Source organism: Pyrus communis, chromosome 3 (genome assembly GCF_041283825.1).
Source record: "Pyrus communis isolate YQ-2024b chromosome 3, ASM4128382v1, whole genome shotgun sequence".
Lineage (NCBI taxonomy): Eukaryota > Viridiplantae > Streptophyta > Magnoliopsida > Rosales > Rosaceae > Pyrus > Pyrus communis.
The window spans coordinates 25767669-26049887 of NC_142567.1; the positions used below are offsets into that span (position 1 = coordinate 25767669).

The following is a 282219-nucleotide window of genomic DNA, read 5'->3' on the forward strand; positions in this document are numbered from 1 at the left end:
ATTAAAAGAGCTTAAAAATTTTGAGTTTTAATGAAAATGACAAAATAAAGGATAAAGTGAATAGTACCAGGATTGACTTTTTAATATAAAAATGTGATTTTTTGTTAAAATAAACAGCACTATAAATTTTTCGTTAAAGTTGCCTGGACAGTAATGGCAAGAGAAGACTTTGGATTCTCTTTGAGAAATGGCAATGCATATTAAACCCCATTTAATTATTGAATTGTTGGTTTTATATATCAAAAAATTGTTTAATTAAATGGGTTGGCCGCTTTTGTGGGAGAACCATGCACGTGTGTAACCACATCCATTCCATAGTTTCACATCTAGGAGTTTGTTCTTGATCAATTTATTAATCTCTTCTTTAATTTCCAAGTTATATTATATTGATACATGATCGTGATTGATGACGAGCTTAAGCAATTCCACATGCCAATCTCAGTCCTCAATCAATTGTTAACAATGATGAAGAATTTTGGATTGTCGATCCTTGACGCGATTAATTCATTTTAATTTAGGCATCTAATTCATGATCAAGAAGTGCATGCGTTTGGGTTTACGTGTTTGATACAATGATGTATTTAATTAAAACTTGTGTATATTTAAGTTAAGTTATACAATGCAATAATAATAATTTGATTCAAATTAGTTATTTATAAAAGTTAAATTTAAAATTCAATACAGTTACATCTTCGAAATAAGTGATTGCATTTTATTTCATAGTTTTTATTAAAAGGAAATTACAATGGCAAAGCTCAAGAAGACAAGTTGTATTTTTGTATATCTCAAAAAATGTAAGAGAACGCTAATTACGGTTAAAGTTGCGACAGAAAAGTAAGATCCATGTGATGCATGCGGGGTGTTTCAAGTGCATGTATCATCTTCAAGCCAAACAAAAGCATGCTTCATGTGCAACCATAAAAAGTACAAGTCATAAAAATGATGAATCGCTATTTATTATTACGATCTAGTGATATTTTTCTTCACTTATAAGTGAGAGTCTTAGGTTTGATTCTCACCAAAGGTGAATTTGAACCACTTTATTGCTAGTCTATTGTGAGGCTAAGTCCACCCCTTCGCCCTTAATATAGATAATATCGTTCGTTAAAAAAATGATAAATCAAGGGGCGTGTTGAGAATAAATCTCACATTAATGAGACCAGGGACCTTGCATGTGCTTATAATTAGTTAGGCTACTCCTCATATTGTCAATTGGTTTTATGGTGAAACCCAAAGTTCTTCATGAGTAAAACCCACACTGATGAGATGAGGGACTTTGCATGAGCTTATGAGTAAGTTGAGATACTTCCCATATTTTCAATTGATTTTATGGTGAAACCTCAACTTTCTTCATGGTATCAGAGCTGGTTGTCCCACTATAAAGCCAAACGGCCACGTCACCTCGTTGTCCACATATTAGGCTTGAAACTTTGTCACATGTGAGGGGTCGTGTTGAAAATGAATCTCACATTGATGAAATGAGGGGCTTTGCATGGGTTTATAAGTAAGTTGGGCTCCTCCACTTGTTTCTAATTGGTTTTATATATGATGGAACCTCAACGAGTCTATAAAACTCCATTAAAATCGATGAATTTATAACTCTTTTAAAATCTTTCAAAATCTCAATTGAATATATAGTTTCTTCAAATGTTAATCACTAACTAATATGTCTTGGTAAATTAGATGACAATATTTCTTAAATTGTTAATAATTAAGATTCAAATAATGTTAGAATGAAAGATTCATCTTTTTTTTTTTTTTTTTTTTTTAATGCAAATACAGTTTCTAGCTGTTAGATTGCCAAATTTATCCTTAATCATAACCGCATATAAAATCCGAATTTTGTACCTAAGATTCATCCCCTATACAAATATATGATGCATGTAGTTTGAATTGCCCTTGAAATGGAAGACTGTTAATCACAGTCAAAAGCATGTTATGGTAATAATTATGTGAAATAAGTCCTTCTATTCTCCAATTTTCAACGTAGGATTCACACTGTCTCTCGCAATATTGTTAACCCTAGTCACAATTAATCTCATGAACATGCAAAGCTCTCACTATATATCTCCCCATCATCTAAAAGAAACGAGACAGAGATATAGAGGCAGACAAAGAGATACCATGAAGTTGCCTTCCACCTACTCTTTCTCTCTTTTAGCTTTATTCTTCTTCCACTGCTCGGTCTGCTCCCATGTCCCACCCCCTCCCCCTCTCTATCTCCTTCACCCTTCATGATCATCTATTCCTTCTCTCTCCTCCTCCTCCTTCTTCCCGAACCATCTCTCTCTCTCTCTCTCCATGCATATCCTATAGCTTTCTAGACTACATCTACTGTGCTCTCATTTTCCAAAACCCTAATATGGCTAACATATCAACCCTCTTCAACAAGTTCCTCTCTCTCATCATCCTCCTCCTCCACCTCGGCTGCTTCTCTTCCACCGCCACCGCCAATATCCCAAAAAAGCCTCATCACCGTCGTAAACTCTCCACTCACCTCTCCAAACCCAGCACCCTAAAACCCCAAAAAGCCCTCTCCACCTCCTGGTCCTATCTCAAACGCATTTTCACCTCCAAATCCTACAAAATCACCTGCACCAACATTATCCAATCCCACCTCTCCACGCCACCTCGCTCCTCCCACCACTCCATCGTCTCCCTCGTCCTACCCGACTCCGACCCCAAATACCTACCTGGGTCGCTCCCCGAATCAGATATCTCGGCCGATTCCCACCAATGTTTCCCTCTCCGAAACGATATCTTCCCTTGCACCGCCTGCGGGGAAATCTTCCCGAAACCCGAAACTCTCGATCATCACCAGGCGATCCACCACGCCGTTTCGGAGCTTCATGACGGAGACTCGGGCAAAAACATCGTCCGAATCATATTCAAAACAGGTTGGACAGATACAGGAAAAGCCCCCGAAATTCACCGGATCCTGAAGATCCACAACAGCGGCAAAATCCTGGCGAGATTCGAGGAGTACAGAGAGCTGGTCAAGTCCAAGGCGGCGCGAAATGGCACCGTTCGGAGGAGGGATGAGCGGTGTATCGCCGACGGCAACGAGCTTCTCAGATTTCACTGCTCAACTTTCGTTTGCGATTTGGGACTCAACGGGAATTCTGGGATTTGTAATCACGAGCACTGCAGTGTTTGTGGAATTATTAAATCTGGATTCTCACCCAAGTTGGACGGAATTTCCACGCTGTCGAGTAGCTCCAGAGCACACGTGGCAATTCCAGAGGATATCGAGGAGGAGTTTCAGTTCATGAACGTGAAGCGGGCTATGCTGGTCTGCCGGGTCGTGGCGGGTCGGGTCGGGTGTGACACTGTGGAGGATATTGACGACGTGGACAAAGAGGGTGGCGGATTCGACTCGGTTGTCGGCAGAGGAGGCAGCGGGGTCCACACGAGGGTGGACGAGGAGGAGCTTTTGGTGTTTAATCCAAGAGCTGTTCTTCCTTGCTTTGTGATCATATATACCATGTAACGGTGTGATAGTTGAAGCGTTTAATGCATGAAATCTGAACTTGTACCAGTCCTTATTTTTGAGCAAGGATTGTGAATATATTTTGGTGATGTGTGGTGGTGATATTGTTTGATTCACCCCAGGTTTTTGCTTAGCCTGTGACCAAAAACATGTCACAGCTGCCTCAATCTTCAATTTCTATTGGCCATCATCATGATTTTGATTTCTTTTTAATAATTTTGGTATGTGGATATATTTTTATTCTTGGTATAATATACATACATACATATATATATATATATATATACATGCATACATATATATATATATATATATATATGGATGATGAACTGTCGATGTTAATTGTTAAGTGTGCGTGGACTGTGGAGTGTGTAGGTTGAGCTCCAGCCCCTTGTGGTCTTGTCGGCTTGTCGTCCTATCCCATTTAACATGTTACATGTGATATTTGGCTTGGATTTATTTGGTAATTGGTGCATCCTGTCATGTTAATTATCGATGTGAATTAAATTTGTAGGCAAAATTTTGTAAACTAAATGATATAGAAGTTGCTGATTAGATTATTATTTAAATGTTGATTAACGTGCTTACTTTTTAAAGAACTTTAACAAAAAGATCTCGGTACTGTTCATTTTAACGAAAAACCATATTTTTACATTAAAAAGTCAATCCTGGTACTATTCACTTTACCCTTTATTTTGATTTTATCGTTAAAACTTAAAGTTTTCAAGTTCTTTTCATTAGTTTTCCTTATTTTTTTATTGGTCACACATTATTTAGTTTACGAATTTAGTCTACCTAACATTATTCTAATTTGTATACTAATTAGTAAAACCTTTTTTGAGAGTGGGATTTTTGTCCTATTTTTGTGTGTTTTAATCAGTTTGACCCTGTAAAATTCTACTTCTATTGAATAAAAGAGATTCTGCCAATTGTAACTAGCACTACGATTTGGTAAATATGTTTCTCTATTATTGAGACTTTGGAGTCTTATGTTCGACCTACCTGGATAAGGTTCGATACTTAATTTTATATTATTACCTATTTATTGCATCGCTTAATATTAACCAATCACTTCTAAGATTAGAATATCGTTGAATAAAAAAAGAGTTGTGATATCCACATACCCTATTTCACTTCTCACTCATCTTTTTGATTTTCGACCGTCGGATCGGATGAACTGAAGAAGATCAACGGACAAAAATTATTAAGGGCTGTGTGAGAAGTAAAATGGGGTATGTGGATAGCACACCCCTAAAAAAAAGTGTTTTAACGAAACAATTCCGATACTGTTCATTTTTAACGAAAATGATATTTTTACTCTAAAAAGTCACTCCTAGTACTATTCACGTACAACACTTTTTTTTATCATTTTAATTAAAACTCAAAATTTTCAAGTTACTTTCATTAATTTTTCAATAAAAAAAATGATGATTTTGGATAAACTTGTCTCTTGGAGGTGATCAACACGTGGCATGGTTCATGGTTTAGTAACTTGATCCTTGAACCTTGTGGGCCTTTAAGCCCATCTCAAAAAATTATGATTATGTATCATTTAAAAAGGTCAATAAGGGACTTTGCGTTAATACTTATCCAATAGCGTTCGATTAAGATGAGAAAATTTGAACTGACGACTAGTGTATAAGATAAAATCATGTGGGTACGTTTGTTGGACCAGATTATCTTGAATTGGACTAACCTCAAAGATTAAGTTAGATTGGTTTATAATAGACTAAGATGGACTAACTTAGTAAAATGTTTAGTGTGCTGTTGGACAAAAAAACAAGAGAATGAAAATTTCAGAAATTTACATAATCAACAGAATAAACCAAAGTTGATTATGTTAGATTAATTTTGATAATTGTGAAGATTTGAGGCACCTTGGCAACTGTTTCATCACCCAACAAAACCTCAAGAGTCACTTCAGTAACTTCAAAGCCACAGTCATGGTGACTGCGAATGAGAAGAAGACGACGGAGATGATGCAGTCAATGAGGTCATCGTCGAAGATGAAGCAGTCGATGAGGTTCTCTATGAAGATGAAGCAGTTGACGAGGTCGTCATCGAAGATGAAGCTACGCTCGAAGCCCTTGTCATTGAAAATCGAAGTAGAGGAGGATGGAGCTCAATCAGAGGTGAATCGGATGACGCATCTCGTGGGTTGTTCAATTGAGGTTTGAATCTGAGATCTTGTTCATGATTTTGGGTTCGGGGCGAGGAGAGAGAAAGAGAACGCGAGCATAGAGCAAAGAGGGGACGTGAGCAGTGAGTAGAGAGATGACGCGAACACAACGAAGTGAAGGTTTTAGCTAGTCCCATGGTTTTCGGGGGGTCTTGCTAAGAGTGGCTAGCGAGGTCTTTACTCGAGGCGAGTCCTCCCTAATTCCATTAAAGCTAGTCCCGCAAAGTGACAAACATGTACTGCACCAATATTTAATCCAGTCCAGTTCAGTGAGGGCAAACAAAAGCCCCCCATATTTTCTAATAACCCAACTGTTGTTTTGACAAGAAATCTTACCTTGTTCTCCAAGCCACACGTTCATACCCGAAATATCAAATGTTCAAAAATGCTATGTTAATTTGAAGGTTTCAGGCAAATTCGATGAGCTTCCAAGTTCGACTCGGATTATTCATGCATGTTTTCTTCCTCCGTGAGCTAGATTTTTGCTCCCTATATAAACTTCACTCCTTGTCATAACTTCATCCACTATTGCATTTTTTTCTCTCTCTCTCTCTCTATTTCTCGCAAGCATAATAGATATACCTAAGAGCAGTTCTACCGGGGAACCTTTAGGCCGGCACCCAACCAAATTATTGGTCAGGCACCCAGCCAATCCACTCCAGCCGAGCATATAGGCTGGCACCCAGCCCAAGCTGGTCTCTAGGCAGGCTCAGAATGTGCTGAGCCCTTACTCAACCTACATGACGCCAGCCGATATCGCCACGCCTCCCTGAGCTGAATTCAAAGCTCTCTGCTTTCCTTCCACCACCACCCCAACTCGAGCTTCCATATCCAAAACCCTCCCTCTCTATCTTTATCCTCTTTCCACCTCTAGAAAGCTTCAATCTTTCCTCTGTCTTTGAATTCGGGTCGGGCCGAACTTGGTTGATCTCACATGGGTTTTGGTGGTTTGAAGAGAAGAAAAAAAAGAAGGGAAGAAAAAGTGGTGAAACTATGTTTGACCGCACAGTTGGAAAATCAGGGAAGAAAAAGAAGAAGGGAGTCCAGAGAGACCCTTTTGAGAAAAGTGGGAAGAAGAAGAAGAAGGGATCATGTCAGAAATTAAAAATCAAATTATTATTTTATAATAAAAATTAATAATATTTTAATAAAATTGACTAGGCTATTTAGTTTTAGGGATGAATATGCATTTGGCCTATTACTGTTCATTGGGGTTTATTACTGTTCAATGGGGTCTATCACTGTTCACTGAGTATATTAAATGGGCTGGATGCTGACACATTTTTTTAGGGGTGGAATTGCTCTAATGGCGCCTAACTGTTGTGTTTGGCTCATGTACTTATGAGTTGGCAACTATTTTTCATGTGTAACTTTGTGAATGCTACAAAAAAAGGGCAGCAGTCATTTGTGACTTTGTGTTTTGCCTTTAGTTGTGGCATGGAAGTCTTCGTTCAAGAGAAGACATGGTGATTGCCACAAGCAAAGTTGGAAGCAAGCAGGTCTTGACTTTGTGGGATTGCATGCAATTGTGCATGCTTTCTTTTTAGAGGCTAGGTACAACTAGGTGTTGAATATGCCATGTGAACTTAAAAAAAAAAATTTGGTCTTGGTTGTTGGCATAATTGCTGGTGCATGCTTGTAAGTGAAGGTAGTAGTCTTGCATTCGGGTATGCTTGCCGAGTGAAAGGGTAGGCTTCAGGGAAGCATCCAAAGAGATGGTGGGAACATTTGGCTCTTCAATGGGCATGGTTGAGAGAAATCAAGAGAGTTAGAGTGAAAGGTCTCTGGTGAAAGAACTCTTAGGGAAGAGTGAGGCTCTTGGGAAATTTCTGTGAGTGGGTGTACAAGGGATTCAGCATTGAATTATCTCGATTTAACTCATGTGTAACTTGTACTGTTATTCTCATAGTAAAAAGCAATATCTCTCCAGGCACGTAGGCAGGAATATGCCAAACCTCTTTGTTTCTTGTATTTTTATTATGTTCAATTGTAAATTATGATTTGGTGAGGTTGTAGTAATCTAAATCTTGGTTCCGCACCGAAGGGGCCAAAAGCACAACCACATATATGCATGGAATGCGGATTTCAAATTTTAAAGCAAGGATGATGTGGTTCAATACAAGGGCTGCATGCTTCCTCAATTCACTTGTCATTATTTACTTATTATTTTATGCAAAGAAAGTTATTAAACTCTAATTTTGGTTTGCTTATAGTGTCAATGGGAGTACTCTGTAATGGATTCTAAGCCTTTGTTGGGGAATATTTTTGCTTAGGATTGTTAGGAAGAAATTTTTTTAAATCAAATGATGTATTACCAATAGAAAATAAGCACGTTAATAAACACTTAAGTAACAATCCAATCATCATTTGGTTTACAAAATTAAATTTAGAAATTTGGTCTCTTTAGCATTACCATTTTGCTTATTATTCTGCATTATGACAATTATTTGTTTCTTAATTGTTTTTTTAGTAATACTACAACTACCACCTATTTGTATCATCTCTCTTATAGAGGTAGGGCCCGCCAACGCATGTGGGTCTCTTCTTTATTAGCGATAGTACAAATGTTGATACAAATAAGTAGTAAGAGTAGCATTTTTTACTTTTTTTTCAATTGAATTATATTTTCTCTTTCTTTTCGTGCCATGCACAAACAATTAGGTTCTAATTTTGTTAACAAGCTATAAAATAAAAAGAAAACTAATTAAAAAGGTTTCAAAATTTTGAATTTTGACTAAAAATCACCTAATAACTTTATTTAATGATAAGGACAAGAAAAACAAAAAAAAAAAAAAAAAAAAAAAAAATCTAACTATAAGCACGTGCACCACCTCAATCCTCTGCAGCTTCAAATTTTTTTGGCAAAACAGTAACCAGAAATAAAATTGCATTAATGTTCTTAGAAACCAGAAACAAAATCGCATCGCTGCTAATTCAAATTAGATAAAAAAATCCCAACATAATCCAACACTTCCAAATATCTTTCTATGAACTAACAAACCAGCGTTACGGTCTTAAGAACAAAGAGTGACAATTAAAAAAAACACAGCCTTTAACTTTCTTAATCTCGGAAGAACTACTCATCCTTTCTAAAGAGTCAAGTAAAATTAGTTAAATGTTTGTTATGATTCTTATGTAAATAAATAGATTAGACAGGGATATAATTGTAATTGTAAGAGCAGTGTACTGTCTATATATACACTGCTGCATCATTGTAAGATTATCTGATTAATCAATATATGAGAGATATTTAGAAACTGTGGATCTTGGTTTTCTACATGGTACCATCGCCACACCGCCTCACGGCTTCTTCGATCCTGCCCTCTTCCGCTCTTCTCTGATCGTCTTCTCCGATCGTCTTCTCCGCCGTGATTGTTTGAAGTGTTGTTCTCCTCCGATTCAGATTCTTGCTTCCTTTTCTTGAATCTTGATGGCGTCTCCCTCCGATTCTTCTTCTCCAATTGAGTCGGTGCCTCCCTCAAACCCTAATTCCTCTTCCCCAAATCTCAATACCTCTCAGATGTATCATTCTCTCACGATTCAGAACATTGGCAGTATGGTTCCGATCAAGCTCCGGCGATCCAATTATCTGCCGTGGCGAGCTTTGTTTGCTCCGATTCTCCGTCGCTACAAGCTTCTAGGGATTGTTGATGGCACTGAGCCCTGTCCATCTCCCTTTCTTCCAGATCGCTCCATCAATCCAGGTTTTGAGCAATGGTATGAGAAAGATCAGAATTTACTTATCTGGTTCAATTCGACGCTCTCTGAGGAAATTATTCCGTTCACCGTCGGTGTCTCCTCTGCTCGTGCTCTCTGGCTCAAGCTTGAGCAGCGTTTTGGTGGTATCTCAGATGTACATATTCATCAATTGCGTTCGAAGCTTCAAAATGTTCAGAAAGGCTCTCAATCCATGGCTGACTATCTTCAACAAATCAAGGAGATCTCTGATTCTCTCACTGCCGCTGGTGCATCTGTTACTGATCGTGATCTCATTGCTGCGACTCTTGCAGGTCTTACTGATGATTTTGAATCTTTCACTGATTCCATCTTACTTCGCCTTTCTTCTACTTCGTTGGATGAATTACATGGCATGTTGCTCGCTAAGGAGTTGTCCATGGAGCGTCGCAAGAAACTTTCATCTTCTGAGCCCTTTCATGCCTTTTCTGTGCAAAGTCAACCGCCTCTCCTTCCTACACCACCACAAGCTCTTGCTGCTCACAATCCTGGAGCATCACCACTTCAGAATTCTTTTCGGTATAATTCTAACAGAGGCTACAATCGTGGTTCTACCCGAGGCTTTAACCGTGGTTCTAATCGCAGCTACAATCGTGGTTCCAATCGTGGGAATTTCAACTCTGGTTTCACTCGAGGATCTTATAATTTTGGATTCAATCGTCATGTTTCCTCTTCAGGACCCAAAACTTCTTGTCAAATTTGTGGCTCTACTAGTCATGAAGCTCTTGATTGCTTCAACAGAATGAATCCCGAAATCTCAGGCAAGTTTCCTCCAGCTAAACTTGCTGCCATGTGTGCTCACTATACTGCAAAGTCCTCCAATCCTTGGCTCATTGATTCGAGTGCTACCTCTCACATTACGAATGATATATCAAATATTCAATCTCCTACTCCATACCATGGTGAAGACAAGGGTACATCGGAGATGGTAAAGGTCTGTCTATAGATCATATTGGCACCTCTATTTTGCATACTCCTGCTCACTCGTTTAAATTGCAAAATGTTCTTCATGTGCCTCAAATGAAACATAGTCTTCTCTCTGCTTATCAGTTTATTAAAGATAATGATTGTTCATTAACACTTGACATTCATGGATCCTCTGTCAAGGATCGTTTTACGGGGAGGACGCTTTTGCGGGGCCAAGTTAAAGATGGCTTCTTTCCGCTTCATGGTTCATCTGATCTCACTCCTGTCACTCATACTCCTACTGCACTTGTAAGTACTTCTGCTAATGTTCGCATATGGCACAGCCGCCTTGGTCATCCATCTTCTGCTATTTTTCGCAAAGTCTTGTCTACCAATAAAGTTGTTGTTCAAGGCAACTCTTCTCTGGCCTTCTTCTGCAAAGACTGTGCTTTAGCAAAGAATCACAAGCTTCCTTTTGGTACTCATCAATCTGTATCTACTAAAAGTCTAGATTTGTTGCACTGTGATGTCTGGGGACCATCTCCTGTTGTATCAGTGAGTGGCTATAGATATTACTTGCTTATTGTTGATGATCACAGCAAGTATAGTTGGTTTTTTCCCTTAAAGTCCAAGTCTTCTGTATTTTCAACTTTTGTGGAGTACAAGTCCTATGTAGAGAACACTCTTGGTAATAAAATAAAAGTTGTTCGCTCTGATTCAGGGGGTGAGTTTACCAGTCATCAATTTCAGAATTTTCTTAAACTTCATGGCATTTTGCAACAATTTAGCTGTCCTCATACTCCTGAGCAGAATGGATGTGTTGAACGGAAACATCGTCATTTAGTTGAAACTGCTCGTACACTCTTCGTGCAATCTCAAGTGCCTCATATGTTTTGGGTTGAAGCTTTTTCCACTGCTACATATCTCATCAATCGCCTTCCCCTTGGTGGTGTACTGCAGTCCCCTTGGGAACTCCTCTTTGGCACTCCTCCAGATTATTCTCGACTCAAGATTTTTGGTTGCTGTTGTTATCCCTGGCTCAAACCCTATACTACATCTAAGTTGGCCAGCAAGAGTAAATCCTGTGTTTTTCTTGGGTACAGTCTTCAACACAAGGGGTATCGTTTTCTTGATCCAGTTACACAACGGGTATATATCTCTCGGCATGTCATCTTTGACGAGACTACCTTTCCCTTTCAGAGTTTATCATCTGACTTTCCTGGTGCACCTCATGTTCTTGCTGATACTTCTCCAATGAATTCATCTGTCAATCTGCAATTCACAATACCTGCTGCTCATTCTGTACCTCCCGTGCATCCTCTAGTATCTGTTAATGTTCCTGTATCTCCAGAGGATCTTCCAGTACCTGTTGATGTTCCAGTACCTCCTGAGGATCTTCCAGTACCTGTTGATGTTTCAGTGAATCCTTCTTCTGCCCCTTCTTCTGTTCCTAATACTCATCCTATGATCACTAGATCCAAAGCTGGTATCTCTAAACCGAAAGCCTACTCCGCCACCAAACACCCTTTACCTGATACGGTTGATATTCTTCCCACAACTTATCTTCAGGCCTCAAAACATGCTCACTGGAGGGCTGCTATGCAGGAAGAAATAAATGCTCTGCAGTCAACCGGCACTTGGTCTCTCGTTCCTTTTACCTCCCAACAAAATATTGTTGGATGTAAGTGGGTGTTTCGAGTTAAGAAACATCCAAATGGTACTATAGACCGTTACAAAGCTCGGCTTGTGGCCAAAGGATTTCATCAGCAAGCTGGTTTGGATTACAAGGAAACATTTAGTCCTGTTGCAAAACCTGTCACCATTCGGATTCTTCTATCTCTTGCAGTTCAATATGACTGGTTTCTCAATCAATTGGATATCAGTAATGCTTTTCTGCACGGTGACCTTCAAGAAGATGTCTACATGCAGCAATCTCCTGGTTTCAGTGATCCAAATTATCCGACTCATGTCTGCAAGCTTCGTAAATCCTTGTATGGATTGAAACAAGCCCCTCGGGCCTGGTTTGACAAATTATTTGCAATACTTCAGTCCTTGGGTTTTCATCAATCTCAATCTGATGCTTCTTTATTTGTGCTCCAAGAATCTGTTCCTGTTTTTGTCTTGGTGTATGTCGATGACATACTTGTCACAGGTCCAAATCCTGCAGTTTGTCAACGTTTCATTCAGACACTAAGTACTGTTTTTCCCGTGAAGGATTTAGGCCCTTTGCACTATTTTTTGGGTCTTGAGGTTCAGAGATCTACTGCTGGTCTTTTCTTACATCAAAGCAAGTATATTTTTGACTTACTTCACAAGACCCGCATGGATGGTGCTAAACCATGCCTCACTCCTCTTGGATCTCTCAAACTCGATCACACTGGTCCCTTGTTACCTGATCCAGCAGAATACTGATCTATTGTGGGTGCTTTGCAATACTTAACTTGGACACGACCTGATTTATCCTTTGCTGTCAATCAAGTCTGTCAGTTTATGCATGCTCCCCGCGAACCACATCTTCAAGCAGCCAAACGTATTCTCAGATTCCTCAAAGCCACAGTCAGTCATGGTTTGTGGTTCACGAAAGGTACTGTTCATCTTACTGCCTATTCTGATGCTGATTGGGCTGGCTGTCCATTCGATCGTCGATCTACTAGTGGCTATTGCATATTCCTGGGATCCAATCTTATTAGCTGGAGTGCTAAGAAGCAACCCACGGTTGCTCGTTCCTCAACTGAAGCCGAATACAGATCATTAGCGCACACAGCCGCTGAAATCACCTGGATTTGCAAAGTGTTCAAAGATCTTGGTATCCAGCTTCCTCAAGTCCCTTCTCTCTGGTGTGATAATCTGTCTGCCATATCCCTTGCATCCAATCCAGTCTTTCATGCTCGCACCAAGCATATTGAACTTGATTACCATTATATTCGAGAGTTGGTCCTTGCTAATCTACTCAAAGTTCAGTATGTGTGTTCTCAAGATCAGTTAGCTGATATTCATACCAAATCTCTGTCTAAATCTAGGTTTCTGTATCTGCAATCCAAGCTTGCCCTTGGACCTTTCGATGCCTCCAAGTTCAGCTTGAGGGGGTGTAAAGAGTCAAGTAAAAGTAGTTAAATGTTTGTTATGATTCTTATGTAAATAAATAGATTAGACAGGGATATAATTGTAATTGTAAGAGCAGTGTACTGTCTATATATACACTGCTGCATCATTGTAAGATTATCTGATTAATCAATATATGAGAGATATTTAGAAACTGTGGATCTTGGTTTTCTACACTTTCAAAGCTTGAATCTTTGCCCTACTTCTCAGGCGAGTTGGGTCCCCTCTTCTTTCCGATGCCAACCACGGGGGTGACGGATCGACGGTTGTGTTGCAAGCGCTTGTGCGTGGCCCCGGGTCTTCTTCTTCTTATCCTGCTCAACCAGTTTGGCTGTCTGGCCTCTCACCTTACCGGCGCGAGCCAAAAACCGAGGACCTTTCCCGTGGCTGCGGAGGTGTAGTTGCAGAGAAGATCAGGAGTAGGTAAACGGCGCGGCCGTAACAAGACGAGTGTTGTCTCCGCAGCTTCATAATGGCATATGGTCTTTTAGCTCATTAGTATAGCTTGATCCTCGGTGGATTTCCAAGAGATTCCACTACCGTGGGCTATGCATGGTCTTATTTATTGATCATCCTACAATCTCTTCAATTTCAATTCCAAATTAAAGTTATAAGGGTTTCTAACTTAGACATGAAACTAGGCCCAAATAAATAAATAATTGAGATTGCATAATTGTCAGCACATCAAGAGTCAATAATTGTCAGCACATCAATAGTTATAAGGATTTCTGACAGTATCGTACCGTTAAGTTTCATAAACAGTCAAAGAGGAGAGAAGAATGCAGTACCTTTAAGTTTCATAAACAATGTAATACCGTTAAGTTTCATAAATAGTGTAGCACCGTTAAGTTTTATAAACAGTGTAGTACCGTTAAGTTTCATAAACAGTACCGTTAAGTTTCATAAACAGTATAGTAAGTTTCATAAACAGTGTCGTAAGTTTCATAAATAGTGTAATACCGTTAAGTTTTATAAATAGTTTGTGTGAGGAGTCCGCATGTCAGAATTTTTTTAAAATATTTTTTTAATATTAAAATTATGTATTTTTCATCAAAATTTAAGTTCTTTTGTCATTTTTATTAAAATTTAAGAGTTTTTCATTAAAATTTAAATCTTTTTCATTAAATAAAGTCATACCATGGTTTTTTATTAAAATAAACTTAACCCAAACCCATTTCATGAAAGTTCCACAAAATAAATGACAATATTTGTCCATGAGTGCACCTTACTTGTCCACTTATATATTTTCATCACACAAACGATCGAAACAGTTTATTCTTTTTATCATCATCCAAAAATCATCTATATAAAAAACCAAACTAAAACAAAACAAATCATTCAATGGATACCTTATAGCCATCTAAATGTGCCGAACAAATATAACTAGTTGATTTTGTTAACCAGTAACATTATTATGATACACGTCGATTTGATGCATATAGATAACTTAAAGTTCTCCAATATAAATGATTTTTTAGAGATATCTTTAAAGAACAATGAAAAGAATGAATAATTTTAATTATAACATTCACAATAAGTACTTCACTAGATAAAAAAGATGTTTCAACAAAAACTTTATTTTTTTTATTTGTAAAAAATTGTAAATTTTAGAAAATGACATCCCCAATTCGACCTTCTTAGACCATCTCCAAAAGAGATGTTAAATATGTCAAATAAAATTAAAAGACATTAAGGTGTTCTCAAATCGATATGCCATATATGATGTGGCAATTGAGTCATTTGACTCATTGCTTTCTGGTTGTTTTTTTTCGACAGCAAACAAAGAAGCAGTCAAATACATTTAATTTATTTTTTTTAACGCATGGGTCCCATTAACAACCAATAGAATAAAAACTAAAATTAATTTTGATTATTTTTTAAAAGTTAATGTAACTATGGGCCCAATAAAATAAATAAAATAAATATTTGACATATCCATGGAGATAGGGTTGGGTTGGGTTCGGTTTCAATTTTTTTTTTTCAAGAAATGAAAGAAAATTGAAAATTTAAATTTTAACATCTCCAACACAATCATAACATAAGCATTCCATCTAGATCAACACATTTTTATTGATGAGTATAATGAATTAAGGGGCATCACATGCTGTCTTTAGCTTAGTTTACTTGCAAAATAGATGTTTGTTTTATGGTCTTCTGTAAGAAAAAATGTGAAAGAGATTACAACCAAATATACATTTTTTGAGACCAATCCAAACAGCGCTTGATGAATTAAGCATTCCAGTACTGAAGCTGTGTGCCTTTTCTGTCTCTCACTTCTTTATGCACTGTTCATGCAGGTACTGCTTCCGCAACCCAAGTTTCTTCCTTCTCTTGTCTATTTGTATCTCAAATAAAAACTCTCTCATTCTCTTTAAACCGAGGAACCCCAGGTATTATGCACATCCTTTATCCCTACCAAAGAATTTTAGAGCCATTCCCTAAAACCTGGAATCTTCATCTGCTGCCAGAAAATGCCAGCATCAATATCTCGAAAACCAATCTCTGTAGCTGCTGAAACATCCTCTTCTAGACCTCCTAGCCCAAAAATAACAATTTTTTTAGCCTCATAGCCCTTCATATAGCATATATGATCAAGAATTCAAATTCTATCCTACACCTCCTAAACTTTGAACAGAAAACAAGAATCAACACCGATAATTATCAGAGTTAAAGAACAAAACCAATCTAGAGGAACATTACTGGATCCCGAGTTCATAAATCCCATAGCCAAAAATAATCAACCCAAAAATCACCACTTAAATCCAAAATCAGAACTATCCACAATTGTATCATCTAACCGAATCCCAGCAGCAAATAATAAATAATTGTAATTTAATTAATTCGGTTCGGTTCGGTTCGGTTTCTAGACCACTGAAACCGAAACCGAACCAAAAGAATTCGGTTTAGTTCGGTTTTTTCATTCTGTTCGGTTTTTTGTTTTTTTCCGTTTTTGGTTTTTGATTTTTTGAACCCACCCCTACATGGAGATGATCTTACATAATTCTTATATTTGAGAAGGTAATGATAGGGAAACCAAATTCCTTAAACCAAATCTCTAAACCAAATGAGGTAGTTGATGAATTGGTATGCCATGTCACTAATCCGGATTTTAAAAACTCTTAATTACTTATTAAAATAATAAAAAAAATTAATTATAATTCTGATTATCCATTTGCACGCTTAACTATGTGGGACTCTTCTTCTTCCTCCCTCTTCTCTCCCGATCGCTCAAGATCACCAGCTCAAGACAACCAGAAACAGCAGCTCAAGATAGTAATTCTTAGAGGTCTTGAATATCTTAAATACTTGATAATACTATTATTTAACCTAATAGGATAATACTATAGTGCAACTTAGAGGTCTTGAGTATCTTAAATACTTGATAATACTACCTTTCCATCAGAAACACCAACTCAATACCACCAACGACAAGAACTGACTGCCGGCGAAGGTAAGATCGTATTTGAGGAAGGATGTAGAGCAGTCGGGAGAGAAGACTGATTGCCGGCAACGGTAAAATCATATTAGAGGAAGGAGGAAGGGGAGAGAAAGGAGGTAGAGCAGTCTGAGAGAAGAGAGAGGATGAAGAAGAAGAGTCCCACATAGTTAAACGTGCAAATGAATAATCTGAATTATCATTAATTTTTTTTATTTTAAAAAGTAATTAAGATGTTTTAAAATCTGAGTTAGTGACATGGCATGGCCAACTCATCTACCACCTCATTTGGTTTAGGGATTTAATTTGAGGAATTTGATTTCCCTAGCATATATAACATAACATTCCAAATTAGACCACCTTACACAATCCTTATTGATACATTATCCCGATCTCGACATTGATGCTAGTCGCGTCGCGTGGACACATACTAACTCTAAAGTTGAGGCACATAATTGAAATATTGATGACATATTGATAAGTTAGTTGATATGTGGTTGAACAATGACATAACAATGATCTATAGATAGCGATGATTTATCAATGCGATAATCAACAGTAAAAGTAGGGAGATGGTTTGAATCTAAGATGCAGCCCAACCAATTAAAGCGAAAGATCTTTAACTACCATACCAATGTACCACTTGCATATTGTTACTGTTTAAAATTTTTTCGATACGGTTAATTTTTCCATGGTAATATTGAAAAAAAAATAGAGAAAGCTGTGGAAATGAGTGGCGAAGTCTAAACTTCATCTCATATCAGAGAAACTCTTAAGTTTAGGCTAAAAATAATAGATATCATCGACATTTTTGACATGTCTGGTAAATATCGGATAAACTCTTATATTTCTTGAAAACCAATATTTGACAATCCCAAAATTTTTCATTTTTTTCACCATTTCCATCGAAAGTAACCGATATCGATATTTTCACCAGCACCAACAAAAAAATGAAAATAAAAATTCTCATGGTGGGCTTGGCAATGATAAGGTTTAATGCCTGATGGGCTTCGTTGGAAAATCAAAAGTCTCTTTCAATATTGTGCACTTTGGTCCAAACCCAGATCACAAAATAGTCCATAAGCCCCAAAATCAATCCCATAATTTCCGCGCAAAGAAGCAAACCGTTTGAAATTCCACACGAAAACCACACTTCATTGCTTTGCTAATTCCAGATTCCAGCGTCCCTGATTCGATTCACAGCAGAGAAGAAGAAACCCAGTTCACTTTTCCTTGAGCTTCTTCCTCTTGTTCTAGAGAGAGAGAGAGAGAGAGAGAGAGAGAGAGAGAGGAGAGAGAGAGATGGAGGATGATGACTCGCGCCAGGGTTTGACTTTGGGAGCATGGGGAAGTGTTCCTCATTCCCAAATATTATTCAATTCAATTTCTATGGCAGTCTCCTGGAATCTCGCCTTGCCACTCTGTTTCTTCCTTTCTTAACACTCACTCTCTCTCTCTCTCTCTCTCTCTCACACAGAGGCAGTATTGCCACGCTTAGCTCAGATCCACACCTAATGGCCTTTGCGTGTTCTTAAAAAAGATGGGTATTCATGAATTCACGTTTTCTTCATGATTTTCATTACCCAATTGCTTGATATATCTCCCTTTTCTGCTTTCGCCAAGCTATTCCTATTCCCATTCATTGTCTTCTGTTATAAATTTCCAGAGTTTGAAAGACTGAATCAAAAAAGAGCAATAAATTTCCAGAGTTTAAAAGATAATCAAAAAAGCGCAAAAGCGTTTTATTGGTAAGAGAATTTAGAGCTCTGATGCAAAAGATATGATTTTTAGCTTCAGAGAATGAATTTGAGCTTAGTTTGCAATAGGGTTGTTGATATTTTTGCTTTTCCAGGTGGGTGATATGTCATCTGATTTCAAGTTGGATCAAGTAAAAGTCCATGATAGTGAGGACCCAGAAATTGGCTCTATCAATGGAGGACTACATTCGATCCTTCCGGAACGAAGAGCTGTGACATTGACTGACAGGTAGACTCCTCAGCTACTCTTACTTTTTGTTGATCGAAGGCTTTGAAGCTCCACAAGAAATTTGATTTTTTTTTTGTTTTGTTTTTGTACTTATTTAGTTAAAGAGGTAACTTTAATGGACACTATGAATTTTTGTTAATGGTGGTCACTTTTAGAACATAAGTAATCTTAGAATAATGACAATTTCTGACTGTGTTCATTCGTTGATGTTGGATGAGCGAAGCATATAGAATATGGAAGCTGTGTGGTTATATCGGCACATTGTTAATTTGGCACATTGTCCCTTTTTTCGGGCACTTTCTTGAAAGCAGGTTGTTTAGAGGGAGTCGAGGAGGGCATGGTGAGATCGTCTCTGTTCCAAACGGTGGGGATGAAAAGCGTGAACATGGGTCAGCAAGGAAATCTGGACCTCTGTTGTCTGGGACAGCTTATTGCATTTCTTCTTGCAGTATGATATTGCTGAACAAAGTTGTTCTCTCCGGTTACAACTTCAATGCAGGCGTGTCATTGATGTTTTATCAAGTATGTATTGTAATGCCCTTCCAACCGACTTTCTTTGATAAGGACGAAACACGTACAAGGGTTTTGATTTTTCTACGCTGATAATTGAGCCCTTGTCACTAATTTGATGATCATTTCTTTGCACTTCCACAAATTTAGGCAGTCATAGCAAAAACTTATTTCTTCCTTATGCTTCTCTGCAGAATTTGATAAGTACCGTAATTGTTGTCCTCTTGGGCTTCTCTGGAGTCGCTACAGTGGAAAAGTTGAATTGGAAACTGGTTAGGGTCTGGATCCCTGTCAATGTAATCTTCATCGGCATGCTTGTATCGGGCATGTATAGGTAACTTGTTGACCGCATACTCTGCATCTTTTGGTGTTTTTTTTTTTTTTTTTCATTTTCAAATTAGAATTATAGTTCAGGCCTAGAGTAAAAGAGAGGTTGTGAAGAGTATTGGATCCACAATATATATTTCTCTTCATTCGAATCTCTGTATTGTTTATTGCCAAAGATATTCTAACATACATGGAGAACTTAGTCTACTGTGATTAATATGTTTTCCCTTGCAGTTTGAAGTACGTAAACATAGCAATGGTAACCATTCTGAAGAATGTGACAAATATTTTAACAGCACTTGGAGAATTGTATTTGTTCCGGAAACATCAGAATCAGAAAGTGTGGACTGCCATGTTTTTCATGGTAATCAACTCTACACTTACCGTTGATGAAGTACATTTAGTTTTTCGTTCCCCAGAAAATATTTTTACAGAGAAGTTTTGAATAAGCAGTGGTTCCATATGTATTGCAGATTATCTCTGCTATCAGCAGTGGCATTACTGATATCTCCTTCGATACAGTAGGTTACGCATGGCAGCTTTCAAACTGCGTACTAACAGCAAGCTACTCAGTAAGTAGTAGTGTTAAGTTTTGGAGATTTGTTAATTCTAGTTTGTGTCGGGGACCTGTAAATTTATATTTGGATTATTTAAATTATACCTCAGTTCATTTTATAATTTGTGCAAATACTCTCTATTTTGACAGCTCACTCTACGGCGAGTCATGGATGAAGCAAAGAAGTGCACAAGATCTGGATCCCTCAACGAAGTTTCAATGGTCTTGCTGAACAATTTGTTATCTCTACCTTTCGCTGCTCTTTTGATTATTCTGTTTGATGAATGGGAATACGTACTGAACGTGTAAGCTTTATCTCTATAATTCGAAGTTTGACATAAACTTCATGCCATTTTCTCCTAGGAAGCACATTAACTTTACTTCTACTTACTGTATGCAGAGATGTGATTAAATTGCCAATGTTTTGGGTCGTTGCAACGGCTAGTGGATTTCTTGGACTTGCCATCAGCTTCACCTCAATGTGGTTTTTGCATCAAACAGGCCCGACCACCTACAGGTAACATCAATGTATACTCAAGATCAAAACAAAAACTTCGTATGAGTATCTATATAGGAACCTCTGATGTTCTTCTGCTTTACAGTCTCGTCGGTTCCTTAAACAAAATTCCAATCTCTCTCGCTGGTTTAGTCCTTTTCAAAGTGCCTCTTAGTCTACCAAACCTCTTCAGCATACTATTTGGTAAGCAGCTGTGAAGACCTTGAATACCAGTGTGATTCTTTTGGTGTTCTACTCTCAACTTATTAACTTTTGTTTACCCCAGGTTTATTCGCCGGAGTATTCTTCGCCAGGGCCAAAATGTCCTGATCCGGACCTACACTTACTGTTGAACTCAAGGAACTGATTCGTGCTCGGATTTAAGAAACTGGCTGCACATAACGGTTTCCAGGCCTAAGAAGTGGATACTTGTTTTTAGTGTTGGTTTTGTTGTTCTAGTGCGAAATTTCCTTTCTTGGTGAACAAGGCAAAGATTTTATTTCCTCCAAACATAGCATGAATGAGTTACTGGAGTTGAAAATTGCACATCCATTTACATTTACTAATTGGTTGTGTTTGGCCAAGCTAGATATAGCCATCAGATTTGTTTTTGGGTTGATAATGATTGTCTATGAGATTTGAACTTGAAATCTCCTCAACAAAATGAAGACTGGACATCGCTAAACCAAATAGTCATATGAACACAATAAAGAAAAAAAAACAGTTACTTTCTGATCACGTAGCTAGTATTACCTCCATTTGACTTTTCAATATTTGTTTTGTGGCCGTTATTACATTGGGTAGAATGAATATGTTTCTTCTTATAAAATGAATTCAAATTTCCTCTCCTGCAATTTACATTAGTTAAACGTTCCGATATCTCTTTAGGTAATTGTTCATAAATATTAATTACCTTTTTAAAAAAAAAAATTAATACCTCTTCATCTACTTTAGTAACGGAAATTGTAGTGTCAAGGGCTTGAAGATAATGTTGGAAAGTTATTAAATCGATAAATTGAGCTCATTCTTTTCTTTGAGTCAAAATGGTCATACACTCAGGACGTACCTTATTTCTTGAATCCAAATTAAAAAGAAGCAATGAGAGACCAAAAATTCAAAAATTAAAACAAAATGTATAAAAATAAAATAAAAATATATTACGATGAGGGAGATTAATCCGAAAGAAATTGGAATATGTACAATTGGCTAAGCATTTAGCAGGCATACAAATTAAAAAGCAATAAAACTGGGGCTTGAAGTTTTGCCAGAATTCCTCTTCCTAATAAATTATAATTAATTCATAATTAACCTAGACACTTAAAACAATTTTCCAAGATTTAATTTCTATCCCTTATTTTCGTTAGGGTCACAATGATCCAAAATACCCTCTCACTTCATAGGTGATATGAGCTAGAGTGTTCATTTCGGGGGCAAATTTATCTTTCCATCATGATGGCGCCATAGTGATTAACATTTGGTAGCTGCCCAGATAATTGCCTGAGGTTTAGTCCAAAATTTTAAAAATCTTGTAACAAAAAATAATTTTAATAACGAATGCACTAATCTCTCTCTAACTCTTTCTACTTTTGTACAAGAGAGGAAGCTCAGGAGTTACAGCCAAAGAAAATTCTTAACCGTTAGATGCATCTTCAGATCAATGACTATTATGCCATATGGCTCGTTACTTGGCATAATACATGCTATTTGTCAAGCTATCGTATGGGATTGTTTGTTCTCTCTCTCTCTCTCTCTCTCTCTTAGTCTAAGCTCAAACCAAAAACAAGAAAAACTCCTCAAAAAGGCTTACCAAAATTGAACCCTAAATTAATTACTTTCCTCTTGCATTTTCTCAATCTTAATTTTCAAGTGTCTCTTTTCATGGAGGGAGATAGAGGAGGAGGAGGGGGTGGTGGTGATCTTGGAGTTTATGGGTTTAGAAACAACACACAACATCATAGCATATATAAAACAGGTCCTCCATTGACAGCCATAGATAGATTCTTGTGGGGAAGTCATCAAAGTCAAAACAATGCAAGCAACAAAGATCATCAGAAGGTGGTTTCCTCAAATGGGTTGAGTGGTTTTGCTTCTTTTGGCGGTGGTGGTGCAATAGTTGGTCATGAAGCAGCAGCTTCTTGGCCTAGCAATTATAGTGCTACTACTAATCATCTCCAAGAGCCAAGCTTTGTGGATGAATTTTTTGTTGGACAAGGAGAAGCCTTGATGATGAGTTGGTTTCAAGAGCAAAACCCTAATACCACAGGTGGTTTCAGAGAAGAAGGAAGGGTTTCCGAAAGGAATTGCAAAGCGGTCGGAAAGAGAGCTAAAAAGGGTTTAACTGCTGCTACTATAATAAAGGGACAGTGGACTGATGGAGAAGACAGGTAAAAATAGAGATATGTCTGTGTAACAAGAAACCTTATCATGTTTCTCTTAACTTGTCCTTGTTTTTTTCTTAAAGTTAATGGACTTTTCATGTTTCGATGTTCATGATTTCTTGATGCCATCAAACAATGCTGCATGTAAAATTAATTGGGATTTTCTTGAAGTTTTTATCCATTGTTCATGTTTCGTTGTTTATAGATCAATTTTTTTGAAGCCATCAAATAATATTTCATGTAAACTTAAATGGCTTTTTTTTTTGTTTGTTTGGTTTTGTTTTGGTGTGGTGAAATTTTCAGGAAGCTGATGAGGCTGGTGAAGCAATATGGAGTGAGAAAATGGGCACAGATGGCAGAGACGCTGGAGGGTAGGGTTGGCAAGCAGTGCAGAGAAAGATGGCACAATCATTTGCGCCCCAATATCAAGGTAATTTGTTCTTAGATCTCTTTGGGGTGTTATAAATTTTGATGCATGAATAATCTAAGAAAATTGGCCACTGGAATACATTTTCAGATTTGTACAATTAATTAGCTACAAGTTAGAATTTCACCATGAAAAAGTATCCAAATTTTGCTACATTTTTGCCTGGATTGTGATCTATGGCAAAGATACAGCAAAAAGTCAAAGGCGCAAATTTGGATTGTGATTTGTGAAGGATCTATTTGTGGATCTCATAGATTTCCTCTCTTTCCGTTTGGGGATTCAAATTTCATTGTCAAAACCCTAGTTCCAAGCTCAAGATCATTTAAACATCTATTCTTCTAGCTTTTGGATGTAAACATGTTTGTAAATGTTTATTTTGCTTAGGGTTTTGGTAATCAAATTACATCTTAGAAATGTCTAAAATTAGAGTAAAAATATTGATTGCAATCGAAATAGAAACTTTCTTGGGTTTCTGAGTTAAAAAACAGTAATTCATTGGGGTTTTTCTTGCAGTACATAATTTGGTTCCCTATTGCTTATTATTTTTAAGAGTGCAATGTTCCATATTTTGTTTCTTGGTGATTTTGTTTTTTTTTTTCAGAAAGATAGCTGGACTGAAGAGGAGGAGGCAATACTTGTTGATGCTCATACTGGAGTTGGAAACCGTTGGGCAGAGATTGCAAACCGCATTCCAGGAAGAACCGAAAACGCCATAAAAAACCATTGGAATGCAACAAAAAGGAGGCAGAATTCAAGGAGAAAAAACAAGCAAACTGAAGGCAAAAATGGAAACAACAAGAAGCCTCAGTCATCCATACTCCAAAACTACATCAGGAGCAAGAACCTCATAATCAATAACAACTCCAATATTTCCTCTAGTACCCCTACAAGCTCTTCCACCCTCTCTCATGAAGATCCATCAAAAACCTACCTCAACATTTTGGTCACAGAGCCATCTGATCAGTCCACTACTAGCAACTGTTGTGATTCTCCATTGAATTTGGCTGACTCTTTATACCATGATGACGAACTTGTTTTCATGCAAAATTTCTTCACCAACAATCCTCACAATCATCCGCAACAGCCTTCCAATTCCACTGAGAACAATGTTGGACTAATTGTTAGTCCAATGGAAGCCTCACAAAATCCAAACATTTACAATTTTAGTAGTTCCATAATTAATCCCACTACTACTACTACTACAACCAGTACCCCCAGTCCTACTACTCCTACCCCTCTGTATTCTGACCTGTACCTCTCATACCTCTTAAATGGAGCAGCCAATTCATCATCTTATAATCCCAATGATCATCATCCTCACTTAGGGTTTTACAACACAACCATGGAATATTTGGTGTCACATGATCATCATCATCATCTTCAAGCTGCTGCTTCTGCTTCGAACGAAAGGCGAGAGATGGATTTGATAGAGATGGGGTCTGCTTCTCAAGGTACCTGATCCTTAACCTAGTACATGGTTCTAGGTTTGAAGAACTACTAGGAACTAATAAGTGATGGCCGGTCACCTTAGAAATTTGTGAAACCTGAATACTCTTCTTTCTTTTTCTTCTTTGTTGTCTGGATTTGAAATTACCAATATGGTGTTGGTTGGCTTAGTTACTACTACATTGCTTATGGGGTGTAACTGAACAAATGGTATGTGTGGTTTTTCATTTTGTAGCAGCTGAACTATTAAAGTTTCTTTTCTGCAGTTTCTTTTCAGTTTTCTTTGTGTCTTTTTCTTTACTTTTCCTAATGGCCTGTGATTCATGACATTTTTGTTGATCTGAGAGTTTTGGTAGGTAAGCATGAAAGATAGCTAGAGTGGAATGCTTTTGCCCACCATTAATTATCTCCATGCATTGCGTTTATTCAATTGAATATTTCGGGATTACCTTTTTCTGTTTTCAGTTGATTTTAAAAGGGAATTAAGATGAAAGAAAAGTGGGAAGAATATTTTTGTTTTGTTATTGGTTCGCGTTTTTAGTTTTGTTAGAATCGTCGTGTGGATTTAAACTTTATATACGTAGATATCAATTTTAGTCAAATCTTCAATTTTCAACATTTTATGAATCATCCTCAGCCTTTTAGTGTAGATAATATCGTTTGTTAAAAAGAAAAAAAAAATTAACATGATAGTGAAAAATGAAACAAGGAAGAAAGGGGGCACTTTAGAATTTTAGAGGAATTATGTATTATTTGTACTGAAATTTGTAATACTCAAGGTTTCTCTTTATAAATTTATTTTCTTGACAAAAAAATTAAAATAAATAAATAAAATGAGAAAGGGGATGTGCATGGGCATACCCGAGCATGCACTAGCTCTGTCTCTACACTATACAAAAATATGAGTACTGCACACAATAAATTATATGCGCCCCTTGAGGCCAAAAAGCACCAACAGTGCAGCAACTATGTTTGTATCTATGCCCTCTATGGGCGTTACCATTGGTAAAAGAGCACAATAGTGTATTTGTGCCAGAGAGGCAAGCACAAACAGTGGTCCATTTGTGCCCGTTCTGACAACTTTTTCAGATAAGCCTTTCCAGCCATGTTGGCACTTATATTATAATTATGCCAACATGAATTAATTAATAAAAAAATAAAAAATTTGAAAAATTGAAACTAAATTGAGAGAATGAAAAGAAATTTAAATTTTCATGAAATGAAGAAAGCCTACAACCATGAAACAAACTTTCACCTTCTGAATCTCACAAACATATATTGTAATGTTACATATCTTCTCTCTAATACAAACAAAAAAAAAAAAAAAAAAAAGCTTGAAGGCAAACATTTTTGGACAGATGCATCTTCCCTAGCAGGCCTTGCACCTCATCAAATCTTTGCTGCTCCAGAAACGAATTAACCAAATGACATACAGTATATGGACCCTCACAGAAGTCATGAATATCAAATGCAAAGATAAGAAAAACCACACAATTTACAACAGAGAACAGAGAGGGAATAAAGAGAGAATCTGGTTTTACAAAACAAAAGGGTGGGTTCTGAACAAAAAATAAGGAAAATGAGTGTGATAAATATGTGGGTGGGGTTAAAGGGGAGAGAGAATCAGTGGAGTGTGGGTTTACTGGAGACTGGAGAGAAGAGAAATGGGTGTCAGTGAAAGGCCAGAGAGCCCCGGGAGGGGGGGGGGGGGGGGGGGGGGGGGTGGGGGGGGGGGTGGTGGGGTTGGTGGTGGGGAGAGAGCGCAAGTGGGATGTGGGTGGGTTATGGGAAGAGGAGCTGAATGTTTTTGAAAATGTAATAAAAAACAAACATTTGTGTCTTTAGAAGCAAACTATTGGCACGCATAATATATTGACAAAGCTGTCAGCTAATGTAATTGTGTCCATTTTTGACAAAGCTGTCAGCTAATGTAATTGTGTCTATTTTTAGTTACATTGGGCACAATAGTTAGTGTCTTTTATTCAATGGGCACTTTCACTTTATTGGTGTTCCAATAGACACAAAGTCCTCATTCGTGTCTTTACTTTTGTATCCATAGACCCTTTTTTTTTGTAGTGCTAGGCGTAAAACTATTAAATACATGAGTAAGGAAAGATGCATGGGCATGTGGGAAAAGGATCCCCGTCGGATCCTTTTCCTAAGGATCTTAGGGATTCCATGATCATAATCGTTCATTGTACATCGTGCGGTCATAAATCATTTCAAAATTTAAATTTTAAAATTAAATATAAATAGTATCTAATAAAAACTAATCGCACAATATACGATGAATGATCACGATCTAGGGATCCCTAGGATCCGACTAGGATCCTTTTTCAGGCATATGGGCATTTACTGGCTTCACCCCTTCGAGCAAAAGTATTAAAAACATGAGAAAGGACATGTGCATAGGCTTGCACAGGCATACATTGGCTCCGCCTTTGCGCATAAGAGTATTACCCTATTGGTGTCATTTCACAACAATTTGATTGATTAGGCCTCCAAGTGAAATGGTAGCAAAATGGCTGTAACTAATATTCCTACGCAAATAGTTATGGAAATTTTTGTTGACGTTCTAAAAAGTCATCATATACTCTAAATTTATAAAAACACAAAAAAGAAACAATTATCTATGCAAAATAATAGTTTTAAAATGTCGATAACATCACTCATAATTAACAGCTTTTGGATATCAAACTAGGGGCTGGTTTGGTATTGCTGTGCTTTGAAAAAAAGTTGCTTCTGTTGTGCTGTGAAAATAAGCAGCTGTGAAATAAAACAGCAAAGTGTTTGGTAAACTTTTTTGTAAAAGTGCTTTTGAAAAAAAATAAATAAATAAATAAAATAAAAACAGTATTATAGTGTTTGGTAAACTTTTATGTAAAACAGATGTGAAAAAAAGTCGGTTTTTCAAAGCTGGGTTTTGCAGCTTCTTGTTTTTGGCTTTTTTTCACCCAAAACTGTGAAAAAAAGCTGAAGCTGAATGTTTACCAAACACAAAAACAGCTCTCAGCTTTTTGTGATACCAACTTTTTTCAAAATCACCTCGGTACCAAACCAGGCCTAGGATTCATATATAACAGATGATCAAATCCACAAGACGAGATTTATAGGAAAAACCACATTTTTTTGTTTTTTGGTTTTACCATGTTTTCTTCCTCATTTTTCACCTTCCTCCACCTAATTTACTCCACTTTTTTTTTTATCCAAGCTAAGATGTTATCAAATCCGCCTATAGTTCATCAATTGCGTCTAGATTATCATTTGGACATAAAATATTAGGTCCGTGTTGATCCATAATAATCAGTATCATCTAGATTACGGCTATGGGACCAGCAATGGAGTAACTCAATAGTCAATACAAAATTGTCAAAATAATAATAATAATCATCTTTTATACTACTTTTTAATAGAACGTTCTTTGTTAACTAAAATCAAGAAAAATACCATTATACTCTTCCACGCATAATTAAAAGAAAATTCATGGACATTGAAATAATTTCGCACAAATTTTTTTTTTTTTTTGTTCTTTTACTTCCTTCACCCTCATATAATCAAAGAATTGTCTCTAATTTAAAAAATAAAAACCTTTCTCCTTACTCTCACGTTCTCTCTCTTCCCCTCCCTCTTTCATTTTTCTCTCAAACAAAATTCTCTCCTTCCATATATTTTTTTCTTTTTAAATCTTTTATATTTACACACACACAGTGTGTGTGAACTTCATCTAATAACTACTAACAAACGAGCTTCACATAGTTGAGCTAGAAACAAACATTATTGAGCCTAAGATCGAGCTCAGATATTTGGAGAAAATTTTTAGATGAGGATCATACCGCCACATGGTGTTATTAATCTACGTATTACAATATAGGTGAAGGCACTACTGATTATAGCAAATCAATTTACTTTTTATAAATGGACAAATTGGCATTACCATGTAGTTTGACATCTAAGGGGAAAACTTCTCACAGAGTCATGCTTGAGGTCTCGTAGGCCTTGCCAAATGTGGCTTGCAGCCTAAAAGGGAAAAAAATGCAAATTAGGATCCACAAGTACTGGAACATATTTTTATTTTTACTAAACATCTGTGGTTTAAATTTTGATAAAGTCGCTTTGATTTGTGTCTAGATTAAAATTTTTAAGTTTAATTTACATGAGTTTTTTGGATGAATTTAGGGTATCCCCTGCATATAGGTGAGGACTAATCCCTCGAGCCGGGTCGGATCCCATTCGAAGGGCAAGCTATCCCAATGATGACTGCTCCATTCACAAGGCTCGAACTTGAGACCTTGCTTAAGGGGAACAAGCTCCTTACCACTTGAACAGTTGAACCACCAAGCATTGGTAATTTACATGAGTTTAGATATGTTTGTAACAGGGCCGTCTCTAAGATTTTGGGAGCCTTATGCGAAATTTATAAAAGGGCCCTTCCTTAAGATAGTTTTAAAAAATGTAGGACAATGTATTGACGCTAGAAAACAATCACTTGAATCAAAACAAGGTTTAGCACTCACTGATTGCAAGTTTAAAATATCATTAATAATAAGTATAAAGAGCTACAAACATAACGTTCACTAAATAATCAAAAGTAGTTCAATCTTAAACAAAAAAAAAAAAAAAAAAGGTAAAACTTCAAAAGCTCTAACTTTGAAGTTTCACTTGAATATATAATATAATTGAAAACAATACCATTTCTAAGGTGTTATTACTTGCACTCAAAATATCTCATTATACTCCAAATTTTTATACTTAGAGAAAAAAAATACGCTTATAAGGAGTGCACAATGAAATTTGAAGTGCTAAAATAAAAAAAAAATTAATATAGAACATTATTACATAACAAAAGCAATTTTTAAATATAGAATATTATTACATATAAATATTAGATAACAAAAAATTTTGGGAGCACCTTCAAATTTAAGGTCCTATGCGACTGCACCTTCCGCCTTAAATGTACCCATGAGGTTGGGGACGTTTGTTGTCTACATCTATTTGAGGAAACTAATTTTCTCTAGTCCTTTTACACACTAAGATGCTACAAAATCAAACATGGCAATGGAAGTAATTAAACTTTAGTTAGCATGAGTTTAAGTTTTTAATTAATTCTCATGTATCTTTAGGTAAAATATTCTCATGTATCTTTGTTGAAAATGCCTTCTCTACAAAGTCTTCTTGGCTTTCCAAAAGTCTCACAAATACAAGACCTCCAAAGTCTTCATACCAATCTCCGAAAGAGATAAGGACGAGGATTCAGTGTTGGCAAGATATGCTCTAGGTGGCTAGCCTCTAGGGTTGTTAAGGATGAGTTCTAGGTTTGGGAAATAATAAACATGCACATATCCTTCTGGCCTACCACACATCTATATTTAACTTGTTTGTTGATTGCGTTTAATTTATTTAATTCAATGATTACAAATAAAAAATATATATAAAAGACAAAAAAATTGCGAAAATCATTTCCCGAATTTATATCCTATAAAGTTGTATTAACTAAAGTAAACCACCCAAAATTTGAGCTTTTGACTTTCCCTACTTACCATGGCCTCATGCCTATTCATGGCCCTTTTTTTCTTCTTTAATAATTTGTCATGCATAGGTCAAAAGCTCAATGGGTCTAGAAACTCTTAAACTATCTTTAAAACCCGTGTGACATCTTTGTACTGTATTGTTAATTAATATAATTAATCTCAATTAACATTTTTAATTGATTTTAAGTTTTATTTAATCCAAACTAATTAACTTATTGGTTTTCCCAAACTTAAATATAAGAAAGTGCTAATCACACACCTATTTTTATTTCTCACAAACCTTTGTTAATTTTGACCAGGAATATTCTTTCATTCATTCGATCCGACGATCAAAACTTGAGAGAAAAAGAAAAATAAGCGTGTGGATAGCTCTACCTTAAATTTATTAATATACAAGTATGAGTAACACCTATTATGTTATTACTATCCAAGCTAGAAAACTGATAGAAAACTTATTAAGTTGGAATTGCAACACAATACGGCCACTATCTAATAACTCAACGTTTTTTATCACATTACTAGAGCACAAAATTAATGTCAAGTCTCTATTGTGAAGTCTTGAGTCTATATGTTTGCATGAATATGCTCAGACAATTTTTCCTAATCATATTCAAAACCTCCCCTCCCCTTAATAATAACATATATATATATATATATATATATATATATATATATATATCTTAGAGCACGTCTCTCTACTGAATCACATTACTAAAATGTCTAGATGAATCAAAATGTCTTGAGCTGCGTCCTTTATCGTACATGACTATATAGTATTACCAAAGATCAACAATATATCATAAGGCAACCCTCGTGCGTCGAGTTTAAAGACTAATTTGCATTATCGATGTAACTAAGAGTTCTTGGTTGACACGTAAGTAAAACTTCCACGCAAGATATATTTTATTAATTGTGTTTAGTGAATCATCCTTAAGCACATAACACCAATCGCAGTGCCTTTATACAAAAAAAAAAAAAAACTTAGGTGAATATATAGATCATATAATACGTATTTGTGAAACGTTAATACCCAATTACTAACGATTCTATGATTAATAACCGTTTGCATGGGCAGTTAAGATTCATTCGCAATTTCTGCTCAACGTGTAAACATGGTTTTTGAATGAGTTTCTTTCAAGAAATTTGTGTATGGTAACCTCGTTTCTTTGGAGAATAAGAGAAAAAGCAAATGATTATGTTAACAACAAAATACTAGTAACCATAAGAGGGAACAGGTGGAAATCCAAAATAAGATATCTTAGCATCAACTGTCATTATCACGCCTAAGGACTGACACTTGCTGATTGGTATAGAATTAAAGTGAGTTTTGCATCAGTTAACAGTTTATAGTCAAATGAATTTGATAGAGTTTCGTATTAGTAAACTGTTCATAGTCAGACCGACTCCTGCATGTATTATCGATGCTAGCAAAATTACATTTATATATGGTTATTTTGAAGCTTAACCTCCGGTAAGAAGGGTTGGTATTTTTAAAAGTTTTTTGGTCAATGACAGAGTATATGGAGTGTAAGTTTAGTGAAAATAGGGGTCTAAATGAGATAAGAGTAAGGATTGGAGATCAAGAAGTACCAAAGAGTGAACGCTTTCATTATCTTGAATCTATATTACAAAAGAGCAGAGAATTGAATGGAGATCTCAAGCATAGAATACAAGCTGGATGAATGAAGTGGAAGAGTGTATGGGATGTGTTGTGCAACCATAAGGCTCAAGGGAAAATTTTATAGGGCGGCAATAAGGCCAACAATGCTTTACGGCACAGAATGTTAGGCAGTCAAGCATCAACATGTGCAGAAAATGAGTGTAGCGAAGATGATAATGCTTCGTTGGAAGTGTGAGCACACAAGAAATGACAGGAAAAAGAACGAGGATATCCGAGATAATGTAGGAGTCTACACAATCGAAGATAAGATGAGAGAAATCGGTTAAGGTGGTTTGGACATGGGGAAAGACGACTTACAAATGCTCCGGTTAGAAAATGTGATTATGAGACAGAGATTCAGGGCAAAAGGAGTAGATGAAGATTTGAAAATGAAAATACATGAACTATTTAGAGTTAACGAAAGACTTGAAGCAAAATTGAGAACAATGATGCTCTAGAATTCATACAACCAACCACACTTAATGGAATAAGATTTTGTTGTTATGGTATATTATTATTGCCATGTTATCTACAAAAATTTACCCAAAACTAATAACTACCCAACCCATATGATTGGTAACCGACGAATGCGAGAGTCTGAGAGAGAGGCATGGGGAGGCATATGGGAGGATGAATGGAGACATGGAGGTTGTGTTAGGATAATTAAACAACATCTTTGATTTCACGTGATAGATCGTCATTTTCTGGTTGGACTAACTGAATCCCAATTCCCAAACCAACCTATTTTCTTCTTATATGCATCCATTCGTCTCCCACCGCTATAATATTATTCTTCATCTTTATCAATACTATATAACATAGGTATGTGTCTAGTCATATTTGACTTTCTAAAGCAAACACTTCCAATTCCCATGCCACTACGCGTTGAGCTGAGCTTTATGCACCCTCTAAGGTCTAAACTGCTAAAGTTTACATGATTGAAATTCTATTAAAAGGGAAGAAAAAGAAGAAGGATGCTACTATTTATGTGGCCAATATTTACATTTATATATGAGTATACGACTATACGTGCACATTATGCATCAAAAAAATGACTCTTCGTTGCTTTGTTTTGTGTTCACACTTCTTTCGTCAAATCTGTATGTTGTCCTGTGGAACCCTCATCCTTTGAGAATTTACTATATTCTGACATGGAACTAGAAGCGTATACGGAATTCAACAACATAGTCACTCGTGCATAATGACGGATTTAGGATTCAAACATTGAGAGTCTCGGTATTAAAGTATAAGTTTTTTAGATAGAAACAGAGCGCCAAATGCACAAAAAAAATTCAGTTTATTATTCACTTAGGGATTTCGTCTAAAACATAGTTGGCTTGTTGTCATCTACCAAACAATATTGCACACATGTCAACAGATATCGACGTATGCTGAAGCAATCTGATGAGTGATATCAAGACAATTTGTCGAGTTCCGTTGACTAAATATGTCGAGATATATCTAGCAAATATTACATTAAACACTTGGTTGACACAAAAAGAGAACCGTTTCAAACATTTGGAAGGTCCTCAAAAGACCTTTACATATATACCTCTCGAACTTCAGGTGATATGAGACCACTATAATTTCAATGTGCATCCGCTACTACTCGTATGAATTGTATAACGTAAGAAGCAGTTGTACATCGTATATTTTTGGCATTAGGAGTGTTTTTACACTTTCACTTAAGATTGGGACTCCCCTTTTTTCAGTCCCCCATGCATCATCAACCATTTTATTGTGGTATTGTGTCATCATTGTTTCTTTAGACAAAGGGTACTCATGTTTCTTATCAACCAACCACCGACCGGAACAAATCAGCGAAGTTCACAATGTAATCATACCCCACCAATCACTAAGTGAAGAGCACAAATTTCCAGAGGGGTTTTCAGAACCAATCATTCCTAAGACGAAGGAGGAGTTAAATGACCGATACCGGTAAATAAAATGCACGTGAAACACGTGCTCTCGTTGACAAGTTGTCTTAAAAATTTAGAAGAAATTGTAGTAAACTTCAAAATGGCATATATTAACAAGGACGCTAATTACACTTTTGCCATGTGATTGTGCCAACCAAAAAATATATAATTAACAAAATAGACATGATAATCTGTGCACAAGCAAACCACTTCCGCGCATCAGCCAAACACACTGCAATTGTTGCTGACGTTTTGCCGCGCATGTGACTGCGTCCGCCGTCACGTGCTTCCCCTCCGCCCCAAACGCCACCACCCCATTTTCCCACACCGCACCAAAACTTGAGGAATCAACAAATAAATATAAAAATACAGTACCTCTCGCTTCTCTGTTTTCCTTTTTCTGTTTTGGTTTTCTAATACCATATTCCGAGTAAAATTGGGAAAATTAAGGAAGGTGCCGGCTCCGCTTGTTGGCGTTGTAGATAGAAACTTACTTACATTGGAAATGCTAATGTAACAAATCCCAAGCTAATACGCACTACCATGCATTTGACTTAGAATAATGTCCCAATGAATTTCCCGTTACAAGTCTACGCTTCGCTGTTCTAGGTATCTCTTTTGTGCCCCTTTTTTCTTTTATTGTTTGGATTTTTTTTTTTCTTCTTTTTATTTACTATGCATCTTCGATGTCATTAGTCTCTGCGGAGTTGAGAGGGAAGCAAGTTTCCTCACCACCGGTATTCCACAAAAAATGAGCATAGTTAGCGGCGTAGAAGGAGTTGCTTGGGTCAGCCGAGATGGCTTCCAAGAACGTCTCCTCTGCCGCCCACAAGTCGTTCCGAGCCCTCCACAGAAACGTCGCGTATTTGTTGTACACCTCCGCGTCCGGCGGTTGCACCCCTACTGCTTTTTTAAAGTACTCTTCAGCTCTGTTCATTAAACAAACAAATTAGAAACTTCCCAAAGAAATCAAAGCAAAGATTCTTCATGTAAAGGGCGTGAGCTGACCAAACTCACGATGATTTTTGCCACGAACGGAAAGAGCACCACATACTTCACTATCATGCCATCACCACATTTAAACACTACGACAAATGAAAAAAAACAAGACCAAGACTTTTCTCGTTGAATAAACTACCGTCTACTAGATTTGAACTCAGAACCATCGTAATAAACTAAAAATGTCACCATAATAAACCTAACAAATTTTTTTTGGTTAGCAATTTTAACACTCCTCTTTTAGCCATCAGCACCAAAATTTAATTCGTACCATGATATAATATTACTGACCCAACAAATTTAAGGACATGAACATTAAAATTAATTAAAACATTTTTTTTTTTTTAGTAAACGATATTATATGCTGTAATTAACCTCATAATGGGTTAGCAATAATGTGGTTCAAATTCGTTTTTAACAAGAATCAAACATAAGATCTCTCATCTACAAGTGAAAAAAAATACCACCACATCGTAGTAGTTTTCAGTAACTATTAAAACATGAAAATTAGAATTAAGCACTAAAATTAATAAATTATGAGAAATTTGATGAAATGGAACAGTACCTGTCATAATCATGAGCAACTAGGTAGAGGAACTGCGCGTAATTAGCAAGAAGCAGAGCGTTGCTAGGCTCCATGGACAGTTCCGTTCGGTAAAGAAGCTCAGTTCTGAAGTACTCGGCGTAATCATCCGCCTCGATATTCGCCGTCACCGGCGAAACAAATCTCTGCATCGTTTCGTGATCCAGAGATTCTTGTACGCCCCGCATTTGATGAGCTTCTTCCACTACTGAATTCCACAGAGCCAGCTCCTCCTCCCTGCTCTCTTGCCCCGAAACCGACTCTGCTTCTCTGGTTGTCCCGAATGAGGACAATTGGGAAGCCCCGTCGGGGACTATTGTCCGGTACTGGTCTGACCGGTCAAACCGGCCGTCACCGTCTGTGCCGCTACCTACCGGTCGGACCTTCCCTCCACCGCCATTGTTTCCGCCTACGGATGTCGTCTTGCTGTTGCCGCTCACTGAAAACGACTTACTTGTGGAAGAATCAAATTGGGGGTTATCCAATTTATCGTTCTCAGTGTGAACTTCTTCCACTGAAATATTCTCCGCTGCACTGGCGTACAACCCGAGCGGCGGAGCAGCCGCAATGGCGGCGTTGTGGCCTAATGAGTGGACAGTAAAATTCGCCAAGAGGATCATTACATACACCATTAGAGTCGGCGTCTGAGAGAAGACCTGTTGAAATAGCCAGACGAACGAAGCTTGCATCTCCTTCTGCACCCTGCTTAAAATCCCCTGCAAATCTTCGAAGAAGAGAATCTCTCTCATCTGCAACGTGTAGCTATGGAGCTCACGGATTATGAACACCATGGAAGAGAAGGCCTTTTTTACAGAGCAGCACGCAGATTCCCCTGCTTCTCGGAAACCCTCCTGCCACTGCATCTTCCGCTTGATGATTCGGAGCGAGAGCGGAAGGTCGACGCTATTTGCCTTCCGCTCGATGCTAACCTCCGCGACAATATCGTCCCTCCGCTGCCAATCGGTCAGCCACGGTGGCTCTAGATCGAGCGGCAACTGGAACCGGCTGTGGTTCTGTTCAAATCTCATTCTCGTTGCAGACTCACTGATGCCGTGATTGTCAACAGAATTCGCCGCTTCCGGTTCCGAATCCGAGGCGTTTCCGCCAACGTTAAAGTCATCTTCGCCGTCAAAATTGTCGGAGAGCTGGAATCTGAGAGCGAGCTCTTGAATCTTCTTCGAGAACTCTTCGTCTGAGAAGGCGTCCAGACTGGCACTGCAAGCTCGTCTAATGGACCGGAATCTCGGCTTCTGGTAGCCGCGGGACCGGGACCGGCTCAGCTTCGTCGACGGCGCACCGAACAACGCCGACCGGTTCAAGCTGTGGACGTAGAGACATAACTGACCTCCACCGTCGCCGCCTCCGCCGCCTCTATTACGTCGTTTTAAGGAAGGAGAAGCGATTGAGGAGGCTAGCGCTTGAGATGACGGCGTCGAACGAGGAACGATCGACTGCGACCATTGCAAGCAGGTCGAAGCAACTTTCACTACCATTTCTCTCTGCTTTCTCAAATCAGAGACAAATGTGAATAAAAATTGATAAAAATTTGATAAATTTGCAAAAAGCTTTGTATTTATAAAGCTTGGAAATTTTTAATCGGATCTGCAAAAAGTCTCCGCCTTTCTTGCTTCCGACTCACTCTTTAACCTGAAAAAACCAAACAAAAATCAAATCAGCCAAGCACGTGAGAAAGTTTCCCAATTTTCCCGGAAAATCGAAAGTTCTCATGCCACTCATTGTACTTTCCAGGAAAATCGGATCGGTAAAACGCATACCAAAGCCACTCAATGGGGCTCACACGAAAACCTAAATATTCAGATCCCTGGGTAGTAAAAAAAAGCATTTCCGTGAACTCACTTGTTCAATTTTCCGGCAGACTCCGGTGAGTTTTCGGATCAAGGTCGGGAGAAACTGATGAATTTTCCGGCGACGCACCCGCAGCGAAGCTCACAAGGCGTAGCTTGAGAGAGAGCGCGTCACTCTTTGTCTCCTATATATACAAGGCACGAGCTTCTTGGAAAAATCTCGGAGCGTGTTTAGGTAGTCAGACCGTATGTCTATACGGTACGGAAGACGGGGAGGTCCCGTGACCGGTTACTTACGGAAAAATTAATTAAAAATTTTGAAAATTTTAAATTTTAATAATAAAGGTAAAATAAATAGTAATAAAATTAAATTTTTAAGGTAAAAATATGATTTTTTTTTTGTTAAAATAAACCGTATCTGAATTTTGGTTAAAGTTTTCCATTTTGGTTACTTTTCGGTGGGGTCCGACGTGTCCGAGCCAGCTGCCAATTTGTGGGGGGTTTTGTGTGAAGCTGCTCAACAACTTCAGTCCTCGCGGGTACTTACGCGGACTGTTCCCGACCTGATCTGTCTGCTCTCCGTCCGCCACGTGTTACAACCGACCACGACCTTTGCTTTTTTATGAACCCGTGATCTCCGACCGTCTCCTCATGTTAGTTCGGTGACACGTGCTATATTGTCATTTGATTAAGGAACCGAGAAAACTAATGATAGGGGAAATTTTTATTGTGACAGAAACACGGAGAGTACATCACGTATTTTTACGTAAGAGATAAAAAATTTTATTTTTTAAGTTGTTAACTTTTTAACACACATATCTCATCATTTTTATAATAACACGTTATGTAACACTCCGTGTTCCGATAAAAATCTCTCCAATGATAGGATATATCAATTAATTGTTGATTATAATTCTCGGTTGGTCCCACTTTTTCCTAGTATTTAGCTGATTGGTATTCTTCTTCCATAAAAATGGTTAGATTCGGATGGAATTAGTATTCATATTATTTAGGTAATATTATAAAAGTAAGATTCTAACTCCTAAATACAATCAGTTTATCAGTAAAATAATTAAGAGTATTTACTCGTACATTTTCTATAATTCATTCTTCTATTCTCTGTATCATTTGGATTCCAAATACGGGAAGTGAATGCACCGGGCAAGTATACATGCAAATACTTTACAATCTTTGTTCCAAACAAAAAATATCACTCGCAATAGCAACATGTTGTCACATCCCTGTTCGGGGGGGGGGGGGGGGGGGGGACCATTTCTCGGGCCCACTCCACCACCGTAGCACGATATTGTCCGTTTTGGGCCCCGACCACGCCCTCACGGTTTGTTTCTGGGAACTCACACGAGAACTTCCCAATGGGTCACCCATCCTGGGAGTGCTTTCGTGCGCTACTCGCTTAACTTCGGAATTCCCATGGAACTCGAAGCTAGTAAGCTTCCAAAAGGCCTCGTGCTAGGTAGGGATGAGAATATACATATAAGGATCACTCTCTTGGGCGATGTGGGATGTCAGAATCCACCCCCCTCAGGGCCCGACGTCCTCGTCTGGACACACGCGACCAGGGGTAGGCTCTGATACCAAATTGTCACATCCCGCCCCCGGGGGGACCACTTCCCGGGCCCGCTCCACTACCGTAGCACGATATTGTCCGCTTTGGGCCCCGACCACGCCCTCACGGTTTTGTTCTGGGAACTCACACGAGAACTTCCCAATGGGTCACCCATCCTGGGAGTGCTCTCGTGCGCTACTCGCTTAACTTCGGAGTTTTCATGGAACCCGAAGCCAGTAAGCTTCCAAAAGGCCTCGTGCTAGGTAGGGATGGGAATATACATATAAGGATCACTCTCTTAGGCGATGTGGGATGTCACAATCCACCCCCCTCAGGGCCTGACGTCCTCGTCTGGACACACGCGACCAGGGGTAGGCTCTGATACCAAATTGTCACATCCCGGCCCCGGGGGGACCACTTCCCGGACCCGCTCCACCACCGTAGCACGATATTGTCCGCTTTGGGCCCCGACCACGTCCTCACGGTTTTGTTTCTGGGAACTCACACGAGAACTTCCCAATGGGTCAGCTATCCTGGGAGTGCTCTCGTGCGCTACTCGCTTAACTTCGGAGTTTCCATGGAACACGAAAGCCAATGAGCTTCCAAAAGGCCCCGTGCTAGGTAGGGATGGAAATATACATATAAGGATCACTCCCCTGGGCGATGTGGGATGTCACACATGTGGTGTCAGAGTACTTTATTCGTGTGATAACTATATGTGTTTGGCATCACTTAGTATTACGGTCTAGTGGTATTCCTCTTCACTTGTAAGTGAAATGTCTTAGGTTCGATTCTCGCCTAGTTGAACCACATTATTGCTAGTATATTGGAGGTTAAGCCTACCACCTTCCTCTTGATACAGAATACGAACCTGAAATTCATATTGAGACTAGTGTTATATCTCACAATGAAAAGAAAGCCGTGTATTAGTAAGTACAAGAAAACAAAAATACAATACTCTTTCACTAATCTTACGAAATCAACCTTGGCTTTTTCTGTGATTACATTGCATGATGGAGCTTAACTGGCTAACAAATCATTTGACAATGAAACACCACTTTAATGATCAGTTTAAATGTCACAAATACCCTCTATTATTTCGACAATTAAATTATAACATTACTCTCTCTCTAATATTTTCTAAAAATCATATGTTTGCCTAATCAAGCTCAAACCTCAAATAAATAGTACATCATCTTTTCCACACAAAATTGTAATAAAATGATTGCTCACACTCCACTTACCGTAGACGACCACTTCATGCAACTATTTGTTCAAGCAACTTCTTCAAAAGACAAATTCTGCCTTGCATGAAAACATATTGTAAACAAGAAAGCAAGTGTTCTAGCAGATTTGGGTACTAAAGCTGGTCACCTAATTAATCTAAAAAAGCAAAGTAACTTATGTTAAGTAATGATAACGTGACAGTAAAGTTACGCTGCGTGATTGAGGACCTAGCTTATATTGAGATCGAATGTGGATCAAGTCCCTCCATGTGTTTATCGCATATATAAGGAGATGTGCTATCCATACATCTATTTTTACTTCTCACACACTTTTACTGATTTCTGTCATTTGATATTCTTCAATTCATCTGATCCAATTGTTGAAAATTAGAAGGGTGTGTAAGAAGTTAAAAAAAGTGTGTATATATCACACCCCTATATAAAAACGTCAAATTATGTGTGCTTATTGAACGATTGTCCTTCTATAAAATCTTGAATTTATTTCACGATTTCGCTTGCCAAAACTAGAACTACATAATTCTAAGTCAAAGATCCCAAGGCGGACATATATGAGGTATAGATGTATTTGAGTTAACATCCATTGAACCTGATACATACTTGGGGTGTTTTTGGTAAACAACAAGAGAAATAAAAAAAAAATATCCTAGTCGCCAACCCCTACCTTTGGCATTGGGGTGTCGGAAATCCTTCTTGTTTTCTTCATTTTTTCTCCTCTTTGTTTCTAGTAGTAGTCACTCTCTCGATCTTGTTGAGAAGAGGTTTCAGTTCGTAGTTATGGTTGCTCTTTGCTTTGTCGATGAGAGTTTTTATGGTTGTGGTCATAGTTTGTTCATTCTCAAATTATTGTTCAAATATGAGGTGGTGGTTTTTGGAATTTGTACTCCAGCAAAAGATTGTGAGAAGAAAACTCAACACTCATAGTAGAGCTTCTTTGCTAAGGTTTGCAAAATTATCAGAGATTGGTGTAATATTTTCCTCATGGAGTCTCTACATTAATTCTCGGGCTTGCAATGTTTTAGTTCTCATGAGTAGGGTTTAGAGTTTAGGACTAAGGGTCATTCATGATTGAATAATCGTATTGTATTTTTGATGTGTTTGTAATTGTAGGGTTGTGTTGTTCTTTTGACATGTATAGCTTCTTGAGTTGTTTTAAAAGACACATTTAACATGTTTGTTGTATGTATGTCTTTGATCATTTTTAATGAAATTTCTTTCACTCAAAAAAAAGAGAGGGTGTTTTGGGTCATTTAAGGCACAAAAAGGACGTGCAACATTTTGATCAAGAGAGGTAGCCAATTATCGATTGAATTTCCAAATGAGGCACTATAGTCTATAGTGGGTCCTTGCGCGTCCATTTCCGTAGGTTAATAACTCAATAAATATATAATATCTTCTTTTCTTTAAAACAATAAATATGACTACAAAACATAGTTGTCCTCTAATTTATTCATATTATTCCCTTTTCCTATTTCCAAGACTTGTTGTCTTCTTATTTTTATTTATTTATTTGATTTAGGTTCTTACAAGGACAAAAAATTTAAGAAAAATAATATCTAGTTGATTGCTTTGGTGGTGAGGAACCAACGGTGCAGAATGAAAGCTCAGAAGAGGGTCAGCAGTAAGCTGTAGACCAATATCAGCCAACTTGCTTGATGTTGCCATCAGGGAAAGAAAGGCCAATTGGTGACGGCGACACCACCATTTCAACGGCACCAAGTTGTTGTTTTCAAATCTTTTTTGCGACTACAATTACTTCTAAACATTTAATTATGTCTTCATTTTGTGATTCCCATCAGATCTTTTCATCTTGTGTAGCACGATGTTGTTTATCGTTTTCGAAAATTTTATAATGTTTCAGAGTTTAGAAAACTATAAAATGTTTCAGAGTGTAGAAAACTCGTGAATTATTAGGGTTTGACATTCAATGAGCAATGTATGTGTGGTAAATAAATTTGGTAACTGCTTTATTGTTATAGTATCTTCATGATGAATGATTAGGTTTAAATTATTTGTTTTGACAACTGATTGTAACTTCTTTCATGGGAAAGTATAATGGGAGAACTTAAGTAGACTTGTTTGAAGGTGTGCAAATGAAATTATTCTTAAATTCTCATGCAATTATATCGAACACCTACTAACTTGATTGTCGGAGTGTTTTATTGCATGTACTCCTTTGCTCTCTCATTGATGGCAAACGAAGATGGTATCATGTTGCTTCTCAACATAATTACAAATTTATTTGTTGGAGAATTGAACTTTATTGTATGAACACTTATATATATCAGGTGGGAAAATAGAAAGGCATATTTTTAGCTATGCTTCCTGAAACTAAATTTTGATTTCACTTTGCCCTCTGAAACACAAAAGTCGCCACTTTGCTTCCTGAAACTTGATTAACTCGATTTTGGTCTCACTTTACCCCCTGAAACACAAAAGTTGCCACTTTGCTCTCTGAAACTCAAAAGCAACCGCTTTGCTCTCTAAAACTCGCTTTTAATCTCAATTTGTCTCCTGAAACACAAAAGTCGTAACATTTAAATTTCAGAAAGTAAAATGAAATTAAAATCAAGTTCTATGAATTGCACATAAAAATCAGTCATAAAGAAAATGTGAAAGTACATGAGTACAAGAGGAGATAATAATGTTAAAACTTAAAAGGCAAAAGATGTATACAATGAGGGAAAATGACCTCTCCGGATCCCTTTCTCCTAATTCATTAGATTAGGAAATCCGTGCCATTGAAATTTGATCAAACGGCTACAAACAGAAGTCCACTTTAAAAGTTGTAATACCGTCAGCCATTTAATCAAATTTCAACGGCACGAATCTCCTGATTTGGTGGATTATAAGAAAATGATCTAAGGAGGATCCCTTCCTACTACAACGAGCCAGACTTCGTACGGATCTTATCGTCAGGCTATCATGTCAAATGCCATGGTGACAAGTTAAAATTTTGGCTTATTTGTAAGTGAATTCAGCATTATAAGGCAATAGTTTGAAAGTGACAACCACTGAGCTTCAATTTGTGATCCAAATTTTTATCTAGTTGCTCATAATCTTTCTTTCGAGGTATTTAAGGATCTGTTTGGTATTGTGTTAAAAAAAATTATAATTTCTCAAAACATTCTTTAAGAATGTATTTTAAAAACAATTTTTCTTAGGATTCAAAAACTTGTTTGGTATGAGATTTAAAATTGTTTTCAAATTTTAATAATTAAAAGAAAAGAAAAAAAATATCTTTCAACAACTCTCAGTTGATTCGGAAATTACTACATAGTTCAACTAGACAAACAAAGATATTTAAAGAGAATGTCGGAGGAGAGGTAGATTAGAGAAAGAGGGGAGGGAGAGAGCGAGGAGAGGAGAAAGAGAGATGAGAGTTAAGTAGCAGACAAAGGAGAGAAACAGGAGAGATTCCAAGGAGGGGATGAGCGAAAAAAAGTAGTGAGAGAAGAGATAATAGAGATACTTGTATGAGGAGGGAGGAGAGAGAAATTTGGAGGAGATTAAATACTAAGAGTAAGATAGGATAGAGAAAAAATTCCGGAGTGAGGAGATGAGAGAGATTTGGAGTTTAAAAACTTTAAAAACTCATTTTTTGTGTTTTTTAGAAGTATGTTAATTTTCAAGTTAGTTTTGAGTTCAATTTTTTAAAACAGTCATACCAAACAAGTATTCAAGTTGTAAAACTTAAAAAGTGTTTTTGAGTCTAAAAAATTAGATTCAAGTAGAATACCAAACATGTCTTAAATTTTCGTTTTTATTAAAAGCTGTCGTAATTAAATTTTGTTTCTAATAACTCACTGTATTGTTATTTTTTTTCTTCAATATATTTATAATAATGTCTTTTTTATTATAAGATACTGTAATAGAGCGATGGCGTTGTTTTAAATAAAAATAAAATTATATGAGTGTACCTATCTATAAATTAATAAACTAATGTTTAAAAAGAAGATTCTGATCAATTATCAATGGGTTAATCAAAATTTCACATTAATCATGGCTTTTTAGTGTGCGATTTCAAAGTCATTACCAACTTGTTGCCTCAACTAGTTTCTTGTATATATGATTAGATTAGATTAATCCCTCTGTTTTGATATTAGCCGTCCAGACCAGTCAAATTTTGCATTAAACAAATGAGAATTTGTACGAAATGTAGGGTCGGGCTGGCCCAGGTAACCCTAAACAGACTGTCACCAGATAATTGGCGCATGCGCAGTGCTGTTAATTTCAGGCACCACCAAGCTTTTACATGACAGAGGAATGATAAGAAAATTAAATTTTATAAATTAAATAATATAAAAGTTGATTAGATTATTACTTAAACGTTAATAAACATGCTCATTTATTATTAGTAACACAAAATTTAGTTTAGAAATTTAATCTTCTAACATTACTATACACGAAAAGTTTCCCACCATCAACCGCATGAAGGGATAAACCTCAATTGACTATCTTTTGGATTTATCTCTTTGGTTGATAAAGAAGAAACGTGTGTTTTGTTGAGAACAAATCAACGTTGATAGAAAAAGAGATTTTGTATGAACTTAGTAAGTTGGTTTATTTTTTATATTATCAACTAATTCTATGATAGAACTTTAACTTTCTTTATTGTATCAAAGTATATTGTCCAGCATGTAAAGTTCAACGGTCACACGTGCTTCATGTTACGATGTATGTGTTGTCCACGTATTAAGTTTCAAAATTTATCACACGGGCGTTAAGACTGAATCTCGCATCAACTAGGAGGATCTTGCTGGATTCATGTTTATATTGTGAACGTCCTATGATACTTATAAGATAAAGTACCATGCGTGGACTGGTGGACGCGATGACAACAAAATCATTGTTCAAAGTAAGAGTATCGTGATTTTATTTCAAAAAAGTACCGGTAGACAACCCTTTCATATAGTACCGTAATGTTGGTTCAATTAAGTAGCTTACAGCTTATACATGCATTAGACATTGAACCAATGCCTATATGAAGATGGACAGTCAAACAAGCAATATATGTAAAATAAATGTATCTTGCCCCTCTGTTTATTTCAAAGATACACCGAGTTACCTTCAAACCTTTCCTTTTCAGAAAATCTGGCACCTTGTGGCACGTTTCATTAATTAGGGCCGTCTTTGAGATTTTTGAAATTTTGTGTGAAATTTATACAAGGGCTATTTTATTAACACCTCACAATTTGTTGAATACACCCTATAATAAAAAATTATCTCTATAATTCCAATTTTACCATTACTTTTGTTGAATCCACCCCCAACTCCAAGAAAACAAAAATCTCATATTCCCATAGCCACTGAGCTCAACACCCCACTATCGCCAGTGGCTGAGTGTTCATATACTCGGTTTTATTTACACTAATCGCATGTTCTCAAAATCAAAACATTCATCCTTGTACTTATTATTATTATTATTATTATTATTATTCATTTCTTTGCTTGGGCATTCCGAATTGAACTTGGTATAGTTCTCAGATTGAGAATTAGACCCAATTTACAAAAGATTTGTGTAGTATTAGGGAGATATTTATCAAAAGCAAGTAGTAATAAACTCCTTACCCAATTTCGAGAAACATGTCCTACTAAGCCCATTATAGCAAAGAAGATAGAAAATGAGAAACCAGAAATCAATTGCCTGGATAATCGTCATTCTAAGCGATCTGTCATATGCAATCCTTGTGATGAGTAACATATTTCCAAACAAATTCACATTCAATTTGTCAAGGGAAAATGAAAGAGAAGCAACACACAATTTCAATTCATATGTTGACAGGAACCAATACATGCAAGAGAATAAGGGTCATTGGAAAACAATGTTCAGGCTGTAACTTGGCCTCTCCAAACGTTTGGTTGATTGGAGAGGACACAATAGAGTCAACCGCGAGGGGTGGTGGTGGGGTGAATGGATGTGCCATTTTTTGTTTTGTAGGGTGGGTGGATTTAACAAAAGCAAGTGTAAAGCTAGAATTATTGGGGAAAAAAAACAAATTTAATTGTGGGTTTTTCAATAAATTGTAGGGTGTTAATAAAATAACCCTTTTATAAAGGGGAACTTTAATGAAAAGATCTCGGTACTGTTCACTTTAACAAAAAACCACATTTTTACACTAAAAAGTCAATTCTGGTACTATTCACTTTACTCTTTATTTTATCTTTATCGTTAAAACTCAAAGTTTTCAACCTTTTTTCATTAGTTTTCCTTAAAATGATCCATCTTTAAAATTGTTTTTCAAAAAACTTAGGATAATTTATTGATGTTAGAAAGCAATAACTTAAATCAAAATAAACCTTGGGACTTACTAATTGTAAGTTTGCAAATGTCATTAAACAATAGTAGAGAGAATTACAAACATAACCTTCACTGAATAATCAAAAGCAGTTTAATCTTAAACAACCAAACAATAATTTATTTTTCCAAATATCTCATTGTGCACTCAAAATTTTTATTTTTAGAGGAAAAAATTTACACTTATATAAGGAGTGCACAATGAGATTTTAAAGTGCTAATAAAAGTATTTTTTTTTAATATCTACATTTAAATAGGAAAAATTACACTTAGAGTATACTTTTAATACTTAATTTTATATTGAGACAACACTTTTTAAACATTTCAAAAATGGACAAAAGTTAATACATGTAAAAGATTACCTCCTTTCATGCTAGACAAGTTCCAGGTCATTACCTAAATGCCATCTGACTGATAGAGGAGGGTTTCCAATTCCACAACGCATTGTCAAGGAAAAGTGAAGCGCACTCACAAGAGCTAGAAGACTAGAACCAAGACAATGAGCATGAAGCCAAACAAAAAGACTGCTTGCAAATAAAAAACGCCAAGTAATTAGATGCTTATTTGAAACATAGTATTGAGAAAAAACCAAGATCCGGCCAGGATGAATGAACAAAATGTATTAGTTAATAAGATTTTATCATATACGTCAAAGCTCTCTCTCTCTCTCTCCCTCTGGTGAACTTAGACATGTTCATGTGGGTGACGGTGGAATGTCCAAGTTGGGTCACCGTGACAAGTTCGTCACAAACTTCCGTCTGCATAAGTTCAGAGACGCCGTACTGTTTACTGCTGATATGAACAATATGTAGCTTATTGTTTTCGTCTTAATATAGTTGGAATTATAAGCATTGTTGCTAAATAAATACACGAGCAACTAAAAGCACAACGATTCTTAATACCTTTTTTTTTTAATCTAAATAAATAAATAAAAGGTCTGGAATACATATCGTGATCTTGAGGGGGTATATATACTAATCCCAGAGAAAAAATCAACATAATCAATATTCATATTCACCGTACTAACAAATAAGAATCTTAAAATTGACGCGCTTAAATCAGGTTCTGACGACTTGTTTTGAAATGCATTTAAAATGTTTAAAATGCTTTCGAATCACAAAAAAACGCTTCCATGTTTGGCAAAAAAGTTAGAAGTGTTTCCGAATTCAAATAAGCACTTGTAATGCTTTCTGGACAAAACAACTGGATCGGTTTGTTTAACAGGCACCCAAAAATTAAGGTGAAGGGCAAGCAAAATGCCATCTTTCACACTTTTCCTCAGAAACTTGCATATGATTTGGGCATTTGGTATTTCCAAAATAGAAAACCAAATTCATAAAATGTAAGAGGGTTCAACGCAGCCTTTTCCTCCCATACTTGCTGCAAAGCAAACTCTATCTCTCACTGACTTGCACGGATTGGGCTATCTCTGAGACAAAACTGTGAAAGGGATGATTTCCCTCCAAGTGTTATTATTGACTTACTTCTAGAAGAATGTATAAGGCACTAAGAACTCTATGTAACACTTGTATTGCACCTTTTGATGAAATGAAACCAACTATCGTATCTTTTCCCAAAAAAAAAATTAAAAAAAAATAAAACGCTGCCTTTGCTAGACAAGACCATTTCTAATAATAACATGGGAAATTGGTGTGTATACCAAAAGATTAATTAGGTCATATATCTACAAAGGACATGCTTGATACATACGTCCCATTGGATCGCAAATTATCTTATGGGAGAGATTTTTTAGTGTGCACCAAGTGTCATAATACAAGTAGTTGGATATTTGAAAATTGAAATTTAGCAATTGTATTATGACACTTGGTTCCTAGTACACTGAAACATTTATCATCTTATGGTTGTTAAAAATCGTCTCATTGCATTCAATTTACTCTATTCCCTTGTGAACTTTTGGGCTTTTGGCCTAAACATTTCCTTAGGATCCCAAACATGTTCAATTGCACCTCCAATCATATATGCCTTGTGTACCACGCAAAGCTTATGTGACCTATCAATAATTATATGCATCTATGATGGTAACGGGTTTCATTGCCACCAGCACTTTATATTAAAAGGAGCGATCATGTCACACGAAAGAGTGCTTGTAATTTGCAGTATTAGGCATCGATCCATGTGTTTTGAAGGTTATTGGAGAAGTTTGGTGGTGGCACAGGAGGTGTGGACCAAGCAGGCACTTCCTAGCAGCAAGGAAGAGGGAAATTTGACAATCATATGTACATATTGTGCTTTACCTTTATACCTAAAGGCTCAAACTGTAGTGCCTTTGGATATGGTACGTGCCCCAGATTGTTTTCTATATTAAGGACATGGCTACCCTACACACTCCACATGGTGCACGTGAATCTTTGATCGATGCTTTGATGTTTGATATGAGATCCTGCCAAGTTCGCTGCTAGCTAGAGTAAGCGCCTACCAAATGGCACTCTTAAAAATTTGATCGTTTTCATACTACTTATCAAACATCATATGGTTCTATTGGTATAGTCTTAGGTACCAAATGAAATACGTTATATATAATGACTGGTTATCCTACTCATTGTATTGAGGCTTTTATGATTAAACTTCACATCATCTATGTCAATAGGTAGTAATATGCAAGTTGGAGATCATATAAACATGATTAGTAGCTAGTGAGTCACTAGCCCTTCTCCTTGAAATCTTGACTATAATATTAGCGGTGATAAAAACAAACACTTCATAATCCTAATAGGTAACTGTAAACAATACTTTTAACGTGTTTGTAAGTAAATTCTTCTGCTTTTGGAGAAATTTTTCATTATGACAGGAACATGGGTGATACACCACTTGTTTTTATGTAAGTGGTGGGAAATTTCATTTTTTAAGTTATTAACTTTTTAACAAATCTCACCATTTGTATAGTGACACGTGGTGTACCACCCTGTATGTCGGTTACATTGAAAAATCTCTCCTGCTTTTGGAACTTATAATTTTTCTTAAAGAAAATAAAGGGAAATCTAATGCTTACAAGTGCATTCAAACTTTAGAAACAGGAAGTTAGGGTGGACCAAACGAAGGATATTGGTTGAAAATTGATATGTCGTAATTAACACGCATGTAGTTCCATGAAAAACGTTGCGAGAAGGAACGGTGGTGCATGAAAGGAATATCTCCTAGGGTTTCTTATCTGGCCTTCCAAGTTGTAAAGGAAGAATTAATGAAGAGGTAGAAGGGTTCGTCGAGACTCGACAGAGGGGCCTTCAAATTCCAATCCACATGGGTTTCTAATTTCTATATAGTTTGGACAAAGACATGTAGCCAATGCCACGGTAATCTTCTTATCTCTTCATCTACTCTCTCGACACCTCTCCCACCCCAAAAAGGCAATTGATAGTTCCATCGCTCCCTTTCCAAGCTAGTTTTTGTTTCCATTTCCATTTCCATTGCTGAATAATTACTATCAATCTGTTCAAACTTCACAAAATAAGCAAAATAGTATTGATACTCAAGCTTCACAAATAAGCAAAATTATACTGACAGTAGCAGATTTGGGCTTAGTCCCCTTTACACCCAAATCCACTCTCCCTCTCCGTGATTTAGATATATTTAGTGTATATCGCTTGTATAAAAAAAAAATACTGGTATTCAAGCATTGAGAAGAGGACTAGCTCTGTGCCTATGCCTTTTTTTTTCCTTAGAATTAAAGAACTATACACACACACACACACACACACACACACACATATGTCCATACTTTTGTAAGCTAAGGTTTTTGAGAAATTAGTTCATGATTTTATCTCATTTATCTATGTTTTCGGTGCATACATTGTTATGGGATGTGTCATATGTTTACATATCAGTATATATGTGGGTTGGTGTATTTACTTCAATACTTTTATAATTAATCCTCATCAACCTTTGGATGTGCCTTTTATATAAATACATGGACACCTTTCATTTTTTTTGTACGTTGTTTTTCCTCAAAGATGAGTTCTACGTACCATTTCAGGGTAAGAGTATGTTTTTGTCTCCATTTTTGATAGGGGAGTGTATGAGTACTAAAGTCTCACGTACCTTTTTATCAAGTTTAGTTAGTTAATTAGAGTAGTGTTCTTCATTTTCTACACACAGAATTTGAAACTCCCTTTCTTCGCAGTTTAAGTTGAGTATAAGCCCTCTTGTTTGTCAAAACTAAAATAAAACTATACCATAAGTTAAACATGCGTGTCTTATGTACGGAGCCAACAAGGGACATTAGGTAAGCCTAGAACGATGTAAAGCAGATTAGTAGGCCATGCACAAGCAAAGGATAACAAACATAATCCGACAAATAGCCCGAACTTTTACTTAAAAAGTAAAAAAGAGTCAAAGACGTGTGGATCCCCGTCGTTCCTAAAAGGTTCATCGTTGACATGAAGTTATGCTTAAATTGATAAGGTGTGAGAGGACGATGGTTAATCTTGAGATCTGTACATGGAATGATTAGTTATTGGTTAATTAATTATATCATGTGCACTAATGAAGCTTTGCCTGTCGAACTATTTTCGTCAAGCACGAACTTCTGTAAAAACCAAAACGTTGATCGTTTTTACCCGACAAACATTAGTTTTCCACCAGGTAATGGTTGTTTCCCCAACGAAATACTGTTAATTTCTGGTAGTGACTACTTGTGCATGTATGGTTGTTGTGTCAAGGGAGAGGATATTTTGGTAATATGATGCATGCGAAGTGCATGCAGAAATATCTCTATCAACGCGAAGAACTGATCCCTTTCGACATGCAAGTGGTCGCTTTCGCGGGGAAGGGCCCATTTTTAAGTTGGATAGTTGATATGATTTCCGACCTCATCGAGCCCTTTACTTGAAACCAGCCATTCAAGTCCATACAAAATGTATATCGCCAAATAAAATATTAAAATAATAAATAAATATTTTCATGCAAAGGGGCCGAGGACTCGAGGAGATACGATGTTAAAGTGGCCCTGTGGATCATTTAAATATTTGATGCCCAAGTTTTCTTTGGTTGTGATTGGATATGCAGATGCTAGGGTTTATCGTCTACCTCGAATGAAATCCAAATTTAGTCATCTGACTCGCTACTTTGGTGAATAAGTTAATAAGGACGACGGTGAATCGATCAGTAGGGTTTCTGAAAATAGAATCATTCTAGCTCGTTTGTGATTTTCATGGCTTTCAACTTGCAGATGCATATTTGGTTGTCCAAAATATGTTTGGGTGATATTGCGTGAATGGAGCCTACAAAACCCTAGGCACGAAAAATACCAAGTAAGGTGAGAGAGGTGTTTACATAAGAAAGCTAAACATCTCTCCTAAAAAAGCCCTCCCCAGTTTGTAGAATCGACACTACTAAGCACAACGAAATAAAAAAGGAAAGACTTTGGATGCGGTCTCTAACTATCAATATTTTTTTACTGAAGCCTTGTTGGTTTCCAATTTTTGATCGAAATCTTCGAAATTAATGTGATAATTTATTTATATGTATGTTACTATATTTTTTTAATTAAAAATTGAAATTTATAATTGTTTATATTAATGAGATTTTAAATAAAAACTCATAATTTGTGGGATTAAAAATATTATTGTGTGTGTGTGTGTGTGTGTGTGTGTGTGTGTGTGTGTGTGTGTAAACATGGGTACATTCATCAAAATTAACAAAAAAAATTATTGTACCAAAACATGGGTACATTCTTCAAAACCACACAAAAAAAGTAATAGATGTTAGGCTTAATAACATTAGTAATTTTTTTTGGCATGGATACATTCTCAAATCAAAAGAAAAGAACATACCCATATAAATTTAAAAATGGATTAGAGAAAAATTGGATAGATTTTATATTAAAAAAAAAAGTACATTTTACATATAACAAATTGGTATAATTAAGGATGGGTACATTTTAAGATTAAAAATTTTGAAAAAAAATTACATGAATGGGTGCATATAAGATTAAAAATTTGAAAACATTTTATAAAAAGCTAATGGGTGCAAACTTATTCTAATTTTTTATTTATTTTGGAAATGTTTTGAATTGAAAATTAGTTAGGAGTTTAATAAGGGTGTGAGTATTAAAATCCTAAATCAATTATTAATTTTTATGTTAAAAAATTATGTAACTGATATGAAAATTCATCATTACATTAATGTTAGGGACTTGAATCAAAATTTGAAAACTAATAAGGTTTCAGTTAATGAACATTAGTAACTAGGGACCGGATACTAATTTTTCCTAAAAAAATAAGCCATGCTCAAGACTAGTCAAAACATTTAATCAGAATATATAACGATATTGCAATAACCTAGCTAATTCGTATGAATAAACACGTACCTGCAGAAGTAGATATGATGAATGCCTGCAGAGTTTGGCCTTCTATTCTCTAAGTTTCGACAGAGTTCTACTCTCAATAGGACGAGTACATAATGAACAGATTAAGCCGAGAAGAGAGGCCAAGACATGTTTTAATTAGATTATAACTGCTCCTCCTATCATGGCAGCAGTTATAACTTCCCTTTATTTCAAAATTGAGTTCATTAGATTTCCTTCCATAATGTTCAATAGTAGTTTAAACATTATTAAGTCTAATACCAAGTCCATTCAATTTTTTTTTCTTGGTCAAACTAAGTTACTTCCATTAAATAAAAAGACTAGTACAAGGAAAAAAGAGCCCAATACACAACCTACAACCTAAATACTGTCCAACAGGAAAAAGCAAATACAATATAAAATCCCAAAAGGACCTAATTGAACAACAACAAAAACCCGAAAATTAAAGAAGAAACCAGCAGCCACCACCAAATCTGACGCGCCTCCATCGCAAGGCCACCACCACTTATAAGTCGACATATATCCTTAAGTGATAGATTGACCTTACTTACTCACCTTATGAAAAACTCTTACACTAAAAAGTTGATTTACCTACCATTACTCTTAATTGAAGATCAAGATTTCTACACTTTTTTGAACTTCTATTGAGATTCTCTGGACAAATTGTTGCATTCTCGTCAAATATATGAATGCAGAAAGTGTTACATACTTTGGTCTTAATTCCAAAACACCGCAAGACGTAATTTGAGTGGGCGTGAGTTGTGATACACTAAGGACAGTTATTAGTGTTGAATTATAACCCCATAAATTAAACCATAAATGATAAATGCTACAATTTTTTGGTGGCCTGGCGTCACTGCAGTGTACCCATTATTCAAATAGACATGAAATTAACACCTTCTATGCTTTTCTTACTTGATAGAAGAACAATTAAGGACCACATTGCAGTGCCCTACCCTACTGTTATTGACCATGAGGCTACAATATACTCATTAAAACCATACATTATCTTCCATATACTAAAAATATTTTACATACGGCCACCAGCCACCGGTCACAATCATATCTTGTATGACCAAGTCCCGTGGAAGACGATAATCTTGCACACAGAGTCAAGTAATGGTAGGCCTTAACCAACAATACTTGATGCATCAATTTTTTGTCAAACCTAAGGGGACTTGTTGATAATGAATCTCATATTAATTAGAGAAGGAATCTTGCATGGGGTTATAAGTAAGTTCGGCTACTCTCTATGTTGACAATTAGTTTTTTGATGGAACCCCAACTTTTTTCAAACCCGTTACAATACACACAACAATGCAACTGGCGTGAAACGATGCTGGACTATTGATAATGTTGATCCATCAATGCGACAATGATTTATTTATCCATGTCTCAACAGTTCTGTTCGGGCTAGATTCGTCCCTCGCATAACTCCCCTTGTCTTGCCTTGTCTGGCAAGGTTTGTTGCTTGGTCTTCTGCAAGATATGTTTATTGTTAGTTGAATGGTGCCTTTGTGGGGCCTTTATTACGCCCTGAGGCTCACAATCAATACTAACATGGATTTGAGCATGCTACTGTTCTTTTTGTTTGACATATTGTTTATTGGATTGTTTGATTAGTCGATTTCTTGCTCTACAAGCCACTATGACTTCTTGTAATAACTGGATTGTTCGCAGATGGGTTAAGTCTATATTAAGTTCTTTTCTTTGCCTTTTGATCAGGACTTTCATTTATAATATCATGTGTTCATTCAAAAAGGAGCTCAAGGTCATTTTCATTAATTCCTTAATTATTAGTTCAGGTAGATGGCTAGGAAGCAAGAGCAGTTAGTTTAACAGGATTAAGTATAACTAAAACTTGAATAGACTTAGTTAAAATTGACATAAGGTTCAATGGAAGATGCAGAAATAACAAATCTATTCTACATAAAATACAAATAAAGGAGATTCGAGCAAGATTACAACCTTGCGGGTAAGGTTCGTCTTCTTGCAGACGCCTCTCCTTGTATTCAATAGTGATTGAAAACTTGGAAAAGTAAATACAAACGAGATTTACTAAAGGGATTCGATGCTACAACAAAGGGAATGGTAGCAGAGCTTCTAAAACTAGACAAATTCTATGGTGGACCTGCGATTTTGAAAGGGACAAGGGATCAACAAACTAAAGCTTTTATGTCTTTGAGTGAAATGAGAATTGCTTGATTGATTGATTGAAAGTTATTTCTTGTGTCCTCCATGGCTTTTATAGACTTTCAAGCCCGATTGTCCAAGCCTTCCCTTTTGGTGAGGGCTTCCAGAGCACGGTGAGTCACCCTTACCTTTTGTTAATTACCTACCAATGCCACGGAAAAATACTTTTTGCGGAGAGTGAGCTGCCCTCTGTCCCTTGTCACTTATCACATAGGCTTGCTGCCTATTCCTTGGTAAAAAATGATTTTAAATTCTTACTGGGCTACCAACTGTCTGTGCCCAACCTCTTTCTGTTTTTTGCATCTCTGGACTTTTAATCGCACCAAGTCCATCATTAAATATCCACCCAAACAAGTACAACGATGGGATGAAAGATGAAATGGAAATGGATGCGAAGACATCAACCGTTGAACAATAACGTAGTGATGATCTATCGATCCAGATCTCAATAATTTCACATTTGAAAAAAATATCAAAATCCCAAATTTCATTGTGTTTTGGGGGAAGAGAGAGGCATGACGCTGATGATGAACTCCGACCAATGCACTGGGGTTTTCCTTGGTTTGATAGTTTTTATTTATTTACTTCTTGGATCAGGCTTTGGGTTTTTGGTTTAAAAAATGGGTACTTTCAACCCGATCGGACAATAAACCTGTGTTTCGATAAAAACTTAAGAGTCTTGTGCATAATGCCAGGGCTGCTAAAAACTGGAGTCTACACAGATCAATCGGCTCAGTGCCCAAATTGTTTTCAGGGAACAGTCTCGGTGCTTGTTTTCCATTTGGGCTTGCTATGAAAGTTATCTTTTCACTAAAATAATTATGCCGATTGTTAAAAGAAAAACCACATATCGAATCGTTAGCAGCCCTAAACTATCTTCAATCACATTTGTTGGAACTGAACTCAACGAAATCATGGCCATCAACTAAAACATACAGTTGAAAAGGTTTATACATTGATTTGATGCCCATGATCTCATTGAGTTCACTTCGTAAGCTCAAGGATTTGTCCAAGAATACACTCTTTTGACTCTATTAACTCCATTTAATATGCTCTTTTTTTCAATCATATAGACAAATGAGATCGATCATATAAAATTTGAAACTGTAGTCTAAAGGCATGGATCCAACCACCAATATTAGAGCAGGCTGAGCCTTCTAGGTGAGAAGAATAGTGAGTTTAGGAATTTTTCCAATTTGGATTCGACTAGAGTCTAGAGCGTAACCCTTGTTCCATGTTCGTCGAAGACAACGGATTCTTGATTAGGCTGCCTGTATAGAACAATTCTCACTATGTAGAGGTCGAGCTATGAAGGGACTAGGATGGTTCCAGGCTTATCTTGACATTTTTTTTTTTCACGCATAAAAGTTTAGTGTTATGCTTATGACTTTCAAAACCTTTTTCGTAAGCTCATAGCTCAAATATGACGTTTTCACTTTAATTTCTTTCATTGGGTTTGATTTGAGGTCGGTGACTCTAATGGAGTTCAAGCAATCCGTTGCTTATGAGTTTTGAGGAGGAGGGAGAGAGAAAGAATGTCGGAAATGCTTGGGGTTTAGGTTTAAGTAAAAGGATGATGAGTACGACATCATACTAGACCTACACGACAGTGGTCGGTTGCTCACCACACAGTAGAGTAATTTTCGTGAGATCGAAAAAGCGTTTCAAATTGAGACTTTTCGCCCCTTCTAGGTTAAAATTTTGGTTCAGCCACTATCACTACTATAAATCATTGTTAAGTCAAGCAAGACCAAAATACAATACGTTTCATAATCATAAGATTAGTAAGACATGACACGTGATCAACTGCTTGATCCAAGATTTTCCTACTAAAAACACCATAAATATCGGAGGATATGTGTATCTAAACTATCTATTAATAGAATCCTTTTTGTCAACCAAAAGATGGTGAAAAGACTATTTAGTCTTCTATCACAGAAAAAATATAATGGGCAATAAAATAATTTCACAAAATCAAATTTGCTGTTTTTTTTATTAAAACCTCATCTACACGTGATTTTAGTATATATCCAATATAAAAAAAATCAAAAATAAAAAATAAAAAACAAAAAACTCTTCCCCATCTTCTACGTTCTCTATCTTCCTTTCTCTTTTCCATTAAAAAAACGAAAAAAAAAAAATATTCACACACACAAAATTGTAGGTGTATGCTAGTATTTTGTTAGATCACACATCCCTTAGGAGAGTGGATTCTCTATGCCTTAAGTGTATATGCCCACGTCTATATAGCATGAGACATTGACTTCGGACTTCATTAGAACTCTGAAACGCTTTTTCGATCTCACTGGTTTCTCATGTGAGTTCCCAAAAACAAAATCGTGAGGGTGTGATCGGGGCCCAAAACAGATAATATCGTGTTATGGTGGAGTCGAGCCCGGAATGTGATGGAGTCCGGATCGGGATGTGACATATTTAATATTCCAAGATTTGAAAACCAACACCTTAACCTTAGCTCACCTTAATGGGCCTTAATCTCACAACTGTCCCGCGCCCTGATTTAGCAACCGCGCGCGCGCCAGCGCGCCAAACTCAATTTTTGTTCCCGCTAAAAATGTCAGCTTTATCAACACCTCCCACCCGTTTCTTCCCGCGTGTTCGAAACCTCGCCCGCCTGCACGCCATTTCCATTGTCTCCCAACACAATGCCTGCCATCGCCAAACGCAGCCTCGAGCTCAACGACGACAGCATGCCCGTCCAATGGGAGAGTACGCCCGATGCTGTCAGATCCGCCGGAGATTCGACACCTCCGAGGCGGAGGCTCAGATCCAACTCGTCGCCAATGAAGCTGAGCCCGATCTCCAAGCCCATGAAATTGGAATCGCCCCGAAAGCGGCTAAGTGCTTGCGCCAACCCTCAGGCAAATGTGAGATTTGATTTGATGTTGAGATGTTGAAACCGCGAAGTAAATTTTCAAGGCTAATTAAGTAGTCGATTTTATTTCGTTGATTAATTTGGAATCAATTTCAGGGAATTGAGAAGTATTTCACCCAGAAGAAGGTTCAGACTTTGTGCAAACCAGTCGAAAAATCAGTTGAGAAACTGAAATGGAACCCGAAAGGTGAGTATGTTTCAAGCGAATCGGCAAATTGGCAAATTGTTTGTTTGGTATTTAAATTGGCAAATTGATTTGGTTGGATTTGTAGATGGCAAGCAAATCAGCGAGGTGAAGGAGGCATTGCATGTTTCAACCGTGCCGCCAACTGTTTCATGCCGGGAAGATGAGCAGAAGAGGGTTTTGGAGTTCTTGAAGCAATGCATAGAGCAAGAGAAGGCTGCGAGTTTGTACGTGTGTGGGTGTCCTGGGACCGGAAAATCGCTGTCCATTGAGAAAGTGAAGCAGGCTTTGGTTGATTGGGCAGGAGAGGTGAGCTAATTGCACCTCAATGATATTATGTGCTTAATTGTACAAATATTGTAGAACCTTTAAAATGTAAATGATTAATTGCCATGTCCGAAAAATGTGTTACTTCGATACAAAGTGTTAATTAACACTGGGAATTGTTCTTATTGCCAGGCCGGATTTGAGGAACCGGATGTGTTGGCTTTGAATTGTTCTTCTCTAACAAAGACTTCCGATATTTTCACTAAGGTAACGATACTCGAAAGCTTATTCTGTTGTTGGTTGTAAGTTATAACAGATGATGTGCTCACATTTGGTTTGTATTGCCAGATACTTGGTAAAGACCAACTGCCGAAGAAAGTTAAAAGCAAAACCTCATCCCTGCAGCTTCTACAAAATTTGTACTCCCAGAAGCCTTCGTCTTCTAGAAGGAAGATGACGTAAGTAATTTATCCTCGTTCAAACACAAGCTGTGTGCAACGTTTGACGGCCACATAAACACGCGTTGGTCTCATCTTAGTACTTTGGATGTAATAAAGAGTGGTTATACTGAAATGGTTTCTATTTTATCAGGCTGGTAATAGCTGATGAATTGGACTTCCTAATTACTAAAGACGGGGCGGTGCTTCATGATCTTTTTATGCTCACAACGTACCAATTTTCGAGATGTATACTCATAGGTACTGAATGTAGTTGATATAAAGTAAGGTCAATTGAAAATTTGTAGTTATATGTGAAGGCTTCATATTATATATGGTTTTGCAGGAGTGGCAAATGCCATAGACCTAGCCGATCGTTTTCTTCCAAGACTTCAGTCACTAAATTGTGAGTTGAATAGCTTTTGTTACCTCGTTTTTGTTCAATGAGAAGCTGGACTGTATTTCCGGTGTAGTATTTACCAACAACTAGTATGCTTACAAATTATATTCATGTTCTAGGCAAACCTATCGTTATTACTTTTCGGGCGTACTCTTATGGCCAGATTCTCAGGATTCTTCAGCAGAGGCTAATAGTAAGTTTGGGCCTTTCGTTCATGAAGTAATCGTGAGCATGAATTAGGAATATTTTTGTTCTCCCTTGCTGTGGACTAATCAAATAAAAGTTGTTCTCTCTTATTGTCTCAGTATATTTACCGAGTACTAACAGTTATTGTGTTCCAACAGACACTACCTTACACCGTCTTTCAACCACCAGCATTGGAACTTTGTGCCAGAGTGAGTTTGCTATTGTTATCATATTTTCCGGAAGATCGTTAATTATTTAGATGTTGTCAATCTTTATATTACATGCATATAGGCTGAGTACTTACTATGAAAAATGGCAGAAAGTTGCGGCTGCATCTGGAGATATGAGGAAAGCACTTTGTATTTGCAGGTTAGTTTTGCCGAGTCACATCATAAATTCTACAAAAGGTGTTTGAATTTGACCATTCTGGTTAATTGGAGTAGACATGGGCTGTGCAATTGTAATGGTGCAAGTTAAGAACAAGCACTTTAGATTCATCAATGTATCCGAAAATGTAAATGCCTTGTAAAGTTACGAGTCATATTAATGTCAGAAACTGCATCTATATATGTCTAGCGACTTTTGACTGTTTCGTAGGAGCTTTGCGTGGGATTATGAGCCTAACTGTTCCTAACTGTTTTCCAGGAGTGCAATTGAGATTCTGGAAGCTGAGGTGAAAGAATCTACTGATAACTTGAATTCATCACCAGTAGTGGACGCATTCGTTGAGCAGCAGACGGCTCCTGCCCCAGCTTCTGTTGGGAAAAAACCGGAGATTGATGTTGTAAGTGATCACCCTGGTCCCCACATGCTTCAGAACTTATCCGAATCAGCAAACTGACAGATGTGACGCATTCATTTCAGTTCATTCATACATTCCTGCAACAAGATTTCACAAATTTTGCAGTTCCATTATCTTTATTTGATTCATTTTTTTAACTCCAAAAGTTTCAAGTAAACACATTCAATTGTGAAAACCTAAAAGTTTCACAATGCGTACTTCATTTTTTTGAACTGTTTACGTTCTAAATTTTCACTTATGTGTGTTGCAGGTGACAATTGGTCATATGGCTTCTGCTTTGTCAAAGACATTCAAATCACCAGTAGTGGACACCATACAAAGTCTTCCGCAACATCAACAGGTAACCCTTTTTCTAGTGACTTGTACTTGTTGAATGTAGGCTACGGGCTTTTTAAGTATTCCAATAGTTCCGAGCCATGAAGCGAACTTAAAGATTGGCATCCTATCATTAATTTTAATGCAAGTGTCCTATTTCACCACAGATTATACTTTGCTCTGCCGTGAGGCTTTTCCGTGGAAAAAAGAAGGATTCAACTGTAGCACAGGTATGTTTCCTTTCCATTGTTTGATGATAAACGATAACAGTAGCATGTAAAATTTACGTTACTGATTTCTGTATTTTTCACATATTTGCAGCTAAATAAATCTTATATAGACATCTGCAAATCAACACTAATCCCACCAGTCGGAATTTTCGAATTTTCAAGTATGTGCAGAGTGCTAAATGACCAGGTAAGAAAATACGTCTATTAGTATAACATTCCTTGTATTGGCGTTCCCCGAGAATATGCTATTAGATTTGAATGCGAATTTACAACTTGGTAACGGAGAAACAAGTTAGTTACTGAGGCATAATCTACGTGCAGGGGCTCCTGAAATTGGGCGGTCAATCTCGAGATGAAAAACTTAAAAGAGTGACAATGAATGCAGCAGATGAAGCAGACATCACTTTTGCATTACAGGTGAGGACACAATATATCCAAGCCTCTTATAACTCTGCTTTTCCTTTATGTTATATTCTTGTAATTTCTTTCAGCTTGTTGATGATTACCTCTTTATGTTTGAACAGGGAATTCGTTTCTTTCGGAACTGTCTTCAGTAGTTACGTTCAAAGAATATGCACTCCAGATTTTTCTTATGCTTAATACTTGCGGCTCTGATTTCGCACCTGCTTCAAAATTCAAATACAAGGTCTGAAACCTTCCTTTTTACAAGTTTCTCGAAATACAATGCCTTGAATACGAATTGCGCATCTCATATTTGGAACTGAATTCTTCAACCATAAAAAACGAACACATTAGCATAGGGTTAGCAACATGCTGGTAAACAGATTATCCATTGCACAGTTGAAATCGGAGTCCTGTGAAAACTTTCCTGTAGATAATTTGTGTGCTAAAGTTACCATACCTTGGAATCCAAGTATTGACCATTTACTCATCAATATTTATCTTGCCAGTTTCCGTTACAGGTTGCTTTATATCTTATAGTTTCATATTACTGTCTGAATGCAGATTTCCGACGATGAGAAGCATCTAATTTCAGACCGGTTTCCGCCTTGTTCAATTTTGCTATTTCATTCTTTAAAATGATGACAGAACAAAACAACAGAGAAAAGTTGTTGAATTAGTTTATGTTATACATGTAATACAGAAGATGTAACTTATTTTGTATAAACATAAGAATGTAACTTTGTCATTGCTCTTTGTTTTAATACATTCTTCTTTCTTAAAACATAATAACGTTTATTTATTTACATGCTTTTACTACAAAGGTTTAGGTTGGGTACATAGACGTTCCTCTGACCCTCGGAAAGCAGGGAGCTTTGTTCGCTTTTAGGGTTGTCCCTTTGCTACAAAGATATATATGGATATTACTAGGATCAACATTTATCACAAAACCACAAAAAAAAGTTTCTATCCAACAAGAGTGTTCCTGATGGAACGAAGTTCAGATTCAGCATCACCGATATTCTTTAGCCGAACTGTAGGGGATTCAGCAGAACAAGCGATTCCAAGTCTAAATATCGAACTCAAGCACGCCTCAGTTTTTGGAGCTCCTATGCTGCACTGATCGGTGCCTCCTTGAAGAAGTGGTGCATCCACAATCTCGGTCACACGCTCAGGGATAGCCATCTTGACAAAATTATGGAGGTTCAAGTTGTTGCTAAACATGTCATCAGTGGGTCTCTTCCCCGTGAACATCTCCAGCAGTAGAATGCCAAAGCTATAGACATCTCCATTTGTCGACACCTCGCTTCCCATTCCATACTCTACATATATTGGGAAGTATAAGAAAATAATACTGTGACCACAACCGTAAATAAATAGCTTTGCTTGTATTGTGCATATGGGATGAGAATATGTACCTGGAGCAGCATAACCAACCGTTCCTCTTATACCGATGGAACTTGTCTGAATCTGATTTTCTGAAACATTACCTGGTAATTGTGAGAGAAACCGTGCTAATCCAAAGTCCGAAACATGTCCAGTCAACTCGGTGTTCAAAAGAACATTGCTTGGCTTGAGATCACAATGAACGATTGGTGTTTCGCAATGATTATGAAGATAATCCATTGCACAAGCAACATCAATTACAATGTCGAGCCTCTGAAGAAGGTTTAAACTCTTGGATGCATGATCTCTTGCCTCTTCAATTCCAGTAGGCGGATGCAGCCAATCTTCTAAGCTTCCGTTGTCCATGTACTCATAAACCAGAGCTTTGAAGTCATTACCATGAAAATCAACACTTGAACATGCAGTTATAATCTTAACAAGATTTCGATGCCTGATATTTCTCAAAGCCTCACATTCCGATATGAAACTCCTCGATGCTCCATGGCGTAACAAGTTAAACACCTTCACTGCAACAAGGTGGCCTTTATCAACATCATCGTCATTGTCACCAAGAAGTCCTTTGTACACAGACCCGAAACTACCCGCACCCACCAAATTAGCCGAAGAGAACCCATCGGTAGCTTTTAGGAGAGTAGCATATGAACCTTGTAAGAACGAGCTCTCTGAAGTAGTCAACGGAATTTGTTTCCTTTTCTTTCTTGACAAGCAAACAAAGATACAAGACAACACCATGACTAGAAGAGCAATCCCGGATGCTAAAAGGATTAATTTTTCCAAGCTACGAGATAATCCTCCTTTCTTAAACTCCTTGGACTTGCACTTGGGCAGCTGGAGAATAGCAATACCACCGCAAAGCCTGGTGTTGCCAGCTATTGAAATAGCACTTGCATTCTTGAAAATACCTTCAGTTGGTACTGCTCCCCGAAACTCGTTGAACGATAGGTTCAGATTCTTTAGCAAGATAAAACTGCCTAAAAACTTTGGAATTTCACCTGACAAGTTGTTGCGAGAAAGGTCTAAAGAATCAAGTGCTCTCAACGAAACCATAGATGAAGGAATGGGGCCCTGAAAGATGTTGCCTCGCAAGTTTAGGAAAACTAAACTCACACAGCTACCAAGGCTAGGAGGAAGTTGTCCGGATAACATGTTATCAGAAATGTCCAGCACACTCAGACTCTTCAAGTTTCCAAACTTTATAGGCAGTGGACCGGTGAGGTGGTTTGCTGACAAGTTCAAAGAAATTGACAAGGAGGGTAGGCCAATAACTTGTTGGGGTATTGCGCCACTGAGGTTATTATCTGAAAGATCCAATATTTGCAGCTGCTGGCATTTCCCTAGGGTTGAAGGGATGATGCCCTGAAGATTATTACTTCCCAAGAAGAGTTTGTTTAACATGGTTAAATTTCCTAGAGAGGATGGAATACTGCCCGATAATTTGTTTGAAGAAATGTCTAATTCTACTAGCCTTGAAAGCTTTCCGATGTCAGTCGGGATGCTACTCGAGAATCTATTACTCGACATAGCCAACGATTCCAAGTTGATCAGATTCCCTATGCCAGCCGGGATGCTTCCATGGAGCGGGTTCTCGTATAACCAAAACTTTTGAAGCTTGATTGAGAGATTAGAGATTGATACCGGCAATGCCCCTCCAAAGTTGTTACTATTTATCAACAACAACTCTAACTCTGTGGCATTGTTCAAATCTGACAGAAAACGCATGTCACCGTTGACGCCACTTCCGAAGTGATTATATTGAATGTTGAATCTTACAAGCTTATGAAGCTTCTCAAAATTCGGCAGCGGTCCGATTAGGTTGTTTAGTGCAACGTGAAATGCCGTTACACTAGTGGAATTGGACATTGAGAGAGGAATTGATCCGGAAAATTGATTGCCGGCAAGGTTAAAGATTTGGAGATTAGGGAGAGTTTTATCCAAATCTGAGGGAATACTCCCTTGAATTTGGTTATTTACGACGGAAAAAGTAGTAACAGCAGAGAGGTTATAGATGGAGGGAGGGATTGTACCAGACAACTTATTAAAGCCCAATGAAAAAAATGTTAATTGTTTCAATCTGCCAAGAGAACTTGGGATATCTCCGACCAAGTTATTCCTGTAGACACTAAGGGCCTCGAGAGATGAAATGTTCCCCAAAGACGGAGGGATCTCTCCGGTTAAATTATTTACTTCTACAACAAATGATCCAAGCTTCGGCAACGCGCCGAGTTCCAAAGGAATTTTGCCCACCAGCTTGTTGTAACCTAAATTTATATTGTTGAGGCTGAAGCAATGAGAAATATTGTCAGGAATGTCACCAGTAAATGAGTTATCAGGTAGACTCAGTACCTCCAGTCTACGTAAGTCCCTGATTTCGCGAGGAATTTCATGACCAAATCTGTTGCTGTCCAGCACCAACTCCCTTAGGAAACTTAGGTTTCCAACGTGTGGCGATAAGGATCCCGCTAGGTTTTGAGATGGTAGGCTCAGCTTTGTGACCCTTTGGCGATGTCGTCGACCGCATGTGATGCCCGGCCACATGCAGAAGTGAACGGAACCGTTCCAGGAGCTCATGATCTGATGAGGGTCGTCTGTTATTTGAGCTTTGATGGCTAGCAATGCCAGCCTATCCGTCTCGTTCCCTCCCCGCCTCGGTTGCATGGAGCTCCAACAGCAAACGAAGAACACTGCACTGAAAAGTGAGTACATTAGAATCAATTTCACAAGCAAAACCCTCATTTTTTTAATTGGGTTTGCGAGGTTGGTTGCTTGTGTTTGTGTTTGAGACAAACCATACTTATAACGTTGTCAGTTATGGCCTTATGGGTGTGTAGTAGTTACATGTTATCAATCTGCAATAAATTACAAAACTTAGTCATTTGAGGCGGCCATTGCTGCAGCCATAGAAATTGGAAGGTGGTGGGGGATTCATTCTCAAAATCAACTAGACTTGATGTACCGGACCGTGTTTCTAACACACATAAAAAACCTCTTTTATAACTTATAACGTTGTAAATTATGGCTCTTATGAGTGTGTAGTTGTTGCATGTTATAAATACGCAATAAATTAATGTTGTAAATTATGGCCCTTATGAGTGTGTAGTTGTTGCTTGTTGTAAATTATGGCCCTTATGAGTGTGTAGTTGTTGCATGTTATAAATACGCAATAAATTACTAAACCCTGGTCATTCAACGCTGCCATTGCTGCAGCCATGGAAATTTGAAGGTGGTGAGGGATTCATTCCCAATCAACTACATTTGGTGTACCGGGCTGTTTTTAACATATTAAAAAATTTCTCCTATAACTTTACGTTGACAATTATGGCCCTTATGGGTGTGTAGTAGTTGCATGTCATAAATACGCAATAAATTACAAAACGTGGCCATTCGACGAGGCCATTAATTGCTGCAGCCATGGAAATTTAAAGGTGGTGGGGATTTCATTCCCAATCTGCACAATGTGGACATATATATGGTTGTGTTGTAAGGGTCATGAGAGAGACAGTAGTAAGAAGTTAGGGTTCGTTTTATAATTATTTTGTTTTTAGTTTTTTTTTTAAAATTAAAAATAATGAGAAAATATAATTAAGAAATGAACGATGAACCCTAACTGCATGAACAACAACATATTTCCCTAAATACCAAGATAGGCACCTGTTGGCCGACACCCGAGGGTGACGAAAGCCATTTATTGAGTGCAAATGCTGAAAACAAGGAATATATAGGACTTATAAATATAAAAGAATAATGAATATGCATTTAAGGAACTTGTTCAGAGCATACAACTAATTAGAATACTAAAAGAAATAATATAAAATTGAATGAAACAAAGGATGGATCCTACACCGAGAGGACTCGAAGATGCCGATGTGGAAGTGTCTTGACACCGGAATTGTATGCCTCGATTCTAAGTCCTGAAGGGGGCGCAAAACAAACATGAGTGGACCAAGTTGATATATATATATATATATATATATATATAATAAAACAGTTATCAACATATTAACCCTCAGGTTTTATGAAAACACATATATCATGATTAAAATAGGTTTTCCGAAACCTAGCATGCCGTGCAATGTCTCAAATCATACCTCGTATATAGCGTAATCACTAGTGAATGTCCAATATCCCTCCAGGCCTCATGCCAGCTCCCTGTCTCTGTGCCAATTGCCAAAGGAAAATCACCTCTAGGCCCCATGCCAGCTCCCCATCCATGTGCTAATAGCCAGAGGAAAACCATCTTCAGGCCCTATGCCAACACCATAACCATCACCCGGGACGGAATCTATCTCTCGCCCCGTAGCGGAATTGGGACTACTAGGTAAGTACAAGACCATTGAACATACATATATTTGAAAAACAACTTCATAGTATAAAGTCATCCATCATCTATACTATAAAGAGGTGTTCGAAACATGTTCTAAATATTATATCGTCATCCATCAGATATTCTATAAAGAACACAGGTTATAGGAAAAATAGTAATAATTCAAACTAGCCTTAATAAGCATGTTATCACATAAAACGTTTCGTAAAACGTAATCATTAAATCATGTTTTTCATGTATACATTTCTACTACAAAACATGCATTTTTAGAAGGGGTCCACTCATAGTACTTCGCCGTCGAAAAGCCACGCAATCTAGCAAAGAAGGACACACCACAGATAATTGCCCCTAAGCACATAAAGGGTCCAATTAATAAAACTGTATTATAACAATTGAATTTGGGAAAACGAATGTTGGAAACGGATTCAGGACGTCGAATTACCCTAAGAAAGGTCCAGGGTAAATTTTGTAAAAGTCAATAGACGATTCCTAAATATTCCCTATAAAGGGTTTGGGCCGGTTAGGGTTACATTAATGGGTTAGGCCTTAGAATAACGGATTAATGGGTTTAGGCTAAAGGCTAAGGGGTTTTGGGTTACTCGGGCCGAAGGTGGGAGGCCCAAGGGCTGAGGCCTTAGGGTTTTTAAAGAGAAATGGGTTTAGGGCTTGGGCTCAGGGCCCCCAAAAACACACGGCCCAAAGGCCCCTAGGAAATTAAAATGGGAAATTGAGTTTAGGTTTAGGGCCTTCATAGGTAAAGCCCAAGGCCTTTAATTTAACAAACCAAAAATAAAAACAAAAGAAAATAAGGGTTGGGTTAGGCTACCCAGGAGTTTTGGGCCTTGGTGTAACGGCCCGAAAGGCCTGGGTTTGGTGGGTCGTCAAACCTCAAGAAGAAGAAGGCCGGAATTCGATCGGAAATTAAACAAACTTTAAACTTTCATAACTTCAAAATCGAGTGTTTCAAAAACGAAAATCATAGTTCTCGAAGAGACGAAAAGAATAGTACCTTGCACGACATCTAACTCACCGTGGTTTGGCCGGAAAACGCCTCAAAATCCACGGAGATCGCTGGAAACTAGGTAAGATTCAAATGAGTATAACTTCTTCAATACTTAACAAAATTGGGTGAAACAAAAAGGAAAGTTGTAGTACTCAACGAGATGAAGAGATTGATACCTCGCAAGTCGGCCAACTCACTGTTGTTTGGCCAGGAATTGGCTCGAAAGCCATCGAACTGGCTGGTAAAACTGGGAAAACACCTTCGAGTTGTTTCTCACTACAAACCTTCACCAAAGCACCTAAAATGAGTCATAACTAGAGTTTGATCGATCTAAGAGAAAGATTAGAGATAGTCCCGAAGCTTACCTACTTTGGAAAATCCTCGAAAGTCACTGAAGTTCGTTGGGGGAGTGTACACCATGGTTGTCACAATGGAGTGTTGTGCTTAGCCTGAGGTTCAAGGCCCAACGTCCAGTTGGTGGTGACTTGGGGGTGGTTTGCAGTGTGTGTGAGTTTCAAAGAAGAGGGGAGGAGCTTGCAGAGAGAAAAAGAGAGAGAGTGCACGGGTGGAGGGGAGAGAGATAAAGAATGTTATAAGAATCAGAAAAAGAAAGAAAATGGGAAGGGAACCGGGGGAAAAATTAGGGGGTGGGCCCCTTGGGCTCACCAATTAAGACCCAAAAACAAATTTTAAAAGAAAAAGATCTAGCCCAAAATGAAATTTCATGAAAATACCCCATTCGTTCCTATAAAATCGGGACAGGTTGTTATACACATTACATCATAATACTATAGAGCTAGTATTATGTGTGAAAACACACATGCAATGATGTGATAATTGGTAATCTTTTGGTGAGATGGCATCATTGTCACATGATTTTGTCAAAGTTTTATTAAATTTAACACTACCCCAAATCCATTTGCATGAATTATAGGGGTATTAAGTTAATGAGTCATACAATGAAGCTCTGGGAAAGAGTAATTGAGCATAGATTGAGGCAAGAGACACAGGTCTCGGACAACCAATTCGGGTACATGTCAGGGCTCTCAACCATGGAGGCAATCTATCTTTTACGAAGATTGATGGAAAGATATAGAAATATGAAAAAGGATTTGCACATGGTCTTTATAGATTTGGAAAAGGCGTATGATAGGGTCCCAAGAAACATTCTTTGTAGGATTTTAGAGAAGAAATGAGTATGAGTAGCATATATCAAAGCTATAAAGGATATTTGTGATGGAGCAAGGACTGCCGTAAGAACTCATTAAGGATAAACCGAAAGCTTCCCCATAACTGTAGGGTTACATCAGGGCTTATCTTTAAGTCCTTATCTTTTTGCTTTGGTAATGGATGAGTTAACAGGACATATTCAAGATGATATTCTTTGGTGTATACTTTTCGCAGACGATATAGTGTTGATAGATGAAACTTAGGAATGAGTAAATGCGAAGCTTAACCTTTGGAGAGAAGTGTTGGAATCTAAAGGTCTTCGTCTAAGTCGGTCAAAGACAGAGTATATGGATTACAAGTTCAGTGCAAACGGAGGCTCAACTGAGTTAGGGGCAAGGATTAGAGATCAGGAAGTGCCAAAGAGTGACCATTTTCGCTACCTAGGATCTATCTTGCAAAAGAATAGAGAGTTGGATGAAGACCTCAACCATATAATACAAGCTGGATGGATGAAGTGGAAGAGTGTATCTGGGGTGATGTGTGACAGTCGTATGCCACTGAAGCTCAAGGGAAAATTTTATAGGACATCAATAAGGCTGACAATGCTTTATGGCATGAAATGTTGGGCGGTGAAGCATCAACATGTACATAAAATGAGTGTAGTGAAGATAAGAATGCTTCGTTGGATGTGTAGGCACACGAGAAATGATAAGATTATGAATGAGGATATCCAAGGTAAAGTAGGAGTAGTCAAAATTGAAGGAAATATGACAGAAAATCGGTTATGGTGGTTTGTACATGTGAAACAAAGGCCTACTGACACTCTAGTTAGAAGATGCGATTACGGGACAGAGGTTTAGGGCCAAAAGGGTAGAGGGAAACCTAGGAAGACTTTGGAAGAGACTCTAAGAAAAAACTTAGAGTACTTGGATCTAACGGAAGAAGTGACAGATGACCAAGTACAGTGGCATTCTAGGATTCATATAGCCGACCCCACTAGGTGGGAAAAGGCTTTGTTGTTGTTTTTTTGTTAACACTACCCCAAATTATAAGGGAGTAATTAGATTTCCTTATATTTTTGCAATTTGTTTAGACTTAACATATGTATATTCTTTTTGTTTGTAAGGGAATATATATATATATATATATATATATATATATATATATATTTCTTTACAAAATTTGATTAAGATGCTTTCATAAATTACCAACTCAACGATTTTCTATTATTTAATATATATATATATATATATATATATATTTTGGTTACTTATTACTATGGTCTAGTAATATTCTTATTCACTTGTAAGTGAGAGGTCTTAGGTCCGATTCTCGCTAAAAGCGAATTCGAACCAATTATTATGGCGAACCCAATGTGAGGTTTAGCCCACTCCCTCACCCCTTAATCTAGATAGTATTGTATACTATATACATACATATATATATATATATATATATATATATCCATTTAAGCTAGCTAAAAACTAATTTCCTAAACCTAGGAATTTTAAATTCTTGGCTTTATTAAAAATATTAATTTAACTAATTCCTCACTATCACTAAAAAGGGTAATTTTTTATTTTTGTTATGAGTAATGCTAAATAGACTCTCCCAAAGTGAGACTTTTCATAAACTCTCCACAGACTCTCTACCACCTCATCTTTTTAGCACAATGGTTTATAGTGTTGGCAAGAGAATTGTGGCTAAAAGATAGGGTGATAGGGAATCCACAGAGAATGCCACTTTTGACAATATCCCTAGCATTTCTTTTATGTTATTATATTTAACTGGTCTCTTCCTTCATTAAAATATCATTGATACTTTCATAAGAAAACTTCATTAATTAGTTAAAATTTTACATTTAGTCATATCAAAAATTGTATTTAAAACTTATGATGCATTTGAAAATAAACGTACCAACTTTTGGTACTTTTAGATTCTAAATATACTGAAAACAAAATGTACTAGAAATCCAAATGTACTATAAAATCAAATACACCCATATTATAGGTATTTCTTTTTTGAACAAACGATACATCTTCACTAATTGGTGGGGAAGTGGGCTAAGCCTCACAATGAGCTAGTAATAATGTGGTTCGAATTCGTATTTGATGAGAATCGAACCTAAAACCTTTCACTTACTAGTGAAGGAGAAAAACTTGTGTGGGGCTTGACATGCCACTAGACAATGCTAAGTGGTAGTCCCATACCATTCATAACTTGCCATGTGTTAAATATTGTTGCATTAGTATAATTTCTTATTTTTATTTTATATCATAATTCAAAATTTAATTAATAAAATATATATATGGAAAAGTAAATTGTTAGAAGGCCTGAACTTCAAGGACGCCACAATCACACGGTAAGAGAGGAATGCAGATCCGGGTGAAGTGCAGCTACGGAGAGGATTGTCGAGAATGGGCGATGGTGGAATTGCAAGGGGCGGTGGAAATTCAGCCACAATTTCAAGACCACCTCTTTTCGCAGCACCTGCCCTGGAAAATTGAAGCAGTTTCAACTCTTCCAGGAGTGATGGAATCGAAACAAATGTATTCGAATTTTGAATAATCGAATGTGTTTATGTATGTGACTCATTGCAAACAAACATTAGCTTTCTCATGATTCACATAAAAAATAATCACAAGCTTATCTCTCTCTCACGGCCTTGCATGGCTGCTGGGAAATTGTGCAGATTTTAGGTAATTACTGGTTCAAAGGTTTATTAATCCATCAAAGCTGGATTAAGTTTCTGACTAACCTCATTATTTCAATTCAATAAAAAAAAAAACTCTCATTATTTCAATGTATTATCAAATTATTATTAAGGAAGGGCATATAAATTCTGGAGAAGAACCCAATTCTCAAAGCCAACTTCGTTCACCAGTAGTTTGTCGTTTCCAATTTTCAAATATTAATAGACTATAGATGTAAAATTGAACGAGTTATAAGTAATTATTAGAGAGAGTTGAGAGATGGGAGATGAGAGACTTAATAAAGGGAGAGCCTGAAGAGCAAGGAATAATTGACAGCGTTGTAGATCATCAGTGCCGACGAGAGAAAAGAGGCAGGTTCGCAGATGGAGGTAGATTTAACTGGGATTGTGAATTTTGTTTTTACCATTTTAGTTTTTTAAGAAATAATGATTTAAGTTTTTAATTTTATTTTCATATAAAACTAAAAATAAGAAATCATATTTTAGTTTAACACATGGCAATTTATGAGTGGCGTGTAGTGCCACTCAACATCATCCAGTGGCATGTCAAGCCCCACACAAGTTTTTCTCCTAGTGAAGAGGAATACCACTAGACCATAATACTAAATGACATATTATAAGTAATTAAATGTACCAATAGAATCAAATGTATCTCTAAGAGTGGTCGCTTGTAAGCTTGTATGAAATCAAATGTACCATAAAATCAAATATACTCATATTCTATGTGATCAATAATAGTAGAATTAAAACAACAACAACAAAGCTTTATTTTACTAAGTGTGGTTGTCTATAAGTCTGTATGAATTCAAAAACACCATTACTCTTGATTTTTGCGCCAAGTCTTCCGCTATTTCCTAATACTCCATGTATTTTGTTAATGAGCAAAATAAGCAAATATGCACATAAGGTAACGAACAAAAATAAGCAATCATGTACATAAAGTAAAAAATATTGTGCAAAAATGATTTATCTATTTAATTTTCTTCTTTAAATTATTATTTTTTATTTTCATAATCCGTATTTAGCATCTTCCCACGCGTTTTTAATTTGAGCCCAAAGTCAAAGCCCAATAGGCAGTGTCTGGCTCAGTCTTTCTCCAGTCAGAGCCACGCAGAACTCAAACTCCCCAAAATACTGAAACTTCGAGAGCAGCCCGCTTCCTTCTTCTCCTACAATGGAAACCCTAGCCGTTGGCTCCCGTCAACTGCTGTCAACTTTCGCGTCACCATCAGCGGTCTCCGTTAACTTTCATAACAGAGCCTCCAGCTCTCTATCTTTGCTTCGCGCCACTCCCCTTGTCCGTACATTGAGATGCTCGGCTCTCTTATCTCCCTCATTGGGTAAGTTTTCAGTTTTATCTTCTGGAGAAGTTGATTAAACTACATTTGCTTTCTGGGATGTGTTTGGTTTCGGAGAAAGTGTAGAACTTTAGGAGGAAATGAGCATTGGACATTCACATTTAAGTATTTGCGTCTGTTTGCTGGAGAAAGTAAAGAAATTGAATTTTTGGGTTTGTAGTTAATAGAATTTTGATTTACATTGTAAATTTTAATTTCGGTTCGATTAGCTGAATAATAATTTTGGTGGTTGTTATTATAATCTGTCCAAAATTTCAAAGACTTGTGATATGCAGTGAGTCAAGCAATGTCTGTTTGTAATGGACTCAATGTGTTATACTAATGTGAGTTTTAATTCGTATGATTGATTTTACTGCAGCCGACCAATCAGAGAAGTTTGTAGAAGCCTCGAAGAAGGGGAATTTAATTCCTCTATATCGGAGCATATTCTCGGATCATCTAACTCCAGTGCTTGCTTACCGGTGTCTGGTTAAGGAGGATGATAGAGATGCTCCAAGTTTTCTGTTTGAGTCAGTTGAGCCCGGTTCCAAAGACTCCAATGTTGTAAGCGCCCTCAGCCCCTTGTATAATGTGTATTTGTTTGCATCTAACTTAGGCAAAAGTGAATCACTTATTATGTTAATCTTTTGTTAGGGGCGGTACAGCGTTATTGGGGCCCAACCATCCATCGAAATCGTAGCAAAAGAGAACATGGTTACCATTATGGACCATAGAGAAGGTTGTAGGACAGAGGAGATTGTGGAGGATCCAATGACTGTTCCTCGGAGAATCATGGAGGGATGGACACCCCAACTTCTTGATGAACTTCCAGAAGCATTTTGTGGTACGATAAGTGCACAAATAACATATTTTAAATTTCCTTGCAGTACTCATATCTTAATCCTCTCAATTCAAAGTAAACCACTTCTCCTTAGACTTGTATAGTTGAAGTGAAGTTGTTTAGAAAAATGAAAACTGTGCTTTGCTTAATTTTTGCCTCTTAATCTCGAAGTTTTGGACTAGGCAAGTAGAATTGTGGGTTAGGAGTTCTGCTCATATTTTCCTGTACATTTTGTTAGGCTTAGATGTACTATGTTGACACTAGTGTTATGTATTGTGTGATATCCTGGACTCTCGCAAAAGACTTATTTGTCACAAACTTGCCATAAATTTATCCTCGTATTATTGTATAGTTCGGTCTTAAATAATGGAGGTTCTCGAAGTTACTAGTGGTGGTTAATAACATCCACTCTCTTTATCAGGCGGCTGGGTTGGTTTCTTCTCTTATGATACAGTACGTTATGTTGAGAAGAAAAAGCTGCCGTTTCCGAGTGCACCGCCGGATGACAGAAATCTTCCTGATGTTCATCTTGGTCTTTATGACGATGTGATTGTGTTTGATCATGTGGAGAAGGTACTATGATTTTTAAAGTAGTTTAAAATACTTAGATTCAAATGCATGTCAGAATAGAAAAGACATCTACTTCTTTTTGTTAAAAAAGTTTCTTTCTTCCAAGTTACTCGCTAAGCATATTCTTTTTCTTCAAAGTCTTGTTTGTTTTTACCGCCACGGTGAATCAAAATATCTGCATCCAGCTCCATTATTGAACCAGGAGAATTAGTCAACTTCATGCTTTGCTTGTAATTTTTTATTTTAAGAAATACGGTGCTACCTTTTGCAACTATAACCATTTCTATTTTTCAATTTGTCTGCTATAGAAAGCTCATGTAATTCACTGGGTGCAATTAGATCAATATTCTTCTGTTGAGGAGGCCTTCAATGATGGAATAAATAGATTGGAAACACTGGTATCTAGAGTGCATGACATTGTCACGTGAGTAATCAACTCCTTTCTTTCACATTTCTTTTCTATTTTTCTTTTGTTGAGTTTCTATTCCTCTCCTATTTTCTATTCATTCCACCCTCTTTAATACCATTTTTGATCACGAATGTATGCTTATGTCAACAGTCAATTTCAACTTGAGGCTGCCTCAGGGCTGGGGAAATTAGTCCTCTATACTTATTCATTACTATTACTTTTTAAAACTTAAGGTTGATTTAAGAATGTACCAACTGTCAATTTCAGCCCGAGGCTGCCTGCAGGTTCAATAGAGTTCAACACTCAACATTTTGGTACTAAATTGGAGGACTCAAGCTTGACAAGTGAGGAATATAAGGAGGCAGTTTTGAAAGCTAAAGAACACATTCTAGCTGGGGATATATTTCAGATTGTATTAAGCCAGCGTTTTGAGAGGCGAACATTTGCAGACCCTTTTGAAATTTACCGAGCATTGAGGATAGTTAATCCAAGTCCATATATGACTTATTTACAGGTTTCCTTTTTGCAGCAAATCATTGGTTCCAATCTACTTGTTCACCTTAATTCTGAGATTATATGAGTATATACTTCCATGATCAGGCTAGAGGCTGTATTTTGGTTGCGTCAAGTCCAGAAATTCTGACACGTGTCAAGAAGGTAAGTAAAGGAAGTCCAAAAACCTTATCTGAGTGTGCTATTCTGTTGCTAGCTCCCAAACCTCTATGATGGTGTAACTGTAACCTTTGTTGGTTCCTACAAGATGTCCTACATTTTATGTTTCTTTGGCCCCTTTTGTTTTCCTACTAGAGTGTTGTAATCTTCATTGGCTATAAATTGCTGGGCTATGTGTTACTAATTTTTGTTAATAGCAAACGATCACCAACCGGCCTCTTGCTGGGACTGTTAGAAGAGGAAAAACACCTAAAGAAGATTTAATGCTGGAAAAGCAGCTTTTGAATGATGAAAAGCAATGTGCAGAGCATATTATGCTCGTAGATTTGGGGAGGAATGATGTCGGGAAGGTTTATACTCTTTCCTTTCTCCTTTTTGTATGATTATTGACATTCTACTGTATGTTGAATTTTATTCTCCAGAGTGTAAAACCATACATATGTTAAATTTTATTCTCCCCTGTATCTATTCTCAATCCATGGCGTGTAAAATTATTTCATTAATCTTTATTTCAGCTTTAGCTTAATAAGTTTACACTTGCTGTCTTGTCTGTTCATGGCTTAAGTGACTACTATTTCTTATATTTTATAACATTTTTGTCGTATAATCTGTTTTCTTCATTATGTATCTTGTGGCCATAATAATGCGATTGATAATTTTTTCATGAAGGTCTCAAAACCGGGTTCTGTGAAGGTTGAGAAGCTCATGAACATTGAGCGGTATTCCCATGTCATGCACATAAGTTCAACAGTAAGTATCTCCTTTTGTAATACACATAATAAGTGACCTAATATCTATAACGATTGATGACGCATTCATGCATTTGTAGACATGATTTTCAGAATTTTTTTCTCATAGGGTCTATATATCCGTTTTTATCAGTGTAATGTACTCAACAACCAATTGAATTAAGGGATGAAAGTTTAATGTAATTGTAGGTCACGGGAGAGTTACGTGATGATTTAACTAGCTGGGATGTTCTGCGTACTGCATTGCCGGTTGGGACTGTCAGTGGAGCACCAAAGGTTTTCTTCATGAGCCGGTTTTCATTGTTTGTTGGCATTCTTGTTTTATTTCTTATTAGTCACGCTAAATTGATCCTAGACTTAATGAACCTGTTTAATCCTGCAATTACAAACCTTGAGCATTAACCTAATCAGTAAGGAATTGGGTCAATTGGCTTATACACCAGTATTGGTAGTGGTAGATATATGGAACCTGATGTCATGATTTCGTAATCTATCCTTTGTGGACTTGCTTAGGATTAATTCTCGAGTTTTCTCATTCTTAGCTCTACTGCAATGCAGGTGAAAGCCATGGAGCTGATCGATAAGCTGGAAGTGACTAGACGTGGTCCATACAGTGGTGGTTTTGGAGGAATTTCATTTTCTGGCAACATGGACATCGCTCTCGCTCTTAGAACTATTGTTTTCCCAACTAGTTTTCGGTATGATACAATGTATTCATACAAGGACGCAAACAAGCGCAGAGAGTGGGTTGCTCATCTCCAAGCCGGGGCTGGTATTGTCGCTGACAGCGATCCAGCTGACGAGCAGAGGGAGTGCGAGAACAAAGCTGCTGCTCTTGCGCGCGCAATTGATCTTGCAGAGTCCTCGTTCGTTGATAAATGAATACGTTTTCTGGTTTGTGACCCTTTCAAGTTTTTTTGGTAATTTCAATATTTTACTCGAGAGTTGAGGTGAGTCATTTTTTTGTACGAATAACGTGAGTTTGATACTTAAAACATTTAAACAAACTAAAATGTAAAAGTAATGGCATACACAAGCAAATGTTAAAGCCCTAATTAATCACTCCATGCTTCATCTATCATTCATTGCTGCTATTGCCCTTAAAACTTTTCGCGAACAGCATCATATGTTGAAACCCGGAACAGATTAGAACGATCACCAGACAGGCTCTCTCTTACCTTCACTGCTGCATCCTTAGTTGCCATGACAATTCCCGCCCAACCTCTGTTTTTGAAGAGGACTTCTTCGACCTCGCCGATCCTGGAGAAGAAATCTCTCAACCTCCTCTCCGTATACTCTTCACCATCCTCGTGCAAAGAAACTATAAGCACCTTCTCCTGATCCAATTTAGGAACAGAAAAAGCAGTAGCTGCCACCTTCGCCTATTTCTTTGCGTGCATTGCAGCTCGTTGTCTTGCTTCAAAATCATCGGCAGATGGTAGCTGGCATTGCCCTGTGGAAGGAGGCGTTGCTGGTCTCTCTTTACCCTTACCAAATCATCAAACTTTTTCCTGTCCTTTTCATCCTTGAGGATCTCAAAGGTTGACTGGAGAGCTTGGAATTCGGCAAGGGCATTTGGGGCATTTAGTCCCTTATCCGGGTGCAACTCCAAATCCAGATCTTTTTAGTTGGGGAAAACAATCCGTCTGTTTACAATCCGTTTGCCGTCTTTTTTGTGTTTGTATGATACATAATTTGGGTCTCAAACAATTTTTAGGGTTTTAACTCGGATTCAAACGATCAAAGCGATTACAAGAATTTTTTTGCAAGGATGATGTGAATTTGATCAAAGTAAAAGACCTCATGTTACGGTCAGTAATCCACGTGCAAGGTACAAGCCCTTGCCACAACTTGCAATATCAACTATCAAGGAAGTAGCAAGAAGATTGACCTCTTCATTCATCAACTTATGGTTATTGGTTTTTTACATTGCAAGGACATATACATATACAACATCTTGAAATTAAGCGCAACTGGCATGTGGTCCAATATTTTAGTGGATAGCGCGTTGGGTCTCTACCCATGAGTCCCTAGTTCGAAACTTATCCTCCCCCCCTCCTCTCTCTCTTAATTTTTGAGTTTCTTTGCAATTTGAGCCACATATTTACCCTGGTAAAATGCCTGCTGGAGTTCTAGCTCTGTTGGTTGACGTGATCCATCTGCGGCAAAAGTTCCAGAGCCATAGGCTGATCCACCCTTTACAGCATCCATCTCAAACATGCCGCTCCCGAAGGTGTACCCAAGAGGCACAAAAATCATGCCATGATGTGCCAACTGTGTTACGGCTGTTAATCTGCAAACAATCGGATGTAATCAAGGGAAGTGAAATGTTAATCTTCAATGGATGTAAGGTCAAAAACTCACGCGGTAAGCTCCTGCCCTCCGCCATGAAATCCAGTACTCCAGAAGATTCCAGCAGGTTTGCCAGCAAGTGCTTGCTTTTTCCATATCTCGTCGGTGGCATCAAAGAAGGCCTTGAACTGTGATGCCATCACACCAAAACGAGAAGGTGAGCCAAAGAGGAAGCCATCAGCTTCCACAAGCTGCTCTGGCCTTATTTCCGGCACATCATCTGCCTTAGGAGGGGCCTTCACCTTTTGCAGTATGACACTGGAAAGCGTCTCGGGCACCTGCTCCATTCCAATCAAGTCAATCAAACTCTCTTAAGAATATTAAATGATCTTACAAGCATCAAGATCTGTTGTTGATTTGATCAAATCCAAGATGTTACCTGCCAAAGTGTTGCTTCAACACCTTCAACCGAATTAACTCCACGATGTATTTCACGTGCCATAATCTCTACATGTCCATGCAAGGAGTAGTACCTGCAAGAAGTAGTTTCATGTTTCAACATCCCAAATCAGTTCAGGAGTAGAATTCTTGCGAAAACGAAGGTGAATGGTTCAAATATTCTCAAAAGAATGCACGGCCGCAAGAAATTAAGAGGGATGGAGATACTCACACGATGTATATCTTCGTAGTAGCCATAGCTGCAATGTTTGATTTTCCAACTACTTATGCATGTAAACCAGTACAACCTCTCCCCTGAAAAATGCGACTGACATGTTATCAAAGCTAACGGATTTTTAATTCAGGGACCATTGCTCCGATCAACTCTATTTCTGGATGCAGAATAAAGATTTCAATGAATTTCAGCGCTTACGAGCACAATTGTACAACCTGCACAACCACATAGACCCATACAGAATACACGCCTTAATTTCATAAATGAAAAACAACCATTCATAGATTGATGCAGTGACTAATACTAATAGCGAAGGTTCTCGATCGGAGGGCACACGCGATCACTTCAAGAGAGATTCACTGGTTGCAAACAAATCAAGCGAAGATGAACAACTTACCAAAGTGTTTGATAAATAACTCAGATTCACCAAGTTTGTGAAATATCAAAAACCGGTAAGTAAACATTCGAAAAAAGGCCTGATGTTGGATGCAAGAGTTGAGATTAATCCAGTCTCCAATAACAAAAGAGTGGTGCTATCCACACATCTCTTTTTATCTCTCACACACCATCTGCTGATTTATGTCCTTTGATTCTCTTCAATTCAGTTGATCCGACAGCCGCAAAATTGAGAGGCGTGTGTGGAAGGTAAAAAGGGAATGTGTATAGCACCACCCTAACAGAAAGGAATCATGCAATGTCCTATTCTACAATAAGCTAACCAAGATTTTAACTTCCAAGTATATATCGGCTAGAATTTTCTCCAGCGCGGTTAATTGCACTTTTATAAACGCAGATATGTTATAGACACGCCGACATTACAGTTGTTCATATGCAGTTTACTGGCTCAAAACAATTGGAACCCTCTTTCTTCCACATATTTTGTTGTTGGTTTTTGGTAACTTCCAAATATTTTCTATTGAAACTAACAAAAGTACAGGCTTGGCATTACATGAATACATGAACTTGCTATACATACAATTTTAGGAATTTTCTAGTATGCACCTTGTAAAACTGTACACCGATATCTCTGATCCTTACACGTTGAATAATTAGCTACACGTTCAACGCTTCATTTATCCGGTACATGCCACACGCCGGAGCACAATCCAAAGATGGAAGATGAAAGGAGCTAAAAGAGATATGTGCTTACCTGGAAAATGCAGGGACTGGAGAAAGCCAATATTTTGATGGGATGCAGTTTTGCGAGGTAGATGAAGATGAAGAGTTGACTAAAGGGCAATAGCGTCTCGCCAAACTAATAATTCGATGACGTGGCAAGCAGGGGAGGCCTTATCATGATCATTTCGATTTGGTTGTTGTCTGCAATCTAATCTTCTTCTTTCTTCTGTACTTTCGTTGCGTTACGTTCACATTCATGCTTATCTTCGTACACCGCACGCTCCTCCACGGAAACAAAAACCAGATAAATTCTGGCTTCATTCGAAGAGAACAACTTTGAAAGCGATGTTATTTGTCAATAATACAAATATATGTGTAAATTTAATCCCTTAGATGTCGATATCACTAACGCATAACATCGCAATGATAATACATGTGCCGTGCAAATTACTCTCGTCGCATTTGACGGCATAAATGATGTACATGTGTAACGAAATCAATTACATTTGAACAAAAATAAGTAAATCATTAAAAATGATGTCAGCTATGGTTTTTTCAACCCAAAGAATCCCACCAACCACACCCACCCCCACTTCTCCCGTTTTAATCAAAACGGTAGTTCACCTACGCATTTGCCTGCCCAAGTTTAACATTTTTTTAATACATGATAAACTTAGTTGAGTTCAAAATTTCTTATTTACAGATGAATAATCGTAACTGCTACACCACAATATTAGTCGATAATTTTCTTAACGTTGATAAGTAAAGATGATCAATGTGTGATAGGGAAAGACTTGGTGAAGTAAATTCCAATCGCGTATCTTGTTATTTATAGATTTTGAATTGAACGAACTAAAGTAGAATAAAAAACTATAAATAAACAGGAGCATGCTTATGAGAAAAAGAATGTTTTAGACTTGGTTGCAAATATAAACTTGTTTAGCTTCTCTTATGCGCATATGAATCATGTTTAGAGGCTATAGGTTATGTTGTTATATGAAGTTGATATTCAGTTGCAATGTCGTTCACATTGCTTTATTCCCTCTGTATCTTAAATCTGAGTTAATCCAAAATGATGTTTTTACGATTTATTTATATATCTCTTTAATAAAGATGAGATCATATATATGCTACTGGTCTTACCTCTATTGAAAAAGTAATACAAATATACGTAATTCCGTATATCGAGTCCGAATGATACGCAGCCCGTGCGCACGACCCATGGAGAAAAGCTCGAAACGCAGGCCCAGTCTTAACAAGCCCATGACTCTGCCCTTGCGATTCTTCTTCTTCTGAAATCACTTGTTCGTCCTCTGACATTGGCACTTTTACTCAATCCCACATTTACCCATCTCATCTTCCATCCTTCCTTTTTCTCCCAACAGGTATTTTTTATTTTCTGATCATTTTGTTTCTTATTTCTTGGTATTTATAATTTCCTTTAATATTCCTGGAAATGTTTGTGTAAAATTCTAGAAATTGTATCAAATCTTGTTCGCTAGCAACATTCTCTGGAATTTATGGGCTTAATTAGTGCTTGGATTGGCTCAAATGCTACTTGTGGGGGTTAAAGGATCAAACTTTGGCTAAAGTTGCAAACTTTGTTTTTCATTTTTCATCATTAGGGGTTACATTTTTGGCTATTTGTTCAAATTTCGTTAGTAAAACCTGTCAATTCTTGATGGATTAGTGGATAATTCTATAATTTTATATGTGAGAGGGCTTTCAAGTTAGACTTTGGCTAAAGTTGCAAACTTTTTCTCATTTGTCGTTAAATTTTGGCAAGTTTGGCAAGTGAAAACTGCCAGTTATTCCTAAACTGATGTGTAATCCTATATGAAAGAATCCTGTGAAAACTGAACGTGGGTGAAAGTTGCAAATTCTTTTCATTTTTTTGTTGTTTATCGGCCGAAGTTGGAATTTTTGTGATTCAATTTATGTGGTTGTAGGATGTCTTAAACATGAAGTTGATCTGTTTATCGGTGTTGAAATGTTCGGGCCATTTGGCATGGAAGCATGTTTCGTGAATATTACAATTTGAATTAGTTTGAGTGCGAATCTGTCTTGTTTTCGTACTTGGATGAACTTTCTGATGAGCGGTAAAGAATATGTACTTATTTGTTTCTTGTTTAATGAAAAAAAACAATGGTCGGTTGCTTATCCGTGAGATTTTAATTAAAGGTTCCTTTGTGAATATTCAAGGGATGGCGGAAGTTGGAGAAATCTCAGGTGCAAAACCCTGTGAAGAAATCTGGGCCAAGCTTGTTCCATCAGACTCAAGATACCTGGATGTGGAGATTAGTTCGGATGAGATTGTAGTTTGTTCAGAGACCTTGTTCTCTTCTATTTGCAAATGCAAGTGGTGCAAGATAACAAGGAATTCAGATCACTCTTCTGCCACAATACAAAATAAAAGTTCAAATGCAATAGTTGTTGACGGGAGTGTAATCCAAGCTGAAGACACTACTGTTATCAGATGTGGAAGTGAAATTATTTCAGGTCCTGATAAGGAAGGGTATTTAAGCTACAGGTTCAACGTATTGCCCGGTCCTGAAACTTGTCAGAAGCAGTTAAAGATTTCTATGGATGCTGAGCATGCAAAGTGCTGCATTTGTTTGAATATATGGCATGATGTTGTTACTGTTGCTCCTTGCTTCCATAATTTCTGCAATGGTTGCTTCTCGGAGTGGTTAAAAAGATCACAGGAGAAACGTTCAAGTGTACTCTGTCCCCAATGTCGAGCGGTTGTGCAGTTTGTTGGAAGGAATCACTTCCTGCTTAATGTTGCGGAGGAAATACTAAAAGTGGATTCTTCACTAAAACGCTCCAATGATGAAGTGGCAATTTTAGACTCCTATGCAACAATACGATCTAATCTTGTCGTAAACTCTGGAAAACATCTACGAGGAAAAAGGGCTCGCTCCCAGGTGGATCAAGAAGCTGATAATGCATCAAATCCCTGCCCTCAATGTGGTACTGAATATGGTGGGTTTCGCTGCAATCAAACCACTATCCATCTGCAATGTCAAGCATGCGGAGGAATGATGCCTTTGCAAACCAACTACAATGTACCTCAACACTGTTTAGGATGTGATAAGGCATTTTGTGGTGCATATTGGCACGCGCAAGGGATTGCACAAAGTGATTCTCACCGCATGTGCAGTCGCGAGACTTTTAAACCAATCTCAGAACACACCATCTCTAGAATCCCTACTTCAGCACATGAAAACAATCGACATGAACAAGTTATCACTGAGAAGTGCATTGCACATTTGGGGAGAACATTGCAGGATGTTATTGCAGAATGGCTTGCAAAGTTGGACAACAGAGAAATTGATCGAACAAGGATGCCCCTGAATCATGGTGAGACGATAACTTCTGCAACACCAACGTGCAATTACTGTTATGAGAAGCTGATCTCGTTCCTCTTGTACTGGTTTCGGATTTCGATTCCCAAATATCATCTACCCCCCGAAGCTTCAAACAGGGAAAATTGCTGGTATGGGTATGCATGTCGGACACAACACCATAACGAAGAGCATGCTCGTAAAAGGAATCATGTATGCCGGCCAACTAGGGGTACTAATATGTAGATTTTCTGTGTTTTCGTTTGTTTTGAGAATTAGAGGTTTATTTTCAAACTTACGCTTCTTTGGTACTAAGGAGACTTTCTGGAATCCAAAATTTATGCTGAAGAGTTTACTTCTGTTTGCTCATAATTTTCTCGTACATTTTATCCCATGACTCCACACCTGCACACATGAAGCAATCCGGAAACTTTTGGAGCTCTATGCATCCTTGAGGCATGATGAAATGGTAATCATTTGACCAAATGCGTTGTTTGTTGCTCAAAAAGAAGAAATTTTGGTATGTGACAGGTAAAACTCTCCTTTCTCAACCATCCACTTATCTTGTTCTCGTACATTTTATCTAAAGATTGTCATCGTTTATAAGCTTCTTGAGGACGGGTGAAATCTGTCTGTCTAAGCCGGTCCTGGTAGGATCTGGTGACTTGCCGTAAGGACGGGTGAAATCTGTCTGTCTAGTCCCATTTGATCAACTGCCTGGTTGACCAAAGATATTGTCTATCTCGAAAGATACAAGCAACTGTAAGAAACCAGGCACATTCCACCACCACAGAAACTTTAACAAAGTACAGAAGAGCTACTTACATAAATACATTTGCATATGTTAAATTCATCTTTAAATTAGTCTTTTTATTCACCCTTATCCGAACAACTCTCGCGTACTTTTGATCCAAATTACAAGCGAATGCAAGCAGGCGGAATGAAAAAATTGGACGATAGTGTTAGGGTGCAAAAGGAAAGTGGTACAAGACCCCGTCCAATACTTATCCGGTGGTAGGGTGGAACGAATTTTACTTCAAACCGGAGAGCATGCCTCAACAGGTTTTCGAGACTGATGTCCGCTCGACATGGCAATAGCAATTTCAGTTTCCCAATTTTTAACTGCCGTGAAGTTGGAGAGCCTTCAGGTTGGACACGATTAAGAAAACACGAGAAACCTGTAAAAAATAGTCTACTTAGACAAGGTTGAATTCCAATTGGCCTACTAAGAAAAGAGAGATCGGTGACAAAGAAGTAAAGATTGAAGAATTACCATTGCAAGAATGAGGCTATCTTGGGCCAATCTTCCCGTCTCTCTTTGGCATCGCTTTGTCAGAGAAGACACTGTCGATTCTTGGCAAAGGAATTTGAGAGTAGTGTGCGTGCGTGGTGGGCAGCCCCTCCTTCGGAAATGATTCTACAGTTTCTTCTTCACATTCTGACAAGGTTGCGGCATGCTGCAAGAGCGGATGGAAGGCTTTTCTAATTTTGACAGCAATTCCCCTTCTAGAAATGATTCCGGACAATCTTCGATATATATATATATATCAGAGTTTAACCTGTCACATAAGATGCAACTAACTGCTAGACAGGAGGAGGGGGACTAGAAAATAATGGTTTACTTGTCACTCAAGAAAAGAATTCAACAATATGAACTGATGGGCTAAAATAGCAACTAAAAATTCACACAGCACAAGGTAAACTTTGAAGAATTGTGCACCTTTTCCGATCATATCTTTTTCTGGTCGATCATTATGTTGGGAATGTGAGCAATCTTGGGCCAGTCTTCTCCCGTCTCTCTCTGGCACCGTGGTGTTAGCAAATTACAGTCCCAGATTTCTAGAAGAGAAAGAGAAATGGGTAGCCCTTCATCTGGCAACCTCTGGAGTTGAGGGCAAAAGAAAATCCTAAGCTTCTCGAGAGAGACAAGGTGTCTTAACTCATTGCCATCGATCACCTTCAGGTTGAGAATTCCAGAGACTGAGAGAGAAGTGAGAGTGGCGGGCAGCAGCCCCTCCTCCGGAAATGATTCTATTACATCTTCACATTCAAAGAAGCCGACCCCTAAGCGTCTGAGAGAGGTGAGTCTTTGTAGACCCCATTGCATACGGTTTGCAATGAGTTTTTTACAACCTCCGATTTTGAGCAACTCCAACTTAGCTGGCAGTCCCCCTTCCGGAAATGATTCCAACTGTGGACAATAAGATATGGACAGAAACTCAAGAGACGGGACAAGGGAGTGCATATCTGCTGGGAGTGAGCTCAACTTCTCACATTCACGCATATCTATCTTCGTCAAGTTGGGCGCATGCAACCCTCCATGGGGAAAACCCACAAAATTTGGGCAGTCCAATATCTTCAAATTTTCAAGGGATGGGAGGTTACATTCTTCCGGAAATGATTCGAATTCTTTACATTCTTGTATAGACAGAGACTGAAGACATGGGAGAGAGATGAGCATCTCTTCTGGCAGTGTCCTCAGTTTCTCACATCTACAGAATTTCAAACTTGTCAATTTGGGCATCATCAGCCTTCCTCCATTGCGAAAACCCAGAAAATATGGGCATTCAGATATTCTCAGCTGGCGAAGCGATAGCAGTTCAGATTCTCGGGGAAACCCTTCAAACTCCTCACAATTTTCTACGTATATAAACCGAACAGATGGCAGGGAGATGTGCATCTCTTCTGGCAGTGACCACAAGTTCTTACACCCGAACATAGATAGCACCGTCAACTTGGGCGCAAGCAGCACTCCTCCACCCACAAAACCTATTAGATTTCGGCAATTCATTGTTTGCAATTCACGGAGACATGGGAGCTCAATATGGCATTCATCACATTCTTGCCAAGAAGCAAGGGACTCAATATTAACACTCCACAATGTCAGCAGTTCAAGTCTTGGGAAGCAGTCCAACTGTAACTTCCCGGTAAGTTTGGGACAGAACTTCACACTCAGCTCACGAAGATTAGGAAAATCTCCTCCTTCGCCTCCTATACGTCCAGCAAAAGACCACTCTTGCCACTCTTGCATCCATTGGAATCTCAAATATTCCAGAGATCTAAATGCAGGCTTAGTTTCTCCATAAAACTCAGAACCAATCAATTCCACTCCATTTAACCCCTCAATTTCAAGCCTTCTGAGGAAGGGTAGCTGCCCCAATGGCGGCATTGAAAAGCAATATCGACAATCCTCAAGCCGGAGACTACCAAGATTACTGAAAGAGTCATCGCCTAACCAACTTGGAAATGTTGTACCTCCATATCTTTCTATTGTCAGTACTTCTAGGTTTGTATGGGGTTGCAGGTTGCGCAGCACTGCATTATCTTTTTGAGAATCGTCACCGCAACCATCCCATTTCAAAGTTACTTCACTGAGATGCTTCTTATCGTCCATTTTGGCCTCCAAAGCATCCTTGGCATGGACAATATTGTGAAGCCCTGAAATATGAAGCGTTCCACGCAATTGCTGAAACCCCTTTAACTCTACGATATTCCTCCCAGTACGTTTGTCTAAAGCAAATTCACCTCCTAATGTTTGAAGATCTTTCAGTTTACCCATGTGGAGGGGCATACTTTTTATCTTCGTTCCCGTGATATCAAGGTGACGCAAGTTGATAAGTCTACTCAAAGTAGCTGGTAATTCAGCAAGATCTTTACACTCTGACAACAATAGTGTTTGTAAATTACACAAACTACCTATTTTATCAGGTAATTTTTCGATTGAAGTCCAACACAGATTCAAGTATCGTAGATGTTTCAAGTTGCTAACCGAATCAGGCAACTCCTTCATATGGTGCCCTTGTAATTTGAGCACTCTTAAGCATTGCAGTTTTAGAAGCAGATCACATCGTACTGTGGGCAATGAATACCCTACAAGGAAGGTGCGCAAGTACTTAGCTTCATATAAAGTATCAAATCTCTGGAAATCGACATCGTATGATTCCAAATAAGAGAAATGGCGAGCCTTGGTCACATCGTCCAGTGAGCAAATATCCTCCAACCTAATGCAAAACTTTCCAGATACAAATTTCGCTAAATCACTTATTAGATCATGCATGATGAAAGAGTTGTACGGGGAATATTGAAAGAATGACCTTGAAACTAGATCATCAAAGTATTTCTCTCCAACTTCTTCCATCATTTTCATCCTGTTGGGCTGTAAAAGATCTTCGGCCATCCACAACAAAACTAGTTCCGACTTGCGAAATTTATAATCTTTGGGAAATATCGAACAATAGCCAAAACAACGCTTGAGATGTGGAGACAAGTATTGATAGCTTAGCCATAAAGCCGGTAGAATGCCACTCTTCGTATCTGACAACTCCCATATGTCACTTTGTAATATATTTTTCCATTCTTCCAAATTTGATTCAGAGCGCAAGAGGCCCCCAAGCGATTTTGCAGCTAAAGGAAGGCCTTTACACTTGCTAACAATTTGTCTCCCAATTAATTCTTGATTTGGATCTACAAAACCACTTTCATTCTCAAATGCATGTTTTGCAAACACCAACCAACAATCTTCCTCAAGCATTTGCATTAGATGGTGGGTTGGACGAGTACCCATCATAGAGGCAACACCTTTGTTGCGTGTAGTGACAATGATCTTACTTCCGCGAACTCCAGACTCAAATGGACGCCTTAAAACATCCCAATCATTGTAATTCTCATTCCAAACATCGTCAAGAACAAAAAGAAACTTCTTCCTTGTCAAAACCTCCTTGAGTTTAACTTGGAGCATATTGAGGTCTGTAATATCACAATTTTGTGAAGTAACTGACCCGTACAGTGTTTGTGTTATTTTAACAACATCAAATACCTCAGAAACACAAACCCATGCTCTCAGGTTAAAATGCCCCTTCACTGCATCGTCGTTGAAAACGAGCTGAGCAAGGGTGGTCTTTCCGATCCCACCCATGCCGAAAACAGGAACGACTCCTATCTTACTGCCAGTAACATCATTTGATAGCAACAACTTAATGATGGTTTCCTTGTCTTTATCTCTTCCGTACACATCAGAGCCTTCAACCACGGAAGTTGAAGGCAGCGTTTGTGAGATTCTGTGCTTGCAACCTGCTTTCAAATGAAAGGCATCTTTTTGTTTTGCCACGAAGCCTAGCCTCTCAAGAATTTTCTCTATCTTGGAGTCTATAGTTGTCTCGTCGAGGGCACGAACTGAAGCAGAGATAAGACCTTGTACCTTGTTCGTGCTAGTGCTACTTCCGAACTCAGCTTCCATTTTCCGGCTTAACGCTTCTGTCTTGATCTCGTCCAACAGGTCCTCTGCATCAAGGACTACCTCTTTGAGCTTAGTCAGCCACTGCCTTACAGCTAAGTTGCTTATTTGCTTCTCCTCGGCGTCATCGAAAACAGCATGAACATAGATCAACGTCGTCTCCAACTTGTTCAGCAACTCACCGGTCCGTTTCTTTCCGCTGATGAAGTCCTTGATCTCTTGAGAGTCCAACTTCACAAACACTTGCTGGAAGAAACCGGAGAGAACGGCTCCACCTACCACCGCCAAAGCCATGATCAAGATCGATCGGGAGAATGTACAGCAACTGATCAAAGACTCAGAAAGAATCTGGTCTTCACCGAGTAGACTTCAAAGGTGATGACTTCTGTAAAAATAAAAGCGCATTACAACTTTACAACACATAAGAACCACTCGTTCTTATAAGGTTAAAATCCTTTCTCAATCCATCTATACCCTTATATATTACATCAAGATTTTCTTGCCACACAAAAAATACAAAGGTGCACTTGGTATTAGCCCACGTTATACAAAACAATTCTCTCTCGTTGATGATTATAAGCACATGCAATTCCCTTCATCCCTTGATGTGGGACTTAACTTTGAACAATTAGCTTTAGTTACGCCATTCATTTGTTCACTGGTTTGAGTGTGTTTACACTTTGAGGAAGTCTAATTTACCCTCACACATCTTACTCCTGAACTAATTTGGCGAAAAAAATTGATTAAATTCAAGAAATTAAAGTGCAACTTCACTAAACTACCTGGACTAAAAAATCATGATTTTAAAGAGAAAATTGGAGTATTGGTCTTGAAATATGATCTTATTGTTGCTTTGGAGTTCGAATTAAAAATCCAATGAAATTGATATATCCAAAGAGTTTTTCTATTTGAACTCCACGCCCTGTCTAAGTTTACTCCAAAATATTTTTTGACATCTTAATTCCAGTTTTATCCTTACACTGCAACACACCCCACAAAAACCCTAAAAAAAATACAAATAAAAAACCCTAGAGAAACCCACCGCAGTGACCGCACAACCCCCATCTCCACTGATCGACAACCCAAAAAACTGCTCCTCTTCCTAAACCCTAGCTAATGCAGAATGTTAATCATCAATCCTCACTGCATCTTCTGCAGCAGGCTAAGTTGCAAGTGCTTTTCTTATCCTTCTGCATATGATCTTTATTGTTCTTGTTCCTCAGTAGCTTTTGCCCTGATACACCCAAGGAAAAAACCTAGAGAAGCTGATTGTCAAGTTGGTGCGGGAGGGACCGAGAGAAAGTGGCGGTCGGTGGTTGGTGGGGGTGGGGTTGTAAGGTAGGTTTTTTTCCAGGTTTTTATCCTATCTTTATTTTATTAGTTTTAGTGGAGAGTATTGTATTATTAAGGTAAACTTGGAGCTTAAGGTGTTAAAAAAAAAATTTGGGATGAACTTAGAAAGGGTGTGGAGTTTGGATAGAAAAACTCTTATCTAAATTTGACAATAATGTGGAGCATTTGGTTTAACCAACTTCAGTTGAATGTCCATCAAAATTATGCACGCCAAATGCAATGAGCCCCTTTCAAAGACTACAAAAATTTCTCTTTTAAACATCTGTGTTTCACGTGATTAATTTTGACGAAAATTTATCGAGTTGGCATCAATGACCAAATACTCTGTATATTGTCAAACTCAAATACCAATGTAATTTTCTTTTGGTACAATGATATTGTATTTGAAGGAGAGGGGGACTGATCCACACAATAGGCCAACCATTAATTAAGTAACAAACTCAACACAAATATAATACGTCTTTATCATCCATATGAATCACATGAGACCTCTCATTTAAAAGTAAATAAGAATATCATTAGGTCGTAATATAAACTGTAGAGTTGTTACCACATATGCTAAGGTTAAAGAACTTTTAATTTCAATACCCTGAGGGATCAATGCTTTAATTTACTCAAACTCACAATAAAATTTTTGTATCAAAACCTTCTATTACGAAAATAAATTACTTAGATTACAAATGTAAGCGGTGGATTGCCATAATAATGAGATCTTACTCTTTAACTCACTACGTTTTGAATTTAAACTCTTCCCCCTCCCCTCCTTTTGCCTATAGATTACTAATGCAGAATATAATTTATAATTTAAAAAATAAAATAAAAATAAATTAATTACGAACTCACTATTTTTTAGTTTCAAACCCAAAACGTCAACTTATTAATTAAAAAAATTACGAGGTACAGTTTAGTGTGTGCTTACGCATTGTTCATTTGTTTACCCAACAAAAGCTGAATCGCGATCGCAACAGGACAGGACAACGTTTGATCTCAACAGGCTGTCCGTCTCGATTTGCGATATTAGACGAACATAAAACCGATTTCTGTTTCGGGATCCCAAAAGAAATAAAACCCATCTCGTCCACCGCGCTCTTATCTCCCTCGAAAACCCCGACTCCGCCCACACAACACACGTCACGCGCCGCTCAACCAAGAAAATGGAGGGTCTGTGGCGGGCGGCGACGGGCCAAGACCCAAGCCCGGAAGACTACACCGGAATCGAGTTCTGGTCCAATCCTGAGCGCGCCACGTGGCTGACCAAGCAGGGCGATTACATCAAGACGTGGAGGCGCCGCTGGTTCGTCTTGAAACAGGGGAAGCTGTTCTGGTTCAAAGACAATCACGTGACCCGCTCATCGACGCCGCGCGGTGTGATCCCGGTCGGCACGTGCCTGACTGTGAAGGGCGCCGAGGACGTGGTCCACAAGCCCTGCGCCTTCGAGCTGTCGACTACCAACCACGACACGATGTACTTCATCGCCGATTCGGAGAAGGAGAAGGAGGAGTGGATTAACTCGATCGGACGGTCCATAGTTCAGCACTCCAGATCGCTCGCGGATTCCGAGGTCGTCGATTACGATAGCAGCCGACAGTGATCACAACCTCTCGATTTTCATGGTACAGTAAACTGTAATTTGTGTTTTTTTTTCCCTTAAATTTGATGTAATAGTTGTTTTGTTTGATAAAAATCGGAGCTTTTCTTGTTTTCTTGCTGTCGAATTTGGACAATTTAAGGCTGAATTTTGTTTCTCTGTTGCTATTTTTTCGTAATATAGATGATATTTTGTGTGATTGAGATGCCAATTCGTATGATTTTTGTGAAAAGGTTTAAACTTTGACGTTGCAATTTGTGAAAATTGAGTCTTGATTCTGTTAGATGTGTCCACGTACCGGTGTTCGTAGAATTTGCATTCTTGGAGTTGAATAGAGTTGCATTTTCGACGAAACTGGAAAATGTTTGAGTGTTTTTGCTCAAAATTGTCGGTATGGTTTTCGAATATCTGTTCTTTAGTCGAGGATTTTGATGTCTTGGAGTTGAATCGACCTTATTAGTCGTGTTGTCCTCGTGTTTGTTAATGTACAACTATTTTTGAGAAGTTTTGCGTCGCTGTGTGAAGTTCAAAAAGGTGCTAGCTGAGCGGATCTGGTCGAATTTGCTTGCTTGTTGTAGGGTTTAGCAAATTGAGAGGAAGATAGGTCTGGATTATTGAAATCAACCGTGTTGGATCTCAAATAGACACCAAATGATTCAGTTTAGTTCAAACTGCAAACGATTAAGTTTCAACAGTTTGTGATTACTAGCAAATAATAGACATAACTGCATAGAAATGGGGTTTTGGAGTATGTTTTGAAGCGTCGCAGAAGTCTCAACCTTGAAATACAACCACGGTGCTTAGCTAAGAACGTTAACAGTAAGATTGAAACTTGATTATCATTGAGTTTTAGTTGCAGAGGTGTGGGGGAGATTGTAGCCACAGGAAAAAATTCGTGTAGAACAGGTGCTGTGTTCGCCTCTCATAGTAATGGGGTAGGACCTAACCTAAGCTAAACCTACAAACTTCGGCCTCCAACTCAACTGAATTCTAGGTTATTCAATAAATCCCCAACTTTGATCCTTCCCGCGAGTCTCTAACTAATCCAATCTTATTTGTTTGGTTACAGTTTGGGAAAATCATTACTGAGATAGATGGTTTCGTTTCGTTTCGTTTTGTTTCTTCTTTGGGGAGATGAGTAGGTTTGATTTGGTGTAGTGAGGCTATGGTTGATTTGATAGCAAGTTCTTGGTCTGCAAGAAATGAGGTCAATTTGTAAAAAATTGGAAGCTTTTTGATCCATGTTTCTCATACGGTTTCCATATATCCCTGATATGCATTGTGTCATTGATTAATATGTGATAACCAAAAAATTTTAATCTACCCATACTAAAAGATCCAACCACAGCCCTCTCAATCTTGTCCGCCCCCACTACGTCATGCATTCCCCGCCCGCCAAGTGATGGTTTCTTAGTCACAACCGGCTAAAGTTAACATTGCATCAAAGAGCGTTTCCATGAGGTAGAACCTCCTCAGAGAATTTAAGGTTTTCATGAGGCTAATCTTGAGCATCATAATTTAGCTTGATTTAAAGTAGAATGTCATTCGTATAAAAGAACAAGAACTTTAAATTTAAGAAACAACGATGAACGCACGATCAACAACACTACAATTAGTAAATGTTCCTATACTCTCGAATTCCCTAATTTTTCATACCTCATTAACAATATCAAAAAATTACTTTGCGCGAGAAAATATCATCCTCGATTGCTAATTGGTATCGTTATTGTTTTCTCACTTGACGCGATATTGTATTTTTTATGAATAATGCTAGGTACATCAATTTTTTTGCACTAAATTTATGCACTGAATAACGTGACACCAATCAAATTTGTACTTTAATTTCAATTATATAGTTTGAAATATGTCACATTATTTGATGTATGAATTTAGTACACTGTTCTAAAAATCCCCGCCTAACGCCGCCTAGGCCCTGCCTAGGCGTTAGGCGGATGGCTACCGTCCCGATTAATGCCTAGACGTTTGAAAATTAAGAAATGACGCCTATACCTACTGAGGCGCCCACCTAGACCGCCTAGACACCCGTCTAGCCCGTCCAACCCCGCTTAGGCACCTCCTAGGTTATAACTCACTTAGACAAAAAATAAATTAACTTTCATTTTACATTTTATTTTTTCCAATTGATTCTAAGAGACTTATTGAATACTTGAATGAACACACATTATATGCTTGTTCTCCATGTTTTCATTATGTTCCAATAGCTCATAATATATATGTCATTCTATTTTGTAGTTTATGGTGAAATTATATATATTTTAAGTATAAATAGACACCTATTTATAGTAAGTATATTAGATTTAGTTAAATCCGCCTAGTCTGCCTAGGCAATAGGCCTCAGCCCGTCGTCTGAGTAGCCCCTAACGTCTTTTAAAACCTTGATTTAGTATACGCAGAACCGCCTTTTTTAACAGAATTAAAAACCTCAAGTGAATGGGGCTAATGCGAGAGTGACCACAGAAGAGATGGCAACTCTAAGCACCCCCCTTATCTCTCTACCACGTCACTCACCAAATCCTCCATCGCCAACCGCCACCAACGAACTTTTCTCAAGCTACCCACCTCTTTCCTCAATCGACCTCTGCACCAGCATCAAGCAGCTGAAGCAAGTCCATGCCCAAATGCTCCGTACAGGCCTTCTCTTCGACCCCTACTCCGCCAGCAAGCTTATCACCGTCTGTGCTCTCTCCTCCTTCTCCAGCCTCGACTATGCCCGCCAAGTGTTCGACCAAATTCCCCAACCAAATCTCTACTCTTGGAACACCCTCATTCGCGCTTATGCGTCGAGCGCTGATCCGACTGAAAGCATCCTTGTATTTCTGGAAATGCTTTATCGCTGTATGGAGAGTCCCAATAAATTTACTTACCCGTTTGTGATCAAGGCGGCTTCAGAACTCCGGGTTTTAGAGCTCGGAAGAGGATTTCATGGCATGGTGATAAAGGCCTCACTTGGTTCAGATGTTTATATTCTCAATTCTCTGGTCCATTTCTATGGGTCGTGCGGGGATTTGGATTTGGCACGGCGGGTTTTCGTGAAGACTCCTAAGAAAGATGTTGTGTCTTGGAATTCTATGATCACGGCTTTTACGCAGGGGAATTGTCCCGAGGAGGCGTTGGAGTTGTTTAAGGAGATGGAGGCAGAGAATGTGAAGCCGAATGATGTGACGATGGTGAGTGTGTTGTCAGCTTGCGCAAAGAAGGTTGATTTGGAGTTTGGGAGGTGGGTTTGTTCGCGTATCGAAAGGAATGAAATTGGAGAGAACTTGACTTTGAACAATGCTATGCTTGATATGTATGTGAAATGCGGGAGCATTGACGAAGCGAAAAGATTGTTTGGTAGGATGCCAGAGAAGGATATTGTCTCTTGGACTACAATACTTGATGGGTATGCTCAGTCAGGAAATTATGATGAGGCTTGGCGGGTTTTCGCTGCGATGCCTAGTCAAGACATTGCTGCATGGAATGTCCTCATTTCGTCTTATGAACAAAGTGGTAAGCCAAAGGAGGCTTTGGCGGTTTTTCATGACTTGCAGAAAAGGAAGAGCCCGAAACCTGATGAAGTCACTCTAGTTAGTACCCTGGCAGCCTGTGCTCAATTGGGAGCAATTGATCTTGGTGGCTGGATACATGTTTACGTAAAGAAGCAGGGTATGAAGATGAATTGTCACCTCACAACCTCACTTATTGACATGTATGCAAAGTGTGGCGACCTGGATAAGGCACTTGAGGTGTTTAATTCAGTGGAGAGGAGAGATGTGTTCGTCTGGAGCGCCATGATTGCTGCTCTGGCAATGCATGGGAAAGGGAGGGAGGCATTGGATTGTTTCTCAAGAATGCTAGAAACCAAGGTGAAGCCCAATTCCGTGACATTCACCAATGTGTTATGCGCTTGTAGCCATGCTGGATTGGTGGACGAAGGAAAAACATTTTTCTATCAGATGGAGCCAGTTTACGGGGTTGTGCCTGGTGTAAAGCACTATGCTTGCATGGTCGATATTTTAGGCCGTTATGGAAATCTGGAGGAAGCTACAGAGTTGATAGAGAAAATGCCAATAGCTCCTACTGCGTCTGTATGGGGGGCTCTTCTTGGGGCCTGTGGACTTCATGGGAATGTTGAGCTTGCCGAAAAGGCGTGTAGCCATATGCTTGAGTTGGATCCCAGAAACCACGGAGCTTATGTACTCTTATCAAATATCTATGCCAAGACAGGGAAATGGGAAGAAGTTTCAGGGTTAAGGCAGCGTATGCGAGATGCGGGAATTAAGAAAGAACCCGGTTGTAGTGCAATCGAAGTCAACGGTATTGTTCATGAGTTTCTAGTTGGTGATAACTCTCACCCTCTGTGCAAAGAAATATATTCAAAGTTGGATGAAATAGCAGGGAGATTGAAGTCAAATGGATACGTGCCAAACAAGTCACATCTACTGCAGTTTGTTGAGGAAGAAGATATGAAGAACCATGCCTTAATCCTTCACAGTGAGAAATTAGCGATTGCATTCGGGCTTATCAGCTTAAGTCCATCTCAACCAATTCAGGTTGTGAAGAATCTTCGTGTTTGCGGAGACTGCCACGCAGTTGCTAAGCTTATATCGAGGGTTTACAATAGGGAGATCTTGCTGAGAGATCGATATCGGTTTCATCATTTCAGAGACGGGCATTGCTCATGTAACGATTATTGGTGAAGACGCAAGCTCTTTGCTAGAACCTAAACCTCAAACCCTCGATATAAGCTTTTAGCAACTGCGTGTCGATACATCATTTGTATAAACCTATCATGTGTTGTATGATCATTGGTGATACAGATTGTCCGGCTATGAAACAGCTTGTCGATACATCATTGGTGATGAGTCGATAGCATTGTCGCCAACAAAACGGACAAACAAGTCGTCAATACATTTTCGTCAATATTGATGTGAGCAAGTACGGACATCCTGCACGGATAATTTATGCCTCTTTTGAACAAATCCGTTGGAAATGGGCTTCCTAGAAGCAAAACTGAAAATCCGCACAAGGAAAAGCCCCAAATTTCTCATTCAGTTGAGGACATCAAAACCTCATGCCAGATCCGTACCCTTCTCAGCTTTCTTGTTCGTGTTTCTTATATATACCAGTGCTTATTTCTTACACATTTCAGGACTCCTTGGAAAAAAAAAAGGAGACAATGGAAGCCCTTGCAGGATCCTCCATAACCTTGGTTGCAAAGGCTAACAAACCTCTCTCTCCCTCGCAATATCTTATGGGTCGATCCGACATTTGCATTTTGGGGTCTCGAAATTCCAATGTACGTGTTCACCATACCTCTCGACTTCGACAGAAAGCGCTTCAATTGGTTGCTTCATCTCAGACAGAGGTACTAATCCATACCAACCCGACTCTTTTATTGGGAGATGCCCATAGACGAAACTGGTTACTAACTTTTAATCCAAAACAAAATTAGAGGGGACTAAACCAGCAATAAAACCGCATATAAACCACGGTTCAATGCCCTTTATTGACATCTTAATGTCTTTTGGATTCCATTTCCAATTAAAAGTTTGTTTGCAAAATCGACCATTTAGTAATTTTCCTTCCCACAGTTTATATTCTAATTCAACTTCATCTATAAAACTCATGTCAGGTTTTTACGACCTCAGAAACTGCAGGAGTTGGGATCCAACCAACCGGTAAGTTTAGCATATTCAACCTTGTTAATCATATTAAACGAGCTCCAAGTTTGTGCCAACTAGCTCTTAATCTGGTAATATTTCTCTTCCGATATCGAACGAGTTCCTAATTCCGATATCAAGTGATGATCAGTGTCTGCTTTTCAGAGCAATCAGAAACCGTCCGTGTCCAATTCAATTTACACAAGGAGTGCAAATTTGGTGAGAGCTTCCTCTTGGTGGGGAGTGAACCTATCATGGGACAGTGGAATCCTTCAAATGCTACACCAATGAACTGGTCAGATGGAAACATATGGAACATTGAGCTGGTGAGAATTCCTATAAGATTCCTTCTACTATTTTTATATTCATATTCACAAACCGTCGACTGTAAGATCTTGGTGTCACTAGACCAAATGATCATTACCTGACATGGTTGATTTACAGGCTGAATCGTATAAATCTGTACGCGATTTCTGAAATTTGATTGGTTTTTAAATTTGAATAGAATGTTCCTACTGGCATAGCAATCCAATACAAGTTTATACTGAAAAAGGACACAGGAGATGTGCTGTGGCAACCCGGTCCAGATCGGATTCTGCACACCTGGAGAACCAAGAACACTATATCAATCGATGAAGACTGGAAGGATTATGAACTTCAGAAGATAAGCGAAGTGCAAATTACAAATGAAAACGAGGCACTACTTGTAGACCTCGATGTGGGACCGATTACTCCCACGAATGTTACTCGTCCTGAAGATCAAGAACTGGTGTTGAATACGAAGGGTGTGGATTTTACAGATAAACCTGCCTCTGCGGAAGGAAACCCACCATTTAACAGCAACATTGAGGTTATAATTGAAGAGAAGGCTATCAAGTCTGCAGATGGAGCGTTGCTTGGTATAAAGAAGGAAGTGCGCGTTGTAGACAATGGTAATAGCGCTGTGAAGGAGGAATCTATAAAGAAGACAACCCCGACAACCTTAACAGGAATGATTTCAGAAAGTATGAAAGATGAAGACAATAAGGCCTTGCCTACTTATGAAGGAGGTCCTGTTCTAGTGCCCAGTTTAACTGCAACACAAGCAGTGCCTTCTGAAGAAGCAATACTGCCCAAAGGACTTGGAACACCAATACCTTCTAAAGAATCACCACCCACAGAGCTAGGAAAATATATATCTCCTGCAGAAGCAATATCCAAAGATCTTGGAAAATCGATGAATTTTAATGAACTTGGAATAACAAAGTCTACTGAAGCAGCACCGCCCAAAGAACTACCCATGGAACTAGGAAATTTGATGTCTTCTGAAGCACTGCCAAAAGAACTTGGAAAGTCAATGTCTTCTCGAGCAGCACTACCTACTGAAGAAGCACTCCCAAATGAACTTAGAAAACCGCTGTCTTCTGAAGAAGAATTTTTGAGAGAACTTGGAACATCAATGAGTTCTGGAGAAGCACCACCAAAAGAACTAGGAACACCGACGACTACTCATGGCTCAAATGGAACTGATCCAACAGAGAGGCAGAATTCTTGATGAATCAAGTCACTACTTTCTTTACTTCTTGTTGTTAGCAAGAACCCTTACCATTTTGTTTTCGTCTTAACTGGGACTGGAGAAGAAACTGGCTTGTAACTGTAAATATGGACTTCAGCACTTGGTTGACTGCCTCTTTTATTGACTTCTGTATTTGCTCACCTTGAGCAGGCCTTTCTGTTTTGCGATTTTTAACCATGTATAATTTAATTGCACAATAACCAGCAATCCAGGCCAATTCTTCTTGCAGTGGTTTCACCTGCAAATTTCAGCCCAAAATTAAACTACAAACTGTTTCTGTGAAAAGTTTGCACCGACCAAATCCAATCATCACTATGATTGTCAAATGGCATCAACAAATCATGCAAATTAATTAAGGTGCCGGGATATGCTCTTGGCAATACACATAAAACTATCCTATTCAAATGGACTTCAACAACCATGAGAAACTGCAAATCAATAAATGATTTCATGCAGAGTTGCAACTTGCTAGTCAAATGCATATATCAACTACATCTCATCCAAGAGAAACGCCAACAAAAACCTATAGAAAAAACAAACACAACAAATCAATGGAAACAAAATTAGGATATACCTTAACACAACAAAAAAGAAACAAGTCTCACATTGCATAACAGAAGGGATCTAACTGCATACAAGGGAGGCCAAAGTTGGAAACTTGGAAACAGCATCAATATTTGATTTACATCATTATCTCTCTTTTTTATGATGGGTGTTACCCATTAGTTCATCAATGTTTTTCCACATAGGATTCTGGTCCTTGCTTTGTGGTACTTGTATTCTTCCCTTCTCTTTTCTTCCCTTCAATAATCTTACTTTTGATCTTGGCCTAGATTATCATCAAACCCATCTTCTCACTCTCCCTTTTCACTCCTACGACGACCCTCTCTAGACTTTGGCAGAATCTCATCATCTCCATCCCTTCTCAGTCTCTCTCCTTCCCTCTTATCCTTGCCTGCTCTTGACCTCAGATCAAATTCATTGTCATTGCGTCTTCTTGATCTTCTGATCTTCCCTCCTATCATAATCTTCTCTAGACTTCGGCTGATTTTCATAATCGATGTGCCTTCTCAATCTCTTTTCATCCATCCTATCATGATTGTCTCTAGATTTTCGATCAAAATCAGCATCACCAGCATGCCTTCTCAGTCCCTTATCTTCCCTACTATCATTTTCCCTCCTACCACGATCATCTTTAGATTTGGGCTCAATTTCACCATCATCGCTATGCCTTCTTAGTCTCTTATTTTCCCTTCTATCGTCTCCCCTCCTATCGTGATCTTCTCCAGATTTCAGCTTTGGCTCAAATTCCTGATCACCACCACTCCCTCTGGGTCTTTTATCTTCCTTTCTATCATAATCTTCTCTTGACTTTGGCTGAAATTCATCATCATTGTGCCTTCTCGACCTCTGTTCTTCTCTCCTGCCATAATTTTCTCTTGAATTGGGCCCCAATTCAGCATCCTCACTCCATCTTCTTGATCTATTTTCTTCCCCCCTATCATGATCTCTTGATCTAGGCTCAAACTTTTCATCATCACCCCCCTGTCTTCCCAGTCTCTTTTGCTCTCTCCCATCACCTCGCTTGGGGTGACTTTCGAAGTCCCTCCCGTTGCCCTTTCTTCTGGAGTCCAATTCTCTATCACCTGATCTGAACTCTTCCTGACCTTTTGGCTCTGGAACACGATTTGGCGGAATGGTACTAGATCTTTTCTCACCCCTTTTTGGGCCCTCATAACTGTCACGCCCCCATTTCGGGTCTTTTTCACCCCAACCTGTGTTTGCAGCTCTCTGGATATAAACAGAAAAAAAAAGCACACATAAGCACCTATATAGAAAGATATTAATTGATTTTAATTTAAAACATAAACCTTTACAACTAACATAAACGATTCGGTACATAAACTCAGATAATTGAATAAACTTTAAGCATTTTAAAGCATCATAAACTTAAGTAATACACAGAAATCAACCTCCTTTTCATTGCAATAAACAACAATCAAACTACATTACCACTTATTCACTAACATATTTCGATCCACGTTCCCCAAAAGCCAAGTAACAGTGTAAAAATCAACATGCAGTCGGCGAAAAACTGAAACAATCAGATAATGTTGAACTTACCTGCTCATTGTGTGAAAACTTGCACGAATCTCCGCGTGTACATTCGCCTTTCTGGAAAGCCCGGCAAACGCCCCGCTCCTCCCTCTTCCTCTGCGCCTCCTCTTCATCTTCCTCCTCCTTCTTCTTGTACTTGGTCACATGATCAACCCTAATAGTCCGCCCCAAAATTTGAGCTCCGTTCAAATTATCCACAGCAAGAATCGTGCTCCTCTGGTCCTCGTACGCCACAAACGCAAACCCTTTGGATTTCCCAGTCGCCTTATCGCGAACAAGATTCACATCCACAATCTCTCCGTATCTGAAACCGAATCGAACGTCAAAAAATTGAAAAAAAAAAATGGAAAATTTGAAAAAAAAAAGAAGGAAAAATTGAAATTAATTGAAGGAGAATTAGGGCTTACTGTGCGAAAACAGCGAGGAGATCGCCTTCTGTAAGATCGAAGGGAATGCCGCCGACGTAGACGTAGGCGGAATCTTTGTACTTGGCGTGCCACGACGCCTCCTCTGAAATCCCTAATTGGGCTTCTCTGGAATTGATGTTCTGAATGCGTTTCACTAGGGTTAGCGGGTTCATCGTTCTGATTCCGCCAAGATTTTTCCGCTTTCTCTCTCTGGGTAGTGAACTTAAACCCTAATTTTTGAAGAACAATACCCTAATTTTTGCAGAACGTTGTTCTTACGCTGTTTCGGATTGCGGACGATGGGGAATCTGAATGAGGGTCTTATTGGGCTTCAATTCTCGGCCCATTATGCGTGCAGTTTCATATTGAGCTTGGATTCTCGGCCCACTATTGACATTTCAAAATAGTCAACATGCACTCTCGCTTGTTGAGTAGAGTGGGGGAGTTAAGATCATTTTCAAAAGAGATGTCAAATTTTAAATTTAAAAGCTTACGTGGTACTTTGACATTTTTTAAAATTTTTCTCTCCAACCGATATACCAAAATTTAAACATAAAATAAAAATTCATATATATTTTCTTTGCATTGGAAATGAAAAGAAACAAAAGGATAATGTTTTAAACCAATAAAAATTTAATAAAAAGCATTTAAAAATTAATTAAAAAATCTGAAGGTGTTGTCAAATTTGGCAGCAAGGGGAAAAATGTGATTCCATGTCATACCACATCAGATTTGGCTTCTCAGTTGGAAAACATTAATGTTGTTTTTTGTTACCGTTATTGCTGATTTGAATATTTTAACATTTCATTTGGAGATGTTCTAAGAGGTTAAATAGTTAATTGCTAAGAGGTAAAGAAATCATCGAATATCGAATACACACTAAAACGAATAACATAATTGTTTTTAATCATTGCAATAAAGTATCATCCGTCAAGTATTAACAAATGCGAAATAACTATTTTAGAGCGTTTTGTTTGTCAAAAACATCGTTGTCGTATTACAATGGTGGTACCATCATCTTATTTAGACATGCTAGTAACAAACAAGACGTGTTAAATAAAGTTGTGTTTCACAACCAACAAACTTTGATGCAGTAGAGCGGGAAACATTTCTGATCATCACCATCAATCTCACATGTCATGCAACCAAACGACACACACACCACGCCGAACTTGTTCTTCAACTTTTGATCATGGGGCCAGTTGTAGCTCAAAAATAGCAGTGCGTCCCAGGCACCCCCGGCCCCACCACACCAAACTCCACACTTTATTTAGATTCCAAGTTTTCAACTCCATAATTCTTGCAGCTGAGGCTGGGTCAAAAGCACATAGTGGAATATACTCCCACTGTTTTCTTCTGTGTTCTTCTCTGCGAATAAGGTCACAGATCGGCACAGGGAAGAGCCCATTTCATTAAATCCTCCAAAACCCAGAATTCTGCAGAGCAATTAAGTGGGTGGTAGGTAAGAATTTACTCACTCGATCTTGGGGTTTCGTTTTTCTTTTACCAGATTATGTTTCCTTGTGATTTGATATCTAATGTGTTAACTTGTAGAGCTGTAAAGACTGAATTTTTATCTGGTTTTTGTAGTCACCCTGTGTGAATGCAATGTCAAGTTTCAGGGCTGTTTTTTTTTTATCTGGGTTGATCTGATTTTTTATCTGGGATGCAGAAATTTTTACTTGGTGGTTGTTTTGGTGGAGTTTTCTGTGACATGAAAGGCAATGTCTGTTTACGGTAAAGACACGGATCCAGCATTCCAGGCTGCAGGAACAAATCTGTATCCTTTATAAATGGTTCCATTTGATTCTTATATGATATGCCAGTTACCGAAAACTACTCAAATGCTCGGAATTTGGGAAAATTTTGGTTTACTACTGTTTCGAATGCTTATGTTCAGAAGATATGTACTGCATCTGTAGAAAACTATGTTGTTTCTTTCGGATCTAGTTGGTAGGAGTTGATGTATTCGTAGATTAAACAATTCACTGACCGTGCGGCCTTTCTTATAGCTAGCAACAAATAATGGACAGATACAGTTTATGTTCAATGGTATTTTGTTAACTAACTTTGATCCTTGATATTTCATACATCTTGTGTTGAAATTCAATGATTCATCCTTAACCTTCTTATGATTAGTGGTTTGGAAATTTGGTGTGTTGAGAACCTAAAATTGGTTTCTGTTCCAAAATCTTCGCATCGGAAATTCTATTCCGGAAGTGCATATGTGGTTTTAAATGTAAGTAGTTCGAAGATTGTGCTCATTTTACTGCCATTTAGTTTTCTTTTACTCAGAATATCGTATCTTCAAATTAAAGTTCATCCCAGTACAATTTAATCATCTTAGAATGTTGGTGGATCTGCGATATCTAGAGCTTATCCGTGTATTTAACTAGTTTGACTGTTTCACTTGTTTGTCATGACAGACATTTCTGCCGAAAAATGGCCTTCCTCGGCATGACATACACTATTGGCTGGGAAATGACTCAAACAAGGTTTGAATTTGTCCACTTGTTCGGCATGCATTCTAGAAATACAAATACACCAGTTTACTAGTTTTATGTTGTCGACTTGTCACGTTGGTTTTTGACCCAAAAGAAATGTTGTCTTGTTAGTATTGTGTAGAGCTGAACATACGTAAGATGCTGCAACATTAATTACTGTTTGTGCGTGGTGTTGGTAATAGAAACCTTTTCTGTAGAGTCAGTTAATTCTACCTTTAGCCACAAAACTCCAAAGGGAACGGGGAGGGTCGGGGGTAGAAAAGAATTCTCTACGAGAATCCTTGTGTGTATTTTTGCTCTCGTGCGGTGACATTCTTACCTAGGAAATCGATGGCAGGAAAATATCAAGTTTTGATTCGGACAAAAAATCTGAAAAATGAATTACTCACATCATTTTAGGGTTCTTATAGCTAATATCATATTGGCAGGAGGACTCGGCGTTGGCATCAGATAAAGCACTAGAACTAGATGCATCCCTAGGGTCCTGCACTGTGCAATATAGGGAGCTTCAAGGCCATGAAACACAAAAGTTTTTATCATACTTCAAACCCTGTATTATCCCCATTGAAGGAGCATATAGAACACAACAAGAGCGCTTAAATGGTGAAACATATAAAGTCAGCTTGTTAGCTTGCAAAGGGGACCATGTTGTTCATGTTAAAGAAGTAAGATTCCTTTTTCTCTTTTGCATTTACTGCTGTTGTTTCTTCTAGACCTCTCATCAGAATTTATATCGTCAACTAGGTTCCTTTCTCTCGGTCATCACTGAACCACAATGACGTATTCATACTTGATACTGCATCAAAAATTTTCCTCTTTAGTGGGTGCAACTCTAGCATACAGGAAAGAGCCAAGGGTTTGGAGGTTGTTCAATACATCAAAGAGAATAAGCATCGGGAAAAATGCGAGGTGGCAACTGTAGGTTGGCAATCTTCTGACCTCTCTCCTTTTCCTTTAAGAAAACCATACAATTGTTGATTGTTAAAGTGCTGCAGAGGATGGAAAATTCGTTGGTGATCCTGAAGTGGGTGACTTTTGGAGCTTATTTGGTGGGTATGCTCCCATTCCCCAGGATCCACCGTCTTCTGTCCAGGAAAAACCGGAGACACCCTTTGTGAAACTATCGTGGTCAGTATTGATAATTCTTGATCACTTCTTGTGATTATATTTCTTCAAATCTTATATAGCTTGCTTATAAAGTTTTGTTGACATTATTCTAAGGATATCAACTCAGGGTAAACTATGTCCATGTCGAACTGACTCACTAAATAAAGAAATGCTGGAGACGGACAAGTGTTATATGCTGGACTGTGATTCTGAGATTTTTGTTTGGATGGGAAAGCATACCTCAGTTTCAGAAAGAAAAACATCAATTTCCGCTACAGAAGTAAGAATTTTTCCTCCTGTATTATTTTCATCCCCCTTTTTATTACTTTTTGAAAGAGCACAAACCCCTCGAAGGAAGACAGATGAGTTTTCAAGTACACAAGAAATTTAGTTACTCAAAGGAAATAAAATGCTATAATTGAAGCTCATGTTTGAGCCATATGCATTGTTTTCCATAATGATTGCCTACTCTTTATCAGGATTTCCTCAGAAACCAAGGCAGGTCAGCGGGGACTCATTCAGTGTTTATAACTGAAGGATTAGAAACTGTTAAGTTTAGGTCATACTTTGATAATTGGCCTCAAACGGTCAAAATCAAGCTGTATGAAGAAGGCCGAGAGAAAGTAGCAGGTTTAATCCCGTAACTAAGTACCAACTTTACAATTACTAGTGCTGTAACTAAAGCAGGATTTACCTTAATATAGCTCTTATAATATTTACTTTATGGCAGCAATGTTCAAGCAAAAGGGTTATGAGGTGAAAGAGCTTCCAGATGAAGAAGACATCCAGCCATTTATAGATTGCAGTGGCACATTGAAGGTACCTTCTTACCGGAAATTTCACTCTTTCAAAGTCTGTTTTTGATTCTGTTGCCCCTTAATTGCAATCTATAACATTTCAGGTTTGGCGGGTGGATGGTGATAAACTGTCCCTCATTCCAGCTTCAGACCAGCGAAAAATATTCAGCGGGGATTGCTATGTTGTGCAGTATACTTATCCCGGAAAGGAAAAGAGTGACAATCTCTTTTATGCATGGCTTGGCTGTCAAAGTGTAACGGTAAGTGGTAACTAGAGAGATTTGAATACGGTAGTTGTTGGGTGAAAATTTATTATCATTATTTTTATCTCTGTTCTGCTTGCAGGAAGATAGAAGGGATGCTATCTCTCGTATGAATGCCCTAGTTGATTCAACCAAGGGAGACCCTGTTTTGGTAAGCTTTATGTTTCTTTCTCCTATGCGTGATCTTTTGAAATAATCCGGTGATTAAGTTAGTAGTTATATTGTTGCACATAATCACCTTTGCATTGTATATTAGTTTATTTAGAACACATTTATCTCTGATTTACCTCACATTTTTCAAGTTCAGGCTCAAGTTATGGAGAACAAGGAGCCTTCTCAATTCTTTTCCATTTTCCGGACATTAATAATTTACAAGGTTCAGACCTCTGCTCTCTCTAGTCTAATATAGTTTCCATTTAAAGTTAAACATTGTTTCCGTTTCAAGTTAATCTGATGTTAATCATCTGGCAGCTTCCTGATAATGGTTTTTCTTCTTAGGGAGGTAGGAGTGCACGATACAAGAATTTTATAGCAGAAAATGGTATTGCAGATGAAACTTATGATGAAAGCAAGACAGCCCTTTTTCGTGTTCAAGGGACAAGTCCCAACAATATGCAGGCAATCCAAGTCGATCCAGTAAGCTTTTGAGCCAGGACCTTTTAATTTTTCTATCTTAGAATGGAAAGAATATTGAGATCACACTATCATTAGCCTTTGAAAGTGTGTCTTGACTCTTGACCTCTCGCCTTGCATATGCGTGTAAGATTTGAGTATAAATTCATACTGTTGCAGGTTTCGAGATCTTTGAACTCGTGTTATTGTTACATCCTGCAAACTGGTGCATCTGCTTTCACTTGGATTGGGAATCTCTCCTCGACCGGAGACCATGACCTTCTTGACAGAATGCTCGAATTAATACATGTAACTCGATCTTTAAACTTCTCTTCTACTTTTTTTTTCCTCATACTTCACTCAGAATTGTATAATATATGTATTTTCTCTTGATGTCAATCAGCCAACTTGGCAAGCCGTATCACTGAGGGAAGGGAGCGAATCTGATACTTTCTGGAATGTGCTTGGTGGAAAGGCTGAGTATCCGAGGGCAAAAGAAATAAAAGGACACATGGAAGACCCAAATTTGTTTATGTTGAGCATAACTGAAGGTACACAAAATGCCCCAATTTTCTAATTGTTCTCTCCAAAGATATTGCAGTGTTGCCTTGGTTCAGAATCGTCTTGGCTTTATATGGCTGTAAAAACGTTCTAATAACGGGGTTTTGCTTGTTTTGCATCTTGATCCAAACTCCTCATTCAGGTGATTTCAAGGTATACTTTCATATGCTTTAACTCTCCTACTATGTGAAAATTTCATTTCAACAGTACCAAGAGTAAGGTTTGTTGGTACTTCGGAGATACTTTACTTCATCTGAATCAGTTTGCATATTTCAGGTGAAGGAGATATACAATTTTACACAGGATGATTTAACTACTGAAGACGTGTTAGTACTTGACTGCCACGACGAGATTTATGTTTGGATTGGATGCCACTCTAACATTAGTTCAAAGAAACAAGCCCTTACTCTTGGCCTGGTTAGTTTTCCACCATGAAACCTACATTATGCATCAGACTAGAAAACTTTCTACTGCATATTAATTAATCATTCAATTTTTTGGTTTCATTGGTCACATTTCTATAGTTGCTTTGTTTGGCTGCATTAAAATTCAATGTAGTGAAGTGCTAGGTTTACGAATATCTTAGTACCTTTTTCATACTTTTATGCGTGCTCTTATTTTCCTACATTTTACTTGTTTCTGGGCCTCTCACAGAAATTTCTCGAGACGGATGTACTGGTTGAAGGGCTATCTTTGGAGACTCCTATGTATGTTGTTAGTGAAGGGCACGAACCACCATTTTTCACTCGTTTCTTTGAATGGGATCCATCAAAGTCAAATGTAAGATTGTTCGCCTACATAAGTGATGCATTGTTGAGCTCTTGCTGAATTTGTTCATAAGATCGAAGCTAAGATTTCCTTGATTTCTGTTGTACTACGGTGATTGTTCCATGAGGTTCTCAACTAAACTTTTTCCGTTGTAGATGCATGGCAACTCATTTGAGCGGAAGCTAGCTATTTTAAAAGGAAAACCACAACAATTAGAAGTAAGTGACTTCAAGATGTTTCAATTTATGTAACCTCTATATGTCTTTCAATCAGAGCAAGTGACTTTATTCACGTGTCTCTCATTGAATTTCTTAGGCACCTATAAGAAACACATGGAAAGCAAACTCCAGGTCCAGGGAGACAACCCCAGATGGTTTTAGAAGCAAGTCCATGAGTTCCAATGGCCGGAGAAGTGCTTCTCCTGCATCCGGTGGTTCAGTTTCTAATGTCAAGTCCCCAAACAATCACATCTTTTCCAGCTCATCTGCTCCAACTAAGAAACTCTTTCCAAAATCCTCTCCTTACAGTAGTCCTGGTAACGAAAGATTACAAGTTTCATGAAGTTATACGAAACCACTGTATCTCTTCATGCTTACTTTTCTTAGTTTCCAACACCTACGACCTCATTCTTTTGTCTTTAATTTCTTTTGGTAGGCGAGTCAATTGTACCTGCAGGTTCTCCAGTAAACTTACCAGATAATACAGGTGGCACTAAGGCTAATGGAAGTGAGCCTAGTGAAGGAGGCCTAAACTTGTTGACGTATCCATATGAACGACTCAAAGTGGTTTCTCTAAACCCGGCAGCAGGAATAGACATAACCAAAAGAGAGGTACCCCCTTTGCACTCATCTAGAGACAACCTAATTTCTTTTCTTGGGGTTCTATGTTTAATGCAAAATGCTATACCTGGAAACCGAATATGTCAGTTTCCGAACACAAACAGCATCAAATAATTTACCTAATCAATAAAGGTCCGAAATGAAGGGGAAGAACACCTCCGAAATTTCAACAGGATTTCCAGGTTTCACTTGTGGAGCTATGCGCTTTCAGTTTTCATTTCTTCTCTTCTAGTTTCTCCCATATTTGGTTTCTACATGACCATACCTGAAAACCATGTTGAACTCAAAACTCAAAATCTTCATAGAAACCGGTTTCTTCTGCCAATGCCACGACAGTCAGCTTGATTACTAGGCCTGTTTTTACGTCCTTGTTCTTTGCCGTCTGCTTAATCTTTTCGGTTCATAGCATGCAATGAAAATGTCTATGAAAAATATGAAATATCAGTTGTACTTGAGTCCAGTAAAGCAATCACTGATCAACTTGTTCTGGTGTTTTCAGGCATATCTCTCTGATGAAGAATTCCAAGTGCATTTTGGAATGGCCAAAAGGGACTTCTATAAGCTTCCTAAATGGAAACAAAACAAGCAAAAGATGGCACTTCATCTTTTCTAAGCAAACACAAGCAACCATCAATTCTTCTACATATAAGAGAACCACAGGGCATCTTTACTTTCCAAATCTGGTCTTCTAAATGGTAGTGCTATTCGCACACTCATTTTTATTTCTCACACACCTCTCTCAATTTTCGGCTTCGGATCAAATGAATTGAAGAAAATTAACGGCAAAAAATTAATAAGGTGCGTGAGAGGTGAATTTGGATGTGTAAATAACACTATTCCTTTTAAAATGTTGGACTAAAGCAAATAGGCTGATGGTTTTTTTGTTGTAAATTTGAACTTTGGCAGTTTGATCTTGTCAAGTTTGTAGTTCTGCGTATGTACCAACTATATCAACCACTCATTTAGCGTGTGAGACATTCTTTAAATATTTTATGAGTGATGTTACGAATTGCGTACGTGCGTGTATGAGTCGTTACTTGATTTAGACCCTTCTTTTTAGACCCTTCTTTTTAACTTTATAATTCAACTACAAGTTGTCACTTAATATTACAGTCTAATGGTATTCTTTTTTATTTGTAAGTAAAAAGTATTATGCTCGATTCTTGTGGTATTATTTGAGAATCCTCATAAATAATACCTGACGAAAATTAGTTACGTGATGTACGATAAATAGACATAATTAAATAATCATTTGGATCCTCACACAAATGGTACAAAGAGGATTCTCGTCCCCGCGTACAAACTTGTACGCAAAACAAAATGTGGACCCGTAGGCTTTGCAGCCGTCCTTATGCAAGAATTTTTCCTCTGTACATTCGATCCAATTAATAGTATAATTTCTGTTACAAGTGACGTAATACTTAATTGATTAGCACATTTGTGACACCGATTACTTCAATAAAACAGTTATATATTTAGGAAAAATTACACATAAAATATACTTTTAATACTTAATTTTATATTGAAAAGATACTTTTTAAACATTTCAAGAAGAGACAAATATTAATGTATGTGACAAATGACATCATTGCATTTTTTTCCTCTAAAGTGTAAGTTACAAAAATATCCTTTATACAAATTGATTGTACTAGAAATTACCCTTTAGCTGTTGGAGGATATGAAAGCGAGTTTGCAGTTAAAGGTCTCTCACCTGGCAATTTGGTCATCCCATCTATGCGTACATTGAATTAGAATTTAATATGAATTTTGAAGGAAACAAATTGTCAATGAGACACCCACCCACCCCACTTTGCTCGGCCGCCGACAAACCGTCAATAAAACTTCCACCCACCTCAATCCACCATTGGTGACTCCCATATCTCCTTGGTCCTCACCCAACCAAGCTCCTTTCTCTCCCCGTCTAAACTTCCACACTAAGTTCATATAAGAGGTTTTGATTCAACTCATTACTTCTCACCCCACTTCAAATTTCAAATGTGCAGGGAGACATCAAAACCAAGTTTGAAATGTGCAGCAAGGCACGGTGTTTCAATTGGAATCTCTTAATTGGTTTACAAAATTAAACTGTAAATTATACAAAGAAAGAAAAATTAAGCAACGAAAATTGAAAGAAAAAAAGGGGCTTGGTGGTGGTGGTGGAACTACTTTCGTTGAAGGTGGATACTGTTTTGCAATCTTGCATAAAGATGATGAAGGGTGATGGAGGTGTAAACAATGGTCCCAAAATGGATAGTTTTACAATTTTTCTTATTTTTATTTTACATTTCTTAAAATGGTCCCGCATTGCAATTAAATGCTTTAAATTTGTGTAGGACTAGCTTTGGTGGCGAGTCTTGCTAGCAATTCTCTTCTTTATATTTATGGGGAAGAAAACAAAATATTTATATTTATAGATTAAATTGATTCTGCAAAATTAGTTGAGGACGGGTTGAATTGATTCTACAAAAATGGTAGAGGACAGGTTGAACGGATTCTGCAAAAAATGGTCGATGACAAGTTGAATTGATTTTGTAAAAATGGTTGAGGATGAATTGAAATGATTATGTAAAAATGGTCCAATACGGGTTAAATTGATTATGCAAAAATGATCGAAAACGGGTTGAACTGACTCTACAAAAGTGGTCGAAGACTAATTAAACTGATTTTGCAAAAAAAGTGGAAGATGAGTTGAACTAATTCTGCAAAAAATGGTCGAGAACTTGTTGAACTGCAAAAGATGTCGAAGACGGGTTGAACCGAGTTTGCAAAAGTAGTCGAATACGGGTTGAATTAATTCTGCAAAAATAGTCAAAGACGGGTTGAATTGGTTTTGCAAAAATGGTCGACGACAGGTTGAACTGATTCTGCAAAAATTGTCAAGGACACGTTAAACTGATTCTGCAAAAATAGTCGATGATTGATTGAACTGATTCTGCAAAAATAGGTGAAGATGGGTTAAATTGATTCTAATAATAAAGGATACAAACTGATTCTACATATAGTTTCAAAATTGATTCTATAGAAATAGTCGATAATGAGTTAAATTTTTGGCACATATTAATTTTGTTGAAGTTGTGAGAGTTGGATTTTATTAACAATTCTAAAACCTTATGGGTGTGACTGATATTTTAAAATATTATTTCAATGATTTTGAGTTGGGCTTCAATTATATTTATGTTTTTTTCTTTCTTTAATATGTTTAAAAACTAATGCAGTTACTCAAAATATAATAAATTTTTGTGTCTCTCGAAATAAAGCTTTCGTATACCTTAATTAATTTGCACATTTGTGGACAATTATTTCAATAAAACAGTATATATTTACCCTATAAAGAACAAACCCTTGCTCATCCATCTTACCAAACACCATACGCTTCTTGAAATGCCACGTGTCCCCAACCCACTTCTTCCTTAACACTTTTTGGGCTTACGTGTCTTCAACTTCATCTCAGAAATTTAAAAAGAAAAAACGTCCCATCCCAACGCTCCTAGTCTCTCTTTATGGTCGCCGTCCTCTCTCTCGTCTGGTGTTGAATTCAAAACAAAACAACGACTCCAAAGAGATTTATCCTCAAAGCATATAAACCGTTGTCCACCATTTTCCTCTACAAATACGAACAGTTTACGCTTCACAGCCGGAGCCTTTCGCTTTAGCTCTCTGGGTTTAACCGGAGTTTAACAAGTTCCGGTCACCGGAGATGGCTTTCCGGCGAAAACCCATCACCTGGGCTCTCTTCTTCTTCTACCTCTTGTTGGTCTCCACCCAATTCATTGCGGCGCGCAAAACCCCCAAAATCAAAGGGCCTATCAAAACGGTGGTCGTCGTCGTCATGGAAAACCGCTCCTTTGACCACATCTTTGGCTGGCTCAAGTCGACCCGACCCGACATCGACGGCCTGAACGGGAACGAATCGAACCCGATTTCCGTCTCGCAACCCGGCTCGGCTCGAGTCCGCGTCTCAAACGACGCCTTTTTCATCGACTCCGACCCGGGCCACTCGTTTCAGGCGATTCGGGAACAGATATTCGGGTCGAACGAGAGCTCCGAGAACCCGGCTCCGATGAACGGGTTCGCTCAGCAGGCGGAGAGTATGGGCGAGGGGATGGCGAGGACGGTGATGAGCGGGTTCAAGCCGGAAGTTCTCCCGGTCTACACCGGGTTAGCAAACGAGTTCGCCGTGTTCGACCGGTGGTTCGCGTCCGTGCCGGCGTCGACTCAGCCGAACCGGTTCTACGTCCACTCGGCCACGTCACACGGCGCCATGAGCAACGTCCGCAAGGACCTCATCCACGGCTTCCCTCAGAAAACGATCTTCGACTCTCTGGACGAAAATGGCCTCGACTTCGGCATTTATTACCAGAACATCCCCGCCACGCTCTTCTTCAACAGCCTGAGGAAACTGAAGCACGTGATGAAATTCCACAGCTACGCGCTGACGTTCAAGCGGCACGCGCGGCGCGGGAAGCTGCCCAACTACGCGGTGATCGAGCAGCGGTACTTCGACGTCAAGGAGCTTCCCGCCAATGACGACCACCCGTCGCATGACGTGGCGCGCGGGCAGAGGTTCGTAAAGGAGGTGTACGAGACGCTGAGGGCTAGCCCGCAGTGGAAAGAAATGGCATTGCTGATTACTTACGACGAGCACGGCGGGTTTTACGACCACGTGCCGACGCCGGTTTCAGGTGTGCCGAGCCCGGATGGGATCGAGGGGCCCGACCCGTATTATTTCCGGTTTGACCGGTTGGGTGTGCGGGTGCCGACCATACTCGTCTCGCCGTGGGTCGAAAAGGGTACCGGTAAGTTTTTCTTGCTTCTGGGTTTATTTAGTAGTTTATTGTAATTGAGTGGTATTGTAGTTAAATTTTGGTAGATTATTATATTTTAAGGATATGCTATTCGCACAGTCAAAATTAATCTTGTACAATTTATTACAGTAAAAAATTAAGAAGGGGTGAGAGAAATAGAAGTTAATTAATCTTTTTTAATTCATTCGATCTGCCATTCGAAAATTAAGAGGGATGAAAGAAATAAAAATAGTTGTGCGGATAACACTACCTATTTTAATGGGTAATTAGTAGGATAATCACTTTTTGATATTTAGTTGAAGAAATGATCAAGGTAAATAATCGTTTCAAAAAATGATTATTTCTACTAATTGCTTATTTTAATTGAGTTGAATAATTAATGCCGCGTCTGTCGGATAGTGTTTTGGTTGGAATTTGGTAATGCCGGTCGGACTTGGTCTGTTTTTTATATATGCAATGAATTTTTAAAGCTCTTATGTTTCTTTTGATGCTAATTTTTGGCTAAAACACGTTTTGAGTTGTTGTTTTCGCAAAGTTCCACTTTCATCATTGTATTTTCAGTTGCATCGGATTTGGTCGCACTATTTTTCAAATTGTTCCAATTTGAGAGATCCGTCCACTTATGTTGATTTCTTGTACGAAAGCAATCAATTCTACCCTACAATTTCATCCAAAGGTCAACAGAAGTTGGCGGATTTCCTCGGATTGGAACAATTTGCAAGTTAAAGGGGCCAAATTAGATGCAATTGAAAATACCAGATGAAACGAGCTTTATGAAGACTAGCAGGACCAAAAACGTGTTTTGGGCTTCATTTTTCACATGGTTAACTGGAATTACTGTCATCTGATCGTCCCTTTATTGTAGTTTGGCTATGCTTTGAGCTATCACCGATTGAATTTTAAAGAACGGTTCTTAATGCTTTCCGGCTGCTGCCAATTGAATTCATTGTTAAGCTGTTATGGGGAGGGTTCGATTTGACAGTGTTCTTCTGTGTCACAAGTTGTCCTTCTGTTAGGTGTCCGTCACCATCAGGGGCAATTTTCAGCCAATGGTTTAGTTGTCCGAGCTGAGAAAGTTGGGTCGTGATATATTGGGAATGTTTTTCTATGCATCTCAGTGAAAACCCTCATTAAGCTGATCAAGCTTGAACTTTGTATCAATATCATTTCTTTTACCTCATATTTACTGTCCTTAGTGTGTCCCGAATGTTGGGGTTCGAACAGCATAATTTTGCATAAAGATGGAGTTTTTTACATCTAGAGTAGAGGATTATGCACTATGTATCTACCCGACTCTGTTCAGAACCTTTTTGTTTGATATTGTTTCCCGTCTACCTCCCCTCTATATTGTCATTTCATGGTCCAGTATCTTTTGTTGATCAAGGGAAGGGTAGTACCGCTAGACAATAGCTAGTTGGTTTGGTGATGCAGATCTTGTTAAACAAAATTAACAATTTATTTCAAATAAGAGTGGCATGTACTTGTTACGTTTCTTTTCAATTATAAGTTCGGACCTTTTGCTTATTGATTGATTTTTGGTATTTTGGTGCAGTGATCCATGAGCCAACAGGGCCGAAACCACATTCCCAATTTGAGCATTCTTCCATCCCTGCCACTGTGAAGAAGCTATTCAATTTGAAATCAAACTTCTTGACAAAGAGAGATGCATGGGCTGGTACTTTTGAGAATTATTTTACCCTCCGCAGCACTCCTCGTGATGACTGTCCAGGTTTGCGTAGATCCTTCTGATTGTTTTCTTCCATTCGGATTACTTGTTAATGCCCTTGCATATTACCAAAAGACTTGCATTTTTCCTATTGAATGCTCATCATCATCCATTTCTCTGTTACAGAAACTCTTCCAGAGGTGACAACCTCACTGAGGCCAGGCGGACCCAGAGAAGATTCGAGCCTCTCAGAGTTCCAAGTCGAGCTTATCCAGCTTGCATCCCAGCTCAATGGCGATCACGTCCTCAACACCTACCCTAATATCGGAGAGACCATGACAGTGCGTGAAGCAAACATTTACGCAGAGGATGCAGTCAAGAGGTTCCTGGAAGCCGGAAGAGCTGCTCTAAAAGCCGGAGCGAATGAGTCTGCAATTGTTACGATGAGAGCTTCTCTCACCAGCCGAGTTAACGCACAAGGTCATAGCTCCTACCTAGAAACTCAGTGATTATCCTTTAGAAATGGCAGCTGTAAATAGTAGTAGACACCATATAATGTGTATTGTATAAATTATACTCGAGTAATTAAACTGTAGAACAATGGCGTGGGAGCCTTCCACAACTAATTGTTATTTATATATGAAAAATGCGAAGAAAACTCTCTCAAAGTGGGACTCTCTCCATCTCACAGTTTAACGTCAATTCTCGTTCAATAGTTTTAGACTATTGAAGATAAATTGCTACCAGCCTATATACTCGGCAGTCCTGCATGATGAATCCGCTTAAAAATCCAACTCTTTGTTCATTTAGCGGTAGTCACAGTGATTCAGATTTATAAGACCTTGATTGCTCCGCAAGTAAAACCGGAAGGAAAGTGCCCACGAGGAAGAAGGAAGCAAATTGGCGAAACTCAGATTGACGAAGAAGAGTTGGTTTTAAAGGATGAAGAGTTTCTTGTAGACGATGAAGAATTGCTCACAGACGTCGACTTCTTGTTAGGACCACGGGAGCTGCCGCAAGTTAACGAAACTCAAGTTGTGTCTTTGCCACCTTCAACCAGTTTTCAGGACGGATTGTTTGTGGATGAGCTATTTTGTCAATGACGGATAGAGGAGATGTCGAGGTGGTGGCGCTGTCTAATCTCCACCGTGTGCAGAAGCAGAGTTTTGATCACTAAAGACTGTAATTTCGCTTCTTAGTATATAATTAAGATGCTCCTCTGATTTGATTTCTTACTTATTCCGCAAGTAAAACAGGCAGCTGAGTGCCCACAAGGAAGAAAGAAGCAATCTGACCCTATCAAAGCAAACGACACAAGGGCGGTGAGTGTTGTTGCTATCCCCTTCATTTGTTGACTTGCCTTAAACTGCAAGGTACCCTTCAAAATCTCATCTTCTTTGTTTGAAATAGGTCCCATACTAAAATCATCATCATCATCTTATGGTGAAAGCAATCAAGTACCATCTAAGAATACAACGGAGTAATAATAGAAAATAAGTCAAAGCAATCATTTGTCCACAAGACATGAAAAACGTAGATTAAATCACATCAAATAGACCTAATCAAATCAAATCATATTCATTCCCTAATTAAATCAATCTTTAAAATATTTTCTTCTATATTTTTCAACACCCCAAAAAACTCATGATTTCTCACTTCGCCAGAAGGAATAAAATCTAATTTGAAACTTTGTAAATCCAACACTCGCCCTTACGTGGACCACGCACGTGAAGGAAATATTCGTTGATATGCTGAAATAACGCCAATCTTTTTAGAAGCGCACCAAATCACAATCCGCTGGAACTAACGTATTTTTTTTTAACGCCCAACTAAAACAAATGCCAATCTTTTCGAAAATCCAACTGAAACGATAGCCTCTTTTCAAAAGTCCGACAAGACCTATTAACATGGTGGAACTAACGTTAACCTTTTCGAAAGCCCCAATAAATCTCTTGGCATGTTGGAACTAACGCAAACCTTTTCGAAAGCTCCAATAAATCTCTTGGCACGTTCGAACAAATGCAAACCTTTTCAAAAGCCTAATAACAAAATCTCCTTTTATTTTTTAGTCTTTTTCTCATCTCTTTTTTTTCATCCTCTTTTTCTCTTTTTCTTTTTCTTTAAATTGCATCGGTAGACATCCATTCTAGACCAAAGATAAGCGGCCAATGCTTGTACTAGCCACGCCCCATCTTCAAATTTTAATTTTTTTTCCCATCATTTTTTTTTTCAAACTATATTCAAAATAAAATAAAACAAAACACAAAAGCCTTCATGACAGGAAAGTATCATACGATGGCAAAACCTTTTTTTTTCCCTAATATCTTTTCTCCAAGGCAGCAATGACTCATACTTTTTCTTCCTTTTTCTTCCCTTCATGGCAGCAGCAACATTTTTTCTTCTTCTTTGTGGAGAATCTTCACACTTCAAGTTTATAGGTTGTGGGTGCACGAAGAAAATTAGCTTTATGCACCTACAGAAAAGCGCTCACAGCAAAGTACAATCAAGAATCGAACTTTGCTCTAATACCAAGTTGAAAATAAAATGTTTGTTATAAACTTCTTATTTAAGTGTGACTGTGTAAATCCTAGATTAGATTTTATTCTAGTTATTCTACCCTATTAGAACTTGTATTCCTTGGAGGTGAAAGATTTCTTCTCTCCCTTATTACTATAAATAAGGGCACTGCGTAGGGGGAATGACACATCCTCTACACAACCTTACAAACACATCTCTCTATATATTTTCTCAATGTCGTCGGCCCTCCTCTCCTTATCAGTTAAATATAGGCCACAACACGTTATCAGCACGCTTCTACCGTTGCACTTAGGAATATGATGTAGAAGTTTTCTGCATCAAACAAGTTCACCAATATCATCACGCAATCAGGTTTTTGCAAAACAATGGTTTTTATCTTGATATTTTTGCAGCCTTGATAGCATGAACATTCACCATAATGCATGACCCGACAAACACATTTCTCTCTCTATATTTTCTTGATACGGAAATATTTATGAAAGTTCCCGAATGACTTACATTGACTGGATCAAATATTTCCAAACCCCGGAACACGCTCTCAATTCGGCTGAGGTGTTCACTCTACGGTTTAAAGCAATCTAGAATAATGTGGTACATCCGTCAGAGTGAGTATTTGACTAGTCAGGGATATGTGAACAATGAACTATGCCCTTGTGTGTTAATTAAGAAGTCACATTCCGGTTTTGCGATTGTTGCAGATTATGTCTACGACATGAATCTCATCGGAACTCCTAAAAAGCTCGAGAGAACTGCCGCGCACCTGAAGTCGGAATTTGAGATGAAAGATTTAGGAAAGACTCGATATTGTCTCGGTATTGAGATAGAGCATATGTCGGATGGAATCTTAGTACATCAATCGAACTACACCTAGAAGGTGTTGCATCATTTTAACGAGGATAAAGTGAAGTCTTCAAGTACTCCTATAGTTGTTCGATCACTAGATGCAAAACAAGATCCCTTCCATCTGAAGGAGGATGATGAATAGATTTTGGAGCCTGAAGTTCCTTATGGTAATGCACTAGACCTGACATCTCATTCGCTGTTAATCTTTTGGCAAGATAAAGTAATACAGCAACACGCAGACACTAGACTAGTGTTAAAGATAATTTTCTCTACCTTAAGGGTATTATGGATCTGGGTTTGTTCTATCCTTATTAATCCTTGAGTGATGAGGAACCCATTATCTAGAGTCGATTCTCGCCTTGTTGGTTATGCCGACATAGGATACTTATTTGATCCGTACAAGGTGCGTTCTCAAACGAGTTATGTCTTTACCATTGGAGGCACCACGATCTCTTGAAGGTCAACTAAACAGACTTTAGTTGCCACTTCGTCTAACCATGCTGAAATTTTCCCCCTACACAAAGCAACTCGGAAATGATTCTGGCTAAGAATAGTTGTGGGCCATATTCGAAACTCTTGCGATCTTTACCCCGTCTTTGACGTCCCGACGATGATCTATGAAGACAACGCAGCATGTATCGAACAACTCAAGAAGGGTTACATCAAAGGAGACAACACCAAGGATGAGTGTTATAAACTTCTTATTTAAGTGTGATTGTGTAAATCCTAGATTTGATTTGGTTTTAGTTATTCTACCCTATTAGGACTTGCATTCCTTGGAGGAGAAGGATTTCTTCCCTCCTTTATTACTATAAATAAAGACACTGTGTAGGGGGAATGACACATTCTCTACACAACCCTATAAACACATTTCTCTCTCTATATTTTCTTAGTGTCATCGACCCTCCTCTCCTTATCAGTTAAATATAGGCCACAACAAGGTTTTTGATAAATTTAAAATTCTCTAATAATCTCACAAACTTCAAATACAACGGAGCAATAATAAGAAATAAATCAAAATAGTCATTTGTCCACGAGACAATAAAAACTTAGACAAATCAAATCAAATCATATCAAATAAACCAATTCAATTCAAATCTCTAATTAATTCAAATCTCTAAAATATTTTCTTTTATATTTTAAAACAGTTTGGAGCTCTCTCTCTGTGTTAATTTCAAGCATTACCAGTTATTACAATTGTTTGATTTGTCACTTGTTATTCTTTCTGATATTTTATTTCTCTTCTTTTTTTATCTGTGGCGGATCTCCAATTCTTTGTAATTTGATTTTTCAAATTGTTTAAGCTTGTATTTTAAACTTTTGCGATTTGAATGTTGATGGTATTTTTTCGGAGAGAAAATCTTTGTTTGTATCGTTTGATTATACTTTGATTTATTCAATTTAAAAGCTTAGTTACAATGTGATACGATTTGTAGGGTATATGAAATCCGACTGGGTCGGGTCTTAAATTTTCAGTGTTTCAATTACTGAAATACCTCACGTTCCAATGTTCTCGTCAAATGTCATTACTTATTTGTGTTTAAATTCCAAAAACTATAAACTTCCATTTTAGCATCAGTCATCACTGAAAAAAAGTTCAATGAGAGTGTCATCAAATGAAATCGATTTATGCGTCTAAGTAGTATTATTGAAATAGAAAACCGAATATGAAAATCAATCAACTGAGTGGGAACGGCCGAGTCGATAAGCCTATCCACCCATTGACCACAAGTCCTTGAAATATCCCGCACAAGCACTCACCATACATCTACCATTCAAACTTCAAACCTCTCATTACACACATAACAAACAAAACTATCAAAACCCATCTCAAATATCCACCTCTCTCTCTCTCTCTTCACTACCAACCACCTCTCTCTCTCTAACTCTCTCATGGCCGCCTCATGGGAGGAAAGTGTCGAATACTCCATCAACACCATCTACCTCCTCTTCTCCGCCTACCTCGTCTTCGTCATGCAGCTCGGCTTCGCCATGCTCTGCGCCGGCTCCGTTCGAGCCAAGAACGCCATGAACATAATGCTCACCAACGTCGTCGACGCCGTGGTAGGTAGCCTCTCCTACTACCTATTTGGCTTTGCCTTTGCATTCGGAGAAGGCTCAGATGCCAACCCTTTTATTGGTACAAGTTTCTTTGCTCTCAAGGACATTCCCAACTCCACCTACGACTATGACTACAGCTTCTTCCTTTTCCAATGGGCTTTTGCCATAGCTGTTGCGGGTATAACCAGTGGGTCTGTTGCCGAGCGTACCCAGTTTAGTGCGTACCTCATTTTCTCTTGCTTCCTTTCCGGGTTTGTGTACCCTGTGGTGGCTCATTGGGTGTGGTCGTCCACTGGGTGGCTTAGCCCAAACTCGAGTAACTTATTGTTCAGCTCTGGGGCCATTGACTTTGCCGGGAGTGGCGTGGTGCATTTGGTCGGCGGGGTTGCCGGGCTTTGGGGCTCTTTCATCGAAGGCCCCAGAGTGGGCCGATTCGATGCGTTTAGGAATGCCATACCCATCAGAGGCCATAACGCGACGCTTGTGGTGCTTGGAACATTCTTATTGTGGTTTGGTTGGTTCGGGTTTAACCCCGGCTCGTTTGATAAGATTCTCGTGGCGTATCCGAACACAAGCGATCAAGGGAATTGGACTGGTGTGGGCCGAACGGCAGTTACGACTACGTTAGCTGGATCGACTGCTGGAATCGTAACCCTGTTCGGCCGGCGCTTGCTAGTGGGCCATTGGGATGCACTAGATGTTTGCAATGGAGTGCTTGGTGGGTTTGTGGCGATTACGTCAGGATGTGCGGTGGTCGAGCCGTGGGCTGCAGTTGTTTGCGGGTTCTTCGCCGCTTGGGTCTTAATCGGGCTCAACATCTTGGCCCTAAAGCTACAATTCGACGACCCCCTAGAGGCAACCCAATTGCATGGTGGGTGTGGTGCTTGGGGTTTGATATTTACAGGACTGTTTGCGAAAGAGGAGTTTGTGGTCCAAGCCTATAATTCCGGCGCCGTCGGTACAGTACGGCCTTATGGTCTCTTCATGGGCGGCGGGTGGGGGCTGCTCGGAGCGCAAGTGGCTGAGCTTTTGGCCATTGTGGGCTGGGTCAGCTTGACAATGGGTCCTCTCTTCTACACCCTTCACAAGCTCAACATTTTGAGGATCTCTGTTGACGACGAAATTGCAGGTCTTGACGTTTCCAGTCATGGAGGCCATGCCTATGTTCATACAGAAGAAGACCATCCACGCTTTTACGCAGACTACATACGCATTCAAGACAATGGATCGTGACTTGCAATCCAGCACCATACTACTCTCGTTCTTCTTCATCTCGTAGCATTATGTAAAGCGATTCAAATTGATGTACCTATATTGTGTTCAAGCTATGATTGAAATTCAGAAAAGTAGAAAAATGGAATGAAAGTATGACAAGAACCATAACATATAAATTACTCTTTTGAAGCCAATCAAAACTATGGGCAAAGTGCAATTACATGTTAAAATGTTAACAGGTTTCAAATTACAGTACAACAAGGCATGTTATATACAAATAGCTCCCGAAAGAAAGCTGTACATGAGGCTCACCGGACATGAGAATCATAGGGTAGAAAAACAGGATCCGGCATAACAAGAGGTAGCTTCTCAACGAACATAAATAGTCTCTTGCGGTCCTCTCTTAAGATTGTTGATAAATCGAGAGTATCGCATTTCTCAGTGTAGATCCAAAGGTCACCAGAGTCGACTCTTTTGAGACTATCGCGACAAAAGGGGCATGACTGAGACCTACCACGCCTGAAACAAACAGGAGACATCAGGTTCTGCTCGATATTACGAATGGAAACAAAAAGCATTTAAACGAGGAAAAGGAAAGTCCAAAAAGCAAGTCATGAAGCCTATGAAATTCAAATTCCAGATTTACACATCAGTATTATGTAATTAAGCAAGGTCAATTCTAAGAGAAGTCGTTGGCCATTTTAAACTTTGACCTGAGCCGAAAGAGTAACCCAAAGACGTAATGATGGAGAAGGTACAATGATTTCGGGGAACAATGCTCCCCCAGACATGGGGATAAATAAACGTGCACATAAAAATCAAATCAACACCATAAAATTATTACGAACAAAAACATTAAAAATACAAATGGTCCAATGTGTACGAGAGTATTCCAAAAATGAAAAAGTTTGTTAACACGTATTAGGTACAATTTCAGTTCGCTCAATCTGTGGTACACAGCATAGAAAGCATCGACAAGAAATCACTCTCCCGCAACATAAACATAATTCATGGATACAACAAAAATATGCTGTATACAAATAAGTTGAAAACTATAAAGGAAACACAAGAAAAAAAGGCCAAAACACTTACCAGTCTCGATAACACTTCAAACACAATGTATGAGTGCAGTTAGGCAAAACGACTTTCCTGTTCACCTCCATGCAAATTCCACACTCTTCTTCTCTTTCAAAGTCAATTTCAGAGAATTTTCCCCTCTCGGATTCATCCCTTCTTTTGTATCTGGCAGTGCAAATCTCTTTCTGTTTCCTATCCTCCACATCTGTGATTCCCCTTTGAAGTTGCAGCAAAGAAGGAAATATGACAGCTGTCCATGAAAATATAAGTGTTCAGAAAAACATATCCATGAATATCGAAGAAGAAAAAAAAATTATATCCCGTGCCCCCCAAAAGCATTACCACCTCCCCCCTCTGCCTCCCAAGAAGTTTTACTTGCAGCATCCAGCGTTTGCGTACGAATAATACTACTACAATAAGCATTTACATACATCTTTACTGAATCTCACTTACCATAAAATTCTCTGATGCTGGCTTTCCTTTCGTAAACAGACATGGTGGTCTTTCCATCTGGATAAGTCTGCAGAAATCGATCACATTCCCACAACCAAACAAGAAGTCAAATAAAATTATTACATTTTCTGAAGATAGTACGCCATAAACGAATTAAAGGTTGAGAAACTGGATGGTGAAATTGCAAAGCATGCCAGAAAATAAAGACCAACCAATTACTTGAACCCAACACCCTGAAGGCTGCTATCCCAATTGGCCAGCAGGCCCGGCAATCATACTACCGCAGTTGAAAAAACGTGTTCCCCTCAGATAATAGTACACACCATAGGCCATCAGTTCTCATTTCATAGCCTCTTTTGTTTTAGGTGAAGTAGCAGGAAACGCAAACCAGCTATTATACTACTGTTGTACTTCAAAAATGTTCCTAATGCAGCAAACATCCGAGGAATCCATTTCAAATTCCTTTTACTCTCCCTCTCTCTCTCTCAAGAACAAAATCACGCATTGACATCATAACGAAACTCGATTTAGAAAAAAGAATGTACCATATAAATAAGCATTCAAAGCAATCCGAGTGCTCCGGCAAGGTGACACACACACTCTCTCTCTCCCTCCCTCTCTCTCTCTCTCTCTCTCTCTCTCTCTCTCTCTCTCTCTCACATAACGAAAACAAAATCAGGCATTGACATCATAACGAAACTAGAGTGCTCCGGCGAGGTGACAGTCTCTCTCTCTCTCTCTCTCTCACTCACTCACATAACGAAAACAAAATCACGCATTGACATAACAACGAAACTCGATATGGAAAAAAGAATGTACCATATAAATAAGCATTCGCAGCAAGCCGAGCGCTCCGGCGAGGTGACAGTCAGTCCACTGGACAAGGAAGAGGAAAAAGTTGGCCGCCGGACAGTAAGACAGTCTCATCTGAAGACGCGCTCCATCTTTCTCTCTCGGATAATCCAAGGCCCTGAAAAAACAGAGAGCCAAACAAAGCATTTGATCAACAAGCATTCCACAATTATTACATCTCTAAACTCAAACAAATGCACAAAATAAATAAAACCCACATCATTAATACATAATTACATAGTAAAAATCAATTTTGATTTTTCATCTTGGTTAGGCCCCAAAAGAAAAAAACCTAGATGATCCTGACAAATTTTTTTTTTTTTGAAAAAAAAATCTACAAAAAATCAGTCTTTATATCGAAACTATGAATTTTTTAAAAAATGGGAAATTTTCTATGAAAAAATTCAAAAGTTCCTAAATTTGGTGGATAATTGAATTGAAGAAGAAGGCGGAGACTTACAGAGTATTGGCGTGCTGAATATCTGCTTCAAGCGCTTTAAGAGAGTCCCTAAACGATTTTCCCATGACTTCGATATTTTCCCACCAACCAAACAGAAAATAACAAATAACAGTTCAAAAAAACCCCTAAAATCTCAACCTTTTTGTGAATCCAATTATCCCCTCAGCTTCTCGAATCGACGAAACCAGAGAGACAAAAGCTCGGACCTCCACTGCACTGACCGCTCCAAACTCCATTAACAGGCAAGAGGGGCCGGTTTTTAAATTCCTTGTCCACCTAACTAAAATTTAAATTTCCGAAATTATTTGATCCACTGCGGCCAAGACCTTAACGTTTCCTGTTAGTTAGCCATTGGTCGACGGCCACGTGGGTTGGGGGAGAGTTAAATAATCGGTATCGTGAGGTGGAGAGGTTTGATTGGCGGCTTTGAAGACAGGTACAGGAAGGGAAAACCAGGCGGCCCAGCGGGTGCTGGAGAGCACCAGGTTTTGTGAAAACCAAAAAAAGGACGATTTGTCCAAGGGTAGTTTGATTATTTCCGGATGGGTATTTAATTATGATTATCTTGATTTCGTTTAATACTACGATCTGATAGTATTTCTTTTCATTTGAAAATGAGAGATTTTAGATTCGACTCTCGTGTATAATGAATTCGATATTAAATTAAGTTGATTATTGTGTGATTTCGTCAAACTCTCTCATTTTTATAATCTAAAATTTTCAATGTACTAAAAAAAAATTATGATTACCTTGATGATTTCACATTAATTATAAATTATGGTTAATCACGGTTTGTGGATAAGGGTACACATTCGTTGACATCAATGTCCGTGGTGGCCCACCTGAAATAAATTAGTGATCCCCTACTGGATAAAACTACAATTAAAAAAATAGAAAAATAATTAAATTCTCCAGCAACTAGCATCTTCCTTTAAAAAATGGGACGTGATTGGTTTAGACTTTTAGTCAACAAAACAAAAAAGTTCCATTGTGTCACCACAACGCTTTTTATATTCATATCCTTACTGATAAGAGATAAAGTAAAAAAGTACATTATATGTATATTTATAGATGTGACCGGAAAATTATAGATATTGACGTGATTTAATCAATATCGTTTAAATATGAAGAGATTAAAGGAAAGAGAAATTTGAAGGGAAAAGAAACCTACTCCGTTGACATCATTGACTTAAAGCATGAAAAATACAACAAATTCTCGGTCTAACTAGAACATCAGTCATTAGTATTGAAGAATAATTGGAAAGAAATTGTTATTAGTACTTTAAAAATCTTATTTGGCACTCTAAACTTTCTATAATTAGAAAAAAAATGTATAATGAGATTTTTGAAATGCTAATAATAGTTTCCTAATAGAAATTAACCTACAATATTTCAGGATTAGATCGAAGCCAAATTAGGTTATTTAGTTAAGGATTAAGACCTTAAATTTTCCAAATACTAAATCCAAGCAAAGTGAACATCCTTGGTTAAAATCAAAACACAAAGTCCACACCTACCTCTAATATTTTACTTTTTTAGAATCTTCTCCCGTATTTCGGACTGCTATCCACCACATTATTATTCAATCATTATCTTTGGAAATGCACTGCGTTTTAGTACAGATTTGATCATGTTTCTGTAGCAGGTAGGGAGCGTTCCTGGCAGATTTGTTGCTATTCATTTTGTTTTAGAAATTTTAACGAAACATTTTTGGTATTGTTCATTTTTAACAAAAATAACATTTTTACTCTAAAAAACCACTCATGGTATTATTTATTTACAACACTTTTTTATCTTTTTGATTAAAACTTAAAATTTTCAAATCATTTTCATTAGTTTTTCTTTTTATTTTTTCTCCTCTTTGGCTCATTGATCTGATAACGTTGCAACGTTCGAGTAAATGTTTGGGCCAAACCTCGCATAAAGAAGACCAGAGTTTCTACATAGTTTGTCACTCTTCAGCCCTATGTTGTTTGAAGATTGTCTGAGCGGCCTACTTGGAATATTTAGAGATCTCTTTTACTGTGTTACTCGCTAAAAAGATACTAAAAGCATCTCTAAATGAAATATCAAAATCTTACGTAGATTGTTTTTGACAAAAAAAAGGGGTTTTCTGGTTCTAAAGGAGATTCAAAATTCTACCTGGAATGACATTTTCCACTTTACAACCAAATTTGAAGGCAACATCAATTTTTTTTGTTTTATTTTAATGATGGTCCACATGTTTCTTTATTTTTCGTCACTTATTGATTAATTTATTAGTAAGTTTTGATCCATTTGATTTTATAAATAACTAAAAAGTATTTTAATTTAACATCTTGGTTGTAATAAAAAACTTTATAACTGTAAAAAATAATTAACATTTTAATTTGACATCTCCTGAGCCATTTAGTACTACGATCTAATGATATTTATCTTCATTTGTAAATGAGAGGTTTGAGGTTCGATTCTCGCCAAAGGCGAATTTAAACCATATTGTTGCTAGCCCATTATGAAGCTTAGCTCACTTCCCCAACCCTTAATATAGAGAATATTATTTGTTAAAAATTTTGACATCTCCTTTAAACATTATCTAACTTGTGCAATGCACCTTCCTCTCCTCTCTCTCCTCATGTGACACTCAACAATGCATTGCACATGTGATAAAAAAGTTTTTCTCACTCAAGCATTCACATTTTTTACAAAACAAAAACAAAAAATCATTATTAATACAGTAGTACAACTCAAATCTTCTAAAATATAAATGTAAATTAGTATCTTGATTGGGACTCAATATTTAGCCTATGAAGTATGTAAGAGCGGAGAAAAACCCTTGTTCTATAAAAAGATCACTCACCCTCACTTTAAGGGAATGACAAACCCTAAACTTGGTGTACCATAAAGTGCGCCTCAATATTTAGGTCTCACTACTTGGCCCAGGAAGCATGTAAGTTGTGAGAGAAACCTTTGTTCTATATAAGGTACCGTTTGGTACGTGGGATGGGACGGAACAAAGTGGGACAAGACGTTCCGTCCCACATTTGGTGCACCTAAAACGGGTGGAACGAGCTATTCCACGGGACGAGTTTTGGGTGAATTTCCGTTCCACCTCACCTCCCTGGAACGACTCGTTCCACATCCGTGGAACACAAAATTATAACCTCTCCGTCTCCTTCTTCTTCCTCCTTGTTTCCATCAGAGGGCATCTTTGCTCCCGCTCCATTCCGTTCCGTCCTGTCCCGTCCCATTCCGTTCCGTCCCGTCCCGTCCCGTCTGCATACCAAACGATACCTAAGGGATCATCACCCTCACTTTAGGAGGATGGCAAAACCTAGCTAGCCAAGCCTCTATGTACAATGTAACTCTCATTTTACATAGTGAAACCGGATCTACATCAATGTGACGTAGCTCCAACTTGGGTGAATCAAGATATATCATTGTGTTCTTATGTACGTGATTTACAGTCAGATCTAAGTTGTGCAAAATCGACCCGATATTGTGCATCAACAATCACCATGACTTGGAAGCATAAGAAATTAGGTTCTCTAATTACGGATTAAGGCCTTAAGATTTCTGGGTTTCCATATGAATGCTAAATCCAGGCAAATGGAATATCTTCGGTTAACCTGCTGCTAGACATAATCAAGAACCACGTACGTATCTAGGAGCACAAGTATCCTTGTTCTTGTTAATGATCTGCATGGTGGTTCCGCAAACCAACTTATTCATTAGATAACACATCCACCACTTGATGGTGATATATATATATATATATATATATATATATATATATATATATATCTATGTATGTGTATATATATATATGTATGTATGTATGTATGCATGCATGTATGTATTGAGTCAGTCACATAATACAACATTTTATTGCACCATGCGGAATACAACTGCAAAACAGAAGCAGATTAGCAACTTCAGAACACTCATAAACCTCTTGATCTTCCACCGTAACGCCTCTGCCTCCGCTGAAACGAAGTCAAAGCCTCCTCAAACTCAGCTTTCCCGAAATCAGGCCAAAGAGCAGATACAAAGAAAAGTTCGGTGTAGGCCAACTGCCACAGCAAGAAGTTGCTGACTCGAATATCGCCCCCAGTTCGTATGAGAAGATCAGGGTAGGGAAACTCGGTACAGTTAGTTTCGAGTTCTTGCTCGACAAGGCTTTCATTGATATCGTCCACCTGAACAAGGCCATCTCTTACCTTATGACAAATACTTTTGCATGCTTGCACAACGTCGTATTTTCCGCTGTAGCTCACTGCCACAATAAGGTGGAGCCTAGAGTTGTCTTTCGTTGTCTCCTCCGCGTCACTTATCACTTTTTGTAAAGAATTTGGGAGCTTTGATGAATCTCCGATGATCGATATTCGGACACCGTCCCTGTCGAAACAAAAGGAAATTAGTTTAGCATACCAACTATGTATTTTGATTTTGATTATGAATATGATGAATTCAAAAATGTAACGTTAAATTAGAACCAAAAAAAAAAAAAAAAAAAAAAAAACAAGAAATGGTGCTACCTTGCCAAATTGTCGATTTCGGCGGTAATAATCTTCTCGAACAATGTCATCAAAAATCCAACCTCCATCTACACAACCAAAACCAAATCACTAAACATTTCCAAAGAAATACAGAACAACCAAAAACAAAATTCGTGCTTTTTTAAAAAGTAAATTTTTTTTTTAAACACAATGGTGGGAGATTTAACTAAAGCGACTTGACATAATAATTTAGGGACCGTTTGATTCAGTTTTAGTTTTTAGTTTTCAACTGAACACAAGTTTGGTAAATACTTTAGTTTAAAAAAAAAAAAAATTAAAGAAAACTCAAAGAAGTAGTTTTCACTTTTTAGTTTTAAAAAACACAAAGTAGTACCAAACAAGTTTCAAATTTTCAAAGAAAATCAAAAGTAAAACGTCAATTTCCTTTGAGTTTCAATCTTACGACCGTACTCCCCATGCAAGACTTTCATTGAGTAATTGGGGAGCTACTTTCTACCCTAGATCTTCTCATTGCGTTCAAGGGAATGCTCAATCCCTCTACAACAACCTAGACTTCGTGAAAAACACTCTAGCTTTCCAGGCTAACTACTAGGTTTCTAGGTTCGATACTCTAGTAAGAGGTGGATGCATGTATGGACCAGGGATGGTCATGGGACCACCCGAAAGTCCAAATACGCGCTTGTCATCTTCGATGAGCACCCAACGGGCAGGTTGTGGAACAGAGAAGACCATCATAGTTGTGCAGATATTGTGCAACATAAGTTTTGAATCAAGAAGAAAGACCACCATGGCTTTGCTATTCTTAGACCTTGGTTCTGATGAAGAAGAAAGAATTTCTCTCTCCATTTCTCACATGACCAACTCCCTTTCTTTTTTTTTTGTTAAATTTTTCTTATCAGGTTGTGCCACCAGACATTTTAATTGATAAAGGGATGGTGCATTACTCAACCAATACCTTTTATACCATATGTTTGACACCTTTATTTCTTTTAAAATTCACTATAAATTCATACAATAACTGAAAACTATTTCATAAGGTACAACAAACTCGTAATCACTTGAACTTTTATATCATATTATCAAATTCATTAAAATACTAAAGCAAAAATTATGATATTTTTGTATGTAATATGTTAAATAATAAACTTAATTAAAATAATAAACTCAAATTCTCAACACAAAGTATAGTTTTTTAAGTGTAAATAGACACTTATTTGTATGATATATAATAAGTTTACTTAATTTCACCTAGTCCGCTACATCCCATCTAGACGTATAGGTGCTAGACCCTAGTTCATCACTTGACTAGCGTACTTTGATTATAACCACCCGATGTTAAACTCCTGGATCCACCGCTGTCTTTAGTTGAACTCTATCAAACAAACACTTCGTATTGAAGTTGGCATTTTACAAGATCTGAACTTAAAACCTCCAACATACAACGCTAAAAGTGCAGATCATGAATACATCGCGTCTTTCAACCAAAAATGTAAAGTAAGCACTTTCTAAGCTTGAGAACTACTGACCTTGGACCGATTCCAATTATCATACGAAAAGGCAAAAACAGTGAGAACTCCAATCCCCCATTTGGAGCTCATCTCAATGAGCTCTCTCACCGACCGTACACCGGCCTGATGACCCGACCCAGCCGGCAACCCTCTCCGCTTCTCCCACCTCACGTTACCGTCCATGATCACCGCCACGTGCCTCGGCATCAAATCTCGCCGGAGACCCGCGGGCAGCGACTCCTCGTCTAGCGGGAAGTCTCCGCCAGGGGCAAACTGTCTCGTCTCTTCCTTGAAAGCCGCAGCAGCTGCTGCTGAGCGAGGAAGAGATAGTGGATTTGAGGGGAGTGGATGTGCTCGGATTCTGAGTGTTTGGGAGCGGGAGGATCTCGGTTTGAAGGGAATGAGGGCGTTCTCGATTGGGATAGGAGAGCTCAGGGATAGGAACATGATGCTGCGGACTGTTACGTCGTCGTCTCCTCCGTGAGTTTGAACGTTAAGCCTCGCAGAGTTGGAAGACACTCGGACAATCGTACGCAGAGGCCAATTTAGCGAGAGAATTATTACAATTTGTAGTTTTTCTGGAAATTTTCTCACGCTATAAAGTACAAAAAATATTATTGGTGGGACCCATATATTGCTGTGTTGATGAAAAATTGGGGCCGTGGCGGTCTCGAACAGTGGCCTAGAGGGGAGACACCCACCAACTCATCTGCACAACATTGATGCTCATTTAAGAGCTCTTAATGTTTTGATTAATTGTTGGTAACGAACGATATTTATGAATTATGATGTTGGTTAGGTACATTTTATATGTTCCACGTCTTTCCGAATTGTAACTTGTATCTGATGGGAGCTATGCACTACCCTTGTAGTTGTTTTGAGTTAAAAATTGATGCCGGATTGAGACCGGGTGTTTTCACGTCTCTCTGTAGTGCCCACTCTTACATGCAGTCGTGGTTTTATATACAATACCATCAAATACGCCATTGCAATATAACTCCTTGAGATCAAAAGATACGATCAAGAATCCGTCTTCCTTCATCTGATAAGAAGTGGCCGTAGACATGTTTATTGGATTTTTGCGTGCGAAATGGTGTTCACTATCTCTTTTGTCCTATGTACTCCCTTCTTGTTTTGTACTCTTAATTTACCGTTGATTTATTTGATCATGTGGTTAGAACTTAGAACTTAGAACCAAGAGCATGGGTGCAAAGAGATAAGCCGGGAGTTTGAATTACTTTCTTTGTTGTATTCATCTAGCCGTCCTCACGTAGGACAACCACATAACAGACTACAAGTGCAACCAATATCTCATCCAACTGCCCTTCGCATCTCACCCACTTTCTTCTTCAACCTTCAACGTACCTGACCAAATGGCAAGAGAATAATAAACAAAGTGTTGGAAATTTAACTCAAAACAGGCTGTAAAAGGTTGCTGATGGCTGTTAGTTTCTTTACAGGTTGTATCCACACATGCTGCAACTTTAAAGACTAAAGTTTCCTCCATGTGTTAGCCGAAAGGAAGGTATTACAACCTGCCATGATGCAATGCATGTGTATGCCAACTATCAAAGTTGCTGCATGTGTTTGAAAGGGTGTAAAGATGTGGAACACCATCATTCATTATATGTATTGTTGGATTGTTTATTTTTTTAGTTTTTGTATAAATAGGCCATCTTGCTAAGCCTTAGAGTATATCATCCAAATCCCATTTCCCATTCTCATTTTCAGCTTGTAAGCTATTGAGTTTGTAAACTCTCTTTTCATATATCAAAGTCCAAGTGTTTTTCAAAGCTTGTTGCTTCCCTCCTTTCTCTATTTCTTTGTCCAATTTTATTGAGAGTGAAAGTGAGAGGTGTGATAGAGTTTGTAAACTTATCACCCACATATTTTGGTATTGAGTTAGCAAACTCCTTTGAATACCAACAATTGGTATCAGAGCCAGAATACCTTTCTGGCAAGTGCAGCGGCTATGGCGTCAAATCTAGTGCAACTCCAAGTTCTCGTATTGAAGAAAGAAAATTATGAAATATGGTGTATCCAATTCAAAGCTTTGTTTGGATCACAAGAGTTGTGGGAAGTTGTCAGTGGTGGGTATGTTGTACCTACTGCCACGCAAGAAGCTGCATATACTGCAGAACAAAGTAGCACTCTCAGGGACTTACGAAAAAAGGACCAAAAGGCGTTGTATCTTCTATATCAAGGATTAGAAGATTCAACGTTCGAGAAGGTTGCAGAAGCAACAACGAGCAAGCAAGTATGGGATACACTCAGTACAATCTACAAAGGAGTAGATCGAGTTAAGAAAGTGAGGTTACAGTCACTTCGAGCAGATTTTGAAACTGCTCACATGAATGAAGGGGAGAGCATCTCCGACTATCACTCAAGGCTCATTGTGATAGTAAATCAGATGAGGAGAAATGGCGAAAGACTCGATGAAGTACGAGTTGTGGAGAAGATACTCCGGTCACTCACATCTAAGTTTGAGCATGTGGTGACTGCCATTGAGGAATCCAAGGATTTGGAGGTGATGAGTGCAGAGGAGCTACTAGGATCCCTTCTAGTTCACGAGCAACGCATTCATAAGAATGCAAGCCCCACAACGCTAGAGCAAGCTTTGGAGTCAAAGTTGAATATTGACAAACCAAATAAAGGTCGTGGGCAATGGAACTCACGTCGTGGGAGTTCATCCAACCGTAGCCGAGGACGAGCCCGAGGAAGAGGTCGAGGCTATGCACAAAATCAAGGTCAGTCTCAGGAGTGGAGATCTACTCGAGGAAAGACGCATATCCAGTGTTACAACTGTAAGCAATATGGACATTATGCTAATGAATGTTCACATAAAAATGGTGAGCATGTCAACATGGCAGAATCAAGTGGAAATACTGATGAAGAACTTACAGTCTTGCTAGCACACCATGATTCCAGTAGCCAACAAGATGTTTGGTATTTGGACTCTGGTGCAAGCAATCACATGTGTGGAAAGAAAGAGTTTTTTGCCGAACTCAAAGATGGGGCCTATGGATCTGTAAGTCTTGGTGACTCCTCAAAGTTGCCAGTTGAAGGCAAAGGGAAGATCAAGATCATCCAGAATGATGGTAGAGAAGAATACATCTCCGATACCTACTACATACCAGGTATGAAGAGCAACATTCTGAGCATTGGTCAACTGTTCCAGAAAGGGTACATTATACATATGGAGAACATGCTTCTCACTCTCAGGAATGCAAGGAGAAAGCTTATTGCACGTGTTCGAATGTCAAAGAACCAGATGTTTCCGTTGAATTTGAACACAAAGATTGGAAGCTGCAACATCGGTGTAATGGAAGATGAGTCATGGAAATGGCATCTTCGATTTGGCCATCTTCATTTCAATGGCCTAAAGTTGCTGTCAAGTGGAGGAATGGTTCGTGATCTACCCCAAATTGAAGCCACACGCCAAGTATGTGAAGGTTGTGTGCTTGGCAAGCAAGCACGACTATCGTTCCCTGTTGGTGATACATGGAGAGCAAAGGCACCACTGCAGTTGGTGCACACAGATATATGTGGTCCATTGGATCCCATGTCTTATGGAGGTAATAGGTATTTTATTACCTTCATTGATGATTTCAGTAGAAAGACTTGGGTCTATTTTCTCAAGGAGAAGTCGGCTGCCCTAAAAATCTTCAAGGAGTTCAAGGCACTCACAGAGGCTGAAAGTAACCACAAGCTTGTGGCTGTGAGATCATATAGAGGTGGAGAGTACACCTCCAATGCTTTCCAAGCATACTGCAAGGAGCAAGGAATTAGGCATCAACTTACTGCTGCCTATACCCCACAGCAAAATGGGATAGCCGAAAGAAAGAATCGAACCATCCTTGACATGACAAGGTCCATGCTTAAGGAGAAGAATTTGCCAAAAGAGTTATGGGCAGAAGCTGTAGCTTGTTCGATTTATTTGTTGAATCGATGTCCAACAAAAAGTGTCAAGAGAATGACACCACAAGAGGCTTAGAGTGGATACAAGCCGAATGTTACACACCTAAGAATTTTTGGGTGTGTTGCATATGCTCAAGTTCCAGAAGCCAAGAGGAGGAAACTTGATGATAGAGGTGAGAAGTGTGTGTTTGTGGGCTATAGTGAAGAGTCCAAGGCGTATAAGCTCTACAACCCACTAACTGGCAAACTAGTGGTTAGTAGAGATGTCATCTTCAGTGAGGAAGAGGCATGGATGTGGAACAACAAAGAAGTCAGTAAAAAGAAGATCGTCTCCACTAATTTTGAAGAACCAGAAGTTGTACCACCTGTTGAGCAACAACCTGCTCAAACAATCACAACAACTCCAGTGCACAGAATTGCAAGGAGTGGTCCTACATCTAGTGAGGAAAGCAGCTCCTCAACTCCAGTGAGGTTAAGGAGTCTCACAGAGATTTATGGACAAGAAGAAGAAGAAACCAATTTTTTCTGCTTCTATGCAGACCATGAGCCTCTCTCATTCAATGAAGCTGTGGAAGAAAATTGTTGGAAGAAAGCCATGGAAGAAGAGATCCATGCCATCGAGAAGAATGACACTTGGGAGTTGACAAAGCTTCCACCAAATCAGAAGGCTATTGGTGTTAAGTGAGTGTACAAGATTAAACGCACTGCAGATGGAAGTGTAGATCGGTACAAATCAAGGCTTGTAGCAAAGGGCTACAAACAGAAATATGGAGTGGACTATGATGAAGTCTATGCTCCAGTTGCAAGACTTGACACAGTAAGATTACTAATCTCTCTTGCCGCTCAGCATAAATGGAAAATTTATCAATTAGATGTCAAGTCAGCCTTCCTTAATGGAGTTCTTGAGGAAGAAGTGTACGTGGAACAACCAGAAGGCTTCCAAGTATAAGGAAAAAAAAGATAAGGTGTATCGTTTGAAGAAAGCTTTGTATGGCCTCAAGCAAGCACCACGAGCTTGGAACTCAAGGATTGACAACTACCTTCACCAAAATGGATTTCAGAAATGTCCATACGAGCATTCAGTTTACATGAAGAACGGTGAAAAAGGGGAGTTTTTAATTATTTGTCTCTATGTAGATGACTTGTTGTTTACAGGAAACAATGAAGCAATGTTCTATGAGTTCAAGCAATCCATGTTCAGTGAATTCGAGATGACTGACAATGGATTAATGTCATACTTTCTTGGCATAAAGGTGAAGCAAGAAAGTGACGGTATCTACATCTCTCAACAAAAGTACATGAGAGATATATTGGAGAAGTTCAATATGGACAAGAGCAATATTGTCAACACTCCAGTTGCAACAGGATTGAAGCTGTCCAAGGAAGGAGAATGTGAGTTTGTAAACTCAACCGTGTACAAAAGCTTGGTTGGAAGCCTAAGGTACCTTACAATCACAAGACCTGATATAGTTTATGGTATTGGACTTGTGAGTCGATACATGGAAACACCAAGGGAGTCTCATTGGCTGGCCGCCAAGAGAATTTTGAGGTACATAAGAGGTACTCTAAACTATGGTCTATTTTATAATTTTGGTGAAGATGCAAAATTATTTGGTTATTCAGATAGTGATTGGGGAGGTGACCAAGATGAAAGGAAAAGCACAACTGGCTATGTGTTTTTTCTAGGATCAACAGCTTTCTCATGGACTTCAAAGAAGCAATCAATTGTTGCTTTGTCATCATGTGAAGCCGAGTATGTAGCTGTAGCCTCAACCGTGTGTGAGGCAATATGGTTAAGGAATCTGTTGAAATCAGTGTGTCATTCACAAGAAGAATCGACCTTGATTCATGTGGATAATATATATGCAATCAAACTTGCAAAGAATCCAGTTCAACATAGAAGGAGCAAGCACATTGATACTAGGTTCCATTTTCTAAGGGATCATGTGAAACAAAAGACAATTGAGCTTGTCTATTGTCACACAAAGGAACAAGTGGCTGACATCTTCACTAAGCCACTGCCAGTTGAACCATTAAGGTTATTGCGTGAAATGCTAGGCATGAAGGCGTTTTGATTTGAGGGGGTGTGTTGGAAATTCAACTCAAAACAGGCTGTAAAAGGTTGCTGATGGCTGTTAGTTTCTTTACAGGTTGTATCCACACATGTTGTAACTTTAAAGACTAAAGTTTCCTCCATGTGTTAGCCGAAAGGAAGGTATTACAACCTACCATGATGCAATGCATGTGTATGCCAACTATCAAAGTTGCTGCATGTGTTTGAAAGGGTGTAAAGATGTGGAACACCATCATTCATTATATGTATTGTTGGATTGTTTATTTTTTTCAGTTTTTGTATAAATAGGCCATCTTGCTAAGCCTTAGAGTATATCATCCAAATCCCATTTCCCATTCTCATTTTCAGCTTGTAAGCTATTGAGTTTGTAAACTCTCTTTTCATATATCAAAGTCCAAGTGTTTTTCAAAGCTTGTTGCTTCCCTCCTTTCTCTATTTCTTTGTCCAATTTTATTGAGAGTGAAAGTGAGAGGTGTGATAGAGTTTGTAAACTTATCACCCACATATTTTGGTATTGAGTTAGCAAACTCCTTTGAATACCAACACAAAGTCCACACCTAACTGTACTGTATTAGTAACATCTCCCTTGTGAGGGACCGCTATCCACCACATTATTGTTCAATCATGGATGCTTCTGCAGCAGGAAAGGAAGGGGATGCCCCTCGTCGGTTTCATCCATTTTCATTTTTCTCCAAGTAATCTGATACCGTAGCCACATTCGAGTACATATTTCGGCCAACTCTAGCAGAAAGACGTTCTGGACCAGAGTGGCTGCTTCTCATACTGATGATTTTATCGTATCATTACAAACCATAAGAAAAAAGACATAATCAAAGCCACATCCCTTGGGGAACAAGTATCCTTGCTCTTGTCCATGATCTGCAATCTTACCTGGAGCATGGTGTTTTGTGCAAACCAAGTTAAATGGATCGGTGCAAAGACTGATGGAATTACAAAAAAAAGGCCTCTCTCAAACGAATGCAGGATGCCAGGATTAAGCATCGTTTGGCGGCTCGAACTGTACTGATTATTTCTGTCGAATAAGATAAATAGCTACCGGATAGTACTGACTAAATTAGTCGGCGTTTGGTGCAGTATCGAACTAATAACCGTATTATTTATTCTGTGTTTGGTATTATATCAGATAAGAGGAATCAAACTTAAAATAAAAATTAAACTTACAATAAAATAAAAAAAATAAAAAAAAACTGAAATAAACTCAAAAGGCAGTGAGGGAAAGAAAAAAAAAAATTAACATCCTGGGCTTTGTTTGTAGGGGTTGGAGATGCAGCGGCGAACAAGAGGGAGGGATATCCGGTAGCCATAAGAAGATGCATGGAGAGAAGAGTCTTGTTCTGGGTGGTTGGATGGAACCTCCTGGTGGTGGGGGTTCATGGTGGCCGGCTGAGGAATTGAGTTTTGGGATTTGTGGGAAGGAGGGGGAAGAATAGAGGGAGGGGAAACAAAGAAGAAGATGTTCATCTCAGTCAACGCCGGTGGTGGTCACTACCAGCCAATCGCCATGAGCACCGTTAGGATCGCAGCCACTTGGAGGAAAGGGAACCGGATTAATAATCCACTCCTTTTCGAATGGTTTATTAAGAAGGTGTATACCCGACTATCCTATCTGACTGCTTAAATTAATCCAACGACTATTTAGTACGAGAGGACACCAAACAGTTGGGTTCGTACTATTGGTCCTATTTGATCCCTTATACGGTGTGCCAAACACGACGTAAATGAAGAGATCAACTACATGACCAAATAGAATTCGGTTATACAATCCGGTGTTCATGCTACTCAGGAACCTCCACGACATTGTGCATGAGGCTGTTCGTAATCAAACATGATGCAAAATAAGTAATAGACGACACTACATTCTTCAAATAAGTAATTATCAATGCACTGTTAAAGATCAACGCCTGCCTATTAAGATCAATCAGACAAAAAAACTAGATTATTCTAGTTCAAACGTGCATGGAACTGTTCGAGAAGATTCTAGCATGTAATATTGGAGGTGACCGGTGCATACTTGAATATGCAGACAATTCTAGCAAGCTATTGTCGGCAATTTGAAAAAGTCAAGTCGGTTGACCTAGGCTTGAATGATCAAGAAAATGTTTTGTTATAGAAAATTCTACACTTGTGTTAGAGTTGTGTACTATAATCTTCCTTGCACCTACATTATGCAATTGGTAAGTGAAACCGATAATTTCGAGCAATTTGCTAGCAGTACAACTGTTCAGCCCAAACCAATTGCTATAAAATATATCCTTGTGAACAAAGTGTCATGAATATTCACTTTACAATGTGACGAATAAAATCATAGCTACGAGCACCAACCGTGCAATCAATCAAATAGGAAGTCCACAACTGTGCTTCAATGCGGTGCGATAATTACTTATAGAGATAACGCAAAATGGACTTGAAAAGTAATGTTTACGGCAAACTGCTGATTTGTTTGCCTTACCATTTGAGCGAGAGATCATGCTTTTACGTAATCTTCTTGCTCCTGCAAAACAAAGTCTTCATGCTATCTGCTCATGGACAAACCCGGGTAAAATTAATGTTGGAACACCCATTGTTCCACATCGGTCAAGAGGGAAGAGAGAAAACACTTTAAATAGAATTACCCCACTCTAACTAACACCGAGGTCTTTTGTGATAAAGCCCCATACTTGAGGATTGTGCAGGTAGTTAAGTGGAAACAGTATCAGTGTTGTTGGAGTGGGTTCTCGGCCCGTCTGAAATAATCAGATGAAAGAGAAGATATGGAGAAACAATAGAATTACAGAGTATGAACGATTCATTCTATGACCATGATGACACTAATTTACCGTTGGTGAAGCCATAACTAGGAAACAACCAGCTACATAGATTCATAAATATTTGATGCAACTACTGATACAGGGACTGAGACAATTAGATCAAGAAAGAATATTCATTACATGTGCAACCAGCATATGATGCTGATATTTACACACCACTGCTGAAGGGAAATACAAATTCGTCACTTAGGGATCTCTTCCACCATAACGCCTCTGCCTCTGCTGAAAGGAAACCAAGGCCTCCACAAACTCAGACTTGCCAAAATCGGGCCAAAGTGCCGATGCAAAGAAAAGTTCCGTGTAGGCCAACTGCCACAGCAAGAAGTTACTGACTCTGAGTTCGCCACTTGTTCGTATTAGCAGATCAGGGTAGGGAAACTCGGTACAGTTAGTTTCTAGTTCTTGTTCAACGAGGCTTTCATTGATATCGTCCACTTCAACAACGCCATCTTTTACCTTTTGAGAAATACTTTTGCACGCTTGCACAACATCATATTTTCCGCTGTAGCTCACTGCCACAATTAGTTGGAGTCTAGAGTTCTCTTTCGTTCTCTCCTCCGCATCACTTATCAGTTTTGGTAAAGGGTTAGGGAGCTTTGACGAATCCCCAATGATTGATATTCGAATACCTTCGCTGTCAAAGCAAATAGAAACCAAATCAGATGTTTTAACACAGTGTAACTCAGTACCTCATTGAGATTGAGTACACCGGCCACCCATTCAATCTAGCAGGTCTCAACTTGCCAGAGAGTTTTTCAACGAATACATTCTAACGATTAACACCATAACAAGGCAATATACAATTAGGTTCACCGGAACCAGTTCAGGTTAGGAGTTTTCGGCCAGTCTACCACGAAAATGTGCAGTTCAAGTTTTTAGTGCAATAAAAATCCCTAGGAAGTAAAACCAGTTTCAAAGCTCACAAAAAATGGGACAAACATTTCAAGTTGCAGCACATCCCAACAAAACCTATGCAGAAATGTGATGAATTCAAACAAATAACGTTGAATTCGAACATAAATGTGCTACCTTGCAAAATCGTCGATTTCGGAGCTAATCATCTTCTCAAACAAATCCAGCAGAAATTCAACCTCCACCTACATTATAACCAAGCCAAATAATTCCATAGTTCCAAAAAGAAACACAACACCAAAACAACAACAACAAAAAGCACTTCACATCAGAAAGCACTTTTCTTGCTTCTGAGTTTTGAACAACTGACCTTTGGCCGACTCCAATTATCAAAAGAAAACGCGAACACAGTGAGAACCCTAATTCCCCATTTACAGCACAACTCAACGAGCCCTCTCAGCGACTGCGCACCCGCCTCGTGACCCGACCCGGCCGGCAGCCCTCTCCGCCTCTCCCACCTCACGTTGCCGTCCATGATCATGGCCACGTGTCTTGGCATCAACTCTCTCCGTAGGCCTGCCGGCAACGGCTCGTCTTCCGGCGGAAAGTGTACACAAGGGGCAAATCGGTCATTAAATTGCTCTCTGCTCTCTTCCCTGTGAACAACCGCATCGGTTGCGGTTGCACAATGAAGAGAGAGAGAATTGGAGAGGCGCGAATGTGATCGGATTCTTCTGGGTGTTTGATTGCGCGAGAATCTGGGATTGGAGGGCGTGAGAGCGTTCTGGATTGGAACAGGGAAGCGGAGGGATAGCATTATCCGGGATAGGGATTTGATTTAGACTGTGAAGTAGTTGTTCTTGTGCCGCCGCTGCCTCGGCTGCGTAGGGCGGCGGCGCTGTTGGTTTTGATAGACGACAGTCGTGCAGAGGAGACCCGTTTAAATTGACCCTAATGTATGACCCGCGCTGCTTCGGACTATCCAAACCTTTGAATAATATTTGGTGTATGCTGACATTTTAATTTGAAAAACAGGTTAAAATGATATGAAATAAAATTCTAGTTGTGTTCTCCAAAAAAAAAAAAAAGATTCTAGTTGTTGAATTAATGGAAAGAAATATATTAGTGAGATTAATTTTTGTACCACATGAGTGTATTACTTGACAGGTCGAATGTTGTGTATATGTCACATCAATTAATAAATATATTTGATTAGATGTTGGTCGTATGCGTCATTTGTTACAATGATATAGTACACAAAAATGGTTGAAAATGTTATCTCCATAGCACTATTCAGAAAAGAAATTAGTTATAAACAACACATCGATTAAAATATTAACAATGTAACTATTATATATCGATTATATATTAAGAACTAATTATTTCAGCTCGTTTGACTAATTTCTCTTTTAATGTTGTGTACAAATTTTTTATGCGGCCGTTTCAAGTCATTAAGGCGCACCATTTGTAATAGTTGGAGAGGTTCTAAGTTTGTATCTGGATAAAAAAGGGTTTGTTTTACCATTATTGATTCCTAGGCTAGACAATATAACATTATTGAAAACTATTAACACGATGGTGGTTAATGGGAGACTGAAATGTCTCTGTAAGTTTACTTGGCTCCTAAAAAAGTAAACTGCCTGAGAAAACCCCCAGCTAATCCTCTTTTCAAAAAAAAAAAAAAAATTATTAAGGCATGAAATCAACTAGTGATAGACAGCAAGGCCATCTAACCTAAACAATGTGTAATCAATATGATTGAAATGAGAATTAGTGAGGGAATACATTAGTTCGTTAATTTGAAAAAAAAAAAAATGAATTGGTGACAATATGGGTGGACATTGAATGTGTTGGTTGGGTTGAACTTTAATTCGTTGGTCAATTTAATAGGCTCGGGTTAGAGTTTTTTCAATCCATTACCATCCCAGAAAATGGACAAACCAACCCACTCAAATCACTTTCTTGTTCCTAATGCGAGTGTAAGTGACAAAAAAAAAATCAATACTCCCGCCAGATTAGGTCTAAATCATTTAAATTTAGTGTTGTAATTGAGAAGCATATCACCAATCATGTCACAATCGTTGCCCAATGTAATTCAATTACATAAATGAAAAATGCTTTAGCATAAATGAATACTACAACTACTCCTTACATAATACGAACCTACAAAAAAGTTCAACGAATTAGGTATAATCCTACTTATCATGCCTATATATCTTTCACAATATTTTATCTTCTTTATAATGTGTTTACCGATTAATTATTTAGAGTTATACAAAACACATGATTATTAACTGCACAATTATGCTACAGCAGGAAGAAGATTAATCGTAACCATACATTTCTCCTCAATAAGGTATAATAATTTTTTTTTCTTGTTTTTAAGTTATGTACTGCAGTACATATTATTACATTAGTTTGAAATATATCTAAAAGCTGATTTCGTAACAGTTCTACAACCATCACACCTCACTCAAACTGAAAAAAAGTTGAAGAATAGGATTAAGGTATAGTATCACAATTTACTTATTTCATAAACATGATCACAAACTATTAGCTTGAATTGACAAAATACTTAATTTACGAGTAAAAGTGTTGCTATGGGCAAATTGTCTACTTTGAAGGTACTCATGTTATTACTATTACTCTCTACTTAGTTTCTCATATTGTTTGTAGATTCACAATGAAAACCCGAAGCATCATGTGGAAACAAATGGGTGGCAACCATAGCGTTGATGTTTAATGAAAACTTTATTTTTGTAATTTGTAAATAGAGGAAATTGTAGTAATTATCTCTTAACTTTAACCAAATTAGAGCAATGACCCCTCAATTAAAAATTCATGATCAATGGTCCCTTAACACCTCAAAACATGCAGTTATGGTCCTTCCATCAATTTTATCATAACTTCTTTCAAAACGAGTCATGTTGGAAGAATCATTGCTCCAATTGGATTAAAGCTGAGGGACCATTTCTCCAATCAATTGGATTATTTGATTAAAATTGAGGGATCATTTATACAATTTTTTTTCATTTAATTTCTCATATTTACCCCTTAATTCTGACCTCACGTGCGTAGCTAAAGGCCCCACAAACCAGAAGAATGGCGTTGCTAAAGGCGGTGCGTCGGAGAGAGAAAATGAAGCGAAAGTGGAGAAGGTTCTGGATGAAAAGAAGGAAATGGAAAGCACCCACCCATTACTCTTAGCCTAAAAAAAGTTTGCAAAGTAAGCTCCTTTACTTTTTCGAGCTCGTTTGATAACTATTTCATATTTACATTTTAACAGTTTTTTTCATACTTTCTCTAAATATCTAATACGTAAAAGGAAAACCGGAAACTAAAAACAAAATAGTTAAAAAACATGCATTCTTTTTCATTGTTTCATGATTACATGTTGAATTAGATTGGCTTGTTGATTGATTGATCCTTAAACTGTACCTCGAGGTACATTTTTGTCACTACACTATGCACTAATTGACTAAGTTAGATTGAAAATCAAAGCTACAGATTTTGTTGTTAGTTTGGCTTTTGTTTTGAGAACAAAAACCGAGTGCCAATGCTTCACTAACAAGTAATCTTCACCGGTCTCGCAATAGTGTTCAACTAGTTTGCACATAGTGCCTTCTTCTACAATTTACTAACAAGAAGTGTGCATAAAAGTTGAGGAGCGACAATGTGTTACACATTGAATTCAATTTAGAGGATAAAACCAAAGCCAAAGGTTACTTTACTTATGAATCAATGCACATCACGTACTTTACTTGGGAGGGTTTCCAATCCATCTAAGTTCGAACTCCATAGTAGCTAGCAATCCACGCGACGAATCACTCAAGCACATCACGTATTTTACTTGGGAGGGTTTCCAATCCATCAAAGTTCGAACTCCATGGTAGCAATCCATGCGACGAATCACTCAAGCCAACCTCAGATTCCTTCTCTGATGAGTTAATAGGCATCATATACGTTACTTGTATGTGATGGGAAGAGAATATATTGACACTATATAAATGGAAGGGAAGAGAGTACTTTTCCACTCATATCAATCATAAATACATAAGAGAAAAAATACAAAAAAGAAGCTTCCTTTAGTTTTCTTTTTCTTTTGGTGAAGATCAGATACATCAGAAATATGGCTGAGGCGATCGTTTCTATGGTGCTCGAAGGCTTCAAAAGCCTCCTTGTGAACCAAGCCAAGTCCTTGAGGGGAGTCAGTGATCAGTTTGAGCATGCACAGATCGAACTCTACTTGATGCGGGGCTACCTGAAAGATGCAGATGCAAAACAAGGAGATGATGAATTAGTACGTATTTGGGTTGGTATTATTAGAGATGCTGCTTATGATCTGGAGGACATCATTGAATCCTTTGTCTTGAAAGTGGCTGCTAGGAGGAAAAGAAGTATGAAGCTTGTTCTGAAAAGGTATGCTTGTATCTTGAGTGAAGGAATTAATCGTCACAAGATAGGGTCGGAGATTGAGAACATTGCGACCAAACTTTCTAAGCTGAAATCGAGCTTAGAAGGTTATAGCATAGCAAGGCAAATAGGGGGGAGTTTAAGTGCTACTTCTTTTGAGAGGCAACAAGATTATCGGTTAACTTATTCTCATGTTGTTGAACATCATTTTGTTGAGTTAAAGGAAGAGATTGACCTGTTGGCCGAAAATTTGGTTAAAAAAAATTACCAAATTTATATATACTAAAACCCAAACTTCTGGTTACTGTTCTAGAGCAGTGTGCGGACCAAAATGCCCCTCAATTCGTTTGTTAAGTCAATTTTTTGCCATCTTTGCTACAGTGAAATGGCATCGCTACCCTCCTTTGCCACGCATTCGTCGTCGATGATTTCGGAAGAGGGTATCCTTTCTTCGTGGACTACAACTTTTCTCTTTTCTGGACTCTTCTTTCCAATTCTATCTCTGTCTCACAAACCTTCTCTCAATCCTGGCCTTGCTCTCCCATCTCGAGTTCTCTCTGTGTCTCGGCTTTTTCCAAAAAATGGTTAAGTCAGTAAAATTTGTTTAGATCCTTTTGTCGGAGGCTGCAGACGACAACGCTCGCTTGCTAAAAAATAGTCAGTTTGGTCTCGATTTGCAGAAAATTTGGAGCGGATCGCGTTTCCTGCTGCCGATTTGGTATGGGCTTTGAATGTTATGTGCTTGGGAGTGTAAATTTGGATTTATAAACGGGTTTTTCATTTAAATTTTTTGGTTGTGATTTTGGGAATTTTGGCCTCAGATTTAATTTGGTTTTCTTTTTGGTTTCAGGAGATCCGGTTTTTCGGGTTTCTGACATTAAGGTGAGGAGTTTTGAAATTCTACGTTTTTTATTCGACTTCCAGCCTGAGATGTAATTTTAAAGCTGAAATTTCCGACTTTTTTTTTTATTAATCTTAAATCAGATTAGTTAATTATAGTTAAATATTTTTTTTTTCTTTCTGTTATGCAGCTGAAGTAACTAGAGTTGAGAAATAACAATTGGAGCTTAGAGTCTTTGCATGTGAAAGTTGAATATGAGCCTTTGAAAGGCTTTGTAAACGTGTTCTCAATTGTAGGGCATTGGATAGCAATTTTGGGTGAGTCTTGATTCCCCAGTGCACATAATTTTGTTTCAGTTTATTTGTCTACTTTTGCATTTCTGTGGAATTTTTTGGAAACCCCAATGATTCAGAATTGAAATTTATGTGTAAATTGATAAGTGTGGGTATGTCTAACAGAGTAAGAGCAGTAATCCAGTTTTGTGATCAGTTCGATTTAGGGGTTTTGATTCAGTAAGGGGTATGGATAGTGTGTGGACAGAGATTAAGCTCTGTGGTGGGCAGAAACTATAGTGTGTCTCCTACGGGGTTGTCTTTTTTGGAATCTCATTGTTTAAATCAGTTGACAAAGTAATTATTGTCCTCACATGTCTTCGTAAACTACTCATGAAATTAACATTGGGACAATTATGGGATCCTCTACTTTACACCTCTACTTGCACATTTATTTATTCGTATTTAGAGTGTTGATGATTTAGTCAAGAGTTAGTCAGTGCATGGTCTTAATATGCTTAAATTCATTTTTTTTTTTTTTACAATAATTTTTGTTATTCTTTTCCGTTTAGTTCATTTGAATTCGTTTTTAAAGTCCATTTGATCAATAAGTGTAAAAACTGAACAGCTTTTCTAAATGTATTTTATTGGACTTTGGTGGACAAATGTATCTTTGTTGATCAATCTTATCTTTGTGTGGTCCTTCTCTTGATGTTATAAATATTCAAGGCTGCAATTTTTTTCTATCTTTGTGATATTAATTTTTTTTTTGGTCATGATTGCAGGTTTTTATAAAAATTCGCCTTCAAAGATTGAGTAAAAATATATAAAGGTTGTTGGTGATCGGTATAAAGACAATAAAAAAGGTATGAATAAAATGTTTGAGATTATATGATTTGATTGATTTTGTAATGTACAAAATTCTTTTTATATTTTTTAGATTAAATAGGTTTAGGACTGTATTGGTTAAATCTAATTAAATTTTTGGAATTTTCTATGAACAATATTTTGTTTCATTACAGGGTTTGGTGGTTCTACTTTGGGTTGAGAAAGGATAAAAAAAAAAAAAAACAAGGCCATTTTGTTGGCAATCAATATAAAGACTTAATACAAAAGGTATTCTTTAATGATATCATTTGGTTTCAATTTGTGACCTATGATATGCAATATGAATTAATAATCTGAACAAAATTTGTTCGCGCTTATTATCTATTCTCTTCTTTCCATATATATATATATATATATATATATATATATATATATATATTTTCCATGTTTGATTTTGAATAAATTAACATTTGTTTCTGATGTAAGCGACAATTTATAATAGATCTTTATGTCCTGCGTTTCTTTTTAGGCTTAATTTTTGTTAATCATATAGTTGGTTTTCTTTATAATTGTCAAGATGATGATTTAATTTATTCATTGTTTTCAAGGCATGGTATACATATTTATATTCTTATTATCGATTTATTTCTATGTGTGTAGTTGCATGGGCTTATTTAGAGAAGCCTGTATTTATCATTTGACAATTTTTTATCAGTATTTATTTGCCCTGTATTAGACGTATTTTACAGCATCTGCGAGTTATTGTACAAAAATGGGGTCCATATGGTTTTGTTTTGTATGGAAATCTGAATAGTTTGATTCTAACGTACTAATGCTGACTCATTTTTATTTTTACATTATATCTCTATATTACATAGAGACACCAAACCAAATATATCTGATCCATCTTTCTACAACATTCTTTTTTCATTTTTTTTGCAAAAACAATGTTTTAGAACTAACTACCAATTGATAATATTAGATTACATTTGACCAAAGAAACAATAATATATTATCACTGTCAATGATATCCATTGTGAGTATCTTTAGGAGGAAAAGAGAAGAGGAGAAAACACGTACATATTCTTCCTTTTTCTTTCTATGTGTTTTTGGGTGGAGGATATGAGAGATTGTTGTTGTTTGGCTTCTGTGGCTATGTTTGACTGTTTTTGTATTGATATTGTTATTCCTTTCAGGGTTGAGAGATCAACACAGAAAGCGTAAGAAATAGATGAACAAAGCAGATTGAGCTGAATAATCTCGATCAAACAACAATCATAATTGTAAGCTCAAGAGTAACTGTTTTTGTGTTAGTTGCATGTCTTAGTAGTTAGCAATCCTTTCCTTTACATTTGATGAAATCATTTATGCATTACTGAAGCTTTGTTATGCACCTAGCTCTTTGCTTCTCTTGCCTACTATCGTTTTCTACTATTGAAATACAACTTTATACATGTTTTATGAACTTTTAAAACCCGCAGCAACGCGCGGGCTCTATTACTAGTTGTTTCTATTTGGGGGATGGGCGGTTTGGGGAAGACCACCCTTGCAAAACATCTTAATAATCATAAGGATGTTAGGGCTGAATTTGATTGTTTTGCTTGGGTATGTGTAACTCAACAATTTCGAAAGGAAGATGTGTGGAAGAAAATTTTGGTTCAACTTACATCTGATGCCGACAAGGACAAAATTGAAAAAATGGAGACGGATGAAATTGCAGGGGAGCTTTGTGTACTGCAACGAAAGAAGAAATGTTTAGTGGTTCTTGATGACATGTGGACTCGTGATGCATGGAAATCTTTGAGAGCTGGATTTCCAATGAACGAGGGAACAGGAAGTCGAGGACTCATCACCACTCGCAACAAAGAAGTTGTTTCGGAGGCGCATGAAAGTGTTTACTTGCACCAAATTCGGCCCCTGAATGATGCTGAAAGCTGGGAACTATTCAAGAAGATAGTAACGTTTGGAAGAGATAACACAAGTATTTTCTCAACCAACCTCTTCATCTTTACTTTTCGTATTAATCAACCGAGCATTGTTAGATATTACGTTACTCCATTTGGCAGTGCATTGAAACAAAAATCTAGAATTTATGCACAGATATTTTCTTAAACTGCTAATTATATTTTGTGTTGTGCATATCATGTCATTCATGGTGAGAAGAAAATTTTCAAACTACTCATAAATGTATTAGCATTAGGTTTTATAATCATAAGGATACAAAGCTAAAACTGTGTTATAATTCTGACTTTCTTCTGGATCTTGCTTTTTGATGTAACACGCAATAGACTAAACTTGGCAAATTAAAGAATACAAGTAAAACACAAGATTTTTATTGATTTGGCATATTTTTGCCTACGTCTAGTTGTGATTTCTCTGGGTAGAGAAACCATGGCTTCTTTGATTAACAATAAAGTACATAGTACTTTTACAAACCCTATAACTAACCTCTTTCTCCTCTCTTGGCTGTCTCTGTTTTTCTGCCTGGTTTTCAGCCTTGCCGCACCATGTTTATAACTATACGGTGTGGTTTACATGCCTATTTTCTATTAGGTTTCCTATTCTATATGGGATTGGAAAATACATTTTCCTGCCTATTCCAATTTTGCTTCTAGGATTCCTAATCTAATTGTATAAGAAAACTTAATACTTTCTTAACCTTGTGATGTGATATAAACTAACACACAAATTAAACCCTCTTTTTGATAGTTGTAGTATGTGAAAGTAGGGATCGTTCTAGGCAGGGATTATGAGGGCTGCTAATTGACACAAATTAAACTTTAAATCACTAAACTAGACTCAAAAATAGAAAACTAAACTTAAACTGACTCAAAACAAACTAAACTGACTCAAATAACTCAAAACAAGCACTAAGAGGTGATTTGGACGAAAATCTAATTAAATTGACTCAAAACATGAAGTGGGGGGGGGGGTTTGTTTTGACGAATTTTAACTAAAACTAAGTAGGTTGCAGAAACAAACTAAAGGCTGCACGAAATTGGGTGAATTAAAGGAGTGAAAGGCTAGCTAGAGGGTCATTCTCCACACATGACACATATGCATACAAATCCATTTCCAGTTATTATTCCTATAAACCATGAATAACAATGCCCCATATCAATTGTGAACTGTACAAATTAACTCTCAGATTTTCCTAATTTCATTGAATTGGACTCAGCGACACAATCAAATTATTCTTATCAAGTTCCCTATATGAACTACATGATATAGATACATATCAAAGATCATTAAGTTCTATGAAAATCATAAACATTGACAAGGCATTCGTAACTATGAACTGCATGATACTCCTGCCATGGATTCACTTAACACAATCATGACTAGTGATTTCCACTACTTATAAATATAAGTTCATAACTATTAGGTGAAATTTCCTTATATTTTAAGAGCATATTCATGCATGCAAACTAAGTATACATCCTTAATCAACATACAAGAATAAGTTATCAATCAAACAGATAAGTAAATCGCATTCATGTTTTACGGAATAATAACTGGAGGAAATCAATTCATATCACATATATGTTCATGGCTTTGAATTCACCTCTAACTAAAACGAAATTAGTTTCACATGTTGCAATTAAACAAAACCAATCTAATTTAAACATTGAACTAAATATAAGGATGGAAAGAACTCAGAAATGCTCCAGCACTCCAGTGGTCTTAGATAGCAGGTCATAGCACAAAGCTCTTCTTCTCCTTCCTTCCTTGCAAAGCTATGGCACAAAGTTATTTTTCTGATTTTCTCTGTAAAGCTCTCTATATCTCCCCCTGAAAATTGCATCACAAAGTGTGTATTTATAGGGTAGGGTTCACGGCACCAATCCTTGGAGGACAAGGATAGGGCACATCACAATTCTAAGAGAAGAAGGATTAGGTAATTTGCATGATTTTAGGACTTCTAGAATCAGATATGCATTGTAAAACATGATAAGGACTCCTAAATTTAGATGGGAAGGATTTAGAATAGGATAAGGACTTCTATTGCAGCTGGAGATGAGTTTAGATAGTGCTGGATTAAATAGGATAATGTTTGGATAATATGGGATAAGATAAGATAATGTTGGATAAGATCTCCTTGTTTTCAACTGATTCCTTGTCTTCTAAGCCTTAATCTAATTCTTCCAGATTTGTAGCACATTTTTAGCATCATTTAAACACCAAAAATGTCCATCCTTATGCTCCATTCACATGCTATCCAATCCAAGTCCAAAACTACTCCAAATTGCTCATTTTGGCCGTTTATTGTCATCTTCACCAATTGAACCTACAATAATACGAAAATAAACTAAATAACTATAATAAATGGAAATTAACTAAGTAAATGCAAAGAAATAAGATAACAAAGTCGCATAAATATGCTCCTATCACCTTGTAGGACAAGAATATGTGCACATTAGCTTTCCTAATACAATCCTAAACAAAATAGAAATTGACGAACCAATTCCTAACAAACTGAACATTCTGTTTAACTGAAAAAGTGTACGTCTAGGCGTCACTCGATGCATTTCTCCAGTCAGTCAGTTGCACTGTTAGTGTTAATGTAGTGAAGATCAATCAATATTTACTGAAGGGCAGATGGACATTTGTTACTAGCAAGCGTGCATACTTTTGGAATGTCATATTAAGTGTTGTATGTTTTGCAATATATGGCAAATGTAGTTAATTTATTCGGAATTTCTTTTCTTTAACCAGATTCGGAAGACGATAGAAAGAAGGAAAAACTAGGGGAGGAGATGCTTAAACATTGCGCGGGTTTGCCCTTGGCTATCGTCGTGCTTGCAGGACTTCTAGCTAGAAAAGAAACAGTTGAAGATTGGAAGACTGTGCAAAAGAATGTTGGCGCATATATAGGGAGAGGCACAGACCTTGAATCACGGTACAAAGGTGAAAATAGTGAAGGTACCTCACGTGTATTGGCATTGAGCTATGAGAGCTTACCATATCATTTAAAACCGTGCTTTTGGGTCATTTTCCCGAAGATCGTGAGATACCGATGAAAAGATTGATTCAATTGTGGATTGCAGAAGGTTTTATCTATTCAGCATCTGGAGACTTGTTGGAAGATGTAGCATACAATTGCTTAAACGAGTTGATCATAAGATGTATGGTTCAAGTTGGACATCGCGGTTCAACCAATAAGATTAAATCTTGTCGCCTCCATGATCTTATGCGAGATTTGTGCTTGTTAAAGGCGAAACATGAGAATTTCGTCCATATTTCAGATTCTTTTGCCAGGGAAACCCCAGTATCACCAAGTGGTAAAGTTCGAAGAAATGTCATCTATTTAGACAAAATACGTGACATATTAACTCCCCCAACGGATGCTCAACTTAGGTCTTTGTTATACTTTACGTCAGAATACCGAGGAGTGATTTTGCAAGGAAAACCAATTCGACCAAGGTTCCAGGATTTCAAATTGCTTAGAGTTTTGAGTTTGTAAGAGTTTGAAAGAAAAGTAGAGTTACCGAGCACAATTGGGAATCTAGTGCACTTGAGGTTTTTTAGTCTCAATGGTTGTTTCGTAACACGATTTCCATCATCTATGTCTAAGTTGGTATGTTTGCAAACTCTAGATTTACGTTGTTTGGGCTTTGGCAGGAAAAGGCGTCTCAGAAATCTGCACAATGTGATTCGACATTTGGGACAATTGAGACATTTATATTTACCAGCTATATGGTTCAGAGAAGCGGAGAAGAGAGTCTTGCCATTGGCTACTCTTGGAAATTTGCAGACATTAGTCAATGTTTCGAACTATGATAGTGGTTTGAGTGATCTTACTGGATTGGCCAGTCTTAGGAAAATGTCCATCGTTATAGTAAAACTGAAATATGGGATGAAAATCATTGATTCTGAAAGCATACGATCCAACCATGTTCAGTCTCTGTCTCTGTCTCTGAGATCTTCAACTAAGGTAGAGGTTTTGGTAAGGATTCTACTAAGCTGTCGTAATATATACAAGCTAAAACTTCAAGGGCGAATTGCAGAGTTACCGAAAGACCTCCTGGACTATCCAAACCTGACCAAGATAAAGCTTTACAGAGCTTCTTGCATGGACGAGCACATAAAACTACTAGAGCAGCTGCCGCATTTGAAATTTCTTACGCTTCAGGACGTCACTTTGGAGAATCCAATACTTGTCTTCTCCAAACAAGGCTTTCCTTGTCTCGAATTTCTTTCCATTTCTATGATATCTCAACTAAAGGAGTGGAGGGTGGAACAAGGAGCCATGAATTGCCTCCGCAGATTGCAAGTTATATGGTGCCCACAGTTGAAGGAAGTTCCAGATGGGCTTCGATACATTGGAAAACTCGAGGAATTGAGCATCAGGATGCCCCGTGAATTCTGTAGTGCACTTCGGAAAGGAGGAAAGGATTTTGACAAGATCAAACATGTTGCTTCTGTTAACTTGGACAGTGAACGATACTGATTAGCAGATGCCTCCATCTCACAAAATAAGGTACAAACTCCGTCGGCTAATATTAATCTGTTAATAATCGAAGATGGCAATGGCATACATGTGTTGCATCAACTTGAATTCTCTAGTGCAGCTAACTAGTTCTCAACTTAAAATTCTACGAACTCATCATTGTTTCTTTCATTTTTCTTTCTTTGTTTTCAAAGATCCGAGCGAAACAAGCGGCCGGATTGGGAGCAGTTCAGTTCTGAGGAATCTACGGCGGATGCTGTGTGAGAGATTGACTCTGTTCTTCTACCAGTTGTGTATGAAACATCTTTTATTTCTTTGTTGATTTGTTATATTAAACATATAGCTCGTGATGATCAGCTGCTTCTCAGGAAATAGTCGAATAAAAGTTATGGATAATAATTTGAATGATTGTGAGCCTCTTCATCCATTGCCAATCGGTTTTGAATTGAATGCTCGCAGTCTAATAGTATTTAATTGTTTATGTTTCACAATATATGTGGTTTAATCTACGTTTGTACATAAATAATTATGCATTCTATGATTGTATATTCTGTATTTTTAAGGGATTTTAACATTTTATATTTCCAGTTTTACTTGTAAATTTAATTTACATATTTTTATATACTCTAAAGTATATAGTATATATACTCTAAAGAGTCGAAACGACGCCGTCACGAGACCCCCTTGCCCCTTGGTATGGAGAGAAAGAAACTCCATTTTGGTGGTACGACCATGACGGAACACGTGGGACCAAACCAAGCGGCTGAAAGCGGGAGAGATTTTTCAGTGTGATCGACACATAGAGTGGTATATCATATGTTACGATATAAATAGTGGGATATGTGTGTTAAAAAATTCATAACTTAAAAAATAAAATTTCTCACCATTTACATAAAAACACATTTCATACCATCCGTGTTCCTGTCATAATGAAAAATTTCTCTAAAAGTGGGGACACCGGACACGTCTTCTCCCGCCACACTCGAAAAACTTAAGTTCGTATATACCCCTACCTTTGAATTCTAATTCCAGTAATACCCTTCATTCTGTTTCCCCATGCAGTACTAGCGCGAAAACATTCGAAAGTAGATAGATCAGTGCCGATTTTCTGAAGGGTACTTAAGTAAGTTCGTCTCCCGCGAAAACATTCGAAACCAGAAGAATGACGTTCCCGAAGGTCGTCATTGAGAGAGACTCGGACTCCGAGCAGAGCTCACCCGAAGAACAAGAGGAAGAAGTGTTGGGGAGCGAAAACGAAGCCGAAGTCGACGAGGCTTTGGATGAGAAGAAGAAAGGGAAAGCGCCCACTACTATTAGCCTCAAGAAATTTTGCAAAGTAAGCTCCTTTAACATTTGATGACCGTTTCGTTTTAATTTCGGTTTTTTAATAAATTGGGTTTTTGTGGTTTTGAGGTTTTGTTTTGCTTTTTGTTGGAGTCGGTATATTTTATCTGTTTTGTAACGAAAAACTTATGGTATTGTTTATTTTAATGAAAAACCACATATTAATACTAAAAAGTCAATCCTGGTACTATTCACTCTTCCCTTTATTTTGTCCTTATCGTTAAAATTAAAATTTTCAAGTCTTTTTCATTAGTTTTTTTTTTTTTTTATTATTATTTTTTTTTATGGTATAGGGTTGATTCTCGCTTCCATGACACAACTGGGAAGCCAATTTTGATCCATAAGAACGGTAGCAAAGTAGTTGGACTCCACTGCAATCCTGTGCAGCCAGACCTTCTCCTGAGTTGTGGAAATGATCACTTTGTAAGTTTCTGATTAACAAATTTGAAACATTTATGGATTGCTTGGTTGTCTGGAATTCTCTGCATGCCTGTATTGTCTGTTTTCGTCTATATGGTAAAATATCTAAGACTCTGTAGGCTCGTATATGGTACATTCGTCGAATTGAAGCTGGTTCTTCCATATATGACCCTGCACACAGCCGTGTTGTTAACTCTGCATATTTTTCCCCGATGTCTGGCAGCAAAATTCTTAGCACTTCACAGGATAGCCGTATTCGTATATGGGACTCTATATTCGGCAATATGGATACCCCAAGCCGAGAGATTGTACACAGTCATGATTTCAATCGTCATCTTGACTCCTTTCAAAGCTGAATGAGATCCAAATAAGGTAATAGTTTCGATCTAAGTATTTCTCTTTTCATTACTAAGTCCTTTTGTTTCGTCTTTGAAAATCTAAGACGAGTCCCTTGCAGTTATTGGTTGTTACATGAGTGAAAACTATAACGGAGCTGCACTGCATCCCATTGATTTTTCATAGACGTCAGCGCAGGACAACTAGTTGCCGAGGTCACGGATCCAAACATCATTACAATCAGTCCAGTGAACAAGCTGCATCGGCGTGATGATGTTTTGATATGGCAGTTCAAGGTTTGGGGTTACACTCATCCGCTAACTGTACTTCCAGTATGTAAATTATCAAACTTGGAATTCCATACATCATCATATACTGATATGTCTCCTTAACCAAGTTACTTGTTCAGGTCGCTCTTCATTTGGCAGCCGGAGGAAAACTGCGAGCCTGTAGAACCGAAGGATGAAGGGAAGATTATTGTGTCGTGTGGACTTACGCAATTATTCCAATTTGCTCCGTGAACTTTTAATTTGGTTATGAGCCTTCGTAGTCTTTTAAAATGTTTCACTTGTTCTACAAACGAACATATTTATCACATTGTAAAGTTAATTTCCACCACTTTAGCAGATGAATTTGACGAAAGTAACAAATCAACAATGACATGAGACAAATTGGCACATTTTAAAAGATTAATGAGAATCGTAAAACAAATAGCAATAAAACCCTAAGTTCATTAGTATGAGAGAAGTTTTCATGAATCTAGAATACATATTGGTACATCGTGTCTCATAGTACAAGTGAAGAGACACTGAAAATATATTCTTTATTTATTTTTATTATGATGACATGTAATGTACTAACTTGTTCTAAACGTTACTAACGATTTCCAAGGAAACATTCTGTTTCTTGCTATAAACTTCAAGAAAGGAATTATACATAATTTGCAGAAAGACAACAATTTTTTTTACGTGAAACATTATGTTTACGAGAACAAAATTATAATATGCTTACTATCAAATAAAAAATCGTCCAAGTCATTTCTCAAGGGATAATGCTAGGGGTGATCAAAATTTTAAACTAAATTTACAAACCAATGATGTGTCACCAACAAGAAATAAGCAAATTAATCAACAGTTAAGTATAATCAATCATTAACTACCATGTCATTTGATTTGCAAAATTTGATTTTAAAATGTGGTCTTCCTAGCATTACCCTTTCTAGAAATCACTAAACTAATTTCTCTAATGAGAAATGCTAAGACCACTAGCATAGAGTTAATGGAGGGTCTCATGAAAATTAAACTGTGAAATGACATCCAGAGTCCCATTTTTCATAAAGCTCTTAGCATTTCGCCAATTACAAACCAATTGAGACCGGTTTTAATTTGCATTCCAGAAAAGATACTCTTTCCAACGAACCCCAAACTTCACAAGTGAACACTGCAACTCGAAATTCAAATTCTGTTTGGTTATGTGTTGTAGGAAAGTTTTTGCTCTATATTGTATTCATGTTCCTCGCATTCACCTACTTTACCTTCTATGGTATGGCGGCTGTTGGTCTCACATCTTCTCAACATCTTGCCGCTGTTGTCTCCTCTACTTTCTACTCTTTGTGGAATCTCCTCTCGGGTTTTCTTGTCCCAAAGCCAGTAAGTAATATGCTTACAATCGCTGCATATCTAGTTCATTATTCAATGTCTCGACCTTTGTTTCAGAAAAACCGATCATTTTCCTCGTTAACTAACCTGTGGTTTTTGTAAAAAAATCATTTCAGCATATTCCGGGATGGTGGATTTGGGTTTACTACATCTGTCCAGTGGCATGGACCCTTCGGGATATTATCACCTCGCAACTTGGTGATGTGGAGACCATGATCAAAGGACCTACATTTCAGGGCACCGTGAAAGAGTATTTGGAGGTCAATCTTGGTTATGGCCCTGGGATGATTGGAGTTTCAGTCGCCGTTCTTGTTTGCTTTTGCATCCTTTTCTTCAGTGTCTTTGCATCCTCAGTGAAGTTACTCAACTTTCAGAAAAGATGAGCCGAGGTTTCAGTTCTCTCAACTTCGTGATCTTCCGAATTCAGAATGTTGAAACAACGATCCATCATCTATGTCATGAGTAAGAGACTAAGTTCCACTTCAAAGTTTTTGGAGAAATCAAAGCTCAAGTGGCGGAACCTTTGTTTACATTGGCCATCTACTGGTCAACAAAATCACAATTTTTCCCTTCTCACTACTAGAACTCATGAGGATAGTTACAATCCATGGAGGGTGTAGAACATTTTATCAGGCTGTAGAACATAGATTACTATCTAACTTTACATTCTATTATCGATTAGCTATCCGATTTGGTACTATTAATGTTGAAGTTTGAGGCTTAATTACTCTTCATCTAGTTTCGGAATACTGATATCCCATCACATCCCGACCCGGGCTTCACCACATCCCAAGTTCGACTATTGTCCGTTTTGGGCTCCGACCACGCCCTCACGGTTTTATTTCTGGGAATTCACGAGCAACTTCTCAATGGGTTACTCATCAAGGGTTCCTATGGAATCCGAAGCCAGTGAGCTCCCAAAAAGCCTCGTACTATTTGGAGGTCGGCATGTATATATAAAGCATAGAGGATCCACTACCCTGGGCGATGTGGGATCTAACATATCCTATCAGACAACATGACTTGATTGCTTGAGATTATGTGTCCACTGTCCAGTTGTAACCTTGTTTTGTAGAAGTATCATCAGATGGTGGACGCTAAAGGACTGACCTCGGACGTTTAGGGATTTTTCTCAAGAGAGATTCGGAAAAGGAAGGTAGTCAAGCACAAGTGAGAGGATAGTAGCATACAAGCTGCCTCCAAGCGAAGACATCATCATAAGGTAACACAATTTCTTTTTCGTGTTGATACTATGTTTATAGCGGTTTTGAACCCCTTTTTGTTTTACGGATAAGCATTTAGGATTTAGGGTTTCTGCTAAAGGGTTGAAATCATATACAGATTGCATGAATTAGCTAGTCAACAATATGAAAAAGATAACATTAAAACCAAATTCCTAAAAACAGATACCTAAATCTTAGCATAACTACGGCCATTAGCATACAAATGAGACATGTTATGACAAATATACTAACAGCATCTAAGGTAATGTACTTTTATCTCTGGTTTGTTCCTCTCTTGGGGAAGGTCAACAGCATAAAAAAATGCAGAAGTAAACACAGATGCTAAGCATGTGAAATCCAGCACGAATATGACGTGTGTTGAATATTAAAACTTAGGAAGTATGTACGTAGAGCTTGTAGTTCAAGCGGTTGCCACATTTACCCCCGAGATTATAGGATCAATTTCCGCTCCCTTCGCAGTTAAAGTGAGGCTTGGGGCAAGATGAGTAAAAATAGGAGGAGACAAAAACACCCTATGTGATCATAAAATAAGGAAAAAGAACTAGGGCAGTCGACAAAAACATGTATAGGAGGAATTTGTGGTGTTCCACATTCTCCACAAATTACTGGATCAACTTTAACCAACAGTAAAAAATTCATATGCTTTAAGGTATTAATTTATCATATCTCATAAAATCTATCCAGTACAAGATTGAATCCAGTGTCTTATACCTTACAGTAAACCATAGTCGATCAACTTTGTTTTGGGTTCCCAATAGTTTAAACTGACAACGAAACAAGACGTCCAAGAATTCCCAATTGGCCAAATTTTCCATCTCAGTTTGAACCAGTCCTTTCTCTGCTACAATTTCTTTCCAAACCTCTTTCTTGTCAGCCAAGGATTTCGAATACCAGAACTCCTCCGAAAATGCACTTTCCTGTATTACTTTTACTCCGAATTTCTACAGCCGTCCAGATTTCCTTCCATGTAAAACTTGGCCCATTGATTGCATTGTATGACTGACTGTCAGTGGAATATGAGTACAAATCATCACTGGTTGCTGCCCAAATATACCGTTGAGTTACTGGCCTTGCATACGAGCCATTGATGCAAGTCTCTTCCCAACACCTTTTTGTCCCTCCAAACACAAAAGACAGTCCAAATGCTTACACATGGTTCCTTAAACGCATAAACTCCCCATAAAAGCACAAAGTCCTACAAGAACTACCAATTAACAAACCAGGCCTGTGTACCGGCCAGCCTTCCATAAGCAAGTCTTCTGGGACATAGTAAAAATTGCACCCTTTATCCACTCTCGGGCAATTTTCATTGTAGTACCGAGCTTCTACTTCATCATCTGCAATGACACGTAATGCTTCATCCCTGTCTGGAGAGAAACATGCTTCAATGCCTTCGCTTTCGGAACAATGGAATGCAATGCATTCGACATCATAGTCTTATTCTGCACACAACACTCAATGCTATCCAACTGGTATTGGCTTGGCCTAGTGAGCCAAAACACGAGAGTAACATCTTGCAACAATGAAAGCCGATGTTTGGTTTCCGAAGGGTTTAGCAGATCACATTGGATGAAATGGAAGTTCGATGAACATTGATCAATTGGTGGCATGATCTCTGGCTTTCGAGCTATGCCGTAAACCTTCCATTTGGGTTTTGTGACCAGCTCTCTGGCCAGAACCTTCCCAATTAGCCCCGTGATCCCGAAAATCGCTACTACATGTTCAATCCCAACCTCTGGATTTTTAGTTTCTTCAGCTGCCATTAACACACAATTGTAAACTCCACCTTAAGCTTGAGTTTTGCACCATCTCCTATAGGCTGGACTTCATTATATGCTGACTTAAATTCAACAACTGGAAGCTGTATGAGAAACTTTTATGGGTATCGGAAACATAAACTACCTGCTTGATGTCTCACTGTAAAATCAATTGGTAATTTGAGAGTAGTCCAATTACTTATAAGCTCATGCAAAGTCCATTTTTTTCCCTATGTAGGATTCATACTTTCAACACGTCCCCTCAAGTGTAGCAAACTTTCAAGCCTAGCACATTGACAACAAAAATCGAGTGACCTGGAACACATGTGGCCGTTGGACTTTATATAAGAGACAACCTGCTCTTATGTAAACAACCTGCTCTTATGTCAAGAAGAAAATTGAGGTTCCAACATAAAACCAATATGCAATAAACTTGCAATGTCTCTTTTTTTTCTAGTGTGAGATTCATACTTTCAACATCATAAACACAAACAGCTTGATATACTTTTCCACATATCATAATAAGAGTGAAGGGCACAGTTGATTGTCCCAATAAAGTATATTACAAATAAATTCATGTGTTATATATAAATAGAAGAACAATGTTGCATGCCATGTTCTAAATACATTAAAAATTACTAGAAATAGTGTCACCTTCCCTTGAGGATTGTTGGCACAATTTCAAGCTTGCAATTTACGGTAGAATATAATTGGATTAGAATAGGATGCTAGTTTGTATTGAAGATGAGTAACATACATATTTAAATGGCTTACTTTTGATGGATTTTATATTAGTTTATCTTTTTGGCTTTGGCTTTGTACTGAATCCGTTGGAAGATGCCAATTCGTTCCGGCGTCAAAGCCTATTACTTGGCAAGTCAGCCGGCAGAATGTGTGTGAAACCCCACCTCCAAATTAATTTGTAATTTTATTTTATACTTGAAACTTTATAAAAATATGCAATTAGGTCTCTTATCCTAATCTAATTTGGACCCTCCATCTATATTGTCTTTTTCCCCCACGTTGCCACATGGCAGGCCACTAGCCCACTTACCCTCTGTCTCTTTCCCTGGTCTCTCTCTCTTAGCTCACTCATCTCACTCTCTCTCAGATCTTTCACTCTCTCAGCTCTCTATCTCTGTCTCTCTCCCTTCCTCAATCTACCCACACAAGGAACACCACCACCACGACTTCGACAACACCACCACCATCACCATCGTGAACTCTCTCTCTCTCTCGTTCTCCCTCGTCTTTAGGAAGCATGGGACACCTAGAACCCACTCAAAAACGCCCGGCGCACCCGTGACCTTTGAACCCAGATTTCGGCCACCTCCGCCCCCTTTCACGATGAACTAAGGGTACCAACTTCTCCCTCTCACCTTTATCTTCATTTTGACACTTAGATCGGTGGTTAAATCGGTCGATCGCCATTGACCGGAGCTCAGGAGGCTCCGGCCTTCGAGCCCAAACCAAGGAGACCAGGCCCTTTGGGCCAAGTAAAACCCGGGCCTGAGGCCCGCTAAGCCCAACCCAATCTTTTTCCTTTTTATTTTTATTTATTTATTTTCTTTTAAAAACCCAAAGGTTTTAGGCCGGGCCTTCAGCCCAAGGCCCGTTAGGACCAAATCCAAAACCCCTAGGCCTTCAGGCCGTGTAAACCTAAGCCTAAACCCAGATACCCAAGCCTAAAAGCCCAAGCCCAAACCCGGTCTGAACCCCAGCCCAATAGCACGTGAGCCTGCGCGTGGGCGACGGCGGGTGTCGACGCGTGAGGTGCGCCCCACCGTCCACGGCAGCGCTGGCTAATTTTCTGGCAATTTTTTCGGCAATCTATGTGCCGTGGTAGTTTTATATTATTCAACGTCCTGAACTCGTTTATGAAATTCGTTTCCTGAAATTCATTCGTTTGAGTATAGTTTCATTAATTGTACCCTTTATGTGCTAAGGTGCAATTACTAGTAACGATTATGTTATCCCTATTTCATACGGCTCTACTACGACAGAGTATCTATGAGTAGACCCCTTCTAAAATGCATGTTTTAATAATAGAAATGCATACGTGAAAATCATGATTTAATGATTACGTTTTATGAGATATTATGCTAACTTAGAATATTTTGGAATACTATATTTTCTATTGAACCCATGTTTTTGTAGGGTATCTGATGGATGACGATATACTATTTGGAACATGTTTTCACACACTTCTTTATAGTATATATGATGGATGACTTTCTACTATGAAGATGTTTTTGAGATATATGTACCTATGTTTGGAAAGATTATGTTCAATGTTTTTGTGCTTATCTAGTGGTCACTATTCCGCCAATGGCAAGGATCTGGTGCTAGCATGTGAGCCTGGAGAAATAATCTCTGGCTTCGAGTCGAGAGACATAGAGCTGGCAATGGGTCGGGAGATATTATTATTTGATACCACTATTTAGCACACTACATACGAGATATGCTTTCTAAGATGTTTTATGGCATGCTAGGGTTTTCGGAAAACCTACCACTTATTATGCTATTAGTTTATAAAGCTTTGGGAGTTAGTATGTTGATAACTATTTTCTTATATATATATATATATATATATATATATCAACTTGGTCCACTCATATTTGTTTTGCGGCCCCTCAGGACCTAAGTATGAAGAATACGACCTGAGCCACGAGGCATTCCCTTACCAGTGACATCGTGCTATATTCTATCAGCTTTGGCATCTATTGTAATAGCACTTCTCTATCTTACCTTCCGCTTGTACTCTGTATTAGTGTATGCTTGAACATGTCATGCATTGTCATAACAATTCATTGTTGGCAGTTGAATATTGTTATTACAATAGTACTCTATTACTACATGAATATTCACATTCTATTATCTTACTAAAATTTTTAAGTGCATGCTTCACATGTTCTCAGCATTTGCATTCATAAATAGCTTGCGTTACCTTCGGGTGTCGGCGAGCACGTGATTATCTCGATGTCCGTGGGACATTGGATCAGGGTGTGTCAATGTGACCCTTGCCGTTGTATTGCTAGCTCTATGGTTACATTTTTTTTTTTTAGTACAACAATATATACTTACACTAAGGAGAGGGGGAGTTTGGTTAAGCCATATAATGCGCAACTTAATTTGGTATTGAATTCATCATTCACGAGATTCAAACCTAAGACCTCTCACTTACAAGTGAAGAGGAATACCACCAGACCGTAGAACTGAGTTGTTGGTTACATTATTAGGTTAAATGCAATTTTGAGTGGTTTTGTGGTATTTAAGCTATCCATATATGTGGGGCGGATCATTTTATTGGTAGAGCACTTAATTTTTATTTACAAGAAGAGTTTGACTTTTGTTTGAGAAAAAAAAAAAGGTTCAACTTTTACTCTTGAATTTCCAATGGCTACAAAGATGTTTTTGCGATATTCTTTTTTAATATGGCTACTGTGGAAGTAAAATGTTTGACAAAATGTATCAAAGAGGTTCCTAAGCAAGGTAGATAGCCAAAAGAGCAATTAGCCATTGTGAGGTGAGGTTTCATCTTTTGCCCTTGGAAGGAAAAATCCGTAAATTCACCATTGTATACAAGAACAAAGTTAAGTACAAAATGTGCAAGTGATAACTAAAATCCAAACTTTGTTTTATTCACTATAATCTTCTAAATTTTTTTCTTCATTGATGGTTTAAATTTGTTTTTGTTTAAACTAGATGGTGGAAACAGAACTTGAGGATTGTTGACAATAGCCAACTCAAGTGTTAGGCTTTTCATAGTACGTCGGAAATAGTGTATGATACCAATATATTGACTTGTATAGGAATTAAATCACACTCATATGAACTACTATAAAATGCCTTAGGCAAGTTAATTGTTTAATCAATTAACTTTGTAAGTGATAACTCAATTTATATATATATATGCATGTATTATAATTAGTTGGTGCTATGAAGGGAAGGTTGTTTGGAAACACAAGAATAAAGCATATACCATTCCTTTGTTGGGAAGCAATCTCCATAAGTGGTAGCAAAGTTAGAACATGCACAAAAATTGGTAGGACATATCACATGCACTAGAATAAAAACTTAAAATTAATGAAAATTTGTTTTCAATTTTTCTTTCTTCACATTTTAATTATTTATAATTTTTAAACTAGAACAAGAAAAATTAGGGACAAAAATAAATAGGAATGTGCAGAAATTATTTTCTAACTAAATGACTTAAAAGTTGATGATTGAATAATTACTTAAGTATTGATTAACGTGCTTATTTTTTATTGTTAACATATAATTTAGTTTACATGTTTAGTCTATCTAGCAAAATGCTAAAGGGAACTCTCTCAAAAGTGGATTATCCATGGACTCTTTAACACCTCACAATTTAACGTGAATTTCTGTGCCAACATTATAAAACGTTGTGCAAAAATAAAGTTGAACTCCAAAATGAAGAATTTTTATTTCCATGATATTATTATAATTGAAAATTACATCTGCATTTCCTCTGCTTAAATCAAGCTCATGCAATTTGCCACTAGTTTAACCAAAATGAAGCAAAAACCTTATTAAATAGACATGAGAGCAGAAGTCATATACAAACATCTGAGAGGAAAACTTCGCCTTCATGTCCAAGTGCAGAGTCCGCACTATGAATTTATTACCAATGGAGACAAATGAATCAAAATCTCTTGATTTGGGATTCCGTGATATTCAAGCAAACAAGATTCCAGAGGATGGTTCATTCACTGTTCCCAAATTGCCCACAATTGTCTCATCTGTCATGAAAATCCATAATATACTTATTAGTGTAATGAAATTACTAGCTTAAAACTTTCTTTTACACTTATGTTTTATTCTTTAGCATAAGGTGTAAACGGAAGCGCAAAAGTCACTACGTACTTTTTTTTTATTTTTTATTTTATGAAAAATGCTAAGGAGATCATATTTTTAGACCATATGTTGTAACCATATGATGTGACGGTTGATGATTGAACTCCTTTTATAATGATTTAAAGAAGAAATTCAATCATTAAACATCACATCATGTGATCTGCAAAATATGATCTAAAAAGATGCTCTCTTTGTCATCTTCTAAGTGCATTAGAACAATAGCCACTTACTCATGGGAATTTTGTCAACAAAAAAGCATGCAGCAATAACAACGTAGCATAGGAAAAGAATGACTCCTTTCATATAATGTGAAGTTCCATCCTGGAAAATAAGATAAAAATTTTAATTTTTTAGCCAAAAATAAAATTAAAAGAACAAGAGAATGTATTTTCATTACAACTAATTTACATAATCCCCACCAAAACGTGAAAACTATATAGAGGCGAAGATTTAGGAGGAAACCTGCAATGTGAAGGCTGTGATGATAATAGTGAAAGCAAGAGAACCAGTTTCAAGGAGACTGAAATCAAGGTCCATTTGGATGCCCATTATCCATGCAACAATCACACTTAAAGGGACCTGAAAAATGACAGAAAAATAGATGACGTTTTACCACAGTGGCTAAAAGCAATCATGTTTATGCATTCTAGTGCGAGGCCGATTCCCACTGATTCTCTTCTTTCATGACAACTAATAATTTAACCTACTAACTGTATCGTTTGTCCAAAAAAAAAAAAAAGGAAAATGACATGGAAAATTTGGTTTCTCATGAGAAGTTTGAAGAAATATTTTTCTCAATTTTGTGCCTACGTTTACTTAAATTAATCTTACCACAAACATAGAAATTTGGGATGCAGAACCTAAAGCAACTCCCAAAGATATATCCTGCATAAAAATCAAAAATTGGTATTCAGATTAATTTCATAACAATGTAATATGTAAAAGAAGATTATGAGTGATGTTTTAATGAAATTTTTCTTTTTAATTTTTAGTTGTAACTTACCAACTTGTTCTTGAGAGCAAAAATTATGGAACCAGCATGTTCAGCAGCATTCCCGACAATTGGTAGCAAAATAATGCTGATGAAGTTCACAGAAATTCCCCAAGAATTTGATGCAGCCTAATTGAGTTAAAACATATAATTAGGATTTATTGAGAAAATAATTCTTCAAAATTAATTATTGCGGAATTTAAGCCGAAATTATGAATATCTAATCAAGTTTAGTGTTCTTATAATAATGAGCATGTCTATCTATACATATGTATATACCTCGATTGTACCCACAATATACTCAGACAAGAGAGCTATGATAATTGTCATACCAACCAGCCAACTGAATGCACTCCAAAACCCTATCACTGCTTTTTCTCCGTTTTCGTCTTCGTCTTCATCTTCCTGCTTATATATTGCATTGGAACAAGTTACGGTCACTAGCCAATATTACAAAAGAACGAACGAAATCCCCTCAATATGTAGGATTTTAGGGCCTGTTTGTGCATTTAAAGCACTTACGACAATGGTACTTGTTGATTACAAAAGCACTTCATGGAGCATTTTTAAATGTTTTTTTCGAGAAATAGCTTAGATTTGTGATATAAGATTTTTTTTTTTTCTTGTTTCTAACAAAAGCGCTTATCAGTGTGCATCTCACACTATAAGCACTTACTAAAAGTGCCTTTATTAAAATAAAATAAAAATTGAATTTTTATTAAAAATACAAGAGTTTTGTGGGAAAACACTTGAAAGTGCTTCCTAAAGATTGTCAATGGCTGACAAAATTTTTTGGTTATTTGAAACCGTTTATAGTCATTCTAAAAGTATCTCCAAACAATAAGCTTAAAATATGAAAATAGAAAACTCTTTAAGATCACTCCACTCTCTCTAGACAACTGATTTTTTTCTTTGACGTGTGCGTATCCTACTCTCATCTATTTATGTTAATTATTGATAATTACTGCACAGTACTAATCACCTCTTGTGACTCAAACAATTGCCGGTGGGTTTTTAACTGGAAGAAGATGTAGGCAACATATGCTATGAGCATAAAAATGCTGCTTGTTCTTGACAACTGAAGAGTGTCGATGGCAAAGGGATTGCCCAACCCTGAGGCATATCTGAACATCAGTGGCAGCATGTGGCACAGTAAACCCAACAATAAAAGTAGTGAATTCACATCAGCCTGCTTCTGTTAAATCCAAAAAACAAAATGAAATTAACAAAAATTCTCCCATTAAATGGTTTTCTAAATTGTTGAATCAAAGGGGTTAATTTGTTGATAATTAAAGTTTGGATCAATTAATATTAATAATGATTAATATTTCTTACTCTGTCATATCTTTGTTCTTTTTTCAGGTTGGCCAAGCCTCCAAAGAGAAGAGAGCTCCCAAGAACAAGGAGGAGGTTTGAGAGAATGGAACCCAAAAGGGAGCTTTTCACAACATGTATTTTGTTTTGGCGAAGAGCAAAGAATGCTATGATCATCTCTGTTGCATTTCCACATGTTGCATTGAGAAGTCCTCCAACTGCAAATTAAATCTAAACTAATCAACCCCAACAATACATACACACATACATACATACATATATATATATGTGTGTGTGTGTATATATATAGCATCAGTTTACACTGATTAAATATTGTTTAGCAATAATAACCGGACATTCTAATTAGAAGTGAGATCAATATACCTGTTGGACCAGTGAAGTAAGCAATTTGCCTGAATTGTTTAATGTTTTTTAGTAGACAAAATTGGAGGATAAAAAAACAATGTTAGAACTTTGTGCACATATATGTGTTTGTTAAGAGCTGCTATTTGTACTCTGAAAAAGTTCATCACACTCTTTTCTAACGAAAAAGTATACGAAGTAAGATGATTTTTTCAATGTACTAATAGCAGTTTCATTTTATAAAAATATTACTTTCTAATTAGCAAAACTGCTTACTCAGTGAGGAAGCTGACACGTTCAGCAAGTGGGGTGAGTCCGAGCAAACTCAAAGCAAAAATCCAAGGCTACATTGCACAATTAGAACAAATATAAATGATCATAAAAATAAAAATAAAAACTATTTAATTAATAAAACAAGGAAAATTTTCATTTTTCTGATTAATTTTTCCAGATTAATTAATTAAATGAGATCATGCACTTACTCTCCCAAAGTGATAGAAGTCAGCCAGAATTGCAAGGGGGATGGCTGGGAAGAGCACTGCAAGCTTGGTGCCAAGAACAACCTCATGCAAATTGTTGAGAATATTTCTGAGCATTTGGAATCGAACATTCGAAACTAGAATCGGGTCGGATTTTTTTCGTACAATCGAAGCTGACAAGTTTTGTGGTGTCTTTGATCCGTTAATCTCCTTATTATTTCCTAAACCCTTGTTATAATTACTAATCCCATTCTCTATGTTGTTCAAAGCCTCCTGGGATTCTTCCATGATAGATATGTCGATCAAAACAAAACCCTAAACCCTTCCACTTTCTCCACTGCGAATGAATGAAGTACTTAGAGGGTTGATGAACAGAAAATGTAGTCTCTCTCTTTCTTTCTCTGTTTGTTAAGAAACAATGGGTTTTACATATATAAATATAGGATATGGCAGCTTCCTGGAATTTTCTCAGTTTGTTTATATACATGCATGAGTCTCCACGTACTTAAAAAAGACTGAACTCTATCAGGAGTTACAAGCGGTGTGAGGTTGACTACAAAAATAAGTAATTAATACCTGTTAAAGCACACAGATAGACACGCATATTCATCCATATAAGGCTGTAACATACAAACATATAATAATTAAATTTTCTAAATACAAAAGGGAAATTATTTATGCATATTTTAGCGGTGGCGAATTCAAGAAATATTATTGGAAGGTCAATACGATCAGTGAACATCACATAAAAAATTTTGAACAGAGGAATATGCAAATTGGTATTTCATTGAGCCTTGGTAGGCCTGAGGTTATTTGCAAAGTCATAATGTACGCCTTTCGACTGATTTCAATAGTTTTTTAGGAAGCATGCCGACTGATATAAATAGCTTTTGAGCAACCTATCAAAAGATGCCCATTGCAATGCATACAAAGACATGAGATAAGCAGTTATCTTGTCCAATGCCCATGAAAGCAATTCATTGTAATTGAAGAGTAGCTTTTAAGAACATCTCAAATTTTGGTTACATACTTCTATTTCCACCCAGCATAAACGCTCTTCCTACCAAGAAAAATTCGAACTTACCATTTTACCTATACAAAATGAAATATATATATATATATATATATATATATATATATATATATATTGTTCAATCATACACACAACCATGGTATTTTTTTTTTTTTTTTTTTAATTAAGGTAGATGATTGTCAGTTTGATTTGGTATTTTTATTTTATTTGTAGTAGTGTTTGTCTAGCGGCAAAATGGGAAGTTTGATTTGCTGGGTGTATTTATGCTGGGATGAATCAACTTGCAAAAATTCATTGTTGATATCAGATCATGAAATTACTTTGTGGAAAGGATCTAAACGAATAGTGCTGTTCTGGAAATTATTTTTCTCACTTTCAATGTATTACTTATGTTTGTGAATCATCCATTAACACTTGTAGAGCACTGCATGCGTGCTCTATCCTCTTACAGATCAAAACCCACACCTACCCAGTAGTCACTCAGTGACACGCACACACATATATTAATTAAGAATTTAATTCTCTTTCGGGTATTGCATTTCACTGAAAGCACTGTGTCATTGATTAGAATTAGCTCCAATATCTATCAGCATGCTCCATGGAAGCAGTGAGGGGAGAGCTCTCTCCTCGAGAGGGTAATGGCAGCAACAATCTGCATGTACGTATCTGTCGTACCCAATAGTCCGAACTTTCGTGGAATTTTCAAGCCTCCCTCGGAAGAGAATCAAACGGTTGTCATGTCTTACAGTTTGATCAAACAAAAAAAGGTTAACAAAAACCATAAACTGACATAAATTTACAATACTGGTCTCTTCTTCGACAAAGTATTTGACGAAGTTTCCTGAAAAACATACACTCATTTTCTTCGTCTCCTTGCCCTTCAAGATATGGAAATTGTGATCCGTATGAAAAAGAAACCCTGTTGGATACGTTTTGTCTATTATTGTCATCTGTTCATATGCTACGACAACTAATTTTTAGTTAGGATTGTTTGAGGACTAGTTACAATACATGCATTTATTCGATATATTCACAATCTAATGATTAAATACGGTTATATATATGATATTCTCTTATTTTAGTTGCATATTTGACCATTAGTGACTATATTAAGTAAATGTATGTCTTGTGTGTAATTTTGTCCTATAAACTTCAATTTTTCGCTATAAGACATTATTTCACTCGTTTGTGTCACTATTAGAATGCATTATTCATTTATTTTACTTTAAATGTCCATAATGCCCCTGCATGTCTTCCGAAGAATATCATAGATATCTCTAGCTTAAAGTGAAAAAAAAAAAAAAGCTTCTTCTAAACTTGAGTATGTGACTAGATGGTAAAAAGATGACTATTAGGCAAATTGCACACACAAATATATACACAAGTATCGAAACCAACACATGTATTTGTAGATGATTGCACAAGAAGTTACATATTTTCATAATCATTCATATGATATAGGGGTATGCCTCGGCTTGATGTTGTGGCAATGTGGGTTGATTCTGTGTGATGGTGTCGGTTGAGTAGTGGCGATTTTGCGCACGTGCAATAGGTGCCTTTACACATGGCTCTCAATCCAAAGGGTCCCTAAAAGATAATATCATCTACATATGTACGAGCTTGGTTTATGGCAAAAAAAAAACTTCATCTTTAGAAAAATTTATAGATTCTGCATGTGAATAAGAGAAATATGGCCTCCATGTGCATAAGAGAAATTAATTTTATGGTTTTAGTTTGGTTATACCGACTATGCTCAAAGTTTTGTTTTTATTTATTTATTTCATGATTTCTGTTGATTTGAACAATAACTCAAGCAATAATACTCTGTATAGATCCCTTATTACTACAACTATAGATATATAAATTAGCTTTGTAGCATGAGCTTCTATACAATGGCTCATTTATTATCTTTCGCACAATGCTCCTAAAATCTCAGAGACGGCCTTGCAATTGGGTAAGAAGATAAGTTAATTGAAAAAAATATCTATTGTGTATTGTATATTTCTTTCTTATTGATTATAACCCGGAACTTTTACACCAAACCAAAAAAGAAAAAATAAGCATGGGAAAATTTGATTTAAGAACAAAGGTAAAAAACACAAAAGTTGCAATATGTGGCATTAATAGAAATAACAAAACTTGTAACCGAATAATGAAATAACAAAAACTAGTGTGGTAAAGCATGATTTACAAAAATAAAATTGGCAATAAACATGAAGTTTCATAAATTGTTAGGGTCGGTTTTTGAGAATCTCAAGGTTTTGCGTTTAGAAGCTTCAAGAACAGAGGAACCAAAACGCAGAGCAGAAGCAAACCCTAGCTCACGAAATGGCCGAGAAATTGGCACTGGAGAAGCGCCATAGCTTCGTTCACAATGGTAATTCTTTCTTCCTTTTCCAATTTTCACATTTGATTTTGGTTTTCCGCGACTGAATTTTGTGTTCGGATTTAAATTTTAGGTCAGAAAGTGTTTGAATGGGATCAAACCCTAGAGGAGGTAAATATGTACATAAGTTTACCCCCAAATGTTCCTTCAAAGCAATTTTTCTGCAAAATTCAGTCGAAGCACGTTGAAGTCGGCATCAAAGGCAATCCTCCGTACCTCAATGTGAGTAAATTCAATGTAATTTGATCCATTTTCGTGAGAAGATTGAAGCTTTTGGTATTTGGTTTAAACCGGTGCGTTTTTCGGTTTCGGGTCTACAGCATGACCTTACTTGCCCGGTGAAGACGGACTGTTCTTTCTGGACACTAGGTAATTAGTGTTTAGTTTTAAATTTTCATAGTTTCTCTAATTTTGGTAATTTTGGATATTTATTGCTGATTTTGTTATTAATTATATGTTAGAGGATGATATAATGCACATAACACTGCAAAAGAGGGACAAAGGTCAGACATGGGCATCACCAATAGTGGGCGAGGGTCAGCTCGATCCTTACTCCACGGATCTTGAACAAAAGCGCCTTATGCTTCAGAGATTTCAAGAAGAGGTGAATTACTCTTATGCATCTTATTCTCACTGTATGTATTTATGTATTACTGTTTGAATTCATGAAATGAATGTGTTGCTAGTTTATTATGTTAGTGTTCATTGTCATCTGTGAGATACTCTAGCGAGAGTGTTTCTTTAATATCAAGGAGATTGATTTTGAAAAATGAACAGGATTTTGGATGCATAAAAGATGTAATTGCGAGGTAATTGATAATAGGAGATGCAAAGCTCAGCATTGTGTTGTTGTGCAATATGTTCCATGATTACAGGGTTTTCTTGCTACTAATTGGTCTATACTTTTACTAGGCTTTCGTAGATTAGCATGTGGCGCATTTATAGTTGATTGTACCCAAAAATTCACATGCTGAATTTTACTCGTAAGGAAGAATGGAGAATGTTTTTGACACAATTTTACCTGTATACAAGAGTTTTCACTAACAAGATGATTAGCTTGATTTTCTATCAAGATTAAATGCTGATGCAAAAATGAGACAACGAAGATGAAAAAATGTTGATGCGGGATCTGAGTAACTTTTATGTACTTCAACTTAGTTTAATTCTAGTTACCTTAACTAGGACTCCACCCATGACACTGACTTTTATTATTAAATTGCTAAGAAATCAATGTTTTCTGGTTGTCTACCGATCATATGAACCTCAACTAAATTTGCTCTGTGATGAATTTTCAAATAATATAGCTAGTGATTCTTTGGTCCTTTGCAGAACCCAGGGTTTGATTTCTCACAAGCCCAGTTCACTGGAGGCTGCCCTGATCCAAGGACCTTTATGGGCGGTATCCGCTCTGATTGACGAGTTTGCTGCATCAGTTACCTTTATTAGCCTGGTATGAAATCCTGACCAACATCTAGTAAATATGACAACTTGATTAGCTGGCCAACTTGGCTTCCTGTGGTCTCTGTAAGAACTTCAGTACTACTTACAATTTGTTCTTTTTTATTTTCAGTATCTTGTCTATAACTGTAAAAATCTAGAATTTACGTAATTTATCTTCCAGTGTCTGCTTCCCTACTTTCCGGCAATGGCACGACCAAATAAATCTCTTTTTTTTTTATTTTTTATGAAGTATGATTTGCAGCTTTGAACTATGATGCGAGAAATAGAAATTAGGAAGTATCTTGATAAACATGTTGTCAGTATTAGGTCCTCCATTTTCTTAATTCCTTGTGAATATCTATCACCGAATACTCAGAGGAACTTAGAATATGATTTCTTGCTGCACATGCCAACATTTTAGACCATACAGTAACTTGCCCCCATCTTCCTCTGCTCTGAAAATTAAAGTTAGCAACATACGAATGTTTGACATTTTGTTTGGCAGGTTCTGAAACCCCCCGATCCCAATATCCTCCAAACATCAGGATGGGCACGTGTTGGCCGACATCCGAAAGTGACGAGTCCATTTTAACATGCATGTAAGTTATGAAGAAAAGAACGAACGTAACTAAAATATGTAGCTTTAAAGATAATGAAAATGTAGCCTCCGGATCAATTGAAACACAAGCCCAGCAGTCAAAAGCAAATAACATACCAGTGATCACTTTGGGGTGCAGCATACAAATCGGAGTAGCTGGTGTGAAATGACTAAAAGACTGTCTCGACGCCTCATTACCTGATCCTTCCCTAGAAGATCCCGAATCATGACTGCGACGTTTGAAAGTGAGTGTCTAGGGCCAATAGTAGAAGATGAGGAAAGCTCCCTGGTGCTTCGAGATCGGAAACTAATTTGCACCGCGTGGGTATGTTGGGTATTTATCAAATATAGCAAAAAATTTAACTCATAATTTCGAGAATGTCAGTTTTTATAAAAAATTTCAAATATATACAAAATTTCATTTAAGTAGACGCAAATATCCTCAAATTTAAAATCCAAACAAACTAAAAGAATCAAAACCCTAGACTTAAGAAATGGTGGTGACCTGTGAATGGTAGGAAACGGTAAAGACTTGTGCAGCCCTAAACGACGGTGATTGTATTTTTTTGCATTGTTTCTCATCTATGTTTTCTCTTTGCTTTTGTTGTTTCTTCTTCGATTGAATGTTTATCAAAGAATGAACTGTCAATCTTAATGACGTTATTTATCTCAATTTTCCTTCGGTATGAAGCAATCTCTTTAGAATCTCTGAGTCTTCCATTGTAATTGTTTCATATATGCATTTCACATACTGAGAATATTCTATGAAAGCAGTTCGTGCAATTATCTATTTCTATAATAACTTGTTTGTGCAAAGATTCATGTTTCCAGCTAAAATGTACATAACAAACCTCCATTTGTATAGAACACATTCATGTCTATTTGATTATACTGAAAAAAAGCTTGGAAAAGTTTTTACTATTCAATTATATTGATTAAGCCTGGAAAAATTTTGCCATGTTGTAATTGGGTAGATTAAAAGATGTAAAAAAGCCTTGAGGGAAGAAAGTCGACTATATTATATTTTTCCAACCTGGGGATTGTCCTTATTGCTGAGAATTTGAATGATGTATTAAGGTTTCTTTGATTATTTATTGAAATAAAATTGAGAGATACTTTTGTTCTTCGTTTGGAAAAGAAAAGAAAATAAAAAGGAGATTTTTTTAGTGAGAGATTATAGCATAAGAAGTCTTTTAGTCAATAATTAGTTATTCATATAAATTGAGGGTACTTGTGTCTATTTAAGTGGAATTTTGAATATATTTGAATTTTTTTATAAAAACTGACATTTTTGAAATTAAGGGTTAACTTTTGGCTATATTTGATAAATTCTCGGCTATGTTCTAGTTCATTTCAATAATTTTTGTAGTTAGACGAGATAGACTTGTACCACGTTTTCTAATCTTATGGAAAAGAAAAGAAAATAAAAGGGAGAAATTTTTAGTGAGAGATTATAGCTTTTAGTCAAATTAGTTATTCATATAAATTGAGGGTACTTTTGTCTATTTAAGTGGAATTTTGAATATATTTGAATTTTTTTATAAAAACTGACATTTTTTAAATTAAGGATTATTTTTGGCTATATTTGATAAATTCTCGGCTATATTCTAGGTCATTTCAATTATTTTTGTGGTTAGACGAGATGGACTTGTACCACGTTTTCGAATCTTATGCGAAGAGATTTTGTTACACAATCAGAATATATCTTTCTCATTAAGTTACTAGTTGATACAATAATAAAGATTCTCGATAACACTTGAGGAAATTACTGTTCACGTGGTATAGGAGATTTTGAGACAAACACAATCTTAATAATAAATATTTTCTTTATGGAATCTTAATAATAAATTTAGAAACTTGTTTAGTGTAATAAGAGATATTATTTTCCTTGTACTAGTTTACTAGTATTCATTTTTATTGAGATGTTTTAGATTTGACTTTTGGTAGGAGGAATTTGAACCACATTATTGCTAAATCATTGTGAGAATCCACCTTCCACTCTCATTTTGGAGAAATTTTTCATTGTGATGGGAACATTGATGATACATCACATGTTTTTATATAAATAATGGGAAATTGTATCATTTAAGTTATTAACTTTTTAGCATACATATTCCACCGTTGATATAGTGACACGTGGTATACCATATCGTCTTCCAGTCACATTGAAAAATCTCTCCTCACTCCGGATAAATAATACCGTTCGTTAAAAAAAAAGGAAAAATTAAGTTCACATCCTTCTTTTTGTTACTCCATTGATTAAAATCCTATTCATTTTGAATTTTTGATCAAGGTCTTTGGGTATTAATAACATCATTAATTATTTGAATAATAAAATATTTTTATTTTTAAATATATTCCTTTAGTGTTAAAAATGTTACAATTAGTATATTTATATTTATGGCTAAATTTTTTATCATATATTTTTATTTTTAGTTTGTACCTATTTTTAATTTGCAAATATTTTTTTAATTTGTACCAATTTTCTTTTCATTTTTTATTTGTACACATATATTAGTTTCTTTTTGTGCCTATATTTTTTAAAGTTTTATTTGTGTTTGTACCCATGTGTATACCGTCACATGACATTGTATATTTAATCAATGATAGAAAAATTACATATGGTATATTTATGTTTTATGCCTAAACTTTGTATCATATATTTATATTTATAGTTTGTACCCACTTTTAATTTGCAACATTTTTTTTTTTTAATTTGTAGTGTTTTCTTTTTAGTTTTATTTTATACCCATGTATTAATTTCTTTTAGTGCCTATATTTTTAAAAATTCATTTGTACTCATAATTTTTAATCTTTTATCTGTACCCTAATTTATTTATAATGTATCCATTCTTCTTTATTAATGTACCACTTTGCTATATGTGAAATGTACCAATTTTTTTTGTAAAATGTTCCAATTTTTTTTAACACTATGGATACATTCTTTTGCCATTTATTATTTCTTATTTTCACATAATTTTTATCCATTTATTCAATCAAAATGTTTGAATTTTTTTATTGTAACCGTTTCTAATAGTATTATAATAAGAGATTTTAAATTTATAGGATTATAAATCTCATAAAATATCAAACAATTAATGTCAATATTATAAAAATATAAATATCAATAGTAATATAATGAGGAGTACAAAGTCAAGGGACCTTGATCAAACTTTGAATACTATTAAGGTTTTAATCAAAGAATGTTAAGGATTAAGGACTACATCAAAGTATCCCAAAAAAAATTATAGGGACAATTCCCAATGGTCCTCCCTCAGCACTCAGCAGCAGTCACCCTCCCGCCATCTCATCCGCATGCGGGCATGCACTATAAATTCTTTACGACACCTGCACATGCAAAAATCCAAAAGTTTACCTTCCTTCCCGTCATCTCTTTATTCTCTCTCTCTCTCTCTATTGAAAGTCCTCTAGGTATATTGTATATTATCTGTGTAATAGGGTTTGTGTCAACCCTAGTAAGTGCTTTACCTAAAGTAAGTGCTTTACCTAATTGTATAAGAGTCTTGTCTTGTTGGCAGCTGAGTCTTGTCTTGTTGGCAGCTGTCTTGTCTTGTTGGCAGCTGGATTGGCAACTCCTTAATTCAAGGAGGTTAATTATTCTTCCTATGCCGAGACTTCCAGCTTGATTGAAGGTTGTTCTAGGTTAGAGTCTTAAGTGTTGAGTGTTGTTTGCAACTCACTCAAACTTCTCTATATATTTGTATTATGTTTCAGTTCCTAGACATAACAATATATAAAAATACACAAACTTCAAAAGTTAACATGGTATCAGAGCAGGCATCCCTCTGAAGCCTGTCTTTGAATATCTTACGCTGTGATTTCTCTTCCGCAAAACTATGGCTGATGAGCATTCGGAGGAAGAGAGCACCATTGCTTCTCCTTCCACTCACATCTCTGAAATGGATATCAATCCAAATCAACGACTCAGTTCAGTGTTACTGAATGAGTTCAACTATTTACCGTGGGCAAGAGCGGTTAGTCTCGCACTAGGTGGAAGATCCAAACTGGGTTTCATCGATGGCAGCCTTCCTGCTCCTGGAGTCACTTCTCCTGAATATGGAGGGTGGCTTTGCAAAGATCAGCTGGTCATGTCATGGCTGCTTAATTCCATGGAAAGGAAGATTGCTGAGATCTTTAGCTATTCCGAGTCGTCACTCACTCTCTGGACAACAGTGAAGGAGATGTATGGTAATCAAAATAATTCTGCCCGCATTTTTCAACTCAAGAAGGATATCTCCAGCGTTCAACAAGAAGGTAAAACCTTTGTTCAACATCTTGGCTCTCTAAGAAGCATGTGGAATGAGCTGGATGTCTATAGACCTCACACCACTGATCCCACGGTGCTTCTTAAAAGAACTGAAGAAGATAAGATATTTCAATTGCTGTCTAGTCTGAGCTCAGACTATGAGGATTTGAGAAGCCATATCCTCATGAATCCTGAGCTACCATCCTTCACTAGCATTTGTGCAACCATCCAACGTGAGGAAGTAAAAAGAAAAGTCATGAACAATGGTACAAAAACCATTGTGACTGAAGCTAGGGCGTATCTGACAAATGAAAAAAGATACAAAGGAAAAAACCCCCATCTAAAGTGCCTACACTGTAACAACATCGGGCATGTGATAGATAAGTGCTGGATTCTCCATCCAGAACTTAAGCCAGATTTCATGAAGGACAAAACCACGCAGAAGACAAGTCGAGCACATCCTCGTGCCAACACCTCATCATCTTCATCTTTCAACAGTTCTGATCCATACAAACAGTTCACTGCAAATCCTGCTACTCTTATAAATGAGTTCGCAGCCTATCTCCATCAAAAGAAGGGTAGGGAAGATCGTGCTGCTGAACATGAAGATGGAAGTACCTCGGCATTGCTTGGCAAGTTTGCTGGTTTCCTGGCTGATGCTGATCGCTTACCTCAACAAGGCATGAAAGGTATCATGAATGCTTTCAAAACTGCTCTTAAAATGAATGAGTTGCATGATTTTTGGGTTGTAGATTCCGGTGCCACAGATCACATGACTAATCAAGTGTCAAAATTGCATAAATTCGAGAAACTTCATAAATCATCACATGTGTCTGTAGCTAATGGTGAAGGTGCTAGGATTGTAGGCAAGGGAAAAATTCACTTAATATCTGATCAAATAGAGTCCATGGCCTTATACGTGCCTTCATTTCCATTCCAACTTCTCTCAGTAGGAAAAATCACAAATTCCTTAAACTGCTTAGCCATTTTTTCACCAGAAAATGTCATTTTTCAGGACCTTGTCACCAAGAGGAAGATTGGTGAGGGATTTTACCTAGATGGTCTCTATTACATCTCGAAAAGCTCTCCCAATGGATTACAAGCAAAGTCTATACCCGTACATGTCTCCATTCAAGACCAGTTTTTGTGGCACCAGCGATTAGCACACCCATCTCAACATGTTTTGTCCACCTTGTTTCCAGATTTAGACAAAGAACAAATTCATTGTGAAACTTGCCACATGTCAAAGGCAACAAAGCTACCCCTTCGTTCATCTTTGTCTAGAGTTTTTCATCTTTTTGAACTTGTACACTCGGATGTATGGGGACCAACTAGTGAGTCTTTTGATGGTTACAAATATTTCATAACCTTTGTTGATGACTATTCAAGAGCAACTTGGTTATATTTGTTAAAATCAAAAAGTGAAGTGATGGAAGTGTTTAAAGACTTTCATAGTCTTGTTAAAAATCATTTTTCCTCTCAAATCAAAACTCTAAGGTCTGATAATGGCACCGAATACATGTCCCAAGTCATGACTCAATATTTGAGCAACAATGGCATCATGCATCAAACTAGTTGTGTTGGCACACCTCAACAAAATGGTATTGCCAAGAGAAAAAATCGAGATCTTCTTGAAAAAACTAGGTCATTGATGTTTCAAATGAATGTACCTAAACGTTTTTGGTCTCAAAGTTTTATGGCAGCCACTTACCTGATCAACAGGTTACCTAGCAGGGTTTTGGGGTTCAAATCACCAATGGAAATTGTAAAAAACAGGAAAATAGACCTGTCACATCTTAAAGTCTTTGGATGCATTTGTTTTGTCCATGTTCAGTCCTTGCATCGAGACAAACTTGACCCGAGAGCAACCAAATGCATTTTCCTTGGTTACTCATCCACACAAAAGGGATACAAATGTTACAATCCACAACTTAAGAGGTTAATTATTTCCAAGGATGTCAGATTTCATGAAACTAACCCTTATTACAGCCAAGCTCTGGATAGTTCAAGTGAGGGGGAGAATTACTTGGATTTGTTTCCATTACCAAGAACTGAAATCCTTGCCACTGAAGTACCTGATGCAATGGGGCCTGTTCATCACACAAATATCCCTACTGAAAATGACAACCAAGCCTCAAGTAATGATACCAACAATTCTGAATCAATCCACAGTATTACTCCTGAGGAATCATCCTACGAGTTGCAATCGACTGCACCTCGACGCAATCCTACTCGTGAAAGACATCCTCCAGCAAGACTACAAGACTTTGTCACTTACAAACCAAGACATCCACTGTCTCACTACGTATCCTATCACAAAATGTCTCCTAAACACATTGCTTTCCTGAGTACTATATCTGAGCATGTTGAGCCTCAGTCATTCCAAGAAGCAAATCAATCACCAGTTTGGCAGCAAACCATGCAAGATGAACTGCATGCCCTTGATCAACACAAAACCTGGAGCATTGAGACACTGCCTAAGGGAAAGAAGACAGTAGGTTGCAGGTGGATATACAAGGTTAAATTCAACTCAGATGGATCCATAGAAAGACACAAGGCAAGATTAGTGGCTCGTGGTTTTACTCAAACATTTGATGTGGACTACAAAGAAACATTCGCCCCTGTTGCAAAGATGAACTCGGTAAGAGTACTCCTTTCAGTTGCTGTTAACAAAGGATGGCCTATGTTTCAAATGGACGTAAAGAACGCCTTCTTACATGGTGAGCTTGAAGAAGAAGTCTTCATGAGGTTACCCCCAGGGCATCCTCAAAGTCATGAACCTGATCTTGTGTGCAGATTACACAAATCAATTTATGGTCTTAAACAGTCACCAAGAGCTTGGTATGCCAAGCTAAGTTCAGTCTTCACAACGGTTGGTTTTAAAAGAAGCAATGCAGACTCTTCATTGTTCGTACGCACGGGCACTGCTGGGAAACTGGTCGTTCTTGTCTATGTCGATGATTTAATCATCACAGGAGACAACATGGATGAAATAACTAAACTCAAGCATTCACTGCAACAACGTTTTGCCATCAAAGATCTTGGCATACTTAGATATTTTCTTGGCATCGAAATGGCTACCTCTCCCAAGGGTTTCTTTCTCAGCCAACGGAAATATGTTATGGACCTTCTCAAGGAAGCAAACATGAGTGATGCTAAACCTGTCAATACACCCCTAGACACGAAACACAAACTTAGCTTGGAAGGGCAACCACTGCCCAACATCAGCTATTATCAGCGTCTTGTGGGTAAGCTGATCCACTTGACTATTACAAGGCCTGACATAGCCTATTCAGTAAGCATTGCTAGCCAATTTATGCACTCTCCCACCATGGAGCATTTTAATCTTGTCAAGAGACTACTTCGGTATCTCAAAGGTTCAATAGGTCGTGGCATCATCATGAAAAAGAATGAGAGCACTGAGATCACAGGCTATTGTGATGCTGATTGGGCTGGCAACTCTATTGATCGTAAGTCTACAACGGGGTATTGCACATTTGTGGGAGGCAATCTTGTTACCTGGAAAAGTAAAAAACAAGCTGTAGTTGCTCGATCCAGCACTGAGGTTGAATATCACGCCATGGCATCTACTGCCTGTGAACTAATATGGTTGAAAGGTTTGTTGTGCGACTTAGGTGTCTCTACTACTCAGTCCATGTCTCTTTTTTGTGACAACCAAGCGGCAATGCACATTGCGTCCAACCCTGTCTTCCACGAGAGAACCAAGCACATCGAAGTTGATTGTCACTATGTCCGTGCACAGGTACAATCACAGGTCATCAAAACTCATTTTGTCAAGAGCTACGATCAACTCGCAGACCTATTCACTAAACCTTTAGCATCACCTCAGTTTCAGCGGCTTCTCGGCAAGCTTGGATCCATCAACCTCCTGGATCCAGCTTGAGGGGGAGTATTGAAAGTCCTCTAGGTATATTGTATATTATCTGTGTAATAGGGTTTGTGTCAACCCTAGTAAGTGCTTTACCTAAAGTAAGTGCTTTACCTAATTGTATAAGAGTCTTGTCTTGTTGGCAGCTGAGTCTTGTCTTGTTGGCAGCTGTCTTGTCTTGTTGGCAGCTGGATTGGCAACTCCTTAATTCAAGGAGGTTAATTATTCTTCCTATGCCGAGACTTCCAGCTTGATTGAAGGTTGTTCTAGGTTAGAGTCTTAAGTGTTGAGTGTTGTTTGCAACTCACTCAAACTTCTCTATATATTTGTATTATGTTTCGGTTCTTAGACATAACAATATATAAAAATACACAAACTTCAAAAGTTAACACACTCTCTCTCTCTCTCTCTCTCTCCTCATTTCTTCAATGGCGCCTCTCAAACCCTAACAATCTTTCTTCTTATTCTTTGTTTTCTCACCCATGATCCCTAAATCCACCTGCGGATCACACAATCGAATCCAAACCCGCCAAATCCCGCATGGTCGAGGCCCGAATCAACCCAATTCAGCTCCCAGGGTCCTAATCGCCGGCAACTACTGCCACGACATTTTATTCAAAGACGACGTCATTTTGGCAGAGACTCTCGGCGGGGCCGCCTCCTTCATCTCCAATGTCTTCGATGGAGTTTCCGTTCCCTGTAATTTGGTCTCCAAAGTCGGGCCGGACTTCGCTTACTCGGTCCCGCGTGACCCGATTGTTGTACCCGATTGCAAAACCACTCTCTTCCACGCGCATTTTGATTCCGGCGTCGGCGGTGGCGAACGGCGTGACCGGGTTCTGCAACGGGTAAGAGCTTGCGACCCGATTAGGCCCTCGGATCTCCCCGAATACAGATTTGATTTCGGAATGGCTGTCGGTGTCGCCGGTGAGATCACCGTTGAGACGGTGGAGAAGTTGGTTGAGACTTGCAGCACTGTGGTTGTCGACATTCAGGCTCTGATTCGAGCTTTCGACGGAGTCGACGGGACCGTGAAGCTTGTGGGTTTGAAGGAGAGTGGCTTCTTCCACCTCTTGCCGCGAATTGGGTTTTTGAAGGCTTCGGCGGAGGAGGCGTTGTTTTTGGAGCTGGAGGAGGTGAGGAAGCTCTGCTGTGTTGTGGTGACGAACGGGAGGCGTGGGTGTAAAGTTTATTGGGGAGACGGTGAGGTGGAAGTTGGACTTTTCCGACGAACCAGGTTGATCCGACGGGCGCAGGAGACAGTTTCCTTGGTGGGTTTGTCGCCGGACTTGTTAATGGCTTGACTGTGCCTGATGCTGCATTGCTCGGCAACCTTTTCGGGTCACTGACTGTTGGCAAAATTGGATTGCCCAAGTTTGATTCCAAGTTATTGTAGGTTTGTCTCTCATTTTTCATTGCCATTGCTCTGCTTCGGTTTTGGATTTTAGGATAGCATGTAGATTTGTTCAATAGTGTATAACTTATGCCACTAATATTGTCCAATAGATTTGAATTCGTATTTCGATATGATAGATTTGGTTAAGTTCTGTTCTTGTATATAGAGCGATTATTATAGCCGGATCATGCTGTTATGCTGCTGAAACAAATGCATATCTCTATGTGAGCTTGTGTTTTCCAGTTTTTTCTTTCTCTACATAGACTAAAAATTTGATCAGTTTCCAACTTGGGTGTATCGGCGAATATTAACGACTATGTTTTAACCAATTGTTTCGATAGTGAGCCGAGGATGTTTTGTTTGACAAATATCTAATTGTAGTCTCTCACCTTATGGCTTGCAGAGAGTTCGTGAAGAGGTGCAGAGGAGAAAAATGCAGTGCGGTAATTGCCGCGAAAGAAAAGATGACAGATTTAGGTTTGTGAACATAGCAGGACATGAGCAATTTCATGCATCTCTAGGAGCAGCTAAGCAGACAACAATTGTAACCGGTGTCCTTCCTCAATACGTGACACAGCCTAAATTGTTACCGGTCTCCGTCAATGAAGAACCAATTCAAATCGTTGACACTGCCGGTAAACCATGATTCTCGACAGTGTAGCAGTAAGTTTCTTCATCCATAACCTTATGCTGGAATGTAATGTAGAAATCTATTTGCATAGGGTAGGCGGAATTGCATCATGTTGTTATGCTGCTGAAAAAAGGGCATATCTCTATGTCAAGTCGTGTTTTCCAGTTTTTTCTTTCTCTACAGACTGAAAATATGATCAGTTTCCAACTTGGGTGCATCGGCGAATAATAACGGCTAAGTTTTAACCAATTGTTTCGATAGTGAGCTGAGGACGTCTTGTTTAACAAATATCTAATTGTAGTCTCTCACCTTATGTCTTGCAGAGAGTTCGTGAAGAGGTGCAGAGGAGAAAAATGCAGTGCGCTAATTGCAGCGAAAGAAAAGATGACAGGTTTAAGTTTGTGAACATAGCAGGACATGAGCAATTTCATGGATCTCTAGGAGCAGCTAAGCAGACAACAAAGTGCCTTGCTCAGGAACCTCAATGGGATCTGCCAAGTTCTCCCCCCAAGTCAATGGAACAGGGTGGCCTCCCTCAATACGCGGCACAGCCTAAATTGTTACCGGTCTCTGTCAATGAAGAACCAATTCAAATCATTGACACTGCCGGTAAACCATGATTCTCGACAGTGTAGCAGTAAGTTTCTTCATCCATAACCTTATGCTGGAATGTAATGTAGAAATCTATTTGCATAGGGTAGGCGGAATTGCATCATGTCGAACCCAGATGCGTGCATCCTTACTCTTTAGATCGATGTAGAACCCCAATGCAAAAATGACAAAATAAAAAAAAAAAAAAAAAAAGAAGAAGTTGCTTTGTCTAAGAGAATTTTACTTATAGTAGCAATTAGTAATGAATTTGGTGGTTTTCTTTTCAAATATCGGATCCCCTTAGAGTAAGTATCAACATGCTAGTATTTTCTTTCGATTGAGAACTGGCGGAAGGTGCAAATGACCTTTTATTATAGTAGTGAAAATAAGTTGAGCTCTTGTATGATGACGTGGGTTTGAACCCATCGATCGCTAATTTAACAAAATTTATCGATGGACAAAAAAACTGGCGGAAGTTGCAAATTGGGCCGGGCCTATCTGATCATTATACGGGCATGTTGGATGGAATTGTAGCCCATTAAGCTGTGGTCAGTTTGGGGTTTGGTGCATCATACAGTGCCGGCACAATCCCATTACTGTTTAATCATGGCGGATGGTTTAATTTGATTTATTTAGTTCGATAGTTAAAAATAAAAAAATGTGCGAGAAGCTACAAATACTGAAAATCACATATAACTGGCGACGAACGTTCACTTTTGCATGTGAAGTTATCGGTCATGCATTCGACGCCCGCGGGTATGCTGTCTCCGTTTTTGTCTCTGCTCCTTTAATTGTTTGACAGGTGTCCATCCACTTAAATCAAAACTTAACACAACGGAAAAGATGCATAAACCAAACGTTCAACATCAGCCAACGCCACCACTAGTGTCTCTGCTTTTGTAAAGTTTAAAACAAAAGAAATATGCTTTTTTAAGTTTACCTAATCTAATGGGGAATCAATATAAAGAAGAAAGTTTTAACAAAAAACCTGCATTACTGTTTATTTTAACGAAAAATCACATTTTTACACTAAAAAGTCAAACCTAGTACTATTCACTTTACCCTTTATTTTGTCCTTATTGTTAAAGCTCAAAATTTTCAAACCATTTTTATTAGTTTTCCTTATAAAGAAAATATGATCCCAGACTCAACAGCCTCTGTTTATCTCACTTACTAAGACTTAATTAGTGTAGTTCCCTGTGAAATGTTTTTTGGGTCCACTATCCCTTGAAAGTTATTTTGTTCAACTTTGCCCTCTCTAAATTATTTTTTGGTCTCCAACCTTATCTGCCGCTGTTAAAGTCGTTAACTAATCCAATAAATGTGTTAATGTGACCAGAATTTTGTAACTGATATTGCATAAGTGCATAGAATGTTGAAGCTAATCTTGTAAAGGCACATGAACTCTGAAACTGATTTTTTAAAATTGCAAAATTAATTTTTACAAATTTAAAATCAGTTGAAAATTTTTTACACAGTGAGATTTTTGAATTTGAATTTTCTTGTTTTTGGAGGAGGATTCTCTCTCCTTCTATCCCCTCTTACTTGAACGGTTACGGTTAAACTACGTCGACATCTTATATTGATTTTTGTTTATAAAGACAATAAGACCAAAAAAAAAAAAAAACAAAGTGTGAGAGGAGAGGGTTTGATTCTCATTGGCTCCCTAATAATAACACTTTTTTTTTTTTTTAACAAACTATATTATTTACACTAAGGGGAAATGGGTGGACTTAGCCTCACAATAAGCTAGCAATAATGTGGTTCAAACTCGCCTTTGGTGATAATTAAACCTAAGACCTCTCACTTACAAGTGAAGAGAAATACCACTAGGCCGTAATACTAAGCGACACTTAACCTAACATTTCTATCGTTTAACCAAAAAAAAATGCCACTTAATACTACGGTCTAGTGGTATTCCTCTTCACTTGTACCTGAAAAGTCTTAGGTTCAATTCTCGCCAAAGGCCAATTTAAACCACATTATTATTAACCAATTGTGAAACTAAACCCAATCTCTTCTCCTTACTGTAAATAATATCATTTGGTCAAAAAAAAAAAAAAAAGAGGAAGAAAAGGAATGAGAATAAAAATAAAAATAAAAAATAGGAAAAGGAATGAGAATAATAAAAAAAATAAAAAGAAGGAAAATGAATGAGAATAAGAAGTGAGAGAATCTTTACTACTTTTTTATTTTTATACGTTCGGGCCTCACGGATTCCCTGATAATTGGAGTAAGGTCTGGTTTGGTACTAAAGTGATTCTGAAAAAAGTTAGTATAAAAAAAAGCTGCAAAAGGAATGAGAATAAAAAAAAAAAGTAGGAAAAGGAATGAGAATAATAAAAAAAATAAAAAGAAGGAAAATGAATGAGAATAAGAAGTGAGAGAATTTTTACTACTTTTTTTTGATACGTCCCCCACAGATTCCTGATAATTGGAGTATAGTCTAGTTTAGTATTGAAGTGATTCTGAAAAAAACTAGTATAAAAAAAAAGCTGGGAGCTGTTTTTGTGTTTGGTAAACATTCAGCTACAGTCTTTTTTTTTTCCACAGTTTTGGGTGAAAAAAGCCCAAAACAAGAAGTTACAAAACCCAGCTTTGAAAAACTGATTTTTTTTTCACATCTGTTTTACATAAAAGTTTACCAAACACTATAATACTGTTTTTTTTTTTTCTTTTCAAAAGCATATTTACAAAAAATTTTACCAAACACTCTGCTACTTTATTTTACAGCGACTTATTTTAACAGCACAGCAAAAGTAGTTTTTTTTTCATAGCAGCAATAGCAAACCAGCCGTAAGTCGGATAATTTTCCTTTTGGTTCAGGGAAGTCCAAGACAGCTGTCCCCCAATACCAAAAAAGAAAAAAAAAAAAAAATCAAAAAGACGTGTATCCTTGTCAACCATTCGCCAACCACCACCCGACCCCCACCACGACCACCTCCATCTGATATTTTGGGAAATCCCCGGATTAGCCAAATCCGCTTCTCTAATTCTCCAATTCTGCTCCCCGCTCCGCCTCCCCAATCTAGGGTTTCTGATCTGATTCCTTGCCCACCGGCCGGTCTCAGAAACCCTAATCCTCGGATTTTCCCGTTAGGGTTTTATATCATCAGTCTCCAATCGTCGGCATCGTGACGGATTATAGTCAAACCCTAGCTGTTTCAGCAGCGGCGATGAAGCACACGAAGAGGATAAGGAAGAGGAAGAGCTCGGCGAATCCGACGCGGGTCGCCAAGGAAGACGAAGAACAGAAGGTAATCCGCGCGCTTACGGAGGTTTTCTCGTCGGTATCGCTTGACGATGCCATTTATGCGTATCGCGAAGCCGATGGCGACGCGAACAAGGCCGCGGAGATTTTGGAACTGGCGGTGGCTGGAACTGAAAGTTCTGAAGAGCCGTTCACGAGCTCTACAACGGGTGGTGGATCGGACGCGGGCTCGAGCTCGGGTTCGGGTTCGTCGGAAGGGTTTGAGTCGGGTTGTATTCAGAATTTGGTGAGCGAGAAGGGTTTTAGGGGTAAGCAGAAGAGGGTTGTGGCGGCCGCCGGAACGGTATCGACGGTTTTGAGTAAGGAGTACGTGAGCTCGATTCCCAGGAGGGGTCCAACGTCGTCAGAGATGTCGAAGCGGAAGGATTTTGGAAATGGAGGTGCTGCAGGGGAAGAGGAAGCTGAGCAGTTTCTTTGTTCTATGCTTGGAGATGAGTCTGATCTGAGCTTGGCGGTTGTTAGAGACGTCCTTTGTAAGTATCCTCTGTTTGTTTTCATGTTTATGGCAACGCAAGCGATGAATTAAGGATGAAATGTCTTTTAGTCGTGGAAGTAGGGGTTATTTTATAACCTGAAATTTTGTTTTTGCAGGTCAGTGTGAGTATGATGTTGAAAAGGTATTAGGAGCATTGCGAGTTAGAAAAGTTTTCATCTTTTCTGTTCTCTTCTAAGTGCTGCCTTATGCCAAGGAAGATGAGTTAGTTGTGGCTAGCTTGTATAGAGTTTCTATTATGTTTCCGTCAGTGCTCAAGATGATTGCAGAACAGTCATCAGGTGTCACGGGCATGTTAGAAACTTGGTCCGAGCTAAAAGAAAACCCATAAGTGAACCTATAGGTTGTTGCTGTTGTAATCTGACGATTATTTATATGCTTCTTCAGGCCTTGGATGCATTGCTTGAGGTTTCTTCTTCGTACGAACAGTCCTGTAGTAGGTCTGACTATAGTATGTTTTTTAAGGAAGATAGTAGACATCCCTTCGAACAGTCTGATGCTGTAAGTATACTTTTTGTGTTCTTAAATGTGTGACAATACTTGGTAAACATAATAGCGAAGGTTGTGCTCTTAGTTGTTTTCAGTATGTGGAACATTATTTGATAGCTCACATGCGTGGTTAACCTCACATGTTTATGGTAGCATTCTCTGATTTGTTGTTACAGTGTGAGTTTGTAGGTTTGTGCTTTGATGCAGGACAACCTCAATTTTGGGAGGATGTCAGTCTAGTTTGAGTCTTGCTGAATTTATGAGTTGTAAAAAGAAGGCACAGCAGATATTTGAAGGAAAGACAAAGGAAGATTATAAGGATAGAAACTACTAAGTCAGTAGTACTGACTTCGCACCTGTAGGGTTTCTAGGAATCACTCCTAGAGGCCGTAGGCATCACACCTAGGGTTAGGTTGCATCATACAAACCTAGAGAGAAGCAAAGCTCCAGCAATTCTATTAGATCTTTAAATCTTTCCCCAGAGAGTTGGATGTACTTTGTAAAGACGTAAACCTAAAATCCTTAAAGAAGAAGGAAATAATCCTTGTAGAACAAGGAAAGTAAAAGACTTATGAGCCAGATGGAACTGGCATCCTGTATTTTTAAAACCCTAGACAGTAAAAGACTAAAACTCCCTTTGCCACATGACAGACTTTAGGGCGGCCTTCACTTTTGTTCTTCATTGCTTATGGTAGTTGTGTTTTATTGATACCATATTTTGTTTCATATTCAGGAGCATCTCTAGATGCTTTCTTGTACTTGTTTATTTTTTTGCTAAGAATCCGTTCTTATCAGTCACTCACCAGAAGTTACTAGACTGTGGCCTGTGGAAGAACAAATACTCCTCTGAATGTTCTGCTCTGCTTGGCCTCGCTTCTTTGCAAGTGGGGGATTGAGTTTCTGGAGGCTGGGATTGTTTCAACTCATTTCAAGTATACATGACTAGTGCGATGCCACTTTGAATTTTATACTATCAGATCATATCTGGCTTTTTCGGTGTATATTGTATTTTGAAATTGCAGCAAGCAACACCACCTCCTCTCTCCTGTTTCTCAAACACACACATACACATGCATACACATAACGTACATACAGACTGACAAAAAGAAAGTTAGGTGTGGGGTTTGACAGATCAGGATGGGTCTCTTGGTTTAGGTTTGACTCTTTTAAATCAGTCATGCTACCCTGGATTCATTACACTTTTAAAACAGTTGAAGAGGACTTAGTTATTACCACTTTTCTTTTTTGATAGGATGTAGACGTTACCCTGGTTTTCCAGAGGGTTGTCTTATTGAAATTGAGATGTGTTTCTGTTGTTGTCCGTAAGAGATTAGTAAAGTGGCTTGACGCGTTGGCTTATCAAGGATAGTCACTGACAGTGTAGTTCATGTTATTTTTTATGAATTGTTATTTGTACATATTTTGGCCCCTAAAACGTTTGTGTCTACTTGTTAAAATTTCTTTTGTTCGTTGCATATGTATTGATGGCATAATTTTGTGACAGCTGACAGATAGGGCATCTGATTGCAGTTCTCATTCATCTGAATATGAGCAGGATAATATATGGTATGCTGGATACACTTGCAGGCAAATTATTCTAATTGACTTGTCTTTTTACCTCTATTTTTTCTTTATGAATGCTTAAACCTTACACTGTAATTTATATCCCTAGCTATTGTTTATTCTATTTTAAAGGAAAGATGTAAGCTTTGAGTATACTTAAAGCTTATCAAAATGTAGTACTTTCATGGAGTTCTATGGTCATATTGTAGTGTGTGGCCATATAGGATTTTGATGGTTAGGAACAAATGTTTAATATGTTAACCGGCCATCTTGCATTAGGATGTGCACTGTAATATTATGTTCAAACATTAAGAGCCATGCATTTAGTTAGCATATGATGTTAGCTTATCATGAGAACCCTTGGACAAGAGGATTATGTTATTGGAGAATTCACTCATTTTGGTTCCTTTGAGGTATTTCCCGGAGATACAGTTGGTATTGTCCAAAACTAGATGTCCAATTGTTTTTAATCTGGATGGTCATAATTTGTTCTTCGGTCAATCCATTTTGTTTGTGCTAATTATGTCAGTAAGTATTTCATTTGCCATTTAAATGCTATTATGCAGCTTAGCCAAATATGGCACAATAAAGACTTAGTCCCTTTTGTAGGCCACAATTTTCAGCTCAATTTCTTTGGTTCCTTGCTTTGTGGATGTTAAAAATTTAGAACCTGATGGTGTTTTCTTTGTTTTAGGAATTATGGGAAGGTACTCACTAATTCTGAAGCTCATTCTCCTGTTAGCCCCAAAAGTACCCCGGCAGATCTCCCTCAAAAGGTGTTGGAATCTTTGTTTAACATCTCCAAGAGTACCGAATATGAACCAAAAACCATGAATTGGAAGAATGTTGCAACTAAATTGCAGTCATTGGCACCTGGGTATAATGTTTGCACTTCTGGCGCAGCAGAAGCACAGCAGGACACTTATGGTACCAAACTTTCGATCTCCTCACGCTTCTTTGCAGTTGCATCTTGTCCTGTGCTAGGGGTTAATTTCATTTTATATTAATGGTTTATTTATTTTCAGAATGAATGTTTTGATTTATTTATTGAATGTATCCTATTGTTTTCTTGGAATGAACTGTTATCTATCCCAAAAGTATATAAAGTTCTCTATCTACCCAGCTATAGCAATGTCTTTATCTTTGTTGTCCTCTATTTTTTTGTCTTAAATGTAGTTAAAGGAGATGAATATCATGCATTCAGAGGAACTGCAAAGGAGCACTGGGATTCAATGAGGTCCTATTATCAGAAAGTAAGAGTTTTAACACCTTACTTTCAGTGGTTATTTTAGTAACTTACTGATGATGGAACATTTTTCTGCAGGCTGCAACGGCATATTCAAGAGGAGCACGGGAACATGCAGGTTACCTCGCTGAGCAGGTTTGGGCTTCTCTAAGAGCATAACATTGTTTTGTTGTTTGGGAAGTGTGCTTTCTATGTATTGAAAAATATGATGTGCTTTGAGGCATGCATGTCAGCTTTTGCTATTGATGGTGTAGTGTCTGGCCAGTGTGTTTTCTAGATTTGTGGATTTACCATCCAACAAAGCAGCATTGGTTTCCCTCTATCAATTTCCTTATCTACTCAATGGTGTAGGATAAAACAATATCCTAGGTTGATGCCCCTTTGAGTATTAGTTTAAGGTTCTATTTCCAAGAGGGCTAAGCCTCACGGACAAGTGTTTTGAATGTATTTAGTTATATTTTATAGAAAAGGAGTTGAATTCAAGTTGAGGTATAAATGTTACCTCTTATCTTTTGATTTGCTAGGGGAGGATACAAACTAAATTGGCACAAGTGGCTGACGAAAGGGCAAGCCAGGAAATCTTTAAAGCTAGGTTGGTGCAATGCTGGCTTGAAAATATTAGTTGTCTTATTCAACTCTCACATTTCGTGTTTGTAGACAAACTAAGCTAATGCTCTAATCTGCAGAAACAAGGGCATAGAAAATGTGATAACAATTGATTTGCATGGGCAACATGTCAAACAAGCCATGAAACTTTTAAAAATGCATCTACTGTTTGGGACGTATGCACAATGTAAGTGTTAGCAATTTTCTTTTTGCTTTCCCTTTGAACAAATTTATTCTGCAATTTTATTAAGTGTGGTCTATTTACTTGCTTGCTCTGGTGCAGCGGTTCAATTCCTCAGGGTTATCACAGGGTACGGGTCACATGATTATGGAAAGGCAAAGCTGAAGCAATTGGTAGGGGTTTCAAATTCTTTTTGGCATGAATTTCTTGGGGAAATAGTGGGGTGCTTGGTAATGCATACTAAAATTTCATATTGGTGCCCGGCTTAATGTATGTACAAATAAAATGTCTGTTACTTTATGATGGTGCTTTTTTGTATGTTGCTAGTGTAGTTTTTGGTGTTATTTCACTCGATTGCATGTTGATTAGGGATTCTTTTTGAAGCGGTTGAATGCTAACAACGGTTTTCTTTTTGGGAAGTTTGAGTTTTCATAACAATTGTCCAGAGTTTGTTTTTTCTTTTCTTCCTATATAGCATAATAAACGAAAGTAACGATCAATGAATTTTACCTTGCCATCTTGTTATGCAATCATTGTAAGAAGTGCCAGAACTATCCAAAGTATATCTTGGTTTCTTTAATTGGGTTATTTGATCTCTCAACCCTGTAAATATAAGCTTCGTTCAATACTTTTCTTGCTGCTTGCATTGTACAGGTCATCGAACTTGTTGAGAATGAAGGTATTCAATGGAGTGAAGAGAATCGAGGAGCGGTATTAATCAAGCTAGGTTCACATAGAGAGTTCAGCTTTCTGGATGCGGAGAGTGATCTGGAGTAACCTCGTTTAGCATGGTTACCAGGCATGATCCCTTTTCAGAGTTACTGAATTAAATTACCGCAAAAACTAGTTTGTAAAACCCACCACAGGTTGTGTTTCTGGTCAATGTTGTTGTCAGTCAATAGGGAGGTAAAAGTGTAGTTGCCTTAATGTTGTGTTGGAGGTCAGGTTAACAGATGTCCATATTCATCTCTTTTCTCTAGGTCGCTAAATTACTTAGACGCCTAAACTAGCTCAGCTCAAGTTGCTCGTTGTACTTACTGTGTGTAGGGCATGTATATAACTTGAGAAACTGTATAAATTTAACCGAGTTGACAATGACCTGAAACTGAAAACAGTTTGATCATAACATGCATCATCGTTTGATACTGTTTCTTGGTTCCTGTTTTGCATGCTCGTAAGTAATGTTTTTGCGCCTCTTCGAAAGGAGGCCTTGAGATTATAGCTGAAGAACAATTGGATTTGTGTTGAAAAACAGTTGGGTTGATTGAAGAACCACTCAAGGTTTTGTTTTCTCGTAGAGATTGAATATGACAAAGGTCCTGAGCTTGATGGCCTTTGACCCTATTTAAAGGTTCTGAGCTTGATACCAGGAAATCTCAGATCTTTCCAAAGCTTATCTTGGTTTCTCTACTTTGTTTGATCCACAATTATAAATAAATATTAAAAGGATAGGATCAAGGGACAAATGTTTTAACAAATATTTTTACATTTTCTTGTAGCTTTTAAGTTTTATGACATCTAGATTAAGGGTGATGTGAAGAGGTTTAAACATTAAATGACTTGGATGATGATGTGGATTATAACTAATAAAGAAAACACTAATTTGAAATAAAAATTAATATCTAATAGGATAAAATTGAAAAAGCCAATAATCAAACTTTGAACCTAGCATAAAAAATAAAAAAATAAGAAAAAAAAAACATGAAAATAACCATCTCCCTCCCTGTAATGCCTTGGATGAATTCTCCTATTTCATTTTATAAAAAATGAACCCTAATAAATAACAAAAAAGAAATGATTTAAAAAAAAAGGCGATACCATGGATAGGATTAATACTCAACAAAAGCGAAACTGTTATAATAATAAAATAAAAAAATTGAAAGCATTCACCAATGAAATCAAGTTGTTTGTTTGATTAGAAAAACTAAAAAAAATAGAAAAATCATTAATGAACCTAAATCGACAAAACTAAAAGGATTTTGCAAAAGCTAATTTAATCACCCTACATATATGAACAATAATATACGATTTAGGGTTTTGTACATTTTTCTTATGTAATGAAGATTTAAGAGACTAATAGCTTGATTCGTTGTAGAAGGCATCAAAATTTTGTATCAATCCTATGAAAGTTGCAGACCTCATCGGCAAAGAGGAAGATGAAGGTTACAAAACTTCGAATCAATGGATTTCTACGTCCTTTCTTGTTTGCACGCTTAAAACTAGGGTTTCTTCATTTTTAATTACTTTCCATATTTTATGCTTTTTGAATTTTATTTTTATGTTTAATATTAGTTAAAATCCACTTAAACATCCATATCATTTAATGAATGAATATGTACCTTTGGATGTTTTGTAATCTAAAGAATTAAAAAAAGTGTAAAAATATTTGTCAAAATATTTGTTCTTTGATCTTATCCTTAAGTAAAACATATATATATATATATATACATATTTATAAGTTTCGTTCAATACTGTTGTTACTGTTGAGTGTTGAAGATACCTTGTATGACGGGAGTTGGAGATCGGAGGTTTAGCTGCGGTAAAGTGGATGAGACGAAAAAAAATTGAGCTAACACATCGGAAAAAACAACACTACAGCTTTATTTATTCATATATTGCATGCATAAGAAGCCAGACAAGAATCTAAAACAATGGCGCATAAGATCTCAAGCACCACAGTAGGCTTTGATAGCATGCTTAGCTTTCTGTCCGTCCTCAGTTAGAAACGAAGGAAATCAAAGTTATCAAACGGCTTATAGGGTGTTTGTCATCAACTAGCTCTTCAGGTACTTGCACGACACTATTTTTATATGAGAATAATGACACCGCATATCTTGTTTTCTTCTCTTTCAGGATGACTTGATGCTCACATGCGCATACCCTATCGTTACTCCATGCCTACCAAATGAAAGTAGAAAAAAAAAAAAAAAAAAAGTGAGATAAGACAGTTAGACCTGGTTTGGTACTGAGGTGATTCTGAAAAAAGCTGCTATCAAAAAAAGCTGGGAGCTGTTTTTGTGTTTGGTGAACACTCAGCTTCTGCTTTTTTTCATAGTTTTGGATGAAAAAAAACAAAAAACAAGAAGCTGCAAAACCCAGCTTTGAAAAACCGGCTTTTTTTCACATCTGTTTTACATAAAAGTTTATCAAACACTCTAATACTGTTTTTTTTTTTTTCAAAAGCACTTTACAAAAAAGTTTACCAAACACTCTGCTGCTTTATTTCACAGCTGCTTATTCTCACAGCACAGCAGAAGCAGTTTTTTTTCAAAGCACAACAATACCAAACCAGCCCTTAGTCAAGGCAATGTGCGTTTGCGCCTTGCACCCGAATCCTGTAAATTACAATAGTTTAGAACAATATAAGCAAGAATAATATGACATGTGAAAGTGACCCACCATGAGTATATCGGATGCCAATACCATAAAAGATGAAGGTGAAGAAGGTGCATAATAAATCCATTGGCCAGCCTTCGTTTTGATCTGCAAACCATTGACCTCACTTTGATGTTGTATGGTTATGAAACACTTGTCTGTGTGAGGAAACAGTCTCACATCATTCTCATTCGTCTGCCCCTGTATTTCATATCCAATGCATCTAGCTGGTAAGTGGTTGATGCCTGCTGAGAGTCATAAAGCCTCCCCACCCCATAAACATCAAACACCATTCTTGTCACCATTTGATCCAATTCTACCATCATCTTTGAGAAGGAATGAACACTTTCACTAGTTCAAAGAACGAAGAGTCGCTCAATGTTAGGCACTATATCGATGTTGAAATTTATTTACCAGTTTCAAATAACATACGCTTATGTTGGCAAACTATGAATCCATATCATCTATCAGAGTGAAATCTTGTCTAAATGTGTGGTCTATATTCAATATGCCAACATAGGTACTTGCTTGAAGATCCAAGTACTTCTTGAAAAAAAATAAAATAGTTAGAAGTGGTTCTTAAAGAAGCATCGTCACGTACTTCTCGAGTAACAACTTCTAGAGCATAGAAGCACTTTAAACATTTTCTACCAGACAGTAAAAAACGCTTTTAATCATAAGAAACCAATTTTAACCCTTCCACGAAAACTTACCCAGACAATCCCTTCTTCATACAGTAAACGAAAAGAAAATTTAGGAATGAGAAACAAAATACCGAAAACGTTCATTTCCTTCAGGCCACATGATACTTGTGAAGTTTTGAGCTCCTTCTGCAGTTTCTGGATTTTCAATGCCCGTGGAAAAATCGTGAGGAAAGAGAGGATTTCTGGCAAAATAGCCGTGGAGAGGCTTGTCACTGGTCTTCTGCATTTTAGTTTCTAAAGGAAGATCACAAAGATCTTTTAACGCAGAAAAAAAGGAGTTTTGAGTTTCCAAAGTATCATTTTTGTAAGCAGCTTCAAAGCAGCCAAACTCTTCCAAGGCATGCTGGACTTGTTTGCATGCCAAGAGCCATGCATCTGTTCCAGGCTCCATGTTTTCATTGGACAAGTCTACAAAAGGAACCACAAGAGGCTGACGATCTGATCCCATATTTCCCAGTTGAACTTTCTTAATTATTAATTAAGCTAGTCTTCAGGAATTGCTTCACTGACAGATCGTAGCAATGAGATGAACATGGTATCATTGTAGATAAATTTATAGCCATTTATAAAAGATAAGTTTAGACAAATTTATAGCCACATATAAAAAAAGTTTAGGTGGGTGCACGTATTGTGCTTCCAATTATTAGATGGTAATAACTGAAGGTCACATCACATATAGCACTAAGGTCATGAATTTAACAGTGGAAGGTTTTAAGTTTCAGTATCATGAATAGCGTGTTTGATATTTAATTACAGTGTTCTAAAAGCTTTCGTTAAATGCCGCTTGAGCACTAGGCAGCTGGTTACTACTACAATTAGCCTCTAGGTGTTAGAAAAAAAAAAAAATGGTGCTTAGACCTTTGTAAGAGTTGCTTAGACCTTTGTAACATCTATTTTGCATATTATTTTTCAATAAATCACTAGAGACTAGTTGGATATTTGGACTCTGCCAATTTTATTCCATATTTGAGTGCTAAATTTTGGTGTTATTATTATGTGAGTTTGTCAGTTTTAATTTGAGTGCAAATTTTTATATATAACTTGAAATTTTAAATTAGATAATAAGTTAAGTTCAAGTTGAAACTTGAAATAGAAAGCAACTAGGGAAGGTTTCGAGAGGGAGAGAGAGAATGAGTCGATAGGAAAGAGGGAAAAACTAAGGGCTCATTAGGAAGCGCTTTTAAAATGACTGAAAGCATTTTTGGTGACACATTCCGACCCGGAATGTCCACTAGGACTCTGAATCGAGTTGTGCTGGCCGACACCTAGAAGGTGACGAAGCCATAAAGTGTAGTGATGTGGAAAATGTGAATAAATTTAAACCTAAAAGTGCCTAAATATAAGAGTGCGTTGTGTGCGGAAATGAACCTAATTCACACGTGGTGATAGAGCATAAATACAATACAGTAAAATGGGATGAGAAATTATACCATTGAAGGTATTTGTCTGCACCAAGATTTACCAATATTCCTCGTCAACACAAAAGCTCTGCTACTAGAACCTGGAGGGACGAAAAACAAAAGGGTGAGTGGGCACAAAAACAAAGGTTTATGAAACACAGTTATTTTCCAAACATACTAACCCATCGCTGTAAAATATCTATAGTTTCCTGAAAATCATACTACGTATAGGTATGAAATCAAATGCATGCCAACAATAAAATCCAGAAATATGTAATAATATACGCTTTAGTGTTACAATCTCGTAAAGACTAGTGCTATTCACTGTCACATACGAGTCAGAATTGCCTATTGCAATCTATATGACAGGACTAGCACCTACTTAGATCCAAAGCGAGCGTGCAGTGCTGATGTGAATAACATGTGAAAGACTAGCCGGGCCCTAGGCTGAGCACTAATACCTAGGTGTAGCAATGATGAGCGGACTACATGAATATATATATATATATATATATGCATGCCGTAATGATTCAATGATTCAATGATTTCAATCAACAATATGAACTTACCTGCGTATCCCGTAGGATTATTTTAGCATCTCACAACAATACAATATTTATGAGCAGGTAAAATGCATATGAATATGCCATGACAATATATAAATCTTAACCACACAACAGTATTTTTTTAGAATTAAATAAATCATGGCAATATATGTATAAACCAATTTAAAAGCATTTGCAGAAACTATACTATATATATATATATGAAAACAAAATGCCCACTCACAGAACATGACGTCGGGTCGAACCCGCCTCGCCGCTTCAAGGATCCTTGCAATGTGTTTCACCTAGAAATGAAACCATTATGTAATTATGAATAACGTATTAACATATAAACGAGTTCTTCGTACAAAATACGGCTAATAAAGAAACTATTTTAAAATGGTCGAACTTCGAGAAAAGAAGGGCAGATTCGGGTCCGGCATGTTGAAAAACCTAAGGAGGGACATCGGGTTCCTCCACGGCGTGCACGCACCCACGCGCACCTCGCATGCCTTCATCGTGAGTTTTCCAGATTTTTTTTCTTCATGTTTTTCCCCTAAATTTAGGAGCTCATTTCAAGCTCAATTTTCAACCAAATTCAATGATTCAAAGGCCAACTAGAAGCTAGAAATTTGGGGAACATGTTTGTACCAGTTTGAAGTCGAATAGTGGCCGCAGTTGGCCGGGTAAATGGTCTTAAAGTGGCCAAATGGCCACGGGTCCAAGTTTTCCAGAATCCGGGAAATTTCATCCCAAATTTCAGAGCTAATTTCTAGCTCGATTCTCAATCAAATTTGATGATTCGAGAGCCATATTAAACCTAGAAATATAGAGAACAAGTTTATACCAAATTATAGCCGATTTTATGTCGGTGTTGGCCGGAAAAATAGCCTAAAGATGGTCAAACGGTCACGGCCAAATTTTCCAGAAATCTGGAAATTTCTTCCCAACTTTCGTAACTAATTTCTAGTTCGATACTTAACCAAACTTGATGATTCGAAAACCATTTTCAATTTAGAAATGTAGAGAAGATATTCATTCCCTTAGGAGGCCCAATAGAGATCGGAGTTGGCCGGAAAAATTGCTGGAAAATAGCCAAACAACCAAGATTGGAAATTTCCAGAATGAACAGTGACCTTCCTTTGTGTTTTCCGAGGTCCTACGCCACCAAAACCACCCAAAAACTTACCAATCATGAACCTAGACATGATCTACAATGATAGGGACCAATTTCGAGGCTTACCTTGGCCGGAAATGGTCAGAATTCACCGGAGAATAGTGATGCACAGTGATGGTACTGTGCAGCGCGGGGAGGTAGTTTTCTCCTATTTCTAGGTCCAATGGCTCACAAGGATTACAAGGGATGATGGTGGGGGGGGGGGGGGGGGTTACCTTGCTGTGGTTGCAGGTGTAGAGGTGTGGGTGTGTGTATGTCTCGGCAAAAGAGGAGGTGAAGGAGTAAAGGTGAGTGAGAGTGAAAGAAGACGATGAAAATAGAGTGAGAGAGAGATATCACGGGACAGAAAAGGACCCCCAAGAAAAATGGGAAATCTTGCCACGTGTCAGAGAAAGTGTGGTAAAAAAATGTAGAAATATCTTCAATGCATAAATTATCCAAAATGCCCCTATCGTTCCGATTTCGGTAAAATCTTCGTTTTAGCTCCAAATTCAATTCCGCTTGTGCCCACGCATTTGTATCATTGAGAACTACGCAAATACACTAAAAGAATGAGTCATATGTCCCTCTAACCGATGGTCAACGGAAATCAAAATCCTTACCTCTAGGAGTATTTTTATCAAATCACTCATTTAAAATTAATAAAATTATAAAATTAGAAACGGGTTGTGACATTTGATGAAATTGATTTTAAGTTCCTTGTACTTAAAATCTTCTCCTCTTTAACAAGAAAACAATAGCTCTTCCAATCAATAGGACTTGGGACAACAATGAACCAAGAGCTTGCAATAGCAGTGGCTTAAGCTTTATATGGTTCATTGCAACTGAAAAATCCGAGGGGCATTGCTTTGAGAATACCGCTGTTGCTATTCTTCCCAAATTGCATGAGCACTAGTCATGTAGAGAATACTGTCTGAAATATCATAATCAATTGAATTGATGATCCAGGCAGCAATCATGCCGTTGCATCTCTTCCTTGTAGCATGGTCGTCGGACTTGGTTTCGGCGGAGGGTTTGTAACAGTGCCATCAACAAGACCACGTTTGTTTTGCTCGGGGCCAGGTTTAATAGTTGTCCACATTAAGGGGCTTCTAGACCAACACCACGATTGTTGAAATTTTTTAGATAAATGGGCTCGGAGATTCCATTCTAACGATATCGATACTGTTTTCAACTTTACCACTTGCTTGATCCTTCAAGTGTGGAGTTTTACCACAAAAGATCTCGGTATTAGTTAGAGTAGGTTAATTATATTTAAACCCATTGGTTTTCTTTCCCCCCATCGATGTGGGACTGCCAACACGTCCCCTCACCTGTAACCACATTTAGTGGTTCACATATGGAGATCCACACATTAGCAATTAAAACTCAAAGGTCGGCTCCAATGGAGTCCAGACTTGTTTTCGACTTGTTTTCAATCTTTTCAGAAAGTGTCTCTTAAGAACTCAAAGGCATGCTCTATGTTAAAAGTCCAAACTTGTTTCCAAGCTCACACTTCCTGATGACAAGTTTTTGGCTTGCATGGGCCTGTAACCGTGGACTCTGATACATGTTGAAATTTTAGTTTGTTTCTAAGCCCACACTTCCTGGTGACAACCCCACTATAACGATCACATGCCCAATCTAAAAAGTCTCGATATTAGTTAGAGTAGGGTAATCATATTTAAACTCATTGGTTTTCTTTTTCTCCACCGATGCGGGATTGCCAACAAACGATGGGGTGGTCTGAATGACGAAAAACAATGGATTGGAAGCATCAGCTTGGCATCAGGCTTGCTTTCGCTCAAAGTCTGAATTCTTAACCATGGCTAAGGTGGACGACATAAAAAAATAAAAAAAAAAAAAAAAAAAAAACTCGCTGCTTGTGTCTTAGACTGGAGGAAAAGGGAAACAGCGGCAGAAAAAGAACTAGTGTTTTAACCTAGCTCTGGATACCATGTAAAAATTATGTTTGGCTAAATGATTTCTTTCAATCCGATACAAAGACTATACAGTCATTATGTTGATAAGAAATAATACAAATCAGTCACAAACTTTGTTTCCTATTTTAAGCCACCATATCAGGAATGTTCATATCATTGACTTCTTAACACAAATGACCGAAGTACAGTAGTCCGTTGTCCTTACAACCGATTTTGTCCCCTCTCTAGGGTAGTACCACGTGGGGCTGGTATTTTGAACTCGATCCGTTAAAACTAGTATTTGGGTGGGTGTTTAACGAATCAACCCGTTAGTCACCAGTTAAATAACAGATCATTTTAGGTCAACCCGTGAAACCCATTAGCACCTATTAACACCAATTAGGGAGGACTTTTGTGTCATTTCATAGTTGGAATAGAAAACCTAGCTTTCTGTCTGTTCGCTCACGTTCGAACCCGGTCTGCACGTTCCTCTCCGGGGCTGCTGTTTACTGAGTTCTGCCACCCTCTCTCCGATAAGTTCCGATTCCCTTTCACCTCTTCTTCCATGGCGATTACTTTTTGTTTCTGCAGATTATATTTTTCGACTATTTTTCTCAGTTTTTTATTAGAATTGAGAGCTACTTTTTGTTCCATGACGAAGAAGCCGCCTCAGCGGTGGTGAAGGAACTGAGAGCGTCCTTCGTCTCGGCCTCTCGGGAATTAGGTTTTGATTAGAATTTGCAGAAAAATTTTGGGTCTTGGATTTTTTTGTTGGCTCCTGAATGTTTTGGTGTGCACATGCTGATCGATTGATGCACTCTCACCAACTCTCCCTCTTACATGTCAATAATTCATATCTATATGCTAAATCATGAATTGGATTGTCATCAGAATTTGCTGATTGATGTAGTTCAATACAAAACTCTATTATATGCTGATTGCTTACTCAGTTGTTTTGTTACATCATTGCTCACTCAGTTGTTTCATCAAATCACTCCATGACTTGCATATGCACACAAACCGAATGAAAGAAGGAGGTGGCTAGCACAAGCACCAGGATGCTAAGATTTTTTTCTTACACAGTGTAAAAAAAAAAAAACAAAAAAAAGGGTTAACGGGTTGAAACGGATGATCCGTTAGCTTAACGGGTTGGATTCAGGTAATCCGTTAGCTTAACGGGTCGGATTCAATCCGATCCAAATCCAGTAAACCCGACCCGTTTACAGGTCTAGTACCACGGTGCAGCAGGAATGATGACGTCCGGTCTTTAGGATTCGACAGCCCACTTTTATATTATCGTGCACTCCCAATGTCTAGTCGAGTCACCAAGCTTGAGGAACTCAATACAGACCAATATTCAGTAAGGAGATTATATGGAGATGAGAGAAGAAGGTAATGGAATCACTCTCGAAGGGTGAATTACTCTCTTTATATATAAATGAGTCCCTCCTCACTATAGCACCATTATATGATAATCTAGTGATTTTAATAGGACATAATATTGCACCAAAGGATAATAGCAACGGTATTGTAACATATGACTATTGAACAAATGAATATGCTTATTTAAGACGACATAAACGGAATGAAGATAGAATTAAATTTGAATCAAATTCCAACAACATGCAGTAGAAAAGCTGCCGCATGAAGCCACCAACATATTCTTCGATGCAAAAAGATTATGCTATGATAGGTGTGACATTCTATTGAACTATTTTATGCAACACTAAGAGTCTAAGACAATGACGGTGCCAACAAAAAGAGATATTAAACACCCAAAAAAAAAAAAAACTTCTGTTCATTACAATAATATTACATGCAGTAGAGAAACAGCTAGAAACGAAAGGAAGACAACAAATTAACTGTAAGGTACGTGCCTCTTAGATCAAAAGGGATCTTGAAGACCACATTAGGCTTCGATAGGACTCTTAAATTTGTGTGTCTCCACATTTTGAGTGAAACGAAGGTAATCGAAATGACCAAATGTCTTATATCTGAAGGGGTGTTTGTCTACAACAAACTCTTTAGGTACTTGCACAATTCCATCACTTTTATATGAGAATAATGCCAGTGAATATCTTGTTTTGTTCTCTTTCATGATGACTTGATGCCCACACAAGGTTATTCCGTCGTTACTTCATGCCTACAAAATGAAAATAGAAAAATAAAACAAACAAAAGGTGAGTTAAGTTACCTACTGCAGTTTGTGTTCATCCTCTCACACCCGAGTTTGAATTTACGTTTCTGTAAATTAAACTAGTTTATAATTTTTCTTTGTAAAAGAAAAACATGCAATATAACAATCTAAGCTGGAATGACTTGAAATGTGGAAGTTACCCACCATTAGTGCATCGGTTGCCAACACTAGAAAGGATGAAGGTGAAGAAGGTGCTGCCTCAACCCATTGGTCATCCTCTGTTTTGATCTGCAGACCATTGACATCATTTTGGTGTTGTTTGGATGTGAAATTCCTGTCTGTGTGAGGAAGCAGTCCAGATCAGTCTCATTCGTATGTTGTGGTTTATAATTAATGCATCTAAGCTGGTAAGTGGACGATGCCTTGTGAGAGTCATAAGGCATCCCCACACAATAAGTATCAAACACCATTCTTGTCACCATTCGATCCAATTCTACCACCATCTTTAAGAAGGAATGAACACTCTCACTAGTTCAAAGAACAAAGACAACGATAAGTGGACGCAATTTATATATCTTAGTGTGTGTGTGTGTGTGTGTGTGTTTTTTTATTTTTTTTTGTCGAAAGATAATTTCATTGAAAAAGGGGAAAACATACATGAAGAGGCAAAACCACTCCAGTCCCAGAAAGATGGCCAACAATACCCAAAAAAGAAAATAAATGGCCAAGCAGAGATAGAGAATTAAACAGGTTGTAAACACGAAGTAAGATTCTCTCCCCTTCTATTACCATCCCCTTCTCTCACACTCTTTTTTTTGTCTTATTCTCTATATGAAAAATTCAAAACAAGATGTAGACGTGACGTAATCATAACCGTTTAAATAGGAGGGGATGAAAGGGGAGAGAGATTAGAAGGGGAGAGAATCCTACTCCTGTAAACACCACATGAAAAGCAGCTTCTGTTCGACCTGAGGCGACCCTCTAACCCCGAAATGCTCTTTTATCATAGTTTTGAATAGTATACTATGCTTGTGTCAGAAGCCTAAAAGTGCTTTTATTAGTTTATTCAAAATCTAAATGCTTCTTCATGAATGACCTCTTGAAGAATCATTTGACAAGTGTTTTTCAAAAAGCACATGTAGGACTTAAAAACACGTAAATTTTAATGGCAAATGCTGTTAGAGATATTAAGCAAATGGGTTAGATGATGACAAGTGTCAAAGGATTAAGAGTAGTTGTTAGTTTTGTAGTATGTTGTGTTTGTTGTATAAATACTCAAGTACAATTGCTTACACATTAAGAAAATAAGAAGAAATACATTTTGATATAGTTTTACTTCTCTCTCTTCTTTCTCTGTCAAAGCTCTCGAATTCTTCTCTATTAGGAATGCTATAGAACTTCATCTACAAGGTTAACATGGTATCAATCGCTACCATAGCTAACGCTTGATCTCTGATCCTTTTGCTTCCGCTACTGTGTAGAGCTCTTCTTCTTCATCTTCTCTGTGCTCGGTGTTGCTGCTCATCGTCTTTTGGCAGCTTTGACTTCGAGTTCTCTCTGTGCGATTCTAGGGTTTCACCAACTTTTGGAATTTGTTCTTCGTCTTCTCCGAGACTTCGTCCTCTGCCTACCAGGTGTTTGTTATAATTCCCGATTGCTAATTCTTCTTCAATTCCAAAATTTGCAGCTTATTGATTTGCAATCATGGTTATTGCTTCTCAATTAAAACTTGTTCAGTCTCCAATTATTGCACTTATTTCATCAATTTCCACATCTATGAGTGTTAAACTTGATGACTTGAATTATCTTAATTGGAATTTTCAAATGCAATTACTACTTGAAAGTAATGGGATTATGGGATTTGTTGATGGTACGAATCCATGTCATGCTTGCTGCAATCTTCAATCTGGAGACTCTGGAGTAGTTTCTAATTCATCCACATCTGTTGAAACTGATGAGTATTGTATATAGATGATGCATGATAGAGCTCTTATGCAATTGATTACTTCTACTCTATCCCCTGTAGCCATGTCGTGTGTAATTGGTAGTACTTGCTCTCAGGATCTATTGGACTCGCTTAAAGGAACAATTTTCTTCTGTTTCTCGGACTAGCATATTCCAAATGAAGTCTAATCTTTAAACAATCAAGAAAGGTTTTGATTCAGTTGCTTAATACTTACAAAAGATTAAGGAAGCAAGAGATTATCTCTCAGCTGCTAGTGTTCCTTTTGCTTATGAAGATATTGTTATCCTTGCACTTAATGGCTTACCTGCTGAGTACAACACATTTAGGTGTGTTATTAGGGTCGCGAAAATGTGATCTCAATGAAGGAATTCAGGTCTCAGTTGCTTGCTAAAGAGACTATAATTGAATCTAATACTCAGGCTCCATTTATATCTGCAATGGTTGCTAATAATTCCCCGCAAGTATCACAAGGGTCATTCTCTGGTGGAAATGGACAATCTCAGTTTGTGACTGGTAATTTCCGGAACTCTAATGGTACTAAGAACCGAAGTAAAGGCAAGTTCAATCAAGGTCCTAGAAACTTCAATTCTAGGCAATTTAATCCAACTCAAACACATGTTCTTCCTACACCAACTCCTGGAGTTCTTGGTCAACCACCAGGTCTTTATTCTTCAAGTTCTTCAGCTCCCCAAATGGTTATTTGTCAGTTATGTAACACTGAGGGTCATTCTGTAGCTTTTTGTGTTTCCAAACCACCCACAAGAACTCAGTGTCAAATATGTGGTAAAACAAATCATGCAACTTGGTTTTGTTTTCATAATGATAAAGGCCCTAACTATATTGGTTCTAGTTCTGGAACCTCATATCAGCAAGGGTCTTCTTCATTTTCTCCTGTCAGTAGAGTACAAGGTTATCAGTCTTTAATGGCATCTCCTCAATTTCCTCAGTAATCTATGCAAGCTATGCATTCTGTTCTTTCTCAGCCTACTCCACAGTCTACTCCTCAGATTTGGCTTACTAATTTGGGAGCAACAAATCCTGCAGATTTGACTAATCTAGCTCTAGCATCTCCATATCCCTCTAATGAAGTCATTCAAACAGCCAATGTTGAAGGTTTGCGTGTATCTCATGTTGGCAATACTACACTTAAGCTGAATTTTGTTCAGCCTATTAAACTAAACTTTGTATTATATGTTCCTTAGTTAACTCAGAATTTGTTGTCAGTGCACAAAATTTGCCTTGACAATAATTGTTGGCTCATTTTTTATGCATTTGCTTTCTGGATTCATGACAAGGCCACATGGATGATACTATTCAAAGGGTTGTGCAGTAATGGACTCTACCCCATTTCATCTCCTGCCACTTCCAATCTTAGGGTTTCTAAACCAATTCACCAAGCTAAAGCACTTCTTGGGCAGCTGATTAATTCTTCAATTTGGCACCAAAGATTAGGTCACTGTTCTAATCCCATTGTTACCTTAATGTTGAATAAAGCCAACTTATCATGTACTAAGGATTCTTCACCTATTATGTGTCAAAGTTGTTTAGAAGGAAAGTTTTGTAAAATACCTTTTCCAGTCAATGTTAATAAGTTTGTAAAACCTTTTGAGGTGGTGCATAGTGATCTTTGGGGTCCTGCACCTTGTTTTTCAGTTGATGGCTTCAAATACTATGTACATTTGTAGATGAATGTACCAGATTTTGTTGGTTGTTTCCTCTTATGAATAAATCTGATCTTTGTGCCACTTACATTACCTTTTATTCTTTTGTCCTCAATCAATTTTCGACAACCATTAAAGTTCTACAAAGTGATTTTTTTTTTTTGGGGGGGGGAGGGGAGGGGGGGTGGTATATATTTCTCACAAACTTCAAACCTTTCTTTTAAACAAAGGGATCTCACATCATAAATCTTGTCCTTACACCCTTGAGCAGAATGGTTTAGCTGAGAGGAAACATAGGCACATTATTGAAACTACAATTACTTAACTTCAAACAGCAAGGCTACCTTCTCAGTTTTGGTCTTTTGCATGTCAAACATCCATATATCTTATTAATAGAATGTCATCACATGTTTTATCCAATAACTCACCATTTCAGAGTTTATTCGGTATTGATCCTGTTCTTTCATCTTAAAATATTTGGTTGTACCATCACCTGTTTTATCCAATAACTCACCATTTCAGAGTTTATTTGGTATTGATCATGTTCTCTCATCTTAAAATATTTGGTTGTACCTGTTACCCTATCTTTAAGCCATATAATACCACAAAGTTACATGCTAAAACCATTAAATGTGTTTTTTTGGGATATGCCTCAAAATACAAAGGGTTTATTTGTTATGATGTACCTCACAAGAAAGTGTATATTTCTAGGCATGTGGTTTTCTTTGAACAAGAATTTCCATATACAGATTTATTAACTTTTCCAAAATCAAAAATCTCATCTCCACTTACACATCTTGAACCTGTATCATGTCATGTTCCTTTTGTGACTCCCAATAATATAATAGTGCCATCTTCATTATCAAGTCCAAATTCAGCAGGTCATGTGCTTGCAGAGATTTCATCACCTTCCCCAGCCTCATCTCATTCCCCTAGTTCCCCTACAACATCTACTAATGTTCAGTTCCATTCTTAACCCTAACCTACACCTTCTCCAGCCACTTCCACCAATGTTTCCTCTCGGTCCATTACTGATGCAGTACATGTATTTTCTCAGCCTTCTGTGGTGCTTGATCATTATCCTAAGGTTCTTCCAGTGGTGTTAGATATTCCACCACTCAATCTCCATCCTATGCAAACCAGGAGTAAGAATGGCATTATTAAGAAGAAAACTCTTTTGTCTGCATTATCTGCATCTTCTTTAATTAATTTATCAGTCATGGAACCAGCTACATATAAGTCTACTCTTAAGTGTCCCCTTTGGTTCAATGCTATAAAGGAAGAAATTGCAGCATTACATACACAAGATACTTGGAGTTTGGTGGATCTACCTGTAAACAAGAACTTGGTGGTTTGTAAATGGGTGTTCAAGATAAAAAGACATGCTGATGGTTCTGTTGCAAGGCATAAAGCCAGATTGGTGGCCAAGGGCTTTAGTCAAGAACCTGGAGTTGATTATACTGAGACATTTAGTCTGGTAGTTAAGCCTACAACAGTAAGAATGCTTTTGGCATTAGCTGCTTATTTTGATTGGCCTTTAAGGCAACTGGATGTGAAAAATGCATTTTTACATGACATTTTGCAGGAAGAAATTTATATGGCTCAGCCACCTGGCATTGAGGATCCATTACATCCTCATTTGGTCTGTAGGCTTCACAAATCACTTATGGTTTGAAACAAGCCCCAAAGGCTTGGAATGAGAAGTTCACTGCATTTCTTCCAAAATTGGGGTTCCATAATACATATTTAGATTCATCTCTCTTTGTGAAAGTTATTGGTTTTGATATTGTGGTTCTCTTACTTTATGTCGATGACATATTAGTAACTGGCAATGCTTCCACAGTTATCTCACAAGTGATTTCAGCATTGACTATTGAGTTTGATATCAAGGATTTAGGTTCTTTGCATTATTTCCTGGGAATACAAATTACCAAGATTGCCAATGGTTTATTTCTTTCCCAATAGAAGTATGTTCAAGACTTATTAAACAAAACTAAGATGCTTGATTCTAAGGCTTGTGATACTTCCTGTCTTCCTTACAATAGGTTGCTTAAGGATGATGGTGATCCTTACAATAATCCAATGTTATATAGAAGTGTTGTAGATGCTTTACAGTACCTTACTTTTACTATGCCCGATATTCCCATCTCAGTTCATCAAGTGTGTCAGTTTATGTAGACGCCAATGAACGTTCACTTCACTGCTGTCAAGAGAATATTGAGGTATTTGAAGGGTACCATGAACTTTGGCATTAATTACACTCGAGGTGATCTCAGTTTGAAAGCATTTAGTGACGCTGATTGGACCGGTGACTCTAATGACCGAAGGTCAACCACTAGTTTAGTGGTAATTTTGGGTAATAATCCTATTTCTTGGTTTTCCAGGAAACAACAGACATTTTCTCGATCTTCTACTGAAGCTGAGTATCGGGCATTGTCATCCACTGTTGCTGAGCTAGATTGGATTAAACAACTTCTGGTTTTTCTGCATTTCCATTACTGTCTCCTTTTGTTTTGTTTTGTGATAATCTTTCTACTATAGTGTTGTCATTCAATCCTATTCAGCATCAAAAAACAAAACATATTGAGATCGATGTACACTTTGTCAGGGAGAGAGTTGCCAAACATCAGCTTTATGTGCAGTTTGTTTCATCTTAGAAGCAGTTTGTAGACATTCTGACAAAAGGATTAAGTTCCACTTTGTTTCGTATACATTGTAACAATCTCATGCTAGGATTCTCTAAGCATGAGATTGAGGGAAGATGTTAGAGATATTAAGTAAATAGGTTAGATGATGACAAATGTCAAAGGATTAAGAGTAGTTGTTAGTTTTGTAGTCTGTTGTGTTTGTTGTATAAATACTCAAGTACAGTTGCTTACACATTAAGAAAATAAGAAGAAATACATTTTGATGCAGTTTTACTTTTCTCTCTTCTTTCTCTGTCAAAGCTCTTGAATTCTTCTCCATCAGGAATGCTATAGAACTTCATCTACAAGGTTAACAAATGCAACAAGAAGTGCTTGTTAGCCATTCCAATATCATTCCTCAAACAGGCCCATATGTACATTCATAAAAAATAGGAAAACTTTGGAGTGAGTAGATCAATACTGAAAAGAGTAATAGGGAGACTACATGTTTATATCATATTGAAGTATCATACTATGTGACAAGTGATTCATACAACCAACATGAGATAAACTTATTAGTTGACACGACACATATACATCACTTGACACATAAGATGGTATACCAAATATACAAACATATAGTCATTCTAGCACTTTCTTACCGAAAAGGGTAATTTCTTGGTGGCCACATGTGAACTATTGAGCTCCTTCTAAGGATGTTGGAGCTCCTTCATAGTGAGGAGAGTGGATGTTGGCCAAAATAGTTGTAAGACCATCTCTAAAAGTGATGTCAATTTTTGAACATAAAATTTAATTTTACAGCATATATGGTCTTCTGCATTTTAGTTTTCTAATGGATGAACAGAAAGACCCTTTATTGTAGAACAAATGGAGTTGTGAATTTCCAAAGTAACTTTATTGTAAATAGTTCAAGTGTGTGAGAAAGTTGCGCGTAAATCTAACTTCTTAATTAAATGATTGTGCACCAAGTATGACGCTTTTTTAGTTAAGTTCTTTTATGTGCCTCGAGCGAACGAAGACTTAAAATTTAGTGTGCCTTTGTATATGCTTGCCCAAAGAGTAAAAGAAATCGAAATAGGAACTAAAATAAGAAACATAATTAATGTAATCATTTCATAATGGAGTCAAAATTATAAACATTTACAAAAATAAAATCTAGGCCGATGAGTTGATCTACATAACTTGAAACGCAAATTGACCGAAAATGTAAAGAAAGCAATAAACTCTAGCCACCTTCAGGCCATGAAATGTGAGATAATGTTAGAGAAGTCCATCATGATCACTGGTGTCAGATTGGACTTAGTACAAAACATTCGCCTTAGAGAGGAAATTAGTTAGAGTGGTTGGAATTGCACATCAACTGAATCATACTATAGGATGGCAAAACTCTAAAGGTTTTAGATGTCAGGCATCGTAGGTAGGTTTGTTTCAAAGGAAGGCTTTGAGATTGTAGCTGAAGAGCTAAGAGAGTTTTGCGTAAGAACAATTGAGTTTGTGATGAAAACTGTTGGGTTTGTTGGAGAATCACTCGAGGTTTTGTTTAATCGCAAAGATTGAATTTGACAAAGATCCTGAGCTTGAAGGCTTTTGGCCCCATTTATAGGTCATGTGCTTGAGTTTTCATAACAATTATCAGGAAATCTCAGATCTGTCCAAAGTAAATCTTGGTTTCCTTACTTGGACAGTTTGATCCACGATTATATATGTTATGTATCGTTCAATACTGTTGAGTGTTGAAGATACCTTGGATGAGGGGAGTTGGAGATGGGAGGGTTAGATGCCATAAAGTGGATGAGACGTGAAGAAAAAAATTGAGAGAACAACACATCGGAAAAACAACACCACAACTTTTTTTATTCAGTAAAAGCTAAAAAGAAATCACACATTACATTCAATAGAGAAGCTGCAGAAGAAGCCATCGGTATCTATATTTACCAAGACAAGAATCTAAAAACAGATCTCAAATACCACAGTAGGCTTTGATAGCATGCTTAGCTTTCTGTCCCTCCTCAGTTAGAAAGAAACGAAGGAAATCAAAGTGATCAAATGGCTTATATCGTAAGGGGTGTTTGTTATCAACTAGCTCTTCAGGTACTTGCACAATATCATTTTTATATGAGAATAATGACACCGAATATCTTATTTTCTTCTGTTCCAGGATGACTTGATGCTCACATGCGCATACCCTGTCGTTACTCCATGCCTACCAAATGAAAGTAGAAAAAAATGTGAGATAAAACAGTTAGTCAAGGTAATGTGCATTTGCGCCTTGTACCCAAATCCTGTAAAATTACAATAGTTTGTAATAGTATAAGCTAGAATAATATATTACGCGAAAGTGGCTCTCACCATGAGTACATCGGATGCAATTACTATAAAAGATGAAGGTGAAGAAGGTGCATAATCAATCCATTGGCCAGCCTTTGTTTTGATCCGCAAACCATTGACCTCATTTTGATGCACGATGGTTGTGAAACACTTGTCTGTGTGAGGAAACAGTCTCACATCATTCTTATTCGTCCGCTGTATAGTCTGTGTTTGATATTCAATGCATCTAAGCTGGTAAGTGGCGGATGCCTTGTGAGAGTCATAAAGCCTCCCCACCCCATAAATATCAAACACCATTCTTGTCAACATTTGATCCAATTCTACCATCCTCTTTGAGTAGGATTGAACAGTATAACTAGTTACAAGAACAAAGAGTTCCGCACTGTTAGGCACGATATCAATGTTGAAATTAATTTCTTTACCAATTTCAAATAACACATGCTTATGTCGGCAGACTATATATCGATATCATTTATCAAAGTCAAATCTTGTCTAAATGTGTGGTCTATATTCAATATCCCAACATATGTACTTATTTTAAGATCCAATTAAGTAGTTTTTGAAAGCAAAAAAATAGTTAGAAGTGCTTCTTGACAAAATAGTTGGAAGTGATTTTTAAAGAAACGTCGAGCATAAAAGCATAAAAAATTTTTTTTTACCAAACATAGTAAAAAAACGCTTTTAATCATATAAAATAAAAATAAAAATAAAAATAAAATAACACTCCCTTCCGCGAAAACTTCTCCAAACAATCCCTTCTACATGCAGTAAAAGAAAAAGAAAATTTAGGAGTGAGAAACAAAATACCGAAAACGTTCATTTCCTGCAGGCCACATGATACTATAGTGAACTTTTGAGCTCCTTCTACAGTTTCTGGACTCTCAATGCCCGTGGAAAAATCGTGAGGAAAGATCGGACTTGGGGGAAAATAGCTGTGGAGAGGCTTATCACTGGTCTCCTGCGTTTTAGTTTCGAATGGAAGATCACAAAGATTCTTCATTGCAGAGAAAATGGAGTTGCGAGTTTCCAAAGTATCTTTTTTGTAAACGGCTTCAAAGCAGCTGTACTCTTCTAGTGCATGCTGTACTTGTCTGCATGCCAACAGCCATGCATCTGTTCCAGGCTTCAAGTTTTCATTGGATAAGTCTACAACAGGAACCCCAAGAGGCTGACTTTCTGACCCCATATTTCTCTCTTGAACTATCGTGGTTATTAATTAAGCTAGTCTTCAGGAATTGCTTCACCGATAGATCGTAGCAATGAGATCCACATGGGATCATTTTGGACAAATTTATAGCCATAGAATGATAAGTTTAGGTGGGGGTAGACTTTGCATACTGTCCTTGACTATCACTATTATTTGACTAAAATTGTGTTAATTTTCAATTTTTGATCGAAGTTATTAATGTAATATATATATACACACATACACAATATATTTGAGAGTATAATTTATCCTTTAATATTTTTAATCCCCAAATTATGGGTTTTATTTAAATTCTCATTAATAAACAACTATAAATTTCAATTTTTTAATTTTAAAATATAATAACCTACCTAGAAAATTAACGACAAAATTATTGTACCAAAACATGAGTATATTTTTCAAAACCCTATATAAAAAAAAAAAAAAAAAACAGATATTAGGCTTAATAACATTAAAAAAAGTCTTCAATTAAACTTGACATAGATACATTTTCAAATCAACAAAATAAACCTATATAAGTAAATTAGAAAGAAAAAGAGAAGAAGAAATTGAATGGATTTTGTATAAAAAAAAAATGGGTGCACTTATATACTTTAAAAAAATGGTACATTTTACATATAATAAATTGGTATATTTAAGAATGGGTACACTTAAGATTAAAAAAATTGAAAAATTATATGAATGGGTATATTTTAGATTAAAAAATTAAAAATATTTTATAAAAAATTAATGGGCATATACTTATTCTAATTTTATAAATTTTTTTTTTTTGGAAATGTTTTGAATGAAAATTAAGTAGGAGCTTAATAAGGGTTTGAGTACTAAAAATCAAAATCAATTACTAATTTTTATTTTAAAAACTTCTGTAATGACATGTAAATTCATCACTTTGAAAATCTGAAAACTGATAAGGTCTCAGTCAATGAACATCACCATATATTAATTTTTCCTTAAGTGGATACACATCCTGTGATTCCGATATGAGGTGGCAATAATTGTACTTAAAAGTGGGAGTTTTAAGTTCAGCTCTCAAGAATAGTGTCTTTGATACTTAGGCCTGGTTTGGTACTGAGATAATTCTGAAAAAAATTGGTATAAAAAAAAACTGGGAGTTGTTTTTGTGTTTGGTAAACATTCAGCTTCAGTTTTTTTTCACAGTTTTGGATGAAAAAAAGCCAAAAACAAGAAGCTGCAAAACCCAGCTTTGAAAAACAGGTTTTTTTCACATCTGTTTTACATAAAAGTTTACCAAACACTATAATACTGCTTTTTTTTTTTTTTTCAAAAGCACTTTTACAAAAAAGTTTACCAAACACTCTGCTGCTTTATTTCACAGCTGCTTATTTTCACAGCACAGCAGAAACAACTTTTTTTCAATGCACAACAATACCAAACCAGCTTTTAATATAGGTGGCTCATTACTGACTTATCTAAAATTAATTCCTCTATTGCTCAATATTTTTGTTAAAAAAGAATGATAATTTCCTCCCGCCTTGTGACGTGTAGTCATTGCACCGTGCAAACGGTCAAACTAGTAGCTCATTTCTAATGACATCAACATTGTTTTAACTTAACTATCTATTATTATATGTTAGAATTTATCATAAAAAGTATCGTTGTTATTAGGAGTGCCAAATTAAAAGGGCTAGGTAGTTCCTGGGAATACAGTATGAAGGAAATATTTGGCTTGAATGCTTTCTTGTATATTGAACGATGGCTGCGCAGCACATATATATCCAAATACAATAGAAAAGTGATCTAGAATTCATGGAATGGCCTTTCCGAGTTAAGTCAAATACAATATTTTACATTAATTACAATATCTTCTTAATAGAACCATAAGCTTAATATTGTATTCTATTTTCTTAACTTTCGGTGTGAGATTTATATTCTGCACAAATACCATAATCAGAATTTTTTATTCTATTTATCATCATCTAAAGATTAAATGTAAAAAGTTTATCCAATTTGAAAGATGTTTAGCAATCCATATGTTCGAACAAAGTGACAGATATATTAACAAGTAGAATACGAATGATGAACCATTAATCTTTTTTTTTTTCATATAAATAACTAAACAGTTTCTAAATTAAATAATTTTTTTTTTTTCAGAAATGATCTTTAAATAATTAAGACTGTTTCCGATCGTGACGTTTGTATAGTCGTTTGTCATGCTGTTAGGAGGAGGAATGCTGGCAATGGCTAAAGTCATGACCTCAGCCAAGTCCTATCTAAAAAGAATCATCGACTGAAGCTCGTGGTTCTAGAAATAAAATAGATAGAATCCATACGTGAGCCAAGTCCTGTCCGGAAGACATTATTGACCGAGAGCCTTGCTTGAATAAATAAATATGAATGTGGGAGCCTTTAAGGGAAAATTGAAAATTAGTTATAGAGCTCATATCATATCAAATTTTAATAATTTGAATTGTTTATTTTTTAAGTTGAATCTCATAGGTCATTTTTGTAAAATATTAACCAATTTGAAAATATTTGAGATATCTAATTGAGTTAAAAAAAAAAAAAAAATTAACAAACACTTAAGAAACATTGAAATTTCATCGTGATAATTGAATAGACAAATATTTTGGATTAAATTGAATTTTTATAGCCATTTAGTACTACAGCCTAGTGGTATTCCTCTTCACTTGTAAGTGAGAGGTCTTAGGTTCGATTCTCGCCAAAGATAAATTTGAACCACATTATTGTTAATCCCTTATGAAGTGAGCGCTACAACTAATCCCTTTTTAAAATAAAAAATGGAGATCCCTTTGGGTAAAGGGCATGTATGAATGTTATCCAAACCATATTCGGCAAATGTAGGTAACCACCACGAGGTGGTCTAATGGTCGGAAACAAAATTATAGGCCTATATTATGCATGTTAGGTTTTGAGTTTGATTCATGACGCTGATATATTATATAATAGTGGCCAGAGAGAGACTAAACTAACTCTTGAATCTTCTCAACCTAAAAAAAAAGGGAAGATCCCCTCCGGATCTCTCCCATCAAATCCTACCAATCAATTAATCCAAACCCTTAAAATTAGAGTCAACGGTTAAAATTATTATAACTTTTTAAGGACCCTCCTGTTTGTAGCCGTTTGATCAAATATCAAAGATCTGGATTAATTGATTGGTGGGTTTTGATGAGAGAGATCTAAAAGGAATCTCTTCCTAAAAAAATACACTACCGCAGCAAAACTACTAGATAATTCTATTTTTTTTTTTTTAAATAACAAATTTAGGTCGGTCCCCTTTAATATTTTTATAAACCAATAGCCAGCTCATGAAGGAATGCAGGAACATCTTTTGTTGGTTTGCCATGCTCGTTCTCAACTGAGCGCGGCACACGAAGTTGACCACTCTTTTGGAGTAGTGTTAGTGAATTCATGAATTTAAATTATGGGCAAAAGACTGTTTACTACTCTCATGTTTCGTGGTTTTCAACTTTTGGTACATCAAGTTTTTTTCAAGCCAGAGTCATACCTAAAATGTTAATTTTGGGACAGTTTCATACATCCGTTAGTCTGGCTGTTAAGTCTTCCGTTAACTGATGACGTAGCGCCTATGTGGACAATGATTGGGCACCACGTGTCATTTAGGGGTCCACATGGAAATTAAAATTTTTTTTAAAAAACCAAAATTTAAAAAATTTAATTTTTTTTTTTATTCCCTTTCTAACCCTAGGTATCAGGCCCCAAAATATTTTTCTTTTCTTTTCTGGGCTTCTTCTCACCCCCATGATCCCTTCCCTCCGCCGTCACCACCAGTTCAACCTTCGCAGCTGCCTCATGCCCACTAACTTTCCACCTCCTGCGATCGCCACCCAAAAGAGCATTTCACTGGCTTCTGCCCCTCACGCCTCTGCGAACTCCTTGCCATGTTGGATCCTTCAACAAACACTTCTTCCTCGTCCACTTCTCGAAAGCCCCCTACTTCCTCCACCGTTGCGGGCACTCTTAGGGCCATTTTCAAGCCTCCATTGCCGGTGGCGGGGCATCATTTTCCAATAAAAATTGACCCACCTCATTTTTTCCCGGAGCTCCAACAAACCAAGTTTTTCTCTGCCTCTAAAAACGAGGGCTTCTCTAGCGTGTTTAAGCCACAGAGGAAGTCTTGCAACATTAGGGTTTAGAACACTCTCTGGACACTCTTTCACCAGGACGACGAACGGAATCCTAACAAGAAGGAAGCACCGTCTACTGACGCTGAGGTTGAAACCCATGAAAGATCATATAGATCTTGATTCACAGACGAAAAAGCGAGACCTGAAAGAGATTGCGGGTAGCTTCAGTTCTCAGCAAAAAATTACAGAAATGGAGGCAGAAGCAGGAGTTAGAGAAGCCAATCGGGAGACAATTCAGAGAAACCCAGTTGGAGATCGCCGATTACAGCTTTGACCGGCGCTCATGCGACACGGATCAGAGGTTTTTGGGTCGGATGTCGCTCAACGCAGGTCGGATGTCATTTGACGACTCGAGATACTCCTTTGACGAGCCTAGGACCTTGTGGAACGGGTACCTCATCAGAATGTCGTGAGGGTGAGGAACAGCCCAGAAAAGAAAAACAAAATATTTAGGGGCATGATAGCTTGGGTGTGGTGTGCGACCGATGGCGTTGGATGACGCCGTCGGGGGGGGGGGGGGGGGGGGGGGGGGGGTGTGGGCTGAGGGAATGGTGGATGTGCAGAGGTTGAGTGGGTGCAAAGGAGGGAAGGGAAGGAGGGTCGGGGGTTTGAGGAAAAAGACAACATTTTTGTTTTTGTAATTTTTTAACTTTTTTAATGTTTAATTTTAAATTTTTTAATTTCCACGTGGTGCCCAGTTATTGTCCATATAGGCGCCATGTCACAGTTAACGGGAGACTTAACAGTTTGACTAACAGATGTATGAGACTGTCCCAAAATTTACACTTTAGGTATGACTCTGGGACGAAAAAAACTTGATGTACTAAATGTTGAAAACCACAAAAATTCATGGTAGTAAACATGGTTTAACCCTTAAATTATATTTTGTAAATCATATAATATAATAATTGATAATTAAATTATTATTTAAATATTAATTAACGTATTTATTTTTATTTATAACACATCACATTAATTGTTTGTAAATATGACCATCAAATCTGAATTAGTTAGCATTACTCTTTCTTTTAATTTCTATTAAACAAATGTTGATTCACGTGTTTATTTATTTTTTTGGACACATCACATAGTTTGCAAATATGGTCTAAAAAATTAGCTTACCTAGCATGACTTTTCTTTTATTTTTTATTATTTTTATAAACGATGCGATATCTACGGAGAGGAGAATTTGAACAGGAGACCTCGAGTACAGAGGCGAAAGCTCTTAACCAATGAAGTTTGCCATTTCTTGTTGTGTGTGCGTGTGTGTGTTTTTTCATTTTTTTTTATTTTTATTTTTTTGTGGTTTTAGATATAACAATATATTATCAAAATTATTACATAGGTTTTTTTTTTAATTTTAGCAAATTTGAATTTGGAACCTGTAACTTAATACATCAGTTTAGATATGGGTAACATGGACGGAGCTACCTTGGGCACAGAAAGGGCATCTGCTTTTTTGTCACACAAAAAAATGTACATGCTTGTGACATTAGCATTAACTCTTCCAATTGCAATTGCAAACGTTGAAAGAGCATTTTCAGCTATAATTTTTTTATAAATTGAATTGGAGATCAATGGATGAATGATAATATGATTATTTTTATATAGAAAGATATGTGATGATATTGGTAATGAAGTTGTCATGCAATACTATCAAAACATGAAAACACGTAGGGGATTTTGCAATATATTGTATGCAAAATCTTATTATATATGTATTTTATTTAGTAAGTTCCTTAGTCTTTAATTATGTGAATTTGTTGATTAACAATGTCCCTATCCATACAAATCTGTAGCTTCGTCTCTGATGTGTAGTGCTATTTACACATCTATTTTTACTTTTCTCCTCTCAATTTTCTACCGTCGTATCAAATGAATTGAAAAAAATCAATGAAAAAGTTTAACAAAAGTGAATGAGAGGTGAAAATGGTGTATGAATAACACTATCCTTTCTACACTTGATTTGTCTAACATTCGCATGTTTAGGTACAATTATTTTTCTTTTTATTTGGATTATTGAGTTTGGGGAAAACACAATGACCAAAATAAAGGAATTGGATCCTCTCCGAGGCAAAGCCTCGGGATACTCCTGACCCAATAACATGAGCCGTTGGATTTTGATCCAACAGCTATAATTATTATAACTTTTAGAGGAACCCACTGTTTGTAGCTGTTGGATCAAAATCTAACGGCCCGTGTTAGTAGATCAAGAGGATCCTAAGGCTTTGCCTTGGAGAGGATTTAATTCCCAAAATGAATACATGCATTTTTTAGTGTGCTAGGAATACGAGTAGTATATCATGTGTTATTGTACAAATAGTGAAATTTTTTATTTTTTAAATATTTTACTACTTTTATAGTGATACATTGTCACATCTCGGCTCGGGCGGGACCACTTCCCGGGCCCGACTCCACAACCGTAGCACGATATTGTCCGCTTTGAGCCCCGACCACGCCCTCACGGTTTTGTTTTTGGGAACTCACGAGCAACTTCCCAGTGGGTCACCCATCATGGGATTGCTCAAGCCCCCTTCTCGCTTAACTTCGGAGTTCCGAAGGAACCCGAAGCCAGTGAGCTCCCAAAATGCCTCGTGCTAGGTAGGGATGAGAATATACATATAAGGATCACTTCCCTGGGCGATGTAGGATGTCACAATCCACCCCCCTTAGGGGCCCGACGTCCTCGTCGGCACATACGTGGCCAGGGTTAGGCTCTGATACCAAATTGTCACATCCCGGCCCGGGCGGGACCACTTCCCGGGCCCGACTCCACAACCCTAGTACGATATTGTCCGCTTTGGGCCCCGACCACGCCCTCACGGTTTTGTTTTTGGGAACTCACGAGCAACTTCCCAGTGGGTCACCCATCATGGGATTGCTCAAGTCCCCTTCTCGCTTAACTTCGGAGTTCCGACGGAACCCGAAGCCAGTGAGCTCCCAAAAGGCCTCGTGCTAGGTAGGGATGGGAATATACATATAAGGATTACTTCCCTTGGCGATGTGGGATGTCACATACATGATATATCATTTTATGTTTCAAATACTAAAAAATAAAAATAAATAAATAAATAAATAAATAAAAAAGAAAAGAAGTCGTGTTTGGAGGCGGAGGAGCTGTTTTTGGTTGGGGAAAAACAAAATATTATTTTACATTATTTAATATTTTGTGAAAAACAATTTATTTATTTATACACGCATGCTATACGGGAAAGCGATGTTTGACCAGAAAAAATAATGAAAGCAATGGTATATACACCACGACCAATCTTGACTAAAAATATAAAATAATTTATTATTTTCAACAAAAAAAAAAAAATACAACCAAAAGCCGCTGTCCGGTCCCTGTCCCCAAATACAAACAAAAGAAGTTTTGATAAAAAATACGAACATGATGTGATATAGGTTCCAATACATATTGTGATTAGGTAGAACTTAAATAGAGATAGATTAAGAATAATTTGGAATCTAGATCCTATTAAACTTTGTATTACTTAGCATGTTTATCGTCTCCTTATTACTAAAAGGCACAAGAACTTGAAAATAATGAAAAATGCCCCATTTAATTGGAGTTGTCTTTCATCTTTTTTTCCGTACCCAATATTGAAAGGGGTGTGATATCCACGCATCAATTAGAATCCCTTGCACTTTTCTAATACTTTTTAAATTAAACATTGGTTCTATTTTGAAATTTGATTAGGATGCCTAAATAATAACAATGTCAACATTTTTATATTTATTTAGATTACATGTAATTATTGTGGTTTTTTTTAAAATTTAAAATGTTAATTATTATCCTTTAAGGTTGATATATTTATTCATGTGGCCTTTTTTTAGGAAGCCACTTTTTTCTCCCACGTTTGAGCCATATGGTTTCTTCTCCCAACATTAGAATTCTATGATCCTCATTTTTGAATTTTGAATGGACTTATCCATTTCAATTAGTGGTTGTTTTCACTATTTTATATTGATATCATGTGAGATAATTAGACGTATTCTCTATGTTCGGAGGCTTGAGACTGGTACGTTCACATAATATATTTAAACGTACCGAATACGTACCAAGAAGATATAAAGTAACCTACCAAATATGTTTTTTTTTATAAAATAAATATAAACGTACCAAAATAATATATAAATGTACCAAATACATACAAAAAAAGAAATATGAACGTACCAAATACGTACCAAGATGATATATAAAGTAACGTACCAAATATGTACAAAGGAGAAATATATGTTTAATCAAGAGGAAATATATGTACCAAATATGTTTTTTTTTTTAAAATAAATATAAACGTACCAAATACATACAAAAAAGAAAACAAACATACCAAATATGTACCAAAAAGATATATTAAGTAACGTATCAAATATGTACCAAGAAGAAATCTACGTTTCATGTGTAATTCGAAAGACTTTTTATTAAAATTGAATACTACAATATTTATCTACAAGATTTTAGGAGTTTTGAGATATTATCTAAGAAAATTAAAGGTATATTAAATATAATGGCAAGTCGCAATCATGGGTATTTTGAAAGACTTTTTATTGGAATTAAATTCTACAATATTTATCTACAAGATTTTACAAGTTTTGATGTATTATCTAGGAATTAAAAAGGTATATTTATATAATGGTAAGTTGGGTAATTTAAATTATAAAAAAATGCTACTTCTAATCCATGTGGCACCTAAATTGTAAGAAAATGTTTAATCAAAACTTTAAAAGGCATAAATGTTTAATCTCAAAATTTTAAAACCTAGGCATCTGTATCAAAACCCCCCTTTTTATCTCTCACACACTCTTTATTGATTTCAATCCTTTTATCTTTTTTCAATTTATTCGATATGATGGCCGAAAGTTAAGAATGTGTGATAGGCAAAAAAGGGTGTGTGGATAACACATCCCTATTTGAATCTAGGTTTTGTAAACCCCACTTCTCTCTCATTGGCCCGCAACCTGGCTGATTAAAAAATAATTTATGTTTAGACCTGAAGCCCTACACTTTTTAGAACCGTTTCCTTGAATTTTCACACAAAGGGTCCTAGAGCTACTCGCTGTTATTATATTTGTTTTCAATTGCTTTCTATATTTTGTCTTGTATATATTGTGTTTGTTTACAGGTATCATGAACATGAAGTTCATATTCTGAACTCGAAGTTTTCGGAAATGTGTCATAGAACTTGAAGTTTCTTAGCTCGCACCACTCATGTTGAAACTCGAAGTTCTTCATGATTAATCTGTTTAAAACCAAACCATGTCTTATAACCTAAATGTTCTAACTTTGATGCTTATGGAAATTTTATTTCCTAAAGTACCAATCACATTCTTGTTTCCTCCGTTTAGCAAATTGTCAAATCGTAACAAGTTTGATAAAATTTCTTTGTCAATCTTTTTGAAGATTTTCCCTCTGCAACTACAATAATGGTGACGTTAACTGCAAATTTTGCAATCTTTAATTACGTCCTTAGTTTTATCTGTTTCAAAGTATGTCACTCCGAAACTTGATGATTCGAACTACCTGCCATGGCACTTTCAGATGCAACTGTTGCTTGAAGGCCACGTAATTGTTGGCTTTGTAGATGGCTCTACCCCATGTCCAGCACAATACATTGATACTGCTTCTGATGATTCTGAAGTTAATTCTTCATCTACTTGTAATGTGTCTGATGATTTCACAATTTGGAAGATGCATGACAAAGCCTTGATGCAGCTTATTACTGCAACTTTTTCCTCTAGTGCATTGTCGTGTGCTATTGGTAGCACCAGCTCTAAAGATCTATGTACTTGGCTTAAGGAACAATTTTTCACAGTTACACGTACAAAGCATCTTTCAAATGAAGTTTGAGCTGCAAACTATCATGAAGGGTAATGATTCTATCACTGTCTATTTGCAAAGAATAAAAGAAGCCGGGGATTATTTGTCTGCTGTTGAGGTATACTTTGTGGATGATGATATTGTGATTCTTGCTTTAAATGGGTTGCCTAGCGAATACAATACAATAAGATATGTTATTAAAGGTCGAGAAATTGTAATTTCTTTGAAATATCTTAGGTCCCAGTCAGGGTCGGATCTATTCAGGGACCTGGATGGTCCCGGGATCATCCGGAAGTTTGGAGAATGGCTGTGAAGACCTCCTAGGACCACCCGACGTTTTGGGCATGTGGTGAAGAAGAGGATACAGAAGCTGCAGGCTGTGCAGAGTGTGATGAACTTGCACCGTTGCAGCAAAGAATGATGGATTTGAGCCGCTGCAGCAATGATTGATGGACTTTGAGTCGTTAATGAAGCCACCCAAAAATTGCAGACAGATAACGAAGAAAAAAAAGTTTGTTTTCCTACAATATAACTTGGGTTATACACGTGACATCTTTAAAAAAGCACATGACCCTCTTTTTTAATAATCCCAATCAAATTTTCTTTATAGACTCCTAGTGGGTAATTAACAATTCCCAATCCCCCATTCATTTTTGCCTCGTTACACCACCCGATATCCACAAGCCACCACACCTGCTCCACCTCTCGCCACCCCACCAACACCCAACTCTTTAATTTCTATTTCTTTTATAATGTCCTAATTTATATAAGTTTTCTGATTTACTCCAAATTATTAATATAGGATGCTATTAAATTTGATGTGTATTGGATGAAACTTTTAGATTCATAATAGATTGTAGTTATTGTTATGATTATTAGAATGTTATTTATGATTTTTTTATAGTATTTTGATCATGTGTTAGTTTATAGTACTTTTATCATGAATTTTTTAGCTTCATTAGTTGATCATGCGTATAAATTAAAAGTGTGGAGCGATATATCACTCGAAAATTATGATATGTTAGTTTGGACAATGCCATAGTTCAACTTCAATTTTGGATGGTCCAAATCCTATTCCGGAAAGTTCAACTTCAAATATTAGGACCACCCGATGTTAAATCTTGGACCTGCCATTGGTCCCAGTTACTTGCTGAAGAAGCAATGGTTGGTAATACTTATGGCAATTCTGTGTTCGCTACTCTTGTTGCTAATTCGTCTTTGGTTTAACTCCAAAAGTTGGGGGTTCTTATAATTCTAAAAATGAACAGTCCAATTCTAACACTGGTGGTTTTTGTAAAATATGGAAGAGAATGCCTTGTTTTTCTTATTACTTTCTCTACAAGATTACAAGTATATATATACATGATACAAGTGTATAGGTAGGACAAGGTAGGTCGGCTATAGGACGGCTAGACGGCTGTAGGACGGCTAGACGGCTGTAGGACGGCTAGACGGCTGTAGGACGGCTTGACGCTTGACGGCTGTAGGACGGCTTGTCTGTCGGCTTGTCCGTCCAATAGAAGGAATAATAATATTTTCTTAATACTCCCCCTCAAGTTGGAGAGTGAATATCGTGAACTCCTAACTTGTCGCGTAGAGTCACAAACTGATCATTTCCTAAAGCTTTTGTAAACACATCTGCTAGCTGAAACCGAGTAGGAATATGTGAAGGACTAATCATTCCAGCTTGCAGTTTTTCTCGTACAATATGGCAGTCAATTTCAATGTGTTTTGTACGTTCATGGAAAACCGGATTAGCGGCAATGTACAAGGCCACTTGATTATCACAGTACAATGGTGTTGGAGCTACCTGTGGTACCTTTAGATCTTGTAAAATATATCGTAACCAAGTTAGCTCCAAGCATGTATTGGCCATAGCTCGATATTCGGCTTCTGCTGATGATCTAGAGACATTGGTTTGTTTCTTGGATCTCCATGAGATAAGAGAATTTCCAAGAAAAATGCAGTATCCGGTAACTGATCTTCTTGTGGCACGACAACCTCCCCAATCTGAATCACAGAATGCTTTCAAGGCAAGATTGTTAGAGGCGGGAAACAGCAAACCTTGACCAGGTGTACCTTTGATGTATCTAAGGATCCGTAAGGCAGCATCCCAATGTGTTTTTCGAGGTTGATTCATGAATTGACTAAGTGTTCGGACGGAGTAAACTATATCCGGCCTTGTGACAGTGAGATAAATTAACCTGCCAATCAATCTTCTGTACTTGGTTGGGTCATTGAGCAACTCTCCATCTGTGGGGGTGAGCTTGAGATTTTGTTCCATCGGAAACTTGTCTGGCCGTGCACCTGTGAGTCCTGAGTCTTGCAAAATATCTAGTGCGTATTTTCTTTGAGACATGAAAATACCTTTCTTTGAACGTGAAAACTCAATGCCTAAGAAATACTTCAAATTTCCAAGGTCTTTGATGCGGAAGCGTTTGAGAAGAAACATTTTAAGGTGATTCATTTCTTCAAGATCATTGCCTGTGAGAAGTATGTCATCAACATATATAAGGACTACAGTAAATGAAGTACCTTGTGCCTTAGTGAAGAGAGAGTAATCAGCTTTCGATTGACTGTAACCAGCTCTCCGAATGGTTTCTGAAAAGGTAGAAAACCAGTTTCTTGAAGCCTGTTTGAGTCCATAGAGAGATTTGTTGAGTCGACACACAAGGTTCTCCCCCTGTCGGCGAAGGCCAGGAGGAGGCTCCATGTAAACCACTTCCTGCAGGTCACCATGAAGGAAGGCATTTTGGACATCTAATTGGTGGATATACCAATGACGGGCTGATGCAATAGTAAGAAGACACCGTAGGGTGGTGAGTTTGGCAGTCGGAGAAAAGGTTTCGTGATAGTCAACACCCTCAACCTGAGTATAACCCTTGGCGACAAGGCGAGCTTTGTATCGCTCAATGGTGCCGTCAGACTTGTATTTGATTTTGTAGACCCATTTGCAGCCGATGGGTTTATGACCAAGAGGCAGTGGAACCACACTCCATGTGTTATTTTGTTGCAAAGCTTCTAATTCGACATGCATGGCCTGTGTCCAATGAGGATTTTGGATAGCTTGAGCATAGGAAGTGGGCTCGGTAGGACCTGTGATGTTAGCTAGAAAAGCAGAATGGGAAGGAGAGAAACGAGAATAGGAGAGGAAATTAGAGAGAGGATAGCGAGTACCTGAAGGACAAGGCGTCAGGGTAGATGGACTGACGTGGTTGGACATGTGGTAGTCTTTATGCCATGCCGGAGGGTGCGTAGGACGGGTAGAGTGTCGGGAAGGTGCTACGGTGGGCTGAGGAGAAAAAGTGGGGCTGTGGTCATGAAGGCGTGGGCTGGCAGGAGAGGGTGGGATGGCAAGTGGTAACGGGCTAGCGAAAGTGGGTGAGGGAGGAGGCACATGGCCTGAGTCAGGTGTGGTCGGGGCAGTTAGTGGGCGGGAGTTGATTGGGTCATCAGGTGGGGCAAAAGGCAGCAGGTCTGATGGGTGGGGAGGGTGTGTGGGGCCTGGTGGTTCAGGAGAATGTGCGGAATGTGAAGCATAGGGAAATGTGGTTTCGTGAAAGTGTATATCACGGCTGACAAAAAATGTATGAGTATCCAAATCAAAAAGTTTATAACCCTTTTGACCATGAGGGTAGCCAACAAAAATGCAACGTTTGGCACGAGTGTCAAATTTATGTGTGTGATGAACAACAGTAGCATAACAGAGGCAACCAAAAACCCGCAAATGAGTGAGTGGTGGCGGTCGGTGGTACAAAAGTTCAAAAGGTGATTTATTAGAGAGTAATGGTGATGGGAGACGGTTAATGAGATAGACAGCTGTCAAAACACATTCACCCCAAAATGAGAGAGATAAGTGGGATTGGAAGCGGAGGGCACGAGCAACAGTGAGAATGTGACGATGTTTGCGTTCGACAACTCCATTTTGTTGTGGAGTGTAAACACATGTGCGTTGATATTCAATGCCATTGGTTTGAAAAAATGATTTCATGGATAAAAATTCTAGCCCATTATCAACTCGGATTGCCTTAATGTTGGCATGAAATTGTGTGTGGACAAAGGATATGAAGGTTTGCAAAAGTTGTTGTGTTTGAGATTTAAATTGCATAAGAAATATCCAAGTGCATCTAGTAAAATCATCTACAATGGTAAGAAAGAATCTAGCCCCTGAATGTGTGGGAATTTTGTGTGGGCCCCAAATATCACAATGTAATAAATCGAAAGCAGCATGAGTTGAAATTGAGCTTAAAGAAAAAGGAAGTCTGGTTTGTTTGGCCATAGGACAAATGCCACAATTATTATCAAAAGATAAATTACTTGAAGACAATAATGGAGATACTAATTTAAGACGAGAAGGAGAAGGATGGCCAAGACGCATGTGCCATAAGTTGGAACGTTGTGAGACTTGGCAAGAAACTGGTGTCCTCTGTACTGGGGACATGTAATAAAGACCACCACGTTGTTTACCCGAGCCAATCATCTTCCTTGTAGCCAAGTCCTGCAAGACACAAAAGGTGGGAAATAGTATAACACAACAATTTAGAGAATCAGTGACTTTGCTGGCAGACATGAGGTTTAAACGGAATGAGGGGACACATAAAACATTATCTAAAGTGATGTCAGAATTAAATTGTATTGTGCCAGTGGAAGTGATTGGGGCGGTAGAACCCGTAGGTAAATTGACTATGGGTGTAGGCGATGAATTTGTTTTAGTGAAAAGTGTGGAATCAGAAATGATGTGATCTGTAGCTCCACTATCCAAAATCCAAGGCTTTGAAAATATAGAATTTATTGAAGGGATAGAAACAGGAGGCAGACCTGCAGCATTTGCATAAGCATCATTGTTATTACCGGAAGCATGGTTGGAATTGATCAAGGACACAGCATGGGCAAGTTGTTGTAGTTGTTCATGAGAAAAGGCCTGCAATGGATTGGATGATGATGAGGACACGGCATCGGTTTGCTGTCTCTCAGCAGCATGGGCATAGGAGTCACGTGCCCTGCTGTCCTTTGTGATGCCTTGATTTCCACGCGGTTGCTGTCCCTTGTGGTGCTGTCGGCCATTAGAATTGTTGGTGCCGTTTTTAAATCGACATCTATCCTCAGTATGCCCATTTTTGTCACAATAATTGCAGTGGTATTTTAATGTTCTGCAATTTTCAATCGAATGTCCATCTCTGTTGCAATGAGTACAGTGTGGCTTATTGAGGGAGTCATTCTGTCGACTTTGAACTGCAGCGGCTATGGAAAAATTATCGGTTGTTCCCGTCGACGTCATATGGCGTTGTGTCTCTTCTTGAGCAACGAGTGAGTACGCTTGACGGACATTTGGTAGCGGTGTCATCATGAGGATATTGCTGCGAACTCCACTGTATGTATCGTTGAGTCCCATGAGAAATTGCATCATTCGGTCTTCTTCTGTTTGTTCATTGTGTTGCTTCATTTGGTTGCATGTGGGAGGAGTGCGATAGGTGTCCAGTTCATCCCATAGGCCTTTGAGTTGTGTGTAATAGGTTGAAACTGTCATGGTGCCTTGTGAAAGAGAGGCAATAGATTTTTGAAGTTGATAGATTGTAGGCGCATTCTTTTGTGAGAATAATTCTTTGAAATTTTCCCACACTTGATGAGCACTTTTGGCGTGAACGACACCTTTGGATAGGTTGCTTTCCACGGACTGTGCAAACCATGATAAAATCATGCTATTGCATTGTTTCCAGAGTGCATATTCTTTTGGCGCTGTTACATCTGATGGAGGCGCAATGGAGCCATCAATAAAGCCGACCTTGTTCTTTGCTGTGAGTGCATGAATCATGGATTTACTCCAAGATGGATAGTTGGAGCCATTCAATTTTTCAGGAACTAGCATATGGCCAGGGTGATCTGAGTAATGGACATAGTAAGGACTTGATGTATCCATACCGAGGTTGATGTTGTTGCCGCTTGAAAATTTTGTTGGTGTTTGATTTTCTGCTATGGTGTTTGAAGGCTAGGAATACAGGTACCAAGATTTTCGCTCTGATACCATGTAAAATATGGAAGAGAATGCCTTGTTTTTCTTATTACTTTCTCTACAAGATTACAAGTATATATATACATGATACAAGTGTATAGGTAGGACAAGGTAGGTCGGCTATAGGACGGCTAGACGGCTGTAGGACGGCTAGACGGCTGTAGGACGGCTTGACGTTTGACGGCTGTAGGACGGCTTGTCTGTCGGCTTGTCCGTCCAATAGAAGGAATAATAATATTTTCTTAATAGTTTTGATGGGTAAAAGTCATTCAACAACAAGAATAAAGGTGGATATAAGTCTTTCAATAATGGTAATTACAAATTCTCTGGTGGTGCAAACAATGGTGGTTATATGTACAATGTTCGGTTCCTCCACCCAACAATTACAATTTTCAAGTTCAGAACTGTCAATCTGTGGGGAAAAAATAATCACATGGCAGACATTTGTAGGTTCAGAAATGTTCAAGGATGTCAAATCTGTGGGAAAAACAATCATTTTGCAGAAACTTGTAGATTCAGATATCTTGTACCTCAAGGATGTATTATCTGTGGAAATACTCATCACACTCTTGCAGTCTGTTTTCAAATGAACAATTCGCCTATGACTGATACGCAAGTTAATCAGTACTTGCCCAGTGCTCCTCCTAATGTCCGCAGATATGTCTCAACAAGTGTGGCTTGTTCATTCATGAGCTACCAATCATATGACATCTGATCTTAGCAGTTTGTCTCTTGCCATTCCTTATCCATTTAATGAGACAATCCAACAAGCCAATGGAGAAAGTTTACCAATTTCCCACATGACATCTGATCTCAGGGTGGTAGAATTGCACATCTAGGCAAAGCTATAAATGTTTTAGATCTTAGGGAACGTAGGCAGGTTTGCTTCAACTTTGAGATTGTAATTTAAGATCTAAGAGAGGTTTACTGAAAAGCAATTGGGTTTGTGCTGAAATGCAGTTGAATGATTGAAGAATCATTCGTGGTTGTGTTTAATCCTTAGAGATTGAATTTGACAAAGGTTCTGGCCTTGAAGGCCTTTGGCTTTATTTATTGGCAGGGGAGAAGAAGCAACCTTGTTTGTATTGCTAAGTTGGAGTAGGGGGTAATTCGACCATTTTGCGCTAATATTGACTATAATTCCTAGTAGGTGGCATGCAATTGCATCTTGTGATAGTTCGAAAGAACGTAGTAGTGACCTCAGCGTGGTGGATGATACTTGTGTATGCATTTAAAGGGGTGAGATATTTCAGGCTTTGGTCATCTGCGTGCCAGACACACTTTAGAGGGATTTCTATCTGAGGCCTCGAACAAGTGAAGTGAAGTAAGATGATCTACTGAGCCTTGATTTGGACTTTAAAGTTGGTGGGCCGGAATCATACGACTTTTGAGTAAATAAAAATGAATAAGCCTCCCTACATGCCATGTTTTTATTTAAACTTTTTAGCTAAAATGATCCTTAAAACTGACATAACCTTCACTTTGGTTCTTGAGATTTGAAATCAATAGAAGTGATCCATGAGTTTATCCACCATCAATTATTTTGGTTCTTCTATGAAAAATCTCACAAAGTAAAGATAAATTACAAAATGCCCTCAATTTTCGTTAAGTCATTAAGCAATTATAGTGACTGGGGAGCAATTCTAATTGGTCAATAAAAATATATTCCAATGTGATTTTCTTTTTTATATTTCCTTTTTTTAGCCAATCTATCATGATAAGTAAAAAGGGACTTAAAATTAAAAGAGGGAGAGAAAAGATTTCACTTTTGGTCAATTGTTTATTAAATTGAGAGTATTATTGTCATCTTCATTTAACAAAAATTTTTACGGAAATATCAAAATAATTGATGGTGAACAAACTCAGAAGCCACTTATATCGATTTTAAATCTTAGAAATCAAAGTAAAGAGTTATATCAATTTTATAAACCATTTTAACTAAAAAGTCTATTATTTATGGCCCAAACAGTAATTTGCAGAAACAAGAGCATAGAGATTGCAATAACTATTGATTTGCACGTGCACCATGTCGAAAAAGCAATGAAGCTATTCAAAATCGACCTCCTATTTTGAACATATGCAGGATAAGAATTTTTATTTTAATTTTTAGCCTTTCCTATTTTGAAAAATTTGTTCTGCAATTTTTATTTAGTATAGTTAATTACTAGCTTTGATCCCGCAGTTCAATTCCTCAGGGTTTAGGATGCCTTTTGCTAGCCAGTGTGGTTGTTGGTGTTAGGGTGCAATTTGGTCGTCTTTTTAGGAAGATTCAGTTTTCAGAACAATTACCAGAAATCTCAGATCTGTCCAAATATATCTTTGTTTCTTTAACTGGACTGTTTGATCCACAATTATAAATAAATAATAAATAAATAGATAATTACTTTTCTTACTGTTGAGTGTTGAAGATGCCTTGGATGACGGGCGTTGGAGATGGGAGGGTTAGATGCCGTAAAGTGAATGAGACGTGAGGAAAAAAATTGAGAGAACAACACATCGGAAAAAACAACACTACAGCTTTATTTATTCTGTAACAAAGAAGAAAAGAAATCACGCATTACATTCGATATAGAGAAGCTGCAGAAGAAGCCAGACAAGAATTTAAAAACAATGGCGCATAAGATCTCAAATACCACAGTAGGCTTTGATAGCATGCTTAGCTTTCTGTCCCTCCTCAGTTAGATAGAAACGAAGGAAATCAAAGTGATCAAATGGCTTATATCGTAAGGGGTGTTTGTTATCAACGAGCTCTTCAGGTACTTGCACAATACCATTTTTATATGAGAATAATGACACCGAATATCTTGTTTTCATCTCTTTCAGGATGACTCGATGCTCACATGCGCATACCCTGTCATTACTCCATGCCTTCCAAATAAAGGTAGAAAAAAATTGTGAGCTAAGACAGTTTGCTTGCACCTTGTAAATTACAAAAGTTTAGAACAATATAAGCAAGACTAATATGATATGCGAAAGTGACCCACCATGAGTATATCGGATGCAAATACTATAAAAGATGAAGGTGAAGAAGGTGCATAATCAATCCATTGGCCTGCCTTTGTTTTGATCTGCAAACCATTGACCTCACTTTGATGTTGTATGGTTGTGAAACACTTGTCTGTGTGAGGAAACAGTCTCACATTACTCTCATTCGTCTGGTTCTGTATTTCATATCCAATGCATCTAAGCTGGTAAGTGGTTGATGCCTGCTGAGAGTCATAAAGCCTCCCCACCCCATAAATATCAAACACCATTCTTGTCACCATTTGATCCAATTCTACCATCATCTCTGAGAAGGAACGAACACTTTCACTAGTTCAAAGAACAAAGAGTTGCGCAATGTTAATGCACTATATCAAGGTTGAAATTTATTTACTATTTTCAAACAACATATGTTTATGTTGTCAGACTATGAATCCTTATTATTTATCAAAGTGAAATCTTGTCTAAATGTATAGTCTATAACCAATACGGCAACATAAGTACTTACTTGAAGATCCAAGTATTTTTTGAAAAAAAAAAGAAAGTTCCAAGTGCTTCTAGAAAACTAGGTGGAAGTGCTTCCTAAAAATGTAGTTGGAAGTGCTTCTTAAAAAACAGTTGGAAGTGCTTCCTATAAAAAAAAGGGTTAAAAGTGCTTTATGAGAAAATAGTTTGAATTGGTTCTTAAAGAAACACCGGCATGTACTTCTCCAGCATATAAGCACAATATTTTCGACCAAACATAGTAAAATGCTTTTAATCCCAAGAAAACACTTTTAAGCCTTCCACAAAAAAATACCCTAACAATCCCTTCTACATACAATAAGCGTAAAACAAAATTTAGGAGTAAGAAACAAAATACCGAAACCGTTCATTTCCTTCAGGCCACATGATACTAGTGAACTTTTGTACTCCTCCTACAGTTGCTGGATTTTCAATGCCCGAGGAAAAATCGTAAGGAAAGAGCGGATTTTGGCCAAAATAGTTGTGGAGAGGCTTATCACTGGTCTTCTGCATTTTAGTTTCTAATGGAAGATCACAAAGATCTTTTATCGCAGAAAAAATGGAGTTATGAGTTTCCAAAGTAACTTTATTGTAAACAACCTCAAAGCAGCAGAACTCTTCTAGTGCATGCTGGACTTGTTTGCATGCCAAGAGCCATGCATCTGTTCCAGGCTTCATGTTTTCATTGGATAAGTCTACGACAGGAACCACAAGAGACTGACTTTCCGACCTCATATTTCTCTCTAGAACTCTCCTAATTATTAGTGAAGCTAGTCTTCAGGAATTGCTTCACTGTAAATCTAGCAATGGGATGAACATGGTATCATTTTAGACAAATTTATAGCCATAGAATGATAAGTTTAGGTGGGAGCAAGTGCTTCCAATTATTATTATTAATAATTGAAGGCCACATGTAGCCATAGAATGATAAGTTTAGGTGGGAGCACGAGTTGTGCTTCCAATTATTAATAATTGAAGGTCAAATGTAGCACTAACGTCATGAATTTAAAAGTACGAAGTTTTAAGTTCTGATCTTAATATCTCATGAATAACGTGGTTAATAGTTAATTATAATGTTATTGGTCATTGTCATAATTAATTTCTTAGTGTTTAAAAAATAAGAAATGACGCTTAAACCTTCCTAGGAGCTCGCCTAGACTCGCTTAGGAGCCCATCTAGACCCGCTTAGGCCGACCCAAGACGGCCGTAGCCCGGAACTCAATAAAATAATTTTAAAATCGATTCAACCCATTTGCCATGGCTGGGTTGGACGGATTTGGCGGCTTGGTCAAAAAAACTGCCTACCCCTATAACAAAGTGGATCAAATCCAATAACAACTAAAAAATTGGACTTGTATCAAGTTTACTCATTTATGTATCCTAATACAATTATGTATTGTTTAAGTGTAAATAGACATTTATTTATATGTTATACAATAAGTTATATAAAAAAATGTCTCAGCCTCCACCTAAGTCCTGCCTAGGCACTTAGACCATCTCCAAAGAAGATGTCAAATAAGTCAAATAGGATTAAAAGACATTCAAGTGTTCTCCAATGGATATGCCAAATATGGTATGGCAGTTGAGTCATTTGACTCCTTATTTTATAGCTGTCTTTTTTGATAGCAAACAAATGAGTAAAATATTTTTTAATTTAATTTTTTCATTCATGGGTCCCATTAACAATCAATAGAATAAAAACTAAAATTAATTTTGATTATTTTTTAATAGTTAATGTAACTCTAAGCCTAATAAAATAATAAAATACATATTTGACATATTCATTGAAAAGGAAGAGTATTTAGCACTTGTTTTAAATTTGTCACATCAGCCATCAAATATAATTTTGACATCTTCTTTGGATATGCTCTTAGGCACTTAGACACTAGGTCTCTTCTCAACTAGTGCCTAGTACTTTTTAGAACCCTATTTAATTATAGGTGGCTCATTACATGACTTATCCAAAATTTATTTTCTTAATCCCCGACGTGGGACTTATATTCAACACAACATTAAAATTAGAATTGGTTATTCTACTTATCATTATCTAAAGATTATCTGTAGAAAATTCATTTAATTTGGAAGTCTTTTAGTCATTCATACGTTCAAACAAATCAAGAAATATATTAACAAGTAACATTCTCATGGTGAACCATCAATTTTTTCAGATAATGCTAGGGAGACTAATTTTTAAATCAAATTTGCAAACCAAATAATATGGTTATTGATGATTTGATTATTACTTAAGTGTTGATTAACGTGCTTATTTCTTATTGATGACAAATCATTTGGTTTGCAAATTTGGTTTAAAATTTTGATATCCCTCGCATTACCCATTTTTTTATATGAATAAATCTTCAAATTAAATATATATTTGTTTTAAATCTCTACTAATTAATAAAACACTCATTGTCAACCAAAACCCTATCAAATTACCAGTTTAACCCTCTAATTAAAACAGAACATGAATAAGAAATATGAGTAATTTCACACAACCAAATTTTGACTTTTTTTTTCTTTTCAAAGCATCACTTACATGTAATCCTAACATATCTCTAATTAAAAATAAATAAATAAAACAAAATTCACACTCTCACATTCTCTATCACTCTCTGCATCTTTCTTGCCAAAATCCTCTTCAACCACTCTAACCACCCCACTTCCTTCATCCTCTTCTCCCACCCTGCCTGCCTCTAACCCACCTGCAAATTTTGTAGGCTCTTCCTCTCCTCCAACCCTAATCACCCTCCGCCATACCCACCACCCAACAACTTCTCCCACATCCTCTGCGTTTTCCCCCATGACCCCTATTTCGTCGCCCCCTGCCTCTTTGACCCACGAATCCTAGACTGGAGGCCTCCCACCATTAATGGACATCCAATGTTTTGAAGGTATGAGCCTCATTATTTAGTTTTTGCATCTTATGCGAGGTTGGAGGAAAAAAAATTTAAGCATTTAAAATCCCTTGCAATACGTTCGATGTGTCATTGAAATACATATATTAATCATGATTTATCACTCCTCAATTACTTATTTTGTTGCATTCGATTGTTTTTACTTTGTTACTGGGCTTGGTTTCATCCAAGTAGAATTCCACATTATACAACTTTTGGGAGATGTACTGAAGTTAGTGATGATTTTAGTGTTTCATGTAACAATATCTTTACAAATTATTATAAAATTCTTAAGGTATTGCCTAACTCATAAGTTTGGTTTTATTTCACTAATGTTAGTAATTGTTTTCATAAGTTCATGTAACTCATACCACAGTGAAAAGAATTTTTTTCTTCTGAATGACGTATGCATTGCACATTGATTATAACTTATACCACAATAAAAAATAAAAAAAAATTAAGTTGCACACGTATAACGTGTGTGCCGGTTGCTAGTAATTATTAAATAATAATAACAAATGACCGCTTCAAGTGTCACATCCCAGCCTAAACGGGACCACTTCCTGGGCCCGACTCCATCGTAACACGATATTGTCCGCTTTGGGCCCCGATCACGCCCTCACAGTTTTGTTTCTGGGAACTTACACGAGAACTTCCCAATGGGTCACCTATCCTAGAAGTGCTCTCGCGCGCTATTCGCTTAACTTCAGAGTTCCCATGGAACCCGAAGCCAGTGAGCTCCTAAAAGGCCTCGTGCTAGGTAGAGATGGGAATATACATATAAGGATCACACCCTAGGCTTTGATACCAAATTGTCACATCCCGGCCCGGGCATGACCACTTCCCGGACCTGCTCCACCACTGTAGCACGATATTGTCCGCTTTGGGCCTCTACCACGCCCTCACGGTTTTGTTTCTGGGAACTTTGAAGTTAAGCGAGTAGCGCACAAGAGCACTCACAGGATGGGTGACCCATTGGGAAGTTCTCGTGTGAGTTCCCAGAAACAAAACCGTGAGGGCGTGGTCGAGGCCCAAAGCGGACAATATCATGCTGCAGTGGTGGAGCGGGCCCGGGAAGTGGTCCCGTTCGGGCCGAGATGTGACAATTTGACCCGCCCGGGCTCGACTCCACTGTAGCACGATATTGTCCGCTTTGGGCCCCGACCACGCCCTTACGATTTTGTTTCTGGGAATTCACACGAGAACTTCCCAATGGGTCACCCATCCTGGGAGTGCTCTTGCGCGCTACTTGCTTAACTTCGGAGTTCCCATGGAACCCGAAGCCAGTTAGCTCCCAAAAGGCCTTGTGTTAGGTAGGGATGAGAATATACATATAAGGATCACACCCCTGGACGATGTGGGATGTCACATCAAATCCCGTCCAAAATGAATCATTGACTAAAGATCTTGTTTCAATAAATAACTATGAGTTTATGAATTAATAATGTGACATTGCAACTACGCTGTTGCTTTGTAGTTGATAAAGCAACTAGTTCATAAAATGAGATTATTGGAACATATTAGGCAGATGTATAATCAACAAATGGAAAATTTAGGTTGATGCACCAGCCTAATGTGTTTTATAAAGTTGTTTCTAATTCTATCTGTTGTAACTTTGCTGTATGTCTTCTATTATTTAATTTTTGTTTTACTTTTATATGGATGACTAAACGATTTTTAAATTGAATATTGTTTTGTAGAAACAATTTTTGGACTGCAAAGAAGAAAATGATCATTTCAGTTATAATGTTTGTAGCGATAACCAAATTCAATGAAATTTTAGATCAGTGCACCTACATTTAGTGTTTGAAATATCCTGGATATGCTCGATATTTCTACAGAATATATCAAAAAATTCAGGGAATGATACGGAAAGAGGAGGTGAAGTCTAAACTTCATCCCATATCCGCGATATTTCCGGAAATCAGTCAATTTCTTCGATATTTTTGATATTTTAAGGAAATATCTAGGGTTTGCAGGAAACATCCATGAGCCTATGCATTCTTAATTTCTTAATTTCTTAATTTCTTTCTTTATGTTATTAGTTTACTTCAATAAAGCTTGTGATGCTTTCGTGATGAAAATTTCAGTTAAGTTATGCATAATTTATTCTTTCTAGTGAAATTCTTTATTTTATTACTTGTTATTAAAAGGAAGTTTTTCTTCTCACATATCACATAATTATTGTTTACACAATATCTAATTATTAATTCTTAATTCATACGTGTGTTGTGGCTTCATATGACATTCCCTAAAAAATAATTTTAAATTTCCATGTTTTTGAGCAAATTTCCATCATTTCCATCAAAGACAATCGATAGTCAACATATCCATTGATATTTTCACAAATTTACCTATCGATATTTCACCGATATTGATATTTTAAACATTGCCTACCTTACATTATGATCATAATCCAATTGTTTGATATTGTTTCTTGTTTTCTCTGTTGTGTGTGTGTGTGTGTGTGTGTGTATCCAAACCGTCTATTTTTTAGGTTTTCTTTCAAAGATCAAGAGTACAAAAAATCACCTAAATCTGAAACCATATGAACGTTGGACTAAGGGTTTAGGGTTTCTTTGTAGAACCGTATTTATCTATTTTCTTCATTATAAATGAATGTATTAATGGTTTTAAATTTGTCTAACCTTTTACACGGATAATCTATGAATAATGTTCTAAAAAATAGACATTTGGGATCGTTGAAATATATTATGGAATGAGTACCACAAAAACATGTGTAAAATTTTTTTGTGATGTCACAGATCTGTCTATAACCACTGTTATTTTTATTTTAATCAGTGACATTTTGACCTAAAATAGTTTAATTCTCCTTAAACCCTTAATATTTTTATATATCAATGGCCGGCTCATGAAGTAACACCTTGTGTTATTTGACCAAAACAAAAGGAACATTTTTTGTTGGTTTGCCAGACCATTTATCAACCAGGCACGGCAAATGAAGAAAAAGCGAAAATGCAGTTGATTTTTTATTGCCGCCTTGACGCATTTCTCTCTCTCCGGCATCGTCAGAGCGATGGTGAGACCAATTCATAATTTTGATTTCTATCATTGACTCTTTCTTTCTCTTACAGTGCATTTATACATCGATGGAATTTAATAAAAATGAGAGCGTATGGATTAGGAACGGTTTTTTTCGGGAATACAAGCATTATTTAGTGAATATGACTCTTCGAAGTGCCATTTCTTTTGTGTGTGTTTGTTTGACAAATGATAGAATATTTACAATAAATTATAGGAGGAATTTGAACACGAAAACTCAAGTACAAAGACGAAGGTTCTTAACCAACGAAATTTGCCATTTCTTTTGTGTTTCAGATTTAATAAGATATTGTCTATTATTACATTGGTCTTTTAAAATTTTATCAAATCGGAATTCATAACATGTAATAGTACACCAGTTTAGACAGTTGACTTGTTTAAACATTTACATGTTTAAGTACAATTTATTTATTTTTGAACAATGATATTATCTACATTAATGGGGAGGGGGTGGGTTTAGCCTCACAATGTGCTAACAATAATGTAGTTCAATTCATTTTTAGCAAGAATCAAACTTAAACTCTCAATTATAAGTGAAGAGGAATATCACTAGAGTACTAAGTGACAAGTACAACTTATTTGGTTCATTGTGTTTTGGGGCTGCGTGGATGGGGCGGTTTTCGGGTTTTTTTTTTTTTGTTTGAAAAAAAATTTTAATTTTATATTATTTAAAATATTGTAGAAAACAATTTATCTATTTATTTTTACACACGTGGTGTACCAAAATGGAGTAGGTACGTATGAGATGTTAGGAAGACCAATTTTTTTTAAACCAAATTTGCAAACTAAATGATGTGGTTGTTCATCTTTGATATAAAAAAAAATGATGCAGTTTTTTATGATTAGATTATTAATTAAATATCAATTAATTTGATTTTCTTTATTGATGAAACTTAATTAAAATTACAATTTGATTTTAAAAACTTGATTTCTCTATCATTATCCGTTACCGAATAATGAAAGCAATGGTTTCTACATGGACCACGCCCACTTTTGAACTTAAAATATAAAATAATATATTGTTTTCAACAACAAAAAATAGCCCAAAAGCCTTTGACCTCTGCCCCCAAACACAAAAGAGCATCAAAAGCAAAGGAGGAAGTACAGGAATCCCAAATATGACAATAAGTAGTAAAAAGGCTCTGGCGAGCAAAAGCACGACAAAATTTGCCGGCTCCATTTTATGCTTCTAAAATTGGCTGCCGCTCACTTGATATATCAAATAATAGGTACAAGATTTTAGGACGTCGTATCATTCCTAATCACCGCTTCGATCACAAGTTTAGAGTCACCTTCAACCAAAATCTTCAAAACACATTCTCTTTATTTATCTATTTGATTCATTGTGTTAGGTGGTACCGGGCAAGGGCGGCTTTTGGGTTGTCTTTGTTTTTTTTATAATTTTTTTGGTTGAAGAAATATATTATTTAAAATATTGTAAAAAACAATTTATTTATTTATTTTTACACGCATGATATGGTCACGTACCAATAATGAAAGCAATGTTTTGTGCACATATCAGGCCCAATATTGAACTAAAATTTTGACAAAACTTAAGGGCAGAAGCGAAGTGGAACACGAGAACGTGATTTGTAAGACAAATTGGGTCAAATGACTCTTATCGGTCAAAGAAGATGCAAAAACTTAATAAATAAATCTATATACCTATGGAGAGAAATATTTCTTTGGGCCAAAAAGATTAGAAGGTCGATGGATTGTCTCTCATCAACCAAGTACATGGCAAGCTCCACCCCATCCACAACTCGAGTCTTCAGCAAATCCATCCAACCACACCACATTACATTTGAACTAACCCAAAATACAAAGTCATTTTATTGTATTATTGTTAATTTGCAGATGTCCTGCCCTTAAGACTTTATTATATATCATACAATCATGAAAACAGATTGGAAGAAATTGGTATTATTTGGAGACGGAAATTGGGCGCTGCACGGTGGCCTGCGAGGTTTGACACCGATGTCACTGTCCTATATTCTCAGTACACACCACTAAGAACGATGTTCTTTAGCCAATACTCTAGTAGTGGGAGCGTCTACTTTTATTCTCTTTTTAAAAATAGATAACTTTTCTTTTGCATTTTATTGTTTTCAATAATTTGTAAGAGACTTATTGAACACTTAAATAAATACACATTATATGTTTGCTTCCTATGTTTTCATTATGTTCTAATACTTCATAGTATATAAGTTATTCTATTTTCTAGTTTATGATGAAACTATATATATTTTAAGTATAAACAAACACTTATTTACACGAAACATAATAGATTTACTTAAATCTGCCTAGTCTACCTAGCCACCTAGGCGCTAGGCCCCAACCCACCGCCCAACTAGCACCTAGCGTCTTTTAGAATCTTGGGCACATCAGGTCTTCAACGATGAAGTAAGTACAGTTGATGAAGTCGTCGGCACAATGAGTGAATGCGAATCTCAAATTAACGGAAGAATGCATAAAAAGGTAAAACTCACAAAATCTCGCTATGGTAAAACCCAAGGTGGGATAAAACTCATAGACTAAGGAGAAAATTGAGAAGTTGCATTAAGTCAAAATTATACATCTTCTGGACGCAAGTAAAAAAGCTCATAAAAGCATGACCAGCCTAGGATGGGTGCCTCGTCAAAACCTAGTTAGGTAGCAAAAACTCAGTGGGAAAAATACTCCTAATCGTAGGGAAAAGAGTACATGATCAAGTGAGTATACTTCTGGATACTCTCTATGAGTTTAACAGAACTTCCAAATGAGAACTACAAGCATTACATATGAATAGTTAGGCATACCAATTCCTCGGACAAGCTTTTGAAAGGTTGACTTCGGCAGTGACGTCATGTAGAGGTTTGCCAGGTTGTCTAGGATCGGCTTGATTTCAATCTCCTGATGGTTTGCTGATGTGATGTAGATGCAATATGTCTTGGCGTTGACATCGTTGATGTATCATGTCTTGGTTGGACTAATACATGCGGCATAGTCTTTATGGATCATCATTAGGACTCAACGATAGATGAAAATAACAAGTACTTCAAATATGCTCAGCAAGAACTCCTAACCATGTCTCACATGTGGCGTAGTGAAGTGAGGTGAGTTTTGGAATGATTTGAAGATTTCGCAACTAAGGTCATATCGTGGACCTCCAAGATATTGCGATATTCATATTGGAAAAGACATAACCATTCGGGGATTTACCTTATGCGGATTTGATAAGTAACCAACGTCAGCATAACAAACAAGGCAAGCATCATTTTGAGGATCATGGGGGTCAAATATGCTCTGGATGCATTGGGATTAGCCCAAATCTGTAGTACCTTCAAGGTAGCAGAAATACGTCTTTAATACCAATTTAGTGGTTGCATGTAGGCGTAATGCTGCATTTTTAATAGATCAATAACGAATGAGATGTCATTTCTAATTACAATGAGATAAGTACAACAAAGCATAAAATTGAACTCAGATATGGAATTTCGGATGCCATAACCTCTTCAAGGGTCTTATTTGCATATAATGTATGGAAGATCATGGGTATACTTAAAGGTAACACCTTTGGGGTGTAGTTTGACTGGTAGACCAAAGTACCATCAGAACAACGCTTGAACTTCATGTTAAGATGAGTATTCCTAAGATCCTTCATCTTAAATTCCATCTTTAGTTGCGAGACAGCTTTCTCAAGCTCTTCTAGAGTCTTAGTGAGATGCATGTCAACGACTAAATTGTAACTCTAGCAATTCGGAATAAGAGTTCATAATTTAACACGCAAGGGCATACTTTATATCCCTAACTGATCAAATAATCACTTAGACATGTATACCACATCCGCCGAATTGCTTCAATCCATAAGTGAACGCCTCAAACCAGTTGAAAGGGTGTTCCGTGGTTTGGAACTATTTGAGTCAGTCCATGTAATTCTTCAGGAACTTATATGTAAACCTCCGTATCAATATCCCCTATGGAGAAACACTAACCACATTTCATAATACTACAATCAATCACAGGGCGTTTGAGAAAAACCTTGTGCCGTAAAGCATGCATCATATCGCACTACGTCATTCATCTCATTACGCTTCTTTTCCCATTTTTAACACAACAAGGTTACCTTGAGCAGTGTAAGAACTACGGGTCCAAACACATTTCTTAAAGAATTTAACCTAGATTGTAATTTCAGTTGTCCAATCAATTCTACGTTGTCACTAATCAACGGAACACGGTTTGATATCGTCGCTTTTCATTTATGTCGGTAGCTACCATATAAGTGAAAACATCATCAATGACAATCTCATTCCAATTCCAATATCTCATCCAAACTAGTATATTGAACCAAGAGCTTCAAGTCTCGGGAGTTATCCAGATTAATCTCATGAAATGGAAATGATTTGAGACAACAATCGAGTATGGATTCATTTTTGTGCCGTGACCTTCCTCTTCTAGGGAAGTGAATCCTATGAATCGAGTGATTTGTCGTGCTTTAGGAAAAGATAGATTGATTAGCTATTCGTCGATGTACCAGACAATTAAACAAGGGCGGCCAAACCGTCCAACAGGGGCAGCATACCCTTCGGGGATGTTGACTCGACGTTCGTTAAGTACGTCTATCTTTGCAGGCATGTTTGCAGCTGGTATACGATCTCGTCACTTTAGCTAGATTAGAGGAATGTGTCTAGAGCAACATTCTAAAAGCTAGAATACATCGCACTTGGTTATCACACTTGTGCAGTGCGGGGATCGAGATAAGACATAGTGGGCAACATCCACGTAAATTCGCGGCGTTCTACAGGAACGTTGACATTTTTATCTCCCCCTAACGGAAGAAATACTGTCTCATTGAAGTGACAATCTGTAAATGGGAGGTAAAGAGATCCATTGAAAGGGCTCTAAGAAAGCTAGTGTGAAAGAGAATCGTAATCGACAAAGATTCACATCCTTCTTTGAGTACCCATATTGGTACGTTGTGGCAGTGCAATTTGGCACATGGAATGCACACCCATATGTGTAAATACGAAATGTTAGGTTCATACCCAGTAACCAACTGTAACATTGAATAGGTTAAATAGGTTTGGGTAAAAAGATGCGTCATGGCATCATTGTTCGACCTAAGTGTCCCAAAGGGTTGTGCCAAGGCAAGTAAATTGCTCAATCACCTGGCTCTAGGCCGGTCACGTGTGGCGTGTTCCCAGTTAAGAAGTAGCCCATTAGCCCCAGAATAAAGCTTCAGACTCATTTTTTGAGGTGGTGCAAACTTATTCCACTCTATTTTCCATCAGTGATTTCATTCAGGATTATTGACATCTCGAATATCCTTAAGACTCAACGACGTTCTTCTGGAACAAGTAGAATATAAGGTATCTGAAATAATAATTTAGTACCATTCATACAATGAGGAGTGTGCCAATGCTCTAAATCAGGTTAGATAAACCTGAAGTCGTTGCTAGAGATGTGATTTAAGTATAAAGTTAATGTGCGTAATATCACATTCATCTAGACAACTAACTTTCCTACATTCGTACATGATCACATGTTTAATTGAATTCGGTACATGTATACAAGAAACATGATTCAATTAAGTCATATTCGAGGACAATATCGATACGATTATCCATAACTAAAAGAAACACCAAAGATGAATCCAAGAACATAGAAAAATGTTCACAAAGTAAATGGTTTACTAAGGGGATTCGGTCAACAAGGCCATCCATGTCAAAATTTTTGCTTTTCTAACGGTGTTTGGTGGAGCAAAATCAATCTCACATATTGACTACTCCACAATGACATTGGTAGGGGTTTAAATAGGTGCATAACCAATGATCTATTCCATCAAGACGGAAGTAGATTCTACATGGTTAAGGTTTGGGAATATTATCCCTTATTCTTGAAGTTTTGGGTTTTAGATCATGCTTTGGGTATGATGCCACACCTTGGTAGGCCCTGATTCTACCATACGTTGTAAAAACAAACTCGAAATTGGATTGTGATAAAGACAGACCCAAAATTGGATTTGGTAGGCTCCAGCCGAAGCTGGAGGGGGTCTGTTCGGTAGGCTTCTACAGGGCATCACCATTCGGTAATCTTTGACCGAACTAGGTTAAGCTATTCAGTAGACTCCAGTCGAACTGGTCTATACATTCTTTAGACTCTAGCAGAAGCTGGGTCTATACCTTTTTTTCACGTTTGTGGTAGTAATCAGATATGAGAATTTCGTAAACTTCCACTTTCTACACTGTGGCTTCATGAGCGAGTTAAAAACTTGGAAGGACGAGAAAAGTATTCACCAGTCAAAATTCGAGCGGATTTGTAAACTTCAGAATCATACTCATTCATGGACGTAATCATGGTGTGCTTCAGGCAATGTCTTTCATGATTAAACAGTCCGTAGGGCGAGCCAAAGAGCCATGGAATCTTCGTTCGGGAAGTACTTCTGTTGGTGATGCTTTGGGCATTAGTCTTCAAATGAAGATCATGGTGGAGGCTTATTCAGCTTTTCCATGCCATTGTTGGCCTCAATGTTTTCTCAGCTTCTTGATAGTCAAGTGGAGATTCATGACTTGTACCCATATAAAGTGGTTTCTATTAGAAACGTCCAAATCAGGAAATCGAACTTGTGATAGTTCGACAATCCATTGAATAGAGGGAGTAAGATTGTGACTAGTGCTATGGAAATAAGATATCCATAAGCATCAAAGTTAGAACATTCGGGGTTTGAAGACATGGTTTACATGAAAAACATCAGGTTTTCATGGGTGTATTATTTTATGAAAACTTCGGGTTTCAAAGGCACTAAATTTGAAACTGCAGGTTTGATTTAGTTTATGAACGTTTAGTTTATAACAAAGAGGTTCCTGTAAGAACACAGAATACAATATACAACTAAGTGTAGTAGATTTGGGTTGCTTCAGGAACTCAAGTGTGAGTGCTTCGAGACCACGAAAGGTAGTCAATGGTTCAAAGAAAATAAATAATTTATTGAATCGTTAATTGCCAAAAAGTGGACTTCATGCCAATAATTTTGGATTAATTGTCAGATTAATGGACTGCTGGTCACTTTAATTAATTAATAGATCGGGCCATACAAGGTCGATCGCAAAAGCAAAAAATAATAACATTCGGGTTAATATTAGCTTGAATTTTTTGCTTCGGGCCAAGCGATAATAAATTATAGCTTGATAAGCGTTAACCAATAACGTCCCAAAAATTATAGGAGTATGGTTATGAAGCAGGAATGCCAAAAATGGGGCATTGGGTTTGAAAAAAAATCGTAGCACAACTCGGTGGGCTGGCTGCTATGTGCAAGGCAAGGCCCTAAAGGCCTATTGGGCCATGGTGTAGCCTACAAAGCAGCCCAAGTTATGGTTGTAGGCCACGAGCTAGGTTCTGGGAAGAAGCCCAGCAGCCAATCTGCTGGATTTTGGGCCAAATTGGCGCGAGAAGAACATAGGTCCAGCACAGAAGCTGGCCAAGATGTGTGGGCGCGAAGCTTAGCCAAAAGCTGGCTTTATTTTGGGCTGTGTGCAATGCAAGCCCAGCAGCTTTAAGGCTGCTAGCAGGTTTGGACTAAGGGTTAGCGTAGCCCAGTAAGCAATATGGGATTGGTGCAGGCAGACCTGGGGCACAGGTTGGACTTAACAAGCAACATGCTTGCTGCAGGTTTGTGCTAGGGAGTCGGGACAAAGCCTAGCAACTCAAAAGTTGCTAGTTTAGGCTGGAGGGGTTGTAGGCCCATGGTAACCATTACCAGGTCGAAGCCTGGTGTCCGTGTAGGCGCAGCAAAGCCCAAAAGGCTGTTGCATAGTCCAGACGTCGAAACGACGTCATTCCTGGCGCGTGCTCGACACGGATGGCTACAGGCCAGTAGCAGTGCTTGGCAATGGTGCCAGTGGTGATGCGGCGATGAGCCACGGTCTATGCCTCAAAAATTCCAGAATTCTTAATTTTTTTTTTCGGCTCTAGGGTTTTTCAAACCCTAATTGTGTCTAATTAATATATATATATATATATATATTCTTAATTTTTTTTTTTCGACTCTAGGGTTTGAAAAACCCTAATTGTGTCTAATATATATATATTGCCAAGTATATGAAACATATGAAATATATCTATCAAAAGGAAAATATAAATGTAGGGGGTTCATGCATTATGGGGAATGTTATATATATATTGCCAAGTATATGAAACATATGAAATATATCTATCAGAAGGAAAGTATAAATGTAAGGGGTTCATGCATCATGGGGAATGTTTTCATGCTGCAAGGTCGTTTCAAATATCTTAATTTATTTAAAAAGAACTTGATTGGCAAAAACAACTGAGCTTTTGAATTTGTAGAATATCATTCTCTGAAAGCCGGAATTGTATCTCCAATGCGTTGTATCATGTACAACAAAAAAAATTAAATTGAATCAATAGCATGTAGATCAATTCAAAATAATAAATTAATCATAAAGAGAATGATTAAAACGTAATACTCCCTTGATTGAAGGTCAAACTCTCTTTAGCGCAGCGTCAATAGCGTGCTGATAACATGTTGTAGACCTAATATACTAAATCATATAAAGGACAAAGAGAGAGAGGGGGTGTGGCAATAGTAGAGAGAAAGAGAGAGATGTGTAATTGTGAGGTGTGTGTTGTATCACCCCATTGTGCCTTTATTTATAGTAGTAGGGAAGGTTAAATCCTTACCCTAATAGGATTACAACTCTAATAGTATAATATCTAACCCTAGGGAATATTTCAAGATATCTAGATACACTAGGATTTACACAATCACATTCCTAATCTAATAGGATTGCAACAACATTGTCCATTATTACATAGGTTTTTTTTTCTTCATATTTTAAACCAAATTTGAATTTGAAACCTGTAACCTAATATAACAGTTTAGACATTTAATTTATTTAACGTTTGCATTGTTTAAGTACAATTTATTTGGGTCATTGAGTTTGGGGGAGCGGGATTTGGATCCCATTTGGATCCAAATTGTGGGAATTCTAGGGATCCTCACATCCTAATCGTTTATTGTACATTGTGCAGTCATAAATCATTTTAAATTTATTTATTTAAAACTAAACATAAATAGTACCTAATAAAAACTGACCATACGATGTACGATAAACAGCCATAAAGTGGGGATCTCTAGGATCCCCACAAATAGGATCTGGAGAGGATCCTCATCCAGGGGCGCGAGGGAGGGGATGCATTTTTTGTTGAAAAAAATGTATTATTTTAATATTATTTAAAATACTGTAAAACGATTTTTTTATCTAATCTTCCACGTAAGGTGATACGTACCAATGGATTCTACATGCGCGACGCTCAATCTTGAACTAAATAATATATAGTTGTCAACAAAATAAAAGTATTAAAGTATTAATGAATTTACATGTCAGTTACATAATTTTTTTTTAAAATAAAAATTAGTAATTGATTTTGGATTTTAATACTTAACCTTATTAAACTCCTAATTAACTTTCAATTCACAACATATCTAAAATAAATAAAATCAGAATAAGTGACACACCCCAACCGGAATGTCCCCTTGGACTCTGAATCGAGCTATGATGGCCAACATCCAGAGGGTGACAAAGCCATAAAGTGTAGTGATGTGGAAAATATGAATAAATTTAGATCTAAAAGTGCCTATATATAAGAATGCGCTAGTAAGCAGGAATGAACTCATTCCACACATGATGACAAAGCAAAAGTAAAGTATAGCTGAGTAGATTGAAAATTGTAACATCGAAGGTAACCTCATATACCCAGATTTGCCAAGAATCCTCATCGATACGAAAGCTCAGCTGCTAAAACCTGGAGAGGCAAAAAACAAGGGTAAGTAGGCCTAAAAATAAAGCTTTGTAAATTTTTTTTTCCGAAAACATAATAACCCATCACCGTAAAACAAGTATGGTTTCCAAAATATACGTACTACGTATAGTATGAAAATACTTACAGTAGCCTGCAATATCTTAAGACTTCAATACGTCAAAAATTTGTAAATAAGCATATAACTTCTAGTAATCACAATATCTCGCAGAAATAAATATATCACATCGAGTGCTCATCATCACATGCTAACACACGAGTTTATGTAGAGGTATTCTTGTAGACATCGAAATTTCGGTGAAATGAATGTTAACCAATAATTAAAATTTCAACGCTTACGTGTCACATAAATTTTACATGTAGCGTGTGACTCAACGAAAAATCGAAATAAATTGGAAAGGTCATCAAATAGGACACGTGTCAATATCTGGCAGAAATGATTTATTTCATCTGATTATTTAAATCCAAAAATCAAGTTTTGGAATTCTATAAATAGGAGGCCAAGGCATTCATTTAGGGGGGAAGAAAAAAAAGGAAGAAAGAAAGGAAGAAGAGAAAGAAAGAAGGGAATTTACATCACACCAAAACCTTGAAGCCTCGAAACTCTAAAGCTCTCAAGCAAATCCCGAAGGATCAAGAAAACACTCTTCGTTCTTCGTCAAATCCTCCTTCAAAGGTCAAGCCCCAACGGCCCTTGAAGATTAACAAATCCACACATCCAATCAGTCTTCAAGATTAGGCCCAAAAGCCCTTGAAGATCCGCTCATCCATCAACCCTCAAGATCAAGCCCCGACGGCCCTCTTGAAGAAATCCATACACTCAGTCTTCAAGATTAGGCCCAAAAGCCCTTGAAGATCCGCTCATCCATCAACCCTCAAGATCAAGCCCCGACGGCCTCTTGAAGAAATCCATACACTCAGTCTTCAAGATTAGGCCCAAAAGCCCTTGAAGATCCGCTCATCCATCAACCCTCAAGATCAAGCCCCGACGGCCCTCTTGAAGAAATCCATACACTCAGTCTTCAAGATTAGGCCCAAAAGCCCTTGAAGATCCGCTCATCCATCAACCCTCAAGATCAAGCCCCGACGGCCCCCTTGAAGAAATCCATACACCCAGTCTTCAAGATCAAGCTCAAAAGCCCTCGAAGATCCGTTCATCAACTGTTCATCCCTAGATCAAGCCCCGACGGCCCTTTGGATCAACAGCTCATCCACAAACCTACACCCTACGAAGATAGAATCAGAGGATCAAATTACAAAGAGATTGTAACCCCAAAATCATTAAACATAAAATATATTTTGTACACGTATTCTTGTTTCTTGTTTCAGGAACTTTTCGTGTTTACAATTCTGACATGAACATAACTGTGTGTAATAATGATTTATGCTTTAATACTACAACCACGTGAAGACTGGCGCTATGCGCGTCATATACGAGTCCTAATTGCCTATAGCAATCTAGGACAAAACTGGCACCTACAATGGATCCAAAGTGAGCGTACGGTGCGATGTGAACATACACGTGAAGCCTGGCCTTGACCTGGGTGAGTACTGACACCAGTGTAGCACACGATGAGCAAATAACGTACATACGATCATGCAACAATAAATCGATAATTCACGTCAACAAAATACTATTCAATAAATATTAATCATGGTCGTAATTAAAATTCCATAAAAGTAAGTATACATGTGCATCCCGTAGGATTTAGGATAATTTTGTAAATTCCATTATTTCGCTAATTCTTATAACCCTAGTCTAATCTAGGCATACGTAGGAAATTCTTTTTCAAATATATAAATGGAAACTAAATAAATATATGATATTTAAAAGAAAAAATCCACTCACAGATACTGGCAAAGACCCGTTAGTATTGGGACCCGTTAGTAAAACTTGATTAAAATGTTTGAATTTGGGAAAATGGAGTGCGGATATAGAATCAGAGCTTCAAAATACGCTATTAGGGGTCCTGGCTCGACACTGCAACTGTCGGAATCTAGGAAAGAGATGGCTGGGATAAATCCTGGCTCCGACTAACTAAAAAGTTCACTAAACCTAGCTCCAACTAACTAAAAACTTCATTAAACCTAGCCATGCAAAATACCAATCGAAGATCAAGGAACAAGGATTCGAATTATAACGTTGGTTTCCTCGGCCGTGGTCGGATTTTGCCGAAAAAAGGGTCGAAAGTCGCCAGATTCCTCGCCGGAAAATTGGGGAAGTTCCCCTGAGGTATTTCTGTATCAATTCATCATCAAATCACATGAGGAACTCAGAAATCATACATTAAAAAGGAACTTTAAGCATTCTCAAACCTTACCCAAGTCGAATAACAACATGAATTTGTCAAACATCCTGTACGATATCGGAACTCCTCGATTCAAAGGTATCCACGGTTTTGTCCTTAATTATAATTTCAGGGATAAAGATAAGACGAGGTGGTCAGCTGGGTGTGGTAGCGGTACTCGCTGGAGTGGCAAGGCAAGGCGGGTTTTTTTTTTTTTTTGGGTCTCAACGTCGATGGTTGCAGAGGGAGAGAGTGTTAAGGAGAGAGAGACAAGAGAGAAGTGAGAGTTTTGAGAGATGAGAGTGAGGTGAGGTGGTAAAAGGTGAAAGGTCCAAGAGATTGAAAGGGGACATGGAAGCAAGGAAATAGGAGAATGTGGGCCCCACGTGGCTCACAAAACAAGACACAAAATATCTCTAAACGTAAAATTACCAAATTGCCCTTCACGTTGGTTCCGTAAAATCTCTATTTTAGCTCAAATTTTGATTTCGCTTGCGCCTACACGTTCGTATTATCAAGTACTACAAGGACACGCTTAAAGAATATTTCGTACGTCTCACTATACGCTGGTTAACGAAAGTCAACACCCTCGTGGCCAGGGCATTTCCGTCAATTCACTCTTTTAAAATTAATAAAATCGTAAAATTAGGGATGGGTTGTTACAATAAGTTTGTACTCATTAATTTTTTATAAATAATTTTTTATTTTTAATCTTAAATGTACCGATTCCTATAATATTTCAATTTTTTAATCTTAAATATATATAAATACACCATATATTAGAAAGTATAATTTATTCTTTAATATTTTAATCTCACAAATTATGTGTTTTAATTAAAATTTGATTAATACAAACAACTACAACTACAAATTTCAATTTTTAATTTAGAAATATAATAACCTACATTATTACATTAACGTCAACGACTTCGATCAAAAGTTAAAAACCAACAAGGTTTCTATCAAATAACATTAATAACTAGAAACCACATCCAAAATCTCCATATATTGTTTTATAGGAAAATAGATTCGTGACACCACTAATGTATTTCAATCATCCGAACATCTATTTTTCAGAGCATCCCTCAAAGACCATGTCCACTAAATCTGAAAACTATATGACAATTAAATTAGGGGTTTAAGATTTCTTTGTAAAACTGTATTCGTCCATTTCCTAAAAGATAGATGGTTTGAATCATTGAAATACATTACATGGTGGGCTTCACAAAAACTTGTGTCAAAAGTTGTGTGAAAAAAGTGGTACCACGGACATGTACTAAGCTAAAGATCTGTATAAATGGGGGCATCCTTAAACACTAAAGTCACGGATTAAAAAGTTAAAGAATTTACTAAACAAAATACTTTTATATTAATGTATAAGATCTTTTATACAATATAATATAATATCCTTCTACACATTTTCATATTTTGAAAGTATTGCATGACAACTTCATTAACAATACCATCAAATATCTCTCTATAAAAGTAACAATGATATTGTTCATCCATTGATCTTCTATTTGATTTCTCTATCAATTCTTCAGAAATTTCGTGGTCGAAAATACTCTTTAAATATTGGCAGTAGCAACTAGAAGAGAATGCTAATGTTACAAGTAAACTAGTGATACACCTTACTAATGTCACAATCATTTACATCTTTTCAACCAAAAAAACTGAGTGGGGCATCCCCCCGGTGACTATAAAGGTGCTTTCGTCCTTGGCCACGGATCCAACTCTTATTTTATATTATCTAAAATATTGTAATAAACAATTTATTTCATCTATTTTTACATGCATTATAGAGATACGTACTTATAAAAGCAATGGTTTCTACACCGGCCATGCCCATTTTTTTTGTTTTGGAGTATAAAGATATATTTATACTAATAGGGAAGGGGAGCTCGGCTGAACCACACAATGGACAACCTAATTTGGTATCGAATTCGTCATTCACGAGATTCGAACCTAAGATCTCTCACTTAAAAATGAAGATGAATACCACTAGACCGTAATACTGAGTGGCCGACTATGCCCAATCTTGAACTAAAAATATAAAATAATATATTGTTTACAATAACACCAACAACAAAAAAATACAAAAAAAAAAACAAAAAAAACAAAAAACAAAAAACAAAGAAAAAAATAAACCCAAAACACGCTGCCATGCCCCCCAACCTCAATTTTTTAATCTATTTATTTGATTCATTGTATTTGGCGGGTTGGGTTTTTTTTTTTTTTTTTTTTGGTTGAAAAAGTATATTATTTTATATTATTTGCAATATGTTGAAACCTATTTTATCTAACAAGGGTAATAGGGCTAGCGGCAAGGTTAGAGAGATTGAGAGAGATGTGTCTGTAGAATTGTAGGGGAATATGTGTGTTATCCCTCCTACATTGTGCCTTTATTTATAGTAGTAAAATGAGAGAAGATATTCCTTCATCCCCAAGGAATACAAGATGTAATAGGAAATGATAACTAGAATCAAATCTAATCTAGGATTTACACAATCACACTTAAACTATGAATGTTTACAACACTCTCCCTTGAGTGTGTAAATACTCAAGGTAGATTCAGCATCATGCAGAAGTTGAGGAAGTCAACTTGTTGACACTGATTCTAAGGAATAACTTTTATTTTCAATAAGGTGGGAACTTGCATAAGTAAACGAGTCTCACATAAAAACCCTAAGGCTATGGCAAAAACCCGAGTAGGGACAAAATCCATAGTCTAAGGAAAAATGCGTGAGAAATGCAAAGTCAAAACAAATGTCTATGGGACGTCATCAGAGATATGACCAGCACAAGGTGAGTATCTCGTTAAAACCTAGTTAGGTAGAAAAAAAACCTAGTGGGAAAAATACCCCTAATCGTAGGGAAAAAGAGTACATTAAGATCAAGCAAGTATCTTTAGGATACTCCCGTTGAGTTTGACACAATTCCAAAGAGAAATAGCAATGTTACAACTCAGAAAGTTTACGTATACTAATTCCATGAACAAGCTTTTGAAACGTCGTCTTTGGCAGTGATTTGGTGAAGATGTTGGCCAGACTGTCTTGTGAACGAATTTGCGTGACTTTAATCTTCTGATGCTCTTGTTGTTGATGTGAAAAGAAGAACTTCGGCGCAATGTGCTTGGTGTTGTCTCCTTTGATGTAATCCTTCTTGAGCTGTTCGAAGCATGCTGCGTTGTTTTCAAAGATCGTCGTCGGGACATCAACGACGGGATAAAGATCATAGGAGCTTCGAATATGGCCCACAACTACTCTCAACCAAAAACATTCCCGAGTTTCTTCATGTAAGGTGAGAATTTCAGCATGATTAGACAAAGTGGCAACTAAGGTCTATTTCAAGAGAATGCAGTGCCTTCAACGGTAAAGACATAACCCATTTGAGAACATGCCTTGTACGGATCAGACAAGTATCCTACGTCAGCATAACCAACAAGGCGAGAATCGACTTGAGGAGCAGGGGGTGCAGCATCACTCAAGGATTAATAGGGATAGAATAAACCCAAATTCATATTACCCTTAAGGTAACGGAATATGTCTTTCATGCCAGTCCAGTGTCTGCGTGTAGGTGCATTACTGTATTTTGCCAAAAGATTAACAGCGAAGGAGATGTCGGGTCTAGTGCATTGAGCTAAGTACAATAAAGCGCCTATCACACTTAGATAAGGAACTTCAGGTTCCAAAATCTTTTCATCATCCTCATTCGGATGGAAGGGATCTCGTTTTGCATCTAGCGATTGAACGACCATAGGGGTACTCGAAGGTTTCGCTTTATCTTCATTAAAACAGCGCAACACCTTCTGGGCGTAGTTCGATTGATGTACTAGGATTTCATCCGAACAATGCTCTGTCTCGAGACCAAGATAGTATCGAGTCTTACTTAGATCTTTCATCTCAAATTCCGACTTTAAGTGTGCAGTAGTTTTCTCAAGCTTTTTAGGAGTTCCGATGAGATTTATGTCATCGACATATACTACAACAATTGCAAATCCGGAATGTGACTTCCTGATAAACACACAAGGGCATAATTCATTGTTCACATATCCCTGACTAGTCAAATACTCACTCAAACGGTTATACCACATTCTTCCGGATTGTTTCAAAATGTAGAGTGAACGCATCAGCTGAATTGAGAGCGTGTTCTGAGGTTTGGAAATATTTGAACCAATCAATGTAAGTCCTTTGAGAACTTTCATATAAATTTATGTATCAAGATCCCCATAAAGATACACGGTTACTACATCCATCAACTGCATACTCAGTTTTTCGGAAACTACCAAACTGATAAGGTAGCGAAAAGTAATCACATCCATAACGAGTGAATAAGTTTCATCATAGTCAATCTCAGGACGTTGTGAGAAGCCTTGTACAACAAGACGAGCTTTGTAATGCACAATTTCGTTCTTCTTATTATGCTTCTGAACGAAAACCTACTTGTAGCCAACAAGTTTCATATATGGAGGAGTAGGAGCTACAGGTCCAAACATCTTACGTTTCGTAAGCAAATCGATTTCAACTTGGATTGCTTGTTTCCATTTTGACCAATCAGTTCTACGTTAACATTTATCAACAGAACGTGGTTCAATATCATTGCTCAACATGATCTCAGTAGCTACTGTAAATATTAATGGGTCATCAACAATCATCTCATTTCTATGGCACACATCATCTAAGTTAGAATAATAGACCAAAATCTCATGATTCTCAGGATGAGGATTCGTCTCTTCAATGATGCTTCCATAATCTAGAATTTCCTCATCAGTTGGATGGAATGAGTAAGCAATAGTCGGATTCACGATAGGCTCTTCGGGACCTTGTGTCATGGATTTCCTTTTCTGGGGGTGTGAATCCTTTGAACCAAGGGGTCTTCCACGCTTTTGTGTAGGGGCAGATGATTGGCTAGCCGCTAATGTACGTGGATCACCAAGATTGACGTCTCGGGCCTCCAGAAGGGAAGTCCATCGCACATTTGGTACATCCATCTTTGCAGGCATATTCGTAGCTGGAATATGTGATCTTGTCATGCGCGCTAAATCGGTGAAAGCATTTAACATGCTCTAAGTTATGCTCTGGAGATCTAATATACGCTGCACTTCAGTTTTAGACTGAGCAGCGGTACGGAGATCTAAATGAGACAAAATAGGGATCGTCCATGATACTTCGTGTCATTCTTCAGGAACGTTAACGTTCTTATCTCCCCCTAACGACTGGAAAACTGTCTCATATAAGTGACAATTTGCTAAACGAGTGATAAACAGATACCTGTCAACGGTTCTAAGTAATGAATAATCAAAGGAGAATCATATCCGACATAGTTTCCCATCATTCGCTAAGGCCCCATTTTTGTACATAAGGGCGACGAGATGCAATATGTCGAGTTCATATCCGGTAGCCAACTGAAGGTCACTAAATGGTTGTGTCACAACAGGCCTCAGGCGGACCAACTTGCTGCATGCAATATTGCATGGCCCTAAGTAGTGATCAAAAGCTTGGTACATATAACCAACGATTGAGTAATCATTTGTAAGCGCTTAATGAAAGCCTCTTCTAGGCCGTTCTTGGTGTGACCATGGGGTACATGATGTTCAACTTCAACCCCAACCGACATGCAATAATCATCAAAAGTTTTAGATGTGAATTCTCTAGCATTATCCAATTGAATAGATTTGATCGGATAATCAGGGTGGTGAGCCCTAAGCTTGATAACCTGAGCCAACAGTTTGGAGAATGCAGCATTCCTTGTGGACAACAAGCACACATGTGACCAACGTGTAGAAGCGTCAACCAAAACCATAAAGTATCTAAATGGTCCGTAGAGAGGGTGAATCAGTCCAGAAATGTCCCCTTGAATCCGTTGTAGAAAATAGGAGGATTCGAATCAATCTTGTCATAAGAATGCTTAGTTATAAGCTTTCCCATTGAACATATTTGACATGCGATTCCTTGGATCGAACCTAAACTTTGGGTTAGTGGATGCCCGTGTGATGATTTGAAGATACGGCGTATCGCTATTCGTTCAGGATGTCCCAAACGATCATGGCAAAGTGTAATTTCTTGCATGGTCCTAGTAGTAGGGTCGGCCACATAGTGGCATTTTATGGGGCGTATGGTCGTAGTATACAGACCACTCAGGATACGCTTCATCTTCTCTAGAATACGCTTCTAGCCATATTCGTAGGAAGTTATGCACAAAAATTCAACTTTGTTTTCTACGTGGGTTTTAGTGTGTTAATTGTTATCATTAATATCCTTGAAACTCAACAACTTTATTTCGAAACGTGGAGAATAGAGTGCCTCAGCAATGGTCAAGATTGTACCATTAGACAACATTATACGTGCCTTACTGTATCAATCTATCAGGTTGGATGGGCCTGATAGAGTTGTCAAAGGTGCATCTTAGGTATGAAGCTAGTGAAATAGATGCGTTCACACAAAACTGTGTGCGTCGTTTCATTATCTGCCAGACAACTAACTTCCTCACTAGTCATACCTAGAATGAAAAATTGATTTGAATCGGCCACATGCATAAAAGTTCTAAAAACGAATATCAATTCAAAATAATTTCATTTATTCAAGGATGATAATTAATTAAAACTTAATATCCAAAAACAAATCACCAACAAATAATCCAAATATAAAGGAAAATTGTTCAAAAATCAACCAAAAACAAGGGGGTTCAGCCACTAGGTGGAATTCGGTCCCATTGTGCAATTTTAACTAGCTAAAATTGTTTATGTTTAAGATTCTAATCTTCCATAGGGGTGGTATCCTTTTGAAAATCAGAAACCTCCATCTTTGTAGTCTCCGGTTTGTCCACTTCCACGAAGTTTGATTCAAACTTCTTACGACGAGAATGATATTCATCTACAACCTTCTTGGGAGCTTGGCAAACATAGGACCAATGGTCATTTGAACGACAGCAATAACACATATCTGCATCCATGGTTTCAGATGTTTTGCCCTTATTCTTGAAGTTCGGGGCCTTGGAGTGAGGTTTGAGCGCTTATGGGCTTTATTTCCTCCCTTGGAGGGCCCTTGACTCTGTTGACCTTTGTGGGGTGGTTTCTGGCCGCCCATAGCACTCCTCTTTTGGCGTTTTGGGTATTGGTTTGCGCTATAATGTGTTTCAGACACAGTAGTCCCCCCACTAGATCTAACTTGATGATTTTTCATCATCAGCTGGTTCTGCTTTTCAGCGGGAAGTAAAACAGAGATCAAATTCGAGAACTTAGTGAACTTTTGAGCTCTATATTGTTGCTATAGGAAAATATTAGAAGCAGGGAAGGTCGAATAGGTCTTCTCCAGGAGATCTTCTTCAATTAAATTTTCGTTACAAAACTTGAGAATTGATCGGATTCAACAACAGGGTATGTCTTCGAATGAAGATTATAGCAGTGGCTTTTTTAGCTTCGCCAACAGGGTTATCTGTCTCTTCTTCAACGGTAGGACGCAAGTTCTTTGCAGTGAAGTGGAGCTTCACACCTTGGACCCACTTGAGGTAGTTCCTTCTAGATACCTCCAAAACGGTGAAGTCGAGTTTGTTCAAATTTGACATGTTCCTATCACAAAATGGATGGACAAGATGTGGTTAGTGTAATAGAGAAAAAATCAATCCATTCACATATGAGTAGAACATACAGGTTCTAATAGACATGTATTGGTTTAATTTCGCATGAAAAAACTTCAGGTTTTCATGGGTGATGTTTTTAAATGAAAACTTCAGGTTTTCTAACAAGGCATGTTTTTAAGAAACTTCAGGTTTCAAAATAATTATGAAATTCAGGTTCATATATTCCTACAAGCAAACATAAATATATACACAAAAATATGCAAATAGAACTTTAGGTCTATAATTATAATTGAATTAATTATTTGGACTTTGGGCCGAATTTAAAATGCGGGTGAAAAAATATAAAACCCATTGGGCCTAAAATAATTAGGTGAATAAACTCGGGGCCCAAAAAAAGGCCTAAGCCCACGGGTGGGCTGAGCAATTTCTGTCGTGAGGTCCAGGCCCATATTGAGTTGGATTTGGTCTCAGGTGGGACTGCAGGCCCACGATGAGAAAGGTAAAAGGGATGGGCTCGAGTGGTAGGCCAAAATTATAGGCTGGATAAAAAAAAATGGCCCATGTAGGGGCAGTGATCCTGTGCTACGAGGTACAGGGAATGACAGGTGCCGTGTAAGTGCAGGGTTCCACTGCGGTGGGTATACGGGAACACCGAAGCCCAATTGGGCTTGTGTGGTGAGTGGGCCGAGAGAAAGGTTTGCAACAAGCTGCAGCGGCATATAAACCCAAAACCAAGTTTTGGTTTTAGATTGGTCTGAGAAAAACCAAAGCCCAAAGGGCTATGTTGTTGGACCAAAAGAGCAGCCTAGTGCGTGCTAGGTGTGTGTTGCCGGGGAAGAACGCCGGAATTAGTTGACGACGTAGATGAGATCTCAATATCAAGTGAAAGAGAACCGAAGGAATTCAATCGAGTTTGAATGAAAAACCCATGAAATCCTTCTGGAATTTCGAGAAATCGTTGGTGAAAATGATGGGTTTGTCCAAATTACACGACTACTGGTCGTGTTTCGTCAGAAAAATCTACGAGGAGGACCTGGGCTTTAGGCCGTGGATCAGGACAAGGTGCTTCAAATGCACCATTTTTGGTTCAAGCTTGCGGCTGGGGTTCGATATTGGGCTTGGTCTCGGCTGGTTCATAAGCGTGGCCCATCGACACGGGTGGTGCAGGTCACGGGTTCGAAGAACCCTAGGTTTCCCAATTTCAATTTTTTTTCTTTTTTTTTTCAATTCAATTTGATGCATATGCAATTCAATAATTCCATGCATGTACATATATTTGATGCAACTCATGGCAAATATCAAATTCACATAATTCAACAATTATGAATATAATGCATATACAATTTATGTAGAATCTAAAATTCGAAAAATGGAAAGTTAGGTCATGCATTATGGTGAATGTTCATGCTATCAAAGTTGCAAAAATATCGAGATAAAAACTATTGTTTTGGCAGAACCTGATTGCGTGATGATATGGATAAACTGGTTTGATGCAGAAAAAAACTTCAACGTTAGATTCCTAAGTGCATCGGTAAGAGTGTGCTGATAACGTGTTGTAGCCTATTTTATCTGACAAAGGTAATGGGGCCGACGGCAAGGGTAGAGAGACTGAGAGAGATGTGTTTCTAAAATTGTAGGGGAATGTGTGTGTTATCCCTCCTACATTGTGCTTTTATTTATAGTAGTAAAAAGAGAGAAGATATTCCTTCATCCCCAAGAAATGCAAGATGTAATAGAAAATTATAACTAGAATCAAATCTAATTTAGGATTTACACAATCACACTTAAACTAGGAATGTTTATAACATAATATTGTAAAAATACAATTTTTTATTTTTTATTTTTATAAGCATGGTATACTTACATGGGTCACGTACAAATAATAAAAACAATAGTTTGTACATGCACCACCCCCATTCTCGAATTAAAAATTTGACAAACTTATTGAAAGAAGGTGAAATGGGACACGAGAACGTAATTTATAGGACAAATTGGGTCGAAATGACTCTTTGGTCAAAGAAGAATTTACAAAAACTTGATGAACCTATACAGCTTTAAAAGTACAACATATTCGACCACGGAGAAAAAATATTTCTTTGGGCCAAAAAAATTGGGGTCAGAAGGTCGATGGATTGTTTCCCATCAACCAAGTGCATGACAAGCTCCACACCATCTAGAACTCGAGTCTCCAGCAAATTCATCCAATCACACCACATTACATTTGAACTAACCCAAAAGACGAAGCCATTTGATAGTGCTATTGTTAATTTGCAGTTTTTTAGTTAAAATGGTTATTGAGATTTGCTTAACTTATTACTTTGATCCTTAAGATTTGAAATCAATAGAAGTGATCCCTGAGTTTGTCTACTATCAATTATTTTGGTCCTTCCATGAAAAATTATATTAAAAAATGACAAAAATAACAAAAATACCCTCAATTTAATAAACAATGGGCTAAATGATTTGACAAAAATTGAGGGTATTTTTGTCATTTTAACCGTATTTAATGAAGATTTTTCATGGAATGACCAAAATGATTGATGGTTGACAAACTCAAGAATTACTTGTATTGATTTCAAATCTCAATTACTAAAATGAAGAGTTATGCAAATCTAAGGGACCATTTTAGCTAAAAAGCCTTAATTTGCAGATGTCTTGGCCTCAAGACTTTCTTTATGCCTAAAGATTTATATATGTAAACATGAAGAAAATATTAATACAGATTTTAATGGACGTTGTTAATATTTGGAGACGGAAATTAGTGGCTGCACGGTGACATGTGAATTTTGACATCAATGTCGATGTCCTATATTCGCAGTCCACACTATTAAGACCAACTCTAACTCCTGGACTCAAACTTAAACGGTGTTTTATAACCAATAATGTATAAGTGAGAGCATCTCAATTCTCTACTCGCATATACTTTTGTTTTCTTTTTAACTTTAGTTAAATAACAATTTAACTGTTTGATTAAAAAATTTAGAAACTTTGTTACACTTCAACTATATAAATGTGAAGGAGAAATTACGATGGTGAATAACGCAAGATGACTTTTTGGAAGGGGTAAAATTTATCTCTACAATTATTCAGCCAGCGTGGACTTTGGTGATACATTGTGCCTAAACAAGGAAATGGACCGAAATGTCCCTAAAACAAAAAAAAAAACGCAGCTTTAGGGAAATAGAGGAATACAATTCCTAAGGGCATTTTCGTCTAAATAAATAAAAAAAATAACTAGATAAACCTTCAACAAGAAAAACAGATAACCGGCGTTTAAACCGAAAGCCCCAATGACCTGCGAGCACAACGCGATCGAGCTTCACCATGGTCGAGCTTCTCATACCAGTATTTAGAGGAATGCACCCCCAGTCAGATCCAAAACAGATTCAGTACGCCAAAAAAAAAAACTAAATTGAATCTGTTTGGGCTGAGTTTAATTAGGCTCAGACATTTAAAAGCTATTGGACATTTGCTGCGTACTTGGTTTTGGCAAAAGCTGTGGCCCAAGGATTATTTAAATATTATGACGTGGCAGCTATTGGGCTGCAAGCCTAGTGATCAAGCTAGGGCGAATTTTGCAGAGAAGGTTTTTCAGGAACATATGCTTTTAACATATGCTTTTCAATAGCAAAAACTCGTAAATTTTGTAGGGAAGTTTTTTCAGGAAAAGGTGCTTTTCAATGGTAAAAACTTGTAAATAAGAAAGATCAAGTGTGAACTCAACCCTTGCTGAACACAGTCACATCAACCACTTGACGGAGAGAGGTATTAAGCCAAAAAAGGAAGGATAATCTACATGAACAAGGACTCTATAAAAGTAACTGGAGAAACAGTGAAACATGACTCAACTCAACAAAAGAACTCCCAGCAAAGACCCGTAAAAGTTCTGTCATTTCCCTTATATTCCTTTTGCAGTCAAGCCATCCCCTTCATAGCTCTACTACACTCCTTGTTGTAGTATCGAATTCAAGTTGTACTACTTCATTTTACTTCTTTGTAAGCCAGTTCATTCTTTGTAACTTGCTAGAAAGTTCCCTACAATCAACGTACTTTGCCCAACAAGGTTGAAACTTAGCAAGAACTCTGATATTTGTTTTCTGTTGTACCAAACATTGCTTTCTTAATTATTTAATTTGTTATTTGAGTTTGTTTTCAATGGCTTTTAAGAGTTTCTCCTTCCAAGCTACCATTTATTTCTTCGCACTAATTACTTTGTTTTTCCTTCCTACTCAAGTAATCTTTACAAGCTGTTGTTTTTAACAAACTTGGGCCTAATTATTGGCATACAATGCAAACCAAAAGTCTTTGATCATAAGGCATAGAAAATAACCTTTTTATATATTTAACCGATCCATAAACAATCATTTGAACCAAGAAGTTTTAAGTAACTTGTGGTGCAAAAATTCTACAGTCCTTTTTAAATAACTTGCATCTGTTGGTCTAAGCCAACAGTGACATGCTCAGCACACTTCAGTTTTGAAAAGACAGCTTTGAGAGCCCACCAAATGCTCCACAAAGGCACCTTTCAAACTAATCACATAATTTACAAGTGTAGACAAAGGGGATTTGTGTGAGGCACATTCCAAGCCGAACAGAAGCAACTCGATCTCCTTGAGTTTCGTCAACTTGAGGCAGCTCCTCTTGTGACCATGCAGATCCGCAGTCCAATGGCACCAACAAATCGTCGAGGTCAAAAATCATTTCTTCACCGTTCTAAAAAAGAAAGTCTTCATCCTTCAAAAGCGACTCACCACCTTCGCTGACCAAGCTTATCGGCACATAATCACGATCAGAATAATTTGTGGGCATCGTACTACCGTCAATGCTGCTTATGCACTGCTGATCATGATTATTAGCGTCACTAATCATCTTATAATTGCTTTCATCGATGGTATGGGTGATCACACTAGTAGTATTTTGTGATCCCACTTCGTTTCTTGCCCTTGTTTTCGCCAGCTTCTCCTTCACTTGTTTTCTTGCCTTCTTTTTCGCCGGCTTCTCATGCTTCTTTTTCGAACAATTCTTCTTGTTTCCACTCCTAGAATTTTTTTGAATAAGTCGCCAAAGAATCACCTTCCCAATTTCGTGATCGGAGTCATCAGCGCCAACAACTACACTAGGAAGAATAATGCACTCTTCCAAGAGCCAGTCACCACCATGCTCACACCCTTCCTTATCATACAACATTAGGAAGAACTGTATTCTTCTAAATACCATCTACCCATCGACCGCTCACACCATTTGTTCTTATACTGCAAATTTCATTTTAGCCCCATAGGGTTTCCTTCTTCACATCCTCAACTCTTTGGAGGCACCATCGCTCCAAGTACCGTTGAACTCAATCTTGTGACTAATACGCAATACATCCGAGCTTATGTTCTTGAGCTCGGAGAAGAAACACAAGTTTTGAATGAAAAGGTAATGTTCGGGCAAGGATTTCCCTCGCACAGCTCCCTAAGGGTGGCACTTTGGATGGTTGTTTGTCAAGTTCTTGTTGCTGGGTATGCTACATGAAGAGTTTTAATAGTTAGTTTGAAAGGTGTTTTTGTCGGGCCTTTGGTGTAGGTCGTGAGGCTTGCAATCAAAGCTAACAAGGATTTAGGCGTGCCACTATTATCCTTACATAATAGATTGTTGAATGAGTATAAGTTAAGTCGATTACTTACGCCCCAAGTTACTTTAACTTCTCGTTTATCAATGGATTGTCGCAAATGGGCTAAGTCTACATTAAGTTCTTTTCTTGCCTTGTAAACAAGGACTTTTAGTCCATAATCTTGTATGTTCATAACAAAGGGAGTTTGAGGCCCTTTTAACCACTTCCTTGATCACAGTTTACTTTTAATGAAACCATGTTTATTAACTTAACCAGATTTGAATACATATGGATCTCTTAAGTAGAACAAAGAGACTCAGGCAGGATTTCACCTTGTTAGGCAAGGTTGAACTTCTTGCAGTCACTTTCTTTTGAGTTTACAGAGGTTGTATACTAAAAAGGATGGTAGATAACTAGGCTCTATACGAGAAAATCGATACTACAACAAGAAGGGAAGGTAGTAAAGCTTTTACATTAGACAAAAGATGGCTTTTCTAAGGGAACTATAGCTAAAAAGACTAAATCTCGACAACTTTCAGCTTTTCTGGGTATGAACTGGCTTGAGAGCAGTGTTTCTATGTCTTTTATCTCTAGTGTCTCTTTCTCCTTTTATAGGTAATTTGGCCCGACTATCTTGGCTTTGTTCTTGGCCGAGGGGTTTCAAGGGTAGTGAATCATCTCTTATTTACACTTTTATGCCATCAAAAAGTGCTTTTTGGCTGGTGAGTTGGTCTCTGTCAGCCATCACTTCAATCATAGGCACATGGCCTATGCCTTGGCTGAGACAGCTTCATTTTGTTTCAGGCCCCGTCGACTGGGCTTCGGGCAAGTCCTCATTGGCTTTGGCATCCTTAGGCCTTATCATTATAAAGCCTAATGTTAAATATTAACCCCGAACAGGTAAGGTATTCCAAGTTTCTCCAAAAATTGGACTCAAGCACACAATAATGTTTTTGTATGCCACCATTAATGGCTCTTTGGCCTTTGTTTTCTTGTAAAGGAAGTACATGATCAGCATGGTATCAAACCCTAAACCCTCCATCCCATTACCATCATCATAATTTAACCGGTAATAAGTTTATTGAAGTTCTGATCGAAAAAAGGAGAAAGAGGACCTGAAAACCTTGCTTTTGATATGCATTAAATATTTCCAAGAATTTTCATATATTTGACATATATGATAAGAAATAATTAACATAATAAAAATTAGGGTGACTTTGGATGCAGTCCCTATTTATCAACTTTATTTGATTGAAACCTTGTTGGTTTTCGGTTTTTTTATTGAAGTCCCTAAAATTAATGCAATAATGCATTTCTATGTAGGTTATTATAATTTTTAAATTTAAATTTGATATTTGTAGTTATTTATATTAATGATATTTTAAATAAAATCCATAATTTGTTGAAAATATTAAAAAAATTATACTTAAATAAAACCATGTTTTGTCATTACTTATATTAATGACATTTTACATACAAAAAATTGGTAATTTTTATACGATACATTTTACGTACAAAAAGTTGGTACATTTTATACCAAAAAAAAAAAAAAAACAATCGGTACACCGTACATTTTACACAAAAGAGATGGTACTTACAAAAAAAATGGGTATATTTTACATATAACAAAGTGGTACATTTTTAAAGACAAACGGGTACATTATTAATAAATTATGGGTACAAATAAAAGATAAAAAAAATATGACTAAAAATAAAAATTTGAAAAATATGGACACAAAAAGAAATTGATATTTGGGTACAAACTAAAACTGAATAGAAAATTGGAACAATTTTAAAAAAAAAGAGTTGCAAATTAAAATGGGTACAAACTAAAAATAAAAATATAGGATACAAAATTTAACTATAAATATAAATATATCAAATGCAACGTCTTTAACACTAAATGAATAATTTAGAAATAAAATTTAATTATCTTGATATGTAAAATATTTTTTTATTAAAATAATTAATGTTGTTTATTACAACCATGGGATCTTGATTAAAATTTAAAAATAAATATGATTTCAATCAATGAAGTTGAAAAAAGAGAGATGAGAATCTACTTTCTCCTAAAAATTTCCTGGACTTTTATTCTCTCAAGCTAGCTACGAGAGAGAGGGAAGCCAATTCCATGGCGTCTGGAGGGGAATAAAACAAACAGCAAGCTGCAAACGATACCGGTTCCGACATGGAACGCCACCAAAAGCTGCCTGGCCTCCTCCGATGGCTTGGGGTAGAAGCAATTGACGACATTTTTATCAAACATTGCCACCGCAGCAAATACAAGTATGGACATGAAGGCATGGAAAAAATCTATGAACTTTAGCCTATATTTAGCTGCCTCCTCCGGCGCAATTGTGATTTTGGACCCGTCGAGCATCCACAACCCCTTAAATGTTGCCAACCCGTATCGTACCTTGCCTCGTTCGTCCCTCAAGCTATCGGTCAAGCACAAAAGGAAGCAGGTAAGGCTGCAGAACGTTAGGAGGAGCAGAGTCATGGTTTGGTTGAGGATGGCCGAGCACTTCCCTTGGCGTGTGAAAGCGGGGGAGAACATTTGGAACACGAGGACGGTCCCCGTGGGGAGAAGATTAGACAAATGGGCTGTGGCTTTGAAGGTCTTTCTAATGGCCTTTTGTGCTGGGGTTTTCGGTTGTTTTGGCTTTGGGGCAGTTGAACTTGATCCATCTCCTCCTCCTCCTGCATTATTATCCAAAAGTGGTTGCTGTGCTTCCTCGACCGCAGCCATGTCAATCCGATGACTGTTGAAGCCTTTTACCCTTGAAGCCTTGGACTCTTTCCCCTCCTCGAAAGTGCAAGGTCAGCCTTCCTCCTGCACAAAGAGATCGAACCACACAAGAACAAGAGAACGAACCAACGAAGAACGATGAGATAAACACTGGTTAATAATAAAAGGAATTATAAATGGTTGAAGAAACTGAATATTGAGATTAACAAAATTAGGATTTGTTTTTCTGTTTGGTTTTGGTAAGTGAATGGAAAAAACTAGTGATCAACTGCTTTCATAACCGACCAGGCCTTCCAGAAACTCTTGTAAAAATTAACGTTTGTTTTGGAGGGGACCAATATGAAACGTTGGAATTATTTTAAAGGAAAATTAATAAAAAATACTTGAAATCTTTAAGTTTTAACAAAAAAAAAAATTATGGTATAAGTTTATTTAAAGGATGTTTAATAAAACATTCTCTGTATTGTTTACTTTTAACGAAAAACATATTTATATCTTTCTCTATTACTATTCATTATATTTTTTAAGGGTTTTTCGTTAAAAAGAAATTTTTTTTTAACTTTTCTTCAGTTTCTATTTTATGGTTAGCACAAATCCAACATTAAATCGCCCAATAAGATTGGCCCAAGCAATTAGTTTTCAATTTTACCCTTGACTTCTAGTCTTTGCCTGTTTAATCTTCTCTCCCTTTCTCGATCTCTTCGTCTAATCTCTGCTATTGTTTTTATTCTCAATTCGATTCCAATTTCACCATTTTGCAATTGAATTGATCGAATCTCTCTCTCTCTCTCTCTCTCTCTCTCTCTCTCTCTCTCTACCCAATCTCCGTTTTCGTACCCTGCGACAGTTTGAGCCCTGAGGTGCCCAAGCAAATATATGAAGCAGCTCCTCCATTGTCGAAGAGAAGTGAGCAGAGGGACGAGGAAGGGCGGCCACGCTTTTACTCGTCGGAAATTGACAGTGAGAGTGAGGATTCCGCCCCTCTGATCTTTCGACCCTACCGAAATCTGGGTTTGCTTTTGGTTTGCAGCGCTGTGCTGATGCTTCTGCGTTAAAATTTTTTTTTTATAAATATCCAAGCCCTTCTAATGTTTCTAGCATGAATTGTGGTCATCTATAGAAGGTTTGATGCTGCGCTTCGGCAATATGCCGCCCATCAGCAGTAGAAAGTTGACACTTAGATGGAGAAAGCTAGAGAGAGAAAGAGAAGGACCAAGATAGAAAAGGATGATGGATGTAAAGAACACCTGGGTTCTAGAGAGTAGTTTTATTATTTTAAAAATGTAGATTTAATAAAATATGGTAGTCTAATAAAGTGATTGATTTGATTTACAATAAAAAAAATTTAGAAGGAAAAAAAACCTTGTTTTTATGTTGGGGGGGGGGGGGGGAGTTTTTTTTTTTTTTTTTTACCAAAAAAAAAAATTGTGTAAAAATGTAATAGGTTCCAACAATGCCAACCTTATTCAAATATGCATGGTCAGAAGGTGTGGAAGCTATAAGGTAGTGTATGGGCTTCTTATATTGGTTTTAGTATTATTGATTGTAACCATTTTTTGAAAACAACCAAAATAACACACACTATTTATGTAATAGAACAAAATAAACACTATTTTTAGAATTGTAGCAAAATAACTATATTATTTTTGAAACTGAACCAATATAACCCATACTATTTCTGAAACTATAGCAAAACAACCACAATATTCTGAAACTGAATCAAAATAACCACACTTTCTAAAACTGAACCAAAATAACCACACTATATATGAAACTACTGTAAAATAACTCACACTATTTCTGAAATTGAACCAAAATAATTCATACTATTTATGAAATTACAGAAAAATGACTTACATTATTTATGAAACTGAACCAAAATAACTCATACTATTTCTGAAACTATAACAAAATAACCACATTATTTCTGAAACTGAATCAAAATAACCCACATTATTTCTGGAACTACAACAAAATAACTCACACTATTTCTGAAATTAAACCCAAATAGCCCACATTGACACACCCCGACCGAGATCGGAGCGTGCTGGCCGTCAAACAAAGGCGACGTAGCCATGTGCACGTGCGGAAGCTAATAAAGTAATAATATAAAAGTACGAATAATTCAAAACTAGCATACGAGGTACCAATATGTGCTAGTAAGTGATATACAAAATCAGAGCAGGTCTAAAGCAGTCCAAACAAAAACGATAACAGTAGTACGCCCGAAGGCGGCCCTACAATAGGGAGTGTTTGTCAGAACGCCGAAAAGCTCTCAAGGGAAACCACCGCAACGGCTAAGCAACTAGAACCTGGAGGGGCGCAAAACAAAAGCGTGAGTGGGCAAAAACAAAGCTCTTTGAAAACCATTTAGCAAAATACATTATAACCCCTCGCCATAAAACCTGTATACTTCCCAGAAAATAAACATATATACGTATGTATAGATATACCAAACATGCTCAAGGGTATGCTAATCATGCTCAAGAATATGCCATGTCAAAACCTCATAATGATATGTAAGTGCCCAGGTATAAATTATATCAACGTCATAACATCTGGCAGCCGGAGTCACCTAACGTGACCTGTACGGCTGCATCTAGAGCTCAAATCTCAAACTCAATATCTAAACCTGCCCACGAGTCGGAACCACCCTAAGTGGTCTGTATGACAGGCCTGGGTGTAACATATCCATACGCTCTAGTGCTACGATCACGTGAAGGCTGTGCGAATAATCGCGGGTCACCTACGAGTCGGAACCACCTAATGTGGTCTGTACGACAGGCCTATGCACCTAACTTGGATCCAAGCTGAGCGTGTGGTGCGGGAGGTGAACATCACGTGAAGGACTGTGCCCTACTCTTGGCGGGAGCACTAACACCGGGGGTGCAGGTTATGAGCTCTCTAAGCATCTCTAACCACTAATTAATGCAATCGTTAAATAACGCTTACCTGGCACTTACCTATGCCTCCACAGCACCAACATATAATTATATATGACATATGCAGTATTTGAATATGTAATTAAACGTATATGCCACTACTCATGCATAACCACCAATTATATAAAAGAAATGGCATATAACGAAGCATTTATACTAATTTCTGGGAATTAATATGTATATAGGTATATACGGAAAACAAAAGCCCACTCACTGGTATGTAGAAGGGTCATAGCCCCCCTGTCTCGCGTGTGCACGCTCGTCCTCTGGGTACGTGTCACCTAAATGCGAAACAACTATAAAAACGTTAACTTTAAAGCACATAACCCGTTTCTCGTAATAACTTCTCATACATTGCTCAAAATGGACAAATGAATATACCCACGTGCTCTACACAACCTCAGGATCACAACCATATTTTTAGAAAAAATTTTGGACCCCACACGCGCCCCCACGCTCCAGCACAGGCACGGACCTACGCGCCCCCCACGCGCGGCCGCGTGCCAGGCACACTGACGGTGTCAACAGACGCCGTCAGGAATATTCCGTCAAACTAACGGAATATTCCGTTAAATCTAACCGGATCCGTTAACGGCGTTAGGAATATTCCGTCAGAGTTGACGAAATATTCCGTCGCCTTCTTCATTCGATCGCCGGCGACGTCGCCGGCGCCGGAAACTGGGAAAACCTGCAACTTAGGTTTTCTCGCTCATTTTTCAACCGTTTTTCGTGATTCTTGGACCAAATGAAAGCCCTAGACTAGTAGAACATATCCCAACAAGTTTTAAGGGCTAAAACTAAGAGATTATACCTGTCCAAAAACTCCAAGTTCGGCCAACTTCGAACCAGGCCTTCCCGACGTCCAAATTTGTCCAACGAGCTACTCCGATGCTCCTTAGAACTTCACGAACACATCTACAAGCTTTAAAAGTCCAAAAACTCAATGTAAAAACTTTGCATGAACAGTACCCAAATCGGCCATTGTTGAATCGACGTGAAAACGAAGTATTCCTCACCTGAAAATGGTATGGTTGTGCTCACCTCGACCTCACGAGTTGAATGGTGTCTTTGGTTTCCACGATCTACTAAGATTTGGGTGCTTTTGTGTGTTGTCCGTACGTTACAGAGAGAAGAGGAAGGAATGGAGCTCGGGGAAGAGAAAGAGAGACACGGGAGAGAGAGACAGAAGGAAAGGGAAGGGCAGAGAGTGTGCAGGTGTGTGTGTGGCCCAACACATGCCACAACACACAACACAACCCCACAACGTGACGAAAAACACACTAGGGCAAAATTGTAATTCCACGCGTACGTGTTAATAATCCGGGGACGGGATGTCACACACATTATTTCCAGAACTATAACAAAATAGCCCACATTATTTTTGAAAATTAAACCAAAATAATCTACATTATTTCTAGAAGGAAACAAAATAAACATTATTTTTGGAATTACAGCAAAATAACTCATATTATTTTGAAACTAAACCAAAATAACCAATATTATTTATGAAACTGAACCAAAATAACACACACTATTTTTGAAACTGCAACAAAATTACACCTATTTTGAAACTGAACCAAAATAATGAGTTTTAAAACTAGGAGATTTGCAGTCTTATGAGTCAAGATTTACACTACGGTGTTTTTAGATAAGGATTTTGAAGAGCACTAACAAGTTTTAAATTATTTCTTTATTCTTCGCAACTACTTAATTTATTTCCCTGATAATATCATCTAATTGCATTGATAAGGGAAATACAAAAAGTGACAAAAGGGTGAGGAAGATAAAAAAAAATAAAGGTGATTTGGCCCAAAAATAAATCAAACAAAAAAACAAAGGTGATTTGACTCACATGAAAAAAAGAAAACAAATGTGACAGACAGACACATGGACATAACCAAACAAATATTTAATGGGAATGTGGCCCCAACAAACTTCACGCAGTTCAAAGCCTAATGGAAAAATTCAACTTTTTGATGGAATGGACTGACGGAATGAGACTTCCGTCAGAGGCATTGGCTGGAAAAAAGAAAAATTAGTGTTGCACGTGAGGTTCTTTATTATCGACGAGGCTTTAGTTTTTATTCTTATTATATTATATTTTGTCTTTTTTATTAAATTTCAGGTTTCTTATTTTAAATAAAATTATAAGACGATTTTTTTGTTAAAATAAACTTATCTCAATCCTTTTTCATTAAAGTTTCCTTATTTCAAACAAGGTCGGACTTTCAAGATCAACCACATCAATATACCCACGTAATATTATTTTTATGCAGATGTTAAAAGAAACAGAATTTTGAACGCAACGGAAAAAAAGGACCGATGAACCCGCGGTGGATACCATCACTACGGTTGTCCGGCTGCTGCCAATCTCCCACCAAAACGGTGTGATTCCGGCATTGGGTACATTTCGCCATGAACAAAGAGTATAAACATGAAATGTTACAAAAGAGACCGGCTTCCGGCTTCCATTTACAGCAACGCGGATAATACGTCGTTACGGGATCGCATAGTCCCCCATCTTCCCCATGCAATGCACGTTTAGAGTTGTCCATCGATTCCCACGTTTTCAAATTCCCTTTTACATAACAATACGGAAAGCAACATAAACAACCAAAATTGCTATAGGGGGGGAGCGCATGAAATGAATATTTCCTTTCAAAGTAGCGCGACTCCGGTTCATCAGGCGTTGTGGGGGAGACAATGGACAATTTATGTTCTCTTTAGTATATTTACATTCAAATGGGTCTTGCTCTTGGAGAACTGCCGAGCGTTTGGGCTTTAAGTAGCGTTGTTTCGTGCCAGGGATCAAGAGTGTACGACGTAGTTGGACTGAGCTTGTTATACGATGAGTAGTCGCTCAAATTGTAACTACTTTGTCCCATCATGGCATAAGTTGGATGAGGGGGAGAAAGTAAAGAGCTCTTGTGTGTCTGTCCATATTGTCGTAAGGGGCTTGAACAAGGAGATACAGGCAAAGATGTAATCATCCTTATATTCTCGCTGCATATCCAAGATTGATAAGAGTCATTTAACGTAATAACACGCTCGACAGACTACATCGATGGGTATATGACAGGAAAATATATTTACCTAGGGCTCCGCCAATCTCTTGAAGTTGCGATTGTGGGCTTTCCTGTGTGATCTGCATCACTCAAAGTGAAACTTGTTCTGTTGGAGTGTAGCTCTAATACTGGCTGCTCAACGAAAGAAATGAAAATGAAATCAGGTTGGCGGAAATACTGGTTTAACGATTCAAGACATAACATTGATGATAATACGCGAATAATTCGTTCAACAAATTGCAGTTACATTTTATTGTAACTTCTCCGAATAGTCTCAAGCACTTTAAGACTATAGGCCAGTAAAGAAACTAAATTCCACACTTCTTTCTATAGGAACAAATTTCCACACTTTCACCTCCTTCACACATTATGCACTTAGTTTTAATGATTTGACCAATATATAACATTATTTATGCTAGAAAGTAGAAACAATTCAAGCAAGCAGAACCTTCTATTAAGCACATGCACGCACACACACAAACCATGTTGCCTGAAAATTGTCCATTGTTTAATAGGTTTTTCTATAGCCGCTTTCTAGCTCCAAAGCAAGTATCAATTCGTAATTTGGCCCACAAACTAAAAGCTTAAAAAAACGCAGTAGAAAGTTATAGGCCTTACCGGCGTCCTGCTTCCGTGAAAAGCATATGGGAAGGCATCCTTGGTTACTTTGATGTTAGAAGATCTTGTTGTTGTTTGCTCCCTAATGAAAGGGTGGTCTAGAAGTCCAGAAGCTGTAGGACGCTCCGATGGGTTCCGTTGCAAACATAGCCTCACAAAACTCTTTGCCTCGTTTGAAAGATGATCAGGAATATGTGGAATATCTTTGCTGTTTCCAATTTTAAAAATTGCAGCCACCTGTTGAATCCGATGTAAGGAAACAAGTTTTGGTGCAACAAACACTTTGTAGCTGATGATAACAAAGAAACTTGTAAGGCATTAGGTTCTGAACAGTATATCGTACCCCTTCATACTGGCTCCAAGGAGGTTTAGAAGTTGCCATTTCAAGAATTGTACATCCTAAGCTCCATATATCCACAGCAAGGCTATAACCGTTCGTATTCATTACAACCTGAAATTAACATTTCGTGAACATGAAAATTCCACTAAAGTGAACTGGCTACTAACAATACAAAAGAAAAAAGAGGGAAAAAGATGTTGAGAAAGAGAGAGTACCTCTGGGGCCATCCAATAAGGACTTCCCTTGAATGACAGCATTGAAGCACAATTTGTGATCTGATTCAGAAAATAAAATCATCAGATTTCTCAAAATTTGATTTAGAAAAATGACTAGGAAAACTAACAATTACATACTATTCTTCGATTTCCTTAGTCAAATGTCACTCTTAGATACTTGAATCTATGTGCTCAAGTTCGTCGAAATGATTTCCCTCTTTATATTGTCTCTAAGAAGCAAGCATTATTGCTCATTGGTAACTCATTAATGTATAAAGCAGCAGATAAGAAATACAATGATGAAACTTATTAACCGCGATTCAATGTGCAAATTAGAGAAAATGATAACTCCCGAAATTGAGGAGAAATCAAAACCCAAAGTGTAGTCTGATCTTACTGTATCCCCAATAACCTCCACTCTATCTCCTCCATATTTTAAAATATCCTCTTGAACCAAAGCACCTGATAAATATCTAACAGACCACCTCTGTAAAACCTTATATTTCTTTCCCTCTAGCAGTTTCTCAAAAGGAAAAAAGATCCTTGTGAAATTAATCTGTCCTGGTTTCCTGAATGCCAAGACATATCGTATAGTTAACAGTTTCATTCTTACTCTTCCTAGACACATTCATGTTTGAGATAAATTAGCAATTCTATGCCTTCATTACTTCACTAAGACTTCATTGTGCAGAGGATAGATGCAATTTACATGTTTAGCCATGCCAAAGTCTGCCAACTTGATTTCACCATTAGGACCCACTAATATGTTTGCTCCTTTGATGTCCCTGCAAGGAAAAACAAATTAGTAAAAAGATTATAAAGATATAATACAACTGCCACAACTTTAATTAAAAAGATATAATAAATTATTATCTGTGCAAATTAGGAAGGTACAAGATAAATAAAAATATTGTAGGATTCTGAAAAGAAAAAAAAAAAAAATTAGATTTATAAGAAATATTGCCGACCAAGAATAAAGGGAAGACAAGTATTCATATGCCCGACCACCATATGACTGAAAATAAGGGAAAGGGCGATAATGAAGACATTATAGGTATTAAAACTCGTATACCTATGAACTGTATTTCTTTCGTGTAAGTAGGCAAGACCAGATACAATCTGTCTGGTATAATTTTGAATCACAGGTTCCTTAAAGGCGCCATATTCTTGTAGTAGTTTATAAATTGAGCCACCAGACACATATTCCAAATAAACAGAGAGTGCATCTTCACCCTGAAAAAGACAAGCCAAAGTTGATATCAAGCTAGGATGCAACGTCCAAATCAACAACTAACCCATTCAATTGAAAATAAATAACCCATCGCTCTCTTTTCCAATCCCCACACCAATGTATGTGTTCAGGCAATGGCATGTGTTTTTCATCTTTGATTGCTAATGGGCATGCTAATCATCAGCATTTAAAGCAGTATATTAGCTCTCACCAATTCACTTCCATAATATCGAACGATGTTTGGATGTGAGAGCTGACTAAGCAAATTTATCTCCTGTCAACAACAAAAAGTTAGATGCAACCAGTCAGCACCAACAATCAGATAAGAGAAATTTCTAGCCACGTAAATTTACTGTAAATGCTCAGTGACAGCTCGAAAGACAAACTCAATGGGAGTAAAGCATCATGTCTGATATTTTCAGAGCTAGCTGGACAAAGTTACCTGGTTCAGTTGCTTAAGACATTCTTTTAATGATTGATCATCTGTAACAAGCCTGACTTCTTTGATTGCACACATTTGCCCACTTTCACTGTCAACGTCACAAATAAAAGTTTAGGGAAAGGAATATGCATACTTGGTAAGAAGGCATCTTGTCTGCACTCCAATTATTGCAAAACAATTATTTGGTACCCTCATTTTGGAATCTATTTTGTTTCCTTTATATATTCCAGGGTAATGTGCAAAGTGCAGGCATACAATCATTTTTGTGCCTTAAGTTTTTGTTTCCTTGCCCAAAGAATAAATATTGAATTTAGTTCCCAAAACTTACGAGCATGGTTGTTCACTTTCTTTATCAATCAATCCAACCACAAAAGTAAAAATCACCTGTTAAATCCGACATAAACATGGCCAAAGGTCCCTCTTCCTAAAAGCTTTCCCTTCTTCCACTTTGATAGCGCACAAGTTGAGTTTTCAATCACTGGACTAGTTCTACTGCTGGGCGAGGCAAAAGGGCTAGTTGGAGAACCTGGAGGGAGCGGAAGAGGATGACACACACTTTTGCCATCTTCTTGCTTTCCTGTTGGAGACTCCAAACTCATGGCACATAATCGTGGATGAAGAGGAGATGTTGGACTAGTTGGACCCCTAGACCTAGGACCTGGGCTTTTCGGCATCATGCTGACCTTTGGATCACTAGTAAATCTGTGAACAATATAGGACATTGATAAGATTCAACATGCCATTATTCTTTATATCTGAGATATAAAACTTGTTGCACATAAAAAATACTCCAATGATCCAATCATCTTGTGGGAATATAAGAATAAAGCCATCAATTTAATACATATTATGTATGACTTCTGATAGTACCAAGTCCTAATTCTTACCATAAACACACACGTCAATAATTATTCTAGTAAGATTTATAGCTTAAAATAACTATGTTAATCATCATGATGTCGTTAATGCTAAAAAAATGGCCTCACACAAAGACAATGAATCATCATGATGTGGTTAATGCTAAATAAGTCTGAAAGTAGCAGACAGTCGCTCAAATTTGGACAGAAAAACTCTATGGAGAGGGCAAGAGTATTTAGCTAACTGATTACTAAGTTGATATCCAATAAGTAAAATAAATTCACAAATGAAACAGTTAAATCATATACATATGGAATGGAACTGAACTGAACGTTTGAATTGAAGTTCTTACAAGCATGAAATTGAATTGATTCCAATTGAATGAAAAACCAGCCAAAAGTCCGAAATTGTGCAAAAACAGAAAAATGTCTAATCTGAAAAGGCAGGGGTTTTGTGGAGAAAAAAACCAACCTATAGCTGGAAGCAGCACCGCATTGAGCAACCAGTGGATCGTCAGAGCCAGAGGAGCTGACGCTTGATACAGAGGCGGACCCAGATCCTAACCCATTCCCCTGATCATTTCCCAAAGCCAAACCCTGCAGGGATGATACCGATGGGCGAGGCAGGGGATGAGCCGCTCTCTCACCGCCGTCTGAGTCAAAACCCAAAAAGCCAGAAGAAGAGACACCAACAGCGCCAGCAAATTCCCTGCTGGCTCTGGGTGATCTCCGCGTTACGTGCTCATCGAAGCTCCTCGGCCTTTCGTCCTTCTCCTTGTTCTTAATATCGTTACTGGTCGAAGATTTGATGACAAAGTTGTTGCTGTTGCGGTTAGAGTAGGGGTTTTTATGCTGGACTGCCTTCTCTTGCTCTTCTTTGCTCTTGCTTGATTTTCTTCCCCACCAAGCAGGCATTTTTACCTCAATTTATCTATTTTTACCTCAATTTATCTATTTTTAACATAAAAAAATTGAAATATCAAATAATTTTGCTTGATTTTCTTCACAGCAATACCAAATTATCAGACCTCAAAGATCAATTTCAAAAATTGACACACAAAGATTCAGACTTCGAAGATGAATTTCAAAATTCCTAAAAATAAACATCAAATTCAGCTGCGAGAACTTCAAATCAACATGAATTTCAACAAAATTCCCAAAATCAGAAGCCCGAAATGAACAAATTCTCAAAACTCAACCCCCCGATTGCAATCTCAATCTCAATCCAAGCCCAAATTACATACCTTGTAATCGAATGGAAGAGCTGGCGGCGGAGCTCCAGACGTGAACGGCTGAGCGCGACGGAGGGAACAAGAAAATATTAGGGGGCGGCCTATAACATCCTCCGCCGTCTGAGGCTGAGGCTCTCTAAAAGTAAGAAAATTAATTTAATTTAATAAAACTTAATTCGATTGAGAAGAGAGAGAAGAGAACTCAAACACGGAGGAATTTGAGAGAGAAAAAAGAGCTTGAATTTGGGGTTTGTAGCTCGATTTTATATCGCACGAGGAAGAAGAAGAAGAAGAAGAAACGGAGACTTTTTTTCTTTTAGAGAGAGAGTGCGTGTGTGGGACCAGTGGAGGAGAGAGAGAGAGAGAGAGAGAGCGCAAGTGTGAGGAACAGCTCAGCGAAGAGGGAGAGGACAAAAGAGAGAGTTTGGGGACGGCAGCCGGTGGTTGGATGAAAGCGGGAGAAATGACGCGTCAAGTTCCTAGTTGCAAGATGACATGCATGCATGCATACATACATAAGTAGCAGGTGAGTGTATGATGAGATGATCATGCATGCATGATGTATGCATGTCATATGTTGGCGGAGTGGACTGCGTCAAGGGGAGTAAAGGAAACTTGTGGGCGGGTGAGGTAGTGAGCATGACTAGAGTGCAATCCGGATTTGGTATTTTGTTAAAATATTCTAAAAACAAAACTGACCACATGATTCACAACATAAACCGTTAATACTCACTACGAAAGAAAATGATTTTCAGACTTTATTTTTTCTCGTGTTTATAGCCACTTGATCCAGTTAATTACAGGAAATCAAGTGATAAACTAATGAAAAGTGCAAGAGGCTAAAAGTAAAGTGCGGGAATCATTTCCGTAAATAAGGTATATGTTAGTATTCATGTAATGCTGGGGATGACGTGCGGCACATTGCAAAATTATTGCCATACAACTCGATTGTTACGTTGCACGACTACTAAGATGGAATGAGTCAAAAATTTTATCCTAATTGACATTATGATATTAGACTAATACGCCACCCTAGCAGTGTAAGTGTAACCAGTCTATTTAAGTTCCATTAAGTCGGTCGTCAGTAAATCAACCAAGTGATGATTTCATCATGTCATGCGCTAGATTCACTTTGCTTTGCTTAGGAGGAGTAAGTGATTTAAAGGGTAGCCATTTTTTGAACACATGACAGCCGTCGCTTAGACACTGACGCAACTATGACTCAATTTTAATTTCACTTTTCTCCCGTCTAGTAGGGTTTACTGTTATCACAGACTTGGAAACTTGCAAGGGCAGCCACAACGACGTTTTTCCCAACTAATATGGAACAATTCTGGGATTCAACCCTTAAAAGTATGAAGGGTTTTGGGTTTTGGGAAAATAACGGGAACATTATGTAGATGTTAATCGAATTTAAAGTAAGAACACTATCAGTACGTGAACCATAACATCTTCATCGGTCTTACACGACGAAAATCGAGAAGTCGGAACAGTTATTGTCACTCGGTACATGGAGAGACTACGAAAGGACCATCTAGAGAGGAAGTTCACCACTGTCGGCAATCACGACTTTGCTCTTGGGTGTGCCACTCTGATTTCCTTCAGCTTCAATCTTGTAAACCACATCCATTCCAGAGAGCACCTTTCCGAATACAACATGTCTGCCATCCAACCTATAAACATTCAAATACGGAATCAAACTTCAGCTTTGACAAGTATACATGTGTAAACCAATGGTTGTTATTTGAAAACAGTAGTAGACCGCCTCTGTATTAAGCGAGAGGTCTTAAGATCAAACGACTAATGAAATCGGTAGTTGAGCACCAGTTTAAATGAGCACAAATGTAGTGTTATACAATGTAAAGGTCTGAAATTTAAGAAATGTGATATGGAATCAGTAAAAAGGGGACAGAATGAACCCGCCATCTGTGGATACCATCACTACGGTTGTCTGACCGCTGCCCGACTCTTACCAGAACAGTGGGAATCAGGCGTTCCCTGTAAGCACTATTGGTCTCCACAAGAAAGCAAACCAAAATTGCTTCCTCTAATCAAACCCAACAAGTGCCAGAATTATACAATTTAAGAAAGCAATGCATCAAGCAGAATAAGACAGTCATTCTAGAAATATTATTCGCGTTTTCAAGCATGCATGGATGCACATAGAATTACCAGTTAGTCGTCACAGTTGTGATGAAGAATTGTGAACCATTGGTGTCGGGACCAGAATTTGCCATTGACAAAAGCCCTGTACAAAAGAGTAAAGAGCACTTAGTTCACTCCATAATATAGGTTCAAACTTCAGTATTATATTGGGTGCTAGCCAGTAGCCATCCATGCCGCTGGAAGAGAAGGCAGGTGGGATGGGTTATTTGTCTACCTGGGCCAATATGCTTTAGCTTGAAATTTTCATCAGCGAACTTCTCTCCGTAAATTGACTCTCCCCCTCTTCCATCACCTAGTGTGAAATCACCTCCTTGGATCATGAAACTCGGTATAATCCTGTGGAATTTGCTACCCTTGAAATGGAGAGGCTTTCCACTCTTTCCAACGCCTTTCTCCCCTGAAATATATGGGGGGAAAAGAAGGATGAAAATTTTAAAAACATTATTGACTCTTACAACTTTCTAATCACTATGTTCTGGGGAAATGCAGTATACAGAAAATTTCTATGTAAAAACTAAATATTTGCATCCTTCCTGAGTTGTTACTGAACTTGAAGGCCTCAACCAAGGACCATTTCATATACATTGCTGATGATAGACCCCAAAAAGTAGATACTACATATCAACTACTAAACTTAATACGAGGAAACGAAGATGAGTAACTGGTTACCTGTGCAAAGAGCTCGAAAATTCTCTGAAATACCAAAGGAGTGAATTAGTAATGTTCTGAGATTGTTAGCTTTAGTTTAAACACATAGAACCCACAAAATGGGAGTAATATTATTCAATTTAATACCTGCAGTCTTGGGAACCGCCTTCCCAAAGAGACCGATCACAACCCGTCCTGAAATACAGTGATCGAAACAAGTATCAATACCGATTAGCCAGAAACAAAAAGCACCACCACAAAAAAAATCCCAATAATTCATCAAACTATGGCACCCAAATTTTCATTTGCAACAGTCTATGCACAAGAACATTTCTCCAACTCCACAGAAACAAATCCACCTCTAATGATCACCCTTCGGCTTTCGGTTCCAAATTGAGCTCACACATCATGTTAATCGAATATAAATACCAAATTTGGGAATTATAATACCTTAATTAAATTGAATTTTGAGCAAATGGGTCGAATTTGTTCTAAACATTAACAAAATTATTGCAAATTAAACAGCATACCAGCTGGCTTTCCAGAAATCTCGACATCAAAGTAAACCTTGTGGGTCACTTCCTTCAGATCCTCCTTCGACTTCTTTGCCTGATCAAGAATTTACACAAAATTTAAAGATCGATCCTTGAAAATGCAATTGAATCAAAATTGTAAATTTAAACAAAAACATAAACTTTACCTCAATGAGAGTTAGGGTTCCGAAGAGGACGAGGGTACAGAGCATCAACGACGTCGTTCGACCCATCTCTTTGCTTTTTCAGTTCTGCAAAGTCTCAGGCTCTTCTTCTCTCACTCTCCAGATTCATTGATTTGTACTGAATTGTATGAGTCTTAGGTTTAGCGGTTCAGCCAACAGTGGTCTGACACGTATGGTATTTGGGTGTCCAACGGGTTGGGTAATGGGTTGGATATGGGCCGACTGCTAAGATGTATTTGGGCCTTCAAGCCTCATTCTGTTTGATTTTATTTTAATAATTCAATAATATCAGGAGAATGCGAACGTCGGTCGCGGTTACGCGTAGAGGAGTGTGGCATCCATTTACCAAAAAAACTCACGTGCCAGTTTCCAAAACAAAACAAAAAAAAAAAAAAAAAAAAAACTCACGTGCCCACGCAAGACTAGTGGTAGCATTCATGTTAAAAATAGAAATATAATGGGGTCAATTAGGGTTGTGTCATTTTGCAGGAATTTCAGCTAAAATGGTCCATCATATTAGCATAATTTTTTATTTTGGATCCTAAAATCTGAAATCGATAGAAGTCATGTCTGAGTTTCTCCACCATCAATCATTTAGATCATTCCATAAAAAATCTCTATTAAACAAGGATGAAAATAACAAAAATACTCTCAATTTTTGTTAAATCATTTTGACCCATTGTTTATTAAATTAAAAACATTTTTTTTTTATTTTGGTCCTTATTTTAACATAAATTTTCATGGAATGATCAA

General features: G+C 37.5%; 29 protein-coding genes, 2 long non-coding RNA genes and 6 pseudogenes across 47 annotated transcripts; 19 read left to right on the plus strand and 18 right to left on the minus strand.

Annotated features, from left to right (window-relative positions):
• The first annotated feature begins 2084 nt into the window (after positions 1-2084).
• LOC137716027 (uncharacterized) lies at positions 2085-3686 on the plus strand. The gene has a single exon (XM_068455416.2). The coding sequence runs from the start codon at positions 2195-2197 to the stop codon at positions 3488-3490; it is 1296 nt and encodes a 431-aa protein (XP_068311517.2). The 5' UTR covers positions 2085-2194; the 3' UTR covers positions 3491-3686.
• A 14466-nt stretch (positions 3687-18152) lies between these two features.
• Positions 18153-21345, plus strand: LOC137714107 (GDP-mannose transporter GONST2-like). The gene is made up of 10 exons (XM_088690271.1): positions 18153-18596; positions 18701-18834; positions 19146-19356; positions 19539-19678; positions 19906-20035; positions 20145-20243; positions 20378-20532; positions 20628-20744; positions 20830-20927; positions 21010-21345. Exons 2-10 carry the CDS (start codon positions 18710-18712, stop codon positions 21051-21053), a joined length of 1119 nt encoding a protein of 372 aa, XP_088546397.1. The 5' UTR covers positions 18153-18596; positions 18701-18709; the 3' UTR covers positions 21054-21345.
• A 1250-nt stretch (positions 21346-22595) lies between these two features.
• On the plus strand, positions 22596-25070 carry LOC137714240 (transcription factor MYB64-like). Its single transcript, XM_068453499.2, has 3 exons — positions 22596-23107; positions 23405-23531; positions 24130-25070. The coding sequence occupies exons 1-3, from the start codon at positions 22602-22604 to the stop codon at positions 24985-24987; spliced, it is 1491 nt and encodes a 496-aa protein (XP_068309600.2). The 5' UTR covers positions 22596-22601; the 3' UTR covers positions 24988-25070.
• A 9094-nt stretch (positions 25071-34164) lies between these two features.
• Positions 34165-37695, minus strand: LOC137715448 (uncharacterized). Its single transcript, XM_068454782.2, has 3 exons — positions 37521-37695; positions 35646-37310; positions 34165-35010 (listed from the first exon to the last, which is right to left on the minus strand). The coding sequence occupies exons 2-3, from the start codon at positions 37154-37156 to the stop codon at positions 34755-34757; spliced, it is 1767 nt and encodes a 588-aa protein (XP_068310883.2). The 5' UTR covers positions 37157-37310; positions 37521-37695; the 3' UTR covers positions 34165-34754.
• Positions 37696-57688: 19993 nt separating this feature from the next.
• On the plus strand, positions 57689-62010 carry LOC137714708 (DNA replication factor CDC6B). The gene is made up of 17 exons (XM_068453853.2): positions 57689-57977; positions 58082-58172; positions 58258-58478; positions 58629-58703; positions 58785-58894; positions 59028-59134; positions 59220-59279; positions 59393-59466; positions 59618-59668; positions 59779-59828; positions 60105-60243; positions 60512-60601; positions 60744-60806; positions 60898-60993; positions 61128-61223; positions 61331-61452; positions 61773-62010. The coding sequence occupies exons 1-16, from the start codon at positions 57756-57758 to the stop codon at positions 61361-61363; spliced, it is 1578 nt and encodes a 525-aa protein (XP_068309954.2). The 5' UTR covers positions 57689-57755; the 3' UTR covers positions 61364-61452; positions 61773-62010.
• Positions 61925-65577, minus strand: LOC137714707 (putative receptor-like protein kinase At3g47110). The gene is made up of 2 exons (XM_068453852.2): positions 62627-65577; positions 61925-62530 (listed from the first exon to the last, which is right to left on the minus strand). Exons 1-2 carry the CDS (start codon positions 65346-65348, stop codon positions 62175-62177), a joined length of 3078 nt encoding a protein of 1025 aa, XP_068309953.2. The 5' UTR covers positions 65349-65577; the 3' UTR covers positions 61925-62174.
• A 7294-nt stretch (positions 65578-72871) lies between these two features.
• Positions 72872-77462, plus strand: LOC137714703 (anthranilate synthase alpha subunit 2, chloroplastic). The gene is made up of 11 exons (XM_068453846.2): positions 72872-73162; positions 73539-73723; positions 73814-74003; positions 74422-74573; positions 74879-74994; positions 75247-75493; positions 75580-75636; positions 75849-76001; positions 76321-76401; positions 76590-76676; positions 76959-77462. Exons 1-11 carry the CDS (start codon positions 72997-72999, stop codon positions 77280-77282), a joined length of 1758 nt encoding a protein of 585 aa, XP_068309947.2. The 5' UTR covers positions 72872-72996; the 3' UTR covers positions 77283-77462.
• Positions 77463-77500: 38 nt separating this feature from the next.
• LOC137714239 (uncharacterized) lies at positions 77501-78424 on the minus strand. Its single transcript, XM_088690404.1, has 3 exons — positions 78421-78424; positions 77893-78020; positions 77501-77737 (listed from the first exon to the last, which is right to left on the minus strand). Exons 1-3 carry the CDS (start codon positions 78422-78424, stop codon positions 77501-77503), a joined length of 369 nt encoding a protein of 122 aa, XP_088546530.1.
• Positions 78276-80654, minus strand: LOC137714704 (Quinone reductase family protein). Of its 5 annotated transcripts, none has more exons than XM_068453850.2 (5): positions 80516-80654; positions 79363-79445; positions 79132-79225; positions 78765-79030; positions 78276-78693 (listed from the first exon to the last, which is right to left on the minus strand). In XM_068453850.2, the coding sequence occupies exons 2-5, from the start codon at positions 79386-79388 to the stop codon at positions 78468-78470; spliced, it is 612 nt and encodes a 203-aa protein (XP_068309951.1). In that variant the 5' UTR covers positions 79389-79445; positions 80516-80654; the 3' UTR covers positions 78276-78467. The 5 variants fall into 5 exon arrangements, with proteins under 5 accessions (XP_068309951.1, XP_068309949.1, XP_068309948.1 ...); XM_068453848.2 differs by having other exon boundaries at positions 79363-79580; XM_068453847.2 differs by having other exon boundaries at positions 79363-79580; positions 80368-80559.
• A 1055-nt stretch (positions 80655-81709) lies between these two features.
• Positions 81710-84203, plus strand: LOC137716408 (uncharacterized). Of its 3 annotated transcripts, XM_088691488.1 has the most exons (3): positions 81736-81869; positions 82434-82583; positions 82687-84203. In XM_088691488.1, the coding sequence occupies exons 2-3, from the start codon at positions 82565-82567 to the stop codon at positions 84075-84077; spliced, it is 1410 nt and encodes a 469-aa protein (XP_088547614.1). In that variant the 5' UTR covers positions 81736-81869; positions 82434-82564; the 3' UTR covers positions 84078-84203. The 3 variants fall into 3 exon arrangements, with proteins under 3 accessions (XP_068311958.2, XP_088547614.1, XP_088547615.1); XM_068455857.2 differs by lacking the exon at positions 82434-82583 and having other exon boundaries at positions 81710-81869; XM_088691489.1 differs by lacking the exon at positions 82434-82583 and having other exon boundaries at positions 81784-81869; positions 82666-84203.
• A 569-nt stretch (positions 84204-84772) lies between these two features.
• On the minus strand, positions 84773-89489 carry LOC137716407 (putative disease resistance RPP13-like protein 1). The gene is made up of 3 exons (XM_088691487.1): positions 85552-89489; positions 85105-85390; positions 84773-85009 (listed from the first exon to the last, which is right to left on the minus strand). Exon 1 carries the CDS (start codon positions 89356-89358, stop codon positions 85561-85563), a length of 3798 nt encoding a protein of 1265 aa, XP_088547613.1. The 5' UTR covers positions 89359-89489; the 3' UTR covers positions 84773-85009; positions 85105-85390; positions 85552-85560.
• Positions 89490-91321: 1832 nt separating this feature from the next.
• LOC137715957 (pleckstrin homology domain-containing protein 1) lies at positions 91322-92205 on the plus strand. Its single transcript, XM_068455324.2, has one exon. It carries the CDS (start codon positions 91572-91574, stop codon positions 92007-92009), a length of 438 nt encoding a protein of 145 aa, XP_068311425.1. The 5' UTR covers positions 91322-91571; the 3' UTR covers positions 92010-92205.
• Positions 92206-94426: 2221 nt separating this feature from the next.
• LOC137716076 (pentatricopeptide repeat-containing protein At2g29760, chloroplastic-like) lies at positions 94427-96988 on the plus strand. The gene has a single exon (XM_068455471.2). It carries the CDS (start codon positions 94490-94492, stop codon positions 96704-96706), a length of 2217 nt encoding a protein of 738 aa, XP_068311572.2. The 5' UTR covers positions 94427-94489; the 3' UTR covers positions 96707-96988.
• Positions 96939-99427, plus strand: LOC137716078 (uncharacterized). Its single transcript, XM_088691490.1, has 4 exons — positions 96939-97374; positions 97642-97687; positions 97835-97995; positions 98175-99427. The coding sequence occupies exons 1-4, from the start codon at positions 97081-97083 to the stop codon at positions 99201-99203; spliced, it is 1530 nt and encodes a 509-aa protein (XP_088547616.1). The 5' UTR covers positions 96939-97080; the 3' UTR covers positions 99204-99427.
• A 385-nt stretch (positions 99428-99812) lies between these two features.
• On the minus strand, positions 99813-102041 carry LOC137716077 (uncharacterized). The gene is given in 4 exon segments (XM_068455472.2): positions 99813-100228; positions 100230-101015; positions 101349-101646; positions 101750-102041. Coding segments are annotated over 4 exon segments (1407 nt in total). The 5' UTR covers positions 101923-102041; the 3' UTR covers positions 99813-100078.
• Positions 102042-102798: 757 nt separating this feature from the next.
• On the plus strand, positions 102799-110216 carry VLN1 (villin-like 1). Of its 3 annotated transcripts, XM_068454266.2 has the most exons (23): positions 103043-103211; positions 103422-103529; positions 103889-103988; positions 104176-104244; positions 104682-104918; positions 104998-105175; positions 105249-105381; positions 105475-105640; positions 105840-105990; positions 106091-106179; positions 106262-106417; positions 106503-106571; positions 106728-106796; positions 106919-107056; positions 107213-107341; positions 107436-107583; positions 107736-107746; positions 107870-108010; positions 108248-108373; positions 108517-108579; positions 108677-108896; positions 109016-109191; positions 109700-110216. In XM_068454266.2, exons 2-23 carry the CDS (start codon positions 103474-103476, stop codon positions 109811-109813), a joined length of 2739 nt encoding a protein of 912 aa, XP_068310367.2. In that variant the 5' UTR covers positions 103043-103211; positions 103422-103473; the 3' UTR covers positions 109814-110216. The 3 variants fall into 3 exon arrangements, with proteins under 3 accessions (XP_088547617.1, XP_088547618.1, XP_068310367.2); XM_088691491.1 differs by lacking the exon at positions 107736-107746 and having other exon boundaries at positions 102799-103211; positions 107856-108010; XM_088691492.1 differs by lacking the exon at positions 107736-107746 and having other exon boundaries at positions 102837-103207; positions 107856-108010.
• A 2423-nt stretch (positions 110217-112639) lies between these two features.
• On the plus strand, positions 112640-116339 carry LOC137715388 (non-specific phospholipase C1). Its single transcript, XM_068454697.2, has 3 exons — positions 112640-113996; positions 115558-115734; positions 115858-116339. Exons 1-3 carry the CDS (start codon positions 112898-112900, stop codon positions 116178-116180), a joined length of 1599 nt encoding a protein of 532 aa, XP_068310798.2. The 5' UTR covers positions 112640-112897; the 3' UTR covers positions 116181-116339.
• Positions 116340-120678: 4339 nt separating this feature from the next.
• LOC137716249 (E3 ubiquitin-protein ligase AIRP2) lies at positions 120679-125633 on the minus strand. 2 transcript variants are annotated; one of them, XM_068455675.2, is made up of 6 exons: positions 125171-125633; positions 124678-124828; positions 123859-123925; positions 123421-123655; positions 122641-122847; positions 120679-122422 (listed from the first exon to the last, which is right to left on the minus strand). In XM_068455675.2, exons 1-6 carry the CDS (start codon positions 125233-125235, stop codon positions 122395-122397), a joined length of 753 nt encoding a protein of 250 aa, XP_068311776.1. In that variant the 5' UTR covers positions 125236-125633; the 3' UTR covers positions 120679-122394. The 2 variants fall into 2 exon arrangements, with proteins under 2 accessions (XP_068311776.1, XP_088547619.1); XM_088691493.1 differs by having other exon boundaries at positions 120679-122438.
• LOC137716248 (ammonium transporter 1 member 3-like) lies at positions 120946-122468 on the plus strand. The gene has a single exon (XM_068455674.2). The coding sequence runs from the start codon at positions 120946-120948 to the stop codon at positions 122344-122346; it is 1401 nt and encodes a 466-aa protein (XP_068311775.2). The 3' UTR covers positions 122347-122468.
• Positions 125634-129005: 3372 nt separating the features above from the next.
• LOC137714162 (cis-prenyltransferase 4, chloroplastic) lies at positions 129006-131775 on the minus strand. Its single transcript, XM_068453440.2, has 3 exons — positions 131193-131775; positions 129685-129752; positions 129006-129544 (listed from the first exon to the last, which is right to left on the minus strand). Exons 1-3 carry the CDS (start codon positions 131619-131621, stop codon positions 129091-129093), a joined length of 951 nt encoding a protein of 316 aa, XP_068309541.2. The 5' UTR covers positions 131622-131775; the 3' UTR covers positions 129006-129090.
• An 8246-nt stretch (positions 131776-140021) lies between these two features.
• LOC137716381 (dehydrodolichyl diphosphate synthase 2) lies at positions 140022-141838 on the minus strand. The gene is made up of 3 exons (XM_068455827.2): positions 141217-141838; positions 141024-141091; positions 140022-140628 (listed from the first exon to the last, which is right to left on the minus strand). The coding sequence occupies exons 1-3, from the start codon at positions 141661-141663 to the stop codon at positions 140181-140183; spliced, it is 963 nt and encodes a 320-aa protein (XP_068311928.2). The 5' UTR covers positions 141664-141838; the 3' UTR covers positions 140022-140180.
• A 3090-nt stretch (positions 141839-144928) lies between these two features.
• Positions 144929-154232, plus strand: LOC137714238 (putative disease resistance protein At1g50180; annotated as a pseudogene). The gene is made up of 6 exons (XR_015960396.1): positions 144929-145542; positions 146110-146141; positions 148397-148420; positions 148670-149181; positions 151917-153681; positions 153846-154232. The product of XR_015960396.1 is annotated as a putative disease resistance protein At1g50180 (transcript).
• Positions 154233-155288: 1056 nt separating this feature from the next.
• LOC137714237 (uncharacterized) lies at positions 155289-156598 on the plus strand. 2 transcript variants are annotated; one of them, XR_015960358.1, is made up of 4 exons: positions 155289-155418; positions 155639-155787; positions 155873-156083; positions 156161-156598. It is a non-coding gene; the product is annotated as an uncharacterized LOC137714237 (long non-coding RNA). The 2 variants fall into 2 exon arrangements; XR_015960357.1 differs by having other exon boundaries at positions 155873-156047.
• A 2699-nt stretch (positions 156599-159297) lies between these two features.
• Positions 159298-160416, minus strand: LOC137714917 ((S)-8-oxocitronellyl enol synthase CYC2-like; annotated as a pseudogene).
• A 4416-nt stretch (positions 160417-164832) lies between these two features.
• Positions 164833-168858, minus strand: LOC137716237 (vacuolar cation/proton exchanger 3-like). Its single transcript, XM_068455661.2, has 11 exons — positions 168439-168858; positions 168233-168300; positions 167978-168006; positions 167615-167811; positions 167262-167474; positions 166559-166684; positions 166292-166408; positions 166120-166173; positions 165751-165867; positions 165519-165609; positions 164833-165173 (listed from the first exon to the last, which is right to left on the minus strand). The coding sequence occupies exons 1-11, from the start codon at positions 168721-168723 to the stop codon at positions 165109-165111; spliced, it is 1362 nt and encodes a 453-aa protein (XP_068311762.2). The 5' UTR covers positions 168724-168858; the 3' UTR covers positions 164833-165108.
• Positions 168859-171704: 2846 nt separating this feature from the next.
• LOC137716101 (uncharacterized) lies at positions 171705-174578 on the plus strand. 2 transcript variants are annotated; one of them, XR_011065640.2, is made up of 7 exons: positions 171705-171845; positions 171928-172076; positions 172175-172223; positions 172316-172458; positions 173184-173304; positions 173800-173893; positions 174032-174262. XR_011065640.2 is itself a non-coding variant. In XM_068455495.2 (6 exons), the coding sequence occupies exons 1-5, from the start codon at positions 171797-171799 to the stop codon at positions 173268-173270; spliced, it is 477 nt and encodes a 158-aa protein (XP_068311596.2). In that variant the 5' UTR covers positions 171705-171796; the 3' UTR covers positions 173271-173304; positions 173800-174578. The 2 variants fall into 2 exon arrangements, 1 of the variants encoding a protein (XP_068311596.2); XM_068455495.2 differs by having other exon boundaries at positions 173800-174578.
• Positions 174579-178580: 4002 nt separating this feature from the next.
• On the plus strand, positions 178581-182302 carry LOC148698217 (uncharacterized). Its single transcript, XM_088690405.1, has 4 exons — positions 178581-179557; positions 180164-180879; positions 181021-181922; positions 182195-182302. The coding sequence occupies exons 1-4, from the start codon at positions 178581-178583 to the stop codon at positions 182300-182302; spliced, it is 2703 nt and encodes a 900-aa protein (XP_088546531.1).
• A 99-nt stretch (positions 182303-182401) lies between these two features.
• LOC137715884 (inositol 3-kinase-like) lies at positions 182402-184954 on the plus strand (annotated as a pseudogene). Its single transcript, XR_015960985.1, has 2 exons — positions 182402-183444; positions 184399-184954. The product of XR_015960985.1 is annotated as an inositol 3-kinase-like (transcript).
• Positions 184955-187448: 2494 nt separating this feature from the next.
• Positions 187449-193661, plus strand: LOC137715057 (SMR domain-containing protein At5g58720). Its single transcript, XM_068454276.2, has 11 exons — positions 187449-188410; positions 188529-188554; positions 188818-188931; positions 190424-190485; positions 191177-191409; positions 191659-191735; positions 191807-191863; positions 192253-192320; positions 192415-192521; positions 192618-192688; positions 193170-193661. The coding sequence occupies exons 1-11, from the start codon at positions 187843-187845 to the stop codon at positions 193290-193292; spliced, it is 1506 nt and encodes a 501-aa protein (XP_068310377.2). The 5' UTR covers positions 187449-187842; the 3' UTR covers positions 193293-193661.
• A 36-nt stretch (positions 193662-193697) lies between these two features.
• Positions 193698-193981, plus strand: LOC148698218 (uncharacterized). The gene is made up of 2 exons (XR_015960986.1): positions 193698-193831; positions 193867-193981. It is a non-coding gene; the product is annotated as an uncharacterized LOC148698218 (long non-coding RNA).
• Positions 193982-195097: 1116 nt separating this feature from the next.
• Positions 195098-197525, minus strand: LOC137716606 (putative 2-oxoglutarate-dependent dioxygenase AOP1; annotated as a pseudogene). The gene is made up of 3 exons (XR_015960988.1): positions 196666-197525; positions 195915-196241; positions 195098-195413 (listed from the first exon to the last, which is right to left on the minus strand). The product of XR_015960988.1 is annotated as a putative 2-oxoglutarate-dependent dioxygenase AOP1 (transcript).
• A 14333-nt stretch (positions 197526-211858) lies between these two features.
• Positions 211859-213631, minus strand: LOC137714889 (putative 2-oxoglutarate-dependent dioxygenase AOP1; annotated as a pseudogene). The gene is made up of 3 exons (XR_015960987.1): positions 213165-213631; positions 212379-212712; positions 211859-212232 (listed from the first exon to the last, which is right to left on the minus strand). The product of XR_015960987.1 is annotated as a putative 2-oxoglutarate-dependent dioxygenase AOP1 (transcript).
• A 14199-nt stretch (positions 213632-227830) lies between these two features.
• Positions 227831-229496, minus strand: LOC148698219 (uncharacterized). Its single transcript, XM_088690272.1, has 2 exons — positions 228331-229496; positions 227831-228010 (listed from the first exon to the last, which is right to left on the minus strand). The coding sequence occupies exons 1-2, from the start codon at positions 229427-229429 to the stop codon at positions 227976-227978; spliced, it is 1134 nt and encodes a 377-aa protein (XP_088546398.1). The 5' UTR covers positions 229430-229496; the 3' UTR covers positions 227831-227975.
• Positions 229497-232021: 2525 nt separating this feature from the next.
• Positions 232022-233822, minus strand: LOC137714697 (putative 2-oxoglutarate-dependent dioxygenase AOP1). Its single transcript, XM_068453840.2, has 3 exons — positions 233367-233822; positions 232507-232834; positions 232022-232390 (listed from the first exon to the last, which is right to left on the minus strand). Exons 1-3 carry the CDS (start codon positions 233741-233743, stop codon positions 232148-232150), a joined length of 948 nt encoding a protein of 315 aa, XP_068309941.1. The 5' UTR covers positions 233744-233822; the 3' UTR covers positions 232022-232147.
• Positions 233823-266252: 32430 nt separating this feature from the next.
• On the minus strand, positions 266253-267316 carry LOC137714960 (protein DMP7 pseudogene; annotated as a pseudogene).
• Positions 267317-272374: 5058 nt separating this feature from the next.
• On the minus strand, positions 272375-278426 carry LOC137715611 (mitogen-activated protein kinase kinase kinase 3). 2 transcript variants are annotated; one of them, XM_088691494.1, is made up of 12 exons: positions 277947-278426; positions 277175-277633; positions 276230-276547; positions 275846-275933; positions 275615-275677; positions 275245-275405; positions 274882-274957; positions 274173-274232; positions 273961-274068; positions 273618-273854; positions 273028-273131; positions 272375-272937 (listed from the first exon to the last, which is right to left on the minus strand). In XM_088691494.1, the coding sequence occupies exons 2-12, from the start codon at positions 277615-277617 to the stop codon at positions 272673-272675; spliced, it is 1923 nt and encodes a 640-aa protein (XP_088547620.1). In that variant the 5' UTR covers positions 277618-277633; positions 277947-278426; the 3' UTR covers positions 272375-272672. The 2 variants fall into 2 exon arrangements, with proteins under 2 accessions (XP_088547620.1, XP_068311055.2); XM_068454954.2 differs by having other exon boundaries at positions 277175-277653; positions 277947-278421.
• Positions 278427-279315: 889 nt separating this feature from the next.
• On the minus strand, positions 279316-281626 carry LOC137714103 (peptidyl-prolyl cis-trans isomerase CYP19-4). Its single transcript, XM_068453392.2, has 7 exons — positions 281449-281626; positions 281279-281357; positions 280896-280943; positions 280770-280793; positions 280315-280497; positions 280107-280182; positions 279316-279607 (listed from the first exon to the last, which is right to left on the minus strand). Exons 1-7 carry the CDS (start codon positions 281512-281514, stop codon positions 279469-279471), a joined length of 615 nt encoding a protein of 204 aa, XP_068309493.1. The 5' UTR covers positions 281515-281626; the 3' UTR covers positions 279316-279468.
• Positions 281627-282219: the final 593 nt, after the last annotated feature.

Bases quoted from the DNA above. Each gene is read 5' to 3' on its own strand.
- LOC137716027 (XM_068455416.2), top strand. From the start codon at position 2,195: ATGTCCCACCCCCTCCCCCTCTCTATCTCCTTCACCCTTCATGATCAT.
- LOC137714107 (XM_088690271.1), top strand. From the start codon at position 18,710: ATGTCATCTGATTTCAAGTTGGATCAAGTAAAAGTCCATGATAGTGAG. The intron at 19,357-19,538 runs GTATGTATTGTA...GCTTCTCTGCAG, and splicing joins TGTCATTGATGTTTTATCAA to AATTTGATAAGTACCGTAAT. The intron at 20,244-20,377 runs GTAAGTAGTAGT...CTATTTTGACAG, and splicing joins TACTAACAGCAAGCTACTCA to CTCACTCTACGGCGAGTCAT.
- LOC137714240 (XM_068453499.2), top strand. From the start codon at position 22,602: ATGGAGGGAGATAGAGGAGGAGGAGGGGGTGGTGGTGATCTTGGAGTT. The intron at 23,108-23,404 runs GTAAAAATAGAG...TGAAATTTTCAG, and splicing joins TGGACTGATGGAGAAGACAG to GAAGCTGATGAGGCTGGTGA. The intron at 23,532-24,129 runs GTAATTTGTTCT...TTTTTTTTTCAG, and splicing joins ATTTGCGCCCCAATATCAAG to AAAGATAGCTGGACTGAAGA.
- LOC137715448 (XM_068454782.2), bottom strand. From the start codon at position 37,156: ATGGTAGTGAAAGTTGCTTCGACCTGCTTGCAATGGTCGCAGTCGATC. The intron at 35,011-35,645 runs GTACTGTTCCAT...TTTAATGAACAG, and splicing joins GTTGCTCATGATTATGACAG to AGCTGAAGAGTACTTTAAAA.
- LOC137714708 (XM_068453853.2), top strand. From the start codon at position 57,756: ATGCCTGCCATCGCCAAACGCAGCCTCGAGCTCAACGACGACAGCATG. The intron at 58,479-58,628 runs GTGAGCTAATTG...TCTTATTGCCAG, and splicing joins TGGTTGATTGGGCAGGAGAG to GCCGGATTTGAGGAACCGGA. The intron at 59,467-59,617 runs GTAAGTTTGGGC...GTGTTCCAACAG, and splicing joins TTCTTCAGCAGAGGCTAATA to ACACTACCTTACACCGTCTT.
- LOC137714707 (XM_068453852.2), bottom strand. From the start codon at position 65,348: ATGAGGGTTTTGCTTGTGAAATTGATTCTAATGTACTCACTTTTCAGT. The intron at 62,531-62,626 runs GTACATATTCTC...CAATATATGTAG, and splicing joins GGTTGGTTATGCTGCTCCAG to AGTATGGAATGGGAAGCGAG.
- LOC137714703 (XM_068453846.2), top strand. From the start codon at position 72,997: ATGGAAACCCTAGCCGTTGGCTCCCGTCAACTGCTGTCAACTTTCGCG. The intron at 75,494-75,579 runs GTTTCCTTTTTG...TTCCATGATCAG, and splicing joins CATATATGACTTATTTACAG to GCTAGAGGCTGTATTTTGGT. The intron at 75,637-75,848 runs GTAAGTAAAGGA...TTTTGTTAATAG, and splicing joins TTCTGACACGTGTCAAGAAG to CAAACGATCACCAACCGGCC.
- LOC137714239 (XM_088690404.1), bottom strand. The intron at 77,738-77,892 runs GTAAGGGTAAAG...AAATTGGATCAG, and splicing joins GGAAAAAGTTTGATGATTTG to GAGAAGGTGCTTATAGTTTC.
- LOC137714704 (XM_068453850.2), bottom strand. From the start codon at position 79,388: ATGGCTACTACGAAGATATACATCGT. The intron at 79,226-79,362 runs GTGAGTATCTCC...TACTTCTTGCAG, and splicing joins ACTACGAAGATATACATCGT to GTACTACTCCTTGCATGGAC. The intron at 79,031-79,131 runs GTAACATCTTGG...GGAATGGAGCAG, and splicing joins TTGAAGCAACACTTTGGCAG to GTGCCCGAGACGCTTTCCAG.
- LOC137716407 (XM_088691487.1), bottom strand. From the start codon at position 89,358: ATGGCTTTGGCGGTGGTAGGTGGAGCCGTTCTCTCCGGTTTCTTCCAG.
- LOC137715957 (XM_068455324.2), top strand. From the start codon at position 91,572: ATGGAGGGTCTGTGGCGGGCGGCGACGGGCCAAGACCCAAGCCCGGAA.
- LOC137716076 (XM_068455471.2), top strand. From the start codon at position 94,490: ATGGCAACTCTAAGCACCCCCCTTATCTCTCTACCACGTCACTCACCA.
- LOC137716078 (XM_088691490.1), top strand. From the start codon at position 97,081: ATGCCAGATCCGTACCCTTCTCAGCTTTCTTGTTCGTGTTTCTTATAT. The intron at 97,688-97,834 runs GTAAGTTTAGCA...TCTGCTTTTCAG, and splicing joins AGTTGGGATCCAACCAACCG to AGCAATCAGAAACCGTCCGT. The intron at 97,996-98,174 runs GTGAGAATTCCT...AAATTTGAATAG, and splicing joins ACATATGGAACATTGAGCTG to AATGTTCCTACTGGCATAGC.
- VLN1 (XM_088691491.1), top strand. From the start codon at position 103,474: ATGTCTGTTTACGGTAAAGACACGGATCCAGCATTCCAGGCTGCAGGA. The intron at 106,797-106,918 runs GTTCAGACCTCT...TTTTCTTCTTAG, and splicing joins GGACATTAATAATTTACAAG to GGAGGTAGGAGTGCACGATA. The intron at 108,897-109,015 runs GTAACGAAAGAT...TTCTTTTGGTAG, and splicing joins CTCTCCTTACAGTAGTCCTG to GCGAGTCAATTGTACCTGCA.
- LOC137715388 (XM_068454697.2), top strand. From the start codon at position 112,898: ATGGCTTTCCGGCGAAAACCCATCACCTGGGCTCTCTTCTTCTTCTAC. The intron at 113,997-115,557 runs GTAAGTTTTTCT...ATTTTGGTGCAG, and splicing joins GTGGGTCGAAAAGGGTACCG to TGATCCATGAGCCAACAGGG. The intron at 115,735-115,857 runs GTTTGCGTAGAT...TCTCTGTTACAG, and splicing joins TCCTCGTGATGACTGTCCAG to AAACTCTTCCAGAGGTGACA.
- LOC137716248 (XM_068455674.2), top strand. From the start codon at position 120,946: ATGGCCGCCTCATGGGAGGAAAGTGTCGAATACTCCATCAACACCATC.
- LOC137716249 (XM_068455675.2), bottom strand. From the start codon at position 125,235: ATGGGAAAATCGTTTAGGGACTCTCTTAAAGCGCTTGAAGCAGATATT. The intron at 123,656-123,858 runs GTAAGTGAGATT...TTTCATGGACAG, and splicing joins CAGCATCAGAGAATTTTATG to CTGTCATATTTCCTTCTTTG. The intron at 122,848-123,420 runs GTAAGTGTTTTG...TGTTTGTTTCAG, and splicing joins TTGAAGTGTTATCGAGACTG to GCGTGGTAGGTCTCAGTCAT.
- LOC137714162 (XM_068453440.2), bottom strand. From the start codon at position 131,621: ATGTTCCTATCCCTGAGCTCTCCTATCCCAATCGAGAACGCCCTCATT. The intron at 129,753-131,192 runs GTCAGTAGTTCT...TTGGTTGTGTAG, and splicing joins ATAATTGGAATCGGTCCAAG to ATGGAGGTTGGATTTTTGAT. The intron at 129,545-129,684 runs GTAGCACCATTT...TTGTTTCGACAG, and splicing joins GAAATCGACAATTTGGCAAG to GGACGGTGTCCGAATATCGA.
- LOC137716381 (XM_068455827.2), bottom strand. From the start codon at position 141,663: ATGCTATCCCTCCGCTTCCCTGTTCCAATCCAGAACGCTCTCACGCCC. The intron at 141,092-141,216 runs GTCAGTTGTTCA...GTTATAATGTAG, and splicing joins ATAATTGGAGTCGGCCAAAG to GTGGAGGTTGAATTTCTGCT. The intron at 140,629-141,023 runs GTAGCACATTTA...TTGCTTTGACAG, and splicing joins GAAATCGACGATTTTGCAAG to CGAAGGTATTCGAATATCAA.
- LOC137716237 (XM_068455661.2), bottom strand. From the start codon at position 168,723: ATGGAAGAATCCCAGGAGGCTTTGAACAACATAGAGAATGGGATTAGT. The intron at 167,475-167,614 runs GTAAGAAATATT...TGGATTTAACAG, and splicing joins AAGAACAAAGATATGACAGA to AAGCAGGCTGATGTGAATTC. The intron at 165,174-165,518 runs GTAAGTGGCTAT...TTTTCATGACAG, and splicing joins TGTTGACAAAATTCCCATGA to ATGAGACAATTGTGGGCAAT.
- LOC137716101 (XM_068455495.2), top strand. From the start codon at position 171,797: ATGGCCGAGAAATTGGCACTGGAGAAGCGCCATAGCTTCGTTCACAAT. The intron at 172,224-172,315 runs GTAATTAGTGTT...ATTATATGTTAG, and splicing joins CTGTTCTTTCTGGACACTAG to AGGATGATATAATGCACATA. The intron at 172,459-173,183 runs GTGAATTACTCT...GGTCCTTTGCAG, and splicing joins TTCAGAGATTTCAAGAAGAG to AACCCAGGGTTTGATTTCTC.
- LOC148698217 (XM_088690405.1), top strand. From the start codon at position 178,581: ATGAAGGACAAAACCACGCAGAAGACAAGTCGAGCACATCCTCGTGCC. The intron at 180,880-181,020 runs GTGAGCTTGAAG...AGCTAAGTTCAG, and splicing joins AAAGAACGCCTTCTTACATG to TCTTCACAACGGTTGGTTTT. The intron at 181,923-182,194 runs GTACAATCACAG...TCTTGTTGGCAG, and splicing joins GTCACTATGTCCGTGCACAG to CTGAGTCTTGTCTTGTTGGC.
- LOC137715057 (XM_068454276.2), top strand. From the start codon at position 187,843: ATGAAGCACACGAAGAGGATAAGGAAGAGGAAGAGCTCGGCGAATCCG. The intron at 188,932-190,423 runs GTAAGTATACTT...ATTTTGTGACAG, and splicing joins CCTTCGAACAGTCTGATGCT to CTGACAGATAGGGCATCTGA. The intron at 190,486-191,176 runs GTATGCTGGATA...TCTTTGTTTTAG, and splicing joins TATGAGCAGGATAATATATG to GAATTATGGGAAGGTACTCA.
- LOC148698219 (XM_088690272.1), bottom strand. From the start codon at position 229,429: ATGGATACATCAAGTCCTTACTATGTCCATTACTCAGATCACCCTGGC. The intron at 228,011-228,330 runs GTCTGCCTCCTG...TGTGTCTTGCAG, and splicing joins TGCTTATGCAAATGCTGCAG to GACTTGGCTACAAGGAAGAT.
- LOC137714697 (XM_068453840.2), bottom strand. From the start codon at position 233,743: ATGAGGTCGGAAAGTCAGTCTCTTGTGGTTCCTGTCGTAGACTTATCC. The intron at 232,835-233,366 runs GTATTTTGTTTC...TCTTTGAACTAG, and splicing joins GAAGGAAATGAACGGTTTCG to TGAAAGTGTTCGTTCCTTCT. The intron at 232,391-232,506 runs GTGGGTCACTTT...TTTATTTGGAAG, and splicing joins TTGCATCCGATATACTCATG to GCATGGAGTAATGACAGGGT.
- LOC137715611 (XM_088691494.1), bottom strand. From the start codon at position 277,617: ATGCCTGCTTGGTGGGGAAGAAAATCAAGCAAGAGCAAAGAAGAGCAA. The intron at 273,132-273,617 runs GTAAGGCCTATA...TTCGTTGAGCAG, and splicing joins TTCACGGAAGCAGGACGCCG to CCAGTATTAGAGCTACACTC. The intron at 272,938-273,027 runs GTAAATATATTT...TTGGATATGCAG, and splicing joins AGAGATTGGCGGAGCCCTAG to CGAGAATATAAGGATGATTA.
- LOC137714103 (XM_068453392.2), bottom strand. From the start codon at position 281,514: ATGGGTCGAACGACGTCGTTGATGCTCTGTACCCTCGTCCTCTTCGGA. The intron at 280,183-280,314 runs GTAGACAAATAA...TCTTTTGTACAG, and splicing joins GCTAAAGCATATTGGCCCAG to GGCTTTTGTCAATGGCAAAT. The intron at 279,608-280,106 runs GTAATTCTATGT...GAATGTTTATAG, and splicing joins ACAACTGTGACGACTAACTG to GTTGGATGGCAGACATGTTG.